Genomic DNA, 250,188 nt, shown 5'->3' on the forward strand with positions numbered 1-250,188 from the left:
ACTCAGTGTCCGGCGCATGCATACACCCCTCCGGTCACCACTCACACAGGGTTAATGCCGGCGGTAACGGACCGCGTTATGCCTCGGGTAACGCACTCCGTTACCGCCGCTAATAACCCTGTGTGACCAAGTTTTTACTATTGACGCAGCGTCAATAGTAAAAACATCTAATGTTAAAAATAATAAAAAAAATAAAAAATCATTAGATACTCACCTTCCGCCGCCGCCTTTCTCGCTCCTCGCGATGCTCCGGCCGGTCCATGCAAGCGGCACGTTCCGTTGGCAAGGATGGTCTGGCAGAAGGACCTGCCATGACGTCGCGGTCATGTGACCGCGACTTCATCACAGATCCTGCGCGAAAAGGACCTGCCATGACGTCACGTGACCGCGACGTCATCACACCCTGAGACCGGAAGCAGCCGCCTGCACCCCATACAGGCGACAGAGCTACAACGCGCCTGCGGAAGGTGAGTATGTGTTTATTTTTTATTTTTTTAACCTGTGACATACGTGACTGCCCAATATACTACGTGGCTAGGCAATATACTACGTGGCTCTGTGCTGTATACTACGTCACTGGGCAATATACTACGTGGCTCTGTGCTGTATACTACGTCGCTGGGCAATATACTACGTGGCTCTGTGCTGTATACTACGTCACTGGGCAATATACTACGTGGTTCTGTGCTGTATACTACGTCACTGGGCAATATACTACGTGGCTCTGTGCTATATACTACATCACTGGGCAATATACTACGTGGCTCTGTGCTGTATATTACGTCACTGGGCAATATACTACGTGGCTGGGCAATATACTACATAACTGGGCAATATACTACGTGGCTGGGCAATATACTACGTAACTGGGCAATATACTACGTGGCTGGGCAATATACTACGTAACTGGGCAATATACTACGTGGCTGGGCAATATACTATGTGGACATGCATATTCTAGAATACCCGATGCGTTAGAATCGGGCCACCATCTAGTTTAAAATAACTACCGTATATTAAAAAAAACAAACAAGGAACAAACACAGAAATCTTGCAACTTTCACACTAGCTGCTAACTTTAGCTACACTGGCAATACACATTAGATAATTCAGCCATCCACTATCTTTTGACTTCCCCATACACAGGAACACTCGGCGTGTTCAGCAGAGTTCTATCTACCTGTATGGGGATTTTTATACTTCATATTCTACAGACCCATTACCAGGGGCGGACACAGACTGCAGAGGGCCCCTGTGCAAGAAATCTTCCGACACCCCCCCCCCCCCCCATACCGCAACAAAGTTATGTAAACATATAGGTTGTAATATTTATTATCAGTTTAGAACACAACTATCAACTCTAAATAATAAATTTTAAGTTCCATATTTAACAACTGACTATAACACAAAGCAGTCATGCAATTGATGTCATGTCTGGCAAATCTGGATGTGCTTATTGTGGCCTATGACTTATCAAGCAGCACAGACTGTTATTACTTTATAAACTGGAGGAAATAATACTGTAGTGAGGAGGATTTGATTTTTTTCAAAACATAAACGGGTTGTCCAGGACTGTTTTATTATTTAACTATGAACCTATGAACTGATAGGCAGGTAGTTGCTAACTACCCACCTTATCCAAACATGCTCGCTCATGACCAGTAATGTAACCACTACTCCCAACATGCTGGTTCATATATAAATTGTTGTTTCTTTATTTTTCAAAACAATACTGTATTGTATGCTTGCAAAATGTCAAGAAGGCAGCAAAGATCCTGTCAGGCTGGTCCACACTCGTCCTCTGCAGCAGCTTCCCGCTCCTAGCTGCGGCTCCAGTGCACAGAAGACACTTGCAGATCATCTCCTGTCAGCCATCTCCTGTCAGCCAATCACAGATATGCTTGTAAGGCAAAGTCTGTGATTGGCTGAGAGGTAACCATGCACAAATGTCACTGTGCACTCCATATTACCTTACACATGTACCAGGGGGCGCTTTGTAGCCAGGGCAGCATCCCTCTATTCCAGGTGGTCCGGCCCTTCCCCTACCTAGACCAGTGATTCATTTCATTCATTCCTCCCCTCACCCCCCCCATATTTTCATGTGTAATGTAAGGACCCAGTCCCGCGGATCACTGAGGCTCTGGGAAGAGTGCGCATGCGCACAGCAAAGCAGTGAGTCCCAAGCAGAGCCTGCGTCAGTGACTCACTGAGAGGCCCTCCCCCTCCCTCACTCCGTCCTCTCTTCCTGTTTCAGCGTCTGCCACCCGTCACCTCACCGCAGACCGCACAAGTGACAGCCGGCCGGCCAGCAGCATAATGAATGCTAACAGGTGAGGAAGGGGGGCCCGTTTGACTGTCATATCACATGCGTGCAGCAGAGCGGGCCCTCCTGCTTCTCCTGTTAGCAGTAATTGCCGCCGGCTGTCATTCACAACAATGCCTTGTATGTTCGTCGGGGGCCCCCTCCCGCTCTGGGCCCCGGAGCGGTTGCACCGGTTGAACCGGCGGTATGTCCGCCCATGCCCATTACCATCACAGTCAAGATTACTATGACTAATAACACTTCTATATACAGTAGATAACACAGGATCCACCATTCACAATAGGTGATGTCACAGCTCACCTCCTCCTCCTGTACAATGACTGATAACAACTCTATATACAGTAGATAACACAGGATCCCCCATTCACAATAGGTGATGTCACAGCTCACCTCCTCCTGTACAATGACTGATAACACTTCTATATACAGTAGATAACACAGGAACCACCATATACAATAGGTGATGTCACAGCTCACCTCCTCCTCCTGTACAATGACTGATAACACCTCTATATATAGCAGATAACACAGGATCCACCATTCACAATAGGTGATGTCACAGCTCACCTCCTCCTCCTGTACAATAATTGATAACACCTCTATATACAGTAGATAACACAGGAACCACCATATACAATAGGTGATGTCACAGCTCACCTCCCCCTCCTGTACAATGACTGATAACACCTCTATATACAGTAGATAACACAGGATCCACCATTCACAATAGATGATGTCACAGATCACCTCCTCTGTCCTCCCTGCACAGTGACATTTGCCCAGATGGAGCTCTCCTACAAAATACTTCTATCCATGTCAATGGGTCAGAGCCAGCCTATTAATCACTATGTCCATGTGGCTGCTGGAAAAAATAGGAAGTATGAGTGTATTATTAGGCCTATGGTTCAGCGTGAAAATTGATGTCTGTTTTTTCTATAAATAGTGATTTGAAAAAAAAAATAATAATGTTTTTAAAAAATAGCAGATGTGTCAACAAGTTTTTGCCACCCCATCTGAGCACAGTATGACATAGGGGCAGAGACCCTGACTCCAGCGATGTATGACTGACTGAGCTGCTTCCTGCAGTTTTGATAAAATCAGTGTTTTCTCTGCTGTAGATCTACCAGTTCTCTGAATGCTGAGCTGTGCATATCCCCGCCCACACCACTTATTGGCTGCTTTCAGTGTTCACCGTGCATAGGCAGAAAACTGCCAATCAGTGTTGGGGGTGTGGTTGGACTACCTGGCAGCAGGATTACTAGTCCTCTAGTGATAAACTCCTGCTGATAAACAGTGATTTTATCAAAACTACAGCAAGCAGCCCAGTCAGTGACACATTGCTGGAATCAGGGCCTCTGTCTCTACATTATGCTGCTCTCAGATTAGGTTGCAAAAAACTGGTGACAGATTCCCTCTAAGAACATAATTTTCTGATGCCACATTAGTTTTAAGTGTATGTCTGCATCCTACGATGGATGCTTATTAATGCACTGCTCAAAAAAAATAAAGGGAACACTTAAACAACAGAATATAACTCCAAGTAAATCAAACTTCTGTGAAATCAAACTGTCCACTTAGGAAGCAACAATGTTTGACAATCAATTTCACATGCTGTTGTGGAAATGGAATAGACAACAGATGGAAATTATTGGCAATTATCAAGACACCCTCAATAAAGGAGTGGTTCTGCAGGTGGGGACCACAGACCACATCTCAGTACCAATGCTTTCTGGCTGATGTTTTGGTCACTTTTGAATGTTGGTTGTGCTTTCACAATCGTGGTAGCATGAGACGGACTCTACAACCCACACAAGTGGCTCAGGTAGTGCAGCTCATCCAGGATGGCACATCAATGCGATCTGTGGCAAGAAGGTTTGCTGTGTCTGTCAGCGTAGTGTCCAGAGGCTGGAGGCACTACCAGGAGACAGGTCAGTACACCAGGAGGCGTGGAGGGGGTCGTAGGAGGGCAACACCCCAGCAGCAGGAACGCTACCTCAGCCTTTATGCAAGGAGGAACAGGAGGAGCACTGCGAGAGCCCTGCAAAATGACCTCCAGCAGGCCACAAATGTGCATGTGTCTGCACAAGCGGTTAGAAACATTAATTAACTATTATTATCAATTATCGCAGGCAGGGTCCTCTCTCCTCTTGTACCATTTAAAGTGTCATAGAGTAAATGGTGCTATAATAATAAATAATAATACTACTAGTAATAATAATTCTAACAATAATAATACAAATGTCTAATAGTTAATAATCATTAAAAAATATATTAAAAAGTACAGAAATGATAAGAATAAAAAAAAAAAATCCAGGGGAACAAATGAATAATATTAAAAAAAAATTCCATACATCACGAGTCACCTCCCCCATGTTACACAGGTGCATCCCCAGGAGTGACCGCCAGGTGTCAGCCCCGCACGCTGAGCTTTGTGCTGCAGAGCCGCACTCCTCCTATTGTCAGCAGGCAATCCTATTCTTCGCCTGCAGATAAGAGCCGCACACAGGGAAGCAGAGCGGAGCCGGAGCTATTGTGGGGGTTGTAGTTTAGTAACTCTTTGTTTGAAAGCAGACAACAGCCGCCCGGAACTACAGCTCCCAGAATCCTGTGCGCGTTATCAGCTGCCCCTGCGCACAGGCACAGAGAGAGTCACAATTGTGTCCTATCACACCGAGGAGGATGATGTCACCTGCGAGCTGCGCTGCCCAGCGGCTGGGAGAGCTACCATAGAGCCCGGAGCCTGCTGCAATGTGAGGCATGGAGCCGTGCAGGTGAGCACAGGGGCTGAGGGGGTCCTGGGGGTCTGCACGGTGTATTGTTCTGGGCGCCAGGCTCTGCTGGGGGAGTGCTCTCACTATACTATAGTGACTATAGGGCTTATATGGCGCTGGTGTGGGCTGTGGCGTTGTACAGAGCAGCACGGTGGCTACCATGGCATAATTCTGCTATAGTAGTGATGGGTTTTACAAGTTCGCTCACTGCCAGAGTCACCTGTGAGTGTGCACTTTCTTACCATAGGAAATGAATATATATGTTCAGAATACTGGGCGCTCGCTCACGTATGCCTGATTTTCTGCATATGTTGCCATGCTGGTACCTGTTATCCATCTGCACGGTTTTCTAGGAAGCCGATCGGAGCGAGATCTAGACATGTCGTCTATATGTTACATCAGCAAAGGTGACAGTCGCCATTGTAGACCGAAATAGCCTGTTGTTACTGTTGTTATTATTATTATGTTTGTTTTCTGATCGTGTAGAGATTCTCTGTGGCCTGCCAAGTGGCCGTGCATCTAAATTCACATGTATGATTAAGCGCACCGTGTGTACACCAATGGCGGTCAGGTATACCGGTCCCCCCCGCCGTCCGCCACGCCTCCGGTGTTGTCACGTAGGCCTCATTCAGACGTCTTTTTATTTCTTTGGCCCAGTTTTCAGCATTATCCTACATCCATTTTTGGTCCATGTGATAAATTTAGTGCAAAATCAAAAGATGCTGTTTTTTTTTTTTTTTTTTTTTCTTTTGCTCCTTTTATAGTGCAAAAGCTTGCATGATCCTTCCAGATGTCACACGTTAGTCTTCGTCTGCTCAAAAATAAAATGAGGTAGATCTTGTAATCCTGTACTAAACGGCAAAATAACATTTCGGTGTATGGAAATCCGCAAGCTGTTTTAGCAGATAATAATCTGTCTCCTTGGAACATATCCCCCCCCCCCGTTCAACGCTGAAAATGCTTTGTATTCACTTTTCCCTTAAATTATAATTATTACTATTATTTTTTCTTTATCATCAAAGACTAAGATCATTTACTTCTGATGCTTTTCTCTATCGTGAAGAAATAGTTAGTTTTCTGGTTAATGGGAATTTTAGGGTTGTTATTTGTTAATGTGTTTATCCAACAAACAATAAGAATTGGTGATACATTTATCATCAGAGGGGTCCAACCACTCCCCAGAGACCCCAGTGATCCCCAGAGACCCTGCTCAGTTTACATCTATGGGACCAATCATGCCCACGTGTACTCACCACTCCCCTACACAATGAATGGCACATAATGCAGATTGTTACTATTTCCAGTGTGTGTTCTCTATGCAGAATGCTGGTATTATCAGTAGATAAGGGCATGGGACCATTTGTGCCGTCTAATCTCAGCAGTATAATTAACAATATTCTACCCCTTGGTATCTTTTGGGATCTTGCCTTTTGCATGCTTTTCACTGGTGTAGACTAGATAATCAGGTTTTCACAGAAGTGATAAACTTCTCTTGTTTAAACCCTTCCCTAACCCCTGGCTATGATCATTATCTGCTTGGAACAACCCTACAGACAGTCTTGGATTTCACTGTATAAAAAAAACAACTCATCAGAGCACAAGCTTTTGCTTCTCTTTAGGTCGATTGCTTCTGATGACTATTACCGTCTGCACTTTTTGTTTGCCCAGTTTTTTATATAGATGCATTTCTAAATCTGTATTACGGCTGCAAATCCCAGGCCCACTGCAGGACCGGTCAATGAAATGAATGACCTATGATTCGGTAGCGCTGCATCCGCACATCCGTGTGATAGGGACCGGCTGCGTCCACACATCCGTGTGATAGGGACCGGCTGCGTCCACACATCCGTGTGATGGGGACCGGCTGCGTCCACACATCCGTGTGATGGGGACCGGCTGCGTCCACACATCCGTGTGATGGGGACCGGCTGCGTCCACACATCCGTGTGATGGGGACCGGCTGCGTCCGCACATCCGTGTGATGGGGACCGGCTGCGTCCGCACATCCGTGTGATGGGGACCGGCTGCGTCCGCACATCCGTGTGATGGGGACCGGCTGCGTCCGCACATCCGTGTGATGGGGACCGGCTGCGTCCGCACATCCGTGTGATGGGGACCGGCTGCGTCCGCACATCCGTGTGATGGGGACCGGCTGCGTCCGCACATCCGTGTGATGGGGACCGGCTGCGTCCGCACATCCGTGTGATGGGGACCGGCTGCGTCCGCACATCCGTGTGATGGGGACCGGCTGCGTCCGCACATCCGTGTGATGGGGACCGGCTGCGTCCGCACATCCGTGTGATGGGGACCGGCTGCGTCCGCACATCCGTGTGATGGGGACCGGCTGCGTCCGCACATCCGTGTGATGGGGACCGGCTGCAGGTCTTCCAACCAGAACTCAACAGCCTTGTAGGTATCTGTGGATGTGATGTTCAGGGCCGGAGTTATAGGCCAGTCTGTGCTTCACAGCTCAAAATCGGATTGTGCCTAAAATGACATACAGGACTCCTGACCTGAACTTGATAGCATCATAGGCACATATGGAGGTTGCTGGGGTCGTGTCGGGAGACCAATGGTCAGTATGTACGTCAGTCTGTGAACAGACCATATTTTATGGGCATCTGAATTCTGTCTCTGTGATTGAACCTACGTCCGATAGGCTTTGTTCACATCACATTTGCCCAGCCGTTCAGTGTCTCCATCAGTGCTTACTTCAGAACCCCCCACAAAAATGGGATTCATGTGTATGTGCTGTTGGCTGTTGCCTATAATGATGCAGACTGGGTCAGTGTGCGCGCTGTTGGACGTCATTTTTGGCTGTACGCATAGTTGAGGTGAGCAGCAAGATGTAGTTGACCAAGTTTTGCTGCCCGCCTCCAATAGGCATATCCGGCCAAACACTATGCCGACAGCGCACGGACTCTCTGCATCATTACAGTCAATAGACCCATCAGTGCATACATCCGAATCTCGTTTTGTTGGGGTTCGGACGTATGTCACAATGAAGCGACTGAATATAGGGGCAAATGTGATGTGATCCCAGCCTAACGGATTTAGGTCCTATCACTCAAAACCAATGGAGTGACTGAACGCATACTAAAACGTGATGTGAACGTAGCCCAGTAGGTGATATTCCGGTAACTAAAAATGCACCCATATTATACTCACTATGATTAAGTACCTGGATCTGCATGTTACAGGGAGATATCTGCTGTAAAGATTAGTGACAGTCTGTTTTCTGGCATCGGTGTCACCTGGCCACCTTTCACTAATCTGGCATTCAGTCCATGTCCGATGGTCTGACCGTCGGGGGGCCAGTTTTCTGACCCAAACTCAATAGCCTCATCTATGCGCATGAGGTCCAGATGTCGTCAATGTCGTATGTGTGAAATCAGTGTCTTGCAGAATTTGGATGCACCAAAATTTCGTCACCAGCAACATCGTGCAATAGGAGTGGGTCTACCGTGTAGGTTGCCGTTTGTGAGCCCCTTTAGAAGGTAGCACTTGTAGTACTACAAATTGTGCCCCTCACCATCATCTACATTTCTCCCATTTCTTTAGGATATGTTCTTATGTTTCGTTTTCACATTGGATGTTGTTGGAGGAAATATTACAACTGTCCCATTCATTTGAAACAACCCCACTCCTATGAATCGAACCGATTTCCATCTCAGATATGTCGGCACCAAAATCTGCATGGTGTGGATTTGACCTTACGGGCTGCAGTGCATTTTGTGTCAGTCGGGGTTGGGCTGCAGAAGTCATTGCCTGCCCTGAAATCAAACTATTTCCAAAAACGGTGAAGATCAGGAACAATTGAGCCGTGCCCTGATTTGTCATTGCTGGCAGAGGTTGCCTTTGCATTCTGACACAGAGGTGGGATTGTTGAAAGGCAGCGATCTGGCTGACTGCCTATCAGTTTAGCAGAGTTTGGAGGGAGGGTGAGGGTCTGCAGTTGCCATAGCGACTCCCCCTGTCATTGGAGCATTCCTATCTGTTTCTATAGAGGTCAGGTGGTCCTAGAGGCAGTTATGTCGGTCTGTCTGGAGTGTAGCATATCGGGGGACAGCAAAAGGATGAAATGAGCCCTATTATTGATCCTACAATGCATTTTCCTATACATTGCTCATTTATCGTATGCATCTATATGTTTTATGGAGAAGAAACTAATGTGTCGTGTAGCAGATCCGCATTTATTATTTGGGAAAACACCCCATCTTTCCTGTTGTCTCATATAATTTTAACCATTTGCTGACTAAATAATTTATCTTATTTTGTAGAGGACAAATTCTGCACATTTGGCCAAATTTATCCGATGAGTATGGGGGTCATCCTGACTCTAACCCCAGTGGCCGATGTTGGGGAAGAGAAGGATCAGGCAGGTGGATTTCACCATGCCCAATCCTTCTGTTTTCATAGGAGATAAATAGTCTTAAAAACAGAGAAGTTAACTGAATGTTTGTATAGCTGAGGCAATCTAAGGTTTATGGCCGCCTTTTGACCTCTTGTACATGGTGGTTTTGTAGCAGGAGAGGTCTCATGCATGGAGTCTGTGTGCTGCTGCGTGGTGATGTCAGACAGGATACAATATATTGGGCTCACCTATAGAGGACCACCACTGAATGTATACCGTCCATTAGAATGTCGTTCCTCAAGATCAAAGATCATGCCCACTGTCCAATGTATGCGCCATTTATTATACATTGCTTATATAGTGCCATTATATTCCGCAGCGCTGAATAGACATCATCATCACCACAATCTGCATTCCCTATCAGTATGTCTTTGGAATGTGGGAGGAAAACAGTGAACCCAGAGGAAACACATGCACACACGGGGAGAACATATAAACACCTTGCAGATGTTGTCCTTGGTGGGATTTGAACCCAGGACTCCAGTGCTGCACTGAGCCACCATACAGTGCTAACCACAGAGCCACCTTGCTGCCCATGATTTTATGTGCCCGATAGAAGGTGCCCTAGTTCATCAAACCATTTCACCAGTTTTTGCATAAAAGTGTTTGAAATGTTGTCAAATTTGTTGCAAAAATATGTATTGACTTTTGCAAATTTTTGCGTCAATCCTGGCACCTTTTTAATAATTGAGCAGAGATGAGACACGAAGGAGAGTGGCTGAATGTGGCCAAGAAACGCATTGTAATTTATGGCAATAAATGTACCCTGGCCCCTGACTAGCATACGTTTCTGGTGGTGCGGCACTGCCCTGAAAGATCTACCAACTTACCGTAATTAATTTATGGATTTGGCACATCTTGCTCCAGTGCAGGAGCCATCAAGATGGGCAGCCAAATAGCCAGTCGTATTGAAACTGACCATATGTGCAACATGTGCGCTTTGCCTAATTCATCTAAAGCCTCATTCAGACATCCAAGTTTGATTTTTGTATTTTTGTATTTGGACACAAATTTTGTTGAAATTTGAGCTGCTCCTGAAACTATAGTGGGTACATGTCATGTGCATGAAAGCCATGGACGGGACACGCAAGTGAAAAACGGACGTCTGAATGAGACCTGATATGTGTGGGCTTGTCCTGACTCTTCTCCCTCCAATGGCCAATAACGGAGGGGGAGAGAACGATTGGGCAGTGGGATTTCAACATGTCCATGTGTTTGTGGGATATAAGCTGGTGCTAAAGAGAGGGTGCGATCAGCTAAATGCTTGGATAGTTTTGGCTTTTCCTCAAATTCAATTTAGGGGTGCGGATCACTTCTGTTCTGTAGGAGACCTACAGTATACCAGGCAAGCAAATACCTTAACACACCACTCAAAGAGAACGAATAAAAAGATAACAATTTTTTATTGAAATACAATTAATACACATATCAAATATATAGAAAATCAATTAAGAGGAAAGGATTTTTACCCACGCAAAGTGCACAAACAGGATGGAGGAAATAGGTATATTCAGGCTCTGGGGTTCCATGTGAGGTGTCAATATATAAACATGCATGAAGTGCCATAGCGAAATTAGCTTTTAAAGTGCATAGTGCAAAAAGTGCATGAAAAGATTAGTCCAAAATTAACACCCAACACACACCCATATTGTCCGCCTGTCCTCACTATCGCTGGAGTCCCGACGTGCGTTTCGCGTATCGCTTTATCAAGGGAACGAGAAATTGTGCCTGTCATGTCTCAAAAGAATCCCGGTTTATATAGCATCCAAAGTAAATCACCCCCCAATGATGCGTCGCACATGGCACCGCCGCCCCCGGTTCCAGACGCATCTGTTTCCGGCACTCTCAATCGACGTGCGGGGAGGAAATCCCCCATGACGTCATATCCGCACTGTCGATAGCATCAGAGGCCTTCCAACAAAATGCCGGATCCTGGGCGCAGTGCGCATGTGTGTCGCCATGTTGTGAGAGCCTTATCCTAATACCAGGCACTGCCACACACGAATGAAGAAATCCACCATAGCAGCATACCACCACATGTCCGAGGCATAGGGGACAGGTGCCCGCATCCAAAAGTTAATAATATCAAAATAATAAAGACAATAAGTCCAGCGATACACCTTGAAGATACATAATTCCAATATGATACGCACAGAACATATCCATATGTGACGTAATCAGTACATACATAAATAAGGACATATATAAAAGATCACAAGATTCAAATAGTATCCCGGTTTGAGATACTATCCTCCTTATTCATCCATATTAATTGACACCGGTAGTTCGTTAACAAGTTATGAAAATCAGTACCGACGGAAGTGTGAAAAAAGCCTAAGCAGAGATCCTTTTTGTCTATACACCTTGTGTACTGTGTTTTTATGCTTTTGCTGTTAGTTCTTTGCGATGCCTGTGTAGATTATTGGGATCACACTGTTCTCAATGCAAGGAAACGGGAAATTGTCTTTGGATTCATGGGCAACAGAAATCTAACACCTGGTCCATTAATGCATTCATGGTATGTTTTTCTAAGGGCGGACATATCATTGGTGTGACCTGTGCAGTTGCAGGGGCCCAAGAGGTAAAGGGGACACTACAACCTCCAAACCTGCAAAGGATCCATATACTGTTCTGGCACAGGGGACCATTACTCTTTGTATCAGCCAGTGTGTTTTTCTCTGAAAGTTTCATAGAAAACACTTCTTAATCCACGGTAGGGATGATGCAACTAGGGTGACTAGTCCAAGACCAGGGTGGCTTCTCCCTGTCCTGCTTCCCTAAATTGACATGACTTTCCCTGTGCTTGTGATCTGGGAGAGATCTGTTAGTCAAGGGAAACTGGGTGGGAAGAAGCCTCCAGAGACCTGCCTTGGACTAGTTGCATAATCAACATTAACAGTTGGCTCATTGGTCATCACTGGGGTCCTGGGTTAAAATCCCAGTAAGGACAACATTTGGAAGGAGTCTGTATGTTCTCCCTGTGTTGGCGTGGGTTTCCTCCCACTTTCCAAAGCCATGCAGATAGGTAATTTGTGTCTGTAAAGTGCTGCGGAATATGATGGTGCAATATAAGCAAGTATAACAAAAGTATGTTATGGGTCATTCCATGGTAACTTACGTTACATTCACAAGCCAAAAACTGGCTACAGACTGTTCTTTGAAGGCAGGCACAAAAAGGAGTCAATGTATATTGTACATTAAACTATTCTCAATAGATTTCAACACAGTTTGATTTTTCAACAATAAAGTGAACTACAAAATACAGTGTTATTACTTGGTAACTTAAAGTACAGACCAAAAGTTTGGACACACCTTCTCACTTACAGATTTTTCTTTATTTTCATGACTATGAAAATTGTACATTCACACTGAAGGCATCAAAACTATGAATTAACACATGTGGAATTATATACTTAACAAAAAAGTGTGAAACAACTGAAAATATGTCTTATATTCTAGGTTCTTCAAAGTAGCCACCTTTTGCTTTGATGACTGCTGTGCACACTCTTGGCATTCTCTTGATGAGCTTCAAAAGGTAGTCACCGGGAATGGTTTTCACTTCACAGGTGTGTCCTGTCAGGTTTAATAAGTGGGATTTCTTGCCTTATAAATGGGGTTGGGACCATCAGTTGTGTTGTGCAGAAGTCTGGTGAATACACAGCTGACAGTCCTACTGAATAGACTGTTAGCTGCTTTTTTATTGCCATAATAAAAATTCTAAGTAAAGAAAAATGAGTGGCCATCATTACTTTAAGAAATGAAGGTCAGTCAGTCCGAAAAATTGGGAAAACTTTGAAAGTGTCCCCAAGTGCAGTTGCAAAAACCATCAAGTGCTACAAAGAAACTGGCTCACATGAGGACCGCCCCAGGAAAGGAAGACCAAGAGTCACCTCTGCTTCTGAGGATAAGTTTATCCGAGTCACCAGCCTCAGAAATCGCAGGTTAACAGCAGCTCAGATTAGAGACCAGGTCAATGCCACACAGAGTTCTAGCAGCAGACACATCTCTACAACAACTGTTAAGAGGAGACTTTGTGCAGCAGGCCTTCATGGTAAAAAAGCTGCTAGGAAACCACTTCTAAGGACAGGCAACAAGCAGAAGAGACTTGTTTGGGCTAAAGAACACAAGGAATTGACATTAGACCAGTGGAAATCTGTGCTTTGGTCTGATGAGTCCAAATTTGAGATCTTTGGTTCCAACCACCGTGTCTTTGTGTGACACAGAAAAGGTGAACGGATGGACTCTACATGCCTGGTTCCCACCGTGAAGCATGGAGGAGGTGGTGTGATGATGTGGGGGTGCTTTGCTGGTGACACTGTTGGGGATTTATTCAAAATTGAAGGCATACTGAACCAGCATGGCTACCACAGCATCTTGCAGCGGCATGCTATTCCATCAGGTTTCCGTTTAGATTTACCATAATTTATTTTTCAATAGGACAATGACCCCAAACACACCTCCAGGCTGTGTAAGGGCTATTTGACCAAGAAGGAGAGTGATGGGGTGCTACGCCAGATGACCTGGCCTCCACAGTCACCAGACCTAAACCCAATCGAGATGGTTTGGGGTGAGCTGGACCGCAGAGTTAAGGCAAAAGGGCCAACAAGTGCTAAGCATCTCTGGGAACTCCTTCAAGATTGTTGGAAGACCATTCCCGGTGACTACCTCTTGAATCTCATCAAGAAAATGCCAAGAGTGTGCAAAGCAGTCATCAAAGCAAAAGGTGGCTACTTTGAAGAACCTAGAATATAAGACATAATTTCAGTTGTTTCACACTTTTTTGTTACGTATATAATTCCACATGTGTTAATTCATAGTTTTGATGCCTTCAGTGTGAATGTACAATTTTCATAGTCATGAAAATACAGAAAAATCTTTAAAGGGAACCTGTTGTGAATTCCGCTCTTGGGCTCCCTCCGGTGGTTGTAAGTGGCACTTTTGTGAGTTCTGCTCTTGGGCTCCCTCCGGTGGTTTTAAGTGGAACGGCTGCTCCTTGGATTTAGCAGTCAGCAGCTGCTTCCACTGATCGTCTATTCTTGCTCGGCTATTTAGGCCTGGCTCTATCCTTCAGCCAGTGCCAGTTGTCAATGGTTCCTGGTTGGATTCACATCTCTGCTTGGATTTCCCTGATGTTCTGACCAGTTCAGCAAAGATAAGTCCTTGCTTTGTTCTTTTGCAGTCCACATTTTGTGGACTTTATCGTTCAGCACTTTCTATGTTTTTTCTAGTCCAGCTTGTCAGTATGGATTTATTCAGTTTAGCTGGAAGCTCTGGGAAGCAGGTGTGGAGATTTTTGTAAACTCTGTGGTGTATTTTTCTAGTTTTTTAATACTGACCGCACAGTATTCTGTCCTATTCTATCTATCTAGCTAGAGTGGCCTCCTTTGCTTCATCCTGGTTTCATTTCTGCGTATGTCATTTCCCTCTCCACTCACAGTCAATATTTGTGGGGGGCTGTCTATCCTTTGGGGATTTTCTCTGAGGCAAGATAGCTTTCCTGTTTCTATCTTTAGGGGTAGTTAGTCCTCCGGCTGTGACGAGGTGTCTAGGGAGTGACAGGAACATCCCATGGCTACTTCTAGTGTTGCGTTAAGCTCAGGAACTGCGGTCAGTACAGGTACCACCTCCTCCAGAGCTCGTCCCATGTTGCTCCTAAACCACCAGTTCATAACAGGAACCTGTCACCCCCAAAATCGACGATGAGCTAAGCCCACCGGCATCAGGGGCTTATCTACAGCATTCTGTAATGCTATAGATAAGCCCCCGATCTAACCTGAAAGATGAGAAAAAGAGGTTAGATTTTACTCACCCAGGGGCGGTCCTGCTGCGGTGGGCATCGCGGTCCGGTCCGGGGCCTCCCATCTCTATAGGATGATGTCCTCTTCTTGTCTTCACGCTGCGGCTCTGACGCAGGCGTACTTTGTCTGCCCTGTTGAGGGCAGAGCAAAGTACTGCAGTGCGCAGGTCCCGGGAAAGGTCAGAGAGGCCCAGCGCATGCGCACTGCAGTACTTTGCTCTGCCCTCTACAGGGCAGACAAAGTACACCTGCGCCAGAGCCGAAGCGTGAAGGTAAGAAGAGGACGTCATCGTAAGAAGATGGGAGGCCCCGGACTGGACCGCGACACCCATTGGACCAGAGCACAGCGGGAACGCCCCTGGGTGAGTATAATCTAACCTCTTTTTCTCATCTTTCAGGATGCATGGGGGGCTTATCTGCAGCATTCCAGAATGCTGTAGATAAGCCCCTGATGCTGGTGGGCTTAGCTCATCCTCGATTTTGGGGGTGACAGGTTCCCTTTAAATGAGAAGGTGTGTCCAAACTTTTGGTATGTACTGTACGTTACAAAAAAAAGAAAAGGCAATTGTCCTTCATGAGTCTGCCAAATTTTCTGTTCTGGTAAACAGGGGAGAAGCACTATATTTATTGTATAAAAACACCATAGTCTCAGCAACTTTAAAAAATGTATTTTAACCTCTCAAGTTAAAAGCAACAGTTTTTATTACAAGAAGAAATATAGATAACTTACCTTACCGCACATATAGTAACTTTCGTTACTAAGCTGATGGTAACTTACATTACAATATGTTACCATCCATTGGATTAACCTAATGTAAGGTAAGTTACCATCATCTTTGTAACGCAAGTTACTATACTGTGCGGTAAGGTAAGTTATCTATATTGTGTTGTAATGTAAGCTAACATGGAATGACCCTTTTGTCTGAAATGCTGCAGTATTTCAGAATAATACATAAACAGCTGCAATAATGCAAGTGGCATCTGATTCCTGCTACCGGTGGTACAGAGAACATGAATAAACTTGGGTAACCCCTTTAAAAAGGAAGTTTTATCTGTGCAGAATATAAAATAGAGAAAAAAGTATAAATTGTCACCTGGCATAGTATTGGCTTTTGCTATGTATCTGTACCAGAACTGAACCAATACTATTACAAGTGATACTTTTTTCCCTTTTTTTTTTTTTTTTTTTTTTTTTTTTACCTTTTGGCCTAAAAATTATGTAAGATATGAAAGGTTTATTGCCTCAATCAAATTCACGCCTGATGTGTCGGCACTGCATGATAGGATTGTCTATAATTAAAAACTGGTTATATTTTGCATTTTTGTGGTGAGTCATTGGTACGTCGGGTTCTGAAATTGTGGTGTTTAACTCCCTATAAATAGCTGCACCACATCTATAATGGAGAGATTCGGTGCTCTCGGGGTGGTTACTTGTCAGAATTTCCATTACAATCTGACCCCTGATCCAGTCATGGTTACATTATCAATTGCATAGAGAAAAAGATTCCTCCACAACACCCCTTCTTAAGGGGACATAGTTCTTGCAGCAGAGTTTGAGACTAAGATAATTGTTTTACTTTCTGATTTTATTTTTTATAAGGTGTATTCCTATGTCACTCAGGTTAGATGTGTCATCCGAGTTCATCATTACTCCCCTCCTCGCGCCTGCCGGTGACATTCCTGTCCAAGGATGAGCTGAGGAATATTCTGTGCATCTGACCGTATCTCAGTGGAAGGAACTTGACAGCGGCACAGTCTCCTTCCCCTTAGGTGTATAAATGTGTGTGTGCACTGCTATCGTGACCGGATTATTAATATCACGTCTTCTCTCCATCTAGTCACCATCCTCTGTATATGTCTCCAATAGAATAGTGTCCGGTGGCATTGCATGTAAGATTTGTGCACAAAATGAGATGTAACTAGTATTGTCATTTTAATATGACGAAGATGATTGGACATTTCACTATTGGTTCAGAATCAATTTTTCTAATCACGCAATTTTCATGGTTTATTTTAGACTCCTACTTTCAGGGAGAGTTTTCTGTAGTTTCCTTATGATCAGAGTCATGACTACAATGACTGGTAACGACGATAGCACATGATCCACCAATCATGAGGCATCACAGCTGACCCTGCTCCCACTCCCTTTACAATGACTTTTGCTCACAGACTTCCATAAAAAGATAGTGTTCGGATCAAACTATTGTGCTTGTGCGTGTATTGTTTCCTGAAACAATCAAAAGTTAGTCTTAAACAAAACAAAAAACAAACAAACTGCTTTTAGATCAGTTCAGTTTCTGAAACAAAATACTCCTCAGGAAAACGATGGCAAAAGCTTCACCTAGGCAATGGCCACATAATTCTAAAACAAGATCGTGCGCCGCAAGTGGCTGAAACTCCTCCCGATGCCAATTCCTGAATAACCTTGTTGCAAAATCTTTCAAGTATTGGCCTGCCAAAGGGTTGGCAAAGCTTCACTAGCGCTGCGACTGTGCCGTTTGCCGTATGATTTACTGTCCATGCATAAAAATATCGTTATATGCAGCACATCGCTTAGTTTTAACGGGTGATGTGCTTCCGAGAACATATTCTGTATAGGGACAGATCCGTCTAAAAAAAATTTCTCTAGTAACCCCCCACGACAGCACACCTGGAGGATGTTACCCCTTTCCTAATAGGGACAGGAAATGACAAGAGGTTAAATAACCCCTCCCTCATCCTCCCCTCAGTGTTCTTTCCTGTCCCTACTAGGGATGAAGAGGTCATCCCAGGTGCACTGTGCCGGCAGCGGTCACCGGGGGGAATACAGAGCTGCTCCCGTCTCCTCCGACTCGGGACTCTTCTCCGCCGCCATTCCGCGCCTGCGGGTAAGGTCTGGGGCGTTCTTCGGCTGGAGGCCTCTCTGAGCTCTCCAGCCCTTCTCCTCCTCCGTACCACGCGCGCGTGTAGGTACTTCCGGTCTGAAGCCGGCGGCCGGATATGACGTCAGACGCCGGCCGGCTTCTCTGAATCAGGAAGTTCCTCGTGCGTTCCAGCCAGGAACGCTAGGCAGATTACATGGAAGACGTCGGCGTTTTCCCCCCACGTACTTCCGGACATCGGAGGAGGAGGTCCTCATGCAGGAGGACAGGTGCTGCGTCCGGTCGCCTATATATTCAGGCCCTGGACAGGAAGACATCGCAGGTAGGACCACTGTGTGGTGAAGACTATGGAAATGTCTGCTTCCTCGCGCTCTGCACCTGCAGAACACAGCACCATCCCGGCCCCAGTGAGTAGTCTGGCCCCGGTTGTCCACTCCCTGATGTGGGTTGTAGTCTTATGATTCCTTCTCCCCTTCCTTTTTAGGGGGACAGGGAATCCACATCAGGAAGTAAAACAAAAGCCCGCAAATGCGCAGTTTGTATGAAGAAGCTATCCTCTTCATACAAGAAATCATTGTGCAAGGAATGCACAGACAAAATTGTCAGCGAGGAACGGCCATCCCTGATAGAGGAGATTAAAACCTTAATCCAGCAGGAGATTAAAACATCTCTGGCCACTTTTTCCCAACCTACACCATCTCCTAGTGCCCCTCCTGAGACTAAGAAAAGAAAACTCAATCCACAGGAGGAAGAGCAGGAGGACTCTCAGGGAGAGACGTCGGACGAACCCCCAGAGGAAGGTGAATTATCCCTGGACTCTGAAACTGTCCAGCAAGAGAGATACTACTTCTCTTCATCTGATATAGAAGAACTCCTTACGGCTGTAAGGAAAACTATGGAGGTTGAGGAAGAAAAGACGGCCCAGTCGGTGCAAGAAGAGATGTTTGGAGGACTTCGTTCTAGGAAGCGTCAGGTATTTCCTATTCACCAAAACATCCGAGATTTAGTTCTGGACGAGTGGGAATCCCCAGAAAAGAAGCTGACTACTCCAGCAGAAATTAAAGACAGATTTCCTGTGGATGCCGAAACAGCGTCATGCTGGTCAGAAATCCCAAAAGTGGACGTCCAGATTGCCAGAGTAGCCAAGAAGACCACGCTACCGTTCGAGGATGCCTCTCAACTAAGAGACCCTCTGGAACGTAAGATGGACGGACTACTAAGGAAGTCGTGGGAAACGTCAGCATCTTTACTGAACATCAATTCAGTATCCACTTGCGTAGCTAGATCTATGCATCGCTGGCTGGGGCAGCTAGAGGAGCACTTATCCTCAGGTACTCCGAGAGAAGATATTCTGGCCTCCTTGCCTATCTTCCAGAAAGCAACAGGCTTTTTAGCAGATGCTTCTGCAGAATCCGTCAGAGTGACGGCGAGATCATCCGCACTGTCAAACTCAGTAAGGCGTGCACTCTGGCTAAGATCATGGTCTGGGGATATGACTTCCAAGATGAGGCTGTGTTCCATTCCATTTAAAGGAAAGTATATGTTTGGACCAGCCTTGGATGATCTTTTGGAGAAAGCTTCAGACAAGAAAAAGACCTTACTGGAACCTAGAAACCCAAGAAAAAAACCCTTCCGCGCTCAGCAGGAGCATACCCCTCAATACAGGGGAAAGGGTAAGACAGGTCGCTGGAGCTATCCGAAAGGAGGGAAGGACAGGAATCTTTTTCTTTCACAACCCCAAAACCAGAGAAAGCAATGACGCCGTCATAGTGGGGGGTCGGATTTCGAACTTCCTCCCAGTCTGGCAAAAGATCGGGGTGGATCAGTGGACCTTAAAATTGGTCAAAGAGGGGATGAAAATAGAGTTTACATCATACCCCCAAAAAAGAATGAAAACTACAACGTTATCAACACCAAAGCTACAGTCCACCCTGATAACTGGGATAGAAGATCTCTTAATCAACAAGGTGATCTCCCCAGTCCCAAAAAACGAAAGAAACAAGGGCCATTATTCCAGCCTATTTCTGATAAGGAAACCAAACGGAACCCATCGGATGATAATCAATCTAAAACCGCTGAATCAATATGTAACCTACAGAAGATTCAGAATGGAGTCCATCAGATCAACAGTACCCTTAATAGGGCAAGACTTCGTCATGGCAACCATCGATTTACAGGACGCATATTACCACGTCCCAGTCCATCCAACCTATCGGAAATTCCTAAGGTTTGCAGTCACCAGGGGAGAAGTTATAGACCACTTCCAGTTCAATGTCCTCCCATTCGGACTATCAGCAGCTCCAAGGATCTTCACAAAGGTCATGTCCGAGGTGATGGCGTACATCAGAAGTCGGCAGATATGCATAATCCCATACCTCGACGACCTCTTGGTAGTGGGCCCCACGGTTCCAATTCTACAGGAACACCTTCAGACAACAGTCCAGATCCTGTCATCCCTGGGTTGGGTGATAAACCCCAAAAATCGGATATGGTTCCGTCCACAACAAAGATCTTTTTAGGGGTCTTATTAGACTCCCAAAGACAAACCTCTTTCTTGCCCGAACAAAAACGATCCCTGCTTACATCAAAGATAAGAACATTACGGGACAAGAAGTGTGTATCTCTAAGATGGGCCATGTCGGTTCTAGGTACCATGACATCTTGCATCCAGATGGTGGCATGGGCTCAAGCCCACACCAGGATACTTCAGACATATATTCTGTCAAGCTGGGACGGATCCCCAGGTTCTCTAGACAAAAAGATCCGGATACCACCGCATGTAAAGTCCTCATTAACATGGTGGCTACAAAAAGAGAACCTAATAAGAGGAGTTCCCTGGTTGCAGGTCCCAGCAGTGACCATAACAGTAGATGCCAGTGGAAAAGGTTGGGGAGCCACGGTAGACCAGCACATATTCCAGGGATCCTGGTCAGCCGAAATAGCACAAAAATCCTCAAATTTCAAAGAGCTAAAGGCAGTGGAAGAAGTCCTCAAAGCAGCGGTAATTCTTGTACAAAATTCCCACATAAAAATATACTCAGACAACATGACAACAGTTGCCCACCTTCGCCACCAGGGAAGTACAAGACATGAAGATCTAAAGACCATATCAGCAAGAATATTTTCGTGGGCCGAAGAACATGTTCTCTCCATATCCGCCCTACACATAAAAGGGGAGATAAACGTACAAGCCGACTTCTTGAGCAGAACAGAGGTCCATCCAGGAGAATGGAGCCTAAACCCAGAAGTCTTTCAGATACTAGTCAAAAGATGGGGTCAGCCAGAAGTGGACTTGTTCGCAAACAGCCAGAACACAAAGGTAGACCAGTTCTTCTCGCTAGATCCGATGAATCCGGGGTTAGCTGTGGACGCATTGGTCCAACCATGGACATTCACGCTAGCATACGCTTTCCCGCCATTGCCAGTCCTACCAAAAGTCCTGCAGAAAATAAGGGCAGAAAAACTCAAGGTGATCCTAGTGGCTCCACTTTGGCCCAAAAGAGGTTGGTTTGGGGCCCTCATCAGTCTGAAGATAGATGGGCCAATAGCACTTCCACCGGTCAAAGACCTTCTCTACCAGGGGCCAGTACTGCATCCAGATCCCGAGAGGCTACACCTAAACGCCTGGCTTCTGAATTCTCAATTTTGAGAACTAGAGGACTATCAAAGAGGGTAATTAAAACATTACAAAAAAGCCGCAAAACGGTTACTAATTCTATTTACCATAAGATCTGGAAGACGTTCATCACATGGTGTGCTCCTGAACAACCTAACCCAGATAAGCCAAACCTAGCCAAGATCCTGGATTTTCTACAAGATGGGCTGGAGAAGGGTCTCAAACCTAGCACCCTCAAGGTACAAGTAGCAGCCTTGAGCTCTTATTTTGACCAGTCTTTAGCTGAACATAGATGGGTAAGAAGATTCATGACGGCGGCATCCCGCATATCTCCAAGACCTATAAATATAGTTCCATCCTGGGACCTGAATATAGTCCTGAAAGGACTTACACTGCCACCGTTTGAACCCTTATCTTCCATAGCCATGGATAAACTCGCTTGGAAAACCACCTTCCTGGTAGCCATAACAACAGCCAGAAGAGTGGGTGAACTACAAGCCCTGTCAATCAATGAGCCCTACATGAAGATTCTTCAGGACAGGCTTATCCTGCGATTAGACCCATCCTTTCTCCCAAAGGTAGTCTCCGATTTCCACAAATCACAGGAGATAATTCTTCCATCATTCTATCAAGAACCAAAGAATGAGGAAGAGGAACATTTCCATACCTTGGATGTTCGAAGAATGGTACTCTATTATCTTCATGCATCAGAGAAGATTAGAAAGGATCAAAATCTGTTTGTTCACCTCCTCGGCCAGAATAAAGGGAAGAAGACTTCCAGATCCACAATTGCAAATTGGATCAAAAGAGCAATCCTGGAGGCTTATCAAATTCAAGGCCTTCCACCACCAAGAAAGCTCACAGCCCATTCTACTAGAGCAACAGCTGTCTCCTGGGCCGAGAAAGCCAGTGCTTCCATCGAGCAAATTTGCAGAGCGGCTACGTGGTCCTCGGTCCACACGTTCTCCAAACATTACAGGCTTGACCTGATGTCAAAAGAAGACTTAGCCTTCGGAGAAAAAGTCCTTAGTGCTGTAGTCCCTCCCTAAAAATTACTCTTGGGTACTGCTCCAGGTGTGCTGTCGTGGGGGGTTACTAGAGAAAATAGAATTATTCTTACCGTTAATTCGGTTTCTAGTAACCCACCACGACAGCAGGAGTAATCCCTCCCTTTGCTTAATATACGTTCTGAAAAGAATAAATATAATTTGAAGCATTCATTCTCCTGTGGTCCTTTATAATAACACTGAGGGGAGGATGAGGGAGGGGTTATTTAACCTCTTGTCATTTCCTGTCCCTATTAGGAAAGGGGTAACATCCTCCAGGTGTGCTGTCGTGGTGGGTTACTAGAAACCGAATTAACGGTAAGAATAATTCTATTTTTTCCCCGCCCTATATCTTGGTCTCTTTACTAAGTGACCACCATAACTATCGTTCAGCCTGGTCACTATGTGGTCAGCCCAGACTCTTTTTATAACCGATGGGGTGAGCGCCATTCCCAGCTCAAGTACTGCCCATTATTTCACATCGCTCACCTTTTGCTCTGAGCGTGCTTTGTCTCCGTCCTAACCTTGACATGTTTTGTTGGTATTTTTGTATCAATGAGTTTTCTAGTTGCAGTGTCTCGTCTTTTTAAGCTTGTGGTGAAAATTAACTTCTTGTGTGTCAGACATTCCTACTACTGTCAAGGGTTGCCGGCACTGACAAGCACCTTGGATTGCTCCTTTATTCAGCTTATCTAGTGCAAGGTGGACAATTACACTAAAACTTCAGGTTTATTTGGATGACTAAGCTTATTGTTCATCCCTCTGGTGTTACTCAACATGTTGCCTTTTCTGTAAGATAATATTTCCTAACAATACAGAGAGGGTCAGTCAAAGTCTCCAATCCGTTCTTCATGATGATTGAGAATTTGTGACGGGCTGCAACTTTTGACTTACGGATATGGGTGTTTATGGGATTTCTGACATGTGCCTAATAGCAGGCAATGTCACTATATAATAAAATAACTGTTTTACGGGCAGTAAAAAAGTAAACAATAAAGATCTGGCTATCCCGGTAAGGAATCCCATCCTCCCCCACTCCTAAACTACAGTTACCTTTTATTTATTTTTAACTCCCCTTTAAGGGAACCTGTCATCATGATTTTGCTTAGTAAACTAAATACATTGTCATGTTGGCATTGTTACACTGATAAAAATGATACCTTGGGGTGAAGAGATCCGTCTTGTGGTTCTTGTGTAATCAGTGCTGGAAGTTTTCAGTTAATGAGATGCTCGTGCTCCTGGGCGGGCCTGTGAGCAGGGCTTTTTTTGGTGCTCAGGCTTCATCGTCCTCTTTCTGGGCTTAAATGATGGGTCACTGAACCTTCAGTGACTTCCTCCTATTTTAAATTCTGCACCTGCGTATTTAATATTCTGGTCTAAAAACAAAACAAAACATTTTGGTTTAACAAATAGCTATGATGCATGCTCAGTATCATCTATCAACAAGCAATGCTTTCAAGTCTGTGCACGCGCCACCTTCTGTGTACCGGGGATCAGTGTGGGAGTGCTCACAAGAAGAAATTGTCAGCACTGAACATACTCCCGCACTGGTCCCCGAAATACAGTGGGCGGCGCATGCGCAGATTGAAAGCATTGCGCATGCGCTGGCACCATTTTGTTGACCCTACTTTTTTTTTTTTTTTTTTAGACGACAAGAATACTAAATGCCCAGGCACAGTATTTAAAATAGGAGGCAAGTAACTGATGGTTCAGTGACCGGTCATTAAAGCCCGGAATGATGATGATGAGACCAGAGCACCAAAAAGAGTATCCCACAGTCCAGCCCCGAAGCACGAGCATCTCATTAACTTAAAACTGCAAGCATAGATTAAACAACCACAAGACGGATTTCTTCAGGTATCATTTCTCTAGTCACCTTCCATGACAGTCACCTTGGAGGATGTCTCCCCGCCCTAATGGGGGACAGGAACACAAAGAGGTTAAATAACCCTCCCCTTCCTGCTAACTCCAGTGTTTTTCCTGTCCCCCAGTGGGGCATGAAGAGGTCCTTCAGGTGCTGTCGTGGCCGGTGAACGGAGCACCTGGATTTGCTTACCACCGGGCAGCCGAGGTCGGGCGGTGATCCTCTCCTCCTCCTCTATGGGCTGTGCTCCATCTTCACCCTTGCGGTGTACTTGGGCCCTCCTTCCCGCCCCTCCCGTGCTCTGTCAGGGGCAAAGCGGGGCGGTGACGTGCTGCCGGGGTCCTCGCTGAGCTCCCCGGCGTCCTCCCTCTCCATTGTCTGTGTGGAGTTCCGGGTTCGCGCGGCCGGATGTGACATCATTGTACTTTCGGTTCGCGGCCTGGGGCTCTGCACTGGAACGCACGCTGGAACGCAAGCTGTGCCTGGCGTTCCACGAGGTCGGTGGCAACCGGGGGGAATCGCCGACCGGATATGGTCGTTCAAGCCTCCCTATGGACCGAAGGGGGAGGAGCACACAATATCGCTGGGAACCTACCTATCTACCTACCTACCTATATATCCTGGTCTGGGCCTCCAGGTAAGCGCTGTACCCGTCTCTCTGTGACTGTATGCAGCTGACCATGGACGGCGACAAACCCTCTGCTTCATCTGCAGATCCCAGCGTTCACCCTCCTGCCGTGAGTAGCTGGGCTGGTCCCTTTACTGTTCTGACATGTTTGAAGGGTTACTTAGTATACCTCTCTCTCTTTTAGGGAGAAAAGGTCTCTGCCCCAAAGAATAAACCTAGCCGCAAGTGTGGTGTTTGTGGCTCCCGGCTACCCTCCGCCTATAAGAAGACCCTATGTCAACCCTGTATCGATGACCTAATACGTGCTGAACAGCCCTCCCTCCTGGACAGCATAAAAAGCCTGATTAAACAGGAGGTACAATCGTCCATGGCGGCCTTCTCCCAACCTCAAGTATCGCATCCTCCCCACCCCCCCAAAAATAGAGGAAGATGGCCCCAGTTAATACTGATACTGATTTGGGTGAGGTCCATTCTTCTGAGTCAGGAGATGATTGGGAGAACGAGGGCTCCACATCCACCCCTAAAGCAGATGGGAAAAAATACTACTTTTCCTCTGAAGATATGGATGAGCTAGTCTCCATAGTAAGGAGCACCATGGGGGTTGAGGAAGTAGAGGAAAAACATTCCGTACAGGTTATCATCCAGTATTGGCCCGAACACATGGTGACCCTGAAAGGGGATGGCACAGAGTTTTGTCTTAGGCTACGTTCACATTTGCGTTGTGCGCCGCAGCGTCGGCGACGCAACGCACAACGCAAACAAAAACGCATGCACAACGCTGCGTTTTATGCCGCATGCGTCCCTTTTTTGACTGATTTTGGACGCAGCAAAAATGCAACTTGCTGCGTCCTCTGCGCCCGGACGCGTGCGCCGCAGTGACGCATGCGGCGCAAAACGCAAGTGCGACGCATGTCCATGCGCCCCCATGTTAAATATAGGGGCGCATGACGCATGCGGCGACGCTGCGGCGCCCGGCGCAGACCGCAAATGTGAACGTAGACTTAGAGGTAATATCGCCTCCCCAAGATTTCAGCCAAAGAGCTCTCCTGGCTGAATTTGAGAGGACTAGGGACCGTGCGGCCACACGAACGGACTCTCCCGAAGCATCTGCTAAGAATCCCGAAGCCTTTTGTAGAAGGGGAAGGGAATCCAGGATTTCCTCACTGGAAGTACCCTGGGAGAGATGATCCTCTAATTTGCGAAGCCAGAGAACCAGGGCTCTGGCGACGCAAGTAGAAGCAATATTTGCCTTAAGAAGATTCGTAGAGGACTCCCAGGATTTCTTTAGGTGACTCTCAATCTTTCGATCCATTGGATCTTTTAATTGAGAAGAGTCCTCAAATGGGAGGGACTTTTTTTGGTGACTTTAGAGACCTGAACGTCCACTTTGGGAACCTCCCAAATAGAATTATCACCCTCCAAGGGAAACCGGTTTTTAAAATCTGAAGGGACACTAAGACCCTTCTCTGGGGAAGCCCACTCTTGGAGAATGAGATTTTGAACATTCTCGTGTATAGGGAACCCTTTTTTATGCTTGGGCCTCAGACCCCCAAACATTACATCCTGGATAAGGCTTCTGATAGGAAGAAATCGCTTCCTGAACAAAACCTTACAAGAAAGCGGTTTTTTCGTTCCCCCCGGGACCAGTCCTCTCAGAAGGATTTTAGGGGAAAAGGAAAAACGGTTCGTTGGAGCTACCCAAAAGGGGGTAGAGGCAAGAACATCCTCGTGCCTCAGGAGAAACAGTGACTCTTCGGTCGGGGGCCGGCTCTCATGGTTTCTCACCCAATGGCGGTCCATATCCACGAACCAGTGGATCCTTCACACGATACAATTCAGACTAAAATTGGAATTTGAGAGCCCCCCCCATTGCCTGAGAATTAACACAGAACAACCCCCAGACCTCCTCAACTCCTTTCTCCTTCAAATCCAGGAACTTCTGCGAGAGAAAGTGATCTCCCATGTACCCCAGCAGGATTTAGGCAGAGGTCATTACTCTCGCCTTTTCCTCATAAGGAAACCCTCCGGGAAATGCAGGCTGATCATAAATCTGAAACCCTTGAACCAGGTCATCAAGTATCGGAGATTCAAGATGGAGTCAGTCAAAACCGCAATCCCGCTAATTGGACAAGACTGGGTGATGGCAACGATAGACCTGAGGAACGCCTATTATCACGTTCCAATCCATCTGGATCACAGGAAGTTCCTCAGGTTCGCAATCTCCCACAACCGCAAGATCTCTCACTACCAATTCAACTTCCTTCCCTTCGGAGTATCCTCGGCCCCGAGAGTATTCTCAAAAATCATGAGAGAAACAGTCATCTTCCTCCATCATCAGGGAATCTGCCTGGTCCCTTACCTAGACGATCTTCTTATTATGGCTCCTTCAACATCTCAGCTGAATCAGGACGTATTAAAAACTCTGGATATTCTCGAGTCCCTGGGCTGGATCCCGAATCTCCTAAAGTCGGACCTACAGCCTTCCACGAGGAAGAAATTCCTGGGGATTCTCCTGGATTCAGAGAAAAGGATGTCCTTCCTTCCCGAAGATCGTCAGCGCGACCTTTGCCAAAGAATCTCAAGATTCAAGCAACAAAGATCCCCAACCCTGAGGAAATCCATGTCTATTCTAGGGTCCTTAACTTCGTGCATTCAAGCAGTATCTTGGGCCCTGGCACACACTCGGACCCTCCAGACTCACGTTCTCCTACATTCTTGGAGGTATCAGAACACCCTGTCCAGGAGAATCCCTCTTCCCGGACATGTGAAATCAGCCCTGTCGTGGTGGCTAAAAGGCCGAAACCTTCGGCGAGGGGTAAGCTGGGATCAGCTCCCTCTGAAAGTGCTCCACACAGATGCCAGCCGAAGAGGTTGGGTTGCCGTGGTGGATCAAACATATTTTCATGGCCTATGGCCCACAGACATAAGTTCCAGATCCTCCAACCTGAGGGAACGAAAGGCAGTAGAGGAAGCGCTGCTAGCTGCCTCACCTCTAGTCCAAGGCCATCATATTCGTGTCTACTCCAACAATGTGACGACTGTGGCTTATCTTCGTCATCAGGGGGGCACAAAGTATACCAGTCTGAAACTAGTGGCAGCTCGGATATTTCTCTGGGTGGAGAAACACCTCCTTTCAATCTCCGCGGTTCATCCGAAGGGTTCAGACAACACCAAAGCGGACTTCCTCAGCAGGAAAGACATACATCCTGGAGAGTGGTGCCTGAATCAGGAGGTTTTCCTATCCTTAACCTCGATATGGGGAATCCCGGAGGTCGACTTGCGAATTCCCAAAACGCAAAGTCAGAAACATATTTCTCCCTCAGCCCCGTGCAGGGTGCTCTGGGAATGGATGCTCTCATTCATCCATAGACCTTCAACTTGGCTTACGCCTTTCCGCCAATTCCGATATTGTCAAAGACACTGCAGAAAATCCGGTCAGACAGAGTCACAATAATCCTGATTGCCCCATTGTGGCCAGGACGGAGCTGGTACAGCACGTTGAGGGGAATGACCAAGGAAGGACCCATTCTTCTTCCTCAAAGATCTGATCTCCTCTTCCAAGGTCCCCTCCTTTATCCAGATCTCAAAAAATTGAATCTAGCTGCCTGGCTACTGAAACCAACATTCTAAAAGCCAGAGGTCTCTCCGATAGGGTTATCCAAACTCTCCAAAAGGAAACCGGTGACTAACACCATCTATAACAAAGTATGGAAGAAATTCTCTTCCTGGTGTCTTCCCAGTGTCCCGGATCCCTTCCACCCCAACATCTCTCAAATCTTAGACTTCCTCCAGAAGGGTTTAGATCTTGGGCTCTCCCCGAGTACTCTGAAAGTTCAGGTATCGTCCCTCAGTTCCTTTTTTTGACCAGGATCTAGCTGGCCACCGCTGGATCAAGCGATTCATAACTTCAGCTAGTAGACTACATCCTAGTCTCCCTAGTCGGATCCTCCTTGGGATCTAAATTTAGTACTCAATAGTTTAACTCAACCACCCTTTGAGCCCTTGGTTTCCCTACCCCTTAAAATCCTAACACTTAAAACGGTGTTCCTAGTCGCTATTACCACAGCTAGGCGCTTAGGAGAATTGCAGGCCTTGTCAATTCAAGAACCCTTTCTATCCATTAATTCTGACAGCATAATCCTACGACTAGACCCTGCCTTTATGCCCCAGGTCGTGTCAGATTTTTATAGGGGTCAGGATGTGGTTTTGCCCTCATTTTGTCCAAACCCTTACAACGAGAAGGAGGAAAACGTCCATACCCTGGATGTCCGCAGGGCAGTTCTCCATTACCTGGAGCAGTCCAAATTTTGGAAGGTCGACCAGAATCTTTTTATCCAATTCTGCTTTACAGTCTCAAGATGGATGAATCCTTGTACAGTTTCTCCCTCCTAACATTCCCACACTTCACCCAGTATGTGCTACCTTGACACTCTCCCTCAGTCATTAATGTTAACATATGCTTACACTGGATTTACATGGGCTCAGTGTACGGTAGGGGGCGCAATGATTTATTTAATCTAATATAATCTAGCACTCTGGAACACTTTCTCTGGCTAATGTCAAAGGTTCTGTATGGAGCCTGGAATGTTTGTGTGCTCTGTTCCCTGTACACCTCCGCAGTCACTGTAAACTTGCTGAAGATCACTTGCTACACCCCTATTCAGAGTACACTGCAGAGCTGCTGGCTGGGCAATACAAAGCACAGATAGCTCATCTTTGTGTTCTCGGCTTTGAACAGAATGCAGCTGGAAGTAAGGAGCTTGTGACCCTTGGGAAAAGAGCAAAATTTTAAGAGCAAATAAATCATTACGTTTCTTAATTTCTGATTTTCTTTGCAATACCTTAATAGCCTGTATGGACAGAAAACCCCTTCAAAGCTCATTTTGCACTGGCTGATATTGGCCCATAACTGATCACCAATCGGCTCTTAATCATCTACGTGGGCTGACAAAATTGGGACCAAATGATTATTACCATGATAATGTCCCAATACACCATGCATGTTGTTTGCTTCTCATCCACTGTTTGCATGGGGCTGTTAAGTTATTTTTACATAGATATAAATGATCTGATTTAGGTGACCGAAAGCATGTTTCTCTATCAGCAGTACATTAAACGGGCTGATGATCAGGAACAAGGGTTCTTGTTATGCTCATTTATTGATCAGATTGTGCAAATGGGCCTTTACCTTTTAATGCCTCTGGTTAAATGGTTCCCATTGTTATTGCTGGAAGTCACAAGCTGTGCAGAGGTCACATGAGCATCATCACTGCAGGATCGGCAGAGGATATGAAAGGTGAGTTATGGGTACTTTAGTATTTTAGCACATTGCCTGCTGTTAGACACATTTTCCAAAATCAATGAGAACCCCTTTAGCGGTATTCTGACATTACCATTTTGCCCTTCAACTTGTGAACAACTTCTGTCTGGTGGTGTCAATCTCTAATGGATAAATATATATATACTTTTTTCTAAACCTAAATATATATACGTTTTTCTAAACCTATCACAACGTATTAAAAATAAAAATTTGAAATCTTCAGTTCTCACACTGGACACTGGGGCTTTTTTAGACTTTTACATCCGATTGTTTCAGGAAATAACACATGCACTTTCATAATAGTCTAATCCCAATCTTATCTTTTTCCATTGAAGTGACTACTGAGTGTGTGTGCAAAGGTTATTGTAAAGGCAGGGGAAGAAGGGTTGCCTGTGACATCCTTTGTGACTGGGGATCCTCTATCATTGTAATGTTACTGTAATCTTGCCTCTGATGATAAATAGTTACTGAAAACTCTTCCTAAAGGGAAGATTGCTTTTTGTTTTTTAATTTTTACATTTTTAAATACTTTTCCAAATAGTTTTTTAAATTGTATTCTAGAGCAGAGTGCAATCTCTTAAGTTTTATTTAGCTTACAAGAACGAGGTTCTTGCATCACTATTCTTCTTTTACCATAAACAGAATAATAATTATAATTTATAGTAATTGTTACAAAAGCAAAAAAAAACCTAACCTGTAATGGTTCCTTTACCCGTCAGCAAAAAATGACTTAATAACCTGGGAGGTGCGCCACTCTGTCCGCTAGTTAATAACATCCACTTTGCACATTCATCTTGGCAAGAGCATGTTGAGAAGGGGATTGGAAATGTGGACAACTTCTTATTTGCACTGTGAGCAGGTGCTGAAGTCTCATTTAGAATAGATAATGAAATTATTACCCTGTCGCTGTAGTTTGGTCATGTCCGCTATGTGCAGCGCTGACAGCAGAGGTCAACTCTTGTTAACACGTGAGCATGAACAGTCTTGTATAATGCAAGCGGCAAAAAAAAAAAAAAGAATCAAGATCCACAATCGCTCAGAAATGCTGTAAGGCTATGTCCACACGTTGTGTTTTTTCTTATGTTTTTTTTTTTTCTTTACCGCAGGCAAAACCTGCTATCTTTGCAGTAAAGAAGCTGCTTACAAAAAGCAGAGTTTGGAAAAAAAAATGCTGCAAAAGAACACATGTACTTTCTGTAGTTTTCCTACGCAGGCCTGTGCTTGGTGGGGGGCCTGTGCTTGGTGGGGCGCCTGTGCTTGGTGTGGGGCCTGCGCTTGGTGTGGGGCCTGCGCTTGGTGTGGGGCCTGCGCTTGGTGTGGGGCCTGCGCTTGGTGTGGGGCCTGCGCTTGGTGCGGGGCCTGCGCTTGGTGCGGGGCCTGCGCTTGGTGCGGGGCCTGCGCTTGGTGCGGGGCCTGCGCTTGGTGCGGGGCCTGCGCTTGGTGCGGGGCCTGCGCTTGGTGCGGGGCCTGCGCTTGGTGCGGGGCCTGCGCTTGGTGCGGGGCCTGCGCTTGGTGTGGGGCCTGCGCTTGGTGTGGGGCCTGCGCTTGGTGGGGGGGCCTGCGCTTGGTGGGGGGCCTGCGCTAGCTGTGGGGCCTGCGCTAGTTGTGGGGCCTGTTCAGATGAGTGTGTGTGTCACGGTCCGTATTTGGACCGCAAACACTGGACGGACCATGGGTCTCCCAACAGCAATATAGAGCCTCATAGACGCGTGAGGCTGTAAATTACAGTCAGGAGTCCCACAGTCTGTCCAGGCTTAGTGGACTATGAAATACACCCTTCTAAACTCAGTCTTATTCAAACTTTCATTTGTTGTTTTTTTTTGGGGGGGGGATGGGTGGGAGATTTTAAAGCTAAAAATGGATCAATTTTTATCAGTGTGCTGGGTCTGATTTTCATCCTTTTTTGGTCCCGCTGTCTGTTTTTGGCATTTTTTCATATCCAAAAAAAGAAAAATACCGTAATAATAATTCTGGTGGTTTCCCAAACTTTTTCCATAGGAACTAAAAATCTGGAATTTGCTTCCGAGATCGATAGTATTGGCAGCTTCTAAGGTGTGAAGTTCTTTTCATTTTTCTCTCCCAGTATGTCAAGGCTGAGTATGTTCTGATAACAGCTGGCCGCGCTTGTGTTGACCCAGCAGAAAGTTAATATTCCAAAGGGCGCATTGCATTCATTTTTAGTCCCTCCTTTTCTCTGTCTTTACGGAGTGACATTGTAATAAAAGTATGTGCAGATTTAGGACTTGTAGCATTGATTTTCTACTGAGGTCTTCATATGAAACTTTTTACTTTTTTAAAGGGGTTCTCCTGGCATGTGGTGTTGGCGATCCATCCTTTAGTATAATTCATCAATATCAGATTGGTTGTGGTCCGACATCCAGTACCCCCACATTTTGGCTGTTATTTGATCTGACTGTGGCAAGATATACTGCAAAAGCATGAGAGCTGATCTGCAGCTCCCTGCAGCAGCTGCTACATACTGAATTGAGCTGGGCAGTGCTAATCAGTGGGTGTGTTGGACCCCCACTGACCTGACCTTGAATATTGATGGTCACCAATGTGATGTTTCCATTAAACCGTTTGTCCACCATCTTTCAACTGCTTCTTAACTTCTAGACTTCACTGACTATGTGATGGATTGTACAATACCTCTGGGCTAAAATGAGATATATTTCAAGGGACAAATCTGTATGTTTGTACTGTCTCCACCCTGCCGCACCCTTTACAGGTTTTCCTGTGGCTAAACAAAGTGCAGAACGTTTTTGTTGGTTTTTCAGACCATTACGTTTGGCGCGACGACACGTAGGTCGCAGTTATTTCAGTGTGATCAGCAAGAGTCGTCTTACTTGTTAAATGCTGTAATGATATTCTCTGACTCGAGAAATATTTTTTATTTTTTTAAGTGATGATGACACTTATACAATGACCTGTTGTTTTAAATAAGGTTTTTATGTTAATTATATTATTTAAAAACACTTTTTTTTTTTTTCAATATGTTAAAAAATATAAATCTTGCATTTTTTTAACACTGGCCCCAAATATTAAACTAAACTCACCCTTCCTGTTTTTGCTGGACGCCACATAGACATGAGCTGCCTTGGGGTACCTGCACAGGATATCTTTTTCAGGAGGACTCTCCCTGGAACCCACCTGAAAAGGTGCTAAAAGAAAAACGCACTTGTCACTTCTTTTAACCACTTCTAAGCCGTGAAGTGACCTGATCATTTTTCTGCTTGAAAGTCGCCACTATGTTATATATGTGTAAAAAAAAAAACAACAGCAACAAAAAAGTAGGCGGCGGAAAGAACGCAAAAGATGTCTGAAGAGACTCTTTGAAAAAACACCGCCGGCATCTTCTGTTGCAAAAGGGATGTGGGTATACCATGAACTCATACCCTTACATTAATTTTGACCCATTGAGTTATTCATGACAGCTTCTCTTGGCATGTTCTGATCTGGGTAATGGGCATTGTGCATGGAGGGGGAGGAATGCACTGTGAGATGACCTATTGTGACTGGTGGATCATGTTATCTACTTTAGATAGGTGTTACATGTCATTGCAATCCTGTCTGTGATGATGAGACTGCTGAAAAGTCATCTGTACAGAACAAGGAGTGTGAGTCTAGTTTTAGGCTTACATGGCTTTGAAATGTACATCTGTTTTATTCCAGAGAAATTAACATCTCTTTTACTTATAAATTAAAAAGCTAAGTACTCTGGGTGTGACAAAGCACTTCCCGAGCCTCTGCCTCCTGAGGTTGGTTCCCTGCCCAGTACATTCCTCTATTACTGTCTTATTTCCTTGTTTGGCACCTATCAATCAAGCTAAAGAGTCTGGTGCTGTTCAGGGAAACAACCTGGGGAGGCAGAGCTTGGGAAGTGGTCTGTCACACCCAGAGCACTTAGCATTTTTATTCATATGTAAATGTGTTTTTAATTTCTTGGTAATATGACAGATACTATCTGTTTTTAAAGATCTGAACCTCTATTACTAGACTCTCCCTTCCTGTTCTGTAGAGAAGTCTTTTCAGCAGTCTTATTATCTTCACTGACATGAGTGCAATGACACGTAACACCTTCATATACAGTAGGTAGCACCAGATCCAACCGTCACAATAACTCATGTCACAGCGAGAGCACTCTTTTGCAAAAGAATTAAAATGTTATTTTCTTGAGAATGCAGTAACAGATAGAAGATTGAAATGTAACCCCAATGACACCTTTATAATACCTGCATGCTTTTATATGAGCAAGAAGGTTGATCTTGTCCACAGATTCCCTTTTAAAAGGAATTGGTTACCAAATTCCTGCTGCCCCAACCATGGCCATCATTTTAGAGGAAACATAGTTTGAAGAACTGTCGGGGAACCATAAGTAGAGACCTGACTAGTCTGTTGCTGCCCCACGATTGACTTCTCCACTCCGGTTGATTGACAGGTATCTCCTTATAATTCAACTAGAGCAGCACTGGGAGATGTCGGCCGGGGTGGAACCAGACTAGTTAGGTTTTTCCCTATAGTTCCCAGCTGGTTCTCTTCTGGCATGTCCTAGCAAGTAGCCAGGCTCTGATTTGTGCTACCCGTAGTTTGGGCAGCATGGATCGAATGTGGAGTTCCTTTTAAAACTCAGCCAATAGGTCTTTTTCTCCCTATACGTTTCCTTCTTAACGTTGAGTCTTCCCCCTGAAGAGGAGATCCAGAAATTGCAGTTATGGATCCAATGGCGCTGTGTATCTGTACTTCTTATTTTCATGCTAATGACAACTCTTAACCCCTTCATGACCTTGGGATTTTCCGTTTTTCCGTGTTCGTTTTTCGCTCCCCTCCTTCCCAGAGCCATAACGTTTTTATTTTTCCCTCAATTTGGCCATGTGAGGGCTCATTTTTTGCGAGACAAGTTGTACTTTTGAACAACATCATTGGTTTTACCATGTCGTGTACTAGAAAACAGGAAAAAAATTCCAAGTGCGGTGAAATTGCAAAAAAAGTGCAATCCCACACTTGTTTTTTGCTTGGCTTTTTTGCTAGGTTCACTAAATGCTAAAACTGACCTGCCATTGTGATTCTTCAGGTCAGTATGAGTTCATAGACACCTAACATGACTAGGTTACTTTTTATCTAAGCGGTGAAAAAAAATTCCAAACTTTGCTAAAAAAATAAATAAAAAAATTGCGCCATTTTCCGACACTCGTAGCGTCTCCATTTTCCATGATCTGGGGTCGGTTGAGGGCTTATATTTTGCGTGCTGAGCTGGCGTTTTTAATGATAGCATTTTGGTGCAGATACGTTCTTTTGATCGCCCGTTATTGCATTTTAATGCAATGTCGCGGCGACCAAAAAAACGTAATTCTGGCGTTTCGAATTTTTTTCCCCGCTGCGTCGTTTAGCGATCAGGTTAATGCTTTTTTTTTACTGATAGATCGGGCGATTCTGAACGCGGCAATACCAAATATGTGTAGGTTTGAAGTTTTTTTTATTGATTTATTTTGATTGGGGCGAAAGGGGGGTGATTTAAACTTTAATATATTTTTTTTTATTTTTTTCACATTTTTTTTACTTTTTTTTTTTTTACTTTTGCCATGCTTCAATAGCCTCCATAGGAGGCTAGAAGCAGGCACCACTCGATCGGCTCTGCTACATAGCAGCGATATGATGTTCGCCGCTATGTAGCAGAATTGCAGGTGTGCTGTGAGCGCCGACCACAGGGTGGCGCTCACAGCTGCCGGGGATCAGTAACCATAGAGGTCTCAAGGACCTCTATGGTTACTATTCTGAAGCATCGCCGACCTCCGATCATGTGACGGGGGTCGGCGATGCGATCATTTCCGGCCGCCCGGCCAGAAGTGGTAGTTAAATGCCGCTGTCTGCGTTTGACAGCGGCATTTAACTAGTTAATAGGAGCGGGCAGATCGTGATTCTGCCCGCGCCTATTACGGGCACATGTCAGCTGTTCAAAACAGCAGACTTGTCCCGGTTGTGATGCGGGCTCACCGCCGGAGCCCGCATCAAAGCGGGGCTTCTGACCTCGGACGTACTATCCCGTCCGAGGTCAGAAAGGGGTTAACATTGTCTGTAACAGAATCCAAGAATGCAAAACAACTCCATGATCGCCGAGCGTCTCTTACAGTCCACTTTTACCCTGACAGCTTAATTATATATTATGATTTTTTTTTCATCACAGAAGAGTCAGAAAGTCTGAATACCTGAGAAGCCATGATTTAATTTTGGTAAGAAAGGGGGGGGGGGGGGTTGTCAGTTCAGATTCCATGACCAAATCCACAATATTCTCTGATATATTCATACTGGATGTGACAGTCACTGGTGAAGTGATAGAGGGGGAGATACATGTTACTGCGCATGATGGCGTCGGTGATGTAAAACCAGAATAGTTTCCTCCAGTACACTCCGTGTTGAGAGGATGAAATGAGAGTTATGTTATGGGCTGGTTTTAGTGGACCTCCATAGAGCGGGGTGGGAGGGGGTCCACCGTATCTCCACATGCAGTGTCCTGACAGGACCTGTGTGATGTCAAGATCATGTGATCAGTCACATGATGGAGGAGTCACAAGGTCTGAGCTTAAATGGCTGAAGGCCAGAGCTTTCAGTGTTCAATGTGGGCCTGGAGAAGGAGCACTCCAGGAAAGTGTTGCTTGGCCTTGTGAAGCTGAACAGTATGTGTTCTGCCAGCCGTGAGTGGGAGGAACCCCGCTTACATAAGGACTGTGTTTGTTCTTCCGCCATTTTGGGTTTGTTTTCCTGTTTTGCCCAGAGGGCTGTATTTTCTTTACCACACCTTGGTTTATGCTGCCTACAATAAACCAAAGGAAGTTCTTAAAGCTGCAGTGTACCTGTGTCTACCTCCGTGTGCAGCCTAGTGAGCAGATTGACTACATGGGGTTTTCTGCTTCATATAAATGACATTTTGAAACCATCATTCACTAACTTTGTATTGTAGTTTGTTTTTTTTATTTGCAAATGTTTGTTGTGGAGTTTGCGGAAAATATTTGCAAAAAAATCCACAATTTGTGAATGTGGTATAAGGCATTTGATAATGGAACTGTGCTTTGAGTTTAGACCGTCATGGATCATCTAATCATTGTAGCATCATTGCCTGGAGACCCAGCTAGACAGCATTTACACTGGCCGGTAGAGGCCACTAAAAGACCACTGATCACCCAACTGGTCAGTATAAAAAAAAAAAAAAAGCTTTAATAGTGGTTTCCAGGACTTTAACATTGATAGCCTATTTTTAAGATAGGTCATAAATGTCTGATTGATAGGGGTGCAACATAGGCACCAACGTCAATTAGGTCCTCCGCCTATATAGGGAGCGGCTGACTGGCTGGGGTCCTGGGTGTCACACCTCTGCCGGTTACACATTGATGGCCTCTCCTAAGGATAGACCATTAATGTTAAACTCCCAGACCACTTCTTTAAGCTTCATAACTAAGCTGGGTTGGATAAGGGACGTATTCCACTTCTACTATTATTAGGGCTTGCTTATGTTTGTTTCCCGCAGCCACAAATCACTACTGATAGGCTATTAAACTACCAACTTCTGTGTAGCCGGTTTAAACTGGGCACCCGCACTTTCCATGCACACAGAACGATCACTGATATGATCATTCTGTGTGCTTTAAATAATTTTCTCTGGCAGCACATCCATTTACATAGTACAGCACATCCATTTACATAGTACTATGTGCTGCCGAGTGACTGTTTTAAAGCTCTCACCTGATGAACAAGCATTTTAGTAGTTTATTAGGTGATTGCACAGGTCTATAATCAGGAAACAAGCATCCCTAGGAATTCTCATTCTCAGTTATTGGCTAGTGTAAATGAGTACTTCGTTTGTAAAAATGTTGAGTGTTCCATAGGAGTACTTGCAGCCATTACGTAAGAAAACATAAGGAATGTTTGGGTCTTAACCTATTCGTTTAAAAGGCTGTCCATGTTTGACAGATGGCAGTTCAACCAATTTACAGAATGAAGCTCCTGTGCCAATCATTGTTAGCACATGCATAACAACTTGTCCTTCTAGGTAATCTGCCGGCAGGTTATTGCTATGTGATCTGAGTGCAGCATGATGTAGGGACAGAGCTCGATTCCAGTGATGTCGCCTACTGGGCTCTTTGCTGTACTTTTCATAATGTCACTCTTTTCAGCAGGAGATTCACTAGAGGACTAGTAAACCTGCAGCCAGGTAGTCCAACCACGCCCCCCCCCCCCCCCCACTGATTGGCAGCTTTCTGCCCATGCACAGTGTACACAGAAGGCTGCCAATTAATGGTGTGGGCAGTATTATGCTGGGCTCAGCATTCACAGAGCTGGTAGATTGGCAGAAGAGAAAAAAGTTTTGGATCAAAACTGTAGCAAGAAGCCTAGTAAGGCTAGCGGATTGCGCTAACGCAATGTCCCAAAAGGGATCACGTTTGGCGATCCCGCTAGCGCAGATGCCCGATCTGCGCTAGCGAGGAACGGACCTCGGACGCTGCAAGCAGCGTTCGAGGTCCGTTCGAAAATAACGGGACATCGCTAGCGCATGCCAAAAATGGCATGCGTCAGCGACCCGTTAGCACATTGCGGTCAATGGGTGCACTAACGGACCCGTTACATAGCGTTAATTGCGACAATTGCGCCATGTAACGGAGTCCGCTAGTGGACACCCATTAACGCAATGTGAACCTAGCCTAAGTCACACATCACTGAAGTCCGGATCTATGCTCCTACATTATGCTGCACTCAGATGGAGACCTGGTGACGGATTCCCTTTTAATCATTAGGCCTGAGAGTCATACACATATTGTTGAACCGGGAATGTTAAAAGAACACTCCAGCAAAATCTGTACAGTGGCTTGTGAAAGTATTCCCCTCCTTGGCATTTTTCATGTCACGGGCAGCACTGTGGCTCAGTGTTTAGCACAGCAGCCTTGCAGCGCTGGAGTCCTGGGTTCAAATCCCACCAAGGACAACATCTGCAAGGAGTCTGTATGTTCTCCCCGTGTTTGCGTGGGTTTCCTCCGAGTTCTCTGGTTTCCTCCCACATTCCAAAGACGTAGTGATAGGGAATTTAGATAGTGAGCCCCAATGGGTTCACCGAAGATAATGTCTGTAAAGCGATGCGGAATATGTTAGCGTTATAGAAAAAAAACAAATATATTATAATTATTATTATTATTATGTTTTGCTACCTCACAACCTGGAATTTCACTTTTTTTTTTTGAGGGTTTGTATCACTTAGCGTACATTTACGCTGATGTCAGACTCTCTCCCTTTGCTGTGGGCTCCGGCGCTGAGCCCACATCATTCCCAGCACATGTCAGCAGTTGTGAACAGCTGACAAGTTCCCGGAACAGCCGGGGATGGAATCACGATCCACCCGTGGCTATTAACTCGTTAAATGCCACTGTCAAACGCTGACATTAAAAAAAAAAAAAAAAAATTTAATGTAGCGTACGTTTGGTAAAAAAATCTTCTCACCTCTGCTGAATGCCGAATTAGGACCGAACGCATGGTCACTAGACTGAAAGTATCAGCGGGGAGGGGGGAACCTAACAAAAGGTGGCTTAATCCCCACAACTTTGCATGGTGGGATGGTTGCATTTCACTGCTCTGGTAAAACGATGCCGTAAGTCAGTCATAGAGGCACAGGATTGTTCCCCGTTCCACGCTGCTGGGTGCTGAATATTAGGCTTTTGATCTAGTAGTCACTACGGAAGGGCTCATTCTTCGGATACTTTACCGATAATTAGATGTTTAGCTTATTGCAGATTACGAATAAGAATGGAGAAAAACTGACATTTCTGAAATAATGGTAAATGCCAGAAAGAAAATAATTTGTATTTATAATCTGGACTTTTGTTGGCTGCTTCCCTGATACAAAGGTTCAGCTAGTTCAGTGAAAAGGGGAAACTATGCCGTTAGTAGAAGGAACACTGGATTTACACGACCTTTTGCTGCCTGGAATACATGGTCTATCACTAGAACTAAGCTACGTCTACCTACTCTGCTGCAGTGTACAGGGCCCAAAGGGGCTTAATGCCATTTTTACACTGGGCAATTTCAAGATAAAACAGTAGTTTTGGAGGTATGTTTGTTGAGTCGGGAGATCTTCCAACATGGTTTAATGGACCTCATATCATTGGGTCCATCGAGCACCATTCTTATTGGTCATGCCGGGGATCCGGCATCTCCATGTTCTGTTTCTACAAAATCAGCAAAAACAGTAGATCAGGGGAAGCCCAACTTCCAAGACCCTCACTGATCACCAAAATAGAGGACTTGTCCATCCCCCCCTTCCAATTTAGATATAGCACCGATCAAGTGTGTATGCACAATGCTTGGCCATCTATGGCATCCCATTAGAGAGAGAATGGAATCGGCAATGACACTCGTTAATGGTATAGGGTTTCAAGCTATTAGGCAGTGTTCACACAGGTAATGTGGTTTAGTCTAAATATGCAGTTTTATTTCTTTTATAAAAGTCCGAGGGATTCAAAACCAAAAACAGCCTCTTTTGGGTGCAAAGGTATCACAGCACATAAACAGTTCATTTAGAAGGCACATACATACAGGTGCTTCTCACGAAATTAGAATATCATCAAAAAGTCAATTTATTTCAGATCTTTAATACAAAAAGTGAAACTCATATATTATATAGACGGCTGTGCTGACTTTGGTCTTGATAAAACACAGTGGACCTACACCAGCAGATGACGTGGCTCCCCAAACCATCACTGATTGTGGAAACTTCACACTAAACCTCAAGCAGCTTGGATTGTGGCCTCTCCACTCTTCCTCCAGACTCTGGGACCTTGATTTCCAAATGAAATGAAAAATTTACTTTCATCTGAAAACAACACCTTGTACCACCGTCTAGTTCTTTTTCTCCTTGGCCCAGGTAAGACCTTCTGGCATTGTCTATTGGTCATAAGTGGCTTGACACAAGGAATGTGACACTTGTAGCCCATGTCCTGGATACGTCTGTGTGTGGCGGCTCTTGAAGCAATGACTACAGCAGCAGTCCACTCCTTGTGAATCTCCCCCAAATTTTTGAATGGCCTTTTATTAACAATCCTTTCAATGTTGGTTATCCCGGTTGCTTGTGCACCTTTTTCTACCACACTTTTTCCTTCCACTCAACTTTCCATTAATATGCTTGGATACAGCACTCTGTGAACAGCCAGCATCTTTAGCAATGACCTTTTGTGGCTTACCCTCCTTGTGGAGTGTGTCAATGACTGCCTTCTGGACATCTGTCAAGTCAGCAGTCTTCCCCATGATTGTGGACCCTACTGAAACAGACTAAGGGACCATTTTAAACGCTTAGGAAGGTGTTTTTTGTTAATTATTCTAATTTACTGAGAGAATGACTTTTGAGTTTAAATTGGCTGTAAGCCATAATCATCAACATTAACAGAAATAAACACTTGAAATAGATCACTCTGTTTGTATTGACTTTATATAATATGAGTTTCTTATTTTGTTTTGAAGAACTGAAATAAATAAACTTTTTTATGATATTCTAATTTAATGAGACACACTTGTATCAGTGCAGGCTGACCCGAACAGATTAGTCCTTTTTTTCTGAGTAAATTTATTCAAATAAGGCCGGCCTCACACTAGCGAGTTTTACGGACGTATGAGCGCATAAACTACATCCGTAAAACTCGCAAAATAAACGGCACAATTATTCTCAATGGGGCTGCTCCTATTAGCCGTATATTACGGTTCAGTATTATACGGCTTTCTACGGCCGTACAAAATCGCAGCATGCTGCGTTTGTCACCGTATTGCGCAAAAAAATCGCCAATGAAAGTCTATGGGGGCGAGAAAAATACGGATTCCACACTGACCAGCAGTGTGACGTGCGAGAAATACGCAGCGGTGTTAGTGAAAAGTCGGTAATTCAATTGCCGGCTTTTCATTTCTCCTGCACAAACCCGACAGGATATGAGACATGGTTTACATACAGTAAACCATCTCATATCCCCTTTTTTTTTGCATATTCCACACTACTAATGTTAGTAGTGTGTATGTGCAAAATTTCTGCGCTGTAGCTGCTGAAATAAAGGGTTAAATGGCGGAAAAAATTGGCGTGGGCTCCCGCGCAATTTTCTCCGCCAGAATGGTAAAGCCAGTGACCGAGGGCAGATATTAATAGTCAGGAGAGGGTCCATGGTTATTGGCCCCCCCGTGGCTAAAAACATCTGCCCCCAGCCACCCCAGAAAAGGCACATCTGGAAGATGCGCCTATTCTGGCACTTGGCCACTCTCTTCCCACTCCCTGTAGCGGTGGGATATGGGGTAATGAAGGGTTAATGCCACCTTGCTATTGGAAGGTGACATTAAGCCAGATTAATAATGGAGAGGCGTCAATTATGTCACCTATCCATTATTAATCCAATAGTACGAAAGGGTTAAAAAACACACACACACACATGATTTAAAAGTATTTTAATGAAATAAACACAGCGGTTGTGGTAATAATTTATTGTTCTCTCAATCCATCAGGAACACCCTCGCTTGGAAAAATAATAAACGCACAAGATACATACCCTCTGGTGAACCGTCTCGTCCCACGAAGTAATCCATCTGAAGGGGTTAACTAATATTACAGGCAGGAGCCCTGCTAAATGCAGCTGTGCTCCGTGCTTGTAATTCCCCAGCGAATGAATGAAATGTAGGTCATTGACCTACATTTCCTTCAGTCGCGGTGAGGCGCCCTCTGGTGGATGTTCTCATGAACTGCAGCCTGGGAACTTTTTCCCACACTCCAGGTCATATGAGGACATCCACCAGGGGGCGCATCACCGCGACTGAAGGAAATGTAGGTCAATGACCTACATTTCATTCATTCGCCGGGGATTACAGGCACGGAGCACAGCTGCATTTAGCAGGGCTCCTGCCTGTAATATTAGTTAACCCCTTCAGATGGATTACTTCGTGGGACGAGACGGTTCACCAGAAGGTATGTATCTTGTGCGTTTATTATTTTTCCAAGCGAGGGTGTTCCTGATGGATTGAGAGAACAATAAATTATCACAACAACCGCTGTGTTTATTTCATTAAACTACTTTTAAATCATGTGTGTGTGTGTGTTTTTTAACCCTTTCCAACAATTGGATTAATAATGGATAGGTGTCATAATTGACGCCTCTCCATTATTAATCTGGCTTAATGTCACCTTACAATAGCAAGGTGGCATTAACCCTTCATTACCCCATATCCCACCGCTACAGGGAGTGGGGAAGAGAGTGGCCAAGTGCCAGAATAGGCGCATCTTCCAGATGTGCCTTTTCTGGGGTGGCTGGGGGCAGATGTTTTTAGCCACGGGGGGGCCAATAACCACGGACCCTCTCCTGGCTATTAATATCTGCCCTCGGTCACTGGCTTTACCATTCTGGCGGAGAAAATTGCGCGGGAGCCCACGCCAATTTTTTCCGCCATTTAACCCTTTATTTCAGCAGCTACAGCGCTGAAATTTTGCACATACACACTACTAACATTAGTAGTGTGGAATATGCAAAAAAAAAGGAGATATGAGATGGTTTACTGTATGTAAACCATGTCTCATATCCTGTCGGGTTTGTGCAGGAGAAATGAGAAGCCGGCAATTGAATTACCGGCTTTTCACAGATATCACGCTGTAGTAAATATAAATACAGAATATATATATATGTGTCTCAATGACATATATATATATATATATATATATATATATATATATATATACACTGTATATATGTTTTAATGAACATTTGAGCACATAAATCCATTAGATGTCGGTTTTGCAAGCCTGCGCGAAAATCTCGCAGTACGGATGCCATACGGATTACATACGGAGGATGCCATGCGCAAAATACGCTGACACACCCTGACTACGGATCAATATTTTGGGAACATTTCTCCGTATTACGGCCGTAGTACGGACGTATAATACGTGGCGTATTGTCTTACGCCCAGTGTGAGGCCGGCCTAAGAGGTACGATTCCACCAGTCTTGGTATCCCGTTCAGCCTGAGCTCCAACAGCCTCCAACACCAAACAGAAGTATTCAACTCTGCACAGTTCACACTGAACTGGCTGCAGCTTCCACACAATGACTGCTCAGCTTTCCTATGACAGCTCACATTTTGGCTGGACACTCACCACCTTCACACTTGACTCTGCTTCGTTCAGCAGACTGACACACCTTTAGTTAACACAGGCCCTGGTTATTAGTCAAAGTTAGCTAGCCTAACTGGCTTTGCTACAATGGATACCCCTCTATTCTAATGGGGCTTTTCAGATCAGTGGGGATCTCAGGAATTGGACCCCACCGATACTCACGTTTTCACATATCCTCTGGATAGTTAATAACTTTAAATGTAGGTTATAACTATTTTAAGCTGTATCAAAAATTAGTGGAGGTGGCCAGTGCTCCATTCAGTGGAAGCCTTTTCTGTGGAGTCGAATATTAAAGGAAATGTGTCATGAGTTAATCTAGGCTTTAATTACTTTTTTTCAGGAAATACTTATGTATGTTAGCTGCAATAAACTGACTCTGACCCCATCTTTTTTTATTGCGGCATTTAATGAGCGTGTGCGGACGTTATTGTGAAGGGAGGGAGAGTAGGAGAACGGATATCGATGATTGTGAATGTGGATCCTGAGTTATCAGCTATGTACAAAGGTGTTGTTACTTTTCCTGCGTGTGATGATAATGAGACTTCTGAAAAGTCTTTCTGTAAATAACATAAGAACAAACAAATCAATTTAGGAACAAATCAGGCCAGAAATGTCACTCTATGCAAGGATCTCCAAACTACCACTTGACTACTTTGCAAATTGCCTCTTCAGAGAAAAGGAGAACTTAAACTCTATAGCGCCACCTATTGGAAGTAGCGATCCTACAAGTCACAATCAACCCTTTAACGAGTCGTGCAATATGACTTAGGATAAAAGCCAAATCAGTATCTCAATTCGCAGAGACGGTGTTTCGGGCTGTTGGCTCTCGTCAGTGCGAAGCATGAGAACTGATTTGGCTAGGTGAGAGGCTCTGGACTGGGGTCTAAGGGGTAACGTTTCTCCATATGGAGAGTGACATACCAGCTGGCTTGTCAAGGTAAGGAGGCTTATTTGCCGTGCAATGCTCCTCTGGGAAATGTTATATGCAAATTGCTTCTTCAGAGAAAAAGAGGACTTGAACTCTACTTTGGACACTTCACAAGAAGACAGCCATTACTAGAGAAGGACATTGTGGTCAGATCAATAATAGGAACAAGGCGAGAAGGAAGACCAGAAACTCGATGGCTTGATACTATCAAGATAACGATGGAGAAGACCCTGGTGGACCTATCTAGGCTTGCACAAGATTGATCTTTCCACAAAGCGTTCATCCATCAAGTCGCTATAGTTCGAGATTGAGCCAAAGACCATTTAAAAAAAAAAACCAAAAAAACAGTATGCTTGTAAAATCCCCAGTGGATAGTGAAAAAAATATATAGATTTTTTAAAATATGGCCTTTCTTCTGTTGGCTTCTTGATGCAGCGCGTGAATTTCATCCCTTCCCAACAGTTAAAACATTAAGAAAAAGGATTGCTAAATACCTTCATTTTGTAAATGCTTTCATATGTTCGGACTGTTGATTTATGACGCAGTTATCAGTAATGGGCCCCATATGAGCCAGTTGAAGACAGGAAGAAAATATAGAAACGCTTCTAAGCAAGAGATTTCTTCATTAATAATTTAGAACTTGCTGGTTTCTTAGTTTTCACATTTCGACACTACATAGTTCAGTGAACTGGGGGGGGGATCATAAAAGGGAGACTGTCAACAAAAAATCACTGTTCAAACCAATCATAGGCACTCTGTACACCCTCTGCAAGGCCTAACCTTTCAGTGCACCTTCCCACCTACTTGCTTTTTTTTTTTAAGTTTCTCCTCCTTGATTGATAGCTCGGGCCTTACAGGAGGAAGAAGAGGGCAGACATAGTTGCACCTTCTCATCTACTTGTTCTTCATCTGACTGCTTGGCCAAACAGAGTTTGAATGGTCATTTTGTCCTGAGACTCCTTTTTAAAGGAAATCTGTCATCAGAATTTTGCCACCTAATCTGACAGGATTATTATGTAGGGCCAGGGACCCTGATTCCGGCAATGTTTTACTTACTGGGCTGCTTGTTGCAGTTTACATAAAATCACAGTTTTATTAGCACAAGATTATCACTAGAGGACTAGTAAACCTGCTGCCATGTAGTCCAACCCCGCCTTCACCACTGATTGGCAGCTTTCTGACTATGCAGAGTGTGCACAGAAAGCTGCCAATCAGTTGTGTGGGCAGAGTTATAGAGAGCTCAGCATTTAGAGATCTGTTAGATCTTCACCAGAGAAAAGAATGATTTTCTTAAAAAAAAAAAAAAATACAACACACAGCCCAGTAAGTGATATATCTTTAGAATCAGTGGTTCTGCCCCTACATCATGCTGTTCCCAGATGGGGTACAAATAAACTTAAGTTGAATGTGTCCCCAGGTTAATTCCGAAATATAAAAGGGCATGTGGTAATTAACATCCATGTATTAGAAACGGTTCAGCAAACAAACATCTATTTTGGGCCTTTTCATAATGTTGAAAGTTAAGTCCCATTAAAAAGAATATATCATGAGAAACCAACCTATTTTTTAATCACGTTTTTGTGTTAAATTTATTTTTAATTTCTTTGGCTGTTATAGTTTTTTTTTTTTTTGTATGATCTGCATTAGATAATAAAGTTATATCTTGCTATTTTCTCACTGAGAACTGGGACTTTGTATACTCTTCATTCCTGCTCTTTCAGGAAGATTTTAATGAAATTTGTTCTCATTCCAGGCAGGATTACAATGACCTGTAAGGCTACTTTCACACTAGCGTAGTTTGTAATACGTTGCAATGCGTCGTTTATGAGAAAAAACACATCCTGCAAAGTTGTCTGCAGGACGCGTTTTTTACCCATAGAACTTTCATTAGCGACACATTGCGCGTCGTGTCCGCCATTTTCGAAACTCCGCCCCCTCCTCCCCCGACATCACAATGGGACAGCGGATGCGTCGTAAGACTGCTTCCGCTGCCCACGTCGGGCATTTATTTCACAACGCGCGTCGAGCCGACGCTAGTGTGAAAAAAGCCTAACCTCTCTATACAAACCTTATAACACAGGATCCACCAATTACAATAGACGGCCCAGCTTCTCCTGTTCATATTTCCTTCACAATTACCATTGCACACACTCATTAGATGTTTCAATACAAAAGATAGGGTCGAAGTCAGTTTGTTGCTGCCAATGCGCATGTGAAGCTCATGAAATAGGAGTCTATAGCTCCAGTGACCAGTGTAAAAATTGTGTGACCTCTATTTTTTAATTTTTAATTCAGATGGTTATATTTAAAGGGGGAAAAAATTTAAAAGCCTGATTTAAACAATAGGTAATTTTCAGATGAGTTACCGTATTCCTTTTAAGTCCAAGTTTCTCCTGATCTCTGTCTTCCGCTGATGCTGTGAGATCTCCATTCTTCCTCACTGGGAAGGAGGATGGTCAGATGGCTGAGTCTGCCACAAGGTTTGTCTACTGTGTATTCCTTGGTGTAAGACCTCTTTCACACTTCCGTCTTTCAGCTCCCATCACAATTCATCAATTTTTGAGAATGCAGGATCCTGCATTTTCTCATAGACTTGTATTAGCGATGGATTGTGATGGATGGCCATCCTTTTCATCCGTCGTGCTCTGGATCCTGCGTAAAAAAACGGTCCGTCGGGCAGAGAAAACGTTCAGAGGAACGTTTTTTTCTGCACATCGGAAAATCGGTCAGCGACGCATCCTGCGCTGCCCGTCACTGGTTACAATGGAAGCCTATGGGCGCAGGATGCGTCGCTGCCTGTGAAAAGCAGGAATCCAGCGACGGGTCCCGCCTTTTCAAACTGAGCATGCGTGGAAGAATTTCCCATCAGGGAAATTCTCTCTCGCTTTCTTTCTTTCTCTTTTTACTATTGATGCTGCCTATAATGTTAAAAATAATAATAAAAAAAAAAAATTGCAGTATTCTCACCTACCGACGTCCCGCGCAGCGTCACCGCTGCTCCCGGCAGCCAGCGTTCCTAGTAATACATCGCAACTTCTCGCGAGATTTTGCAATGCATTACTAGGAACGCTAGCTGCCCGGAGCATCGCTGCGCGGGACACCGGTAGGTGAGAATACTGCGATTATTTTTTTTAACCTGCTTTGTGTTGTGTATGCGTTTTCGCAGCGGAAAACCTCTGCGAAGACGCATACACAGCAGGTGCACATAGCCTGGACGGGTCCATCAGAAAGACGGGCCCAGTGCACCCGTTTTTTACAATCTGCACAGGATCCGTCATTTCAACATTTTGCCGGATCCTGTGCAGATTGTAAAAACGGAAGTGTGAAAGAGGCCTATATACCTTGTAGTTTGGATGTTGTAGAGTTTCTTAGATTTACATTGGACGGGTGGTAACTATTAATTCCAAGGGAGGTCTATAATGATTCAAGGCTATATGTTCTCATGACTGTGACCGCCTCAAGACCATGGAAACCAAGAATAGCCAGCTTGTTCAATAGTCTTCTGTGTGCCTAGTAAACGGGTAACAATGTGGATATTTTAGCTCTTTCATCCCATGCTTGATCTCCCTATGTATCCATTTTACTGTGTAATTTGTGTATCTGTTTCTTCTGTTTGTGGAATGTTAATGGATGAGATGTAATGGGCAAGTTCCAGTAACAGTTCCACAAAGTCCTATATTATGGTCGTCTTATTAACAGCCCATATGGATCTTATAGATGTCCTCTGCTTGTGAAACCCATTTGAGGCAGAGCAAAGAGCCGCTAATTATCAGCATCTCCCGCCTTTCCTGATTGTATTACTTTAATTCCCCTGTAGTGGCCTCTGCAAAGTACTGATCACTGGAGATTGCAAATACTAAGGACTCATTCAGATGTCCAAGCACGGACTGACCGGCGGCTCTCCCGACCCGAGCATGACCGCTTCATATATTTCCATTAAGGTGCCGCTGCCAGTCCGTGCATTGCGATCTGACCTCTCACCAATTTGCACAGACGTCTGAATGAGCCTTAAAATCGTACTGGTTCAGTGATAGAAGAATCATGTCCACTTTCACCCAGAACTTTATTTATTTTTTTAAATGTTCGATTGCTTCCTAAATGCAAAGTTAAATATTATATAAAATATAATATAAAATCTAATAATCATATAAAGTCTTCAGTACATCAGATTGCTGCTGCATCACATTTAGAAGTAATTTATGTAGCGGAATCATCTGCAAAAATGTAACAAAACCTTCAGAGCTTCTGCTTTTTCTTCAAGATTATTTGTATATTTAAAAAGAAGAAAAAAATAAAAAATAAAAATAAATATATATATATATATATATATATCAATAGAAATACATATATAAGTAAATATCTTTAATATCTTTAATAATGCATTAATATATTATATAATTATAAAAATATATACATATTTTTATTAATGGGTTTTATTTTTTTTTTTTATTTTTAAGCACTGTGCATGGCTCAAATCCTAAGGCCATGTGCACACGTTCAGTATTTTCGCGTTTTTTCGCTATAAAAACGTGATAAAAACGCGAAAAAACGCTAACATATGCCTCCCATTATTTTCAGTGTATTCCCCATTTTTTGTGCAAATGTTGCATTTTTTTCCGCGAAAAAATCGCATCGCGGAAAAAAAAAGCAACATGTTCATTAAATTAGCGGAATTGTGGGGTTCCGCACACCTAGGAATGCATTGATCTGCTTACTTCCCGCACGGGGCTGTGCACACCATGCGGGAAGTAAGCAGATTATGTGCGGTTGGTACCCAGGGTGGAGGAGAGGAGACCATATATATATGTATATTACCATATAATTGGTAAAAAAAAAAGAATTAATATAAAAAATAGTGATATACTCACCTTCGATGGCCTCCGGAGTCTTCCCGCCTCTCAGGTGCACGCTGCGGCTTCGGTTCCTATAGCTGGTGTGTGATGAAGGACCTGGGATGACGTCGCGGTCTTGTGATCGCTCACGTGACCGCGACGTCATCGAAGGTCCTGCGCACACACCATCTATAGGAACGGACGCCGCTGAGGAGATCGGCTGTCTGCAGGTGAGTATAACCATTTTTTTAAATTTTTTTTATTACTTTTAAACATTCTATCTTTTACTATTGATGCTGCATAGGCAGCATCTATAGTAAAAAGTTGGTCACACTTGTCAAACACTATGTTTGACAAGTGTGACCAACCTGTCAGTCAGTCAAAACTTTAGCATTCTGCAAGCTAATTTCGCTTGCAAAATGCTAAAAAAACCGGGAAAAAAACGCAAAAAAAAAAAAAATGCGGATTTCTTGCAGAAAATTTCCGGTTTTCTTCAGGAAATTTCTGCAAGAAATCCTGATGTGTGCACATGCCCTAAAAGTCTTCAAGTAAAAAATAGAAAACAGAAAACGGATTTGTTGCAAACTGAACAGAAAAAGATGCAAATTGGAAAAGAAAGTCTGCATCCATAGTGTCTTCGTTTGTAACAAACCCATTTTTTAAATTCTGGATCCCTTACAAGTGTGAACAGAGACGTAATAGCAGTTTCTATAGTGTCATTAGTTCCGTGGTTTTACTAGTAAATGTAGAGTTAGCCGCTCTGCTCTTTTCTTGCAGACACTCTCATTACATCGCGTCAGATTAGGGATTGCTAACCAGTTGGCACCCTAGTGATGCGCTTCTGTATCAAATAATTTGTGACAAGCCAGAGGCAATCGCTCTGACCCAGATTTTATCCATGTTACACTGCAAAGTCTGACCTGAATTATTTTATTATTATTTTTCTTTGTACACCCCTACCGCCCCTCCCTTCCCTCCTCAATTGTTTTCACGGACAATAGTTCGTGCCTACGAAGTCATATAGTCCAGAGATGACCAAAGGAGAAGTGGGGCAATGTCTGTGCGAGTGACTATGATCTCCGGTGTCATTAAAGAGGAGCTTCCTTTATAAGAACGGATTTAAAAAAAAAGGAAACTGAAAATGAGCAAAAACATACTCTACTTGGTGAGCAAATCAAGTTGACTTATGTCAAGATTCGTCAGCTCCGTTAATATTCTGCATCCAGTGCATGTGAATGTAATCTTTTTTTTTTTTTTTTTTTTTTACACTGTGGCAGAACTATGCTCATCTGCTATGAACTCCTACCACGGGGCGGTGCTCGTAGCAGATCTGCAGTGACAGCCCCATCGGCGTGCCGCGATCATGTGACAGGAGTGCTGATAGGCGTGGTTAGTGATGCTTTTCTGGCGCGAACATGTTAAATGCCCTTGTTAGAGATTCACAGTGGTATCTATCATGTTAACAGCAGTGGGTGGATCGCGATTAATCCCGCTGCTGTTAGGGGCACTCAGGTGTCCAATCAGGTGTCATGTGTCATAAAAGATGTGGGCTCAACGCCAGAACCAACGTCACAGGGGGATACATGACATGTCATGTACAGTTAGGTCCATATATATTTGGACAGAGACAACATTTTTCTAATTTTGGTTATAGACATTGCCACAATGAATTTTAAACAAAACAATTCAGATGCAGTTGAAGTTCAGACTTTCACCTTTCATTTGAGGTATCCACAATAAAATTGGATGAAGGGTTTAGGAGTTTCAGCTCCTTAACATGTGCGACCCTGTTTTTAAAGGGACCAAAAGTAATTGGACAATTGACTCCAAGGCTATTTCATGAACAGTTGTGGGCAATCCCTTCATTATGTCATTCTGAATTAAGCAGATAAAAGGCCTGGAGTTGATTTGAGGTGTGGTGCTTGCATTTGGAAGGTTTTGCTGTGAAGTAACCATGCGGTCAAAGGAGCTCTCCATGCAAGTGAAACAAGCCATCCTTAAGCTGCGAAAAGAGAAAAAACCCATCCGAGAAATTGCTACAATATTAGGAGTGGCAAAATCTACAGTTTGGTACATCCTGAGAAAGAAAGAAAGCACTGGTGAACTCATCAATGCAAAAAGACCTGGGCGCCCACGGAAGACAACAGTGGTGGATGATCGCAGAATAATCTCCATGGTGAAGAGAAACCCCTTCACAACAGCCAACCAAGTGACCAACACTCTCCAGGAGGTCGGCGTATCAATATCCAAATCTACCATAAAGAGAAGACTGCATGAAAGTAAATACAGAGGGTTCACTGCATGGTGCAAGCCACTCATAAGCATCAGGAATAAAAAGGCCAGACTGGACTTTGCTATAAAACATCTAAAAAAGTCAGCACAGTTCTGGAAGAACATTCTTTGGACAGATGAAACCAAGATCAACCTCTACCAGAATGATGGAAAGAGAAAAGTATGGCGCAGGCGTGGTACAGCTCATGATCCAAAGCATAGCACATCATCTGTAAAACACGGCGGAGGCAGTGTGATGGCTTGGGCATGCATGGCTGCCAGTGGCACTGGGTCACTAGTGTTTATTGATGATGTGACACAGGACAGAAGCAGCCAAATGAATTCTGAGGTATTCAGAGACATACTGTGTGCTCAGATCCAGCCAAATGCAGCCAAACTGATTGGTCGTCGTTTCATCCTACAGATAGACAATGACCCAAAACATGAAGCCAAAGCAACCCAGGAGTCTATTAAAGCAAAGAAGTGGAATATTCTTGAATGGCCAAGTCAGTCACCTGATCTCAACCAAATTGAGCATGCATTTCACTTGTTAAAGACTAAACTTCAGACAGAAAGGCCCACAAACAAACAGCAACTGAAAACCACCGCAGTGAAGGCCTGGCAGAGCATCAAAAAGGAGGAAACACAGCGTCTGGTGATGTCCATGAGTTCAAGACTTCAGGCAGTCATTGCCAGCCAAGGGTTTTCAACCAAGTACTAAAAATGAACATTTTATTTAAAATTATTGAATCTGTCCAATTACTTTTGGTCCTTTTAAAAACAGGGTGGCACATGTTAAGGAGCTGAAACTCTTAAACCCTTCATCCGATTTTAATGTGGATACCCTCAAATGAAAGCTGAAAGTCTGAACTTCAACTGCATCTGAATTGTTTTGTTTAAAATTCATTGTGGTATTGTCTATAACCAAAACTAGAAAAATGTTGTCTCTGTCCAAATATATATGGACCTAACTGTATGTATATGACATATGTCGTGAAGAGTTTAAAGGCGTTTTCCAGGAATTGAAAATGTAAGCTGATGACTGTAAATCATTAAAATAAAAATCCTTACTCAACTAGTTTCTCACCCGCCGGTCTAAGTGACTTGTTTTGCATTGGTGACATCTTACACATGGCACATGTGGCCGCAGGCATTTTATTACCCTAGGACAAATCGGACAGGGACCATTAAGGTGACTAGGGTTTACGTATATTTATTTCTTACATTTCCTCCAATTAGGATTATTTTTTATTCCTCGAAAACCCGTTATTTTATTTTTTTTTTAGCATAGAAGAGCTGTATAATAATCATATCATTTCAATTGTATTCTCGTCAGAAATGTCCCTGTCAACCATTTTGCGGGTATACCGAGGTTTTTGCATGGCGCCATTAAATATCTGTACTGTCTACTGACCTCTACGCCGCCCATATGGCATCTGATGAGCCATGGCACAGAATGTGTGCAACATATGACACACAGAGGGACAGGAAATTACCAGCAAATTGCAACGCCAAAAATTCTGGAACGTATACCAGCATGCATAGAGTAAGCGTCACATTGATCGTGATGCACGGAGCCTTGTATCTAGAGTATCGGTGCACTGTGCAGTGTTAGTGCCGCGTTGTCTTCTCCTTCCGTCAGGCAGGTGGTCTCTATAGGATAAAGATTCTTGTAGGGAAATAAAAATTAATCAGAATAAAGGAACTCCTTATCCTTGTCTGAAAGAACCTTTCATCACTACAATAACTTTCTTTACACCAGTCTACACGAGGTTGAGATGGACTAGATAAAGGCACAGGCTGCACCATTGTCGCCCTCCGCCTCCCCATACAGCCGTCGGAGGGAAACCCATACTCTGCGGATTGTATTGTGACACACAATTAATGAGCGTTGTGTCCGTGCTAGATTCTTGCCAACTATGAAGAACTGGGCGTCGCATGATCTTTGGCTTCATATGTTAAACAAAGGGTAAGTCATTTTTATTACTATTTAGCATTAGTAAATGGGAATTAGGAGGGGGAAACCCTTTAGTTATGGAGAGACTCCATGTCTTGCGCTCTTGTGGCTTTCTTCATTTTTAAGCTTACATGGGTTATAATGGTGAAAAATACATTGACAATTCTCAAGGGCGAAAGCCCTGATCTGTCAGCTTTATGGAAATCTATAAAGCTGTCGTTCGGGATGAAACTTGCACCCATATACAAGTTTATAATGTACCCAAGGGATTATTCAGACAAACGTAACCCACTGAGGTTGGACCCTTGAGGTTCCACTGATTAGCAAAACAAACCTCATCATGGGTGCCAGACATTGATGGCCTACCCTAATGGTACATTTACAGCAGGAAATAATCAGCGTTTTGTAGGCACACTCTTTCCCGATTATCCATCGCCTTACATGCTAGCAATCACCTGCTACAGTTATATGAAAAAGTTTGGGCACCCCTATTAATCGTAAGCTTAATGTTTTATAAAAATTATTTTTTTTTTCAACAGCTATTTCAGTTTCATATATCTAATAACTGTTGGACACAGTAATGTTTCTGCCTTGAAATTAGGTTTATTGTACTAACAGAAAATGTGCAATCTGCATTCAAACAAAATTTGACAGGTGCATAAGTATGGGCACCCTTATCATTTTCTTGTTTTAAATACTCCTACCTACTTTTTACTGACTTACTAAAGCAGTTTGTTTGGTTTTGTAACCTCATTGAGCTTTGAACTTCATAGCCACGTGTATGCAATCATGAGAAAAGCTACTTAAAGTGGCCACTTGCACAGTGACACCATCTGCAGCAAGTTGATGCTGCAGCTCTCTGAAGGTGGTCTGAGGATTGTCCTTGACTGATCTCACCATTCTTCTTCTCTGCCTTTCTGATGTTTTTCTTGGCCTGCCACTTCTGGCCTTAACAAGAACTGTACCTGTGTTCTTCCATTTCCTTACTATGTTCCTCACAGAGGAAATTGACAGGTTAAATCTCTGAGACAGCTTTTTGTATCCTTCCCCTGAACAACTATGTTGAATAATCTTTGTTTTCAGATAATTTGACAGTTGTTTTGAGGAGCCCATGATGCCACTCTTCAGAGGAGATTCAAACAGGAGAACAACTTGCAAGTGGCCACTTTAAGTAGCTTTTCTCATGATTGCATACTCCTGGCTATGAAGTTCAAAGCTCAATGAGGATACAAAACCCAAAAAAGTGCTTTAGTAAGTCAGTAAAAAGTAGGTAGGAGTATTTTAAACAAGAAAATGATAAGGGTGCCCATACTGTCAAATTTTGTTTGAATGCAGATTGCACATTTTCTGTTGGTACAATAAACCTCATTTCAAGGCAGAAACATTACTGTGTCCAACAGTTATTACATATATGAAACTGAAATAGCTGTTGCAAAAAAAACTATTTTTATAAAACATTAAGCTTAAGATTAATAGGGGTGCCCAAACTTTTTCATATAACTGTACAGGGCAAAACTCTACTTCATTAGGTGAGTGAGTGAATTGTTTTTGCTGGGGAAAAAAATTATTGGTAGCACATCGCCCATGTAACCAGGACACATCCTGCCTATACAATATAGTGTTATGTGGGAACAGAATGATCAGTTCGGCGATCGTTCTCTCCCCTCCATTATTCATCGGTCTGTCTGTTGGTCGATCACTGAACGACTTGTGTATAGTCAGTCGGTGCTCATTCATGGCTCTTCACTGGCGGAATTATAAATACACCCAAGGATGAATCTGAAAATCCTGGAAAAATCTTTTTAATTTCCTGTTTTAGCAATTTGTACACATTCCATAAGTTTATGGGGGAATTTATAATTTCCTTTACACCAAAAATAGATATTAAAAGTGCTATCTCATGCAACCTTTTGCCCTGAGCCGCTGCATAACCAAATGGTGTGTTCTGTTGCAACATTGCAAATTTCCTACAATTTACTAAAATGACATATAGTCAGTGCATTGTTGATGAAATTTGCACCAGCCATGAGATTGTGCGCAGGAAAATCCAGACAGCCCAAGAGATGTGCCAAATGTATTACTAATCCTATAGTTGGTACATGTTAAATAAACAGCCAGATTAAAGTCTTTTAATGAAATAAAACACAACACAAACTGACCATTTTATTGTTATTCCTAATCCATGCGACGCCCTCGATCTCCTGTAAAAAAAAAAAAAGTAGAATAATAAACCAACAATATACCATAGCTGTCCATCTTTTTGTCCCATGCCGTAATTCTTATCTGGGGTATATACAGTTTTCAACCAGGACAGTGCCAAGATGCGGCCGCCCCGGCTGAAAACTACTGGTGAATGAGATGCTGGGAGCGGAGCTTCAGTGACTAGCAGTGCCATCACTGAAGCTGCACTCCCTCACAGCTTGACACGTTATTGACACCTCTCCATCACTAAGCCGAGCTTGATGTCACCTTTCAATACAAAGGTGACATCAAGCCATGTCCCGATTCAGGGAAGACAAAAGGATCAGCCATCCGAAATCAGACATGCTGGATTCTTATCTTCCCAGCATCAGTTGTCTAGTGAGAGTTGGGAAGACCCCATACACATTACTGTCGGCCAAACCCATTTATCAGTGCGTTCAGTCGACGTTAGTCTAATGTGTATTAAAGGGCTTAAGGAGGGAACAGTAGATGGCTGCTGACTGTACAATGCTTTGGCCCACATTCAGTTCGACAGCCTCCTCAGCCCACCCTCACACGCAGGAGTGCTTACTAGGCCAAACGCTCTTGTTTTCTCTATGGGAAAGTAGACGACTGACACATTGGTCAGTGGCTTATCTCAGAGAGAGCAATGCCATCGGCAGTCTGAAGGACATGTCCAATTGACATCTCACTGCCCATCAGTCTGTTGGCGCCCAAATACACCACAGACCGTCGGCTGCCAGGGCCATTCAGTCGTCTGGGGTACAACACGTCTCACTTGATAAATCCCCCATTATGTGTTTTACAAATAGCAGCCGTATTATCTGCATTTTGTCACTTCTTCGATCTGTTTTGTTCCTAAGGATGATAATGTGTGCAAAACTGTAAAGCGCTGCGGAATATGTTAGCGCTATATAAAAATAAACATTATTATTAAGGTTATGGTTACCCCATCCAATATGTTGATGCCTGCTGACCAACTATTTATGACTTCTATGTGTTCATGTGCTCCAGGGTGAAATTCCATCTAAAAGTCATACATTGGAATTCATGCAAGTGGTTAGTTATTGCTTGTCAGAAAAAAAAAAAAAAGCCTTGGGGCTCCTGTTTGACAATGGAACGTTGGGTGCAGATCATAGTATGTGCATATGACGCAGACATGTAAACTTCTGTTGAGCCAAACCAATAAATCTGTCATAAATACATGCAAAGATACTTGGAATTTTTACAAAACGTCCAATTTTTGTCATTGGAAAATCTGGGACATGCAAACGTGTACTTTGTCATTATTACTTTTCATCCGATCACATGATGTGGCTATGGATTTCAACATTTGTGACTGTACAGAACACTCTATTGGAAAATGAAACTTGGTGTCTTATGATCGACCATCTTTATATATTTTTCTTTTTGCAACTTCTTGTTGTATGAAGTGACATGGCATAGCCATATCATCTGTACTGACTGTTAATTCTGTCGTTTCTCATGCTGCTACTATTCCTAGGAAAGCCAGGTCTACGACAGTAGGGAAAATAAAAATCCCAGGTTCATACATTCTATATTTCAAGCAGTAATACACAACCTCAAATAATCATATGAGGAAAGGCGGCTTCAAATTGCAAAATTCTGTTTTAAAAATAAATATTTAAATTAAAAATGTAAAAATTCAAACCTTACGTAACAAAAAGGTAGTGCACTGGAAATAAATTTTAAGATGACAGTATCCTTAATGCCCAGTATAAATATGATACATACCAAATCATGAACAAATAGTAAAGTACGTACATTGAAACTTTCAGTGTCCTAATATGTAAGAACTATTTAATGGTCCAAATAAAGTGCAAATGCAAAATGATCAAACATAAGGATTAAAGAAATCACTTAGGGTACTTAGTAAGAGGTATGTAGTATAAATAGTGGCCCAATCTCTCTGTTTATACGTTCTCTGTACCCATAGCAGAGTATCTGCAACAGTGGAACATTGTGTTTAAACAGAGAAAAAAAGATGGTACTTAATTTAATCCCAAAAACTAGTACCGGTATTTACAAGGTGACTGGTGCAAAAGTTCCTAAGTGCCGTACACTCCTACCTCGATGCCGCCGTTTCACTTATGCGCTTCTTCCAAAAGGCCTGTCATTTCCATAGAACTTGCAGCAGATTGTCTGTGCCTGCCTCTCTGGCTGAATCCTTCAGCATTTTTAGTTTCTGCATAAATTTGACTTAAAATTACATCCGATTTCCACACATGTTCTAATAGTAGATAAAGAGCAAAATTAAGTAAATGAGTCAAAACATTTGACTTTGCCATGACACACTTCCACAAACGTGTTAAGATAAAACTTTGGTAGATCCCTGTTCTAAAATAAAAACAAGTCGTTCACTCACACCTGATTGTCATTCTATTGATGGAAAACACCAGGCTCACTTTCAAATTATTTTTCCAATCCTAAGGTTCACATACATTTGACACTTATTTTTAGCATTTTAAAAATAACACAAGTCTGATATTTTGGGCTTCTTTTGGAAAATTTTGAAGGGTTCACAAACGTTCAAGCACCACTGTATGTCAGGACTATCTGTAGGTTTAGGTGACCTTTTCAGAATCAGTTGTTCTGTGTGTGTAAATGAGGAATTGATACTCTTTTTGGTTGTTAGGACTTGTATCCTTCAGTTTTCACCAGATTTCCCCTCTGCAGTCTCTATTTGTCAGTTCTTTCTGGGCTTTCTGGGTGTAAGCTAGCTGCTATGATGTATCCCATACACCACACACAGAAACATGAGGGATTACACTCCCCATAGTCCTCCATGTAGTATAATACACTCCCCATAGCCCTCCATATAGTATAATACACTTCCCATAGACTTCCATGTAGTATAATACACTCCCTATAGTCCTCCATGTAGTATATTATTCTGCATGGAGGGCTATGGGAAGTGTATTATACTATATGGCGGTCTATGGGCTGTGCATTATTCAATATGGAGGACTATGTGGTGCATTATACTATGTGGAGGACTATGGGGTAAATAATACTAAACCAGCAAAATGCTGCCTATTCATTGAGTGATTGGATAGTTTATGCCTGGATAAAAATCATTGTTCTCAGCAGCACATCGCTGGGTGTAAACTGTAGATGGGCTGCTGATGATACTGTGTGTGGACAGATTGAGTTAGGGTACCGTCACACATTGAAATTTCCATCGCTACGACGTTACGATTCGTGACGTTCTAGCGATATCGTTACGATATCGCAGTGTCTGACACGCTACTGCGATCAGACACCCTGCTGAGAATCGTACGTCGTAGCAGATCGTTTGGAACTTTCTTTCGTCGCTTGATCACCCGCTGACATCGCTGGATCGTTGTGTGTGACAGCGATCCAGCGATGTCTTCGCTTGTAACCAGGGTAAACATCGGGTAACTAAGCGCAGGGCCGCGCTTAGTAACCCGATGTTTACCCTGGTTACAAGCGTAAACGTAAAAAAACAAACCGTACATACTCACCCGTCGGTGTCCTTCAGGTCCCTTGCCGTCTGCTTCCTGCTCTGAGTGCCGGCCGGAAAGTGAGAGCAGATCACAGCGGTGCTGCGCTCTGCTCTCACTGTACGGCTGCACTCAGAGCAGGAAGCAGACGGCAAGGGACCTGAAGGACACCGACGGGTGAGTATGTACTGTTTGTTTTTTTACGTTTACGCTGGTAACCAGGGTAAACATCGGGTTACTAAGCGCGGCCCTGCGCTTAGTTACCCGATGTTTACCCTGGTTACCCGGGGACTTCGTCATCGCTCCAGCGCCGTGATTGCAACGTGTGACCGCAGTCTACGACGCTGGAGCGATGATCATACGATCGCTGCGACGTCACGGATCGTGCCGTCGCAGCGATGAAAATTTCAATGTGTGACGGTACCCTTAAGGTACCTTCACACGAAGCGACGCTGCAGCGATAGCGACAACGATGCCGATCGCTGCAGCGTCGCTGTTTGATCGCTGGAGAGCTGTCACACAGACCGCTCTCCAGCGACCAACGATGCCGAGGTCCCCGGGTAACCAGGGTAAACATCGGGTTGCTAAGCGCAGGGCCGCGCTTAGTAACCCGATGTTTACCCTGGTTACCAGCGTAAAAGTAAAAAAAACAAACAGTACATGCTCACCTGCTCGTCCTCCAGCGTCTGCTTCCTGACACTGACTGAGCTCCGGCCCTAACAGCACAGCGGTGACGTCACCGCTGTGCTTTCACTTTCACTTTAGGGCCGGTGCTCCGTAAGTGTCAGGAAGCAGACGCTGGGGGACGCGCAGGTGAGCATGTACTGTTTGTTTTTTTTACTTTTACGCTGGTAACCAGGGTAAACATCGGGTTACTAAGCGCGGACTTGCGCTTGGTAACCCGATGTTTACCCTGGTTACCAGTGTAAAACATCGCTGGTATCGTTGCTTTTGCTTTCAAACACAACGATACACAGCGATCGGACGACCAAATAAAGTTCTGGACTTTATTCAGCGACCAGCGACATCACAGCAGGATCCTGATCGCTGCTGCGTGTCAAACGAAACGATATCGCTAGCGAGGACGCTGCAACGTCACGGATCGCTAGCGATGTCGTTTCGTGTGAAGGTACCTTTACTTTAGTGATTGTTCTGTCCCCATCATTGTTCCTCAGCCGGCGTAAAGAAGAAACAAGCATCAAATGACTTCAGTATTGTTGATCATGTTTGTTTAGTGGCCTGAACTCCGTGCATGTAAATACAACCACAATGTTTCTGTGTGATGGGGCAATATGTGAGCATTTGGAGCTCCACTTTAAGCTTTTTCCCAAGGCCCCAGTTTGTATAAAAGCGGCCCTGTGTAGGAGGCAGCTCTGCAGCTTGTGTGTTTGTGTAGCTTCGGCTTTATTGTGATACCCTAGCGCGCTCGGCATGCCACATACACAGGGCTACCATTGTTTAAAATGGGACATCTGACATCTTTGCGTATCTAATAAACGGTCCCAGCCTAAATTTAGCTCACCCCCTGATAGAAGCAGCAAGAAATCCTGTAATGGGACACATTATTCGCTGACTTCATCTGCACATTGAATGGAATCGATTTTCAGATTTTTCAAAGAAACATTTTATGGGACAAATTTTCTAAACCCTGCAGCCGCAGATACCGGCTCTAGCTAGACGACGGCTCAATGTAATCAGGATAATTAGCTGGATTTTCTTTGAAGGCCGTACAAGTAACAAATATTTGCTCTTTGTAGTTGGTCAATTTATCTCTGGATCTTTTGCAATTCCTCACTTTTATTGCATTGATTTCCTAAGGGTATGTGCACACGTCCGGAATGCTTGCAGAATTTTCCTGACATAAACCTGAGGTTTTCCGCAGGAATTCTGCATGCGTTTTTTGCGCGGATTTGACGCATTTTTTGCGGATTTTATGCAGATTTTTTGCGTTTTTTCCCTGACACTCCAAAACAATGGGAAATCTGCAAAAAATCCACAAAAAGAATGAACATGATGCTTCTTTTCCCGCAATGCGTTTTTTTTGCGGAAAAAAAAAAACGCATCATGTACACAAAAATTGCGGAATGCATTCTAAATGATAGGATGCATATCCAAGCGTTTTTTATGCGTTTTTATAGCGTATTATATCGCGAAAAAACGCGAACATTCCTGATCGTGTGCACATACCCTAAAGGGAAAAATGTTGTCATCAGTAATTTGTAATGGATTGTATTAAAAATGATCAGATGATCAGTCACTTTTTATTTGTTTGTTTCTCCCTGTTGTAGTTGCCATTTTTTTTCCCTGAAACCAGCGTTGTTTTTTTTTTCGCTCCTGCGCCTCTCCGTTCCCAAGATATGGCCGCCTTTTCCCTGTGTAAAAATCTAGCCTTGTAATACAAGCCGTAGTGGTCCAAAACTAATCAGTGGGCGCCTTCTTGAGGACCAGTTGTCTAAAAAAAAAAAAAAAAGAAAAAGAAAGACGATTTACCGTATATACAGAGAAAATGGAGCCATATCTCTGAAATGGAGGAGCGCAGGAGCAAAAGAAAAAAAGCCTCTTCTTTCCGGGAGGATTGTTGAGGTGTACGCCCACTTGGCTGAATAGTCAGGATTTGCATACAGGGTGAGGCGGTCATATTTCCGGAACGGAGAGGCGCAGGAACAAAAGCAAAACTATGCCGGATTCATAAGAACAACAGCGTCATTTTTTGACAAGTGACAAATCATCTATAAGCCAAAATCTAACTGTGCACAGTGCCAAGGTTAGGACACAGTGAATGAGCGATATACATTTCCGTGTCCTTCGCAACTGTGAATTCTGAAGCTCTGACTGTACAGTTTAGCTATACACTGCTTTAAACCATGTATTTAGCTGGACCATGCAAATTATTTGAGTAAGAGGGTGGAGAGCGGCTCCAGATAATCCTAATACTTGATGATCTAGATGCTTAGAGTTATGTAATAGAAAATGGCAATACGTCAAAGTATTGGATCAGCACCAAGAACCCCCCATCGTTGGCCCATAGGCTAGTTTATATAATCCATTTAATGAATATATTGGGATATTTTAGGGAGTCTATAGGGGAATGTTTCTCCTTGTGTAGAGTGTCATGCCGGTGTAAGGAGACTTTTTAGGCCATTATTTGCGCCTCTGGCAATTTAGATATGCAAATAGCCTATTTGGGGAAGAGGAGGATTAGAACTTTAGTGCGACCTATTGGAAGTAACAATCCTGAAAGTCAGCATTGACCCTTTAACTAGCCTTGGCTCATGATTTAGGATAAGAAGCCAAACCAGAACTCCATTTGCACACACATTTTGGGGTGTTTGCTGCTCATCAGCGAAAAGCAAGAAGTTTAATTTGTCTGGGTGTGAGGCCGTTGACAGAATGTAAGGGGAAAGGTTTATTTCTGTGGAGCTTGGCAAGCCGGCGTAAGGAGACTTTTAGGCCATGCAGTGCTATCCTAAGTTATGTGGCAAGGCTTATTATAGGGTCGATATTGAATTTTGGAGTTGCTACCTCCAATAGCTAGAGTTCTAGTCCTCTTCTTCTCTGAAGAAGGTATTTGCATATTGTGCTATTTTATTGCATCTGTTCAATGGATATTAAGGGTATGTGCACACGATGCAGATTTAGTGCAGAATTGGTGCAGAACTGCACTGTGATTTAGTACAATGTAAATCAATGTGAAAAAAAAAAAAGCTGTGCACATGGTGCAGAAAAATCTGCGCAGAAACGCTGCAGATTTCAAAGAAGTGCATGTTGCTTCTTTTGTGCAGTTCTGCAGCCTTTCTACACCCCTCCATGATAAAAATCTGCACGAGTAAAATCTGCACAGAAACTGCACAGAAACTGCATCAAATCTGCACCTGCGTTTTCTGTCAGGAGATGCAGATTTAGTGCAGAAAATTCTGCACCACATTTCCTACGTGTTCATATAGCCACTGCAGACTTAGGCTATGTGCACACTTTGCGGCGTGCTCTGCGGGTTCTCCCGCAGCGGAATTGATAAATCTGCCGAGCAAAACCGCTGCGGTTATCCCTGCAGATTTACCGCGGTTTGTTTTGCAGTTTCCGCTGCGGGATTACTCCTATACTATTGATGCCGCATATGCAGCAATATGCAGCATCAATAGTAATGTTAAAAATAATAAAAATTGGCTATACTCACCCTCTGATGTCCTGATCTCCTCGGCTCTGCACACGGCGGTCCGGTTCCAAAGATGCTGTGCCGAGAAGGACCTTCGTGACGTCACGGTCATGTGACCGCGACGTCACCGCAGGCCCTGCTCGCACAGCAACTGAGACCGGACGGCCGCGTGCAGCGCTGAGAGGTGAGTATAGCATCATTTTTTATTTTAATTCTTTTTTTTTTTACACTATTTATGGTTCCCAGGGCCTGGAGGAGAGTCTCCTCTCCTCCACCCCGGGTACCACCCGCACATTATCCGCTTACTTCCCGCATCGTGGGCACAGCCCCATGCGGGAAGTAAGCGGGTTCAATGCATTTCTATGGGTGCAGAATCGCTGCGATTCTGCACAAAGAAGTGACATGCTGCGGGTTGTAAACCGCTGCGTTTCTGCGCGGTTTTTCCCGCAGCATGTGCACAGCGGTTTGCGGTTTCCATAGGGTTTACATGTTAATGTAAATGCTATGGAAACTGCTGCGGACCCGCAGCATCAAAATCGCCGCGGATCCGCGGTAAAAACCGCAAAGTGTGAACATGGCCTTAGGGATTGTGCACACGCTGCGGATTCTGCTGCGGATTTTTCCGCAGCGGATTTGGAAAATCCGCAGTGCAAAACCACTGCGGTTTTCACTGCGGATTTTCTCGCAGTTTCTTCTGCGGATTACTCTGTGGGTTTTCAACTGCACTTTCCTATTGGTGCTGGTTGAAAACCGCTGCGGAATCCGCACAAAGAATTGACATGCTGCGGAAAATAATCCGCTGCGTTTCCGCGCTGAATTTTCCGCAGCATGTGCACAGCGTTTTTTTTTTCCCATAGGTTTACATGGTGCTGTAAACTTTGGGAAACCTGCTGTGGATCCGCAGCGTGTGCACATACCCTTATAGTGTTATAATGTTGGATGCCACTGTTGGCTGGGTTCACACATCATGTATGTGTTGAAAATTTTGTATAATTGACAAATGCATAGTTTCTGCATATTTGATTATTTTTTTTACATTTTTTTTTCTTTGTTAAATGCACCACAAAGGTTATCTTCCACAACAGAAATGAACATGCTACAGTTAATGCAAAATGTCAACATGTGGATCCGTTTTGTTGATACTATAAAATGCTGCTGATTTTAGGTCTGGAAAAGCTGCACAGTGTGTGAATTTCGCCTTAAAGAGGTTGACCACTCCTTTTTTTTTTTTTGGATGGCCCATCATGTGATTAGTGGGGAGACTCCTCTGCTCACTGCTAGAACAACCCTACTGAAATGAAAGGAGCTGGTTTTCTCAGTTGCCTGCTCTTCTCCGGTCCCAATATTTTCTTGGTCAGCTTGTACAATTTCACCGAAGTCTGTTCTTTTTCCTTTTTCTGTGGAAGCTATCCTAGGCCACCAGGAAATACAGGAGAGCACCCTGCCTCCTAATACTTGCCCTGGGTCTCACTTTCAAAACCTTTTGTCTTGCTTTCCCCTTGTAACTTTAGCACTTTTCCGTTGACTTTTTCAGATACTTCTATAAACACTAAACAATGTGTCTGTTCTCGTTTCAACAGGAAAGACGATCCCGACCTTCACTCCCAAGAGAAAATAACAAATGGCTTTAAACAATAAAATATTGTCATCAGTGCAGAACACATTCTCATATCACGCTACAAATACTCTATTATCTACGTTGCACTGACAACCCAGGAGGATTGAAATGCAAACTGCACTGATGTCAGAGGGACGGCCAGAATCCAGCGCAGTTCTTGTGTCCGCTCTCCTGATGGTTGTCAGTGGGAAGCAAGCAATCAGCTGGGAGGACTGGCGTTTGCCCAAACATTATTGCTCTTTATACCACAAGGAAACCAAATAGAATCTTTAAGTTTCTACTTTTGAAACTTATTGTATCCATTGATTCCAAGGTGTTGTGTGCAGGTTTTACTTGCATTATTTCTTGTGCAGTTTGCACCATTCACACTCAAAGCTGCATTTACAACCCTGTTTGCAGATATAAAGCTGCAGGTTTGTTTGTTTTTACCATCTCCATTATTCATCAGATCGTTGTAGTGTCACTCTGGTCTAAAGGATTTGTCCCTTGCAAAGCTTAAAAAAGAATATACCTTAGTCCCCAACCTGTGGATCTACAACTGTGGTGCAGTGGCCACTCCCTGCATGCCCAGACAGCCCATACATGTCTTGGCATGCTGGGACTTGTAGTTGCGCAACAGCTGTAGAGCCACAAGTCAGATTATTGCTCTGCAGACTCGGGGCCAATAGTGAAGAGTAGTGAGGTGTAAGGCCCCATCTAAGGCCAGTTTAACACGTCAGTGGCTCCGGTACGTGAGGTGACAGTTTCCTCACGTACCGGAGACACTGACACACGTAGACACATTAAAATCAATGCATCTGTGCAGATGTCATTGATTTTTTGCGGACCGTGTCTCCGTGTGCCAAACACGGAGACATGTCAGTGTTTGTGGGAGCGCACGGATTACACGGACCCATTAAAGTCAATGGGTCCGTGTAAAACACGGACCACACACGGACCTTCTCCGTGTGCAGTCCGTGTGGCGTGCAGGAGACAGCGCTACAGTAAGCGCTGTCCCCCCCACTGGTGCTGAATCCGCGATTCATATGTTCCCTGCAGCAGCGTTTGCTGCAGAGAAAATATGAATGATAGTGTTTAAAATAAAGATCTATGTGTCCGCCGCCCCCCCACCCCCTGTGCGCCCCCCCCCCCCCCCCCCCCGCTGTTCTGAAAATACTCACCTGCTTCCCTCGTTGGCTGTAGCTTCTTCCTGGTCTGGCCGCGGCTTCTCTACTGTATGCGGTCACGTGGGGCCGCCGATTACACTCATGAATATGTGGCTCCACCTCCAATAGGGGTGGAGCCGCCTATTCATGACTGTAAATGAGCGGCCCCACGTGACCGCATACACTAGAAGCCGCGGCCAGACCAGGAAGCAGCGAGGGAGGCGGGTGAGTATTTTCTGACCAGCGGGGGGGCGCACAGGGGGTGGGGGGGCGGCGGACAGATAGATCTTTATTTTAAACACTATTATTCATATCTTCTCTGCAGCAAACGCTGCTGCAGGGAACATATGAATCGCAGCTTCAGCACCAGATGCTCCTACGTGTGGTACCCAGCACGGTGCGTGTGGTACCCAGTGGGAACACGGGCGGCACACGTGTGCCGCAAGTGTGACACACTGATGTACACAAGAAACGTAGGGGCACACGGACACGGATAATTCCGGTACCGATTGTTTCCGGTACCGGAATTATCTGGACGTGTGGGACAGCCCTAAAACAGAGGAGATTCTGGTGAGGTGGCCTGCCACCCATCTAACATGTGTTAGGGCCATCCAAATCTCCTTGTTACATTTCATTGTCAGATATTTTTGTTGTACCAGGACGAGCCTCCACCAGAGGGGTCTGACAGAGGCTTATTCCCCTCTCCCCATTAAAAGCCTAAGCGCATGTCTGGTTAGTAAATTGCTGTATTTCTCATACTTATAACTGCATCACCTTTACGTAAAACTGTATAAAGAAAGGTTTGTGCAGATGACTATATTTTTGGTCCGAATGCAATCGGACAAGACATCGGATCACACTCTTACTAGTGTTATTCTGTGGGGTCGTGCAGATGCCCCATTTTTTTTCTCAGACAGAGTCCGTCAGAGGAAAAAAAAATCACAGCATGCATGATTTGCATTAGCTATATGAATCGCACTCGACCATGCAAGTCAGTGAGACCATAGATAACATCGGACTGCACTCAGATGACATTCGAGTGCATTGCGATTTTCCCGGACTGACAGAATGGAGAAGATGGAGGGCTCGGAGTGTGGGACCTCCGGTTGTGTGACCCTCGCCTACACCTGATATTAGTTGGAGGAGGTGGGGGTGGGGTGAGGGGGATCCCTGCTTACTCTGACACTGGCCAATCGGTGCTGACTTTATCAGACTGCAGAGAAGTGGTAACACCCATTTGTCAATCATACATTTCTAGGAGGAATAACAGAGGAACGGAACAATGCAGAGTTCGAACAAAAGATGCTACATATTTGTGATTTTTTTTTTTCTTCTTTTGGGGGTATACACAGATGTCAGGAGAGCGAGCAGGTCTTCTTTAAGGGAAAAGGATAATTGAGCCTAAACAAGGGGCTGAAAATGGGTATTCTGTAATGACCTGATCAGATTTATCGGAGGGTATCGGAGAAATCGTTACCCCTCACGCTGGTGTCTTGGATCACTTTTGTGCCTTTTTGACAGATGAACCTAAAACGTTAGGTTTGTTTTTTTTTGTTTTTTGTTTTCTTCCTGCTTTTCATCAGAGGCAAATTTATCAATGGGTTATGCATAAGGCAAAAGAACAGCCATCTGCTCCAGCTTGTGGCATAGCCATCTGCAGTCCTGTGCAGCCATATATTATGTAATGATCAGATCTATGTCCTAGGTTTAGCTTATAGCAGTGTTTTCCTGTATTAGTCACTGCCCGGCAGATGGAAAACGAATGGATAAGTTTGTGTTTTTAAGCTTCTGACATCCTCAGTCCATTAATGCTCCAGTCCAGCAAATAATAGATGTATAAAAAATGAGAGATCTAAACAAGCATTACATACAGTGTGTTTTGTATTGGATTTAAAGGGAATGTCCACTATCAGGACAACCATTAAATGCATCAGGGCCCCACGTAAAATCTAAACATGCATATATCATACTCCTCTCTTGGGCTGGCGGTGTACTATCGATGTCAACACGGTGTCTGAATTATGTCATGTGAGCGCTGCACCCAATCAAAGAAATCAAGAAATGTACTGACATCCTGTAGGTAATGGAGTGTGTTGCAGTCCTCTCCAAGAATATGTTGTGTATGTAGCAAGGATATTAAAATATATAACTTTTAATGGATATTGAGATTAAAAAAAAAAAGATCTTTCAGGCCTACCAGGGTGGGACCGCAAATATGTGATTTGTATACGTACAGTCACATCCAGACTAGACTGTATTCGGACACATCTAGTCGTAATGTGGCCGCAAGGATGCGATTTCCATACTTCCGCTCACATGACCGCTTGCTGCCTACATTCACAGGTGTAGTCACATAGAGTGACTGTAGACTTGTAGTTTTAGATCCCTTTAAAATAGATCAGAGGGACCATGGTCATTAGGACCCCAACATGCTGAGTTCTGCACTGCCTGGAAAAACATTTTTCTTTTTTTGGAGCTTCTCATCTTTAAAAAAAAAAAAAATGTATGAAATTTAAATCAAACACTGATGACTTTCAGTTTGCAAATGTATGATTTATTTTCACAACTTAAATGAAAAAAATAAATAAAACAAAACTACACAAGTTTGATCATGCTGACCTGAAGAATCCTATTGCAAAGTAATTTGTACCTCACAATGAATGTCCTAAAAAACAAACAAAAAAAAAACTGTGGCATTGCGGGTTGTTTTCTTTTCACCTATTTTGGATTTTTTTTAAACATTTTTTTCCCTGTTTTCAATTAAGGTATATTAGATAGTAAAATGAATGGTGTCATTCAATAATAAAACTCCTCCCGCAAAAAAAAAAAAAAAATACATATCCCTGTTAATGGCTGTCAGTGGAAAATTAAAATTAAAAAAAAAAAAAAAAAAAGGTTATGGCTCATGAAAGAAGGGTGAAGGCACTAAAAAAAAAAAACTCGCCCATCACAAAGCGGGTTAATTGGAGCCAGGTAATATAGGTTCATTGGCCTGTATGATAGTTTTCACTCTCATATGTCTTTTTCGGACATATCGGCCCCGACGTGTACTTGGCTTTAGATTTCTGTCTTGTATAACTCCCATCATAGTCCATTGGATGTCGTCGAATTCTCTACAGCCCAAACATGTTCCTTCCAAATAGGAAACAACTAACAGAACTGAATAAACACTGGGACCTGAATGTATCCTGTACACCTGGGTCCAAGAGGAAATGTCTGGCCAAGCAGTCTATAAACCCTGTCTCCTGAGGATATAAACTTGAAAGTAAATCTCTGCTGTAACTCTGCTGCTTCTTTGGTGTCCATCATGTACTGTACATATTCATATTTGGATGCCGATTGTTTATTGCGGAGACCTAATTTATTGAGGGATCTGCTGCTGTGGACGCGGCTTGGCACAGGCCGCCGGTCATAAACCGGAGGATCATAAAGGTGCTTTAATCTTGTTGGGAAGTAAATACATATCTGTTATTGTGGAAATCTAGGTCAGGTGGCCAGTGAAGAAATCATTTGACAATTCCAGCGTTATCACATCACCAGCTGATGATCACATGGACGTTTTGCAATCTATTCCCCCCCCCCCTTTTTATCTTTACATGATGTATCTCATGATGTAGTCTGTATTGTGCCACTAGTGTAGGTAGCCGGCCATATTTTGTGTTATGGGCAGCAGGTAATGATTGGATTCTTAATGAAATCGACATTAAGATCAGAATGGCTCCCATCATACCGATTCTTGGTGGCAAATCAGTGGCCCCATCAAGAAGTAAAGCATTTGTCAGGTGGGATAATTTTTATGCACACATAAAAATTATCATTATCAGCAGCACGTGATTGAATATACACAGAAAAAGTGCTGCTGATAATGTGTTGCATATAGGGGCAGAATGATCATATTCACTATTGTTTTGTCTCCATCCTTCTGTAGACAGGACAGTAGCTGATGAGAAATTACTATCGGCTATCAACAAGTTGCTAAGCAGCTTGAACCGTCCCGTCCACATGGTCCATCTGAGGTGCCTTTAGATATTCAAGAATAGATGAACGAGCAATCCTACGAACGGCTCTTATAAATATGCTGGCGATGATGTGACAAAGTAGCAAAATCCTCATTCATTGAGTGATCAGAATGTTTACGCCAACATTCGGGAATTTGCTGCCGACAATACGATGCTTCTGTCCGCATACAACTACATGTTACCTATCATTCTGCCAACCGTGTAAACAGGCCAGCAAACAAGCACCAATTTAGTTTGTATGTAGCCGATTCGTGCTCATTAAAGGACTGAGATCTGCCTATCTAAATGGCGCTAAAGTGTTTGGGCTAGTGGAAAGTTTGTCATGCCAACCAGTTTGGTTTAGGAAAAAAAAAATCGAGGCTTGTGCTCCACCAATTAATCATAATGGGGTCTGCTGGGTTTTTGTGATAGTCTACCACTTTCCTGGAGTAAATTATTTTTATCAGTTTTTTTTGGTGGCCATTGCGACGGCTTCAACTAGAGCTACCAGTGTAGATGTGAACATAGCCTATGGGTTTTGCCCATTCTTTAGTTAACAGTTGGCCAACATCTATCCTTCCTCACACCCCTTAACACGTGTATGCTCACCTTGACCGGGTGTTTGTGTTTTCTTTGGGAAGAGCTTATCTGACTATAGAGCAAATGAATTGTACGATCTTGAACCAAATTGCCGTGTCCTCATCTCCATTGGGGAGGCCCCAATGCACATTAGATAGATCGCAGATCATAGCTGAAATCCGTTTGTACTGCCAACTTGTATATAGGAGAAGATATGGTGCAATTGGTCTGATTTCGACCATAACAGATAGTTTTAATCTACTATTTCTGTGAACTGAATAGTCATTATAGTAATAAACCATCGGTTGGATATGTTGGATTTTTCTTTTTTTGGTCAACGATCAGCATTGGCTGCATCATCAGCTTTTTTTTTGTCCAATGTAGTCTCCTCTGTATTATGGGTCATTGAGAAACATTTGTTCGTACGACCGATAAATTCTTATTAATGAGTCCGTATTTATCTAATGTACATGGGGGCCTTTATAGAATCCGCTGCCCTGGTGGACCAAGCCCATTTGTGTACTGCATGGTTGGCTTTTGTTTCAATTACTGAATCTTTTCAATTAATGGCCAAAGTAAACTTCCCTCTTTAACACCGAAGTGGTGATCCCTTTTATTTATTTTCGGCACTGGATGTGTCCAAAATAGATGATATTAACTCGTGTCTGTATCTGTGAGCACGCGTCTGTTAGGCTGTGTGCACACGTTGCGGATTGGTGTGCGGAATTTTCCGCTCTGTTTTTGCAAAATCCGCAGGTAAACTGCACTGCAGATTTTCCACGGATTTACCGCGGATTTTGTGCGGATTCCACGTGCAGTTTTACACCTGCAGATTCCTATTGAGGAGCAGGTGCAAACCGCTGCGGAATCCGCACAAAGAATTGACATGCTGCGGAAAATACACCGCTGCGTTTCCGCACTTTTTTTTTCCGCAGCATGTGCACTGCGGATTTTGTTTCCCATAGGTTTACATGGTACTGTGCGACGCATGGAAAACTGCTGCAAATCCGCAGCGTCAAATCCGCTGCGAATCCGCAATGTGTGCATATAGCCTAAGAAATCCCAAGCTCTGCTGCAAGGCCGTGTCTTGACTTGGGCTTTGGACCTTACCCATGTATTTATAGTGTAAACTTCCTCGTCTCACCTTGTTGTTACTGTATTCATGGTTCTAATATGTCTTCATATTTGGTAAACTTTGTGCCAGTAACAATCAGTGACGATATGACTGAAATGAAGGATTAGATCTGAGAACTCGTACTTCATATTTTTCTATTTTGACAACGTTTGTATTATGTTTCTGTTCCAAAGTTGTTCATACTGCAAGTTACTTTTTGACCATTGACTACTCACTTCTCAAGTTTACTCTTCGCATTCGAAAGCTTCACTGATACTGCACATAGAGCCAGGACAGGAGGTGTGTTGTATGGAATTATCAGTAATTGAAGTGTTAAAAATGCATTCAGCAACCTGCAGTGGAAGTAGCACTTGGGATGGTCACGCAAGACGTCCACAGACACAGGTTACTACAGGCAAAGTGCAGTTACAATCTCTTCCGTGCGCCTGATTAAATAACAGGTTGGTTGATTTCATACCTGTCAGCGGGTAATCGCTGATTGTAAGAGCGAGACATGACATCAGTGGTGCTGCCAGACTTCTCTCCATTAATGGTGAGGTTAGTGCCGGGTTCACCCGAAGTAAAGTTACATCTAGTATAGACGATGCCGTCAGTGTGAACAATCCAAAAATAGATGGGGGCAGTGAGAAAATTAACAGTTATCCTCAGTTACCCAGTTTCCCGTCAACTTACAGATGTGAACATGTATCCCTCAAATTTTGGGAACGATAATTAATTGGAGCCATGTTTACAAGCGTCAAGTTATGTTAAATTTATTATTTTTCTTATCATTATAATATTTGAATTGCCAATTAGATCTTATAATAGACTGATACTTTCTGTTCTGCGCAGATGACTTTTCCACAGTCTCATTATCATCACAGACAGGATTACTATGACAGATTTAAGCTCTCTGCACACAATCCACCACTCATAATAGATGATATCACAGCTCACCTCCTCCTGTACAATGACTGATAACACCTCTATATACAGTAGATAACACAGGATCCACCATTCACAATACGTGATGTCACAGCTCTCCTCCTCCTCCTGTACAATGACTGATAACACCTCTATATACAGTAGATAACACAGGATCCACCATTCACAATAGGTGATGTCACAGCTCACCTCCTCCTCCTGTACATTGACTAATAGCACCTCTGTATACAGTAAATAACACAGTATCCACCATTCACAATAGGTGACATCACAGCTCACCTCCTCCTCCTGTACAATGACTGATAACACCTCTATATACAGTAGATAACACAGGATCCACCATTCACAATAGGTGATGTCACAGCTCACCTCCTCCTCCTGTACAATGACTGATAACACCTCTATATACAGTAGATAACACAGGATCCACCATTCACAATAGGTGATGTCACAGCTCACCTCCTCCTCCTCCTCCTGTACATTGACTAATAGCACCTCTGTATACAGTAAATAACACAGTATCCACCATTCACAATAGGTGACATCACAGCTCACCTCCTCCTCCTGTACAATGACTGATAACACCTCTATATACAGTAGATAACACAGGATCCACCATTCACAATAGGTGATGTCACAGCTCACCTCCTCCTGCACAATGACTGATAACACCTCTATATACAGTAGATAACACAGGATCCACCATTCACAATAGGTGATGTCACAGCTCACCTCCTCCTCCTGTACAATGACTGATAACACCTCTATATACAGTAGATAACACAGGATCCACCATTCACAATAGGTGATGTCACAGCTCACCTCCTCCTCCTCCTCCTGTACATTGACTAATAGCACCTCTGTATACAGTAAATAACACAGTATCCACCATTCACAATAGGTGACATCACAGCTCACCTCCTCCTCCTGTACAATGACTGATAACATCTCTATATACAGTAGATAACACAGGAACCACCATATACAACAGGTGATGTCACAGCTCACCTCCTCCTCCTGTACAATGACTGATAACACCTCTATATACAGTAGATAACACAGGATCTACCATTCGCAATAGATGATGTCACAGCTCGCCTCCTTCATCTTCCTTCACAATTTCTTATGCCCGGAATAGTCATTACTTCCTGTATTGAAATCCCGTTTTCTATGAAATGGAAGAGTACTTTTTTAAGATTAGTTAGCTATATGTTAAATTTCTAGGTATATTCTCTAAAGTTGTGCTTAATCAGATCACTAAACTTTACAACAGTGAAGGTTGTTAAATTTGTATCTTTTTTTTTTTAAATAGTTTTTTTTAGAAGCTTTGCGGATCAAGATTCATCCGGTGAATTGATTGTCTGGAACAGTAAAGGATTGTGTTATGTCAGCAGTGTCTAATAAATGAAGGCCTGAGGCTTTCACTAGAAGCCATCTTGTGCCCAGTGGTTAGTCTGTTGACTCGTGTACTTTTTTTAAATGATATTTATAGGATGTATATCTGCCACTAATCCATGCACGAGACATTTGCTGTTTAATTTTCAGTTGCTGTATACAGGTTTGACGGCTGGTAACTTGAGACTTGTAGTCCGTGACCTTTCTGAGGTGTTTGCAGATAACACTGTGAGTCGACTGTCAGAACATTTTCTCGTCAGAGAATCCTTGTGGTGTCTGGCAGACAAGACGGAACTAGTAAAATCCGTGCGGGTCTCAAATCTCTCTGCTTTTCAATCAAAGCATTCAGGGCCTTCATTCCTGCTATGTCTGCTCTCAATTCTCTGTTTTAACACCTTTTTAGTTTGCTCTATTTCTTAATACCCACAGCGCTGTACAGAGATTGGCCCTGTGTAATGGCGCTCACAATCCCGATCAGAAACGCAGGACATTATAATAGGAAGCTAATGACCCTATCTGGGATGCGTATGCTCATGCCAAAAGGCAGGTTTACACAGGTAGATCTCTGCCCATAATGAGCCCCGATCAACTTGATTGGCTCTTGTTTAAGGCTCCTTGACCATACCCTTGCTAAAATTGCTTGTAAAAACACTTTGCAATAATTTACGTCTTATTAAAAATCCTCTATGTTCTCCAAAATGGAGGGAATTTAAAATTTATAGTTTACTCCTTATTTTCTGGAATACCAGCCACCTCTGCAGTCTGTTAGCAGTGGCCTGTTTCCTCGGCAAGGAGCGTGCACTTACAAGCTATTTGCTAAAGAGCCTGTAAGTGCTGTTTTGAAACTTACCGGATCCAGACAACCTCAGTGCCCCTCTAGCGTAGAGGTAATGTTATCTCTGCTCACAGCTTGGGAAAGTGCACTGTTCATGCCAGCAGCTCATGGCAGAGTGCACTGTTCATGCCAGCGGCTCATGGCAGAGCGCACTGTTAATGCCAGAGGCTCATGGCAGAGCGCACTGTTAATGCCAGAGGCTTATGGCAGAGCGCACTGTTCATGCCAGAGGCTTATGGCAGACCGCACTGTTCATGCCAGAGGCTTATGGCAGAGCGCACTGTTCATGCCAGAGGTTCATGCCAGAGGCTTATGGCAGAACGTACTGTTCATGCCAGTGGCTCATAGCAGAGCCCACTGTTCATGCCAGCGGCTCATGGCAGAGCCCACTGTTCATGCCAGCTGCTCATGGCAGAGCGCAATGTTCACGCCAGTGCTCATAGGAGAGCGCACTGTTCATTTGAGCCGCACAGCCATGCCTCTGATCCAAACTGTGAATCATCAGGAGTGCCACCACCTACACCCGAAAACCCTGGCAATCTGGAAGATTGGAGAGGGTGCGCTTCTGAAGGTAGAAAAATGCAACCACCTTTTTAGTCAAATTGATCAGGCCCCCCAAACATTTTACATGTCTTCAGCAAATCCACTCTCTACACAATGGGGTGTGCTGCCACAATGATTATTTTTTAGGATGTGTTCAGACCATCGTGCTTTTAAAACGGATGGCACGGGGATCCATGTTAGTGAATGGGCTACATCAGATGTGCATTTTTCTACACAGTCCATGTGTCGGTGTGAATAACGGTAGCGTTCTTTAGTCTTTTCCATTTATCAGATGGAACTTGCCCAAAGAACTTATTGATTCGCAAAAAGAAAAAAACGGATACTACCTGTACAGCATACATCTTTAGTGATTGTAAAAAGTGGATAGTATATTGATGTCAAAAATGGTCTTACGGAATGACAAGGACTTATGGATGACCTACAGAAATAGCATAAAGGGAAATTCCTAACACCATAACACAATTTCTCATACAGTTACCTATACATGGCTTTAGGCTGCATAAAAGAAGCGCTCATTTGTTGGCTTATGACTGCCATGGGCAGCCTAATAATGGCCCGTGTTACTGAACATAAAGTCCTTAAAGATGGTCTTGGTCAGATTTAGAGGGATTGTCCACTATTTTTTATATTAGGGATAAGTCTTTACTATTAGATCATTGAGGGTCCGACACCCGAATCCCCCCACCAATCCACTGTTACCGTTTCCGGCAGCAGCCATATGTAGATAGCGACCACAGCTTGGGCACTGCTTAGTGGCCACTCGTGTGTACTGCAGCTCAGCTCCCGTTCATTTGTATGAGGGGTGATCTGCACTTACCGCTATTAAAATAGTTACATCCATTCTCTGCCAGTGCTGCTAACAGCTGATTGGTTGGAGTGTCGCACCCCCACCGACCTTACATCGATGACTTGTCCTAAGGGTTGGTCGAGAGTATCCGTGTAGTGGAAAACCCATTTACATCCAGGACCCCGATACTGACCATTAAAGCAGTGAGCTGCCCATTTTTGAGCATTCACTTCTGAGCATGAAATAAGTTTACCTCCCTTGAATTTTACAAAAATTGGAACTTTCCACTGCTTTATCCACCCAGAGTAGGGTGACGTCTGCAACGAGGACCGTGTGTGCTGAAACAATGTGAGCCATGCCGAATGTCAATTTTGCACATTACAAATATGTGTCATCTATGCAGGAGAACTGGTCATTCTTGTCTACTAGACTCTACCAAATAGATTAGTCACATTTGGTATAAAGGGATATTATGGGGGTCAGTTGTATGTTATTTTTCTTTTCTTTTTTTTTTTTCTGTTTTTGGGTAAATGAGCTTCTGTGCTGGTTGATGCTGACTCTATAGTGCTATATGTTGGTTTTCTGGTTTATTTCAAAGTCCAATTTATCCCTTTTGTGCTAGAAAAGAGAACTTGTTGAATGTGGTTGTTCTGCCGGCAATGTAAAGGGAAGTTTAGTATTGGGAGCCGGTCAGTCCGTACACAATGTGTCACCTGATTTACATAAATTATGTATTACCGTATATACGTAGAAGCTAGGTGGAAAATGCTGTACTAGAGCCCAATTATTTGGGTTAGTTTTGAAAGATATATAAAATATGTTCTTTAAAAAAAAATTAGAAACATTTAGACTTCAACTCAAACCAGATCCGAATTGCAAATAAGGTTGGGTATACACAATGTTTTTTTTTTTTTGTTCTTTTTCTATAATTTTCTGAAATTTTGTTAAAAAATTTTTGCCTCAATTTTCAGACCTTGCTAACCACACAGTTTCACAAATTGGGCAGATTTCTTCATGTATTTCTATCAGTTTTCTGGTGTTAAATGAATATTGCCATCTAGTAAGTGAGGAAGCCAGAGGGCAGTGGCTCTAAGACAGGGGTTAAATTATCCCACTTCACTGATATGGCAAATTAAACCGAAAAGAAGAAAATTCAGAATGCAAAAAAATCACAGTAAAATATAAATTTTTATTGAATCGCATTTAAAAATATATATAGATAAAAAAAAATCCAAAAATACACAGACATGGGAAACAAGAAATTGGGTAAGCCAAAAAGGTGTATATACAGGTATATTGCACATATGTAGAGAGGATGACAATGTAACACTGCGGAATCAGATACAAAATACATGTGCAGAAAAGATAGTGTTAAACTGATATTATAAACCAGGGAGGAAAAGTAAGAGTCCCTGTGGACAAAATCAATAATGCCCTGATAGTAAAGGATTCCACACTATGCCCAGAAGGGCAGCAAAAGAGTGCACAGGCTCATCCACTGTCCACCCGACGCGCGTTTCGCAACAGCTTAGTCTGGGGCCATTTTAGTAAGTGATGGCATGCCTTAACAAATATGCTATCATTTAACAATCATTAGGGGGAGTTCTCATATGCCCACTGCTTTTAAATAAAAAGATCGCAGTGCTGTTACAGGGCTTCATCTCATTCATTTTTTTTGTGAGGAAAACTGTAGCCAGCTCGTTCATTTGGATGGAGCGGTTCTGGATCACGTGGCTGGGAACACTCCAGTGCAGATTAAACACTGATAAAAGGACTTGGTGCTAAAGTATTGCTGCAACTTCTTCTTTCTCAGGGGAATCCAGAGATCAGGCTACACTATCACTGTGTGTTGACTTATCCTGTTAACTTATCATCACTTACTCAGATGGGAATACCCTTTTAATATAGTGGGGACGAAAAAGCATCATCAACATATTAATAACGCCCCTTCTCTTCTGCGAGATGGGAAAAACTTCAGATTTGCATCAAGTCCAAGTCTAAATATTGTTGACTGTGGCAGATTTATCTAAAAGTAGTGCCCTAATATTTGTCACCCCAAAAGTTCTCAGGGGTGCACAATTTTTTTTATCTGTACCTAAATCCAGCCAAATAACACTTTTGTTTCCTGTCTTTAGCTGCAACATTCTAGCCTAAACTGATGATGCGGTTACAAATTGTAATTGCGTTGGCTTAGAGATTGTGAAAATGTGGAGGCACAAAGCATATTCGGACTGTTCAGAACTTTTCGCTATACGATTCTGGACAACCCTTTTAAGATTTATTGAACAATATATATTCTGTTCTTGTTAAAAGCGTCACTTGCCATGAATACCTAAAATTATTACCTGATGTAAATGCCCCTTTTCTCCTGAATCTGGCATTTTCCTTTTGTTCCCAAGCCACTCTTTTTGGCTTTTTGAAGACAACTGGGTGTGGTCATCAAAGACGACTCCCATTGACCAGTTGTGGACCTCACCCAGTTGGCGACAAGACTAGATTTATATACAGGGAAGAGAGAGCCATATCTCAGGAGCAGAGAGGCGCAGGAACATAAGTGAAACCATGTTAGATTCGGGAGAACAGTGGCATTTACACCAGATAAAAATACAATTTTATATCTTAAATGCATCTCAGTTACTATGGGGCCAATGTAAATACTGTATTTCTTTCCTTTCAGACACCCGCGTGAACCTTGTCACTAAACTGTGAAAAGTAGGAAGACTTGGTGAGTAAGTGAACAACCCCGAGTTGTCTACTAACACTTTCCTGGTCCTTTCATCCAGAATGTCATGGCTGGGAGCAGACGCTATTGTAGCTGTGTATTATGCACTTCATCCCCTTAGCTTATTATTATGGCAGCTAATGAGATTTACCATCGAAGAAATGTGCTAAACCTTAGACAAAGCTCGCTTACATAGAGCCGGGATATGAAAATTCCCATGTATTGGCACAGTCTAAAACTCCCTAACAATAGTTACACAGTGCAAGGAAAGCTATTGTTCAGAGTAGTCTTGGTGTGAAAAGGTGACTGCAAAGTCTTTAATTGTCATTTTTAGCGGAGAAGTGAAAATCGCTCATACTGTAGATTATGGATCAGTAGGGTGAGAGGTTCCTGAATAATGGTCAAAGGTGTCAGGAGCCTCTACAGTAAGTAGTCTTCTACTGCCTGAAAGTTCAGTACTAGAATTGCCCCTCACTTCTAAAACATGAGATTCCTGTACTTAAACAGGGTCACAAAGTATCGGAGGCTGCCGATGAGATGACAGCCCGAGCACACACGAACACTGCAGGAGCCCAGCGAGTGCGAGCACACAGTGTCAGAGCGCGCTCTCATCTCTTTCCTGTCAACATCAGCTGCCCGCTGTGTAATCCTGAGTGCAGAAAGTGGCCGCAGCAGACAGGAGAGGGGATATAGGAGCCCACCTGCACACAGACACTGTCTGAGCTCTTGCCTGCTGCAGTGTCAGTGGGCTCAGGGCCAAGGATTTAATTCAGCCAACGCTCAAAAGTGATCGCTGTCAACATAAACAGAGATGTAAAGGATGAGAGGGGGCAGAACTGTGCATTGTATGTAAAATGGAATTAAAGAAATCTGTTATTACTGGTATCATTTTTATAGGGGCTAAGTCCCCTCTATGAATGTATAAGTGGTTTGATTTGAGTTTAGGGGGTGGCGGACTTACTTTTAAGGAGTAGCTGTCATTTCTCCTGACGTTTCTGCGTTTGCAGATACATATATTCTCCATAAAATAACAAATCACCTGCTTTTTCCTCTGCAATTGGAAAGAAGATGAAGATATTGACAACTGTGTGTTACAATTCCCATTGCTGAAGGGTTACATCCCTACACAGTCCAATCTTGTACCTTTGTTTTTTGTTATTAATCAGCCTTCTGCTCAAGCGGCTTGATGGATGAACGTTCTCTAGTGATAAGCAGAAGTGCTCGTTACTCAAATTTGCATCGGGTGCTCGGGTATTCTCCAAGTATTGCGGGTGCTCAAGTGACATGTTTGGCCACAGTTTTTGGCATCTGTTAGATAGCCAGAAAACATGTGGAGATTGCCTAGCAAATATTGGCAATCCCCTCATGTATTGTGGCCGTCAGCTGCGAAACATGCACGAGGACTAGAACATGTCACTCGAGCACCCGCAATACTCAGTGAATACCCGAGAACCCTAAGCAAACTCAAGTAATGGGCACTTGCGCTCATTACTAACGCTCTGTAGGAAGGTAGACCTTGTGCAAACCTAGATAAGGTCCACCAGGGTCTTCTCCACCGTTATCTTAATAGTATCAAGTCATCGGGTTGCCGGTCTTCCTCTTCACCTTGTTCCATCCATTCTTCCGACCATGATGTCCTTCTTCAGTGATTGCGCTCTTCGTATGATGTGTAAGCAAGTCGTAGCTTGGTGATCCTTGCTTCGAGTGAAGACAGACTATAGGAACACCGGGAATGCCACATCTAATTGGCAATTTTTCTTACATTTCCAGGTGATATAAGAGAGGAATAGTGCAATTTGGGAGACCTAAGCAAATGTTATTTTGTAGAGGGATGCAAGTGTTTCTTACGACAGTCGAGCTGTTGGAAAAGATTAATTGTTTTCATTAGTAGATTAATCCGTGTTGATACCTGGACTCTCTGAAGTTTGATTCTCCACAAGGGTTAAACGTCGGGGGTATTTCTCAGCTCTCTGGTGGTTGCTTGATGAATCTTTTCCTGTGCTAATGCAGACCAATGCTGGGACCCCCCCTATGTTGCTGTGGATCGCTGATGAAATGTCGTGTCTGGTTAGCATTTCAGGTTTGCTTGTTAAAGTCTCGTTCCCCTTTTGAAGTTTCCGTTGACCCAGGCATGCTTTTCATTGTATCCACTGTAACATTCACCCTGTTTGAAGAGCTCCTGTTGTAAAAATAAATGACTCCTTCTCACACAACATGTTTTTCCATAGGGAACCTCAAAAAAAAAAATGAATTAGCTTAGGCACCGATCCTCCCTCTCCCTCCGAGTCCTCTGCTCTCTTATGATTATGGGTAATGGAGCTATTACACAAGGTTTCATTTTCTTTTACTATTTTCTCCAGTAGTTTCCTTGGGGCTGAGTTCACACTTAGATTTTTTACATTCTGCTTGTCTTTTCCTGTTTTTAGGAAAAGACCAAAACTGATCTGAATTTATAACTAATGCAAACAGTAGCAGCGAGATCTCATTGATTGGTAATGGGTCTGTCTGGCTTCCGATCTGTGTCCATTTTTATTTTTTCCTACAAATCGCAGAGCTGACACAGAGATCCAGTAATAAAGGGACGCCTCTGCTTCTGTTTGTGTCCATTAAAATACGAATCCATTTTCCCCATTATTCCATTTATCTGTTCCCCAAAATGGAACGGAAGTGTGACCGCGATTGCCACGATTAAGTATGCTTGTTTGAATCTGGATCTACCGTAGTTAGTTTTTTTTTTTTTTCTATTTTTTCATTTACATTTTAAAGTTTTATTGATATCAGTAACAAGCATTATTTTAACCCTTTGGCTGTGTGCACACATTGCGGATTTTTCACCTTTTTTCGCTATAAAAACGCATAAAAACACATACATTATGTATCCCATCATTTAGAATGCATTCTGCAATTTTTGTGCACGTGATGCGTTTTTTCCGCGAAAAAACCCATCGCGGTAAAAAACGCAGCATGTTCATTAATTTTGCGGATTTATCGTTTTTTCCCCGCTATTTAATGCATTGGGAAGCTCCGGGAAATAAAAACCGCGAAAAAAATGAACGAAATACGCACAAAAAAGTGAGAAAAACGCGAAAAAAACCCGCATGCGGATTTCTTGCAGAAAATGTCTGGTTTTGCTCAGGAAATTTCTGCAAGAAATCCTGAACGTGTGCACATGGGGCTGGAACAATCTTTATGGATTAACAAGTGTGAATACAGCCTTATGTATATCAAGTTTGAAACCCTACGCTAAAATGTTCAGACACAATCAAAGATTCTGTAATTTGTCCAGAAAAAAAATTGTTGCGGATTTTGCAGTAAATTCCGGGGCAATCTCTGCAAAATGTAAAATTTGTGTGGGTCCATCCTGCATGTTAAAGGAAATCTGAATCACAGGCTTCATGAATCTCATAGACCATCTGCAACATTGCATCCGTGTACATTTTACGCTGATACGTTGCGGCGTTTAGGACAAATCATAGTTTATAAAGCCAACCAAAGACTATGCCACTAGACCAAAGTATTCTTCTGGCCACATTCTCACTAAACGTGTCCGACCTCGCTCAATTCACTTGTATTGAGTGAGTCCGCACATGTCTAGTTGGCACTTGACTGCATATATGCAAATTGCATACATGCTCCCGACGCTGTAGAATCCTGACTGCCTGCTGTGCGCATTCACAGGTCTGCAGTCACATTGTGCCTGCAGACTTGTCCCCTACACCCAGGCAACCCCATTAATTTATTTGTGTAATACCCTACAGATTTTCTATCTACAGATCTGAAGGGAAAATTATCTGAGTGTCTTGTGCATATAAGCAAAAAAAAACTTTTCTACCTAGATATGCCACTAGAGGGCGCTGCAGAATTTGAATACTACACACAATTTAAAGTATGTTCCTAAGCTCCCCCTAGTGGTTGCGACAGAAAGTAGAAAAATTAAAAACAGGCTATAGATAAGTTATAAGGATTCAGCACAGATTGTTGGACCTAAAAGTAATAAAGTGTGAAAAAGTGGATGCTCAATTCAAAACTTTTTATACATGTTTCCATTAAGGACCATCCTGCGGAATAGGGGAAACCTTATGTGCTGCTGCTTTGATACATGCATCAGATGGACATCCTGTCTGTGAATTCTGTGCTCCTGTTTTTTTTTTTTTTTTTTTTTTTTCATTCGATAAGTGGACATTACTGCAGACTTTCTAGGAATTCAGATTATAGATGCATCAGGATTAGGCGGATTACTGAGACTAGACATACATAGCAGTTTTTATAGCACTTGGCACTTAAAAAGCAGCAATGATTGGCAATTATATGCTGCGTAAAGCCGGTGTCACTTGGGCGTTGCGCTTTCTTTATATCAGCAGGGTTGCAGTACACCTTTTCTTTGTATCATTTATTCTATTCTGCTTGTATTCTAAAAATGTAGCTGTTCTAGCACATGGGGGTTACTGGGATGGAGAGATATAATATAGGTAGGTTACTATGGTAACCAGCACCACCGCTCGCTTTCTACCTTTGCGACCTTTTTAATTCCTCACCATAAAGAGAACCTGTCACCGGGTGAAATGTGACCAGTCTTTGTTCCTACTTTATGAATCTTATATTTATATAGTGTTAACATATTCCGCAGCACTTTACTCTCTCTCTATATAGATGGATTATATATAGATGTATTACATACATACATACGTACGTACATACATACATACATACATACAGGGTGGGCCATTTATATGGATACACCTGAATAAAGTGGGAATGGTTGGTGATACCAACTTCCTGTTTGTGGCACATTAGTATATGCGAGGGGGAAAACTTTTCAAGATGGGTGGTGACCATGGCGGCCATTTTGAAGTCGGCCATTTTGGATCCAAGGGTGATGTTGCACTTCAAACTTGTTGAGAATTTCACAACAAAAACAGTGGTGTGCTTGGTATTAATGTAACTTTATTCTTTTATGAGTTAGTTACATATTTATGGCCACTTATAAAATGTGTTCAAAGTGCTGCCCATTGTGTTGGATTGTCAGTGCAACCCTCTTCTCCCACTCTTGACACATTGATAGCAACACCGCAGAAGAAATGCTAGCACAGGCTTCCAGTATCCGATGTTTCAGATGCTGGGGTCACCTGAAGGCAATTGTCTATGCTGTGAAGATACGAGATGTGCAGCATCTGAAACTTTTCTAGTTAGTGCTAATATTTACCCAAGGTAACAGTGGAAATAAGAGCGAAACTGTTCACTTTTTACCCGGTGACAGGTTGTCTTTAATCCAGATTTTGTATATGATATACTGTATATAGCTGCACCACTGGGGTATTTCCATGAGCCTCGAAGACCAACAACCCAATGGCTTGATGCTATCAAAATAACGGCGGAGAAGACCTTGGTGGACCTTTCTAGGCTTGCACAAGATCCGTCTTCCTACAGATAGTTCATCCATCAAGACAAAGACTGTTAATAGAGTTAAACGGATCCTTTCTTGCCTCTGGTTCTCTGTATGTATTTCTGTAAAAATCTTCAGGTTGCTATTTTGTTTTACTTAATTTTTTTTTTTTAGTTGTTTTTTTTTTTTTTTTTAATTTCCGCTTTCACTTAAGGTTTACATTTATTTCAATGTAGAATGTGATTGCTGTTCATATAGGAAAGCAATAGAGGGAAGGAATTAGTTATGTTTCACCTTTCTAAAGGGAGCCTGTCAACACAAAATGATCATTCAAACTAAACCCCGGCTCTCTGTGAACCCTTGGCATGGTCGAGCAGTTTAGCATATTTTCCCACCTACTTACTTTCCATCTATCTCTGCACTCCGACATTTATGGTCAAAGAAAAAAGCCATACGGCTGATTTTTTTGTGTGTGTGATTGTACTGTAAAACACAAAAAAAAGAATAAAATTTTCATTAGCGACTTCTAATGAATTTTACCAGCCGTGTATTAAATTTCGCATTTTTTTATTTTATTTTTATAACCAGCTTATTTATGTGTCCTTAGGGTTGTTGTTTGGGATGTTTTTTTGCTGCAGAAAAACTGTCTAATCCTGAATGTATGGAGGATTTGTTAGTTTAGAGGGTGAGCTGTGAATACCTGGGGTCTGGTATGTGAACGCAGAGGCTGAAGGGATTTTATATAGTGGTGACAGAATGTACCTCGGCTATACAGAGAAGAATGTAAACATTCCCATGTGGACTTAAAACTGAAAAAAACACCCCATGTCCTTCTAAGAGCATAGCCTGCTCCCTGTAACCACCAGTGTAAGCGCCATGTCCATATTTAGAGGTAACGTCAGGTTAGTATGGATTTTGTGATGTACGAGCCCCTGAAAGATGAATTGTTTTGAGTTGGGCTTAACTTGAGTTTTGCTCAGACAAATAGTCAGGAAATCCCTGCAGAATGACTTGATGTTACTCCTCGTGTTATCCGAGAGAGGACCTCCTCGTGAAGTCAGAGGCCTATGGAGGTAGAGGAACTAGGTGGCGATTTAATTCAGACACACCTGTATGGGGTACTCTTGGTATACCTATAGTTGTGCATTCTCCGATTCTATGAAGCTGTGATATTTTGTACATCTGTGTGCTGCGGTTTTTGTATAGCATTTGGGTGTCATTGTACCTGGTTATTCTTTCATGCTTTTAGAGGAGAATATCTCCATAATGCGGTGCCATATGGAGGCACCGTACAGCAGCAAGTGCCTGGGTCTTTACTGCTGAGGTCTTTTTTTGACTCTGTTCAGTCTAAGGCCATGTGCACACGTTGCGGTTTTTACTGCGGATCCTCAGCGTTTTTGACACTGCGGATCCGCAGCAGTTTTCCATGCTTTGTACAGTACCATGTTAACCTATGGAAAATAAAAACCGCTGTTCACATGCTGTGGAAAAAAACGCACGGAAACGCAGCGGTTTACATTCCGCAGCATGTCAATTCTTTGTGCGGAATCCGCAGCGGTTTGACACCTGCTCCATAATAGAAAAGCGCAGGTGTAAAACCGCAGTAGAATCCGCACAAAAACCACGGTAAACCACAGGAACCACGGTAAATCCGCAGGAAAAACAGTGTTTTTGCCCTGCGGATTTATCAAAATCAGTGCGGAAAAATCCGCACACCAGTCCGCGGCATGTGCACATAGTCTTACTTTTTGTCATTAAAAGGGAATCTGTCAGCGTGGGATGACTGTTCAAACCAAGCTCAGCTCTTTGGTGCACCTTTGGTGTGGCCAAACATTTACGTGCACCGCCCCACCTACCGTACTTGTTTTTCCTCTATCTCCACCCCACCTCTTCTTTGATTGAGAGCCAGAGAATGGTGGCAGAGATAGATGGAAAATAAGTAGATGGGAAGGTGAACTTAAATGTTATGTTTGGCCACACCTAGGGTGCACCGCGTGTCTCTGCTTGATTTGGGCAGTCATTCAATGCTGACAGACTGCCCTTAAGTGATCTGTGGTAACCACCCATGGCCATGTCTAAAAGGATTATGTCATTTCTCATGTGCTCGCTCTGATATCAGAATATGTTCTTTGGTTTGTGGTATAAGAAGATCTGTCAGATGATATTCTAAGAAGAACACTATACAAATAGAAGAACAAAAAATGACTTTATTTTACTAAGGGATCAGCATATATATCGTTTCTGATACTAGGAAAACCTTGGAGGGGGGGGGGGGGGCTAAAACCATGCATGATGCACCATCAGTCGTGTAACTTGAAGCTTGTTGGCCCCAATTATTGCAGGCCTTCACAAGTACTGGTCTTCATGTATGGCCTAAAGGAAACTTTTGAGCCTCTCTTAGGCTGCATCCCCTGCACACACTGTAGTTACACCCCCGTGGAATCAGGTATGCAACCTGGACATACTATGGAGAAAAATATAAGTTTGTTTTTTCTCACAACCTATTTGTGAATCCACAAGAAAAAAATGCATACTGAATTATGCAGGTATTCTCAGCTAAAAGCATTGCTTCTTGGGGAAGTAGAACACATCGGCAAGTCCCCATACACACGGAACCTGTGGGCCTGTAATATGATTCCGTAGGGACGCGGTGTGCTGCTGGACCAGTTCATTGCTCTGCACGTTAACATGTAAAATATTGTTTATATTGTATATTCTAGAACCCTACATAGATGGGGCTTCCTGGTACATTCAGCATGTTGTGATTGGGTAGATATTGCCATGTTATCCACTTTAAGAACTTTTTTTTTTTTTTTTTACTTAAACTTAAATGTAAGTATTTGGAGCTAACTTTTTTTTTTTCCATTGTTTCATTAATAATTTTGCTCTGTTTTTCCTCTGTGGCATCTGTATTGCAATGTCTAGTCCTGACTGCAGAATTAGTTTAATAGGTTGTCCAGGCTTGGAGTTCAATACAGCTGTCACTCTGTGACTGCAGATTTATGAGTCCTCACAGCACATATTGTCCGAAATTGCCAGTAGTGGGCGATCATATAACCACAAGTATGCAATTTGCATACGTCCGGCCACATTCCAACTAGACGTGTCTGACCTCAGTCAATTCACTTGTATTGAGTGAGGCCGTGCACAACTAGTTGGCATGTGACCACAAATTGCATACTTGTGGCGAAATGACACTGGCACAGGAGAATCCAGACAGTTCACGCGTTGTGAGGATTCACAAGTCTGTGGTCACATAGTGACTGCAAACATGAACCCTAAGCCAGGCCAACCCCTTTAAAGGGAACCTGTCACCCCATTTTTTTCAAGATGAGCTAAAAATAGCGTTAAAGCGAACCTGTCACCCCCAAAATTGATGGTGAGGTATGCTCACCGGCATCAGGGGCTTATCTACAGCATTCTGTAATGCTGTAGATAAGCCGCCGATGTTACCTGAAAGAGGAGAAAAAGACGTTAGATTATACTCACCCAGGGGCGGTCCCGCTCCGATGGGCGTCTCAGGTCTGCTCCGGCGCCTCCTATCTTCATTCCATGACGTCCTCTTCTGGTCTTCGCGCCGCTGCTTCGGCGCAGGCGTACTTTGTCTGCCCTGTTGAGGGCAGAGCAAAGTACTGCAGTGCGCAGGCGCCGGTAAGGTCAGAGAGGCCCGGCGCCTGCGCACTGCAGTACTTTGCTCTGCCCTCACCAGGGCAGACAAAGTACGCCTGCGCCGAAGCCGCGGCGCGGAGACCAGAAGAGGACGTCATGGAATGAAGATGGGAGGCACCGGAGCGGACCTGAGACGCCCATTTGACCACGGACCACAGCGGGACCGCCCAGGTGAGTATATTATAACCTCTTTTTCTCCTCTTTCAGGTAACATCAGGGGCTTATCTACAGCATTACGGAATGCTGTAGATAAGCCCCTGATGACGGTGAGCTTACCTTACCATCGATTTTGGGGGGTGACAGGTTCCCTTTAAATAGGGGCAGAGCTGTGCTTTACATTAGTGTATTTTGTGTGCCTTTATTCCCCACCTATGCTGCCGAAATACCTTTGTAAAGTCGCCGTTTTGGGCTGTCACTCACGCTGGTCTGGTCATATGGGCGTGGTGACATCTCTGATTCTCCCCCAGATCCTGCTCATCTTTCCGTTGGTGGCGTAGTGGTGTGCGCATGCCCAACAGGCGAATCCACTGCGCAGCTGAAGGAAAAGAGCGCGATCTGCGCTATTCAGCGGTTTATCGGTGGGCGCGGCCATCTTCCTGAGGCCGCGTGTGCGCAGATGGTAGTGCTCGGCTTCCCGGGGCTTCAGGAAAATGGCCGCGGGATGCCGCGCGCAGATGGAGATCGCGGCGGCCATTTTCCTGAAGCCGAGATGCGAACTCGGCTTCAGGAAAATGGCCGCTGCGATCTCCGTCTGCGCACGCGCGGCCTCAGGAAGATGGCCGCGCCCACCGATAAACCGCTGAATAGCGCAGATCGCGCTCTTTTCCTTCAGCTGCGCAGTGGATTCGCCTGTTGGGCATGCGCACACCACTACGCCACCAACGGAAAGATGAGCAGGATCTGGGGGAGAAACAGCGATGTCACCACGCCCATATGACCAGACCAGCGTGAGTGACAGCCCAAAACGGCGACTTTACAAAGGTATTTTGGCAGCATAGGTGGGGAATAAAGGCACAAAAAATACACTAATGTAAAGCACAGCTCTGCCCCTATTTAACGCTATTTTTATCTCATCTTGAAAAACGGGGTGACAGGTTCCCTTTAACTGTGAATCAGTCAGTGAGCTTAGTGTTAACTGGGAGAGTTTGTAACTCTTATCTGTCTTGCTCTGAGCTCCTCTTAGCAGATTAATGACCACGGACATCAGACCACATCAGAGTTGAACTAAGAGCTTGTAAAAGCCAAACTGCGCCAAATTTTTAATGTAACATAATTGCAAAATTGATTTTTAGCCCCGAAAGCGTGTATTTAAATAAAATAAAAATAAAAAAAAACCTTAAGGTGGAAAACGGCTTTTTTTCCTAGTATAAGAAGGTGTTTACCCTGACTAGAAGATTGTATGCAAATACCCTATGTGTTCTAATTCTGGCACTGATCTGAAGCATGGAAACCAGTGCAGACGGCTGTTGTTGGGATTGGGAGAAAACTGCCTTGTCATATGTTTGCATTTCTCCATCCACCTCCAGTGTCCCAGCTCTATCTGCATAGCTACATCATGCAGGCTCCCTAGCCCCGCAGGCTTTCCTTCCATGGGCTGGTTAGCTGAGGCCATCCAATGACGACTGCGCTATTCAGATAGGGAGGAGGGATTCCCTATTGCTTCAATGAGCAGCCACAGCTGTGTCACTTCGTGTGTCGCTGCAAGACGAAAAGACTGGGGTGGCAAAACCTTACCCTGATTTTATTTTTTTTTTATTATTATATTTATTTTTTGGACTTAAAACGAGATGACGTTTAAAATGGGAAATGGCTGAATAATTCCTGCAGGTGATTTTATTGGTATTTTCCTTTTTTTTTGGATTGGCAATTTACGTACGGGCGATATGGAAATGTAACCCGGTGTGGTAGGCTGGTGTCCCCCGAACAGGTAAGGAGGAAGGGAGGTGTAATTATTCCATGCTGCAGATGTTAACTGCTTAGTATACCGTGCTGGGAGAGGCGAAGGCGGAGGTTATTCTCCACCTTGTCCAGGTGTATATGTAGATATTTAGATGCAACATTAAGATATAGAGTATATGCTGAACATATAGCTGCAGAGAATATAATGTGAGTGTATATGTATATATGTGTGTGTATGTATAATATATATACATATATATATCCATTTATGTATTGGTATATATGAGTGCACATATGTATATATAGATGTGTTTGAGTATATATGTATGTATGTGTGTATGTATGTATGTGTGCATATATATATATATATATATATATATATATATATATATATGTACCGCACATGCACATTCTATGTATTCTATTTGTGTGCGTGTGTGTGTATATATGTGTGTATATATATATATATATATATATATATATATATATATATATATATATATATATATATATATATATATATATAATCTCTATCAAAGTGTATATTTTGTAAATGAAAACTATAAAATAACATTTTCTTTCCGTTTATTTAGCACACAAACAAATTGAAACTATCAAAATTCTTTAGAATAAAAGATACAGAAAAATGTGATTTTAAAAAAATTGCGAACTTGTTTTTTTATTTTTGACTAATGTACAAGCAGACCTATTAGGTAATGGCATTTTACCCTTTTTAAATCTAAATGATTTAGAAGCGAGTTTATTATAATATTTATTTATTTTTTTCCTCTTTTTATTTTAGGGACTGTAGTATTATATACACACGTATGTGCCCCGTTCTTGGGTTAGATGAGAGACCTGCAGATGTTTGTGCTCCTTTTGACGTTCCGTTCATGTTTTCATTGTAATTGTGCTTTTTAATCATTTCTATATTTTTATAGCCGCCGTTTTCCTTCTCGCACGTTTCCGACCATCCTGTGGCATTCATGCTTAGATGAGGAGCTGTGCCTATAATTTGTGGGCCGGGCTCGGAGCAGGAAGTCTGTTACCATGGAGATTATAGTAGATCTGTCTTGTAACTCCGCATGGATGGAGTAACTGTGTTTTTGGTGCTGTAAGAAGATTTCAACGAGTCCCCGCACCAAATTAATTAGAGTCCTAACTGAGGGGAAACTCATTACTCACACTAGCCTGTAGCAATTGCGCAGATTGTCTCAAGGGATTAACAATAAACCAGTAAGGAGCGAGTGGGAAACCTAGCAACCAATACCTCTCCTTCAATAAATCATGATTAAAGCGTAAAAAAAAAAAAGACTGTTTTATTCTCAGCCATTCCAATAATACAATCCTTGTACTAGAGCTCAATCCGAAGAATGGGGCAAATTTGGCAATAATCTCCTGCCGTCGTTTCATGGTAATATAAAGTGACAAACGGTGCTTTATGCCAGAAACCGGCGCCATTCTTTTCTGTCTAAAATTGCAATTTAGCCACATTTACCGATATGGTTTAGTTTTTGTATTAAAAAAAAAGTAATGTTTTTCGCAATCGCATATAATCCCTTATATTTGCGATGCTTTTTTTTTTTTTTTTTTAAAGTTGGACTCTGTCCTAGTTTGCATAAATGTTAGGTCTTCTAGAGTAATTCCCAAAATTGTAGGAATTCCAGATTCCAAGAGTTACTGTTTAAAAGAAATATGTAGATGAGGGTGGGTTCATCGTATAAAAAAAAAAATTCTGTTTGTAGGCTCCTTTAGATGACAAATAGGTGCAGGGTCTGACCGCAAAGCATGGACTGGTCGCAGCTCCATGAACGGGAGCATGACTGACTCCTAGAAATACACCAAGCTGCCAGTCTCTGGTTGGGAGAGCGGCGGCCAGTCCGTGCATTGTGATCCGTGTTTGGACCAGTTTGCACAGACGTCCATATGAGCCCCATCACTGGTGGTTCTTCTCGCCCACGGAAAGCAGCTGGGTTGTTGGCTTTGGGCAGTGCCTTTTTCTTTTTTTTTTTTTTTTTTTTAAGAAGGGTTCCCCAATGATTAGCTAATGAATGGGTGTTTTGCTGCTTGGGCTTCCAGTGATCCACTACAATACTTGGTGGAACCCATAAGCAAGTGTTTCCTTCCCTGTAGCATCACAAAAAGGTGAATTGGAGCATTAGGACATGTTCCCATGCAGGATATTTTCTGTCCAGAGACAGGTGTGTTACACAATTACCAGTATAGTGCATGAGATTTTTGGAAAATCTTCACGCGCTTGGGAATACCTGCAGCGTAAATTGATATTCGGAGTATTTCACTGGCAAACGCAGGCAGAAACGGGTCCCTGAGCAAGAACACTATATAGGCCCTTTGTAGTCCAATAGCTCCCCAATGCAGAATTTTACCTGTTTTGGAGGAGTGGATGTGTAAATGGTATTGCCTCCCTTTTAGTATTTCTAATACATAGCGTTGGTTTGTTTGTTACCCCACAATAATGAAATACGCGGTGTAATAACACCGTATTCACAGTGATTTTGACTTTGCTCACTGGGGACATAACCTTTCACGGTTTCCATCTAAATCAATAGGCTGTATGTGTAATGCACAGATTTGCTGAGATTTTGATCTTTTGTTGCCTCCCAGGTTCCTTTATTTTTTCACTTTTTTTTCTTTAAATGACGGCTGTCCAATTGAAACCCAAATTCGATTACGGTATGTTATAGCTTTTCTGTGCAGTGGTGCAACAAAACGGAACACCAAATACTAGTATGAACTTCACATTAGCTCTTGTGCAGCAGGATTGCTGTGGAGTGCGGTCTATGCAATTTTATTTTTAATATATTTTGGGAACATTAAGTATAATTCTGTTATGATGACAACTGGGGATTAAGGGATCTCGCAGTACTGCACCTTCCAGCAATGTATCTGGGGGCTGCCAGATGTATATCAGATCAGGTACATCCCTAGGCAATGGAGCACTCATGCAGACTTTTCACACTTTCCATTAAAACATTAGTAATGGGGGGAAATATTTGAAATCCTATAAATATAATATTGTCATATATTATTGTCATTTGAAAAAGATGGCCACTGAAGCATCCACGGGATGGATTAACATTGAACCTAAGTTATAGTGAACTTCATTAATCGATAATGAATATGATGTACAGAATTATTTTGGCCACGTTGATACAATCTTCATGTTGTTCCTTTTGCACACATCCATTGTCGGAGTTGCCTGTGAATTGTTGAATGCTGTAAATCCGGCTGTATAGTTTGAGAATAAACATGGGAAAAAGCTTTGCTGACAATGTACTGTAACATGTGCGCTGGGGAATCCTGAGTCTTAATGGGATTGGTTTCCATGGTAGACAACACAAAACAATGTCTAGAGACTCGGGGTGGAGTGAATATCATTCTTTTCCTGTAATCCCCAGGTGAGGAAACTGTCAAAGAAAAAGGGAGCGGGTGAATTCTCTTGAAGTATTGCAGATTGTCTTGTAACGAGTCACACTGCTAACGTTTGGTAGTACGTCCAATCTGTACCAATGTTAGACAGTTTGGTCGTTGAGGTAGGACTGTCCTCTTTCTCGAAAATCTGACAGATCACCGATGTTCAGGTGCATATGGACCATTGGTAACTGTAGCATCTGTCCTTCCTTGGACATTCAATATTTTTTGGATATTTTTTAAAATTGGGAATTATGATCCTCAACCACAAATGTTTCAAAATGCCAGATTTTGTAGGCCATTGGGGTCTATCAAAGTTGGGCTAATGATTTTGTAAATGGATCTCCAAGGTGCCCTGATTAGAGGTTCATTGCAGATTTGATGACTCGCACAGTTGCTGTCCATTTTAATATTTTTAGGGGTTAATAAACCAATTCTGCATATCTGATTCAAGCTCACTGGGAACATAACAGAGGTTTTGCCAAATGTCTGCTAATACAGTATGGGGACAGGTCAAGGAACTTTCTTATGCATTGCACACTTAGGTAAAATATCCAGTGGAATTCCAAGCCTAGAAACTATGCTGAAATTTCTGCAATTTCCTGGTTTGATCATATGAGCAGTCACATGGCTACGATACCGGCCCGGAAGAAAGGAGTCTTTGTGTTACATTGGTGTTCAGCAGACCTCAAATAGCCATGTAAAATTCACGCAAACAAGTCCTTGCCCTGTTCTGCTGCAACAGGATGGGCGCGTCCAGAGGAAGTGTTACCGCTCATTTAGGAGACTGAAAGTAATGTTTAGCTGTGAGATTCCAGCTAATGACACATTTTGAATCATGAGCTTCGTATGATGGCATTAGGAGAAGAGACTATAAAGAGGCTTTCATTCATAAGACATTAGCAGTAGTAAGCCGGAAAATGATGTCACGAGACTTATGCATGTGACCCCTAGGTGATCCTTAGGGAACAAAAATTGCAGACAAACCTTATCTGAAATCCAACTTTTGCACCAGTCGATGGTTAGCTGGAGGACAAAAGTTGCCAAAATCCTATTCTAGCTTGACATTGCTAATTCCGGTGACATGACAGTGATCACGTCTTCTCCCTCATCTGCTGTTTTTGTAAACTGCTCATCGGAGTCCGATGGCTATTTTGTATAGAAATGGGGTAGTTTCACCCACTGTGATTGTCCTCCGATGCTTGTTGATACTTTTCTGTAACGTAGTTGCTTTTGCTCCTGAGTGCCAGTCTATCCTACAAAGCCATTTTTTTAATTAGTTACAGTGACCTCTCCATTGATCCATCCTATTCGGAAATGGACTTCAATACTCTGTTCTGGTAATGAGTTTATAGAGCTATGAGTTTTAGGGCCATTAGAAAACCTTTTAATGCAAACCAAGCGATTTCTTCTTTTTTTTTTCTAAATGAAGAACTATAGCCTTTGCTTTGTGTCCTGTAGCCTTACACTATTACTACTCTGTTTAATACTCCTCCTTCCTTGAAAAGTATAGCCTTTTTGGAATCACACGTATGGTTTTTGAGCCACAGATCAGAGTACCATAGATGCTTTTCATCCTGTATGGATCCACTCTTGGCTTTCGCTAAAAAAAAATTGTAAACCCTTGAGGGGTCTAATTGTTGAGGCCTCCACCATGAGACCAAAATTGGTGATTTGTGTGTCTGTGTTCTGGCTATTGATGGAAGTCTCAGTAGTCTACTATCCTTCACTTAGAACAGAGCATCAGTTCACCCGATATCTAAATAGCCTGGCCAATGCAGTGTGACTTCTTGGTACCAGCACTGCCATTCACAGCACTGAAGGCACATGGATGCCTCTGCCATTCTCAACTATGACCCTACAGGATACCTCCTCTGTATTTTATACATCTCTGCTTTTATATGGCAGCATAGAAAGTTTTATATGGAATATCTCAATATTGCCATACAGTGACAACCGGGACTCTGTGCCACCATATAGGCTTTATCCGCTGGATCAAAATTTTGTGTATTTTTTTTTTTGTAGCATTTACAGTTTTTCAATTGAAAGTAATCCTGTAATTTTGGAAATCGTGACATGTTAGATAACAATTGAAAAAATACATGTTTGGAGAAGGTTAGGATAGAGTAAAGGTACCTTCACACTAAACAACTTTCCAACGAGAACGACAACGATCCGTGACGTTGCAGCGTTCTGGATAGCGATCTCGTTGTGTTTGACACGCAGCAGCGATCTGGATCCCGCTGTGATATCGCTGGTCGGAGCTAGAAGTCCAGAACTTTATTTGGTCGTCAGATTGGCGTGTATCGTCGTGTTTGACAGCAAAAGCAACGATGCCAGCAATGTTTCTTCATGGAGCGAACAACCAGCGAGAACGATAAGTACGTCACTGGATCGCTCCTGCATCGTTCTGCTGTTGCCGGTGTCTGACGTCTCCTAGCGACCTAAACAGCGACGCTGCAGCGATCGGCTCGTTGTCTATATCGCTGCAGCTTCGCTTAATGTGATGGTATCTTAAAGTCTCTACAAGATGGCACAAGATGGTCATTTCCATCCTTTTGTCGGCAGTGTTTGACAAAGTCATACTAAAGATGGCAGTCGGGCAGCTCTACTATTCATTAAGGTCACTTATGTAGATTCTTCTGATGACGCCTATAAGCAGGAGGAGGATTCCATGGTTCTGAATTTGTTAGCTACTCATAAATACATGAAGGAATCGTGCCATTACACATTCTGTGGCTACAGCATTAATGCTTGAAAATCACTTATTATTAATTGATCAGTGCCTGTAACTTCTAGATGAACCCAGTACCAGGTCTATTGTCTCCTGGCGCCATCATTAATCAGTATTGACCTGGATGGACATAAACATTTACTGAGCTTTTTTTTTCCTCTCCAGGCGTATTAATTTCCAATAGCTTGTTCTAGGGAATTAGCTTTTTTTTTTCATGTTGCATGTAATGGACTTTGGCCTCAGCTGTTGGCAGCCAGATGTCCATTTGTAATGAATGATCTGGGGATATCTCTCTTTGTTCCTCTTTGAACACATATATTTTTTCCCACTTTCAGAGATGTTCAGATCCTCATTCGGTGAAGTGGCGACATCTGACTCCTGGATCCAAGATGTAATGACCTGACAATTTGGTCACCAGGGATTACCATTCTATACTATATATAGGAGCTGTTTACCCTCAGAAAACGCAGACTATGGAAGCTCACATATGGGTTATTTATCCACTATATGCTCATAAAATATATAGTTTGTGATCAGGGGCAAATGGACATATTGCATAGGGGCTTGTATTGACAAACTTTTATTCTAGAGTGTTGGTAGCCTTGTCATTATCTTACTAGTAGAGCTAGGCAACAAACTAGGAAGCTGAAAGTTGATCAATAATTGCTTTTAAAGGGGCTCTGCACATTTCAGAAAATGGTGATGTATTGCTAAGAGATGCTATCACTTTCTGACTGATGGGAGTCTGACTGCCACAATCTCCACCAGTCCCTGAAATGTAGAGACTACAGTACTCGATTTACATGTGTGGCTTTTTTACAGAGCATCACTCCCCACCATCAGTCAGGTGAGCCCTACAAATCGCAAAGTGATTGTATGTTGTAACTACATCTTCCAAAATTCATTTTGGCCTAGGTTTCTTTGCATCGTACGACAAATGTGATTCGGTCCAAATAATTGTGGTTCACATACAATTGCCATAATTTATGCTCGGAAGTCTCTTCAGGCCTTAAAGCATAAAAAATGGAGCAAAGGTAGAGGGGTTAAAAAAAATAAATAAAATTCATTCTACTCACCTGTCGTGCACCTCCACAGCTCCTTAGTCCTTCTCGCCGATCTTCAGTTCTCAGTCATGTGCATCACCTTCCCCACATGGTTTTGTGTGGCCTCGAAGTCAAAGAGGAAGAACCGAAGATCAGGGAGACGGGATTGCGTAAGAGCCTAGGCCAAGTGAATACAATTTATTTTATTACAGTATCTTAACTCTGTCCCAGCCTTAAAAATAATCTGGCAAAAAGGTTGGCTGCCCCTTTTACTAGATTCCTGCAAAACGAATCACAAAATAAATGGATTCACCAGAATTATAAATTTTGGTGAAATTAATTTGTTTCATTATGGATTTCTTCTCGAATCATAACCAAAAGATAGAACAATTTTTCTTAAAATAATTGACATATATCTGAATATCAGGTCATATTTCAGTTTTGAATGAAAATGTTGACTACTCTTCACAACTATATCAATAGTTCCAATGAAATGTCCGGAATTGGTTCTTCACAGAAATGATGATTATGTTCAGAAGCCTGATTTCACTTTTTCGTTGTCTTTCTTATGCATAAAGTATCACAGAAAGTTCTTGGGAAGGGGTTCTTGTAATTTTTGGTTAACTGTTAGCTCCCACTGAACTGAATGTGTAGAGATCGGAGTGACCTATGTGGAATCTTAACGATTAAGAGAACAACACATCGGTAGCCATATGAAACAAACGAAGCATTGATGTAATATTATTGTAAAAAAGTTTGTTTAGGATTTTTCCTGTTATATAGTTATAGGTGGAGATTTTAGTGAATTGGAGGGAAGGGTGACTTTTGCCCGGCTACGAACAGCACTGCAAAGTTTTGTGTTTATGCAAAAGTTTTCTTGGCTCTTGTTTGCTAGCGTCACCATACTTTGTAACTTTTCCTTTATAATTAATAGGTGGATGAAATGCCATTTATTGTCTACCGTTGCAATGTTGGCCAACTTCCTCTCTTACATTGATGGAAATTGTTGATGTATAATGCATGGGCATTAATCCATTATTTAAGCAGCACTCTTCACATAGGCACAGGCAGCTTATAGTGCTAAACACTGAGCATTTAAGTGAAGTTGTAGAGTAAGCACTTAACAGTATAGAGAATAATAGATGAGAGGATGCTGTTCGAAACAATACTGCAAAAGTGTAGGTTTTCTGCAGTTTAACTGGACTTCTGTGGGATATTTGGGTTTTCCTAATGTATCACTTTCAGGTCTTTCCTCAAGTGGGTATAATAGGAGGCAGTGATGTTACTGTTAAATAATATATGGCCGTTCATGTATTCTTAATGTTATGTTCCGTTCGGTTTGGGGTAAACTGCCAGTCTGCATTTGTTTTAGATTATTTGTACACAACACTTTTTTGTTTGCTAGCTTTAGATCAGGGATGTCAAACTCAAACACAGCAGAGGGTCAAAATTAAAAACTTGGACAAAGTTGCAGGCCAACCAGTATACAGTATAATGGGCTGCACATAGTACTCCATACAATATTATGGGCCCTACATAGCCTTCCTTACAGAATAATAGCCCCACATAGGGATGGTGGTTCTGCTGTCACGAGCCAAATAAAACCACCTTGCGGGCTAGTTTTGTTCCTCGGGCCAGAGTTTGACATGTATGCTGTAGATGCATTATAAGGGATCCTTATAAGCAAGTTTCACATAACCGTATTTTAGGATCCATAATAGGTCCACAAACCCCAAAACTACTGAGCTATTCACTATTCGTCAGTTCAGGGTCCTATGTTTGCTCCAAATGCTAAAATGCCTTCAACTGGATTCATAAAAGGTGCTAAGGTCAAGATAATTTGTGGTGTTTTTTTTTTCTGGAAGCCAACTAGAGTCCATAGAGAGATGTCCTCTAAACAATTGAGGATGGTTTTGGTCTCAGTGATGTCTATGGTCCATATTTGGCATTTTTAGAATATTTTTCTACCTGTACGCCTCAATATTGGGTTGGACTAATCTGGATTAGTTTTTTCATGTTGTGTTTTTTTAATCTGTTTACATACTGAATGCAGACTAAAAAGGGAATGTTTTATCAGAAAATAACTTGCTATTTATATTGGGGTTTTTTTTAATTAAAAGGGTTTGAACAGCCCATCATTAATGGGCCTAGGGAGATTAAGAAATGATACTCTCTTCTCTGGACTGACACTACTCCTCCTTACTCGGTGCTGTGTTCCTTGGTATTAATATCCAGCTGCCGATAGGCTTCAGGGTTCACATTTCATCCAATCAGAGGCTGTCTTGAACGCTGCAGCCGATTACCTGTCTCTGATTGGCTGCAGTGCTCTTGTGATGTTCACAAGTCTGATGTTGATTCCAGAGAATTGGTGGAGGAGTGGCGCCAGTCCAGTATATGGGTGTTGTGCTTTGTTTTTTTTTTTAATTCCTAGCCCTATATTAAGTGCATGGCCACTATTGGACAAACCCTTTAAAATATTTTTTAAAAAACTTTGAATTTTTTTTTCTAATTTATCATGTTACTATATGTATTTGAAAAAGTCAAATGTTTTCCCTCTGGACACTGAGCCTAATATTAGGTTGATGTGACTTGAAGAGATCACGTCTCATTAGTCATCTCGTTAACCTCACAGGCAGGATTACAATGACATAGTACACCAATATATTGATAAGACATAATCCATCATTCACAAAAGGTCATGGTCACAGCTCACCTCCTCCACCAACCTGCTCAGTGATATTTGCACAGATCTACCCACGACACTTGACCCATAAAAGTCAATGAACGTCTCCTGTCTATTGCTTCCTGTGGTCCATTTGGCTGCTGTAAATCTCAGAATACAATTAACGGCAGCTCAGTCCAGATGGCCGCCCCCATAATCATGTACAGAACATGGAATTAAAAAAAAAATAAAAACTTGAAAAAAAAAGGAATACGGATCACTATTTGGTTTTCATTAGTAACAAAGAATGCATTCCTATTTGCTAAAGACATTTAGAACTTTCTTGGTAGCTAGTTTGGAGTCAACGATCTGCTGAACCTTCATCGGATGGCCGCAGCTGGTCTTCTGAAAGTCACACTTGCAAAGATTTCAGATTTTTCCCATCCTGACATACGAGTAAATTACGTTGTCAGTTCATGTTTCTCGCTTTTGCCTTTTGCATAATTGGGCAGAAAAATTATGTGATGAAACCCATAGATCATAACCTAATTGCACATGTTTGGTGGCTGGTCAAATCAGCCTGTGCCACCACTGATGAGCAAAGTAATTAGTGCCGTGGAGATGACGACAAGGTCATTAATGGCACTGGGGAGAGGATATCGCCTGATGAATATTCTAAGGAGCGTACAGATGGAAATTACAGCCTGACTCGCAGAGATTAGGGTGTTTATAACCAATTCTTGGTGCTCTCTTGTGAAATTAGGCAAATGTCACAGCTCGGTGCTCTGGCCAGTGTAACTTGTAAGATTGTTTGATCTCGGAACGTAATCCTGTATTATATTAAAACCATAACAGATAAGTCTATCTTACATCAGGGTTTCTCCCTCTTCTCCGCTGCTCTCTGATGTTCAGCCAGAAGTGATGTTTGATGTCAGACTAATGCAGCACGTAGATTAGTGGGAGCTTTATTGTGTTGCAGGCACACCAGGGATGGACAGGCTTCGGGTCTCCAGCTGTTGTAAGGCGACTCTGTTCTAAGGGACAGGGTGCCGCGGGAGGTGTGACTTCAGTAACAGTGGATGCGCAAGGTCCCAAATGCTTTAGTTGCACAATTTGACTTGCAAATGCTCTAGGATAATATTGTAGGTGAAAATATGTTTAATTTGATAGGATTTGGCATTCTAAGAGCTATACCAGAAGACTGAAAATAATTATCTCCTCGTTGGAGGTCACATTTCCCTGTGTCCTTTTAGGTTAAAAAAAAAAAGAAAAAAAAAAAGACATGGGGTCAACTTATTAACCTGGCAAAGTTAAGGCTAAGTTAAGACAGTGTGGTTGGATGACCTGGTAACGTGTATGGGTTCCTCTCTGATCTATCGATTACAAATCATGTTGGGTGAGGGAGGACTTACAGACTTTTCTAGGGGTTGTCTAATCTAGTGCAGATTTTTTTCTGTGAGTTCTGCAGCTTGCTGAATTCTGTCATTGCCCGTAATGTGCTGACTAGCCTCTCATCCACTTTTCTCGAGAAAAGCGTCGGAGAAGTTGGGCTGCATGTGACTGCAGGTATGCAAATGGCATACTTGTCATCGCGTGACGACAGCTCAAACTGGTGAAAATATGCACTGGTTTGAATATTTCTTTTAAAATCCCCATGCACTGTAGGCCAAACGTGAGTGATCACCTAATGTATTTTGAGGTCTCCAAACTGTCCATCCCCCAACATACGAGGCCATGGCAGATAGAAATTTGGTCATTGGAATTCAAGTAGCCGATCCATTTGTTCTTCGAGAGATAAGCTGCTGCCAGAGGAGCATGGCAGCGGCTCTCTCGTAGAGGTGTTCAGATCACCCAGCCTTTTTATGGGGCTTCTAGAAGCAATAGCAGTCAGACAAACGATCATTCAGTCTATGGCTCCTCTTTGCTTCTCGCCGCTGCCCCCCGCTTCTTGATTTTACAGAAAAGACCAAGGCTCTGCTGTAAAACGCCACCTCTGCTCTCCACTGCCAATCAAGAAATGGAGGCTGGGAGAAGCGAAACTGCAACTGCTTTGATTTTCCTACCAGTGCACTTGCCAATCTCATTTGCATGTCAATAAAAGCTGAATTTTAGCACCACAGTAGGGGTATATTTTCATACACTGCCCTATCCTGCACTACATCTGCTTGCATAGGGGTAGTGTTGCTGATGGGTTCCCTTTAAAATATTATTACTTATTTTACTTTATTTTTTCCAAGAAAGACACTAAAGCCCATATTGAAATACTTTATCCCATCCCCCTCATCACTGCATAATCTCACTGTAAAAAAATTATTTCTATGATCCTATGATCCTATCCTTGTGGATGCTGCTATTTTTTGTAACAGGATTAGGTATGAAAAGATCATCCTTGTGTTGTGCATTGCTCTATTTTATTTGTCTATTGATACATTAGAGCTGTTCCCTTTACGGATCGATAACAGTGCTCATCCTAATCTTCCTGGTTTACAAATATAATGGCAGAGTGGCTCTGACAATTCCTTAAAGGGGTTGTCCACTAATGGCATTCCTGTCTTTATTATGGTCCAGAGTGATTAATACATTAAAAAATATATCTACACTTTCCTCTATGACCGCTGCTACTACTCCACTCTCAGCCCTTTGTCCCCCACCGGTCTCCTCATGTGACCACACTAGTGGAGCATATCACAGCAGGAAAGACCCCAGCGCAGCAGAATAAGGGCCCCATTTCAGCGTCATACAGATGTAATCCTGCCATTTGCATGAGGCCAAATTTGTCCCTATTGTGCCTGATCTACATCAACTAATTCCATGTATTTTATCTCTCATCACGACTGATTTTTTTCTCATTTTAGTTCAAAGGTTACTCTATATAGAATTGTATCCAATGTGACATTTGGTGATTGCAGAAAGTAACATGTATTGCTTCTGGCTGTTTGTGGTTTGGAGAGAAGGAAGTCCATGTCTCCTAAAATCTGATCACATCAGAGCTTTGTGGAACAGACAAAAAAGCCATATTTCTAAGATTTTCCATCCATGCTTTTGACTTTTACCTGGTTTGTTCATTTATTTTTATTTATTTTTTTCCTGCTGCATTTTATTAATGTGTATTATCTATATCTGGTTATCATCGTAATCGTAAGTGATACCAATATCCATAAAAATCTCTCCAAAGGAAAGAAGAGTATTAAAGGAAGGCATTTTTCACCTTTTCAATCTTATTTTAGCCCATTGGTATCTCTATGGTGAATGATCAGACAAGAAGCTCCCGCAGAGATCTATTAACAGAGCTAGATTGCATGGTGGTTTTAGATCAGTCTCTGGACTCAAAGGTGACTTCCACTATTTCCTCGTATTTCATATTGATTATGGTGTAATATGCACTAAAAGACCATTGCACTATATACTGTACTCTTTAGGGCATTTATCTACATTGTTATCTGTCATTAACTTTTAGATCAGGGGTAAAGATGCTTTTAAATATACTTCGGAATAAAATGTAATATCCATGGCTGCCGTGATGGTAAGTATCACAAGGCTTTTAAAGGAAGTCTATCAGCACTAAAGACTGTCCAAACAGAGCACAAACACTTGGTGCACCCTTGGTGTGGCCAAACAGTTCAGCGCACCTTCCCGCCTACTTGTTTTGCATCTCTCTGCCCTCCTCTTCATCAATGAAGATGCACCGCTCTGGCTTTACCGGAGAGCAGAGATGGCTGGAAAACGGGTAAGTGGGAAGGTGCACTGAACTATTTGGTCGCTCCAAGGGTGCACCGAGCGCCTGTGATTGGTGCAACACTTGAAATGGACTGCCGGCACAAAATAACTGTTCAAACCAAATAGGATTGGCTCTTAATTTTATTTTTTTCATAGGTAGTTGTAGGATACCTGTGTATTCCACCCTTTGCTTGACAAGTGTAGCACAAGATCAGTAGGCATTGCCATCTGCCTATTGCTGCTTGACACTGACACCACCCCGTCTTAGGTCAACAACAGTATAGATCCATTTGATAGCGGTTAATTTGAATAAGACCGCCCACTGGACTCTTAAACCTAGAAAGAGCAGTGATTTTAATTCATAAAGTACAGGTTATGCCGAGTAGAGATGAGCAAATAGATTCACTGGACCCTTATCAAGTGGCCAAGTCATCCCTGTGAACTCTCTCTTACCTGCTCCGATCTCCGGCACCTAATTCTGATTAGTAGGCTTGGTGCGATGTCCTTGATAAAATGTGAGGCACATTTTATGATGTCATGCTGGGCCCACTAATCCGAAGAGGAACGGGAGGTGCCAGCAGGTAGGTGGTGGTCCGTAGGTCTCCCATCCGGCAGCTACAGATTACTGACGTGGCCTCTGGACCCGCTCCCGTGAATCGATTCATTCATCTGCAGTTCTGAATCTTTTCCTTGTAAACCATATACACATCTTTCTAGAACATGCCACCTCTGGATATGACTCAATGCCACAGGCTTCCTTTAAGTGTGCAGTATGAACTTGTTAAAGGCACAGCCCATCTAAGTAACCATCAGAAGACTTTTGGGAAAACCTTTTTGTGAGCTACAGAGCACTTGGTCCAGCACCTTGCATTATGCCAGTTTGATGATACTGGGAACCTTACTATATCTGCTCAAGCACAAAACATTGAGTTTCACTTCATCTAAGGATGGGTTATCATTAGGCTGGACAACCCCTTCAAGGAAACAAGAGAAGAAAAATAATGTGCTAAAACTGTGTTTTGTCCAACAAAACAGCAGCAATAATTTGTTGGGCTTTTTTTTACATGTTGAGTTTCTTTTTTTAACAGGGCTGTGTTCACATCTGTGTCACAGCCTCCACTGACAGGTTGGTCGGACTTGATGGAAGTATAGCGCTGCAATATTCGTTCCATCAAAATAAGGGAAACCAATGGCTCCCATTCTAATCAGTTGGAATAGTTGGGTACCAGTGATATTTTTTTGTGTGGGAGCCGACCGTTAAGGCTTGTTCACACTGATGCTCGGAATTCCTTTTTTTTTTGTTTAGTTATGAGGAAGCGTAAAAAAGCAACTCAAGTACGGATCCCTATTACTAAAATCATTTTGATGGAACAAAAAAATAGAGCAGCGTGCTGATCTTTAACTTCTGCTGAAAAATGCGACAGACGTCTCAACGGAGGAGCCATCATCTAGTCTTAGTGGTCTTCTAGCAGCACCAGTGACCTAATCTTGCTCTAGACACTTCTCTTAGGTTCCTTCTTTTATATTGTTGAGCCCTGTATGGTATCTCAAATATGGATTCTGCTGCCATCAATATTGCTTGTATGTGGGGGAATCTGCATGGCTTGTCCTCTATACTGGAAAAAAACACACAACGTCCCTTATTAAAGGTGTGTAAGAGTTAAATAAATAGTCTGCTGTGGCCGGGCTATGTTGGGTAGTCATCTCCATTGTCAGCGTTGCCAGTAATTCATGTTAGACACATGCCTTCAAGCCAATGTTCAGCGTAACTAGATAAAGATGTCCCCGTTTCATTAATAATGGACCAAAAAGAAGATGACATCCGGCATCCATTTCTTAATTAGCATCACGTAATGCCGGATGATTAAACAAATGGTAAAAGCTGCAGAATTCACCATGAAAATGTATCTGCATTTGGTAGTAAAGCGTTGTCTGAAGGGGTTCCCATTTATTTGCATTCGGGTACCTACTGACTAATCTACAAATTAGCTTTCCATTTTGTTCGCTATGATCCCCCGGGGAGGATTAGCCGGCTCATGTTTGTCTTTTATGGCTGACATTGAGTGGATGGAAATAATGTAGGAGCCCATTAACTATTCATGTGCTTTGCTTACTTTATCATACATGTACTCATCTGTATCTTGACTCTCCATAGAGGAAAATGTATACCGTATACTGGAGATTACATTTTTGAAAAAAAAAGAAAAACGTTTATGTAAATACGTCTTTATTTCAACGACTTCCTGCATCTGCTTTTTTCCCCTTATCTCTGTATGTAATGCGGCCTTAGCAGACTCTTTGCATACATCTCCTGCCAGTATACAGCCGCCACCTTTACAAGGTCACACCTGCCTGTACACCTGTGCCACATCACACCTTCTCACGTACACCTGGCTCTACGGTTGATCTCCTTATCGCTCATTTGCCAGAGTAAGGGCGCACTTACATAAAACGCTTTTTTTTTTTGGCCATGCGGTTTCTCAGCGACTTGCGGGGATTTTGGGATGCAAGTCTTTTGGCTGCTTGGCTTGTTCAGTGCACTTCATCTGATTGAGTTTTAGGGCTTGTTCACACGCTGCGTTTTTGCCTTGGAAACAAAATGCAGCATTTTACTGTGCCAGTAAAGTGAATTACATCTTGCCGATTTGAATCATCAAAGCAGTTTTATTTTTGAGATCACATTTTTTTTCTGCGTTTTTGCAGTGTTTTTTTCATCTATTCAAATGAATGGGAACAAAAAAAACACACATCCAAAAAGAAAATGTGTATTTTACATAGCTATTTTCCTGCCTGCAGTTTTTTTTTATTTGCTGCAGTAAAACCTGCTGCAAATACTCAACATGTACACACAGCCCTGGACAATTAATATAAATTCTGTCTATCAATACGCAAGGAATTTCATATTTCTGTAATTTTTTTATTGTAGTTGTTAATATTTCATTTCCTGTTACTTATCTGGCAATAACGTAAATATCCCTGAGCACTGTATAGACTTTGTAATCCACCTCTGACCCTGGTAGATCCCATTAGATAATTTCCCTATTTTATAGCCATATGGTATTATGGTTTTTTTTGTTTTTTTTTGTAAGGAAATTAGAGAATCTAAAGAAAAAACAAGGAGCACACAGGAGTGGTGAAGATATTGTGATACCCTAACAAAGCTTCCATTGTGCTCCTCCCAATCGATCCATATTTTTGCGTGATTGTCTTGTTGGCTAAATTGGCTGGGTTTATGCAAATGCACATAAAATTGGGAATTTTGGCAATGTGGTTGCAAATGTTAGGAGAGATGTTTTAGTTTAATTACACCTAATGACAAAATGGAAATATTTTCTTAAATATTTTTCTTTTTTTTTTCTTCTTCCAGGATTTCTTAGGAAGTGTTGAGTCTCCCAGCCATGGCTCCAAGGAAGAGAAGTAACCGTGGAATCTCGTTCATCTTCTGCTGTTTTCGAAGCAATGAACATCCGGAGATCACCTACCGGTTACGAAATGACAGCAATTTTGCGCTGCATTCAATGGAGCCAACGTTGCCCATCCCCGCAGCTGAGGAGCTCGATGTCATGTTTGCAGAATTGGTGGTAAGTGTCACCGTAATAAACTAAAGATAATATGTGCAAAATGATTAGTGAAGGTCTTGATGGAGAAACGTCCTGTATTTGTATCCCAGACAAATTAATGGAATTTATCAGAAACCATTTCATTCATTCTAATTTTTTTATGTAAAGAGGTTTTCAACAAAATACATTTATAATTTATTCACAGTATAGGTGGAAAAAAATGTATGATCGCAGGGACCTCCACGGATCTTAAGGACTAGGGTCTAATGATGAGCGAACATGCTCTGATAAGGTGTTATCTGAGCATGCTCGTGTGCCAACTGAGTGTCTTTGGAGCTCTAAAAAAAATGTTCAGTCCCCGCAGCTGTTCGACAGCCGCAACATACGTAGAGATTATTACCTGTTTGTTAGACGATCCCTGCATGTGTTGCAGCTGTTGAACAGCCACAAGACATGCAGGCATGGGGACTCAAACATATTATACAAGCACGCCGAAGTCACTCGGGTAGTACCTGAGCATGCTCCGATAACACCTTATCCCAGCATGTTCGCTCATCACTACTAAGGGGGTCCCATAGCGCAGTTTTTGTATAGAGCAGTGGAGTGCATGTTTAACCGCTCCATTCACTTCTATAAAGCTGATAGAGCAGCCTTCTCTGTCAACCCCAGAAAAGCAAATGGTGCAGTTGTCATGCATGCTTAAAACTGCTCCCTTCACACAGGGAAATGTCATAAAACCCGTTTTGAGATTGGCGGAGACCCTGAGGGCTGTTTCATTTGTCTGATGTCAGATCGCAATGCACAGGCTGGCCACACATCTGACCCGAGAGTGACAGCTTCATAGAAATAAATGAAGCTATTGCGCTCTGGTCAGAAAATGAGCGACTGGCCAGTGGACTGTGATCGGACGTCGGACCGATTTATCTCAGATATCTGAAACCGCTCTGAGTCAGAATCCCAGTAATCGTACTCTGAAACCTCTTAAAAGGAGCCATTTCCCTGAATATATTGGTTGCATATAGTTTGCCAATGCCTAAACTGCGTGGGTCAATGGCCATCTATGCAGCCTGATTAGGGACACTAGTGATGAGCGAATAGACTCGTTACTTGAGATTTCCCGAGCACGCTCAGGGGTCCTCCGAGTATTTGTCAGTGCTTCGAGATTTAGTTTTCCTCACCTCAGCTGAATGATTTACATCTGTTAGCCAGCTTGATTACATGTGGGGGTTCCCTAGCAACCAGGCAACCCCCACATGTACTTATGCTGGCTAACAGATGTTAAATCATTCAGATGCAGTGATGAAAACTAAATCTCCGAGCACTAAAAAATACTCGGAGGTCACCCGAGCGTGCTCGGGAAATCTCGAGTAATGAGTATATTCGCCCATCACTAAGGGACACCCCTCAAACAGGAAGGTGGCCATTGGTGGAGATCTGTATAGCTCTACATCAGCCATCTCTCCTGATTCTCCATGCGAAGGAAGGTTCTGCAGAGCTCGTGTGCTAACCGAGTGACTTCGGCGTGCTTCATATAATATGTTCGAGTCCCCGCAGCTGCATGTCTCGTGGATGTCCAAGAGCCACGGCACATGCATGGATTGCCCGTTTGATAAGCAATCCCTTCCTGTGTTGCAGCTGAAGTCACCCGGTTAGCACCTGAGCATGGTCTGATAACACCTTATCCGAACACGTTCGATCATCACTAAGCATTACCTGATAAGTATAAGCTTTGCTAATTTTTGGAAGAGGACTTTAGGTCAGATTCACACACATGTGTTTTGCGGTCTGAGTACAGACTTCGATGCACAGAGCAGCCAGGGGGTCTCCGGACCTGAACTCGAAAGCCTTATATATGCCCAAGTGGCTGTTGCGTTTTGAGTCCGAACATTGTTTTAATGGTCTGAGTACAGACTGTAATCAGCTGCTTTATCGTTACACTGCAGTTCAGGCATTTTATCTCGGGACATCGTATTAAGATTCAGAGCTGCGCCTCGCTTCTCATTAAGACGCTGTTGTATTCTGCATCGCGCTCTGATGCACCGAGAAGCCACCGTCAGAACCTTGGCGCAGTGTTATTGATGCTGTCTGTGGTTTGATGCCGGAATATACTGAATAGCTGACTGCATGTTACCCTGTCGTATGTAAATCATTTGGTGCAGGATTTGGGATATGAAGTGACCCCTTGCATGGACTCAGATGCAGATTGTGAGTTGTCTGGGCTCCAGGGTTATATGATGACCACAAAAAAACACCATTGGAGGAAAACCTCCACTAAACTCAAAAAAAAACACCAGAACACAGGCATGCTTACCTGTTCAAGGCCTCCAACAATTGCACTACCCAGGGTGCACCAGGCCCAAGTAAAGATAGCAAACAACACAGGTGCAAATAATACCGATGCAGCCAACCTACAATCAGGAATTGGCTGCTTGGAGCACCCATGCAAAAAAATAGTCTGTATGTGGCATGTTCACACAGGACTGCAAAGTATATGGTGAAAAGCCTATTAACCCCTTTCTGACATCTGACGTACTATCCCGTCGAGGTGGGGTGGGCCCGTATGACCGCCGACGGGATAGTACGTCATCACCGATCAGCGGCGCTCACGGGGGGAGCGCGGCCGATCGCGGCCGGGTGTCAGCTGCATATCGCAGCTGACATCCGGCACTATGTGCCAGGAGCGGTCACGGACCGCCCCCGGCACATTAACCCCCGGCACACCGCGATCAAACATGATCGCAGTGTACCGGCGGTATAGGGAAGCATCGCGCAGGGAGGGGGCTCCCTGCGTGCTTCCCTGAGACCCCCGGAGCAACGCGATGTGATCGCGTTGCTCTGAGGGTCTCCTACCTCCCTCCTCGCCGCAGGTCCCGGATCCAAGATGGCCGCGGCATCCGGGTCCTGCAGGGAGGGAGGTGGCTTACCGAGTTTCTGCTCAGGGCAGACGCTTGGTAAGCCTGCAGCCCTGCACAGCAGATCGTCGATCTGGCAGAGTGCTGTGCACACTGCCAGATCAATGATCTGTGATGTCCCCCCCTGGGACAAAGTAAAAAAGTAAAAAAAAAATTTTTCCACATGTGTAAAAAAAAAAAAAAAAAAAATCCTAAATAAATAATAATAAAAAAATATATATTATTCCCATAAATACATTTCTTTATCTAAATAAAAAAAACAAAACAATAAAAGTACACATATTTAGTATCGCCGCGTCCGTAACGACCCAACCTATAAAACTGCCCCACTAGTTAACCCCTTCAGTAAACACCGTAAGAAAAAAAAAAAAAAAACGAGGCAAAAAACAACGCTTTATTACCATACCGCCGAACAAAAAGTGGAATAACACACGATCAAAAAGACTGATATAAATATCCATGGTACCGCTGAAAACGTCATCTTGTCCCGCAAAAAACAAGCCGCCATACAGCATCATCAGCAAAAAAATAAAAAAGTTATAGTCCTGAGAATAAAGCGATACCAAAATAATTATTTTGTCTATATTTTAGTTTTTATCGTATAAAAGCGCCAAAACATAAAAAAATGATATGAATGAGATATCGCTGTAATCGTACTGACCCGACGAATAAAACTGCTTTATCAATTTTACCAAACGCGGAACGGTATAAACGCCTCTCCCAAAAGAAATTCATGAATAGCAGGTTTTTGGTCATTCTGCCTCACAAAAATCGGAATAAAAATCGATCAAAAACGGTCACGTGTCCGAAAATGTTACCAATAAAAACGTCAACTCGTCCCGCAAAAAACAAGACCTCACATGACTCTGTGGAGCAAAATGTGGAAAAATTATAGGTCTCAAAATGTGGAGACGCAAAAACTTTTTTGCTATAAAAAGCGTCGCTGGTTTCACACTTGCGTTTTTGTCTGCAGCGTTTTTTGCACAAAAAAACGCATGCGTTTTGTCCCTATATTTAACATTGAAAACGCATGCGTTTTTTTTGTACGCGTTTGGTCGCGTTTTCAAACGCATGCGGTTTTTTTCTGCATGCGTTCATTTTCAGAAATACAACCTGCAGTATTTTCTTGCGTTTTTAAGCACATGCGTTTGTTTGCGTTAAAAACGCATGCATTTTTATCGAAAAAAAACAGAAAACACACTGAAAAGCCACCCACCACCATCAAGGTGATAAAGGGATCCAAACCCTAACCCTAACTCTACCCCTAACCTCACCCCTAACCGTTTAATGAATATTTTCTGACAGTCATAGTGCCACGTATTTCAGTGCCACGTATTTCAGTGCCACGTATTTCAGTGCCACGTATTTCAGTGCCACGTATTTCAGTGCCACGTGTTTCAGTGCCACGTGTTTCAGTGCCACGTATTTCAGTGCCACGTATTTCAGTGCCACGTATTTCAGTGCCACGTATTTCAGTGCCACGTATTTCAGTGCCACGTATCACGTATTTCAGTGCCACGTGTTTCAGTGCCACATATTTCAGTGCCACGTATCACGTATTTCAGTGCCACATATTTTAGTACCACGTATTTCAGTGCCACGTATTTCAGTGCCACGTATTTCAGTGCCACGTATTTCAGTGCCACGTATTTAAGTGCCACGTATCACATATTTCAGTGCCACGTATTTCAGTGCCACGTATTTCAGTGCCACGTATTTCAGTGCCACGTATCACATATTTCAGTGCCACGTATTTCAGTGCCACGTATTTCAGTGCCACGTATTTCAGTGCCACGTATTTCAGTGCCACGTATTTCAGTGCCACGTATTTCAGTGCCACGTATTTCAGTGCCACGTATCACGTATTTCAGTGCCACGTGTTTCAGTGCCACGTATTTAAGTGCCACGTATCACGTATTTCAGTGCCACGTATTTCAGTGCCACGTATCACATATTTCAGTGCCACGTGTTTCAGTGCCACGTATTTCAGTGCCACGTATCACGTATTTCAGTGCCACGTGTTTCAGTGCCACGTATTTCAGTGCCACGTATCACGTATTTCAGTGCCACGTATTTCAGTGCCACGTATTTAAGTGCCACGTATTTAAGTGCCACGTATTTCAGTGCCACGTATTTCAGTGCCACGTATTTCAGTGCCACGTATTTCAGTGCCACGTATTTCAGTGCCACGTATTTCAGTCACGTTTAGGGGTAGGGTTAGGGTTAGGGTTAGGGCTAGGGTTGGAGGTAAAGTTAGGGTTAGGGTTTGGATTACATTTACGTTTGGATTAGGGTTGGGATTAGAATTATGGGTGTGTCAGGGCTATGGGTGTGGTTAGGGTTACCGTTGGGATTAGGGTTAGGGGTGTGTTTGGGTTAGGGTTTCAGGTAGAATTGGGGAGTTTCCACTGTCCAGGCACATCAGGGGCTCTCCAAGCGCGACATGGCGTCCAATCTCAATTCCAGCCAATTCTGCGTTGAAAAAGTAAAACAGTGCTCCTTCCCTTCCGAGCTCTCCCGTGCGCCCAAAAAGGGGTTTACCCCAACTTATGTGTTATCAGCGTACTCGGGACAAATTGAACAACAACTTCTGGGGTCCAAGTTCTCTTGTTATCCTTAGGAAAATAAAAATTTGGGGGGCTAAAAATCATTTTTGTGGGAAAAAAAAGATGTTTTATTTTCACGGCTCTGCGTTATAAACTGTAGTGAAACACTTGGGGGTTCAAAGTTCTCACAACACATCTAGATAAGTTCCTTGGGAGGTCTAGTTTCCAATATGGGGTCACTTGTGGGGGGTTTGTACTGTTTGGGTACATCAGGGGCTCTGCAAATGCAACGTGACGCCTGCAGACCAATCCATTTAAGGCTGCATTCCAAATGGCGCTCCTTCCCTTCCGAGCTCTGTCATGCACCCAAACAGTGGTTCCCCCCCACATATGGGGTATCAGCGTACTCAGGACAAATTGGACAACAACTTTTGGGGTCTAATTTATCCTGTTACCCTTGTGAAAATACAAAACTGGGGGCTAAAAAATCATTTTTGTGAAAAAAAAAAAGAATTTTTATTTTCACGGCTTTGCGCTATAAACTTTAGTGAAACACTTGGGGGTTCAAAGTTCTCAAAACACATCTAGATAAGTTCCTTGGGAGGTCTAGTTTCCAATATGGGGTCACTTGTGGGGGGTTTGTACTGTTTGGGTACATCAGGGGCTCTGCAAATGCAACGTGACGGCTGCTGACCAATCCATTTAAGTCTGCATTCCAAATGGCGCTCCTTCCCTTCCGAGCTCTGTCATGCGCCCAAACAGTCGTTCCCCCCCACATATGAGGTATCAGCGTACTCAGGACAAATTGGAAAACAAATTTTGGGGTCCAATTTATTCTGTTACCCTTGTAAAAATACAAAGCTGGGTGCTAAAAAATCATTTTTGAGAAAAAAAATAAAAATTATTTTCACGGCTCTGCGTTATAATCTGTAGTGAAACACTTGGGGGTTCAAAGCTCTCAAAACACATCTAGATAAGATCCTTAGGGGGTCTACTTTCCAAAATGGTGTCACTTGTAGGGAGTTTCAATGTTTAGGCACATCAGGGGCTCTCCAAACGCAACATGGCGTCCCATCTCAATTCCAGTCAATTTTGCATTGAAAAGTCAAATGGCGCTCCTTCCCTTCCAAGCTCTGCCATGCGCCCAAACAATGGTTTACACCCACATATGGGGTATCAGCGTACTCGGGACAAATTGGCCAACATTTTTTGGGGTCCAATTTCTTCTCTTACCCTTGGGAAAATAAAAAATTGGGGGCAAAAATCATTTTTGTGAAAAAATATGATTTTTTATTTTTACGGCTCTGCATTATAAACTTCTGTGAAGCACTTGGTGGGTCAAAGTGCTCACCACACATCTAGATAAGTTCCTTAGGGGGTCTACTTTCCAAAATGGTGTCACTTGTAGGGAGTTTCAATGTTTAGGCACATCAGGGGCTCTCCAAACGCAACATGGCGTCCCATCTCAATTCCAGTCAATTTTGCATTGAAAAGTCAAATGGCGCTCCTTCCCTTCCAAGCTCTGCCATGCGCCCAAACAATGGTTTACACCCACATATGGGGTATCATCGTACTCAGGACAAATTGGCCAACATTTTTTGGGGTCCAATTTCTTCTCTTACCCTTGGGAAAATAAAAAATTGGGGGCGAAAAGATCATTTTTGTGAAAAAATATGATTTTTTATTTTTACGGCTCTGCATTATAAACTTCTGTGAAGCACTTGGTGGGTCAAAGTGCTCACCACACATCTAGATAAGTTCCTTAGGGGGTCTACTTTCCAAAATGGTGTCACTTGTAGGGAGTTTCAATGTTTAGGCACATCAGGGGCTCTCCAAACGCAACATGGCGTCCCATCTCAATTCCAGTCAATTTTGCATTGAAAAGTCAAATGGCGCTCCTTCCCTTCCAAGCTCTGCCATGCGCCCAAACAATGGTTTACACCCACATATGGGGTATCATCGTACTCAGGACAAATTGCACAACATTTTTTGGGGTCCAATTTCTTCTCTTACCCTTGGGAAAATAAAAAATTGGGGGCGAAAAGATCATTTTTGTGAAAAAATATGATTTTTTATTTTTACGGCTCTGCATTATAAACTTCTGTGAAGCACTTGGTGGGTCAAAGTGCTCACCACACATCAAGATAAGTTCCTTAGGGGGTCTACTTTCCAAAATGGTGTCACTTGTAGGGGGTTTCAGTGTTTAGGCACATCAGGGGCTCTCCAAACGCAACATGGCGTCCCATCTCAATTCCAGTCAATTTTGCATTGAAAAGTCAAATGGCGCTCCTTCCCTTCCAAGCTCTGCCATGCGCCCAAACAATGGTTTACACCCACATATGGGGTATCATCGTACTCAGGACAAATTGCACAACATTTTTTGGGGTCCAATTTCTTCTCTTACCCTTGGGAAAATAAAAAATTGGGGGCGAAAAGATCATTTTTGTGAAAAAATATGATTTTTTATTTTTACGGCTCTGCATTATAAACTTCTGTGAAGCACTTGGTGGGTCAAAGTGCTCACCACACATCAAGATAAGTTCCTTAGGGGGTCTACTTTCCAAAATGGTGTCACTTGTAGGGGGTTTCAGTGTTTAGGCACATCAGGGGCTCTCCAAACGCAACATGGCGTCCCATCTCAATTCCAGTCAATTTTGCATTGAAAAGTCAAATGGCGCTCCTTTCCTTCCGAGCTCTGCCATACGCCCAAACAGTGGTTTACCCCCACATATGGGGTATCAGCGTACTCAGGACAAATTGTACAACAACTGTGGGGGTCCATTTTCTCCTGTTACCCTTGGTAAAATAAAACAAATTGGAGCTGAAATAAATTTTGTGTGAAAAAAAGTTAAATGTTCATTTTTATTTAAACATTCCAAAAATTCCTGTGAAACACCTGAAGGGTTAATAAACTTCTTGAATGTGGTTTTGAGCACCTTGAGGGGTGCAGTTTTTAGAATGGTGTCACACTTGAGTATTTTCTATCATATAGACCCCTCAAAATGACTTCAAATGAGATGTGGTCCCTAAAAAAAAATGGTGTTGTAAAAATGAGAAATTGCTGGTCAACTTTTAACCCTTATAACTCCGTCACAAAAAAAAAATTTGGTTCCAAAATTGTACTGATGTAAAGTAGACATGTGGGAAATGTTACTTATTAAGTATTTTGCGTGACATATGTCTGTGATTTAAGGGCATAAAAATTCAAAGTTGGAAAATTGCAAAATTTTCAAAATTTTCGCCAAATTTCCATTTTTTTCACAAATAAACGCAAGTTATATCGAATAAATTTTACCACTAACATGAAGTACAATATGTCACGAGAAAACAATGTCAGAATCGCCAAGATCCGTCAAAGCGTTCCAGAGTTATAGCCTCATAAAGGGACAGTGGTCAGAATTGTAAAAATTGGCCCGGTCATTAACGTGCAAACCACCCTTGGGGGTGAAGGGGTTAATGACGCCATAAATATAGCGGGCTAACCATGATGCATCCTGTGTGAACAGAGGCCACAGTGTACAGAGCCATCTAGGGCCCAGGCGCACCCTGGTGCACCCTGGGTAGTGCAATTGTTGGAGGCCTTGAACAGGTAAGCATGCCTGTGTTCTGGTGTTTTATATGATGACCACAACAGCTCTGACAAGCCCCCATAATTAAAGGGGTTGTCACTTTATCTTTATTTTAACATATGTTTTGGGGTCATAATTTTGAGGCATTTATTAATAAATATTACAGACTCCTTTGTCAGTGCACCTTCCTCTCATTCGCTTCTGATGGAGTTGCATGTAATCAGACCTGCCAATCGGCCTCGTCGATTTGTAAAACAGCTTTCCCATGTGCAATGTTTTTCCATAGCTGGATGCTATTGGACCAGTCTGGCCACATGTTCCTCCATTAGCAGCCATTTTGAGAACAGAAGAGCTGTGCAATCTGGGAGGAAAGCTGCACTAACAAGAGAAAAGAGGAGAATCTGAAATACTTTATTTATTATTCAGTGCCACAAAATCATGTCCCTAGCATTTTTGTTAAAATACAGGTAAAATGGACAACCCCTTTAAGACATCTTAGAAAGCTAGTAGTCTGGTGGGATGGAGGGGGGGGGGGGGTGTCGGAGGAGGGAACTTACCTGTCTATAGATAATATTGCATTCATGGAAATGACACATTAAAAACATAAAGATGTGAGTGCACCCTACGGATTAATTGCACGTTTTAGCATCTGTGTTGTGACTGCATGTCCCAGCCATACTTCCCGTCTGCTGGCCTGAGCTTCTAGTGTCATGGATCACTGTGTGGCCTTAACCCCAGGGGTTAAATGTTCCTGCATTGCAGCAATCTGAGCAAGGCCCAAGAAAATGTTGCTCTAGTTTGTGCATCCTCTAAATGAACTGGAGAGCTCAGGATGAACAGAGCTATAAATCCTGCTGTCTCTGATTCTTGAGTAATATTTGGCAGACTGGCTTTATTGTATCATTTTATTTTATTTTTTTCATCAATTTTTGTAAATCCTTAAACTAACAAAACGGCACGTGCGAATGAGGCCGTATGGTAATTCTGATTTATTGTGTGCTTACATACATGGCCTCATTTATCAAAGCTGCCTAAAAGATAAACTGTCTCCAATCACAGCACAGCTTTCATTTTACAAGAGCGGTGTAAGAAATAAAGCGCCAAGCTCTAGTTGCTATGGATCACAAAGCTAGGCTTTGAGGTCTATGGCAACCAATCAGAGTTCAGCTTTCATTTCTTAAACTGCTTTGGTAAGATGAAAGCTGCGCTGTGATTGGTTGCTATGGGCCACAAAGACTGTTTTGAAAAATGAGGCCTATAATCGATGTCACCCATAACTTTGATAACTAGACTGGTTTTGTCACCTGCCATCTTCTCCATAACATAATGTATATTTAGAGTAGTGGCTAGTGCTCATGTAGTCTGACTTATAATTTTCCAGAATTAGTCAGACAGCGCCTTATGTACTAGACTTGGGTATTGATCGGATAATGTGTCCCGCACGATGTGTTCACTGGATGAGTCTGTTATACAAAGTGTCGGGAATCGATGCAGAGCCTGATCACTTACTGTTTACTCTCCCTGCCCAAGACTAATGAGCCCGGCCGTATCCTAGAATACACCACATGGCCAGGCCTCCCGTATTTACCTGGCACAGAGAAAAGGGTTGTGGGAAATGGCGAGCAAACACCAAGGCCTATTCGCCTTAAGGCTATGTGCACACGCCGCGTTTTTGATTGCAGATTTGTCGACAAACCTGGAGGGTTTCCTAATGCCAGCAAAGTGACTGACAATCCTGAAGTCTCATATACACGTTGCTTATTTCTGACTTGCAGATTTGCTGCAGAAAAATTTCTGTCAGTGGTTTTGCAGCATTTTGTCACTCCAGAATGTTAGAAAAATGCAGGTTAAAAACGCATTTAACGAGAGATGCCGAAATTTCTGCAACCAAATACTGAGCATGTGCACATACCCTTAGGCCATGTTCACACGTTGCGTTTTAGCAGCATTTTTTATGCAAAGTTTCAGCTGTGTTTTACAGTACCAGCAATGTCTGAGAGTTCAGAAATCTCATGTACACGCCTTTCTCTTTTTCCTGACTATTTTGTCAAAGAGCTACGTTTTGGCAAAATGCAGTATGTCACTTCTTTCAGTGTTTTTGCAGTGTTTTTTCCCCATTCAGTAGTGCAAACAAAATTGCAAAAACGCAGGTATCAGGTTTCAAAACCTAATGAAATTTAATTAGATTTTTTTTTTTATGTACTAAACTTTATCAACATATACAAGAGAATTGTACCCTGACAAAAACGCTGTGAAAAAATGCACCAAAAACACCACACAAAAATGTGGCAAACACTCAGCCAAACCTGCTTTTTTGACGTTGCTTTCTTACTGCCAAGAGATCAGGTTTTGCCTGCGGAAAAATGCTGCAAAAACGCAACGTGTGAACGTAGCCTTACAGTTTATTTCCAGTTTGATTTTTTTTTTATGCAAATTCTGCAAATTGGTGACTTATAATAATAATCGTATAATAATAATCGTGGCGTTCACGGCAATGGATGCAAGCCAGTAAATTATATATAAGTAAGAACTTCTGGACCGGTCTAGTCAGCAACTTCAGACACTAAATGAAATCTGCCCGTAGTAAATGCTGAGTGAAGTTATATCATGTGCTTTCTGTTTCATGGGCGGACATGCTTACATGGGCAATGATCGTGAATGAATATTTGTGCCCATGGGATCTTTCCCTGCCGCAATAGAAAAAAAAACGACAGCCACAGAGACCTCTGCAATTTTCCTTACAGAAATATGGTGCTTTTACTGCATATTTCATACTTTGCAGCAGGTGCTTGTGTGAACATACCCTTGTAGTGCAGAGATGTTTTTGAAGACAGATCGTATTCAACAGAAATCCAGTGGGTGTTTTAAAAAGGTTTTTGAAGCATTTTTTTTTGCATCCTTTTGACATGATAATATCAAGTTTCAAATGGATATACCGTACTTTGAGGAGTCTGCATTGAAGATGTGACATTGTGACGTGTTGTTGTTTTTTTTTTTCTCAGTGAGGTTTTCAAAACCTTGTAGAAAAAAAGACTTGCTTTAATGCGGATTTCCTTCAAATTCCACTTCACAACTTAGGCTATGTTCACACGTTTTTGAGGCATTCAAACATTTTTTCGAGGGTAAACTGCACCAGGATACAATTTTCTTTTTGTGAAGTTCGCTCTCCCCCAACCCTCCCCCCCCCCCCCCCCCGTAAAAAAAAAAAGTCAGTGCAGCCCTTTGATCAGACAATGTATAATTTTGCAAAGTTTTCTTCAGGATTTGCTTCACAGAAGTGTCAAATGTTTGGGGCTCTTTTACAGTTAGTTATAAAAACCTCTTAAGGAACAAAGATATAAACAGGGGTTGGACAAAATAATGGAAACACCTGGAAACATCAACAAAAGTTAGTTTAATATGGTGTAGGTCCACCTTTTGGGGCAGTTACAGCCTCAATTCTCCGAGGTATGGATTCATACAAGGTGTGAATTTGTTCCAAAGGAATTTTAGCCCATTCTGCAGTTTAAACACCCTCCAGTTCTTTGAGCGACGATGGTGGCGGAAATCGACATCTAACTTGAATCTCTAAAATCGACCATAAATGCTCAATAATGTTGAGGTCTGGGAATTGTGGGGGCCAGATGGGATGCTCAACTTCATTAGAATGTTGCTCGTGCCATGCTTTAACGATTCTAGCTGTATGACTTGGTGCATTATCATCCTGAAAGATGGTGTTCCCCTCCGGGAACAGTGCTTGAACCATTGGATGCACTTGGTCGCCCAAAATGCCTAAATAATCTCGGCTGTTAATTCTTCCATGAAGGGATATCATTGGCCCGGCGGATCTCCACGAAATAGCACCCCAGATGATCACAGAACCTCCGCCATGTTTTACGGTTGGGAGAAGGCAGTCTGGATGGAATGCTTCTTTCGGCTGTCTCCAAACGTACACTCGGCAAGAGGTTGGAAATAGGGTAAACGATGATTCGTCTGAGAATATCGCATATTTCCAATGCTCGAGGGACCAATTCTGGAGATTTCTACACCACTCTTTAACGCTTGGAAACATTTGTCATTGAGAGCAGCGGTTTTCTAATTGCAGCTCTTTCGTGGAATCCAGATTTGTGCAGCTCCCGACGAACAGTTTTCGTGGAAACTGGGTTCTGTAGATGTTCATTGAGCTCAGCAGTGATTTTCGGAGCCGTGGTCTTGCGATCCTCTCTCACAATTCGCTTTAGAGTCCGACGGTCTCTCTGTCAACTTTGACTTTCGGCCGGACCTGTGCTTTGCTGCGGATGTTTTTCCTTCTCTTTCAGCCGCAGTCATTACTTTGGAGACAGTACCTCTTGACACGCCAAGCATTCGGGCACTTTCTGTTACACTAGCGCCTGCCATACGAGCACCAACAATTTGGCCTCCTTGAAAATCCGAGAGGTCTGCCATTGGTATCAGGTTCTCATCAATGTTCTTACAATTATGCAAAACAAACAGTTAATTTACATACACATATCACATAACACAAATAATCAACTACAAAACATTACCATATGTCACGGTTTGCATGTTTATCACATGTTCGAAGATTGATGCCAAAACGTTAGGTGTTTCCATTATTTTGTCCAACCCCTGTATATACTGTATACACCCAAAAGACTCCCCTTATGAATAATAAAGTGGATTTCCGAGAAAAATTAACAAGAATAGTTTTAAGGCTATATGAACACTGAGTCTTTTCAATGAGTTTTCAGAGCAGAGACTCAAGTTGGTTTTTTTTATTGTTTTTTTTTATAGAAGTTTTGATATTTGGAGGAGGATTTGGAGAGTTCCCGCTCAATTTTTCATTAGTTTCTGCTCCAAAAATTATTCGTAATGCTGTATGTGAACATAGCCTTAGGCCATGTTCAGTATTTGGCGAGTTTTTTTCCTCAGTATTTGTAAGCCAAAACCAGGAGTGGGTGATAAATGCAGAAGTGGTGACGTGTTTCTATTATACTTTTCCTCTAAGGCTGGAGTCACACTTTCCGTATGAAAAAAATCGGTCCGATTTTGATGGCCGAAAATCGCACAAATGTTCCCGAACAGTGATCCGTATGTTATGTGTGCAATGCGAGGTTGTGATTTCCACGCATCTAGTAACAGTGTGACACCCGTATGGCATCTGTATGCAATGCGATTTTAACATGAGCTTTTACATACAGCAGTTCTCTCTGTGTAAAAGCTCATGTTAAAATCGCATTGCATACGGATGCCATACGGATGTCACACTGATGGTCCGTGTGGTGTGCAAGTTTTTCTCGCACCCATAGACTTGCAATGGCGAGTCTCGGGCGAGATACGCTGACAATCGCAGCATGTTGCGATTTCACTCGGATCCTGAATACGGCCGAGAAAACACGGATTATAGGAGCTGCCCCATAGATTAACATTGGTCCTAGTGCTATGCGGTTTTTATCGCATAGCACTCGTCCGTATTACGGTCTAGTGTGACTCCGGCCTAATTGTTCCACTCCTTGTTTTGGCTTAAAAATGCTGAACGAGGATACCCGCAGCATAAATTGATTTATTGTAGAGTTCAAATCCATAGCGTCTGTCGGTTTAGTCTCCAGGTTTACTCCACAGCAGATTTTTCTACATATAACTCAACAGCGGGAAAATCATCTGCTGGTTATTCCACATTCACACATCGTGTATCACGGTCGAAGAGCAAACTGTGATTGTTTGACCAGCCGTCTGTCTAAGAGGCTGTCCGTTTCAGTCAGGAGACTACCTTGAACTACTGTACCCAATTTATTATGTATTTTAGAAGTCTGTCCATTGTATACCAACTCAGACTTCACCAAAATGGACACTGACTCCCACTCCACGACTCCGACTCCACAGCCCTGCTACGAACCGCCTCGGTACCTGACGACATCCCCGTCTCCTCTTTTTGATTAGTTTACCTGATGAGACATTGTGTGTGCATCACACTGCAACAATAACTTTGCACCAGGCCGGCTAATCAAAAGAGGAGACTGGGATGCCGTCGGGTACGGAGGCTTTTCTCAGGGCTCATGTCCAGCGGCCACTGAATACTAAACTGGCCGCTTGACCAGAATCCTGTGAATCGGTTCACTCATCTCTACTTAGTAACCTTGTAATATCCCAAACTGAACACTGGGCCACATTATGTTGACTATGACATGAATTATGTCAAAGTTGCAGTCGTGAGGCACTCCACCATTGTGATGTGACTCCTCAGGGTATTGCTGAAATATAAGCAGTTTAATGGCAAATTTCCAAAGTATTTGTTTGCGATGTCTCCATGTGAAGTAAATGACTGCCCTCTGTTAGGTGTAAACCTTTTATCCTTCATAATAGCGTTAAGCTCGATCACAATTAAAGTTTCCATCATTGCTGTTTGTATGAACTTTTGAGCACGTTGTAATTATGCTTTATGTTATGCTTTGCAACTTTACTTTGTAATATCGAAAGCAAAGAAACCCCCCCCCCCCCCCCCCCGCCCCCTTGGGTGGGTATAATCCCACAGATGTAACCTTCTTATGTTTGCATGAGATCTAGTTTGCAGACCCATATTAGTCGTAACACCCCCAAAGCTCATTGCCCCCAAAATAAAGGTATTAATATACTTCCCTAACTCCGTTCCTACATTAAATCTACAAGAGTGTAGCGCAGGTACAAGACTCTTCCTTTCAGTGTCTTGCGTGTCCTGCTTATGTTGCCTAGTGCACATTGGTACCATGCTGCCTTGACGGACACAGATAGAAAAAGGCCCCTGTGTAAGAGCAGTTGTTCTGTGTATGAGAGAAGCTCCTTGCTAATTTGAGGTCGTAGTAGACCCCCTTACCTCTTTAGGCCCCCACAGCAATGATATGTCCGCACCTGATGTAATTTCATAGCGTTGGCATGTGCCCGGGGTCAAGATAGGTCAAGGATAGTGTTGAGCGAAAGTGCTCTGATAAGGTGTTATCTGACCATGCTCTGGTGCTAACCAAGTGTCTTTGGCGTGCGTGAATCCTATGTTCGAGTCGCCATGGCTTCATGTCTCGCTGCTGTTCTACAGCCACACACATGTAGGGATTACCTGTTTGTTAAACAATCTCTGCATGTGTTGTGGCTGTTGAACAGCAACAAGCGAATCGTTGGGGGAAAAGAAATCTTAGATTACAGCCAGTGCTTAATACCTGCCCCAAGAATTCAACATGCCAATCCGTCTTTTGAGCAATAATTATCATTCATTCGTAGGCATTAGATGCAATTTAACAATCGTGTTTTTTGTTTTCACTAAAACAGCCTACAGTCGTTCATTTTGGTCATAATCATAAATGTTATCTTGTGTATGGAGGCCACTAAAAGCAGGAATTAATGAATTTAAAATCTATCCATTAATGCCCAATTTCATTCATTCATTACTAGGGCCAGATGATGTGGCCAAGGTATGGCAGAAAACCTCTGTGACATCCTGCCGCTACATTATGTTGACTGGCTTTCAAATGGGCCCATGATTTTACAGAACAGTGACTTTTTTTTTGCCCCACGTTACAATAGGTTACCGTATGTGACTTTGCGGTAGAAGCAGCTGTTCTGCAAAACCATGTGCCCTTTTAACAGTTGGCGGCTGTGTTGGTGTTTCTCTGTTTGGCCTTACTCTTAAAGGGTTGTCTGATTGCAGACCACTGTGCAGTTTATAAAAAAAAAAAAAAAACCTTTAGTCACTGTCCCCTGGTCCAGTGCTGAATCAGCGCCACTGCTCCCTGTGTCTGGTATTGATTTTTGACACTGACATCGAACATTGGCAGCATTACAGCCAATCAGTGAGCTTAGCGGCTCGGAGGGGCGATGTTCTGTCTACCCAGGCATAGCAGCTGAGCTCACCAATTTGCTGTCGACATGACTTTGAATATCAGAACACAGAATCAGCGGCTCAGCGCTGGATCAGGGTACGCTGAGTAAACCACAAGAATATTTTTAATAAAAAAAAAAAAATGCTCTCATGCAACAAAATTTTCTGAATGGAGACAACCCCTTTAAGAACAAGAACATAGCATTAATTTCTAAATAAATAGTTTATATGTAGCAAGGAGATCCCATGCTACCCTGTGCCCACTGCCCCACTGTTTTACTTGGGCTAGCCACAAAAATAAGGAATAACCTGTGTGTCCTGTGTTATGTAATTATATATACAGAGATTATGTAAGTTTATTATCTTCCTACATATTGTGCAACCAGCTACTCATCACTGAGGACATAGGGAGGCACCAGAACTATTGTCTGCTATTAGGCCAAAGCATCGCTACACAATTGTTGTGCCCTGATATTACACACTGGCTCTAAGAATGATGGACCCATGTCTTGATTATCCTATTTGTGCCACACCTGCTTAGTTCCTGGTGCCATAAAGGTTGCCCAACTTCCTACATAGACAACATGATTGGCTGAGGTTCAGTTTGCATGGATTTTTTTAATGTGGATTTTCCTGTTACGTTTTGGTTGTAGTTTTTATTTAACGGTTTTTGTGTATAGGGCTTTTTTTTTTCCACTTGATTCAGAAGTAAAATTAGGAGCTGCTTTTTATGCAGAAAGTACGCGAGAATCTGCACATTACTGCTTTTTCCATGTGAAAAAAATCAGCACCATTATTATTTCTCATTGAAATGGCCAGTAATAGATTCAAAGCATTTACTACCGTATTTTTCGGACTATAAGAAGCACCGTAATATAAGACGCACCCCAAATTTGGGGTGAAAATTGCAGAAAAAAAGATTTTTTGTAAGATGGGGGTCCGTCTTATTGTCCGAATTTAAGATCTCTTACCTGAGGGCAGGCAGTGGCAGAGCAGGGTCACAGGAGGCATGGTGGTGGCAGAGGTGAGGTGATGCTGAGGTGGGGTGGGCGGAACGGCGTGCACCTGAGCAGGGTCCCATCCTGCTTAGGTGGGCGACGCCATGGCCTGGTGTCCATGGGGAGGTTGCTGTGGCGGTGGCAGACGTGCGGTCACTTCCTCAGGCGGCGGCGGCCAGGGTCCCTTCCACATTTGAGGTGACGCCACAGCAGTAGTGAAGGAGAGCAGCAGAGCTGGGTGAGTCACGGTTTTCCTGGTGGTGGCGGGCTTACCGGCATTGTGGCGGCGACAGAGGTGCGGGGATGATGTGGCGCGGTGAGCTGTATGGCGTGAGCAGGGTCCCGTCCATATTTGAGGTGAATCCGCGGCCCGGTATTGATGGAGAGCAGCAGAGCTGGGTGAGTTACAAATTTTTCCGGTGGCGGCGGCCATCTTGCTGAGGCCGCGCGTGCGCAGATTCACTACTCTGCGTCCTGGGGCTTCAGGAAAATGGCCGCGGGAGGCCGCGCGTGCGCAGATGGAGATCGCGGCGGCCATTTTCCTGAAGCCGAGATCTCAATCTGCGAACTCGGCTTCAGGCAAGATGGCCGCCGCCACCGGAAAATACCGTAACTCACCCAGCTCTGCTGCTCTCCATCAATACCGGGCCGCGGATTCACTTCAAATATGGACGGGACCCTGCTCACGCCATACAGCTCACCGCGCCACATCATCCCCGCACCTCTGTCGCCGCCACAATGCCGGTAAGTCTGCGTTCCAACTATAAGATGCACCCCCCATTTTCCTCACAATTTTTGGGGTGAAAAAGTGCGTCTTATAGTCGGAAAAATACGGTACTTTATTTTCCATGTGGATTGGAGCAGAATTTGCTTCAAACTTTACTTCCAGAGACACTGTGTAAACATATCCTAACATGATTAGGTACAGTCCTGGTCATGGTTATTGGCACCCATGAAGTTTAAGTACATAATGTGGAATATATCCTGAAAAAAAAGAATCAAGTGAAGCAGTTTTTTGTATAGAGCACTTGCGTTAAATACATAACCGCAAATGATAAACAATTTAAATAAAAACAATGGGAGGGTAAAATAGAAAAACTAAACTAACTATAGCTTTGACACTGGAATTGTCACCCTTTACATTAAGTTAATATGGAAACACATATTGATTCGCCTGTGGTAAATCTCAAATGAGAATCAACTGTGATTAATTGTTGGTGCCATGTGACATAAATTAGCTAATGAATCATGACTTCTTTTTTTTTTTTTTTTTTTTTTTTAATAAGGGACATGGTAGGCCCTGTTCCTTTGTCACAATGGTAAAGACAAAGGAGCTGTCTGATGACATCAAAACTGATATTATTAGCAAACGCAACACTTCCAAAGAGTATAAGGCCATCTGCAATGACCTTGGTATCCCAGTTTCAACAGAGCGCAATGTTATTAAGAAGTTTACCAATCATCGTACTATCAATAACCTCCCTGGACGTGAGGCAAAGGGGAAAATGGACAATAGATGTTTTCGAAGGTTGGTGCGAATGGTGGAAAAAACACCACCTCAAACATACAAAGACCTGATGGCCAACCTGGAACAGTCTAGGGTCATGGTTTCAACATGTACCATACATCGGATACTGAACCAAGCAGAGCTTTATGGGTGAATGCCAAGGAAGAAACCATTCCTAAAGAAAAGACCTAAAAAGGAACAACTGATTCTTTGTCAAAGAGTACCTTGACAAACCACAATCTTATGGGAAATGGGAAAATGTTCTGATTCTTTGCCAAAGAGTACCTTGACAAACCACAATTCTTATGAGAAAATGTTCTGTAGACCGATGAAACAAAAATAGCTTTTTGGCAATCCAAAGCAACAATTTTACAGTCGGCACAATATGAAACTTCTAAGGAAAAGAACACCTTACCAAGAGTTAAGCATGATGGAAGATCCATGATGCTGTGGGGTTAATTTGCTGCGTCTGGTACTGGATGCCTTGACCATATCACAGGAATCATGAAATTATCAAGAGATTTTATAGCAAAATGTCCTACCTAGTGTAAGAAAACTTGGTTCGAGTCGAAGATCATGGGTCCCCCAGCAAGACAATGACCGAAAGCACACATCAAAAAATTCACAGGAATGGTTGAGAAAGCAAAAAAATGACTTTTAAAATGGCAGTCAATAAGTCCTGACATCAATCCCATTGAAAATCTTTGAGGTGAGCTGAAATCTACCATTGGGGAAAAAGAACCCTGCAATTTCAAGAGCTTGAACAAACTGCAAAGGAAGAATGGGAGAAAATACCAGAAGAGAAGTGCAAGAAGCTTATCGATGGCTACAAGAAGCACTGTCATCCATGCTAAAGGGTGTACAACCAAGTGTTAATTAGGGGAGCCTTTATTGCTGCACATGCTGTTTATTCTGTTTCTCCTTTGAAATTGCAACATATAAGTTGAAAAACAATGTTTTATTGTTGTATTACTTTGGACCACTAATTAAAAAATCCTGAGGATATAACTTTGGTACATTTCCATTTATTTCTGAAAATATTGTACAGTCTATGAAAAAAATTAAGGGGTGCCAGTAATGGTGAGCAGCACTGTGTATTACTTTTAGTATTTCTGGTGCCGCTTATCTTTTTATCATCTTGCTTGTCTAATTCTGACATTAGATTACTCATGAACGTGTATGACGAGCTTAGTTGTAACGCCAAGTGACATCTGGTTGACCAAGTTATTATAGTATCTTGTGATCGAAAAAGAAGGTGTCCATGCCTGACCTCTGCTCCATTCGAAGTCCATGGTTCCTGGGATTCAAAGCCCCATTGTTGGGATGACTGGGGGTCCCAGTGATTGGACCGCATCAATCAAAAAATTACTATTTTCGTAGTATCCATAGTATAGGAGATAATGTAGTATTTTGGCAATAATGGCAGCAGGTAGGGGGCTAAAATACAAAATGTGAATACAAGTTTGTGGCCTTTCAGAGAGTTCTTATAGGCGAGAAATCACACTTTTAACCCAATTATTATTTAATTTGCTTCTTATATAGCGCAATCATGTTCCACAGCGCTGTACAGACATCATCATCACTGTCCCTATTGGGGCTCGCAATCGAGATTCCCTACCACTATGTCTTTGGAGTTTGGGAGGAAACCAAAGAACCCGGAGGAAACCCACACAAACACGGGGAGAACATACAAACTCCTTGGAGATGTTGTCCTTGGTGGTATTTGAACCCAGGACCCCAGCACTGCAAAGTGCAAATGAGTTCACAGGTGTCCAATGGGAGGTCTCGATTCCAGGTAGTTCTTAGGCTCTCCTTTGTAAACTCTGTCTCGCCCGCTTCCTTGATTTTAGTTTCTGCATCATTGTTCTTAATGATCTGCTACAGATGGATCTGGATAAGTTGGAAACTTGGGCCGAAAGGTGGCAGATGCGGTTTAACAATGATAAATGTCAGGTTATACACATGGGAAGAAGGAATCAATATCACCATTACACACTGAACGAGAAACCACTGGGTAAATCTGACATGGAGAAGGACTAGGGGAATCCTAGTTAATGATAAACTTACCTGGAGCAGCCAGTGCCAGGCAGCGGCTGCCAAGGCAAACAGGATCATGGGGTGCATTAAAAGAGGTTTGGATACACATGATGAGAGCATTATACTGCCTCTGTACAAATCCATGGTTAGACCGCATATGGAGTACTGTGTACAGTTTTGGGCATCGGTGCTCAGGAAGGATATAATGGAACTAGAGCAAGTGCAAAGGAGGGCAACAAAATTAATAAATGGGATGGGAAAACTACAATACTCAGAGAGATTAGCAAAATTAGGATTATTTAGTCTAGAAAAAAGACGACTGAGGGGCGATCTAATAACCATGTGTAAGTATATAGGGGACGATACAAATATCTCTCCGAGGATCTGTTTATACCAAGGAAGGTGACAGTCACAAGGGGGCATTCCCTGCGTCTGGAGGAGAGAAGGTTTTTCCACCAACATAGAAGAGGACTCTTTACTGTTAGGGCAGTGAGAATCTGGAATTCCTTGCCTGAGGAGGCGGTGATTTATCAAAAAGTGTCCCGAGGCACTTCAAGCAGTTTCATGCTAGTGACCCTTCCTGCCTGAGGGTAAAGGGGATAGATTGTGTCCCCCTAAGTCCACGGGGGGGGGTGTAATGTGAGTAAGGTTCTGGCCCAAAAAGAATCCCTTTGGATTTGGGAATTACGCACCTTGAAACCTGACGGCTTGAATGAAACCTTGAGCTTTGCACCTTTTCTTTAACGTAGTTGTCGTTTTTAATGTGTGGTTCATCTGTTTTTTTTAATTTGTTTTTTAGTTGATTTTTAATATAAAAACTGTTCTTGCTATTTTTTTAGCTTCCGCCATATTCTTTTGACCCTTGTGAGTCTCTGAATACAGTTGGACGAAAATGGAAGAATTTTTTCACAATATGCACTTTATGAACTCTCTGCACTGTTTGTATATATGTATATGCATACTTTCTAATTGTTGTTCACGGTCTTGTATAAACATCTAATATAATTGTTCACTGTAATAATAGTGTATGCACTATCTGCTCTTTATATGTGGTTATTATGTGTTTTCTTCTATATATTTATTTTTTAGATATCAGTATACTGGTATCTTCTATTAGGTTTCTATATTATAGCTTGCAGATTAAACTGTTAGCACCTTATAATGTGATTCTTTGTATGTAATTTATATTATTAGGTATTAATGCACTTGCTTATGCACTTTATTAATATGTATTCATATATTTATAGAGTTTGTAGTACTTCTATCTTGCCCACTGTCTATATATGTGATGTTAGGGTTAAAATTAAAATGAAGGGTTAATACAACCTGCTTTATTATGGTGGCGCTGCTCCGTATGTGATCTGCCTCTGTGCGCGTGCGTGCCCCTCACCATTTGGCCGTGCGTTGTTCACTGGTGTCTGAATCGGGTCTTGCGCTCACGTGATTGCCTGGTTGGGCGGTCGTGTGGGCGTGAGTATCTGATTACGCTGTGGAGGACTCGGGTCTCTTGGTGGCGGTCGGAGCATGCGCCTCAACAAGGTGGCGGCCAGATGACGTGGAGCATTTTAAGAAATTATAATTGGATGGGAGCAGTATTTAAACCGGTCAGTGATCTGATGATGCCACTCCCCCGGAAGAAGGCTGACGCAGCCGAAACGTGCGTAGGGGCTCTGGCACCATCAGACCTGAGGTAATAATAATACGATTGTTTAACCCTATAGTTCATGCCATATGGGAGTGTGTATATTATGGGAATAGTGCTTATATGCCACTGGGCGTAATAGGTTTATATTTCATTGGAGAAACATATATATGGCAGTAGGGATAATAATATAAACATATGCCTCGGGTCTATGGTGCCATTTGTATTGGTACACATCATCAATGTTGTCTTCTGTTATTTTCAGTTCTTAATAAAGTTTGGTATTTTTTTGTAATTTGAGGTCTGATTCGTACATTTTCTCTATAGGTTATATATATATGGAGTACTGTGTACAGTTTTGGGCATCGGTGCTCAGGAAGGATATAATGGAACTAGAGCAAGTACAAAGGAGGGCAACAAAATTAATAAATGGGATGGGAGAACTACAATACTCAGAGAGATTAGCAAAATTAGGATTATTTAGTCTAGAAAAAAAGAGGGGCGATCTAATAACCATGTATAAGTATATAAGGGGACAATACAAATATCTCTCCGAGGATCTGTTTATACCAAGGGAGGTGACTGTCACAAGGGGGCATTCCCTGCGTCTGGAGGAGAGAAGGTTTTTCCACCAAAATAGAAGAGGATTCTTTACTGTTAGGGCAGTGAGGGTATGTTTCCACGTTCAGGAAACGCTGCGTTTTTCAAAAACGCAGTGTCCAGATGTTACAGCATAGTGGAGGGGATTTCATGAAATCCCGACTCCACTATGCGTTAAAAAACGCATGCGTTTTTGCCGCGAAAACGCACATGCGGTGCGTTTTTTCAAAACGCAGCATGTTGCTACAATGAGCAAAACACGCAGGCACACCGCAGGTGACCTGCCAGTGACCTCAGGTGCATTTTTGGTCAGGATTTTACCTGCATAAAATCCTGACCAAAGTCTGAAGCAAAACTGAACGTGGACACATACCCTGAGAATCTGGAATTCCTTGCCTGAGGAGGCGGTGATGGCGAACTCAGTCGAGGGGTTCAAGAGAGGCCTGAATGTCTTCCTGGAGTGTAACAATATTGTATCTTACAGTGATTAGGTTCTTTAGAAGGACGTAGATCTGGGGATTTATTCTGACGGAATATAGGCTGAACTGGGTGGACAAATGTTTTTTTTTTTCGGCCTTCTAACTCTGTGTGCTTATCTGCCGCTCTTAATTGGCCTAGGTGTAAGATTTCAGCTCTGAAAAGATTGGCATGGAAAAACGCTGGAACAGTCAATCGTGACCAAGGGGGCTGGGCAGCTGAGGCCAGTGATTGGCTGCAGCCATCACTTGTGATAGATGGCATGTCATTGATGCAGCCAAGTAAACAGAGATTGTCGGAGAGGAATGAGGAAAGCAAAACCAAACACACTAAGGGTATGTTTCCACGGTCAGGAAACACTGATTTTTTGACGCTGCGCAGAGCTGCAGCGTCAAAAAAGCAGCGTCCAGATGTTCCAGCATAGTGGAGGGGATTTGATGAAATCCCGTCTCCACTATGCGTGGAAACCCGCACGCGGCGGCCCTGCGACTCCGGACATGCTGCGCGTCTTTTCAGATCGCAGCATGTCCGTACACCTTGCGGGGATGCAGCGTCCCCGCAAGGCATATCACAGGGCCCTATGGGAGCGAGCGATCATCCCGGATGTGAAGAGTTAACACATCCAGCATGATCGCGTCCCAGAAAGGGGGCGGGGCTTAGCGCCGAGCGGCTTCGCTGCTGCGGCGATCCTGCCGGCCATCCTGAACGTGGAGACATAGCCTAATGGTTATAGACTCCGTTTTGTCATAACCAGATGATGCTATAAAACAATAAAATGTGTAGATTTCTATACTTCAGTTTTGGTGTGATCTCCCCCAATGACTTGGTGTACTCACTGATGGCAATGACTTAATGCACAGAATAGGAGATGACTTGTTAATTGGTGCTTCCTGTGACCCGGGAGGCCTGACTGTATGACCACAACACAGAACGAGCAGGGGTAGGAAATAAAGAGCTGTGTTGGAGGAAGGAGACGTGAACTCGCACATCCTCTTCTGTATAAACCGACGTTCCTTGTCACAGGGGAAAGCAAACAACTCACAGGGGAGAGCAAAATGCAACTCTGCAAATACGTGTGCCCTGATGTCATCTGCTGGGATTGCTCGCTTGTTTCCAATATCGCTTGTCTCATTTTAAAAGCAAACTTCAAAAATGATCAAACCGTTGAGCCCACTTGTAAGTAGCTAGCAATGCAGCTGACATAGCGGTCATCTAGACTGTTCATCCAGCAGACTATCTCTCTCAACTCTCCCATATACATGAGGGCTCAACTCAGCTGAGCGTTCAGGAGAAAGTCGCTTTCTGACCCCTCTGGCATCTGCCTTACTCCGGTGAAAACTGAAAGATCCTTCTCCATCATCAGATGGTCAGTCCATCCCACTGAAACCGGTGTTTTGGTTTTTTTTTGCAACTTTCATCAATTTGCGTAGGGGCCTTAAATTCAGGACCAGGCACATGCTCCCATATGGACCAGGACTAGTGATGAGCGAACGTGCTGGGATAAGGTGTTATCTGACCATGATCAGGTGCTAACAGTGTGTCTTCGGCGTGCTCGAATAATATGTTCGAGTCCCCGTGGCTGCATGTCTCGCGGCTGTTTGCTAGCCGTAACACATGAAGGGATTGCCTAACAAACAGACGTGTTGTGGCTGTCAATCAGCGGCAATACATGCAGCCACGGGGACTCCAACATATTTTTCAAGCGCGCCGAAGACACTGTTAGCCCACAAGCGTGCTCACATAGCGCCTTATCCGAGCACGTTTGCTCATCACTAATAAGGACCTGTTTCGACAGTTTGAGGGTCCCTTTTTACCCAAAGGGTATGGCAAAACAAAATTGTTAAGTTATTCATGCAATTCCATGAGGAATAACAAGGAAACGCCACAATGCAGAATTCTAAAAAATAAAATAAAATAAATAAATATGCATTTAACACCAAATATCTTGGAGCAAGTATATACTAAAATGGAGATGTCAGGAGAGCTGACCCAGTCATCTGAAATAGTCCTGGAGAAAGCCCTAGGTGCTTTGATTGCTATTTTTTTTCCTAATTCTTCCTAATTACAGGGTCTGAGAATATAAAGTGACGCTGCAGACAATAAGAAGAGGGACAAGTTTAATATGGGCTATTGAGGTCTGGTGTTGTATGGAGCTGTTTGAAGTAAGAATAATGCCATCAGCAGCAAAAGGGGGTAGATATAAATTATCATCAAAGGGGCAGCGCTGCGCCCGAGCATCTGCTGCTCATTTACGTGGCAATGAAAGCCAAGCGGCTTCAGAAGTTTGTGCAGGTAATGAAATATTAAGAGCAGTCTGTTTCATGTTTACCTGCCATGTGCACGGGGAGCGTGCAGCCGGGAAATTAGAGGCTTTAGAAGGGGCGCAGGTGTTGAAGTCTTCCTCGGCTTCGGCTCCTTTCCGGAGTCTGCGTTCACCATTCTCCTGTATAGTTATGGTCCAAAGTTTTGAGACTGATGCAAGTTTGGAATTTCACAAAGTTTGCTGCTTTAGAGTTTTTAGATTTTTTTTTAATTCAGATGTTTCAATGGTTACTGATGTACAATTATAAGTATTTCATAAGTTGTTTAAGAACAGCCGTTGTTGGAGTTGATGGTGCTTTTATGGAGAGGGGAGGCGCTAGAGGCCTACGCAAACATTCTGCTTCAAGTTCCGTAGAACTTTATGAGCACCAACTGTCCTCTATCTCCGTAATGGGAAAGTCTGTATCCTCTGAAGACAGCTTTTACCTGTGAATTGAGAACTTTGAAAATGATCGATCAGACCAGGATGAGCAAAAAAGCAGGTTTCTCTAATAAGATATATTTATATATATATATATATATATATATATATATATATATATATATATATATATATATATATATATATCTTATGTTAATGTATAAATATATGAGGGGACAGTACAAAGACCTTTCTGATGATCTTTTTAATCATAGACCGGTGACAGGGACAAGGGGGCATCCTCTACGTCTGGAGGAAAGAAGGTTTAAGCATAATAACAGACGCGGATTCTTTACTGTAAGAGCAGTGAGACTATGGAACTCTCTGCCGTATGATGTTGTAATGAGTGATTCATTACTTAAATTTAAGAGGGGACTGGATACCTTTCTGGAAAAGTATAATGTTACAGGGTATATACACTAGATTCCTTGATAAGGCGTTGATCCAGGGAACTAGTCTGATTGCCGTATGTGGAGTCGGGAAGGAATTTTTTTCCCCATGGTGGAGTTACTCTTTGCCACATGGGGTTTTTTTGCCTTCCCCTGGATCAACATGTTAGGGCATGTTAGGTTAGGCTATGGGTTGAACTAGATGGACTTACAGTCTTCCTTCAACCTTAATAACTATGTAATATTACAAAGTTGTTGTTTGTTTTTATTTTCACTTGTACTATTGACTTCTCTAAACAAAAATTTAAAACAGTTGTTACTATTTACATTTTTATTGACAAATGCATGCAAGTTTATGCAAAGACTCCTTATTTACAATGTTGACCCTTATGTTGTAAGACTTCTGCTCTTCCTCAAGTTCTCTATGGAATTGAAATTTGGGGAGCTTCTTTGCTTTCCTGCCCAAACATATTGGGAATTTGGTGCACGTTGGAGCTGATTTTTAATAAAGTTTCACACAATTGGGAAATGGATTTAACAATTACCCTGGCAAATTCTGCATTATTCTGCTAATCACTGATAGTCAAGCCAATGGGCTACGTGTTCTTGATAGTGAGAGGGGCAAACCCATCCAAAATTATCCCTGTAAGCATGTAAATCACTCTGTTCATACATTTTACTTGGGTATGTCAGTTTTTTTTGAAAAGTTTGAAAGGCTTTAACAGTTTTGTTGCCCACTTTTTTATTTTTTGAAGCCATTACAGCTCTATTTACCAATGTTTCCTTGTGCTGAGACATAATCTAATATTGGCACAAGACTAACAGATGTATTTTGTTTTTCCAGGATGAATTGGACCTCACGGACAAGCACAGAGAAGCCATGTTTGCCCTCCCAGACGAGAAGAAATGGCAAATTTATTGCAGCAAGAAGAAGGTAAGCGCAGTGTCAACACAATGTTTTCCAACTTGCGATCTCAAAAATATCACGTTAGCAACCCGGAAAATCCACACCAGTTCCCTTCGGCTGCAGTGTTTTCACATAATGTTGTGTCTGGTGAAGAAAAACAACTGATCTGGAGAATAGAAATAATCTAAACCAATTTATTTGCTGGATGCACTCCAGGTCACAAACAATGATCTGCTGTTTGGCGCTGTGGTTTTTGATGAGGGAAGGTGGCCCAGACGAGAAGGTTTGCATGTTCCGTAACAATCATTGAGAAATTGATTTTTCACACTCTCGACAGACCTGTGTACATTACGGATTATGTGCTGTGTTAAGAACGTCTGCTGTGCTCCTACAACAAATGACATCAGTTTGAAGAAATCTGTCTCTGTGCCCAATTTTCTTTGTCTCTGCTTGTGAGCTGTTCCCATTGCTTAAAGGGAACCTGTCACCTTGCGCAGGCGTGTACTCCGGAGGACAGAGAATGAACTTCAATCCAATATTGCGGCCAGGATGCAGCCAGCGGGTAAGGAAAGGGTGAATCAAACACCTGAAAACCCCACCCATATGACCCAAAACCGGTCCCGCCAAATTCAGGTGACAGGTTCCCTTTAAGGTTATTTGTTTTCAATTGTCACTACAAAGCAAATTTAAAAAATGCCCTGCGTAGATCTTAAAATTCTGTCTTCCTGCAGCCACCACTAGGGGGAGCTTAGGCGCTCACTGCATGCTGTCTATTGAAAACAATAGCAAAACCGTGACATCATATGACCGTTCTTTGTCTGCTGGGTACAACAGAGCTACCTGGTCTTAGGAGGCCCGGATCAGCTCTGCCAATGACTTGTGCCATGGGGGAGGGCTGTTTTCCGAGTAATTGGAATTCCTCTAAATTGCACTGAAAAACTGGAAAATAAAAAAAATGTAATGTCCCTCAGCGATCTTCTATAATTGATAGATAGATAGATATGAGATGGATGATAGATAGATAGATAGATAGATAGCTAGATAGATATGGGATAAATAGATAGATAATAGATATATATATATAATAGATAGATAGATAATATATAGATAGGTAATAGATAGATATGGGATAAATAGATAGATAATAAATATATAATAGATAGATATATAGATAGATGTATAATAGATAGATATATGATCGATAGATAGATAATGTATGATAGATAGACAGACAGATAGATAGATGTATAATATATAGATGATAGATAGATATAGCTATAGATAGATAAAAGCAGAGCTCTGATCTGACCGCGTTTAAACTACTTCCAACAAGTGACTCGATCCAGAAAAATGGACCTAAAACTTAGTGTTATAAAGCGACCATTAAATCTGGTTGCACAATAAGATGCATTAAAATAAATGGACGAGTGTAAATAGGGGCTTAATAAAAAGCAAGAGAGTATTACTGATGAACTTATGGCCTGGATATCAGTTAAGGCATCAGACTGGTTATTTTCATTATGTGGGAGATGGGCATACATCCAGATGTGAAGGTCAAGGTCGCCACGTTTGTGCATAGCGCTGTGTAAGCAATGCCACTTAACGGCACGGAACAGACGCGCTGGAGCAGTTTAATAAGCTTGTAAAGAGCATCTCCCGTAATGATGAGCTGAAAAGTTTACTGTCCCCTCCTCATGATACAGACTGCTGGGAATTTATGGAGTTATCATGACTTACTAAATTGAGTTGCACAGACCATTTATTGCAAGTAATTTAACCCAGACAATTCTGACTTACACTTCAGGACTAAATTGGGTTGAATAAAAGAGATGTATTCTCCTTGGTGTAATTGATACTGATGAGCCTCAGTACAAAATCTCCAAATGGGCACCCAGCAATTGCAGGTCTTAGTAGTATCGGTCTTCTCATAAGGAGTATGGAGTCAAGAAAAAGCATAGGTTCCGCAGTTTATGCTCCATTGAATCTGTACTTTGCTCTGTACGCGCTCCTGTCTGCCGGGCTGCCCTCCTGTCTGCCGGGCTGCCCTCCTGTTTGCCGGGCTGCCCTCCTGTCTGCCGGGCTGCCCTCCTGTCTGCCGGGCTGCCCTCCTGTCTGCCGGGCTGCCCTCCTGTCTGCCGGGCTGCCCTCCTGTCTGCCGGGCTGCCCTCCTGTCTGCCGGGCTGCGCTCCTGCCTGCCGGGCTGCGCTCCTGCCTGCCGGGCTGCGCTCCTGCCTGCCGGGCTGCGCTCCTGCCTGCCGGGCTGCGCTCCTGCCTGCCGGGCTGCGCTCCTGCCTGCCGGGCTGCGCTCCTGCCTGCCGGGCTGGAGTCTTATCTAAGATCTATTGCATGATTGTTGTGGGTCTCAGGACCTGTACCCCACTAGTCAGCGGGCAATTCAAGTGCCTGCTAATTCTGAAACATCAAGAAGAAGGTTTAGTTACTCACTGAAGGGTTTAGAGATGTGGATTTTGTTCTTAGCATTTTTGCTCTTCCTGATCTTCGGAACGCACGCTGTTCAATTAACTGATCCTCAGGTCTGTGGATGTAGCAAAGCTCCTGCACTTAGCCCTGAACTACATTTTCCATACTGCCACACTTATACAAGTGCCTTTACCACACTTTACCAAAAAATTATTTGACAAAAGAATGGTATGGGGAATTTTTTGGGACCCTTTCAAAGTGAATTAGTTTGTCAGACTAAAATAACCAAGGCTTTCTTTATTTCATGCAGAGAAACAAAAATGGGTTCACAAAGTGGTTCCTCACTGGTAATAATCAACACCAGGCACCTTCCCTTTCCATGTTAAAGGGAATCCATCAGCACAAAGTGACTGTTCATATCAAGCACAGGCAGACAGTGCACCCTTGGTGTGGCCGAACACTTCAATGCACCTTCCCACCTACTTGTTTACCCATCTATCTCTGCCCTATTCCTTGGTTGATAGCTCTGTCCTTACTGGAGTCAGTGGAGGACAGAGATAGATGGAAAACAAGTAATTGGGAAGATGCCCTGAACTGCTCCTGTGCGCCAAGGGTGCCTCGAGCGCTTGTGCTTGGTTTGAACAGACATTTTGTGCTGATGAATTCCCTTTAACATGGAAAGGGAAGATGGTGTTGACTGAGGAACCACATTTTCTTCTCTGCATGAAAGAAGCAAAGTCTTGCAGGACGCATATAGAAAAGAAGGGTGTTTTATTGTCTTTGATCAAACCCAAAGAACGTTGGATGGCGCTTTTGGCTCCTCTGGCATGTGGGCTGCATTTTCAGTAACGTTCCTGGAGCTACAGTGATGTAAGGGTTAAGGTACTGTCCATGCCACAAGCTCTATTGATCCCATATATCTAATATAGGTGAGGGTAGGACACGCCCCATATACAGAGCTGTGTATCTGAAAATGGGCACATTTGTGATATACCCTAATTCTGCTCCAAAGCCAAAATCTTACATTAGACTAATTTCCTTTATTTATATGCGAGTGTCCTTTCCCGACAGCATCTTTTGTGTTTCCAGCAGACCATCACTCCAGTACAATGTGTCGGCCATATTTCCTTTTTTCTAATAAATCCCACTTCTTAGATGTTCTCTTGAAGACTGTAACGCAATTATTCCTGCTCTTCCGCTAAATGTAAACCAGTTGTGACAACTCATTAGAAGAATACGCTTTGTCTTTCTTCTACAGGTCTTCTAAGGGCGTCTTTTCATCTTCAAGACTTTCTTCCCTTTAGTTTATATATAGAAATCACAACTCTGCTTTAATTCTGGTCTAGTTTTTCCACATTTGGTCTCGGTGGGTCCTGGGTGGGAAGGGGTAGCATTGATGATGGTGGTCATGGGATGTCCTGATTTCATGTATCTTCTCATCTCTACGGCAGCTGATGTTGTGTATTGTATTGTGTGGCTGTCCTTGTTTCTTCCATTTTCCTTGTTAACGACATATATATTAAAACTAAATATATATATATCATGTTAAAACTATATAAAAAATATAATATATTTTATATAATATATTTTTAATGTGTGTGTGTGTGTATGTATATGTATATATATATATATATATATATATATATATATATATATATATATATATATATATATATATATATTAAAACTAATTAAAACTGGGCAGCACGGTGGGTCAGTGGTTAGCACTGCAGCCTTGCAGCGCTGGAGTCCTGGGTTCTAATCCCACCTTGGACAACATCTGCAAAGAGTTTGTATGTTCTCTCCGTGTTTGCGTGGGTTTCCTCCGGGTTCTCCGGTTTCCTCCCACATTCCAAAGACATACTGATAGGGAATTTAGATTGTGAGCCCCATCGGGGACAGGGATGATAATGTGAGCAAAACTGTAAAGCGCTGCGGAATATGTTAGCGCTATATAAAAATAAAGATTTTTTTTTTTTTAAACTAATGTTTGCTTTTCACTTCTCACAGGACCAAGAAGAAGACAAAAGTGCGACAAGTTGGCCGGAGTTCTACATCGATGAACTTAATTCTATGGCTGCTGTAAGTGTCCCCCTGTCTTTCTTTGCATCTGCGATTAGTTTTGTATCTACATTTCCTACTATTTTTAGTTGATCGCGGTTTGTAGTAAATGGAGGGAGCAAATATCACTTAAAAATAAAATAAAACACAGACCAAAGTAAAAGCATGGTCTTGATACCTTTATCCTCCAAAATGCTTTTAGTGAAAATACCAGTTTATTATATATAGGAACTGTCCAAATTATTAGGTTTTGTAGCTTGCCATTTACTCTTATCTCTTATCTGGCTAGTTTGTCTTCATTAGCTCTCTGCTAGCACTGTAGGTGCTGGAACTTACTTTCCCTCATTTTACAGCATTTATGGTGCCTGCAATAATTCAATTTCTTGCATGTTTGACAATCTTGACAGACAGGAGCAGAAATATGAGTACCTTCCCCCACTTCTTACTCTAAGCCTACTTTCACACTAGCTTTTTTTGCAATCCGTCGCAATGCGTCGTTTTGCCGAAAAAACGCATCCTGCAAAAGTGCTTGCAGGATGCGTTTTTTCCCCATAGACTAACATTAAGCGACGCATTGCGATGGATAGACACATGTCGCAACCGTCGTGCGACGGTTGCGCCGTGTTGTGGCGGACCGTCGGCAGCAAAAAACGTTACATGTAACGTTTTTTGCTGCCGACGGACCGCCATTTCCGACCGCGCATGCGCGGCCGGAACTCCGCCCCCACCTTCCCGCACCTCACAATGGGGCGGCGGATGCGCTGGAAAAATGCATCCGCTGCCCCCGTTGTGCGGCGTATACAACGCTAGCGTCGGTAACTTCGGCACAACGCACTGCGACGGGCCGAGCCCGACGCTAGTGTGAAAGAAGCCTTATTCTCTTAGGAGCTGTAAGAGGTCTGTGCAATTAGATACGATGTGTTAACACTAGCATTGTGGTTTTGCAGTATTTTTGAGGCAAGAATACCATTGCAAACTGCATTATTCTTCTGTAAAAATGCAAGTGGAAAAAGCTTTCTATTCTCAAGCAATTTGTTCTGCCCTGAAAGGTTTCGCTGTTTTGTGTCTGTTAGGCTGGAAGGGTGAAAGACCTTTGACAGAGGTCTAGGAGTTAAAGGCTCTTTTGCCTGGCCTACAAGTCTACTTTTGCAAGCTTGGCAGTTTTCTCAAGGAGAAACTTTGCCACTTAGACCTCCATCAAAGTCCTTTTACTCAACCAACCAGTCTTGGTACCCAGACCTGATGAGTTAGATCACAGTAGTAACCGGTAATGTGATAAGTGCTGCAATAAAATGACTGCTCCACTCAGATCACAGTAATCATCATTGAGGACTCTTTGGGTACGGGCACCAGCGCTGCAGCTGCGATTACATCCAGTGGCGTGTACTCACCGCTAAGTGAAGTCACAGCCAAAGCACTGCTGTCCGTTCACCGGTAATTACTGTAACCTGAGCACTGCAGCCCCAATGATGACTGCTCTGCTTAGGTGCAGTAAGTGTGCACACATTCGTTCCGGGAATCAAGACTTCAGTGGCGAGTTCATCCAGTCGTGAGTACGCGTCACTGGATCGAATCACAGATGCAGCATTGGAGTCCGATCCTGGTGAGTGTTCACAGATAATTGTTGTGATCTGGGCGCTGCGTTGATATGATGGCTCTGCTCAGATCACAGTCATTACAGGTGACAAAGAGAAAGTTTAACATAAAATCAAAACCTAAAAAAAAAAAAAATTGACACATTTTCTTTAGCGTTAATATTGAGTTTTAGGATTGTAACACTCAATAGATGGCACTGCAGACCCTACTCTCTTCCTCTTTTTCTTTTCATGTAAACAATCTCTTTAATGAACACTCTTGAGAAAATTCTGGCCACTTCAGGGTATCCGTTTTGCAGGGCGTGCACCTTTAAGCTATGTTCATATGTCCAGTAATGATCCGTTAGCAGGGATCCAGCAGAAATCTTTTAGCAAAAAAGCTATGCAGCCTTAACTGTTTAGTCCTTTTTTTCAAAAACTGATCTCTGCTGGATCTATTTTTAACATTGAAGTCTATTGACAACGGATCCGTTTATTAGCCATTGATTGTTCTCCAATTTCTAACGGATCCGTTTTTTTCTTGCTGTATCCGTTAGAAATGGAAGACTATTTAACCAATCAGTTGTCCATAGACTGCAATTTTAGAAAAACGGATCCAGCAGAGATCAGTTTTTGAAAACTGAAATAAAAAGTCTGCACAACTGATTTCTGCTGGATCCATTCTAATGGGTCATTACTGTACATGTGAACATTAGCCTTAATTGACCATTAGTCTATGCAGATGCTTTAGGAAATTCTCAAGTCCATGTCTGCCAAGCTCATTTCTTTTCACTTATTTTGGAAAACTTGTCGCTCTTTATCAATCACATACTACGGCCTTGTCTATTCACTCGGGCCGTTGAATGGGTGTCAGTGATAACATTTTATTTGAAGGGTGTGATGTCCATGCGAACGAAAGTCGATGGTGGCACGGCACAGCTGTTGAGCAACTGCAGTGTGGAAATCTGCCAGGTGCATACTCCAGATAGGATAAATGCCCCCTCACATCTCTGCAGATAAACATAACTAATAGAGGGGCTTATGAAAAGAGCAGTTGTTTTATCCAGTCATGGCTAAGAGTCCTTTGTGGCGTTTGGCACGGACAGCTGAGATTCTCTTTTTGCAAAGTCATTGGGGACGTTGGCCTGAGCTGAGTAGATAGAATAATGTTGGAAGGAGATTCCTCAATCATTCTTTACATTTTGTCTATCAGGAATGGCTACTCCATTGGATATGGTCATCAGATATTGCAATAAAAAAAATTTCTCTGTCTGACAAAACATTCCAATCTATATCACTAGCCAGTCTTGCTGTCTCTTCTAGTAATTGTGCTCATTTAAATGTGTCCTCAGTGGATTCGCTGTTTGTTAATTGTGTGTTGTATGTTTTTAGGAAGACATGACTGCTTTCATCCAAAGCGGCACCACTGTAGTCCACAGGTTGTCTATGGTTTTGCTGCTTCATCACATTTACTTTAATTAATTAAGCTGAGCTTTAAAATAAAGCACATGTTCTGGACGGGCATAGGGCTTTTACTGGGAGAGGCACCAATGTTTCTCTAATTTCTAAACCATTTAAAAGGGTCATCCTGAATGAGAGAAAGTTCTGAAGAGAAGATCCTTCCTCAATCACAACCTTATTTGCTAATTGGACACATGGAAAGGGATAGTTTTTAGGCAACCAACACTTTAATGAGTATATGTTGCTTTAGTTGGATGTCTAAGGTGCACAGGAGTCTCGGCTCCGCTGTAGATTACCAGCTACATATAGGGTTCCTGTCTCGCCCATTAGATCTCTTGAATGACATGCACAATCCTTTTCTCCCACAACATTGGACATCAGAGGAGAATCTGGTCACCCCATGCACATGAGCTGGTTGGAAGCTCCCACCAAAATCATTGGGTTAGGCCAACATTCTTCACATGTACGGCAACCTATATGTTCCCAAACTATTTGATCCAATTGAAATGCTGATACCTCATGCTCGTATGCATATATTTTAATATGTGACTTACCAACTGATATCATGCCTGTGACTGTAGTTGGGTCATGAGCGGGTAAGACTTAAGACGTATTGAAAATGGTAACTTGCCCGCTACACGAAAGTCTAAATAGTATAATTACTAGATTGGACACCAAATTGTGTAACGGTATGTTGCTGACTTCATTACGTTTTCTAGGTCACTAAAACACTGAAGGGCAGAGAAGAGAATGTCTCCACATTTTCACGAGATACTTAACTTTTTATAAAGCGAAGACTGTTTATACAAGTTCGACATGTCGTGTCTTTTAATGGAAATTTGATATGATTTTACTGGAGAAACATTCTAGCAGGTGTCACGCATCATTTGTGATAACTGCAAGTTGAGAAAAGATAAAAAGATCAGCAATACCTCGGAATATACTGTAAATGTGGCAGCACCCAGTAATATTGAATAATAATACATAATATTTACTAATCCTTAGTAAATCTGATACTCTAGATATAATTGATTAAAATAACACTCTATCGAAGTGGGTTTTTTCTTCATGTGCACTTGACTACTAGTCCACTGAATGCTCTCCTGTATAGACAGCACGGCCTCTGACCTCCCGTGAACTTCAGTGTGGACTTCTAACAGTTCTCAGTCCTTCTCACATGGCTCCTCTTTTTCCTGCACTACCCCCACCATTAAAGCTGAAGATATCCTTTCATACACATATAAGATAGCAATAATATAGTATAAAACTCCACTAACTCATGCTGCCTTCTCTGCTTTCTGTGAATAATGTATGCAGAATCTCCTGTGTTTTTGGATGCAGTTTGTTGCCCCTGCATCCTGCTTGTGAGAAGTTCCTACCTGTCAATTACGTTGTGCAGGATAGTTTGTGGATTAAGTCCGCGCTGCCACAATAATACAGATTTGAATGTAATGAAAAACTCTGGTTGGTGGTTTATTCAATAATAAATAAACCACCAGAGTTTTTCATTACATTTGAATCTGTGTTTTTGTGGCAGCGTGGACTTAATCTACAAACTATCCTGTACAACATCTCTGAGAAGGTCGCGTGGACAGCCCGTGGATCTGCAGCAGCTGATACGCACATGCATCAGATGAGCAGCTCCCTGTTAATAAAACGCACTTAATCTAAGGATAAGACCCTATATGCACATTTTGTCTCCCTAATTTACTAGTACCTGTCAATTAGAAAGGGTGGGAAGCCTCTTAGAAACAGCAGTTAGAACCTAGAGACATGCTGGGCTGGGTTTGAGTTTGCTAGAATACACAGGAGTGACTGCTCCCTTATTCTTCTGCCTGGAAGCAACTTCTCACAAGCAGGAGGCGGGGGAGACTGACCAAACTGCATCATAATGAATACACAAAGGTTCTACAGTAAGGGCACAACAATGATATGTTACTTATCACCACTGACATTAGATATGATTTAAAGCAATTGTAATGTGATGAGACTCTGCCTCTACTGTGAAGACAGGGGCTTGTGGAGGAGAAGGAACCAAGATGGCAGACAAGCCATCGAGTAACTCATATACACAGAGCATGCACTAAAACATCTGCATTATTCTTTTATAAATAACAAAAAATTGTTGTCGCTCTGCTTTAAACCTTTCTGCTATAACAAGGTGTATTCATTCAGACGAGTCTGTTCTCCTTGTGCAACAGATGGCTTCACCTATTTTGGGCCTGCAAATTGCACATAATTTAAGTCTTGGTATCATAGTACTGCACTGAGCGGTATTATGCATCCATTTGATCCGATGCCTAAGGGCTCTTTTCACCTAGTTTATTTTGGCATTATTTTAATTATTTTGGCTTGTGGGACGCTATGCTGGCACATGATGGTTACGTTAGAATATGTAAGTTTTGAGGTGCAGCGGTCGAACCCTTAGCAATCATTACGTTATCACCTATAGTATAGGTAGAGAATAAATATAAATCGTGCGAAAACCCTATTAAAGAGGACACCTATATAGCCGAAGTAGGACAGTATGAAATGCGAGCACAATTTGTTTAATGGTTACACTCACTAATTTTTTACAGGAACACAATGCAAGAATTGCCACCGTATGTGCAATGAAGATTTTCCATTACTAACAATGCAGCGCCGGGGGCTTGGAATATATTGACGACTCCACGGTTAATGGATGAGCAGCTACTGGGTCATCTATACATTTCCCATGTAGCAGCTGCATATTGGAGAGATTAGGCCTCCCTCCTCTGTGCTGTCTTTGTTGAATTTTGCAAAGGAGTGATGGAATAAATGACATCACTAGTCGGGAAGCCCCGCAGGGCACAGGATTGCTTTGTACCATTGCTGACAGCTGTCCACACGTATTACCAAGGGGCAAGTCACACAATACAATAGCAATAACACAACCGTTGTCTTTCCTCCCTCTCCTCTCCCTTTCCTTTTTTTTTTTCTTATCCTGCTCAGCTGTTGAAGGCGAGATGTTTGCAATCATTTTCGCAGACTCCATTGACCTGTCGCTCTGTTTGTCTTTTCCTTTATAAACACAATTGCAAACATGGAGAATTTCAGCACTTTCTTGTATCGGAGGATTAGATGCCTGTAAATTGCAGGATGATGAAAGGGGTTTCCTAAGCCTTAACTTTCAAGGAACTTGGCCTTGCTTTTATTACTGGTCTCGTATTTATTTCCTTTTCGTTATATTTGTTTAATAATGGTCTTATATTGGTGTAAACAGAAAAATATAAGAAATAGCCTATCATGTGTAGCCTAGACTGCTCCGAAGATGACACCAGTGTGGGCCCTGGAGTTGCTGTGATGGAACAGGTCTTGTCATTATCTCGACAGACAACCCCCCTTTGGCCCTGATCTGCTTAGACTTGTAGAGACAACTCATTACGGCTGACTATGAATTCCTACTAAATCTGTTATACAGGATTTATACAATGAAGATTTCCAAAGCAGCAGGAGCCATATATACAACTTTACATAAAATAATCCAATCTATCCTGGGATTGCTACAATAAACTAGGGATCCTCAAATTATACAACAATGGAGACAAATTCCAAATACACGGTATTATAAAAATAGAGGTGCACTGCCAACACTTTAGTCAACAGCAGCTTCGTAATGAGGTTTAAATTAATCTCATGTAGGCAAAATGTGTGGCGGAGCATCTATAACACCTTTTCCTTTAATTTTGAATTATCGTCATAATACTGTACTGGCCAATGCTCCTGAAAAAGGGGAGACCTAACTAACTCTGGTGGGCCGCAACACTCATACATGGTGTGAAATGTCTGTGTGCTACACAATTTTGTTTCTTGTTTTTATCCAAGGGTACATGAACCAGTAAAGTTTGACGGATCTATTCACACATCTGTGAAAATCATAGAACCAAGTGTTTGATTCGGAATAGGTCCTATTCTGGTCAGATTTTGAGGATCGGAATTGGACATGCTCAATAGGTCTGTGTGTAGACAGATAAAAAAATCAGATGAAGAAAGGCTAAAAAGGGCAGAAAACAAGGGCGTTATCCAGATAGGGTGATTATGTGGTGCGGTAACTGCAGGGCCGGCTCCAGGTTTTTGAGGTCCCCGGGCGAAAGAGTCTCAGTGGGCCCCCCCTTTAACACATACCACGATTCATGATCGCATATAACACAGCAATGTAGTATATAACACAGCCAACGTAGTATATAGCACAGCCACGTAGCATATAACACAGCCATGTAGTATATAACAGCCCACGTAGCATATAACACAGCCACGTAGTATATAGCACAGCCCACGTAGCATATAGAACAGCCATGTAGTATATAGCACACCCCACATAGCATATAACAGCCAATATAGTATATAGCACAGCAACATATTATATAACACAGCCCATGTAGTATATAGAAAAGCCATGTAGTATATAGCACAGCCCACGTAGCATATAACAGCCCACCACGTAGTATATAGCACAGCCCACATAGTATATAGCACAGCCCACGTAGCATATAGAACAGCCATGTAATATATAGCACAGCCCACGTAGCATATAACAGCCCATATAGTATATAGCACAGCCACAAATTATATAACACAGCCCACGTAGTATATAGAACAGCCAGGTAGTATATAGCACAACCCACGTAGCATATAATAGCCCACCACATAGTATATAGCACAGCCCACGTAGCATATAACACCGCCATGTAGTATATAGCACAGCCCACGTAGTATATAGAACAGCCATGTAGTATATAGCACAGCCCACATAGCATATAACAGCCCATATAGTATATAGCACAGCCACATATTATATAACACAGCCCACTTAGTATATAGCACAGCCCACGTAGCATATAACAGCCCACCACATAGTATATAACACAGCCCACGTAGCATATAACAGCCCACGTAGTATATAACACGGCCCACGCAGTATATAGCACAGCCCACGTAGCATATAACAGCCCACATAGTATATAACATGGCCCACGTAGTATATAGCACAGCCATGTAGTATATAGCACAGCCATGTAGTATACAGCACAGCCATGTAGTATACAGCACAGCCCCCCTCCCCCCAAAAATGGCCCCATAGTCTAGTACTCATTGTTATAGTTACAAAAAAAAAAAAACACTCCTCACCTCTCAACGTTCCCGCGCCGTGCTGCTCCCTCCCTGCTCCGTTCTCGACAGCTGCCGCTGCACGGCCTGACACACAGCGAATGCACAATGACGTCATCGCGCACCCTCAGCGGCAGTGTCAGAGGCAGAGTGGGGAATGATGGGAGAGGGAGCATCAGTGACGCTCTCTCCTCCATCATTTGCTTTGAACTTTACCGGCAGACGCCGGTAAAGTTCAAAGCGGCGGCGGGGGAGTTGGCGCTTGCGACAGGCGGGCCTCCCTGCCTCACAGGGGCCCCATCGCAGCTGGGTGATGAGCTGCTAGCTGAGGGCCCCTGGGGGAGCGGGGGCTTTAGGCACTGGCAGCTGCCTGCCCCTAACGCCGGCCCTGAATGGGCCCCCCTGTCTCGCCAGGGCCCGGGTACGCCGGGTGCTGGGTAACTGCTCACCTGGTTGAGATGTTAGAAAGCATAGCTCTTACAGAAGCTCAATGATGGGTCCAGCTGCTGCCGATCTGCTGGTTGGAATCTCCAAAATAGATGTCAGGATATGCAGTGGATGAGTGGGTAATGCTGTGTTGCTAGTAAGAAAGGAGTTTTGAAGTCCTCAAAGTTTGAAGAACGTGTAGTTTATTCTCGATGCATTTCGAAATCTGACGTCTTCCTCAGGAGAATTACATAAGAGTTGTATTTTATGTGGTTCGCCTGAAGAAGCCAGATTTCGAAAAGCATTTCAACCAATTGAGTAAACTACATGTTCTTCAAACTTCGAGGACTTCAGAACTCCTTTCTTACCAGAAATGCGGCATTACCCGTTCTTCCACTGTATGTCCTGAAGAAAGACACATGTCACACAGACACTGCACACGGATGTGTGTATGTAGCATCAACCACATGCCTGCTTCCAAAATCCAGCAAATATCTAGTACATTTTGAGTTGCACAGCCATCACTTATTGTGATTATTATTACTATAACCGTCAAGAGGATTTTCTTAGATGTGATAATGCCCCCTCAGTTCATGATTTTGTAATGTATCTTTTTTATCCTTGCTGTTGTATTTAATGCGGCCTAAGGGGTGACGTTTCTCCCTGTGGAGAGTGACAATCCAAATCTGGCATGTCAGAGTGAGGAGACTTATAAGCCATGCATGCGCCTCTGGGAAATGAGGCAATTTGCATGCTGTTAGAAACAAAGCCAAGAACAGTGGTAATGTCACATCTTTTTATGACATTGTTATTGCTTTTTATGTGAGAACTAGTTTTTAATATTTTTTTCCGAAAAGAAATGTTGTATTTTTTAATCACTAATGACATAATGCGTTTAAACCCACGTCTGTGGTGTGTGCTGTGGCACCTCCATTGTGCTAATCCTCAGCAGGTGCGGAGGTCAATCTTACATTGCTGACCCATCCCATACACTGGAACGGCTGCCAGTGTCATTTCCTTGGAGAACCCCTTTAAGTTCAGTAGTGTGGTATCAAACCTTAGTTTTCTCTCTGTGAATAAACATTCATGGTAATCCGGATGATCTTAGCCATTGTCTGCTATCCTGTTTACAGCAGATGGTTAAAATGGGCACAGAGTGCCATCCTTCTGTCCTAAAATCAGCCCCCATTAACCTGTTTTGGGGTTTTCACTACTGATCATTATTATTAAATCCTATAAATTTAGTTTAGAAAGGAAGGACGGATTATGTGCTATTCTCTGCACTCCCGTGGTGCAATAAATGGTTAATGATCCTATTAAACTCTTAATGAACGAGCAATTAACTTTCCCATTTCCCATGTCGCAGAGGAGAACATTATTGGCAATGGAGAAGGAAGATGAAGACGAAAGGAACAAAACTGTAGAGAGCTTGAAGACTGCGCTAAGGACAAAACCTATGAGGTCCGTAGAATCCTATATAAATGTTTTTTTCTTACAGTCACTTATGACTGAATGCTTTATAGATGCAAGTAATGAATTCAGCTTGGGGTGAAGTCAGACAGTGTGGCGAAACACTTGTGGTCATCGACCAGACTATGTTGCTTAAAGGGAACCTGTCAGCAGGATTGTGCACAGTAACCTACAGTGTCAGGTCGGCGGTGTTATGCTGATTACAATGATACCTGTGATGAAATCCGTCTTGTGGTTGTTGTTTAATCTTTATTTGTAGTTTTGAGTAAATGTTATGCTGGTGCTCAATCCTGCTGATAGGTTCCCTTTAATGGTGTTTTTTATTACTGACCTGATTTTAGAGTGGAGTGCCAAAGATTGCTGATCTCTTGGATAGATGATAAAAACTGAATAAACTTTGCAATTTACATGTGGTTAGAAGAAAATAAAAAATCAAGTAAAGAAGGAAGACATTTACTTATGTAGTCTAGTGACACCTAGTGTTAAAAATATATAGCAGTGTGCATGTCCACCAAATGATCTGAGTACTGGTGGACACGCATGCTCAGTCACTTTCCTCACAGCCAGATCTCTGCATAATGATCCATGATCCTCTGTTCAGTGCAGGGCAGTCAAAAGAAATAGCTTTCTGTCCTGCTTGTCAGGGAGAAAGCGCTGAGCCACCACAGTACCATAGCAGCAGATCTGAGCAGACTGCTTCTGCAGAGTAAGTGAAAAGGATTCTTGTCAGCTGCCAGAAAGGGAAGGAGACTAATTCTGTCTCGTGCAAGCCTGCAGCAGCTCAGATTAGGAGCAATACACATGGAAGCAAAAGATTATGAAAAGGGTAGCTTTCTATCCTGCTTGTCAGGGAAGGAGCTAAGCCTCCACAGTATCATAGCAGCTGATCTAGGTAGACTGCTTATGCAGAGTAAGTGAAAAAGGATTGCTGCCAGAAGGGGAAGGGGACTAATTCTGTCTAGAGCCATCCTCCAGCATCTCAGATTAGGAGCAATGAAAGAAAAAGATGATGAAAAGGGTTTTGTATGTTAACCTGCCTTCTATTATTTTAACTGATGATTAAAGTCGTTGGTGGTGGTTTCGCCCTGAAAATAATTTACAGGAGAATCCCTTTAGAACCATACATCTTCCATGTTGGGCTACATTCATAGTGTAAAAGTGGTTTCAGGTCTTGTGGGTGAATGGAATGACATAGTAGAGGATCCCTGTGTCATGCACCCACCCCCGTCAGGTCTTGCATTTGGCATGGCACTGTGCTTGAGTTTTTCTGAAGGTGTTATCAATTATATTTTACAGTTAGCACACATTGAGAATAATTAGAATTGTATTATTTTTTTTTTATAGGTTTGTGACCAGATTCATAGAGATGGACGGTTTAACGTGTATATTGAACTTCCTCAAAAGTATGGACTATGAAATAGCAGAGTCTCAAATACATACCTCTCTCATTGGCTGCATCAAAGCGCTAATGAACAACTCTCAGGGGCGGGCTCACGTCTTGGCCCATTCGGAGAGCATTAATGTGATCGCTCAGAGTCTGGCCACAGAGAACATCAAGACTAAAGTAGCTGTGCTGGAAATAATGGGTGCCGTCTGCTTGGTCCCTGGAGGACACAAGAAAGTGCTGGAAGCAATGCTGCACTACCAGAGATACGCCAGCGAGAGAACGCGCTTCCAGGTAACCCAACTGTTACAATAACGCCGACCCACAGGATAGAAAGTAACTTGCTGACCACCGACCCCAATGGTTGGACCCCCAGCAATCAGCAACCTACCAACTATTCTGGGGAGCAGTGTTAACTTGCATACATTAGGATCAGTGTTAACTTGCCCAGTTGGAATAGTCGACCCCAATACACATTAGGTATCCATGGTTGCAACCACTCGTATAGTGACAGCTAGCTGTTAGTGGTCGTAACCATGAATACCTAAGCTACTGCAATGCCCTGCACATGTGGTAAGTAACGTAGCTAATCAGAAGAACTGTACAATATTTCTAATTGGAGGTATTTGCTTACATTATTATTATTGTAACATCTACTACATATTGGGAAAATCCCCCTTAAAATTAGCGTTCATTCCAGAGAACCTCCAGGCCCTCGTCTACCTGCTTGTCCTTTCCAGCATCCTTAGGGAACATTACAATTATTTCAGTCTATACTTGCTTTGTGAGCTTGTAGCCAGCATTTTTGGATCAGTCATTATTTAAGAAAATCTGATACTTCTCCTAAGTTACATGGGTTGTTCTACAGGCATTAATGGGGACCTGTGAGAAACTGTGTGTACAAGGGGAGGAAAAATTGTCTTTCATAGGGTAAATGTTTATTATTTTGATAACTATTACACATGGTTGGCATTAAAGGGTGTTTGAACCTTTGATCCAAAGCATTTAAAGACAAAAAAAAGTGAACAAAACAAAAACGGCTCCGTCTACACTTTAGCGGCTGCAGCTGGGTATTGCAGATCTGCTCCTATTCACTTCACAGTCAGATCCCCAGTGATCAGCAATCTACCGCCCCTATCCCGTCGATCAGTGATACCTTGCCTAGTTGTATTCCACAGTGGACGGAGCTGTGCGATGGGTTATATCTGACCACCGCTGGAGCTGAGAACAGCTAATGGGGGTGCCAGATGTAAGACCCCCACAGATCTGATATCCATGATGGGCCATCAATATAGTTGCAGTGGAACAACCCTTTAACACAGAGGACATATTTTCATATTTATTGTCTTGTTACAAACAGCCAGTGGGATTGCCACATGTTCTGCTACATGTGATCTGACCACTTATCATTTTGTTGTGGTGTTTCTTAGACTTTAATTAATGACCTCGATCGGAGTACAGGCCGGTATCGGGATGAAGTCAGCCTGAAGACAGCAATCATGTCTTTCATTAATGCTGTTCTTAGTCAAGGAGCTGGCGTGGTAAGATATATATATATATACTTTTTTTTTTTTGCTGCTACCTCCTGCTGTAAATATTAATCATAAGGAAAATATGTTCTGTTTCATCAAAGCAGCTAACATTTGATATATTTATTTCTGCATATTGAAGGAAAGTTTAGATTTCCGACTTCATCTCCGATTCGAATTTCTAATGTTGGGAATTCAGCCAGTAATTGATAAACTCCGGGAACATGACAACTCTACACTCGATAGGTAAGTCATGCAGATGACTCCCAAGACTGCAATTGTAGGAGAACACCATGTAAATATATACGTTTGGTTAACATAAAGTGACAATTTCTTTGCTGGGAGCCATTTGTAAGTTCTTTGGTGTATGGTCTAGCGATGGGTCATGCAAAGCATATTGTGACCGCCACCAAAATTGGCAACTGACATAATAAAAGGTCATAAATGTCAATAAAACTTGTGCACATCCTCTACTGTCACACAGCTGGAGCCTATGGACTCTTTTTCAGGCAATTTGTTTTTTACTGTTATATGCACGTATTTGACTAAAAATACATTTTGCTGTTGGATGACATTAAAGATTTTGCACAGTTTGCCGTCTACAGTCTTTGCCTATTGATGGCTGCAGAATTAGTTAACTGTGAATCCATTTGTGATCTCCTGATGGGAGAGTTTAATTGTTATCTTCTTCCTTCTGAGCTTCTCTCAGCTGATCTATTCCTTAAAAGGACCTCACAAAAAGGAATACGAGTTATGAACGGTCATATCAGGACTAGATCACTGCTGGATTCTCAGTTAACTCCTTCTGCAACTAGCAGTAGACAGTCAAATACATAGGCTAACCAAGCAGAGTACAGTATTTTTAATGACGCTCAATTGCAGAATGTAGTTTTAGCCAAAAAGAGAACTTGTCATCAGGTTTCTCATTAAATGGACGCCAGCACATTTTCTCCTTCCTAATTAGGATCCTAATGATTACCTCCATGTGCCCTGCATCCTGGAATACCTCTAAAAATGATATTTATTAACTGCCTGCTTCTTTATTACTCTGCCCCATATTGTCTGATGGGCATTAATGGGCCGACATCTGTTATTGGTCTTGTATTTTATCCCACTTCTAGTACATAGTAGAACTTTACGGAACAAGAAAAGTACTCTGAAGTCACATCTAATCCTTCCATATTTGCAGGCATTTAGATTTTTTTGAGATGTTGAGAAATGAAGATGAACTTGAATTTGCCAAAAGATTTGACCTGGTAAGTGTCCCGATCTTCGCCATTTAACAGAGGGGGACGCATTATGTTCTCTGATTGATATTCTGCATGTTTCTTACTTGCTCAGGTTCACATAGACACTAAAAGCGCAACTCAGATGTTTGAGCTGGTAAGGAAGAAGTTAACGCACTCAGAGTCCTATCCGCACTTTATATCTGTACTTCATCATTGCCTCCAAATGCCTTGTAAGTATGCGAGCTATGAATGTATGGTGTCGGCTATGGATAAGTCATATTGATTAATGTTATAATATTTAGATAAGTTGTGCTATTATCTCTGCTATTGTTATACTGATTTACTCCTGCGGTGCCACTATGTGATAAGTCAACAGCCGAAAAATATCCATTGCACCTACTGGGAGGGAGGGATAGGGTAGATCGGGTATAGGTTTAGTGTTGCAATACAATGTTATTAGGATGCTGGAAGGGGGTGTCCATACAGGACCAGCAAAATCTGCAGCGGCAAGATGTGCAGATCTGACTGTAGAGATGCTGTCAACTTGCCCCATATCTCACCCTTTGTATTGCCACGGGTGAAATTCACTCTGGAAATCTGCAGCATTAATTAATATGCAGATCAGCAGCGTGGGTTTAATTTCCACCACATGTTTTTGGAAAATCCCATACACAATGATAGCATTGTAAGTTTAATGCCTGGAAACCTGTGCAGTTTGTCAACCATATGGACATATCCTTATACAATGTGAATAAGAAGGTTAACAATCATTTTAATAAACAGGAGTATGTGCATAACTTAAAGGGAATCTGTCAGTAGGATCAGCCCTCCTAACTTGTCTATATGGGCATACAGGTCATAGGAAGCTCAGTAAAATGATACCTTGATACCTGCGATCCGTTGTTTTATTCCAGAGAAATAAAAATTTTTCTTAAATGAGCTGTTAAGATTAGTGATAAGCGAATATACTCGTTACTCGAGATTTCTCGAGCACGCTCGGTGTCCTCCGAGTATTTTTTAGTGCTTGGATATTTAGTTTTCTTCACCGCAGCTGAATGATTTACAGCTATTAGCCAGATGGATTACATGTGGGGATTCCCTAGCAACCAGGCAACCCCCACATGTACTTATTCTCGCTAACAGATGTAAATCATTCAGCTGAGGCGATGAAAACTAAATCTCCGAGCACTAAAAAAATACTCGGTGGACACTCGAGCGTGCTCGGGAAATCTCGGGTAACAAGTATATTCGCTCATCACTAGTTAAGATCTATGGGTCGGACATAGATCTCCCAGAGAATAGGCCCCCAGAGCTTATGTAATATGAAAGGAGGCATAACCAGTGTGATATGTAATGGCCGCTCTCTGCTCTCCTCATCTCATTGAAGAGCTGTCTTCACAACACATCTGCACTTGTCCTCTCAGTGCTTCGGCTTCAATTTCACAGACAGTAGTGTTGCAGTACAGCAGAGCTGTAGCAAATGTGTTTGTTATGAGACAAAGTTCAGCTCTACTGTTCTTTGTTAGTTACATGTCTCACACTTCTAATAATGCCCCTTTTATTAAAAATAAGCACTGGAGGCAGATTCTTGGGGAGATCTATGTCCGGCCCATAGTCCCGAACAGCTCATTTACATATAAGAAAAGCATGGATATTTCTGAAGTAAGACATCGGATTACAGATATCAAGATATCATTTTATTCAGCTTCCTATGGCCTGCATGCCCATTTAGAAGGGTTGACCCTAGTGACAGATTCCCTTTAATAACCATTTCCTCTTGAAATATATGGAGCAGTGCCAAAGGAGTAATCGGGAAGATGCATATTTCTTCAAATCAGATCATACAGTACAGTCTAGAGAAACTTCTACACATATCAACAAATTGTAACCCAACTGTTACCCAAGATGCTCCCCAGCATAAGTCTACAGCTAGCCTGCCTTATAATCCTCCAGCTGTACATTAAAGGGGTTTTCTGACTTGTTTAATAATCTGACAGCAGCAAGCCATGGGGATAAAAGAAGAACTACTTTCCCTGTGTCACTGCCACAAATGATGACAGACTGACCTCTAGTCTTCTGATCCTGCAGCCCAATCATTGGCTGCAGCGGCCAGGTTTCTGGTTGTTTTAAAGGGAACCTGTCACCTGAATTTGGCGGGACCGGTTTTGGGTCATATGGTTGGGGTTTTCGGGTGTTTGATTCACCCTTTCCTTACCCACTGGCTGCATGCTGGCCGCAATATTGGATTGAAGTTCATTCTCTGTCCTCCGGAGTACACGCCTGCGCAAGGCAATATTGCCAGCATGCAGCCAGCGGGTAAGGAAAGGGTGAATCAAACACCCGAAAACCCCGCCCATATGACCCAAAACCGGTCCCGCCAAATTCAGGTGTCAGGTTCCCTTTAAATCATCACTAACAGTATGAAGGTAGATTTTCTTTAAACCTTGTGGGTTGCTGCTGTCCGTTTTTGAAAAGAGTCGGATACACCCCCTTAATTTTTTACCCTACTAGGATTAAGTAATCTAGTAATATTAGGATGATTCTGCAGACTCTGTCCCAGTCTACACAGCAAAGCAGAGCTAAAGAATTTAATCTATTTTTGAGCACTAGTATTAGAACGCTTTAAAACATTTTTTTTATGGATAATCGTCACATAAAGAACAAGATGATGCCCAAATTATTTAGAAAAATCAGATGTAAAAATTATTTTATGATACATTTCCTTTTAAACACCGTCCAATAAAATGTCAACGAGACTTTGAAATCACAAGTTTAATAAAAAACACAACCTGGCACCAGACCTCCGATAAATCTGTCTTCTTGGCCCGGCTCTGTTGTTCTCTCTTTTACATATTTGCTACGTGGTGATTATTTATAGAGTGCTTCTGGTGACACTTGGTTGCAATTGTTTCCTTTTTTTCTTCTGAGAACACGATACATTTTCTGTGGATACTTTGCTTGTTGAAGGCTATGCCCCTGTCCTCGGAGAATATAACATTTATGGGCAGCACGGTGGCTCAGTGGTTAGCACTGCAGCGCTGGAGTCCTGGGTTCTAATCCCAACTTGGACAACATCTGCAAGGAGTTTGTATGTTCTCCCCGTGTTTGTGTGGGGGTTTCCTCCCACATTCCAAAGACATACTGTACTGATAGGGAATGTAGGTTGTGATCCCCATCAGGGACAGCGATGACAATGTGTGCAAACTGTAAAGCACTGTGGAATATGTTAGCGCTGTATAAAAATAAAGATTATTATTCAACGTCCTTGTCCCTTTATTCTCTTGGAAACAGATAAACGAAGTGGCAATACTGTACATTACTGGCTCCTCCTGGATCGGATTGTTCAACAAATTGTGATCCAGAATGACAAAGGCCAAGATCCCGACATCTCTCCTCTGGAAAATTTCAACGTCAAAAATGTTGTTAGAATGTAAGCGATGATCATTAGAATATGAAATATTTTGTCATTTCATTTGATTTAAAAACAAAAAATGCTTCTTATGGAAGGAAAATTAATATCTACTGTGTAGACAAGACAGAACCTATTGGTAGCACAATTGGGTCAATACTATCATTTTACAGCTGGGTTCAAGACAGAATTAGGGTATGTTTCCACGTTCAGCGTCAAACACGCAGTGTCCAGATGTTACAGCATAGTGGAGGGGGTTTCATGAAATCCCGTCTCCACTATGCATTAAAAGATGCATGCGGCACACCCGCGAAAACGCACATGCAGCGCGTCTTTTAAGAACGCAGCATGTCCTTGCATTGCTGAAACAACGCAAGGACAACGCATGAGACCTGCCAGTGACCTCAGGTGCAGATTTGGTCAGGATTTTACCTGCATGCAATCCTGAACGTGGACACATACCCTTAGGGTATGTTTCCACGGTACGTAAACGCTGCTTGTTTGACGCTGCAGCGTCAAACAAGCAGCGTCCAGATGTTCCAGCATAGTGGAGGGGATTTTATGAAATCCCGTCTCCACTATGCGTGGAAACCCGCACGCGGCGGCCCTGCGACTCCGGACATGCTGCGCGTCTTTTCAGAACGCAGCATGTCCGTACACCTTGCGGGGACGCAGCGTCCCCGCAAGGCATATCACAGGGCCCTATGGCGAGGGGTGCGATGATCCCGGATGTGTACTGTACACATCCGGCACCATCGCGTCCCAGGAAGGGGGCGGGGCTTAGCGCCGAGCGGCTTCGCCGCTGCGGCGATACCGCCGCCCCTCCGGACCGTGGAGCCATACCCTTAGGATTAGTGTTCAGCGTTTAGACCAGGGCATTCTCCAAATGTATATGTCCAATGCAAGAGATAAAGGGGCCACTACCTTTTCCAAAGTAGGTGAATTTTGTGTTACGATTAACCATTAGACTACATAGGGTTCACATATTGTTCTTACACGAGGGATGCTTCTGTCTATGTTCCTTTTTGGTCGAAGGTGTCAATTATTAGATGTGTAGAATACGTCTATACAGTTACATACTTTTGGTGGACCAATTGTATTCCATCTCCCGAAATGTAATACTCAACAGTGGTGTAAATCTATCCCTGCTTTGTGGTTGAAGGGAACATTAACTTTTTTTTTCTTTTCTTTTGGTCCCTAAACCTCCACCAGTGCTTGTAACATAAAGGGAATCTGTCACCTCATTTTTCAGATATAAGCTGCGGCCACCACTATTAGGGGCTTATCTACAGCATTCTGTAATGCTGTAGATAAGCCCCCCATGTATCCTGAAAGATAAGAAAAACTAGTTAGGTTATACTCATCCAGGGGCGGTCCAGGTCCGATGGGCGTCGCGGTCCGGGTCCAGCGCCTCCCATCTTCATACGATGACGTCCCCTTCCTTGCTTCTGTCGCGGCTCATGCGTAGGCATAATTCTCTGCCCTGTTGAGATCGTCGTTTCCCTTCGCCTGCACACTGCAGTACCTTACTCTGCCCTCAACAGGGCAAATCAGTATTCCTGTACAGGGTCCGCAACAGAAGCAAGGAAGAGGACGTCATCGCATGAAGATGGGAGGACCGTGACGCCCATCGGACCCGGACCGCCCCTGGGTGAGTATAATCGAACTAGTTTTTCTTATCTTTCGGGTTACATCAGGGGCTTATCTCCAGCATTACAGAATAAATACAGATACCACTGATGCATATCAGATATCAAACGGGAAACACCCTATATTGGACATATGATATAACAGGGCAACCTCCACTTACATATAAATCCTACAGAGAGAGCTACGGAGTATATACACCCATCAGTTATAAGAGAATAATAAATTTTATTTGAAACATATAAACATCAATAACCACAGATATAAAAACAGACAAGGTACACGTTAAGCACATGTATGGCGGAACAACCACACTGAAAAAGTAGCACCTAGGGTTCAGAGATGACACACGTAGATATCTACTGGGAACATATTGATCACTCAGAAACTGGTAATTATACCTATAAAGTGCATAGTGCTTCGTATGAGTGGCAAATATGCCCAGTAGTAACCTACATCAATTAATCATAAGTCGAATAGCATAGTGCAAATGCCCAGCTAGTTATGCCAGTCTTACCCAAGTATCCTGTGGTGCCAGTGTGTGTCCGATGGCCCCGACGCGCGTTTCGTGTGAGCTTCCTCGGGGGGACATGACATGGCATTACAGAATGCTGTAGGTAAGCCCCTAATGGTGCTGGCTGCAGCTTATATGCGAAAAATGGGGTGACATTCCCTTTAAATGGCTTGTACCAAGATTTGAAGTCCTTCCCTATTCATAGGAGAGGATATAATTTCCTGACCGATGGGACCCTCTGTGATGCCTAGAATGTGGCTCTGAAGAGGTCCACTCCATTCATTGCCAAGAGGAACACTGAGCGCTTTACTTCACAATCTCTGGCGGTACCATGAAGTATGAAATGTGTAGAGGCTCGTGTATTCTCTACCTCCATTCAAGTGTGGGCTCTACAGAGCCCGATTCTTGTGATCTATGACCCCCAGTGATCAGGCAGTTATGGGATAGGGGGATAACTTCACATCTGGTAAAAATCCTCTCACCCTTTTACTTTATAAAGGAGTCCTCATATGTAACAGTAGGAGCAGAATTGGTTTAAAAAATCCTTTCAATCCCCACACATGCTAAATCTAAATAACCTTTCTGGAGTCAAGGGGGTGGAGCTTCTCCGGAAAAGTCAAGGATAGCCATGACCTAAACCTGAGTGCATTTGGGTTCATTGATGTCTTCTCAAACCCGTCCAAAATCCTACAAGAGCAGGCTGTAGATCACCACAGTGAGGGGACAGGTGCAGTGCAAGGAGTCCGCTGTATTAGTTTAATGCTCCCCTTATCCAAACGGCACAACATTATTGCACCATTGGGATGACTAGGAGAGCAGACTTATAGCGTAGCACTGGATGTGCAGGTGTCTGACCTGTTACACATACATCAGCCCTTGTTCCCACATTTACAAGGCCCTTATGGTTACTTTGATGGTTTCATTTCCTCACAGGCTGGTTAATGAGAATGAAGTGAAGCAGTGGAAGGAGCAGGCTGAGAAGATGAGAAAAGGTAAATGTACGATGCTCTGCTATGTCCGTCAGTCCCATAGATAATCAATATAGCTGTAATGCCCACGTGTGACCACAACAGGTGAAACAAGGACCCAAGTTCTCGTAATTGGTAGGGGTCCCAGCAATGAAACCCCCGGCTATCATACATTAGTCACTTATTCTGAAAATAAGACTCTTCTTCTTAGTTGTACTAATTTTTATAGTCTCCATTTGATAATCCGTAATGCCGCAGCGCTATCCGGACCACTCCCAGTTCTATTTTATAATTAAAGAAGTTTCCCATGAACAAAGTTGATATTAATCAATAGATCTTTGAATAATAATAACTTCCACAATTGGATGTGTTTAAAAAAGTTCCTGTGCTGAGATAATCTTATAGATGTGTCCCATGTACTGTGTAATGTCTGTGTCTGATTGTACAGGGACATGGTCTGATCATACCACAGCTCCTGGGCAAGGGAGGAAGCAAAAGAGAGTATACACAGACATTACATCACGGGATTGCAAATTATTCTTTCTTAGAGGTAAAACATTGCTTAGAAACACGCAATGAAATGTTTTGCCTTACAAAAACAATCAGCTATAATCCCCTGATGTAATGTCTGTATATTCTCTTGAGCTTCCTCCCCTGCCCGGGAGATGTGGTATGATTTTTTTTTTTTTTTAGATACATCCAATTGTGGAACTTATAATTATTCCAAGATCTATTATATTAAAATGTACTTTGTTCATGGGAAAATCCCTTTAAAGGTGTTGTCAGGTCAAAACCGATAAGTCTGCAGTGACTGCAGACTTGTCGGTTTTGACCCAAAAACCCCTTTAGTTCATTGTAAAGCAGGACTGACGTATTTGTGCATGCAAAAAAAAACACGATCCCATGACTTACATCCCTGTATCCCATTCCAGAGCATCATGAGCTGCAGCAGAAACTGGAGAAGAAGGAGCGAGAGTGCGACGCAAAAACTCAGGAGAAAGAGGAGATGATGGAGACCCTGAACAAGATGAAGGAGAAGCTAGAAAAGGAATCTACGGAGTGCAAGCAAGTGAAGCAGCAGGTGGTGGAGCTCACAGCACAAGTCCAGGAGCTGAATAATGTAAGCAATCCCAGCCATTGTCAGTAGCAACTATTACATTTGTAGAACTTGTGAAACTTAAAGGGGTTGCCTCATGACAAAAATTAGTAGATGTCATGAGACAGCCACTTTAAGGTGAGTATAACATAAAAAACTATTGTTTAAATCAGATTGTAAATTTATTTAGATAAATGTGCTGAATAACTAATGTGAATTGCAAAAAAGTCATTATCTTGCAATTTCCACACTGTCTACTAGGTGTTATATAAAACATATACTTTCTGTCCTTTGCAGAAGAGTTTGCAGCAGTCTCATAATTATAACAGACAGGATTACAATGTCCGATAACACATCTACAGTGCATAATTCAGGTTTGTTGTGGTCACAGCTCACCTCATCCCCGTCCTTGCACAATGATCTTTGCCCAGATCAGAGCATGCTTAGAAAGCTCTCCTATAGAATGAGTCAGTCAATTTACTTCCTCTTCTGTTCATCAGCCGCTTGGACATAAGCTGCAATACATTGACTCTGGCTCATTCTACATCAGAACTTTCTAAGCACTCTCTGATCTAGACAAACCTCATTGTGCAGGGAGGTGGATGAGGTGAGCTGTGACCATAACGAACCTGAGTTACGGGAGTAGAACTATCTTACTGTTTACATATATTATAGCTGCTTTTCTCAGAAATTGAAATTATTTCCATTTTAAAGTTGAAGTATCTCTCTTGTTAAGTTTAAGATTTCTCGCCTTTCTCAGTGAATTCATTCTCTTTTGCAGAGAGCAATCTGTGCTCCCATTCCGGGAGGGCCTCCTCCTCCACCAGGAGCCCCAGGTGGTCCGGTACCTCTGCCTCCTGGAAATATGATGCCACCTCCTCCACCTCCACCGCCACCTCTACTTGGAGGAATGGCTCCTCCACCCCCGCCACCTCCACCACCAGGAGCTCCCCCTGCACCACCAGGACCTCCTCGTTTAGGATTTATGTCTGCAGCTCCTGGACCTCTATGTTCATCACTGAAAAAGAAAAATATTCCTCAGCCCACCAACCCACTTAAATCCTTTAACTGGAATAAACTTTCAGAAGTGCGTATAAGGAGATTGTAAATATCCTCATGTAGGAACATATCTTCACTAAATATTTCCTCATATAATCACCTGCAAACATTACTGTCAGGAAACCCGTTCTTACCATACATGGGTGGTGGTCACACCACTTATAAGAGAGATTTTTCATTTATATGAATGGAGGAACCTCTTAACACATTGGTTTTGAGACCAAAAGCTCTTAATATATTAAGGCTATTTCTTTTTTTTCTTTCTTTTATAGAACAAACTGGAAGGAACTCTCTGGACTGATATTGATGATACCAAGGTGTTCAAAATATTAGATCTAGAAGATATTGAAAGGACCTTCTCCGCGTACCAAAGACCACAGGTAGACTCGCTGCACAAGTTCACTGCCATTACACAGTACTCATCTCAGTTTTGTAGTAAAGTGAGAAAAGTAACTTTCTAAGTTAATGGAGCTGTCCAACAAGATAATGTTTCACTGTATGTGGTCTATGTCAAGTTTCCCATTTTTGGTGCCCCTCTTGCCGACCCGGCAGATCCATCTCAATGTTGGCCTTGATACAGCAGAGAGCTCCCTTCATCTACTTGCTGACTCCCAATGGGGACGGGAGCTGGTTGAGACAACCCCCTTACCTGTCACTGCCAATTTAAAGACCGGAATGTCCCTTATCACCCAGCCGTCTTTAATATGTGCTAAAACAGAAGGGAAGAAAGCTCCTTGATGTGTGAAGACCAACATGGAAGTAATGATACAGGAACAGCAGGGGAGGCGCCGAAGCCGGGAAATCTGCGCTCAATTGAAGGAGTTTATTAGCAAGTACAATTAAATCCCATTTCATGTACAACGAACAGAAATTTTGATGTTGGACAAGGATGTGAGAATTCAGAATTTTATATCCTGTAGAAAAGAACGAACTTGGTTGTGTATAGTATCCCATTATAGAGAGAACACTAGTACTATTTGAGGTTAAAGAGAATATGTCATCAAAAAATGGCCAACATTTTGCATTTATATATTTTTTTCAACTGTTTGGTACTGGTTTTCTTTCTTCCCATATCATTTTCTGTATTAAAAATATCACACTGGCCACTGGAGCTAATTTGACTCTTACATCCTGTTCTTTAAGAAGGACTATTCCGCAGGCTCTTTCTTATCCTACACAGGCAGGATTACAATGACAGGTCACACCTCTATACACAGCTAATAACACAGGATCCACCAATCATAATAATGTCACAGTTCTCCTGCTTCCCCTTCCCGTCACAATGATATTTTCACACGCTCATGATATGCTTCAGTACAAAAGATGGGGTCTGCGGCTAATGTACGTGTGCATTTCCTGAAAAAGGAAGGAGAAGTTTCAGTGGTCAGAGTGAGAATTGCAAGATTTCTGAATTAAATACAGATTGTGATATGGAAATGTAAAAAAAAAATACATTTGATGCAAATAAAAAATTATTTAAAGGGGTTGTCCGGTCAAAACCAATAAGTCTGGAGTCACATTAATTGACTGCAGACTTATGAATCCCCCCAGCACATGCATTGTGGGCTGCGGAGATTCACCTGTTGCAGATGCGGGAACAGAGGGTATGTATGAGTTATAAATACTCCCGGCCAGAGGGCACAGCCTCACTCTCCATACACTTGTATGGAGCAAGGCCGCTCCCTCTAGTCGGACATGCGCACTGGCGGTCCGCGTCACTGGCAAGTGTATGGAGCGAAGCTGCACCCACTGGCCGGCAGTATGTATAACTCATACATACACCCCATGCCCGGTCTGAAACTGGCGAATCCGCACAGTGCAAGCAATGGGGGATTCCTAAGTCTACAGTCACACAGAGTGACTGCAGACTTATCGGTTTTGACCGGACAACCCCTTTTAAACAATAGGTAAATTTCCTCATGGCACATTCCCTGTAAATCTACTACAAAATCTAGTAGTCCTTCTACCTGTGTTTCTCTTTATGGAGGATATCCTATGATCATTTACTGTATTCATAGTAGGTTACCTATTTACTAGGGATAAATTTACAAGACCCCAGTCCAGTGGCCACAGACAGGAACCTCAGGGGCGGAGATATCATTGGTGCAACCGCACAGGGGCCCAAAATATAAAGGGGCCCATCCATTTCCATGTCTAAAACAGGAGGAATTGTGCATTATGATGAGCTGTTTGACAGCAAAGGGTCCGTATACTGTTCGATCACATTGGCCCTCTTCTGTCTGTCTCCGCCAGTGAGGAGCCTTGTGTACCTCCTCCTATGCCTTCATCGCTGGCGCCTCTTCTGCTTAGTAGACCTGATGTGACAATGATGGTATTGCTCTGGGCCTCCACATCAGAAAAGGCCCCACAGATTCCAGCAAGTGGGAGGTGGGACGTCCATCTGGAATATTGACGTGGCCGCCTGATCCAGGGTCCTGTGAATATATTCTTTAATCTGTGTGTAACTAGTTTTATATATAGATTTAGGGATTTAGGGCTCATGCATACTCCCATATTACTGCTGTCTACAAGCACAGATTTGCTCTGTGCCATTACATGGCACCCATACTGTGCTTCTGTATGCCACTCTATATTGAGGATTTCCTTTGTGGACATTAAAGGGGTTTTTCAGGATTGTAATATTGATGACCTACCCACACCTGAGACCTTCACCAATCTGCTCAACAGCACAGCGCTGTACACTCCGTAGTGGTTGTACTCGGTACTGCAGCTCTGATCACATTCACTTCAATAGGAGCCGAACGCGATACCAGAGGACGACCACTACACAGCGTTCGGTGTTGTGCTGCTTTGGTTCTGTACACTGTGTGTCCAGCTTCTGTAGGAGTTGCAAACTGCTGATCAGTGATGGTGCCTAAAATATCTGATATTGGTGACCTAAATCCTGAAAAAGACCTTTAATATGGAAAATCCAGCATGCTCTTTCAGTAGCTGTATTATGGAGTATACATTGTGTTTGGAGGCACCATCTAGCAATGCTTGTAGTTCCTACCCCCATAGTAAGGAGCTTTGCCTTTTGCATGAGGTCTTAGGTTTAGACAATTGCAATATTGCACCAATTAATCAGCACGGCTTAGTTTACCGATGCAGCAGATTTAGGACCACCGCCCATCTACCCGTGCATGATGTGTATAGAATTAATCGAATGTCTATGAAGCTTGTAGACCATCTCTTCGCTTTCACAATATATTGACGTCACCGAGTCTGTATTTTTACCCGACGGCTCTTAGCTGCAAGCGTTTTCCTAAAACTTAGTACATGTTGCTGATCTGCTTTGGCCACTTTCTATCTCCTATCTCTCTCTAATTTGCTGCCACCGCTGAATTGCACGCAATGATTGCCTTTCTTCCCAATGCTTGGCTGCTGATTTGGCTACAGGATTTCTCCATGAACAACGGCATCAAGCAGGTGAGTCCGCTGCTGCGACCGCGTCTGGCACATTGTGCCGCTGACGGCAATGGCTGTACGTCTGAATTGTCCACGCTGCTCATTGACAGATGTGATCCAATCCGGTCTGGTAATTGCCAATGGTGTGTCATACCGGCCGTCTGGTGTCCACCAATTTATGGCCATATTGGTTTTTATTAACCATATCTTTTTTGTTAGCTGGTATATGTTTTTAGATTAGATATTCCACAGTCTTTATCGGACATGGATTCCATTCAAAGCCTACCGGGAACGTCTTATCTTACATGTGCCCCTAGACGTGACCGAAATAAGCAGCAGACCTCTTCCTTTCATGTTCTTTCTGCACAATCCAACATAAATATTGCAGAGTAGAAGCAATACGCAATGATCATGTGTTAAGAGGTTTATTTTGCACACACAGGCAGTCTGCAGAAGAGAGACATTTAGGGCTCTGGTACCGTACTCTCGCATTTTATCATTTAAGCCTTTTCATTTATAACACGTCTAATATTTTAATCTTGTAGATTCTTTTTCTTTTCTTGGTGTGACTCGTGATCGGGCATGGCTTCATTGGTGCCTGTGATTTATTTCATGCATAATAAACAAAGTAATTTCAACTTATTCAGCAGCAACAGAGCTAAAAACCTGATTATATAGGTCACCAGTATATATACACACACAAAGATATAAAAAAATACAGACTCAAAAAGATCAATTGAATATGAGGAGGACTTGTCATAATGTATCTCAAAATATAAATATTTTATTAAGGGTAGAAATTTACCACAGACTAAATACAATTACATATAATAGAATATGATAAAATACTGTGAACCCAAAAAAGAGTAGTAACGGTCACAGGGTGGATCAGGACAACATATCATGCTAAATAATTACATATGCATGTAAAAAGCAATGCACATAAGCAATGTAACTTAAACAGGTAGGACAATCAGTTAGTCACTTGTTTGTACCAAGACTAATCAGTTCCACCTATATCTATCACCATGTTTAGTGCTAGCATGCATTGCTAAAAACAATTACAATGTGTCAGACATAAGTAGCATAAGGGGGCTTCCTTGAGGAAGCGAGTCTTTGTACTCGTGAAACGTACGTTGGGTTTGCGGTCACATCGAGGGCAAAAGGAGACACAATATGGGTAATTAACCCTTGACTTATTGATGCATATCTTATGCTACTTATGTCTGATACATTGTAATTGTTTTTAGCAATGCATGCTAGCACTAAACATGGTGATAGATATAGGTGGAACTGATTAGTCTTGGTACAAACAAGTGACTAACTAATTGTCCTACCTGTTTAAGTTACTTTGCTTATGTGCATTGCTTTTTACATGTATATGTAATTATTTAGCATTTAGCACCCTGTGACTGTTACTACTCTTTTTTCGGATCACACTATTGTATCATACTCTATTAGAACTAAAAACCTTTAGGGACCCGTTACAAAGTCAAGGCTTTGCATCTACTACATTGACTCAACTGGAACTTGTCAGGATCTTTAGGGTCTCCAAGCGAATTACTTTCCTGCTAGGGCTAATAAAAGACAAATTTAACAGTCTCATCCTGGCTGCAAATGGATGTTTCATCTCTGAGCAAACTGTTTACAAATGCCCGATTCTCGGCCGGTGCACCGTCGATCCTCTGCATTTTTTCATGCCGAATCTCATGGGCTTGACACCTGCTTATAAATAGACATGAATCTGCCCATCCTTTAATGTACTTGTTGCATTATTTACTTAGAGTGAAAGTTAATTTTCTTATTCATAAAAAAGACATTTGTGGTCAAGAATGTAGGGACGAACTCAGCTTTTACTACCCCATGTAATTAGTTTGGTGACTCTAAGGGTGCTTTCACATTGCATCTAGAGTCATGTTCGCTGGTCCTGTTGGGACATACGTCCAAGGCGGACAATCTGACATAGTAGATTGTGTCTGAGTATCCGTCTACTTTACAATCCCAAGAATGATGCATGTCGGAGCGCATGTTTGATTTCCGGCACCATTACAGTCTATGGCCCCCATCAGCGCATATGTACGGATCTCGTTTTGCTGGGTGTTCGGATGTATGCCCCGACAGGACCAGCAAATGTGACCCTAGACGCAGTGTGAAAGCACTCTTGGGGTTCATTCACACTGCATTTTTTTCATTTGGGCAAACAGAGAGGTTTTCAACGGGAAACACTTGTAGGAAACATGAGCACTTTTTTTTCTTGAAGCGTATTTTTGTGCATTTTTCCGGTAGTTCCTGAAGCGGTTTGGAAGACGACTTATAGCGTCTTTTGGGCCAATTTGCATGCAAAGTCTTTTAAGTCTTTAAGGTATTTTTATCTTTATACAAAATGCTCCAAAAGACATCCATGTGGCTTCCGGATTTCTTTTTTTTATCCTTTCCATTGACTTGTCTTTGTAAGTATGGAGCTTCTTCTAATCAGAAAAGGCAGGAAGCGTAGTCAGATCATGTTTACTTCACTGCTTGGTGTTTTTGGAAAGTTGAAACAGTCTAAAGATCTTTAAAAGCCCAAACATGTGAACAACAAGTCTTTTTTTTTACATAGAAATTATATTTTCATTCTTCGGCCACCTTTTCCAGGTGTATTACGGAAGGGACCCACTCCAAATCTGCCTATTAGAACAAGGTTTTGAAATTATGGACTTTGCAGATATTTTAGCAAACATTTATTTTGCTGCTTATTTTTCATTTAATAGCCATATCCGCTGCTATAAGGCAGTACGGCTGCAAACGATGAAACCAAAGTGGTGGAAGCAGGAAAGAGTCTGCTGTATCCACAGCTCCATATTTACTATTATAAAGACGCATAAACCCCCATCTCTCAAAAACTGGGAACCCCAGCATTAACCATTTATATCATACAAGTAATTGTTAACCCATATGTCTTCGTGAGAAGACCAATCAGCTACTTAGACACTACTGAAGTCCTACCTGAACCCAGCTCAGAAGTCTGAAAATTTAAAGAAAAAGCAAAAACAAAACAAAACCCATAAATCCCTAAACACTTACTATACAATTCACTTTTTTTGTGTGGAGTGAAAATAACAGACCTTTCTAACATTGATATTATCCGGAAGTAATTAACAATCTTTTTATTTATTTATTAAGTGACCACTAAATCCAAAAATATAAAGTTCCAAAAATGTGCCAAGTGTCGTTTTTCATTTTCTTACATTTTGTTTTGAAGGACATTCTTCCAAAAGGTGTTATAATTTAGGGGATATAATGCTAGGCTATGCCATCAATGTCCCAGTTAGTAGACATCCAGTTGCTTTGACCCCCATTTTTTATGCTAGGCCATAGTGCCAAGAAAGCCATTTTTTTCTAGGCAAGTTCAGCTACTGACCATAATTGGGCAGTGTAGCCTCTAAAGAGAGGCAACAAGGAGCACTTGCCATTGCTTCTATTTCATTTTAGTGATTGGTCGATCCCCTACTGACCAGATCTTGGTGGCATATGTTAAGCGATAGGTTAGTCTTATTATAATTCTCCATTTTCCTTGATTTCTTACCATTGATATCTACAGCACTGCCTGAATCGGACAAAATCCAACACATTTGTCTTTATGTACATGTAGTCAAATTAAACCTTCCTAATAACAAAATGACCAATTCTTTTGAACTTAAGGTACCGTCACACTAAGCAACGTCGCCAGCGATCTGTGACGTTGCAGCGTCCTAGGGAGCGATATCGCTGTATTTGACACGCAGCAGCGATCAGAATCCCGCTGTGAAATTGCTGGTCGCTGCTAGAAGGTCTGCACATTATTTGGTCGCTAGGTCGCCGTGTATCGCCGTGTTTGACAGCAAAAGCGACGATACCAGCGATATTTTACACTGGTAACCAGGGTAAACATCGGGTTACTAAGCGCAGGGCCGCGCTTAGTAACCCGATGTTTACCCTGGTTACCAGCGTAAAATATAAAAAAAACAAACACTACATACTCACATGCTTCCCCCGGCGTCCGCTTCCCACACTGACTGAGCGCCGCAAATTGAAAGTGAAAGCACAGCACAGCGGTGACGTCACCGCTGTGCCCTGCTACTGCCGGCGCTCAGTCATTACAGGAAGCGGACGCCGGGGGACGCATGTAAGTATGTACTTACATTTTACGCTGGTAACCAGGGTAAACATCGGGTTACTAAGCGCGGCCCTGCGCTTAGCAACCCGATGTTTACCCTGGTTACCCGGGTACCTCGGCATCGTTGGTCGCTGGAGAGCGGTCTGTGTGACAGCTCTCCAGCGACCACACAGCGACGCTGCAGCGATCGGCATCGCTGTCGCTATCGCTGCAGCGTCGCTTAGTGTGACGGTACCTTTACCATTAGCTTTCAATCTTCCTGTTGTAGTATAAGCATTGTGCACAGTCCTTCTACCATATCATCGGAGTATTTTTCGATTAGTGGTCTTTTTTTTGCATTATGTAGCACGTACCAGTCAATTAGATTTCAATTTAACTCTTTCGCTTTATTTGTGGATTTTTTTTAGAAAGAGCCCGATTCCAATGAGGGTACGCTGGGCTCGAAGAAAGTGAAGGAACTTTCTGTGATAGATGGAAGGCGAGCGCAGAACTGTAATATTCTTCTCTCCAGGTATGTGTCTATAAAACAGAAAGGTTTACAGGGAATGAGGGAGGCTTTGTACCTGTATTCGATCTAATATTCAGAATACGATATTATTTCCCGATTTAGCCAAGCAACTGTAGAATAATTGATCGGCCCCGTGTATGCAGATGGTAATCATAGCCTATCAAGTTTCATGTAATTATTATTTTTAGAACATGACAGTCAGTAATGACCAATTATAATCATTACCCAGATTAATTGTTTTTAAATATTTAACATTTTAACACTTTTTATATTAGATTGTGACTGGCACCTATAGATACTTTTATTTGACCATTTGTAGAAGGGGGTCTCCATTGCTTGGAGTCTGGTCAGTCTTCAGACATTACCCTATGACATGGCAGAAAGAGGGATGTCCCTCGGGATGTGGACTACGTTATCGAGTAGTGAAATTTAAGAGATAAGAGAAAGTTGGCGTAGAAAGAAATGAGGCGAGCCAGCTGCTACATCTATTCCACAGTGTTGGGTTGTCAGATGCAAACTCTCTGCAGAAAATAAAGTTCATACCCCGACTTCTTATCTCGAGCAGATTACCATGAACCGGGAGACATTCTTCTTCTGCTATGTATGCTATTTTATGTGCAATGAGAAAAATATTTCTGTGATAACATATTGAAATCAGACGCCGCGCTTCACAGGAGACATACGTATGGTCACTGGCATGTAATTGTGTTTGCCTAGCTGAACAATACTAATTATACAGCTGAATACTGGCGTGTTCTTGTGAAATAAATACACGGGAAGGTGATTTTATTTTATTTTTTTGCCAATAATAATCTATTATTTCAAACATGCTCTTAAGGATTTTCAGAACGTTGTGTCTGGACCCATTGGTTTATAATTGAGCTCATACACTGCTCTGGGCACATAGCTCATGCAGGTCTGATCAGTGGGGGTCTCAGGGCCCCTTACTCTTGCTGTTTGACAGCACTATACAGCCCCTGCGGCTGCGGAGACTCCGATGTCAGGAACACATAAGAATGCAGTGCAACCATACATTAAGATGACACTTTTTATAGTTAGCAGTATCAGCTTAAAAAACTATCCCTTATCTAAAGGATAGACGATAACTCACGGGGTCTGACCGCTGTGGTGGCCCGGAACTTGTCAAACATTGCCAAATACAATACTTAGCTTCTTCCAACATCCCTGAACATGAATTCAGTGGTGAGACACAAACCATTATCTGCTGTTTTTCCTTGGGATTGTGGGGGGTGGGGTTCCAGCAGTTGGACCACCACTGATCTACACGTTATCACCTATTGTTTGGAAAATTAATAAAGTGTTATTCCCAACAATAAGAGTTACGTTTTGAAGCCATGATGTTTTTTTTCTACATTGGTAACCAGTTTTCTGTTATCATAACTGAAATGGTAGATCTATGTTTCCCAATGTAAAGATCAAAAATTCAGGAGAATATGAAAAGTTTGACAGACCCCATCCCGACAAAAGCCATAAGGACACTCTTTTAGTCTCCATTGAGTATATAGAGCCTATGAATTAGTTTGACTTCTGCACAAGAAGTTTTCCAAAAAGTGTTCACAGACTTTTAAGCCTCCCAAACAGTTTGGGGTGCTTTCACATTGTGTTCCGGAACCGGTTCGGTGGCCATGCTGGGGCTTGTGTCCGAATTTCCCACAAAATGGGATTTTGACCTATGCACCTACAAAGCCATATACTGTAATGGTGCTGACAGAGTAAACATTTTCTTGGTCGTGCATAATTTACGGGCTTATACACCTACTGGAAGTGGACACTCAGACACTGTCTTACTATATCTGGGTGACCCTCTCCTGTAGGCGTACACGCTCGAAAATGATGCATGACAGAGCGCACATTTGCTCTGCCGGCACCATTATAGTCTATGGCCACGTCCGTATCCTGTTTTTCAGGGGGATTCAGACATAAGCCTGAACGCAATGTGAAAGCACCCTTAGATGGCTGTCATCCGAATGATGGTTTGGCCAATTGTTCGGCCAGCATCTATCTCACCTGACTGTTCCATGCACAGTAGTGCTCGCTTTGCCTCTGGTGGCAGCTTATCACAGGGAGAACAAAAGGATGTCAAATCCTTATCTCCCTTATCATCTGTCCCCCAAAAACTTTAGACTGCTGGCCAAACCCGTCCATATCGTCGGGTTCAACTAATGTTAGTCTAATGTGTATGGGGGTTTTACAGTATAATGCCTCCTGAAAACCAAGAACGATCTCCTTTCATGTCCTGTTAAACCCGTTAAAATAGAAGAAAACAACTCTATATTTGTAAATCTGAACTGTGGTTGTGTTCGTAGGTCAAGTAGTCTCTCTGTGCCGTTAACACGAACTCTGGGAACCCAATGTACTGGCAACAGCGCTGAACAGTACAATTTGTCCTCCCATCCAGAGATACAGAGTAGATGAAAGAACTTTTCATTCCCGGTCCCTGTGCTCCTCATGTTATTGAAAAACTTCCAAACCTCCCACTTTGCTGGAAAGAGAAAATCCATCCTATTTTAGATGTTCTGCAGAACCCGGGCTAAAAATAATCTTGGCTTTCTTCAGTTCAGATCTCCGTTTCCAGCTACTTTGTTTATTAAGGAAATCATCAATAACTTTCTTCCTGGTCACTACATGTACCATGAACACAGACTCTGACGCTGTACGGTGAACGTGGGAATTGGGCTTTCTTTTTTCTTCCCATTTCTACACCACACCTATGAAAATCAAAGTCGGCACAGTGGAGCAGATCTATGGTTATGAAAGGTTTATTGCTTCCTACACTTCTTGGTTCTGCTTGACGGACATCATCCTGATGGCTGAACGTCAGCAATAGCTGGAATGTAGATCTAATCATGGACACTGGGTACATTCATTCTTCATGTTCTCATTTCCCAAGCTCCTTAAAATGTAGGATCACCTTATGTGAACCTGTGGCATTATATTCGGAATTGCTTAATTAACAATTCACTGATTTGTCATTTCTATTGTCTTTGTTTCTTCTATATTGGGGCACTGACACGTCACTACTAGATTTCTCCCCATTGCGAGTGATGATTGACTATGCAACAAGTCCATACAGGGACGTTTTAGGCCCTATATGTCAGGCCAATGCAAACTTTATTCTCATCATTCTGTCCCCATATCATTTGCAAATTGTTGGCAGCACACACATCCCGTTTCCAAAGACAGATTTACTGCCAACGACGATATTGTATGGTGTAAATGTCATCAGAAAGACTTCTATACAGAGATTGAGACGGCAAAGAATGCTTGGAGATTTCAGCTCTGAAGTTTTTTTTGTTAAGGCAGTTCTGGACTATAATTCAGGCTGAACTTGTATCTGTAAAATAGCAATGCTTTTAGTCACCAGTTTACATAGAATAATTTTGTATTTGTACTGTTATGCTGTCACACTTTCATGTTTCATAGTCTCAATATGGACCGGCCACCGGTCTCCAGACCCCAACTGGACATTCATGTATGCTTATAAGGCTAGGAAAACAGACATTTATCACTTATCCCAGATAATTGGTCCAATTATGCTGATCATACTCTGATCTAGGTGCAACCCAATAATCGGATGCAATTTTTTTTGGACATTAAAAATTGGACATGTGCCCCATAGAATAACATGGGGACCAGTGCTGTCCATCAAAGCGACAGATAGCACTTGTCCAATTGTTATGGTTGTGTGCACAAGCCCTTAGGCTCTTGAGTTCAGAGCAAGAGACCGGTGGCCAGTCCATACTCAGAAGGTGAAGATGGGTGTGTGAACTGGCCTTAGGGCTTGTTCACGCTCTGCGTTTTACAGTTCCAGTAAAGTGGATGCGATTTCTGAACTCTCATGTACACTCTGCTTTTTATTCTCGAAGATTTGAACTATCAGAGTGTTTTTTTCATGTTTGCGGCACTTCCATTTTTTCAGCATTTTTCACCCATTCGAGTTACTGGGGAAAAAAAATGTATTAAAAAACCGCAGCAGTTTTCCTGTTGACACTCTTGGTGTACCTTTAAAGAGGTTTTCCCATTATAGACATTAATGAATGTAGCTCAGCTGCAAAATGGGGACCGACTGTCACCCTGATATGTCCCAAAGACAGAGCCATGCCATCCAACCCCCTTGTATTTCCTGATCTCCAAGGTAGGAAAATCCCCTTTAACTATATAACTCCTCATTAAATCAGGGACACGGAGAGATCTGATCGCTGTGGCCCCTGCCCATGTAGTGGATACAGATGTACCATTTGGTCACCCAGTTTGCAATAAAAGTGGCTCATTTTTTACTGCTATACCACGATCATGGCAGGTATAATGGGGAATGCAGATAAAGCGGGGTGTCTGTACATTGCGATGGAGATGACTTGTAAACCAGTTTGTAACAGGCTGAATTAATCCGTCCCTTGCCCTGATTTCTGAGACTTCTTGGAATGATGTCACGGCTGTAGGAACCAGATATCAAGTGGCCTCTTATCCTTGGGTTTAGCGGAGCCAAATGTCAGAATACTAAATGCAAGATGGCGACACACTTATGAATATATATTTTTTTATATTCCTAATCTAATGAAATGTGTTTTTACTTAATTAATTACAAGTTATTTTTAAAATTGCAAGTGTATGGATCAGGATTCCAATGACTTAAACGCTCTGCACTGCAGGCTTTAGTAAATAAATCCTCCTGATAAATCCACATGAACTTGTCTGCAGCAGCCTTATAAAATGTGCAGCTCACATCTGCGATGCTGTGAATGTTTCTGCCCTCGGATACAGAGCCATTTCATGTTGGTGACCATAGAGGTAGTTGCAAAATTTCAAAAGAAAAAAATACAATTGCCAGTGGCGTCTCAAGTGCCAATGAAGTAGTGCACATGACCCGCACTTCTTGCCCGATGCCCCAGATTTCCAGAAAAAACTCTTTGACCCGCCAATCTCCACTGTGTAAGCCTACAAGAAGACACTGTCCTTGTAGCACAATGGCATCATTGTATTGCAGTGCCTGTGTCAGCTCTCTGTGTGTGTGCAGAGGGAAGAGGACTCTGTCATTTGGATTAGGTGAGTATAAACTTTTTGTGGAGGTTGGCACAAAAATGGTAATACTTTTGGATGGGACACTCACTCAAAGGGCATTGATTCTTTCAAAAGGGGTTTGTATTGCTAGATTAGGGATGCAGTTTTTGCCTGGCCTCAGGTGCTGGCAAGCCATGCTATGCCACTGCTCAAATAGGCCAGCACTGAAGCCATCGTCAGCACTAATGTATCCCAAGGCAGTAGCGGTATATCGCCGACATTAACAGTATAGGTATGATTATTATACAAGTGCCACTTTTAGGGTTAAACCCTTACATATAACAGGAAGACACATACAGCTTCTAACATCTGTTGATCGATCATCTGTTCTCACCGGGGAAATCTATGACCAACCAAACATGTCTACAGTAGAATACAGCACGTGGTCATCCATTTTTTTCAACATGGTTGGTCCAGACTCTCCACTTATATGTGTGCGCCAGGATGGGGATGATGTCCACATACCCTTCTAGTGCATATAGAAAGGTTTTGTCTTTACTGGATTTATAGGGAGTCTTGGCACAAAACGAATGTTCAAAGCCGAGTACAGGCACTCTGTGTCCCTTGGCGCAGCAGAGCAGCTCTGTGCACCTTCCCACCTACTTGTTTTAAATCCTTCTCCATTCTTCTATGCTTCTTGTAAAGCCAGAGTGGTCAGTGAAGAAAGAGCAGGTAAAGATAGATGGAAAACAAGTAGGTCTGGCAGTGTACTGAACTGCTGTGCCACTCCAAGAGTGCATTGACCGCCTGTTCTTTGTTGGAAGGTCATTTTGTGCCGACAATTCTCCCTTTAAATTAAAAAAAAATGGATGAACTGACTTAACAATCAGAAGCTGAGAGCTCAAGGATTTGGAGTCCTTTTCTTATTTTCCTTTTTAATGAACACAATGGAGAGTCCACCACAATGTAAGTACGGAGCTTTCAGCACCCCCTCCTAAGTAAACAGATCTTGACGTAGTGAACCTTGAGCTAGAGCTAGTGGCGGAAATTAAACACCTAAGGGATTATTTAATAAGCCGCAATTGTTTTTAGTGATTAGGTGATGACCTCTTTGATCTGATGTCTTCCACTACCCTCTCTTAATTCCACAAACATCCCTAAGCTATTAGCATTTGCCAAGAATAAAGCATTTCTCCATATCACGTGTCGGCTCATAAACAAGCCTCCTTGTTCTGTTAAACATACTTTGTATGTATTGATCCATAGATGTTTGCAAAATGGGAGTTAAACTGAATGTAGTTATGCACCATTACTATTAACTCTCTTCTGTGATTTCAATTTATTTCTTTATTTTTGGATGGTGGGTTGGATGGTTTCTTCTATAGAAGTTCATGTAGTGAGAGATATTCATAGACGTGTTGGAATGTAAATATCATATAGCAGTTTAATACCACAGTGTCAGCTGTCTGGTTTGGTGACCTTTTGGTGGGTGATGTCACATATATAATGGTGTGTATACAACTCCACAGGGAGTTGTAGACACAATCTAGCAGGATACTTTTAAATGAAGGCTGTTACCATGGTTACAGACTACAAACAAATCCAATGTAGTCAGAACCAGCAGTCATTCTCCCTGTTTGTCGGCTGCCTCTAGCTCTCCCTCTAAATGTTGGGGAACAATGCTGACTGGATAATGGGAGAGTGTTAACACCATATTGCGGTTGTATATTCTCTCTCATATTCCAGCAGCCCAAACCAGAAGGTCATTCTCATAGCCCTAACTTGCAGATATGATGCATCCAGTTTGGGTCTTGAGACCCACAATTTGGTCTGGAATTGTGGATATAATACAGACTTAAAAATACAGTCACCATACAGTTTTAGGAATTAGGTTAAAGGAAATAAGGGCCGCCATGTACATTAGACTAAAGTTGGCGAAACTCCAGACAAGTTTGGCCGAAAGTCTCATTTGAATGGGGGCCCCGACTCACCATGTGTTGGGGAAGATAAGGATTCGACATGTCTGATTTTGGACTGCCGGTCCTTTTTGTTCTGTAGTGATAAGCCGCCAACAGAGGAGTCACATGGAGATTACAAGAGCACTCGTGTGTGAATAGGCAAAACAGCCAAGGTAGCTGCTGGACGAATAATCGGCTGTAAAGTGTATGGCGAGACTTACGGTTTCTTTTAGTGTGACTTCATGCCTGACCAGCTTTTTTAAGATAAGGTGTAACATTCTTTTAATGGTGGTTCTGAGATCAATTGGATTTAATTTGAGGGAAAAGTGCACGTTTCTGTCACATTCAGCACTCTCGCAGTCAGGAAATTTCCGCTCTAATCTATAAGATTAGCAGTAAAGCATATTTGGAACATGTGCTAGCCCGCTCCACAACATGCTGGAAATTCCTCTTGTGACAATGTTGTTACTATGTCGAGGCTCAGTATGGACTTGCACAAATTCAGTGTTGTCTCTAGTCTTTGATGATGAGCAGTGTGATACGTAGTACCCAGGTACCACAAAGTGCATGATGGGGAGGTGTTTGTGTTGCTAGAATTCTGCATATTTTCATCCAATACGATAGCATTATCCAAAATTATAGAACTTTCTGCCTCCTGGGAACACGGATCTCATTTAGCAAAACCTGAATAATTAGAATTAATATTTTTTCTTTCATTGCTGAAAAACCGGTCACTAAAATGTCTCTCCAGCTACTACAAAACTACAATTCCCAGCATGCCTTGAGTTGCAGCGCTTCATATGTAATGTCATGTTTACTTTCTTGTAGGTTAAAGTTGTCGAATGAAGAAATCAAACGTGCAATTTTGACAATGGACGAGCAGGAGGATCTACCGAAAGACATGCTGGAGCAGGTGAGGGCGCTTATCTGACACGTCACCGTTGACCTTGTTTCTTTCAGCAGAAATGAAGGAAACCTCCACCCACGTCACCCATTAACTAACTAAATTGCCTTTTGGAAATTGAATAGTGACAGATGAGGCATAGATAATTGTGCAATGTAAGGAATTTGGCACTGTTTAGATCTCAACAACGTAAGAAAAAAAAACCCTAAATATCCGATATTGTCATGTATACATGATATATGGCAGGTCGCAAGCAAGGATTATACTTCATATATATATATGCTGAGGGCAAAAATGTGCTATTTTATACCCACAAAGAAAAAAAATAGCAGCAGTGACATCTACAGGGTAATGCATGCTATTACAAGCTGGGAAAAGTACCGAAATACTAAGACAAGATAGGGCCCTGTAGTGTGGAGCTATACTGTGGTCACCATCGAGTACTTTTTTTTCCCTCGGTGCTTGTAGGGGAGAATGGCACCTAATAAGGCATACTTGGTGGAGTACATAGCCATGTAGGACTGTGCGTGCCACAGTCCTCCACCCCCGGAACGCCATAATCCCAAATAACAGCACTAAGGCGTGAATGTTATCACAGCGCAGACGCTTGAAGACTGTTGTTTGAGCATTTGTTACGGTATGTCAACCTGTAGATTCCCTTTAACTTCAGTGACCTTTTCTTAAATCTAAGAAAATACCGTAATTGAAAAATCTACAAATACAAGAGTAAAACACTACAAAACAAACACAACATGATCCAGCTCATACACTTGCAGGTAATACAATCCAGATTAAAAAGGAAGGAGCCTGGGAAAATTTCCAGGGAAGGACAATTCAAGAAGCAATTGGTCTCCAAAGTCTACGGTGAAAGTATTCTCACCCTTTCCATTTGTATGAGTGGTTATTAGTTTAATTTATACGTAGTCCTATAATAAATATTCTATGTACGCGCCCCCAAGGTGTAGTAAATCTTAGGTGATTAATGAAAAGTGTCAGTCTTGATGTATGAACTAAAAGAACTGTGTTTTCACAAACTAATGCCAGTTTCACATGTCTGACATTGACGGTCTTAGGTTTGTGAGCCATCAGAGAATTGATACTCTCAACCATAGTAATTACCAGTTGTCATTGGATGCCTACATTTCCATGAGGAATTACAGGTGGAACAACACAGAGATGTTGGGCAGTATGGTGGCTCAGTGGTTAGCACGGTCGCTTTGCAGTGCTGGGGTCCTGGGTTCATATCTCATCAAGAACAACATCTGCATGGAGTTTGTATGTTCTCCTCATGTTTAAGTGGGTTTCTTCCAAGTTCTCAGGTTAACTCCCACACACCAAAGTCATACTGATAAGGAATCTAGATTGTGAGCCCTGATGGAGACAGGGATGATGATTATACAGCGCTGTGGAATATACCACAATATAAACAATGCATAATTGCAAGTGAGATAAAAGAAAAGACGCTCCAGATTAGTCACTTTAGGCCATGTGCACACGTTAAGTATTTTTCGCGTTTTTTTCGCGTTTTTTCACTATAAAAACGTGATAAAAACGCAAAAAAAACGCTTACATATGCCTCCTATTATTTACAGTGTATTCCGCATTTTTTGTGCAAATGTAGCCTTTTTTTCCGCGAAAAAATCGCATCGCGGAAAAAAAAGCAACATGTTCATTAAAATGCGGAATTGCAGGGGATTCCGCACACCTAGGGGTCCATTGATCTGCTTACTTCCCGCACGGGGCTGTGCACACCATGAGGGAAGTAAGCAGATTATGTGCGGTTGGTACCCAGGGTGGAGGAGAGGAGACTCTCCTCCACGGACTGGGCACCATATAAGTGGTAAAAAAATAAGAATTAAAATAAAAAATAGTCCTATACTCACCTTCGATGTCTTCCCGCCTCCACTGCACGCTGTCGCTTCGGTTCCTGTAGCTGGTGTGCGGTGAAGGACCTTGCCGATGACGTCACTGTCCTGTGATTGGTCGTGAGCGGTCATGTGACCGCTCACGTGACCGTGACGTCACGGAAGGTCCTGTGCGCACAGACCAGCTATAGGAAGAGGAACGGACGCCGCTGAGGAGATGTCTGGGTGAGTATAAGCATTTTTTTATTTTTTTTATTATTTTTAAACATTCTATCTTTTACTATAGATGCTGCATAGGCTGCATCTATAGTAAAAAGTTGGTCACACTTGTCAAACGCTATGTTTGACAAGTGTGACCAACCTGTCAGTCAGTTTTCCAAGCGATGCTACAGATCGCTTGGAAAACTTTAGCATTCTGCAAGCTAATTACGCTTGCAGAATGCTAAAAAAAACGCGAAAAAAACGGAAAAAAAACGCAAAAAAAAAAATGCGGATTTCTTGCAGAAAATTTCCGGTTTTCTTCAGGAAATTTCTGCAAGAAATCCGCAACATGTGCACATACCCTCAAAGAGGATGTCTTTTAGTAAAAACTTCCCTATAAAGTATGTGTTCAGGCTTCTAACACAGATTGTCTTCTCCAGCTCCTGAAATTTGTTCCTGAGAAGAGTGACATTGACTTGCTGGAGGAGCACAAACATGAGCTGGACCGTATGGCCAAACCGGACAGGTTCCTCTTTGAGATGAGCAGGTACGTTTTTTTTTAATCATTTGATAAGCAACATGCCAACTTAACCACTGAAAAGTTTTTTTTTCTAAAACCCACTCTACTCACCCATCCCAAATCCTACCCAGAATTTGAAAGATTTTTTTTGAGTGCTAATAATTCCATACTTATGGACCACGATCTTCACATCAATTCTCCAAGCAGGCACGTTATTTTCTTTATCTTCGGTTTTGACAAGTGATCTGGCATATGTGGGTTTGCTGAACTGATGGCAGGTGACCCCACTCAAGCCTTCTCAATACAGTGCTAAAGATTTACTGATACTTTTTCATTTTTAGACAGCGCAGACTCAAATCTGGCGCATCTTCAGACGGTCTAGTCTATAACAGGGGCTCTTGTTGGATGACCATTTTGTCTCCTGTGCAGTCAAACAGAATAAGGGATCCGTTGTATCAGTTATGCTAACGGAAGAAGAGGGGCTTTATTGATTATTATGGGGTTTGTTTATTTTTTTTTAGAATGGAAAGAAAAGTCCTGGATGCAGAACTTTTTCGTCCTGTCGGAAAACTAGAATCCAGACTTACTCCATAACAATCAGTAGAGCTCCTCTGCTTCTATTTGCAAAACTGATACATCAGATTCCTTATTCCTTTTGAACATTCTGTTTTGTTTTAAGAACAGACAAATTTAAATGTGAACAGAGCCTTACTAAACTGTTTTTATTCCAATATTTGGCTCAATTTGTTGTTTAAGGGATTATTTCCAAAAAAGAAGTTATTCCCTACCCATAGGGTATAACATAACTTGGTGATGACCGAGGTTGGAAATAGAATAGAGGAGCACATGCTTGACTTCTGCTCCATTGATTATCATTGGGACAACTGCCTGAGGAAGCAGATTACAGTCATCTGCTATTACCATTCGAAGAGTTTGATCATGCTTACCTGTGCTCTATTCATGAACGGCTCTGGTGGTCCCAGCATTCATACCCTCAGTGGTCAGCAGGTTATCCAATATGCTTGGGAAAGAAGATAACTTGTTTTTTTGGGGCACTAACCTTTGTTGCTCATAATTTTCTTGTTGGGTTTTAAGCCTTTCTGCAACACTTTACTGAAGCACCACTCCAGCGGGTTTTTTTTGTTTTTTATTGTACCGCTGTAGTAGTGTTTTAAATGTAATTTCCCTGTCTCATACTCACTTGCCGTCACCTTCATCGTTTTCCAGTATCGTTTCTGGCAAAAAGTGACCTGCCGCTTGCTCCAGTGTTTCATGGAGCCACGCGAAGGTCAATCTTCAATGTAAGTGTGTGGGAGTCTCATTCTGGCTCTCCTCAACTTCCATTGAGACTTTCTTCCAGTCAGAAGTTGTGGTCACAACATGGCGCCACGGAACCAGAGCAGTGCCGAAAAACGGTGAAGATGCTGGAGGGTGGGTATATAACCATGGCCATGGGCAGGGGACATATACTTAGACTGCCACTCCAGCATTGAAAATAAAAAAAAAAGTGACTAAAAACGCAAAATAAATGTGGTGCAAGGTGAGTGACCTAGTTTTCTTGGTGCAAATTGAGCCACAATTTATACTCTAGTATAAGCCGACCTGATTATAAGCCGAGTCACGTAATTTTGCCATGAAAAACTGGGAAAACTTATTGACTCAAGTATAAGCCTGGTATGCATGGCCCCCTCATCCCCATCCTGGTATGCATGGGCCCCCTCATCCCCATCCTGGTATTCATGGTCCCCTCATCCCTATCCTTGTATGCATGGTCCCCTCATCCCTATCCTTGTATGCATGGTCTCCTCATCCCCATCCTGGTATGCACGGCCTTCTCATCCCCATCCTGGTATGCAAGGCCTTCTCATCCCCATCCTGGTGTGCACGGCCTCCTCATCCCCATCCTGGTATGCACGGCCTCCTCATCTCTATCCTGGTATTCATGGTTCCTCATCCCTAAACTGGTCTGCATGGCTCCTCATCCCTATCCTTATATGCTTGGCACCCTCATTCCTATCCTTGCATGCATGGCACCCTCATCCCCATTCTGGTATGCATGGTTCCTCATCCCTCTCCTGGTGTGCATGGTTCCTCATCCCTATCCTTGCATGTATGGCTCCCATCATCCCCATCCTGGTATGCATGGTCCCCTCGTCCCTGTCCTAGTATTCATGGTCCCCTCGTCCCTATCCTGGTATTCATGGTCCCCTCGTCCCTATCCTTGTATGCATGGTCCCATCATCCCTATCCTTGTATGCATGGCACCCTCATCCCTATTCTGGTATGCACGGCCTCCTCATCTCTATCCTGGTATGCATGGTTCCTCATCCCTATACTGGTCTGAATGGCTCCTCATCCCCATCCTGGTATGCATGGCTCCTCATTCCTATCCTTGTAAGCATGGCAACCTCATCATTATCCTGGTATGCATGGCTCCCATCAAAAAAGCATATACAAAAAAATCCTACTTACCCTTCCTGTGCTCTCTCGCAGTGACTGCATCTTGTTCCGGTGCCAGCAGCTGCTTTATGCTTGTAAACAGCGCATTGCAGGGACGTCATGCGCTGCTTACAAGCACAGCATAGCTGCTGGAATACTTTCTGCTCTCCACGCCAGGACTATGTGCGTGGAGGGCAGTGAGTATCCATTGCTGTTAAGTAGCTCGAACAGTGTCAGACACATCCGCCGTGCAGTAACGTGTCCCCTCTACTTAAGGGAATGAATATTCATTGCACTCCACGCCTATGGGAGTGGAGAGAGGTGAATATTCATTCCTCTTAATTTGTGGGCACACGTGACATCTTGGTTGCTGCTGGAAGTCAATGGCTGCGGCTGACACTGTTCGCCTATTACAGAGAAATTAATATTCACTGCCAGAGCAGTGAATATTCATTTCTCTTTTGCAGCGGACACAGGAGTTAGCCGCTGCCACCGACTCCTACCTCCTGTGACCCGCTGCTTTGCCGCTGCTGCCCCCCTCTTATCTTCTGGGACAATGTCTCGAGTATAAGCCGAGGGGGGTCTTTTCAGCAAAAAAAATGTGCTGAAAAACTCGGCTTATACTCGAGTATATATAGTATTTAGCATATAGAAAAAAAAGAACTTGTTCTTTTTATTTCACGAAAATGTGGCCTGAAAAGTCCTTTTAAATGAGATTTCTAGGATGAAATGACATCATTGATTAACTGAGCAGTCAGTGATGTCACTCATTGCTACAGAGCTGATAGGCTGCATTATCACGAATTGTGGCCCTGCGGAGCATCATAGCTACCATACGTTGTGATGTATAGCGGAAAGCACATACAAGTCTAAGGAGAAATCTGAAGTAATAAAACTCTATGCCAGATGAAATTAAGCCAAAACTCCATATTTTCCGAACTCCCAGGTGAATTGTACAGAGGAGATACATTTATTCTTTTGCTTTTCTCAGAACACTGTTGGGAAAGTGTAAACCTCGTCTTTTCACAGCTGTAAAACATTTTCTTTTCATAGAATATCACATTTTGGAAGCCGCTCGTATTTATTTTATCGGGTCTCGTCACTGGAGAATATTGAATTTTCACGTTACTTTTTTTTTCACATTTCTCAACTCCCCGGTTTACAAGTAGGAGGCTGTAACTAGCTGAAGAAAGCAAAATGTCAGCGCTATGTGGCATCACCCACATGTCCTTGATTTTATATTGGATAGTAATGTTTATTAGGGTTATTAATCAAAGAAACATATAAAGATTTAGCAGCGATTTTATAGTCTTAATAGAAAAAAAAAACAGACCGCTTAAGACCAGCTGCCGTATTCCACTGGGAAACATTGAGTTTCGAAGTGTGACCTTTAAAGGGTTATTTCCCTCTTCATAGATGGGTATTGTTGGGTAGGTCTTGTAAAAACAAACATTTTTGCAATTTATTGCTCATTAAAAATAACGGTCGTTTTTTTTAGGTATTAGTACTTTTCTTTTGTTTACAGCTCGTTGCCTAGGAGACCGACCACTTCTGCTGTGTAGCTTGTAAGCACTATGTTGAAGCTGGCTAGGATTAAGAGGCAACAGCTACCCTGGTCAGCTTCAAAATAGTTCTTACAAGTCCAATATAAAATTGCTTTTAAGTGTATGTTTCGCTGTCTAGCAGCAATGGTCGGTCTCCAAGGCAACAAGCTAAAAAGAGAAGTGGTTAGGATCTCAAGAACGGCTGGAAATTTTAACCCCTTCAAGTCGCGGCCCTTTTTCGTTTTTGCGTTTTCGTTTTTCACTTCCCTCCTTCCCAGAGCCATAACTTTTTTTATTTTTCCGTCAATATGGTCATGTGAAAGCTTATTTTTTGCGGGACGAGTTGTACTTTTGAACGACACCATTGGTTTTACCATGTCTTTTACTAGAAAACGGGAAAAAAATTTCAAGTGCGGTGAAATTGCAAAAAAAGTGCAATCCCACACTTGTTTTTTGTTTGGCTTTTTTGCTAGGTTCACTAAATGCTAAAACTGACCTGCCATTGTGATTCTCTAGGTCATTACGACTTCATAGACACCTAACATGTCTAGGTTACTTTTTATCCAAGTGGTGAAAAAAAATTCAAAACTTTGCTTAATAAAAAAAATAAAGTGCCATTTTCCGATACCCGAAGCGTCTCCATTTTTCGTGATCTGGGGTCGGGTGAGGGCTTATGTTTTGCGTGCCGAGCTGACGTTTTTAATAATATCACTTTTGTGCAGATATATTCTTTTGATCGCCCATTATTGTATTTTAATGCAATGTCGCAGCGACCAAAAAAACGTAATTCTGGCGTTTTGATTTTTTTTTCGCTACGCTGTTTAACGATCAGGTTAATGCTTTTTTTTATTGATAGATCGGGCGATTCCGAATGCGGCGATACCAAATACGTGTAGGTTTGATTTTTTTTTTATTGTTTTATTTAGGATGGGGCGTTTTAAACTTTTATATTTTTTATATTTTTTTCATATTTTCAAAAACATTTTTTTTTTACTTGTGCCATGCTTCAATAGCCTCCATGGGAGGCTAGAAGCTGGCACAACTCGATTGGCTCAGCTACATAGCAGCGATCATCAGATCGCTGCTATGTAGCTGAATTGCAGGTGTGCTGTGAGCGCCGACCACAGGGGGGCGCTCACAGCAGGCCTGCATCAGTAACCATAGAGGTCTCAAGGACCTCTATGGTTACTGTCCTGACACATCACCGACCCCCGATCATGTGACAGGGGTCGGCGATGCGCTCATTTCCGGCCGCATGGCCGGAAGTGGTAGTTAAATGCCGCTGTCAGCGTTTGACAGCGGCATTTAGCAGGTTAATAGCGGCGGGTGAATAGCGATTTCACCCGCCGCTATTGCGCGCACATGTCAGCTGTACAAAACAGCTGACATGTCGCGACTTTGATGTGGGCTTAGCGCCGGAGCCCACATCAAAGGGGGAGACACGACATGCGCAGTACATGTACGGCGCATGTCGTGAAAGGGTTAATAAGCAGTAAATTGCAAAAATGCTTGTTTTTACAAGAGCTATCCAACAATACCCATTTTATGAAGACTGGAATAACCCTCTAATCAAATATTGCACATAAAATTTTGTGTTGTGAAGGAACTGTAATAATTGATTACAACTGGAATCAAAATTTGCCACTGCACCATTATTGATACAGAGTCCAGCATTTATTTTTTTTTTACAGGCTCTAGGTGGTTAACAAGGCTATTTGTTTTTGTTTCGTTTTTTTAATGAGGATTTTGGAGCAGATTTTGCTCCAAAATTCACATCAAAAAACTTGGAATACACTTTCTCTTAGAAAATATATTATTTATTAAATCTCAAATGGTATGCGATTTGATTGTTTTTTATAATGGACGAGAAAATAACATTCTAATAATTTGATTAATTCTTCTAGGATCAACCATTATCAGCAGCGGCTGCAGTCTCTGTACTTCAAAAAGAAATTTGCAGAGAGGGTTGCTGAAGTCAAACCAAAGGTGGAAGGTAAGTTGTAGTTAAAGTGTCCCTAACATTTGGGGGTCTTAATTAGTGATGAGCGAACATGCTGGGATAAGGTGTTTTCTGAGCATGCTCGGGTGTTGAGTGTCTTCCCCGTGCTCGAATAATATGATCGAGACCCTGCGGCTGCATATCTCACAGCTGTTTGACAGCCACAACACATGCAGAGATGGTCTGTTAGGCAATCCCTTTATGTGTTGCGGCTGTCAAACAGCTGTGAGATATGCAGCCGCAGGGTCTCGATTGTATTTTTTGAGCACACCGAAGACACGTTCACTCACCACTAGTCTTAATATATCATGCACCCTTACACATGCTGCTGACTAGTGAGGGATTCGGGTACAGATGGGTCATAGCTCTGCTCAATGTCCCAAAATGGACAGAGCTGCAGGCACCCACATGTACGGCACTGTGTATAAACAGTCAAGGCTTCTTCGTTCTGCTAATTCTTGGAGGTCCCAAATGTTGGACACCATTGATTATGCATTGCAGACCTGGAAGAACAGGCCATTAATTGAAAATCCTGGGAAACACTATGGGTCTGTTCACACGGGACACATTTATTGGTAATTTATTTATTGTATTTTTTTTTTTTAGTACCAATGTAATTGATTTTATGAAATCTCTTCCGCCCTTTCTTTTAATTTTGCATCATAAATTGCCCAATGCTTCAGATTTGGCATTCACACTGTCAATTAATGCAATGCAAAGGGTGAATTCACAGCAGAAACCACCACTATAGTGGCACAATGGGCAGTACAGTGGCTCAGTGGTTAGCACTATATGGTGGCTCAGTGGTTAGCACTGCAGCTTTGCAGCACTGGCTTCCTGAGTTTAAATCCCACCAAAGACAACATCTGCAAGGAGTTTGTATGTTCTCCCCGTGTTTGCGTGGGTTTCCTCCGGGTTCTCCGGTTTCCTGCCACACTCCAAAGACGTAGTGATAGGGGCTCACAATCTAGAATCCCTATGGGGACAGTGATGATGTCTGTAAAGCGCTGTGGAATTAATGCACTATATAAGTTAGTAAAATAAAATAAAATGTGAATTTGCTGTAACTTTTGGACACACTTGCAATTTTCAGTAACGCCAAAGATGTATGACCTACGCCTCTATGTTCTGCATGTTAGAATAAATGCCCTCCTCACTAGATTTCTCATTCTGCCCCTTGTACCCAGCCATCCGCTCAGCCTCCAAGCAGGTTTTGCAGAGTAAAAGCTTAAAACAACTCTTGGAAGTGGTCCTGGCTTTCGGAAACTACATGAACAAAGGACAGAGGGGAAACGCTTACGGGTTTAAGATCTCCAGTTTAAATAAGATCGCCGATACCAAATCCAGCATTGACAAGTAAGTGACATCTAAGGACAGGTGCCGAGCTGCCTTTACATTGCTTGCGAAATTTATGTCCGTAATATGGAGCATAAAGGTACATGTTGCAATTTTTTTAATCATGGCAGACTATTGGTAAGTATGAAAACTCATCAGTGAGCACTGGCATTATGGCTATAATGGGTCTGTGTACCGTCCTTAACGCACTCTGACAACTCAACCATTTTATGCTTGTCTTAATTATTCCTAAAGCTGCTCCTTTGTATTCACTACAGTTTTTATATCTCTGTGTCATGAGTTTTGCATCCATTTTTTTTTTCTCGTCCCTTTTTAAAAACTGTAAACTGATATAATTCAAAGGTAAAGAAGGTAAATGGATCGTTTAGAAAATGGACGTAAAACTGATGCTTTCTGTTTTTTTCTGCATCCCTGTACATTTAAATGGCCCAGTTGGATCTGCAAAAACGGATGAGAATAGGACATATTCGGAGTTTGTCAGAACACACAGGACACAGATCCATAAAAATAATTAAAAAAAAATAATGGCGCGAGTGGTTCCAATAAGCGGAGTCTGTGTGCTGTCTTGTCTTAAAAATGGGGTTGTATGTGGATGAGCGAAACGGATGTGTGTATGTAGCCTAATGCTAGGAAAATTTTGGGAAACAAGAGAAATGAGCAATATGCTGAGGGTAGAGATGGACATACTGACCAAAAGCCGAAGAATCGGAACCTGCACAGTTTTATTAGAAAAACAAAACGTTTTGAGTTAATAATGAGAAAAAAATGTCTCATTGAAGTAGATCTCTTCTGGAGCAGGGTCGGCTCTGTGTACCCAACTGCGTAAATGAAATTTGGCTTCCATCTTGGAGTAGTTAGCTACTTACTTTGACCTACACTACTGCCTACACGGGTTATCGCTTCCACAGCGGAAGGTATCTCATCAGCAGAGATATTCTAGAGAAGATCTTTATTGGGTTCCTCCCGGAGGTTTCTGCATTTTCCTGTAGCTGACCTCTCACAGGGGGTGTTGTATATACAATCCAGCGTGAGACTTCCACTAATTTCCCTCAAGAGCTGCGGTTTGTTTTATGCTTGCAAAAAAGGATCCACGGGGAACGGTGTGATGTAATGTTAGGAAGAGGGATGGTTCTGATGACATTCAGCTGTTCAGATCCTGTAGTGAATATCATGCACTTATATTGGATTCATTCCCATACCGCTCCGTGAATGGTGTGTGATGTACAGTAGATGAACACTGATACAGTCCAGATCTGCAACATTTGGGCTGAATATGAAGTTGCCGATATCAGTTTCTGTGCGTCGGGTTGTCCGGCATGTACTGACAAGCGTCAGCCATTCTAGACTTGGCTCTGGAGTATAGGAAAAGTCCTACTTCTCTGCCTGTACAGAAAGTGATTGATGGCTTTGCCTATGTCAAGATCTGTCGTTCATATTGTTACTGTACAGTAATAAGATATATTGTGTCATTACAGGAATATCACCCTTTTGCACTATCTAATAACAGTGGTAGAAAAGAAATATCCTAAGATTATAAGTCTACACGAGGAGCTGCAGAGTATCCCCGAGGCTGCAAAAGTAAAGTAAGTGGCGAGCTGAATGTATCGAGAGCAAACAGCTACACATATGTTCTGCAGATTGGGAGGAATGGATCTATCACGCTTCAAACATGAGAAAGCTGAAGTGTTAGGAGAAACTACAATGTGGCCGCTGACGTAACCAAGCTGTTTATTTACTGATAATTAGCAAATTGCTAATCCACCCACCGAAAAAGCTTTTGATGTCAATTACAATTCCAGTATACTAGTACTCTTGGAAATGACGCCTTTGAAATGTGGTGCTGGAGAAGAATGTTATCGGTACCATGGATGGCAAGAAGAACAAACAAATAAAGCCAGACATGTCACTCAAAGCAAGGATCACCAAACTATGACTTGCCGATGTTGTGCACATCAAACACTGGAGAAGGACATCATGGTGTGAAGAAGACCAACAACCCATGGCTTGATACTATCAAGATAACAGAGAAGATCCTGGTGGACCTATCTAGGCTTGCACAAGATCCGCCTTCCTACAGATGGTTCATCCATAAAGTCAGCATGGGTCAAGATCGAGCCGACGGCCGCAAAATAACAAATTAAAGAGGCACTATAGTTGAAACAAGTTATCCACCATCAAAAGGATAGTTGGTAACTTGTTTATCATGGGGGTCCAACTGCTGGGACCCACGCTAATCGGTAGAACAGGGCATTTTGTCCCCTTCAGAATGGTGTGGCAGTGCACATGTGCAGCCTGCTCTATTCATGTACTGTGACCACAAGTATGCTATTTGCATACATGCAGCCTCATGCAGACTAGACGTATGCGGCTTGCTCAATAAAAGTGAATTGAGCGAGGCTGGACACATCTAGCTGGATTGTGGACGAAAGTATGCAAATCGCATGCTTGCAGTTACATGACCGCCCGCTCACGGCATCGGAGAATGACATTGCGCAGTGAGGATTCACAAGTCTGCAGGCATATAGTGACTGCAGGCTTGTACCCCAAGCCTGGACTACCCCTTTAATGATAATATTTAAGCTGCCTGCAGCCACTAATATGGAGCGCTAGCTGAAGACTGACTCATAAAAGGGTCCAAAACTAATAAAACCAGATTAAACACCGCAGGAAATAAGATCCCTAGAAATCAGATACATAGCATCTACCTGATCCCAGGGCCTGACTTCGATGTACCATCACTTTATAATGGATCGATAAAATGGCTTTATCTTATGTGTCATATGTATATATTTTATATAATATATATATTTTATTTATATACATATATATATATTTTTTTTTAAGTATGACTGAACTGGACAAAGAAATAGTCACCTTAAGGAACGGCCTGAAAGCTGTGGAAAGTGTAAGTAGCTCTATTACTCTATTCTGCGCTTTTTGCAGTTTTTGAAAAGTTTTCTTAGAACTGTGAATGGGAAGGTTGCTTTGAAGAGGTTTTTATTTCTTTTTAGAGTAGGCTATGGCTTAAGGGGTAAGGGGAGGATTGTTGGGCAATAGTGATTGTTTGCAAATGCTTAGCATTTTAGAACAGTCGCCTGACCTTGTATTATATGGATACATCCAGGTGTACAAAATTATCCTCGGAAATGCATATCATTTTTTTTCATGTATTGAAATTGGCAAAAAGGTGCACATCAAGCACACATTATTGGAATACACACGGGATGTACAGCATTTCTACAGGTGTAGGGAGATTTTTGCCACGAGTCTGCTACTGGATGTAGACCTTCCCTATCCATTTCCTACAGCTGACCCTACAGTCAGTGTGGGGGTGGGGGGGCTCTTAAGAGCAGCCCTGACCCGTCCTTTACCCTTTGGTGACTTTTAGCTTTAGTTATACCTAAATCTTAGAGGACACGGGAAAGACTTTGGTAATGTCTACCCTTATTTCTTCCTAAGAGTAAAGTATGGTTCAGGGATGCTCTTTGGGGGCGCTAACAGGGGCGTAACTACCGCGGTCGCAGCGGTCGCCATTGCGACCGGGCCCCGCAGGTCAGGGGCCCCGGGCCGGCAGGTCTGAGCAGGGCCAGGCTGGCCATCGGGCACTTCTGGCAAATGCCAGAAGAGCCGATGCCAGTAGTGGGCCGCTGCACTGTTCCTCCCCCGGAACCCCCCCAGTGCCGCCGCCGCCGCCGCATTTAACTATACCGGCGTCTATGACACCGGTATAGTTCAATGCAATGATGGGAGGAGAGAGCGTCACCTGACGCTTCCTCTCCCATCATTCCCCGCTCTGCCTCTGACAGTACACTGCGGGTGCGCGATGACGTCATATCATCGCGCACCTGCAGTGTCCTGGGCAGACTGCAGCCGCCAGGAGCAGCGCGGGCAAAAGGAAAGGTGAGGAGAGTTTTTTTTTTTTTTTCTTTTTAACCGGACTGTGGGGCCATTATCGGGGGGGGGGGATGAGATGAGATGTGGGCTGTGCTCTATATACCCCTGTGCGGGCTGTGCTGTATATACCCCTGTGGGGGCTGTGCTGTATATATCCCTGTGCGGGCTCTGCTGTATATACCCCTGTGGGGGCTGTGCTGTATATATCCCTGTGCGGGCTCTGCTGTATATATCCCTGTGCGGGCTCTGCTGTATATACCACTGTGCGGGCTCTGCTGTATATACCACTGTGCGGGCTCTGCTGTATATACCACTGTGCGGGCTGTGCTGTATATAACACTGTGCGGGCTGTGCTGTATATACCCCTGTGCGGGCTGTGCTGTATATACCCCTGTGCGGGCTGTGCTGTATATACCCCTGTGCGGGCTGTGCTGTATATACCACTGTGCGGGCTGTGCTGTATATAACACTGTGCGGGCTGTGCTCTATATACCACTGTGCGGGCTCTGCTGTATATACCACTCTGCAGGCTGTGCTGTATGTACCACTGTGCGGTCTGTGCTGGATATACCACTGTGCGGTCTGTGCTCGATATACCACTGTGAGGGCTGTGCTGGATATACCACTGTGCGGTCTGTGCTGGATATACCACTGTGCGGTCTGTGCTGGATATACCACTGTGCGGTCTGTGCTGTATATACCACTGTGCGGGCTCTGCTGTATATAACACTGTGCGGGCTGTGCTGTATATACCACTGTGCGGTCTCTGCTGGATATACCACTGTGCGGTCTGTGCTGGATATACCACTGTGCGGTCTGTGCTGGATATACCACTGTGCGGTCTGTGCTGGATATACCACTGTGCGGTCTGTGCTGGATATACCACTGTGCGGGCTGTGCTGGATATACCACTGTGCGGGCTGTGCTGGATATACCACTGTGCGGGCTGTGCTGGCACCCAACACCATGTTGCAGTGCAGGAGATTCCTGCAACAGTCCGAGGCATATCTAGGGGAAGCGGGGCGGGGGAAGGTGGGGGGGTTGCGGGGGCGGGGGAAGGTGGGGGGGTAGGGGGGGGGCCCCATTTGGAAGTTCGCACCGGGGCCCATAACTTTGTAGTTACGCCACTGGGCGCTAAATACCCCTCACACCTGTGAATACTGTTTTTGGTGAAGTTTACAATTTATGCATTGTGCACAATATTATGTATATTCATAGCAGGAAACAATCTTGTATATTTGGGCTGAGATTTACCTTAACTTTCTCAGTTCTAGTATATTTAGATGTAGCGGAAATCTTTCTATTTTTTAGATTTGCTACTAAATCCACAACTGTGAGTTTTAACATTTAAGGGAAACCTGTCCCTTGATTCATGCTGCCCAAACCAATCACGAATCAAAGCCTGGCTGCACGAAGGCGCCGGCACGTTTCAGAGAAAACCTAGTCTAAAGAGTCGTACGGAAACCATATGGAGAGACTAAATTAGTGCAATACGATTCCTCAAATTTTTCCCTCGCCTTGCTCCTGGTGATTGACAAGTCTCTCCCAATGTACGCACATTGGAGAGGCCTATCAGATTGCTGGAGCCTCAGTTGATCACGAGAACAGAGGTCTGGGAATTCTGCTCCATCCATTATCTGCAAGAACGACGGAGACGGCGCTCTGCTATCTTTGTCACACCTATAGATCATGAATACAGCAGTACAGAGGACCCTTGTTTTTGAGATCTTTGGAAGTCCAAGCGATCAAAAAACAAAATCTACAAACTAGTTAAAATGCTGTAATTGTTGGATAAGGCCTTTAGGTAATTCTACATCATCCGTATCTCAGAGACAGCATATTGCAATCATTTCTTCAGTTCATAGCATAAAACGCCACGGAATATGGTGGAAAACGGAATATGAAGGCGCTGTATAAGTAATGTATAATTAATAAATAGTAAATAAAATTATTTATTTTTCCCCCCATTTAGGAACTGGAGTATCAAAAGTCTCAGCCCTCTGTGGCTGGAGATAAGTTTGTGTCAGTGGTCAGTCAGTTCATTACTGTGGCGGGCTTCAGCTTCTCGGATGTAGAAGACCTTCTTGCTGAATCCAAGGAGTTGGTGAGTGCAAGGCTATAAATCCAGACTGCTGGCGACCTCTCGTATCACTTGCGCTCCGGGAGATTTCACTTGTTCTTAATTGAAACAAATCTCAACCCGGCCTCCGAGATTTAGGAAAACACTGGGCGAGTGCCAGACGTCAGATTCCTGCTCTTACGTAGTTTTGGAAAATGAAAGCTGCACTGACTCCACATTTTTCTTCAATCATTTTATCTAACCTTCATCGCCTCTACAGCTCCTACAGATTTTCACACTAGTCCACTTTGGACAAACAATTTTTTTGTTTTCATAAATGAACTGATCCAGGAGTTTCTTGCTGCCGATTCCCCCAAGCAACTAGTTGTAATCTGTCAACGATCCAGTTACCCCACAGTATCACCACAGAATAAAGGGATCTGGACACCTTTTGGGGGAATTTCCTATACTCAATTGCATGAATCTTTGGGCTAAAAATATATATTTTTTCATTTCTGATTCATTAAAATTTTATACTGTTGTGACTTTTTTTTTCATCAAGCGGTTTTCCATTGGAAATGTCTCAATTTTTTTTTTTTTATGCATCTGTTGCAATTTTTACAACTGTCCTAATAAGCTCAACCAACTCTTTAGAAAGTGATCAGGATGGTGCAGGTGCCCAATAAACGCATCATACTTTATATTACATAAGAGGCGTACATTAAGACTGAAATGCACCCTTCATCAAGTCTGGAGTACGAGTGACCTTGTTCGGACGGGGAGTTTGTAACTGTTATTTGTTTTTCTAAGCCCCTCTTAGTAGATAGATTACCATTTTTGATGTGATCTTTACTCATAAATTAGCGGAGAGGAGCCCCGAAAAGGACACATAAGAGTTAAAGCACAACTCCAATGTTTATTATTTCATTGGTATCACTAATGTATGTTCCGTACCTGTAGTAAAAATACTTGTCAATCGCAGTCTTCTGGTGTTCTCAGCTCCGCTCCTCTTCCGCTGTTTGCGGCTCTGCCCTGTTCCTCTTCCGCTGGTTGCGGCTCTGCCCTGCTCCTCTTCTGCTAGTCGCCGCTCCGCCCTGCTCCTCTTCCGCTGGTCTCGGCTCGGCTCTGCTCCTCTTCCGCTGGTCTCGGCTCTGCTCTGCTCTGCTCCTCTTCCACTGGTCTGGGCTCGGCTCTGCTCCTCTTCTGCTGGTCTGAGCTCCACTGTGCTCCTCTTCCGCTGGTCTGGGCTCCGCTCTGCTCCTCTTCTGCTGGTCTGGGCTCCGCTCTGCTCCTCTTCTGCTGGTCTGGGCTCCGCTCTGCTCCTCTTCTGCTGGTCTGGGCTCCGCTCTGCTCCTCTTCCGCTGGTCTGGGCTCCGCTCTGCTCCTCTTCCGCTAGTCTCTGCTCCTCTTCTGCTGGTCTGGGCTCCCACTCTGCTCCTCTTCCGCTGGTCTCGGCTCTCGCTCTGCTCCTCTTCCGCTGGTCTCGGCTCTCGCTCTGCTCCTCTTCCGCTGGTCTCGGCTCGGCTCTGCTCCTCTTCCACTGGTCTGGGCTCCACTGTGCTCTTCTTCCGCTGGTCTCGGCTGCCGCTCTGCTCCTCTTCCGCTGGTCTGGGCTCCCACTCTGCTCCTCTTCCGCTGGTCTGGGCTCCCACTCTGCTCCTCTTCCGCTGGTCTGGGCTCTCGCTCTGCTCCTCTTCCGCTGGTCTCGGCTCACTCTCTGCTCCTCTTCTGTTGTTCCCGGTTCCCTCTCTGCTCCTCTTCCATTGATCCTGGCTCCAGCTCTGCTCCTCTTCCATTGTTCTCAATGACGCTCTTCATCTGGTAGTTGTGATCTGCAGGATTACTCCAGTGTTTGCCGGGCAGACTGGAAGTGACTTTCGAATGTAAGCCTGTGAGAGCTACTGTAGTGACCGTTAATCAGTCAGGAGCTGTGGTTACAACATGGCGGAGCAGGACCAGAGTCACGCTGGGGAGAACATTGCAGCTGGCAAGTATTTTACTACAGACAATGAACAAACATTAGTGATACCACTCCGGAGGTGACATAGAAAGAAAGACTGGCGTGGTGCTTTAAACTCTCCCCTCCAAACCTGCTCACTGTTGGATGCTCAGTTCACTTATTCTGCAGCCTGCAGTACACCGTGTAGTAAACAGTACACAGTGTTTAATGAAACCCACTAGCAAACGTGAGCTTAGGCCCAAAGTAAACATATTCAAGTAAAAAAAATGCCCCTTAAGTGTCCATATTTTTAAAGTTCAGTAACCTGTGTTGCATGGACAGCCCCTCTTGTCAGTAGAGAGGTGCTGGCTGTAGCTGCTGTACATTTGTTCTAATTGATGGCAAATCTAAATTGAGGAATTTCCATTATTAACGAAGGTGCCATAACTTGTATAGAAGATACATTTTCATGTCCCCCAATAACAGACACTTGATAAAATGATCCTGTTATATACACATTATATACAGATAATTGTCACCGCATATGAGATTCGCACATTTTGTGCTTCCCATTTACTAACATGTAATTAACAGATTTAATTACAGGGGGGAAAGAATAAATCTTTTGCCGTTTTTTCTTTGTGCAGCCGTTTAAGGAATCATTTGCCTCTTCTAAATGATATGTTATTTTTTGGGGGAAAGTAAGAAAAACACAAATATGGCCCCCAGACACACATTTGGTTCTAATAAAAGGCCATGTGGCCATAAAAGGATCACAACCACTTCAAAGCACAGAGGGCGAGCTCCCTGACTCCTGCGGTGCGGCCCTTGTGTCATGTAGGAGACGCATGCCTCCTGCCTTCAGTGACGCTGCTTAGATAAAAGACTGCTTCACATGGATGTGCCAAATGTGCTGCTTGTACGAACGTGTACGGCCCGTGGCGGTGACACCGATACGCCTGCTGCCTGCCAGAGCTCTGCCATCTTTACTCTGAGATTTCATATTACCCTTTCCTGTCTCAATATCCTTCTAGTATGTGAAATCAGCCAAACATTTTGGGGAGGAGAACAACAAGATCCAACCGGATGAGTTCTTTGGGATGTTCGATCAGTTCCTCCAGGCTTTTTCAGAAGCCAAACAGGAAAACGAGAACATGAGGAAGAGAAAGGAGGAGGAAGAACGCCGAGCACGTATAGAGGCACAGGTGAGAAAATACTCCATGGCCACAAAAAAATAAATACGTTACCTTACATCATATGGCAGGTAACGCTGCATAGAATTGCAGACACTTATCAAGCAGTTTTTAGCATAACCGGTGCCCCGAAAGTCGCACATTGCACAGAATTTTTAGTTTTTGCACCATAAACCTAAAACATTAAGAGTCAGTACGGGCAACAACCTTTTAGATTTATAGAGCTTTACATCAGATAATGTTGCAAATTTTGACACAAATCTGCTTCTTCCTACAGGAGGCGTAGACTGTATTTTTTTCATATTAAAGTGGACAGCCCCTTCTCAATCAGTATGCCCCCCGCCTCTAACCAAGTAAAATAATAACACCTATACACACCTCTGGTGCCGGCGTCGTTCCAGCGGTGTCACCACTGGCTCCCCTGACATTATTGTCACGCGATCCCTGTGGCCAATCATACTCTCCTCCTTCAGACAAATCAGACTTCTGGAAGAAGTGAGAGAAGCGGCTGCCTCCAGATGTCAATTACCTCCGTAGGCAAGGAAAGTGAAGCCAGCACTTTAAGGCAGTCTAAAACTGCATCAAATTTATATATAAAAAAAAAAAACACACACCTTTGAATGAATTTGGCACAATTTTACTGTGTTTTTTTTTTTTTTTTTAAATTGGCGTGAAAAAAGCTCCACTTTTGAGGCATCTGTCCAATTCTAATAGAAAATGATTTTATTTACAATTTTTGGATATTTTTACACTATAGATGATCTGATCCAAGTCCTAGCATCCTAGTAGTCTTATAATCACCAGTCCTAATACAGGAAACTGGCGCTGCCTCGATCATACAGACTGCCTCTGCATTCTCTATTGTGTGAAAGTCGCGGTCAGACCAACACATCGGCCATGGCTCCTTGGTTGTACAGACCGGTTTCTTGCATGATGGCAGAAGATCTTTAACCAAAGTGATAACTCGATTGCCTGATATCATCGGTGGTCTTATAGGGGTTACATTGATCAGAGGTTGCCAGGAAAGTCCTTTTGGTACTGGTTAAGGTGCAGCAGATAATTTTCCTGCAGCAAAATCTACATGAGTTTGCAAATTTTGCCAATTGATTAATGTTATAATTTGCAAAGCATAGCGTTAAACAAATCTGCTGCTTTTGAGCAAATATCTATAAGGCTACATGAACAGCGGCGCACATTTCCACCAGTTCTCGGTGTAAACAGCCTAAAAATGTCATTGATTTTGCAAAGCAAAAAATAGAAAGTCTGAAAATTGCAATTTGACTTACTGGTGGCGCTTTAGAGTTCAAGTCCTCTTTCTTTATCGCCTCTCATTGGGGGACACAGGAACCATGGGTGTATGCTGCTGCCACTAGGAGGCTGACACTATGCAAATAAAAAAGTTAGCTCCTCCTCTGCAGTGTACACCCCACCGACTGGCATTATACTCTTCAGTTTAGCTTAGTGTCAGTAGGAGGTGGACACGGGTCTTTCATTAGACCCGATCTACCTCGATGTGCGTCATTTCTTTTCAGGTTTTTCGGAAGGGATACAGGGTGAACAGTCACACCTGTAGTCCCACAAAGCGGACTATGAGTACGGCGTGTACTGCCACCCCGTATCCTCATAGATCCCTCTCCAGGACCAAGAACCTAGCACACAAGCGTGCTCAGAAGTCCGGTCCTGGCTCCGTCCCCCACCCACTCGCCTACCAGAGCCTGTCGGTCGGAGGAGATGAGGACGTCCGTCACCAGCTCCACGGACATCTAATATCTTCCATGTCTTTAAGGTTAGTACGACGGCGTGGGATGTTAGGTGAGTATTTTTTTGCTACCTATCAGTTCTTAGGGGGCCTCTGTGGATTCCCTACCTTTCCTGCGACTCTGTGCGGCGCCTTACAGACAGCCGCACTGCTATTTCTGCGGCTGCACCTTTTCTGCAACTGGGCGACAATTAGGGACAAAAACCGGGCCCATCTTTTGCGCGGTGTCCCTGATGACCGGCCGCGCTGCTTCCCCACGGCGGCAATTGCACTGCCTTGTCTGCGGCCGCATCCTCTTCTCTCTGATTTTTTTCCCCGGCGGCCGTATCCTTTTAGGTGACTCGTCTCCTGCGGCCGCCAGCTTCTAATATAGGTCCCGGCTCTTCCCGGAGCCTACTTCTGGCACCGGCGCTCCTCTTCACGTGCGGCGGCTGCCGCGCCTGTCAGCCGGGGCACCCGCACCTTTTCCTTTTGCGCCCGCACACATTTCGGCATCTGGCTTCTAATTTAGGCCCCGGCTTTTCCCGGGGCCTACTTCCGGTGCCGCACTCCGCCCACTTCCTGTTTCATCGGGCGGGCTTTTCTCCCGCCCAACATTCTGTGCACTGCCCACCGGCGCCTCTGTGTCTGGCTCCGCCCCCTTCCTCCAGGGACAACGTCTGTGTGTGCTCACCGCTTCTCAGCAGCAGGAGCTCACGCATCGTGCCCCGCACCATCGCCACCGCATCTCTTCTGCACAGCACGTTCTGCGCAGAATACAGCACCTCAGGGCAGGAGTTCTCCACCGACAAGCGGGACATGTTCCAGGACCGGGTCCGTCAGTAGCTGCACTGCAGACTGACACCCCCCTCTGCCCCACTGTCCCCTAACCCGCTGGCATTTCTTCAGGGACCTCTCAAAATGTCTAACTCTAAAGGGGGCCGCTCTCGTCCCCCTACTTCTTCATCTTCTGTCTTAGTCAAGTACTTTGCATGTTCATCCTGTAGCAGCAAACTTCCCTCAGGTCAGTCCTCTCCGCTATGTCAGTCCTGCAGCAACCCGATTGTTCCCACCGCCCAGGATCCCCTGGGTCAATCCGCCGGAGAGTGATACCCCCATCCCAGGCTGGGCCTCCTCTCTGTCTCAATCGGTGGCCGATTTAACACGGGTGTCTCAAACCCTGGTGTCCGTGCTGGATCGGTTACCCCTGCAGACCCCTGCAGTTGCCAGCGGGTCGCAGGAACCGCCGCCCGAGCCCTCCTTGATAAGCCACAAAAGGTCCAGACAGGAACGTCGGTCTGAGTCCTCTTCTCGCTCTAAGTCCTCTTCTCGCTCCACCTCGCCACACGGCCCTCCCCTGCGGTCGGTGTCCCCCCGATCCTCCTACCTGAGTCAGGCGAGGCAGTCTCTGATGCGCCCTCGGAGGATATTTCGGAGCTGGATTCTAACCAAATCGCCACCATGAGGGATATGGTCCAGAATCTCATTGGGGCAATAAACCAAACCTGTGGCATCAAGGATCCCTCTACGGAACCCGCAGATCAGGCGGTTTCGTTTAGACGGGCCAAACCACCTTCCAAGTTTTTTGCTCCTCATCCTGAATTCGAGGAAATCTTGTCCAGAGAGAGAGAGAACCCGACCAGACGTTTTCAGAGGGGAAAACGCCCGGGTGTGTTATATCCTTTTTCTCCAGAACTTACCGCCAATTGGACGGTCTCTTTCTCGTTGGATCCCCCTGTTTCCAGGCTGTCCACCAACACGGTGCTTCCACTGTCCGGCGGAGCATCTCTGTAGGATCCTAACGATAGAGTTGTAGAATCCTTTGCGAAATCAGCCTTTGAAGCAGCGGCTCTATGCCCAGCTTTTGCTTCTACTTGGGTTTCTAAATAATTTCCAAATGGGCCAAAGATCTCCGTCGAGGTATCCTGGACGGGGCGCCTCCCGTGCAACTAGCGGAGCTTGCCAACCAGATTTCCCACGCTGGTGAATACCTGGTCTCTGCCTCCCTGGATTCCGTGTCTTGTGCGGCTCAGGCTTCCAGCAATGCTGTTGCCATCCGCGGGACCGTTTGGCTCAAGGCCTGGCAGGCGGACTTATGTTCCAAAAAGTCCCTTACCAGTCTGCCCTTCCAGGGCTCTCGTCTATTTGGTTCCCAGCTGGACCAAATCATTAAGGACGCCACCGGGGGTACAAGTTCTCTTCTCCCCCAGGCTAAGCCTCGTCGCCCTCCTAGACGGCAGTTTCGATCCTTTCGGCCTTTTCACCGCTTCGCTGCGTCAAGCTCCTTTTCCCAGAAGCAACAGAGGCCACAGGCACGTCAAGAGAAGAAGGTGGTGTCCTTTAGGCCCACTCCGTCCTGGCGTCCTCGCTACTCCCAGGGTAGATCCTCCAGGCCGAGGACTGGAAGATCCACCTCTGCATGACTCTCGGCAAGACTCCAGCCCAACTCCCAGGTTGGGCGGCCGTCTTCTTTTTTTCAGGGACGTCTGGATTTCCGCAGTAGAGGACGCATGGGTCAGGGAAGTTGTATCCTCGGGATACAAGATAGAGTTCGTTTCACGACCCCGGGATCGTTTCTTCGAATCCTGTCCTCCAAGAGATCCCGCTCTAGTTCCGGGTTTCTTCGCAGCCATCGCTTCTCTCCTCAAAGCCGGGGTAATCGTTCCCGTCCCAGAAAAAGAACGGTTCACGGGTTTCTACTCGAACCTTTTTGTGGTACCGAAAAAAGACGGCAAGGTTCGCCCCATTCTGGACCTCAAATTCCTGAACAGGAGAGTTCGTCTGAGACACTTCAGGATGGAATCCCTTCGTTCAGTAATTGCTTCCATGGAGGCCCAGGAATTTCTGTGCTCAATAGACATCCAGGACGCCTACCTCCATGTCCCGATATTTCCCGGACATCACCGTTTCCTGCGCTTTGCAGTGCTCCGGGAACATTTTCAGTTCGTCGCCCTGCCGTTCGGCCTCGCAACTGCTCCAAGGGTGTTCACGAAGATCATGGCGGCACTGATGGCCATCTTGAGAGTCAGAGGCCTGGTCCTATTTCCATACCTCGATGACATCCTCATCAAGGCTCCGTCCTTTTCTCAGGCTCACGAAAGCCTGTCCATTGTTCTCGACACCTTAGTCCGTTTCGGGTGGCTGGTCAACCGGAAGAATTCCTGCCTTATTCCTTCTCAGCGCATCATCTTTCTGGACATGCTCTTCGACACTCGTCAGACCACAGTCTTCCTTCCCAAAGACAAGAGATCCACTCTTTGTCGGGGCATACGATTGCTCCAGGGTCCTCGGCCTCCCTCCCTCCGATCGGCCATGAGGGTTCTGGGGAGGATGGTAGCAACATTGGAAGCGATTCCCTTCGCCCAATTTCATTCGCGACCCCTTCAGCAAGCCATTCTGTCTCAATGGGACAGGTCTGTCTTCTCCCTGGATCGGCCGATCCGACTCTCTTCTCGGGTCAAACGGTCTCTCAACTGGTGGCTGACGTCACCTCTCGTCTCCCAGGGCAGGTCCTTCCTTCCAGTTCACTGGCAAGTGGTGACGACGGACGCCAGCCTGCTCGGCTGGGGTGCGGTTTTTTCGCCACCTGACGGTCCAGGGCCGTTGGTCGTCGCAGGAGTCATCTCTGCCAATCAATGTCCTCGAAATTCGGGCCATCTTTCTGTCCCTCCGCCACTGGGAAAGGATTCTCAGGGGCCTGCCAGTCCGGATCCAGACGGACAACGCCACGGCTGTGGCATATGTCAACCATCAGGGGGGGACCCGGAGCTCCTTGGCCCTTGCCGAGGTATCCAAGATCCTCCTTTGGGCAGAGGCAACAGTTCCGGTGATATCCACGGTGCATATCCCCGGAGTGGACAACTGGGCCGCCGACTTCCTCAGCCACGAGGGCCTCGCGGCAGGGAAATGGTCCTTGCATCCGGAGGTCTTCCATCAGATTTGTCTTCGATGGGGGACTCCGGACGTGGATCTCACGGCATCTCGAATCAACAGGAAGGTTACGCAGTTCATCTCCAGGTCTCGCGATCTTCTCGCAGTGGGCGTCGACGCTCTGGCCATCCCTTGGTCACAGTTCGTGCTGCCCTACCTGTTCCCACCCCTTCCATTACTTCCCAAACTGTTGAAGATCAAAGCGGAAGGGGTGCCGGTCATCCTGATCGCCCCGGATTGGCCCAGGAGAGCTTGGTTCGCAGAGCTCATCAACCTTCTCGCGGACGCTCCCTGGCGCCTTCCAGACAGGCCCGATCTGCTGTCTCAGGGTCCGATCTGCCACCCGAATTCTCGGTCGTTCAGTTTAACGGCGTGGCTGTTGAGACCGCGGTTCTAAGAGCGTCCGGCCTTTCGGACTGGGTGATTCACACCATGATTCAGGCTCTGAAGCCTTCGTCTTCCAGGATCTACTACCGTACCTGGAAGGCTTACTTCCGTTGGTGCGAGTCCAACCGCGTTCCATCTAAGACCTTTTCCCTGCCTTCTCTTTTGGCCTTCCTTCAGGCAGGACTGGATTCAGGCCTGGCTCTTAGCTCCCTGAAGGGCCAGGTTTCTGCGCTTTCCATCCTCTTTCAGAAGACTTTAGCTTCTCGGCCACAGGTTAAGACCTTCCTTCAAGGAGTAGCCCACGCTGTCCCGCCGTACAGGGCCCCTGTGGATGCATGGGATTTAAACCTGGTACTGGACGTTCTGAGGGTTTCTCCCTTTGAGCCCCTTAGGGAGATTCCTCTATCAGTTCTATCTTGGAAGGTGACTTTTCTTGTGGCCATCACGTCTATTCGCCGCGTTTCCGAGTTGGCGGCTCTGTCTTGCCGACCTCCATTTTTGGTCATTCACCAGGACAAGGTGGTCTTCCGATCTCCACCTTCTTTTCTTCCTAAGGTGGTTTCCACCTTCCACCTCAACGAGGACTTCATTCTACCTTCCTTTTGTCCAGCTCCGACTCATTCTCTGGAGCGATCGTTGAACAAGCTGGACCTCGTCAGGGCAGTGAGGATCTACCTGGATAGAACCTCCACTTTCCGGAAGACGGATTCCTTTTTCGTCATTCCTGATGGCACGCGCAGAGGCCAACCGGCTTCTAAGGCGACTATTGCTCGTTGGATCAGAATGGCAATTTTGGAGGCTTACCGGGTCAAGAACAGAGTGCCCCCTCCTGGGATTAAGGCTCACGCTACCCGGGCAGTCGGCGCCTCCTGGGCGGTGCGCCACAGGGCTTCCGCCCTACAGCTTTGCAAAGCGGCAACTTGGTCTTCCATCCACACGTTCGCCAAATTTTACAAGGTCCATACCTACGCTTTGGCGGACACCAGCCTAGGCAGAAGGATCTTGCAGGCGGCAGTGGTGAGTCCTCTGACCTGATAGAAGTCTGTTTTCCCGCCCTAGGGACTGCTTTGGGACGTCCCATGGTTCCTGTGTCCCCCAATGAGAGGCGATAAAGAAAACAGGATTTTTGGTTGCTTACTGTAAAATCTGTTTCTTGGAGCCTCCATTGGGGGACACAGCTCCCTCCCAATGTTTCTGTTGTTATATGACTGTTCTCACGTTTACAGTTCTCAAGTTTGTGGTTATGGTTTTTCAACCTTGTTCATTATCTCCTACTGCTTTCTCACTAACTGAAGAGTATAATGCCAGTCGGTGGGGTGTACACTGCAGAGGAGGAGCTAACTTTTTTATTTGCATAGTGTCAGCCTCCTAGAGGCAGCAGCATACACCCATGGTTCCTGTGTCCCCCAATGAAGGCTCCAAGAAACAGATTTTACGGTAAGCAACCAAAAATCCTGTTTTTTCTCTGAAGAGGCAATTTGCATATGAAAATTGCACAGATTTTTGTTGCATATCTACGTTAATGTTTTGCACACCCGCCTTGGTAGTAGTGGGGCCACTGGATCTGGCCAGCTTCAGTGCCCCTGAGCTCCTAGATGGAGCAGAGGCAAAGCTGTCTATTCTTGCAGCATTGCAGAGCGCACCGTTCAGGCCAGCAGAGCAACTGCGCCATTTGTCTCAATGATCGGGAACACAGTGTCCCCCCACCTGACTAGAAGGAAGCGGTGCATTCGTAAAGATGAGAATACCCCTGTAGATATTGGAATTGTGACTGTCACATGATGGGGCACACTCCATGTTTAGTCTCCCTTCTGACATAAATGGCCTAAGATAACAGGGCGACAATTAGGAGATGAGTCTACGACTGCAGCAGTGAAATAATAGACCTGATATGAATCCAATTTTTAGGTCGTCCTGCTCGATATTGGTTTATGATCGAGTGCTCTGGAGACCAACATCAGATGTACAAGACCTCTCTCCACGTCTTCAGTCCTTGCCTGAGTCTCCTCATTCATTGCAGCCAGCGTCAGGAAATGATTTAGCTTTGCCGAGATCCGTACACAGCACTCGGCCATGATAACAAATCAGCCTTTACATCCAGCAGTAAATTCTTTCATCTCTGGCTTGTAACTAGCTGAGCTATTGCTCAACAGTGAACAGGAATCTGGTAATAGTAATTTACACTGAGGATGAAGGAGGTCTGCATAAAGTAGAACCCTCCCTTGCCCTCAAAGGAGCTTCATCTGAAAATTTTAAAGGGATATGTCAGCAGGTTTTTGCTAAATAATCTGAGAGTAGCATAATTTTAGGGCAAGAAAGCCTGATTGTGTACGATGTGTCACTTACTGGACTGCTTGGTGCAGTTTTGATAGATTCCCTGTTTTGTCTGATGTAGATGTAGCAGTGCTCAGAATGCTGAGCTGTATATAACTCAATCCACATCACTGATTGGAAGCTTTCTGACAATGTACACAGAAAGCTGCCAATTAGTGTTATGGGCGTGGTTACACAGAAAAGCTGGACTGCTGTGCACATAACACCTAGTCCTGCAGTGATAATCTGCTGATAAAACACTGATTGTATTGAAACTATAATGCACAGCTTAATAATGTGACACATCCCTGGAATCAGGCTCTCTAGCCCTACATTATGCTGCTGTCAGATTAAATAGCAAAAATTTGGTGACATATTTCAGTTAAGAATATTGTGCAGTATATCCACTACATACATTGGCGTAAGAGAGGGTGAAAAGAATTACCATGAGTTGCCTCAAAAACTAATTGGCAGCACAATTCAGAAGTGATAATATCCGTCATATATGCAGTGGCCTAACCCTTGTGGATGGTTGTATTTCCAAAGGTTCACTTTAAAAGAATGTTTGTGGGGGTTGAATTTTTTATTATATATAAATGCATGTATTTTGGGGTAAGCAATTGGGTTTCATTAAAAATGTTGCACCATTTTCCATCTATATCTTTTGTGTTGCTCATTGCGGACTGCAGAATGACCTAACTGAGAATCTGTCGGTGAGTTCGTTCTGACGGGGATTTTTACTGAACTTGTCTCTTCTGATTTATGATCACATGGAAAGTACAATTCCCCTTTGCTTTGGTTTGTGATAGAAATAAAGCTTATAGCAGAAAGAGCTTATTGACAGGTTCATTTTTTTCCTTCTCATTATTTGCTGCAGGATGAGATTAATTTTGCACCATTTGGTTTTTAAAGCATTTAATGAAACTGCATTGCAAAAAAATTTTTCCCAAATACATGCATTTAATTTTAAATAAAAAAAAAAAAACACCTTGTTCCCAAAGGTTTGCATATCCTCTCAGGCAGGTGCAACAGTATCGACCCTTTAACGAGCCTTGCAATATGACTTGGGAAAAGCCAAACCAGAATCTCAATTTGCAGACACGTGACATTGGGGTGCAAAGCAGGAGATCTGATATGGCTGTATGGATACGTCAGTAGTCCCTGGCCACTGCACCCGAGTCCTGTGCATATTATTCTTCTTCATGCCTGCGATCTGTGCTGTGGAATCGCAATGATGCGAATATTCCCTATGTGGACTTGTCTGTCTTACTTACAGATTTTATTAAGCTGATTATGTAGCGATATTTACAGTGGAAAGACAGCCTGTTCAGAGGTCCTGAATAAGAGACCTTGGAAAAATAACCCTCTTCTCTGGGGTCCTGAGTAGAGACCCTCCTTCAAAAACACCCGTATGGGGACAGATCTGGCATTAGTATGATCAAAGTCTGATGTCTAACCTAAGTCTCTTCTTCTTTTAGCTGAAGGAACAGAGAGAACGGGAGCGCAAAGCCAAAAAAGCCAAGGAAAATGAAGAGGAAGAGGGAGAGTTCGATGACCTGGTCTCTGCTCTGAGATCAGGTGAAGTTTTCGATAAAGACATTTCCAAACTGAAGAGGAACCGTAAGCGCATTACCAGCCAGACGACAGACAGCAGCCGGGAGAGACCCGTGACCAAGCTCAATTACTAGTTCTCTTCCATGACCCCTAGAGACCGTTATCGGGGTCCGTCTGCACTGTCAGTGACACTGCCTTGACATTGGAGGGAGAGTGGGGTTTGTACATATGTACGTAATGTAAAGTTGCGTGCGTGCGCGTGTATCAGTGGCTTACAGCACCTTGAACACATGCGCGCACACTTGTATATACTTTGTAGTTCCCATGCACATGTTGAATGTGATTTATTGCAGTATTATGTATATCTGTGTGCAGAGCACATGTATACATACCCACTGTGTATAAATGATCCATTTTAGGTTTTTTATTAATCAAACTTTTTTTCTTAAAGTGCAAAAGCACAATCCACATTCTGCCTGATTATGCATTCCTAAAACCTGGGATCATATTTAAAGAGGACCTGTCTGCACTCCTGACATGTTTTAATGATGAAGAATAGTTATTTTTTGTTATACATTGCTCTGTCGTTCCTCCTGGAAACGTATGAACAAAATGATAATGGCGTTTTACCATACAAAGGAAATATATGGCACTCTGCCCTTTGCTTTAAAGGGTGCACAGGTAGGATACCAATGCTTAATTCAAAATATGAAGAATAAAAACCCTCAGAAGTGACGGGACTTGCGTTTCCAACCAGTGCTAATGCTTTTGATCCTTTCACTTCTCTAAGAGTCAGATGGCCGTATTACTCGGACGAGAATCGCAACGCAGTGCTCTGACCCGAGCAGGACAACATGGATGTTTATGCAGCTGTCATACTAAAGTCGGGACAGCCGCCGGACAGTCCGAGCATTGCATTGCGATCCCCGTCCGGGTTATACGGCAGTCTGACTCGTCCCTAACAATATAGTCAGTTTGTCTGATTGACCGAAACGTCATGCGTTTTGGATTAGACCAGCAATAAAACATCCATTCTTATTTGTCGTGTTAGTTTGGAGCGCCATACGTAGTGACGTGTCCGCAAACTGTCCAATTTGCGCTGACTATGTAGGAGTACGGTAACACAGAGTTGTCCGTTTATTCATGCATTTCCAGGAGGATCAGAATAAAAGTTTAAGAAAAAATATTCCAGAATTATTTTGCATGGAGAACTAGCACGTCACGAGAATTGAGCAAAAAGATTTTCTGGATTCTGGTCACCGGATCCTTGCACTTCAAACCTCTCACTTCTTGTGACATACCTGGCACCTTTCCTGATTAGTGTGTCCTTACATCACGGCACATGCTTGACGTCATGGCGCCTTCTAATCAGAAGAGGGTCTGTAGGTACCAAAGATAGGAGGAGGTTTGCAGGACTCTGGTCTGGTGGCGACTGACTACCGAAGGGGCGGCTGGACCCCACGGTCTTTTCGAATCTTTTTGTTCACCTCTGGTATGTACTATGACAAAACATGTCAGGGGTATCAATGGGTCTTCTCTATTGTAGTTGCACAGGGAGCCTGTATACAGTGGGGACAGCCATTATGGGAATGTGATCTATACAAATGATGGCACTTTGGGCTAGGACTCGTGCAGATGACCGTACATTTTATCATTCAAGAGAAATCACACTCTGATCAGAGTGTGCTCAGATTTTCTCAGATGAGGAGAAGATGGAGAACAAAATTTCTCCATTGCATCTGTGTGCAGAAATCAGACTGCACTCGGATATCATCAGAGTGCAGTCCAATCATTTCCATGCAGTCACCGACTTGCGTGGCCGAGTCTGTTCCAAATTTTAGATCAAACTTGAATATGCAATGATTGGACATGTGCACGGCTCCATACATTACTATCAGTCCGAATGCAATGTTTTGTCGCATTGCACTCAGGGCAAAAATACTCTAGTCTGCACGAGCCCTTAGTCTCATCATGGCAGATCCTCCTCTGCGTGTGGGCAATACATGAAATAATAAATATACTAGTAATGATTAAAAAAATATATATATGAATAACTGCAAATGCAATGTATTTATTGTACAGTGCGCATACGCGACAACTCACAGGGTTCAGATTTCAAAGCACAGCAAAGTTCTGTAGAAGTTGTCAGATGCCCGATTATTTTACCCGGGAACTTTGCTGCTCGGTGGCAAAAATGTGCAATTAATTATTTACACTATACATCCCTTTTGGAAATCCAGCAGGGGGCACTGTAAGACACAATCACTTGATAACGATGTTCAGATACAAGTACATATGTAAAATGTTCTCTAATAATGGACCAAGATACAGATTATAGGACCCGAGCGCTGACACAGAGCTCATCTCTTTGCATAATGCACAGTCCTGTGGGAGTCTTGTTAGTTTCTGTCAAAGAAAAAAAAAATATGGAGCACCCCTTTAAATATCCTCTTGCACCACACAGCTATACCTAATGTGGGGCCACGCACCGTTCACACGCAGGATCGGCAGCGCTCATCTTTGCTCCAATACCCCAGATATAGGTCATCTGCCTGCCACAATCTAACTAGATCCGTTATACACGATGACAGATCTGACCATACGGCACACTCCGCGCTCAGGAACTACTAACCCCATCGTGCAGTGCGCAGCTGCACAAATACAATCCCTTTGCAATATCTTCAAACTATTTTATTTATTTTTGCTTATGCTGTATTACAATATTTTACATTAAATATAGTCCTAATTAAAATGGAAATTTACTCCTAAGCCGGGTGACATTCTTCAACTTTTTTTTATCTAAATAGGTCAAATTTTGTGTTAAGTTGTGTTGCGGTTCCCTGCAATTGCCACTGGAGGGCGCTTACTACACAGTTACTCATGCAGTTGGCGCCCTCCAGTGGCAGTTGCAGGACTTTATCATGTTCTCTTACTCTATGCAGAGAATATAGAACTTTGTATTGGGGGGAAGGGGAAGTGCTTCTACCACTAAAAGGATAGATTTAGAAATTAGTCTGAAAAGAATTTTGAACCGAAAAAAGAAAATGAGGGGAAGATTTAAATGCTCACCAGCAATATATACATTTATCCATATAAACTATTGAACTGATTTATTAAAGGGTTACTGATGAAAGATCAGTCCCCATCAATGGGCTGGTAAGTCAGAAGGTGATGAGATCAGTGTAGCAAAAATATGGGACTTAAAAGGGGGCTCTGCAGTTGTTGCCTACAGGTTTGGAAGCAGACCACCATAGTTGGCTTTATGGGGTAATTTAGAGGACAATTCTACATGGCCATAGTCTCTATGCGGGCGTAGAGGGATGTTTGCACAATAGGGGTATGCGATTTGGAGGCACCAAAAAAATGGGAAATCCCTTAAAATAGCAGGTAGTATAATTAACACTATGCTTTCCTCGTTGGACCAGTGACAGATGTTCCTTTCCTAAGCACATGTATATTTTTGTTAGATCTGTCTTTTCAGGTTCTTTCAGACAGCTGGGATTGTTGGTCCGATCTTGGATCACAATGCACGGACTGACCGCACATCTCCTGAGCCAAGCTGGGACAGCCTTATAGAAATATGACGCCGACCCGCTCGGCCAGTCCGCGCGTTGTGATCCAAGATCACGGCCATCTGAAAGAGCCTTAGACTGAACATGCTGCACATCATTAAATGGAAGGACCCGTCCGCCCCAAACTTTCTGCCTCCTAGAGATATGACCATGCAAAACCACCAAAAAACAAAATGAGCGCGAAAACCAAACCTACGACGTACGATCCCTTTGCGGCGGTAGAATAATTTTTTTTACAAGGCTGGTAAAAGATTTACGGTAATTTGTATTTTTTCGTTTTTATCCACTTGGTGTGAAGTGCTGTAAATAAATGGTTAATGTTACTTTCTAGGACTGGATATATGGAGAGTTGTAGTTCCGGGGCACAATTACTTCATTTCTTTTCCCAAAAGCAGCTTCTGTTTCTCTGGATTTTAGTTCCGTATTTTATTACTTTTTTTTTACGTTTGTTATTCTTCACTTTTCTCCCTGACTCTAGGGCGCACACATGTCTCCTGCTTTGGAGAAGCTGTGACATTAAAATCTCCAGAAGGGTTAAGTTGACCTGTCGCCTGCACCAGTGGAGGGAGCCGGCATGAGCTCTTAAAGGGCCAAGATTTTAACAAAAGGTGTCTTTTTCCAAAAACAGTGCCACTGTTTTCTATTGGTGGTTTTTGGTACTGCAGCTCAGACTATTCACTTGACATGTAGTACCAGACACAGACTTGGTTGCATTGTTTCTGGAGGCAAAAAAAAAAAAATACTTTTTTTTTAAAGTTTTGGACAACTCCTTTAAAGGCTCATCTGAATCCCATAAATATAACAGTAGATAAAATGAAGCTTTACCTACTGGAAATACTTTAAAGTTGGCCTGTCACAAAAGATCACCCCACCCCCACCCTAGAAAAAAACTGCATACAGTATTAAATAGCTATCTTGCACCTGATTAGGCTGGTGTACTCACTTTGAAAATCCATATAGGAATGTTTTTATAGTCCTGTTTGAAAATTTTCCTTCTGATATTAAAATGAACATTTTTAGCAGCTCCATCTCTACCTAGACTACATTAAAAAAAAGAAAAAAAAGCTCACTTTAATATCGGGAGTATACGGCTATTGCTACAAGGATTGTCAAAGTAAATACATCTGTCTCATCAGGTGTAAGAGCTGTTTTTTGAATTTGTACAGTTTGTTGTGAATTTTGGTGACAGTTCTTCTTTAATAAAAGAAGTAGTTTATGTAAGTACATGTGGGGGTTGCCCGGTTGCTAGGGAATCCCCACATGTACTTATGCTGGCTAACAGATGTAAATCATTCAGCTGCGGCGAAGAAAAACTAAATCTCCGAGCACTAAAAAATACTCGGAGGACACCCGAGCGTGCTCGCGAAATCTCGAGTAACGACTATATTCGCTCATCACTAGTAAATACCAATTTCCCAAATATGTAATTAAAAAAAGTTATAAAAGGGAAAGGTTCACATTATATTAGATAATTGCTATTTATGCAACTCAACAAAATTAACTGACGTTCATAGTTTGTTTGTTTTTTGTTTTTTTAACTGCGGTAAAATCCACAGGATGAGAAGAAGAGAATGCCTTATAGTTACAAATCAGGAGTGAATAAGAGCTGCAGTGTGAACACGGCCCTGAAGTGGCGCCATTGTACGAGGCGTGAGTGATTGTACCTACATAGCCTCTAATATTACACCCTCCCACAAATTGGCTACCGTCGAGGTGCAGGCGGCAGATACACTTGTATTTGCTGGGCACCTTAGTCACCGGTAACTACTTCCACTGTGCTGCGCCATTTCCATGGTCAGGGTTGTGAACTATGCAGTCAGGAACTCAACTGGTGCTTACATCCTCTCTGGGCATTATGGGCATGGCCTTAGAATGCCACCTGGGCATCTGCCTTCTGCACTGTGTGGGATTTGAGACTTAATTTTTTTTTAATTTTCAAATTTCTGTTATAGAAATTTGGCGCAAGTCGCGTGGAGACTTGAATATACCAAAACCTAAAAGTAATAGGTCACCCCCCAAACATTCCCATCATCCTGTTCTTTTCTTAAGTGCCTGTTTGTTTTTCTACAATTATTTTATTTTTTTTATTTTACTATTTATACGCTGCCAAATAATATTTTATTCCCCCTCCCCCCACTTGGTGCCATTGGAGTTTGCCATCTGCATTCAGATCTGTGTCACCCGAGTCTGTTTTCATGGTGCCAATGACCGGTGCTGATGTCATGAGAGGTGGCTTTCTGTATGGAGTGCATTTTTCTTTTTTTAATGATTTTTTTTTTTTTTTTTTTTTTTTTAAATCTGTCTCCAGAAAGACCTGAACATTTGTAAATGTGTCCATCTGTTAAAAAATGAAAGATGAAAAAATACAAAAAACTTTTGAAATAGTGAACTATAGTTAGTAGGAATGAGAATGTTTAGTCGTAGAACAGAGAGGAGAAATAAACTGTTTTTATGATGTACATTTAACTATGGAAATATGCAATAAAAAAAAAACAGTACTAGATCTTATCTGTGTGGATTTTTACATCGGTTATGGGGGAATAATTCTGGTCTTGGGACTGGTCTATGTACAAAGATGTATCAGACGGCTTCCTTCTGGAAAATAAAACATTGCTGAACCTAAACATCCACTATATGATACTGTGCCTACTACCCACCCCCTAAAAGATACACCCAATGCTAATCGGTTTATACTACGTGCCATAAATATATATTTGTCCTGGTGTAAATGCGGCTGTTCTCCCGAATCCGCCATAGTTTTTTGTTTGTTCCTGCGCCTCGCCGTTCAAGAGATATGGCCTCCTATTGCCCATATGTAAATCTAGTCTTTTAGGCAAGTGGGTGTATTCCTCACTCTTCTTCATGGGAGTCATCATGAGGACCATGCCCACTTGGCTGTGGATTTACATACAGGGAACAGAAGGCCATATATCAGGAAAGGAGATAAAGACAATGCCAGATTTAGGAGAACTGCGCATTTATGGCAGACCCTCCACAGAGATGCCACTTGTATTGGGGTGTTACTACTCTAACAGGATTCTATTATAGCAATGGTGCTATTTTCTACAATGCTTCTACTAAAACCGGACGACCCACTCATTAAAATGTTGGGGTGACCAAGTCTCCTACAGTCTTCCAGTACAGCTGAAGGCTAACTCTACCTACAGCTGAAGGCTAACTCTACCGATCCCCATACACTATTGAGTGAGCATGCACATGTTTTCAATGGAGAGATGGTATCAACACTTTGACTTCGCTCCACCTAGTCCTGCCAGAACTTGTTAGATCAGACTGCATTCGCATATCCGTGTTCAGATTGTGATTTATTGCTCGTCTGTGGGTCTCAAGGCTCAAACCCATGAACTTCATATATGCCTAAGAGACGGTCAAGATTAAAACAAAGATTGACCTTGGATGTCACAGTCCATAACGGGACAACTGGATGTTCAACACTTGAAACTGGGGTTTAAACTGTGACGGTAGGGTGTTAGATGTAAAACAAGGAACCACTGGACTATGCTGGATAAGATGACGGCTCATAGGTAAAAGTTCCGTCACTTTTTTGAGGCAATGATACACATTTAAGCTTTCATCAGTCCATATATGATATGGCCTGACGAAGGCACCTAGTCGTTGCTGAAATGTGTAGCCTCTATAAAGTACCTTTATCTAAGACCTGTCATCTTTTCCAGCAACACCCAGTGGTTCCTTATTTTTTCTTCTATACCTTACAGCACTTATTGCAGTTGCCGTGATTCACAACCAAGGAGGAGCAGCGGCTGGTCCACTCTTCACAAGTTTTCAGACAGGGTTGTGCCTGTTATAAGCTCCTCTCGCCAAGGTGAGCAGTTCTGCTTACTCTGAAATGGCCCCCATACACATTAGATGAATGTCGGCTGAACCCACTAATATTGATAAGTTTGGACAACGATCTAATGTGAATGGGGCGCTGGTTGACTGATGGTTGGGGAAGATATTGATCGCACTTGTCTAATAACGGACTGCAGATCGCATTGTTCTCCCGACAAACATGTCAGCCGGCAGCTTTCTCATAGACCCAGGAGTGCTTGATCGAACAAGTGATCCAGTGTACGGGAGAGTCGGACGAACGCTCACTGACCGCCAGCCATGTAATGTGTATGGCCAACATTACTTATACTGTACACTGTGGAACACTAGTTTTTTAATTTAGATTTAATCTCTGTGTGAATAAGTATTCTCATCTCAGTAAGTGATATCTTATGGCTGGAATATAATGGTTGCTTGGAGTCTTAGCATGAAGGAACTACACTACTGCTGGAGCTGCAGAACTGAAGCAGTTATTTTTTTCTTATTGTGGAGATGCGATGTGGCGCAAGTAATTTGCATATTTGTGATCACGAGATCGCCCGCTCAGGTTCTTCCAGTGTTGGTGCCAAACAGCATGCACTGCACATGCCGTAAGGACTCAGAAGTCTGCAGTCACATAGAGAGCCTGCAGACTTGTCAGAAGACCGGGAAATCCCTTTACCTTGTCAGACAGCACACTAATGCACCACTATTAATGTCATCTGATGATTATTGGATTGCTACATCAGTACATGACCAAAACCAATAGCAGTACAGGAATACAGCACCAGAACCATTAAGCGTAGTACATCGATGAAGTACAATATCCAAGCAGGAACCAGCATAAACATTTGTACTATGAACCTGCAACTGCCTTGTTGTTACTAGCCATGATCAGACTGTGGACCATGCAGGGACCACAGAACTGATGACACAAATCAACCTTTAAATCCAGGTACCTGCCAGGTTACATCTTTGAATGAAATCCTGTTCTTTTCTTCTCCATTTAGTTCAGACGCCTTGATGATGACCTTTCACATCCACCACTCATCACTGCAGACTTCTTCTAGAGCAAATTGCCCATAAAAAAGTGTTATATTGACCCCTAAATAGTTCTGCCATTTAATGACTGTACTTCCTGAACGGAATACTATTATGCCACACTGTACCCCTTGTGCATCAGGCGAAACTGTACCGCCTTCTGTACCATCATGTCATTCTGTAACTCCTTACGTACCATCATACCACACTGTACGCCCTACGTACCATTATACCACCCTATACCCACTTATATACCGTCGTACCGCACTGTACCTCTCACATACCGTCATACCATACTGTACCCCCTTATGTACCATCATGCCATACTATACCCCTTTACGTACCATCATGCTATTCTGTACCCTCTACGTGACGTCATACCACCCTATACCCCCTTATGTACCATCATAACACACTGTGCTCCCTTGCGTATCTGGAGCGCCCGCCAGGGCTGTGGGGATGCTCAGTACTGGGTCGGTTCTTAGAGGGATGTGGTCACGGCAGCAGTGACCCAGTCCGTAGCCCTGGATGTCCAATAAAAGTGATGATTAAAGAGAATAAAGTTTATGGGGAGATTGTTCGTGACACCACCCATGGTGTTCTGCAATGAGTGGCCGACACTGCTTAAGGGGACCGCTGGGGCTGATGGTGATGCAGCAGAGTTGTTACGGCTCTCTACGGGTAGAGCTGGGCCCCAGGGCTATTATGGTGTTAAAGTCAATGATGGTGAATGTTGTGATGCAGGGCAGGTGACACAGTAATAATTCAGAGGACACAGAACGGTGCAGTTTCCAGTTTACTAACAGTTCTTATATGCAGACCCCAGCCGAATGCTGTGTCCTCCGGGTCTGTGGTCCAGCTAGCTCTCAGGTAATTCAGGGTACACTTTGGCCGAAGCCCCTTCTTATGTTCCTTTCCTGGCTGTCTCGCTGCGCTGGCTCTCTCCTCTCCTGCCCTGTGCCTTCAAACACGGTGTCCCAAGCCAGCAGCCTTAGATCTTGTCAGGCAACGTGCTCTAAGTCCCCTTGACCCTATCCGGCTGCCTTTTCAGCGAATGTGTTGGATGTGGCTGCAGCACATGCAGATACTGCAACCTCCGGTTAGCTAGCTGAGTCATGTAGTTCTTCACTAGTCTTGGGGGCCGGTTCCCCATTGTGACCTGATCCCTCCACCTGGTGGTCAGCGTGGATGCGGGCCCCATGGGTGGATTCCTCACTACCCGTGCCCCTAGGACCCCTTCTTTCTCTTGAGGTCTCTTTCTTCCTTTCTGTAGCTTCACCTTTCTCTAGCTCTCTCTCCCTGGGAGCTCTTTTCTGCACATCTCACTCCATCTACTTCCTCTCACCAACTCTCTAACTCACTACTCTTCTTACCTGAATGAGATTCTGCCCCTTTCTCTAGGGTCTGCCCATCTTTCCAGGCTAAAGTGGTATGATGTTGGATGCAAGTGTGTGGGTCCTGGGTAGTGCCCCCTCCTTACCTGAGAGCGGGGTCCCATACCTCTGGATGAGGTGCAGTGCCTCTGTGGCGACTGGACCCTCAGGGGCGCCACATGTCATCATGCCATACTGTACCCCCTTATGTACCGTCATACTACCCAATACTCCCTTATGTACTGTCAAGCCATATTGTACCCCCTTATATACCATTATACCATACTGTAACTCCTTATGTACCAACATGCCATTCTGTACCCCCTTACGTAACATCATACCACCCTATAACCCTTTATTTGCCAACATACCACACTGTAAGGCCTACATACCATACTGTACCCCCTTACATGCCGTCATACCACCCTATACCCCTTATGTAACATGATGCCATTCTGTAACCCCTACGTACCATCATATCACCCAATACCCCCTTATGTACCATCATGCCAAACTGTACCCCCGTATGTACAGGGACTAAGGCTATCTGCACACGTTCAGGAATTGCAGCAGAAAATTGTGCTACAAATTCTGATGTTGGCAGAAAAAACGCTGAATAATATACGTGTTTTTGCCTTGCCGTTTTCAGGAGTTTCTGTTGCACTGCAAAAACACACATATTTTCTGCAACAAATCCAGGAGGAAATAAATGCAACAAAAACACAATGTGTGCACATAGCTGTGCAATAAATTGGGGGGAAAGAGTCACAGAGACTTTAATTTATTGGATGGCAAAAATTATAGTATTGTACCATCATGCCACACTGTATCCCCTTATGTACCTTCATACAACACTGTACCCCCTTACTGACATACCACCTTATACCTCCATACCTACCACACTGTACCCCCCTAAATGCTATCATTCCACCCAATACTCCTTTTGTACCATTATGCCATACTGTACCCCCTTATCTTTTATTATGCCATACTATACCCCCTTATGTACCATCATGCCACACTGTACCCCCTTATGTACCATCATGCCACACTGTACCCCCTTATGTACCATCATGCCGTACTGTACCATCATACAAACCATTATACCACCATATACCCCCTAATGTACCATCAGGCAACACTGTACCCACTTACGTACCGTCATACCACACTGAGGCCCCCTTATGTACCATCATCCCGTACGGTACCCCCATATGTACCATCATGCCACACTAAACCCTTTTATGTATCATCACGCCATACTGTACCCCCTTACATACCATCATGCCACACTGAACCCCTATTGTCATAACACACCTTGCCCCTTATGTTGGCTCATGGCTTACTGTACCCTCTTATGTACCATCATGCTATTCTGTACCCTCTACATGCCATCATACCACCCTATACCCCCTTATGTATCATCATGCCACACTGTACCCCTTACGTACCGGCTTACCACCCTATACCCCCTTATGTAGCATCATGCCATACTGTACCCCCTTACGTACTGTCATACTACCCAATACTCCTTATTGTACCGTCAAGCCATATTGTACTCCCTTACGTTAACCTCTTACGTACAGTCATACCATACTGTAACTCCTTACGTACCAACATGCCATTCTGTACCCCCTTACGTAACATCATATTACCCTATAACCCCTTATATACCAACATACCACACTGTAAGGCCTACATACCATAGTGTACTCCCTTATATACCGTCGTACCACACTATACCCCCTTATGTAACATGATGCCATTCTGTATCCCCTACGTACCGTCACATCACCCAGTACCCCCTTATGTACCATCATGCCAAACTGTACCCCTATATGTATAGGAACTATAAGGCTATCTGCACACGTTCAGGAATTGCAGCAGAAAATTGTGCTACAAATTCTGATGTTGGCAGAAAAAACGCTGAATAATATACGTGTTTTTGCCTTGCCGTTTTCAGGTGTTACTGTTGTGCTGCAAAAAACACTACATATTTTCCGCAACAAATCCAGGAGCGAAAAAAGCAACAAAAACACAACGTGTGCACATAGCTGTGCAATAAAATTGGGGGGAAAGAGTCACAGAGACTTCATTAATTTATATTTATTGGATGGCAAAAATTATGGTTCAGGTAGGGCGCAGCGCTGCTTATCACTTTACATTTTGAACGGTGTGTGGCTAATATATTTTAATGATGTGATACATATTTGTATTCAGGGACGCAATGTGGGGGGACTTTTTTTATTCAGGAGGCAAATGTATATGTACAGTACAAGTGACATTATTTTCAGGGCTGCGGAGATCGCTGCAGCAAGATAAGTCATGGCCGGAAGTGGTCGGCGTGAAGGTCTAACCGGATGGAGAAGAAACAGAAAACAATTCTAATCAGATGATAGGTCAGCGGTCACTGGATGTAAATTTCTTTATCTCTAATGTATGATTTTCAGTAATACTGTTATTTTATAACTCAACTTCCCCTAGGCCACATTCTCAAATTTGTGTGAAATATCCGTGTGCTGCCAGATTTTTTTTTTACTCGGATGGCACATGGTTTTATAGATCCATTCACATATCCGTGAAAATCACGGATCGAAAAATGAGATCTGCGAGACTCAGAGCATGTCTATTTCTGATCCAATTTTGAGGACATGAATAGTATGAGTCTGTGTGCTGTCCGAGAAAAAAAAAAGTCACACCAATACAGAAATGTAGACTTATTATGTATAGCGCAGTCCTTTAGTATATAGTGTACTCGCTTATTACGTATAGCAGTCCCTAAGGGTATGTGTCCACGTTCAGTTTTGCTTCAGGCTTTGGTCAGGATTTTATGCAGGTAAAATCCTGACCAAAACTGCACCTGAGGTCACTGGCAGGTCACCTGCGGTGTGCCTGCGTGTTTTGCTCATTGTAGCAACATGCTGCGTTCTTAAAAAACGCACCGCATGTGCGTTTTCGCGGGAAAAACGCATGCGTTTTTTCCTGCACAGTGGAGACGGGATTTCATTAAATCCCCTCCACTATGCTGTAACATCTGGACGCTGCGTTTTTGACGCTGCGGCTCAGCGCTGCATCAAAAACGCGTTTCCTGAACATGGACACATACCCTTAGTCTATAGTGTACTCACTTATGTATAGCACAGTTCCTTAGTATATAGTGTACTCACTTATGTATAGCGCAGTCCCTTAGCATATAGTGTAACATCTTGTTATGTATATCACCGCCCCTTATTAAATAATGAACATTCTTGCTTTATGTAGCCCAATCCTTAATTACATAGTTTCCTCTTTTATTATACACTGCTCAAAAAAATAAAGGGAACACTAAAATCCCACATCCTAGATATCACTGAATGAAATATTCCAGTTGTAAATCTTTATTCATTACATAGTGGAATGTGTTGAGAACAATAAAACCTAAAAATTATCAACGTAAATCACAACTAATATCCCACAGAGGTCTGAAGTTGGAATGATGCTCAAAATCAAAATGGAAAATGAAGTTACAGGCTGATCCAACTTCAGTGGAAATGCCTCAAGACAAGGAAATGATGCTCAGTAGTGTGTGTGGCCTTCTCGTGCCTGTATGACCTCCCTACAATTCCTAGGCATGCTCCTGATGAGGCGGCAGATGGTCTCCTGAGGGTTCTCCGAGACCTGGCCTACTCTTGGACAGTCTGTGGTGCAACGTGACGGTGGATGGTGCGAGACATGATGTCCCAGATGTGTTCAATCGGATTCAGGTCTGGGGAACGGGCGGGCCAGTCCATAGCTTCAATGCCTTTATCTTGCAGGAACTGCTGACACTCCAGCCATATGAGGTCTGGTATTGTCCTGCATTAGGAGGAACCCAGGGCCACCCACACCAGCATATGGTCTCACAAGGGGTCTGAGGATCTCATCTCGGTACCTAATGGCAGTCAGGCTACCTCTGGCGAGCACATGGAGGGCTGTGCAGCCCTCCAAAGAAATTCCACTCCACACCATTACCGACACACTGCCAAACCGGTCATGCTGAAGGATGTTGCAGGCACCAGATCGCTCTCCACGACGTCTCCAGACTCTGTCACATGTGCTCAGTGTGAACCTGCTTTCATCTGTGAAGAGCACAGGGCGCCCGTGGCTAATTTGCCAATCCTATTCTGTGGCAAATGCCAAGCATCCTGCACAGTGTTGGGCTGTGAGCACAACCCCCATCTGTGTATGTCGGGCACTCAGACCATCCTCATGAAGTCAGTTTCTAACAGTTTGTGCAGACACATGCACATTTGTGACCTGCTCGAGGTCCTTGCACAAAGGCTGAGGTAGAGGTCCTGCTACTGGGTTGTTGCCCTCCTACGGCCCCCTCCACGTCTCCTGGTAGCGCCTACAGCCTCTGGACACTACGCTGACAGCACACCACCTTGCCACAGCTCGCATTGATGTGCCATCCTGGATGAGCTGCACTACCTGAGCCACTTGTGTGGGTTGTAGAGTCCGTCTCATGCTACCACGAGTGTGAAAGCACAACCAACATTCAAAAGTGACCAAAACATCAGCCAGAAAGCATTGGTACTGAGATATGGTCTGTTGTCCCCACCTGCAGAATCACTCCCTTATTGAGTGTGTCTTGATAATTGCCAATAATTTCAATCTGTTGTCTATTCCATTTGCACAACAGCATGTGAAATTGATTGTCAAACAGTGTTGCTTCCTAAGTGGACAGTTTGATTTCACAGAAGTTTGATTTACTTGGAGTTATATTCTGTTGTTTAAGTGTTCCCTTATTACATAGCATCGTCTCTAGCTACGTATGGCATAATCCCTTGTTATACAGCATCCTTTGAGGTTACATTCAGCACCATCCCATTATTACATAGTATCATCTCTTGTCATGCACAGCACCGTCCCTTGCATATTCTCGTTATTTTTCCAATGACAATTGACTGAAGAAAGGAAACTAGCAACCTGCGTTCCAATCGTTCGACGAGATGGCTGTCATTTTAATTACTGGTTCCGATGAATCACTGAGAACTATCCAAGTTCCCCTCTGCTTATAATGCCTTGGCTAGAAATATAAAATCCACTGAGTGCATAATTAATTTACAGATTAGGCTGTTTCAACCTGAAAACAGCATTTTCACTGTTTATGGTAGTAATCATCAGAAGATCACAATAATTTTATACAAAGAAGCAAAAAAAAGGAGTTTTTCTTACTTAATAAAATTTATTTTATAGCTATTACATGTATAATAGATAACTAGGAGGCCAAAAAATTTGAAAGATTACAAAAAGCAACATTGGTAACAATAAAACGCAAATATCATTGTAAGATAGGTAGAATTAATTTCAATTATTTAGAGTTTAGTTGTGACCTCCAATACATAAATACAAAAATAGTACATGTATATGTATGTATATATGCACTATTGTCACACTGGGTGAGGGAGAAGCTAGGTGCACAACAACGGGAATAGGGTGGGGGAGCCCAAACACTAGGAAAGGGGGGAATGAAGACCCCTAAGCAGATCTGACAACACCCTGTCTACCCTAATGTCCCTAAATAGGTTCCGCAAATATCGCCGAGCAGCAAGCTAATCCCTGACTGCCCCTAGCGATAGGCCCTGTATAGTAAGAGGACGGGATGTGCTCTAGTCAGCCCCCACTACAACTAAAGAAAAAGGAGGAACACAAATGAGGGAATACACTTAGCTTGAGATGACATAAGAGAGCTCAAGCCAACAACAATCCTCCAAGAGGATACAAGAAGAAACTAGTCGACTTCTAGTACTTCCAACAGAGGTACATAGAGCTGACACCAACACCTTGCTGAAGGGACTTGGGGTATTTAAACATCCAGCAAGGGTGTGTCATTAAGCAGTAGAAGGTGAAGGTCGCTGCTAGGTCCTAAAAGGAGAAGGATATCACTCCATAACAGTGATGAAAATAAAGACGGTGCTTGCAAAGCCAAGTACAAAGATCTACAACCGGATCCAAAATGACTGTCATACCTGTGACAACTATGCAGCGTTATCACACAATATGCTCTTCAACGAACGTTTCACATGTTTGATCTCACTTCCTCAGGAGGAGCAGTCAATGTTAATTTTACCTAGTTTACAATGATATATGCACTGCAGTATTACCAATGTTCAGTTTTTTATCATTTTTCACATTTTTTGGCCTACTACCTATTATACATGTAATAATTAATCACAAATTTTTTATAACAAAGAAAAGCTCTTTTTGCTTCTCATAAAGCCTTGTGCAGGGATAAACAAGCAGGATTGGTGGGGTCCCAAAAATTACCCCCTTTAATCATTAGGTGATGGAATATCCTAGTAATCTGCCTACTTACTAAAATAACATCTTTGATGTAAAGGAATTGTAGGAGATTTTTTTTTTCAGCTTTTTTTCCCCCTGTAGGCGCAATAGCATTTCATGTCCAAAGGCTGCATCTACCATTATGGTATTGGCCAAGGCAGTCAAAAGACAAAAATGGCGCAAATTTCTAGTAGTTAAAAAAAAAAAAAAAAAAAAATAGAATCTTAGAACATGATTGCTAGACATGATGCGGCATAAGACTTTTATTAGCTCTGCTTACAAAATAATATACATCCACTTCTCACAAACAGTTAAAAAGTTCAATAAAAGTTTTTCCTTCTTAAATACTGTACAAAAAAAATAAATACCAGCATCTTATCATAGGAACGTAAAATCTCTTCCCCAATGCAAAAATGAAGCCCGATCATGAATTTTAAGGCATTTCAGATCCTCATCAGTGGTGATTTTCTAAGATATGAATATAAACACGTCATTTGTGCTTTATAATTGCCCCTAATGCTTGTAGGACTATAAACATAAATGGTCACAACAACGAAGAAACACATGAAATAAAATGAATTTCCGGAAACAATTTTTTTCCTTTTCTTTTATAGACCTTCAAACTTCACCGTAAAGCGACCCTGCACCCGGGCACTGAAAACTCTATCCAGTTCTCATGTATAGTCACCCTAGCTGGTGCATCATTTACCCGTCACTGCCCCCTCCACTGAGATCAATGTTCTGGTCCCCCTACATAAAAGATGGCCAAGACTAAACCACACAGCCAAAGGCTCGGTGCTGGTGCAGTGGAGGAGGCAGCGGTGGGCAAACACCGAAAATGATGATACCAAAAAACTATATAGATACTTTTCCGAGCCATTTAGAGGGTCACTTTAAGCATCAACCATCAGAAAGAGCTTCCTGGTTTCTATGTAAATTGCAGGAAACACAACAGATTGGCATTATAGGAGATGGATGCATCTTAAAAACCAAAAATGTTTTATTCCAAAATTATAAGTTATCCCTCAAGATTTTAAAGCAGGGCACATGTGCGACTAGCCACTATGATCAACTTTTCCGGCCTTGCACCCATGGATGAATGTAGACAAGTCTGGCGACCGGTGGTGTGACAATTTCTATCAATCAAGTGACAACTTCTGTAGATCGGAATACCCCTTTAATACTGGCTGCATACTGCACACATTGAGATTATGGGAACAGCACAGCGAAATAGATCTACAGTTTCACCAGTGAGTCGCAGAACTTTAAGGCCATGTTTACACTTTGCGGTTTTTACCGCGGATCCGCGGCGATTTTGATGCTGCGGGTCCGCAGCAGTTTCCATAGCGTTTCCATTAACATGTAAACCCTATGGAAACCGCAAACCGCAGTGCACATGCTGCGGGAAAAACCGCGCAGAAACGCAGCGGTTTACAACCTGCAGCATGTCACTTCTTTGTGCAGAATCGCTGCGATTCTGCACACATAGGAATGCATTGATCCGCTTACTTCCCGCATGGGGCTGTGCCCACGGTGCGGGAAGTAAGCGGATAATGTGCGGTTGCTACCCGGGGTGGAGGAGAGGAGACTCTCCTCCAGGCCCTGGGAACCATAAATAGTGTAAAAAAAAAAGAATTAAAATAAAAAATGATGCTATACTCACCTCTCAGCGCTGCCCGCGGCCGTCCGGTCTTCGGTTTGCTGTGCGAGCAGGACCTGCGGTGACGTCACGAAGGTCCTTCTCGGCACAGCATCTTTGGAACCGGACCGCCGGGTGCAGCGCCGAGGAGATCGGGACATCAGAGGGTGAGTATAACCAATTTTTATTATTTTTATCATTACTATTGATGCTGCATATTGCTGCATATGCAGCATCAATAGTATAGGAGTAATCCCGCAGCGGAAACCGCGGAACAAACCGCGATAAATCTGCAGGGATAACCGCAGCGGTTTTGCCCTGCAGATTTATCAATTCCGCTGCGGGATAAACCTGCAGAGCATGCCGCAAAGTGTGAACATGGCCTTAAGTTTTCCAGTTGTTTGAAAAACTTAAAATCAGCAATAAATGAAACATTCTACAAGTTTCCAAAATATTGTGTTTGCGATCATCAATTAAGGACACTGATTACATACAGGGACTGACATACTGTCCACACCCCAAATATATCTAGAAAATCTCTCTTCTGGTCGTTTGTAACACTGTAAATTTAGATTGGGTACAACTGTATCTCAGCTGAGAGCAGGATCGGGGGGGGGGGGGGGTGCAGATTCCAAGCTCAACGTATAATCGGTCTCATTCTATGACAGCAAATTAATATCTTGAAAATAGTGCGGAATGGTAAACCCAATGGAGGAGATTTTCTAAGGCGGAAACTTCAGAGAAATCCTAAACTCATTAGTACTAAATTTATTAGGCGCATGTCTAATAAATCTGGTACAACTGAAAGGGAATCTGTTAGTAGGAAAAGCTGCAAATGAGAATGTAGGCCATAAAAAGTTGAATAAAATGATGCCTTAATGTCTGCGATCTGAGATCTAATGCCAGAGAAATTCACACTTTTCGTAATATGTAAATGAGCTGTTAAGATCTAGGGGCGGGACATAGATCTCCAGGAGAATCTGCCTCCAGAGATTATTGTAAATGAATGGAGACATTACCAGTGTGAGACATGTAGATCAGGAGAGCAGACTGTCAGTTATTACGTGTCTCACAATGGCCCATTTTTATTTACAATAAGCTCTGGAGGCAGATTCTCAAGGAGATCTATGTCCGGCCCATAGATCTTAACAGCTCATTTACATATTAAGAAAAACATAGATTTCTACTGTAACAAAACATCAGATTACAGAGATAAAGGTATCAATTTATTCAGCTATCTATGGCCTGTGTGCCCATAGGAGGGTTAGCCCTACTGACAGATTTCCTTTTAGCAATACAATAAATGTGCTGACGCCGACGCTCAACTAACCCCCTTACTCACTATTTTGAGAACGTATCGAGAACTGAAAAGTCATACATTTTTGTGCAACCTTTTTATGGCAGATAACTGGCGTAACACAACACTAAGGCTATGTGTACACGTAAGAAAAGAGGTGCAGAATTTTCTGCACTAAATCTGCATCTCCTGGCAGAATCCGCAGCTGCGTTTTTTATGCAGATTTTTTTTCTATAATGGAGTGGAGCAGAAACGCTGCAGGACTGCACAAAAGAAGTGACATGCACTTCTTTGAAATCTGCAGCGTTTCTGCGCAGATTTTTCTGCACCATGTGCACAGCTTTTTTTTTTCTCACATTGATTTACATTGTACTAAATCACAGTGCAGTTCTGCAGCGTTTCTGCAGCAGAAAAATCTGCTGCAGATCTGCACTAAATCTGCATCGTGTGCACATACCCTTAATCAGAAAGATGTAACAATATTTATTACACAGACAACCTCTTTACAAAACAATCTTGTCTTTAGCACAAAACAAAAGAAGTGCATTGAAAATAATCTCAGAAGAGATATGGATTTAAAGAGGGTTTATGGCTGATCAGTATAAGTCTGACCCCCCAAGATACCCCCATGATTGGCTAAAGCAAGGTGCTGGGGAACCTTATGGATGACAATGGCCTGGTGCCTCCTCCTAATGATGGCCGTGCTCAGTTCTCTTCAGTAAATGGCACAGTCACCTGTAAGGAGGAGGCGCAATAAGGAGCTCCCTAAGATGGACCCTAAACAATGGATACAATCAATGTACTGAAAATCTTGGGTTTGGTTCCTCCTTAAACAGCACAAATCCTTTAACTCATGATCAATGGAGGAAATCACAAGTACATGAAAAAGACAAGAAAGAAACGTCATCTACCGTCATCAGATCAGTTACACAACCTCCATCCAGTCATCATGAAGCATAACCCAAGGGGGAGCCATACTCTCGCTAATCATCGCGTCACAGTGTTAATAATATGGCTAATATGAGGGGCTGTATGTTCCCATAGCTGGCCATAGACATTAGAGTATACAACCTGTTCAGTTCATCATTTAAGATCACTGCTTGCTGTCAGTATATGGAAACATTCCTTACATCTGGAAATGGAGACTCTAGATCATGTAAAGCAGACACACTGTAGGGCTGTTACAAGATACAAAGTATTAAGCCTTTGTGCCAGACCTAGGCTATAATGTTTCCATTCAATAACACAAAGCAGAGATCTTATGAAAAAAATGAAGCAATATTTTTTACTTTTTTTTTGCAATGCATGCAGTGAAATCAGCAGCAATACCCAGAGGTCACATGGAAATGACAGCACATGGCCGCAGCCTTGCACAGTGCGCTCACATTCCAGCCAGACACATGGATGAAAAGGTTTCTATTCACTGACAGCAAGCAAAACATTCCAATGGTGAATTGAAACACAAAGTATATTCTGATGCTTGTTTTTTATCCAGAGCACAATTCTAACCTAAAGTTTTCCAAATAAATGGCCAATTGTGCTTCTGTTGCTGAGGGGGTCTTGTCAGGATGGGCAGGGGAAGCAGGACAGTCACACATCTGATCTAATGTCTATGGCCAGCTTCAGAGCAGGGAAGGACTTTTACATCTCCCTTTGGCACTTGATGGAAGCGATAAGACCGATGACCAAGAATACAAGAGCCAGGACCCAAATGTGGTCTTCTAATTGCATACAATGAAGATCATTTCTGAGAGCCTAGTCACAGGAACACTCCCAAAAAACTCACCCATTGTAATAGACCATCCAGGATAGCCCCCTTTATGTATATTTTAGATGGACTCAGTGAACAGGAGTAGCCTGGAAGTTACTACAGAGGCATCTACATTTGGGGAAAGTCCTACATTTGACCCCAAGTGGCCCAGCAGGTCACTTACTTAACATATAGGAGTGGCTTGTAAGTGCAACAATTTGGCAAAAACTAGAAAGCCATTGGTCACTATGGAGAACGACACCAGTGCACCAGGTTGTGTCTGTGTCAGAGAAACCACCAAAGCAAGAGGGTGAAGGCTAAACTTCTCCAAGGTCCTCCTCCCTTGCTTGCTAAAGTGATCTAAAATAACTAAAATATTACTTTATGGCCTCCTATACGAGATGACATTACAGATTTTGGGATGGGTGAAGGCACGAGAGCAGATCCCATTACCTTACCTTCCAAACATTACAATGGGGTATGGCCTTGTATGCACTGCCCCTCTTTCCAAGGAATGGGCTAACACTTTGTTATTGGGACCTCATAATGAGACATCCATGACACATCCCTTTAAGTAATACAAGTTAGCCATAGTTGGGATCATAGTTCGGTACATTGGTCCTGCGGACTATCAGCTTCCCGGTCACCAATTTTCAACTGGGTCACAAAGAGAACTCAGTATAAAATAAATAAACCCCCCCAGTCTCACACCGGCCAGTATCACCGGATCTGGCAAGTGACCTTTTGGCAATTCAGGTTCTAGAATTTGTTCCAATACTGGTTCATATCACAGCCTGTAAATAGAGTTCATTGCCCAGCTTGTAGGCAACCCCAGCCGGACCATCATAGGCTGGTATCGGCAGTCTCGGTTTTTACACAGGCTGGTTCAGACATGGTATCTGGTTGTCCATCTCGACAGAACAGCACGGTTGGGTTCTTACAGGCCCACATAGCCACATCCCCACCATTAGCGGGGCTGGAGGAAGAGACCCTACTGCCCTGCCCATGCCGGTTGCCGTATCGATCCCGGATAGGGTCAGCCCGTCCTCTGACCTCTCTGTTCTGACCCTGCGTACACAGATAGGCCGCAATGTTCCTAGTCCTGTAACCCTCTTCCCGATTCCGACCAAGCAGAATGGATATATTGGGGTTGCGGATGGCATAAATCAGCGGGTTGATGGCCCCATTGGCCCATGCCATCCATATGGCCACAGTGTCCATAATCGGTGTGAAAGGGTAGTCCCCTGCGGCTGCCACCAGGCCCATAACACAATAGGGTCCCCAGCAGCAGATGATGAAGACTATCATGATTAGCACAGTGGTGGCCGTTCTCATTTCGCTGTAGAAGCGCAGCAGGTGGGCGTAGGTGGTCACCGGGCGGACCCGGATCTCCGACAACCTCACGGCTTTACAGATGTTATAGTGGCAGAAGCACATGAGGCCGAAGGGCAGGAGGTAGCAGAGGACAATCAGGGAGATGCTGTAGGCCGCCCCCAAGCGGGAGCCTGCGGAGTGGAACACGTACATGCAGTGGTAGTAGCCCTTCTTATGGACCACCCACTGCTCCTTGGCCAACAGGTACCACGGGAAGGAGAAGCCCAAGGCCGTGAGCCAGGCGGCCACCAGCAGCTGCACGGCCCGGGCCCGCCCGATCTTCTCCTGCGGCTGCCGCACGATGGCGTAGTAGCGGTCCAGGGAGATGAGGGTCATGGTCAGGGTGGACACGATCCCGAAGCAGGAGTTAAAGAAGCCGTTGGCAAAGCAGAAGCGATCCCCGAAAAGCCAGGCGCCCCCGCGGGAGAAGAGCAGCACGAAGGAGAAGGGCAGGCAGAGCAGCGCCGTCAGGAAGTCGGACAGCGACAGGGACAGGATGAAGGCGTTCGTCACCGTGCGGAGCTGCCGGTGCTTGCTGATCACCAGGATCACGGCGCAGTTCCCCAGGCAGGAGAGCAGGAAGATGGCGAGCAGCAGCAGAGCCTGGCAAGCCACGGCCGCCCCGTGCAGCAGCGGCCTCCCCCCGGCCTCCTCGGCGGCGGCGCTGCGATTAGTGCCGGGAGCAGCCGTCCCGACTGCGGCAGCCGTCCCGACTGCGCCGTCTCTCCCTCCGGCCCCCGGGCCGCCCGCAGCGCTCAGGTTGCTCAGCAGAGCCAGGGGGAGCTCCATGGGGCGCTGCTCGGCCGGGCGGAGGCATCCCTCAAGCTCCGGGGCTGAGGCCGCTGCTCCCGGGGATGCGATCACCGGAGCTCTCGCCCGGGTCCAGCTTCTATAGCGCTGGTGACGTCACAAACGTTACCAAGGAAACAGAATCTCTGCTTTGGTTCTTTTACGCACAGAGAATGGATGGAGGGGCGTTAACCCTGCAGCTGCCGGCGGGCAAGAAGAACACGTGCTGCTGTGCTCAGCTGGGAACGGGTCAGTAGAGGCAAAAGGGTGCGTGGTCCTCCAGTGGGCACTACCCTGACAAAGGTCAAGCAGCAGAAGACCCCATTGGAAACAATTACCTCCTGCAAGGGATCACTGCCTTCACTATACATGAGTTACTATTTTTGCGTTTTCCTTTTTTCCTCCATAACTTTTTTTCCAAGTTTTCAGTCAACACTCCTCTATAACGAGTTGGAGTTGTGACTGTGCTTTACCATATAATGTACTAGCAAAATGCAGGAAAATGGCGATAAAAAAGCGATTCCACCATTGTTTTGGGGCTTTTATTTTTACGGCAACCATTGCCCAGTAACAACGTACAATTACGGCAATACCAAACTTGTATTTCTGTACTTGGAAGTCCACAAGAATAGAAATCAGCTGCAGCGCTCGCCCCAGAACTGTTAGGAAGGTCTTTTCTTCATACGATGGACGGATGATAACTTCAGTTGGGAAACATTTTTTTTTTTAATTTGTAAAAAAAAAAAAAAAAAAAAAGGTTTGTCACTATTTTCTGAGACCTGTAACTTTAAAAAAAAATTCTGCTTATTTGTTTTTGTTTCTGTTGCTCAGCTGAATTTTCTTTGTACCATTTTGGGTTACATACAGTGTTTTGATTGTTTTTTTTTGGGGGGGGGGGGTGGAGACGACAACCAAAAATATGTCAATTGTGGTGTTTGTACTTTATTTGCTTTATGGCGGGGCTGGGGACCCTCGGGCCCACGGGCCATTTACAGCCCTCGGTTACCTTTCCTCAAGCCCCCGGGCTGCTTCTCAGGACCGCAGTGCTTGGGCCGGCCGCTGACACTTTAATGTCTTCTTGCTCTGTGAGCTCGTACTGACAGTATTCATTTCTAAATGCTGAAATATGTGTAATGAAAGATTACGTCCTGATGCTAGTGTTCTTTGTGGCCGGAGTTAGCCCCCAATTTGTACGACCACCGAAGGATGGTATAATTATCCAAATGGCCCTTGGCCGAAAAAAGGTTCCCCTCCCCTGCTTTATGGCAAGTTAAATTATTTTATATTTTGATAAATTGGACTTTTTTGGACACGGCCATAATGTTGACATCACAGGGGAGCAGAGACCGATGGATGCCCAAGAATGATTGCGTAACTTCAATGCCAATATCGGAGATTGACAGATGTACTTAAGGGGTTAAACAGCAGTGATCGGAGATAGCTGTGGTTGCTTCTGTCAGAGCCAGGTGCTGACTGTGGAACACAGCCAGCTCCTGCTTGTGCTATCATTATGTCTTCTTCAGGAATGGGTTTATTTTAATAATGGCGTCCATCACCTATAGGCCAACAGTGGTGTAACTAGAGCGAGCTGGGCCGCAAGACTCAATTTTGAATTAGGCGCTTCTACATCTGTCAGAGGCCACAGGCTAAAAAGGCTACCTCCGACAGACCTGGCCCAAGCCACTCCATCAGGCAGATTTCAGAGGAACCCGACCCCCTCTAACCCCTGAACAGTGATCTGGACTTCCATCGTGGAGGGGGGGCGGACAGTGGATTACTGCCACAGAAGGGCTGCCATCAGCAAACCAGAGGCATCCTTGTGTTGTCTGGTGCTGCCCATCGGGAGGTGAGTGGCGCTGATTACGTTACGCCACCACATACTTGCCGAAACATCTGAATGATTGGCAGTTATCATGTGATTGTCTTATTCATCACTTATACCTGCTAATGAAGTACATGTCCCAGCAAGTAAGTTGAGACGTGACGTTATCGGCGCCGCTCACATGTGAATAGTGCTAGACAACAGTTTTCAGCGCCAGCAGATTAGTGTATGGACTTTATATATCATTTTTAAGGATCAGTAGAAAACTCTTCTTTCCCACTGGTTTCAGCAATTGGAGGGGTCTCTGGATCCCGACCTCCACAAATCAGCAATGGTGAATAGAGGCTACAATATGTAAAAATAAACATTAAGCCAGAAGAATATCAGCGTTATCATTAGCTTCAGAAGTAGTCACATGTTCCCTGAGCTCAGAAAAATGTCCTTAGTGGAACAGTTCAGTTTCCAATCTACAGATTTGCCTTCACTGGGTAACAAAACCGCATCCACTATCTACTGATCCAATGTCCAGAACAATTGCAGCAAAGTAGAAGAAATTGTCTGCAGCAAACAGAGTTGAAGGCCTCATTCAGACGTCCGTGTCGCCCATCCATGTTCTCTCCGGATTTACCACAGATACAATATGTACACTACAGTCTATGGGGAGTTCACAAGTCTATATTTTTTCATAGACTGTCTGTTTTTTTCCGGTATCACAGATGAAAAGTGACAATACAAGTCTATGGGCTTATGAAAAACACGTACAGAACACTGATAACATCCGTGTGCCATCCATATCTAACATTGCAAAGGATAGGAGAAGCCTGGTAATTCATCCATAAATGAAAACCGTGGATGTTAAAAATGGATGATACACAAAACACACACTGATCCAGAACACGACACCGGTACAGTTTCATTTTTGATACACGAAAAACAGTGACGTGTGAAAGGCTCCAGTCCATAAAGTCACATGATTGCTCACTATGTGCATCTCTTCCGCCTAGTGTTTCAAATAGCATTAATATTTAAAGGGGCTCTCTGTGGGGGTCTGACTGCTGGGACTTGCACTGATCGACAGAACAAGAAACTTTTAGAATGGCGCTGCAGTGCACGCGCTCCGCCGCCGCTCCATTCACTCACTGCAGTTTTTTTCTGGCAGCCCCATATAGAAGGAATGGCGTGGCAAATGAACATTGGCGCTGCCACTACATTCTAATAGGTTCCCCATTCTGCTACTGACCCCAGCAGTCGGACCCCCAGTGATCTAGATGTCATCACTGTCGATTGGTGAAAACAAAATATCATCTCACAACCTCTTTAAGGCTGTGTGAATTATTGCATTACACCCTAAAGGATGATGAAAAGACTTATCTCAGGATTACCATAAATTATAAGTTTAGAGGAAGGAGCATCATACTGGGGATCAATGACAGCAGAACGCTTAGCACCCGCCATCTTTGGCAACGACAAACCAAGTATAACAGTACAAGTGTCAGCACTTACCTAAAATCCAAGCGTTGCTTGGGATAACGTCACCCATTTCTTGGGCAACTGGAGACGTTGGGTTCTTACACTGCGGATCACTGCTGAAATAATCGTTTTTGAAGTTTGTCCCTCATACCTTGAAATCGTCCCGGGTGCAGGTCTTTCCCCCCTAACACAGACGCACCACAGCCGTCACTCAGGGCCTCTGCGCGCCGGGCGCCGCTTCTTCCTTCATTAGCGTCCCCCGCGCCTGCACTGTAAGTTCGAAGGGCAGCACAACTGCGCATGCCCGAAAAGAAAACTTACAGCGCAGGCGCCGGGGACGCTAATGAGGGAAGAGGAGGCGCCAAAGTATGGTGTTGGTGCAGCACATATAGGGCTCAGTTCACACCAGTGTCTGGTGGTAATCTACATGTCCCTTTTTTTTAGTCACAATTCAGCCCAGTTCAGTTTCTTATGTAATCTCTGCAATGGAGCCACTAAAAAATGATGCTAAGCAGAAAATGTCTGCAGGTCTCATCCAATAAACAGAAGTTAGCATAATTACTAATTGTCCCGAAGCCCTTGGACTCCTGGTGTAAAGTGGGTATTCAGAGGCGGACCAGGGGGCATTCCTGGGATGGGCCACATTGGGCCAGGGCTTAACTATCTCCCAAATGTTGGCAACTGTGCAGCACTGCACTTTGCCAGTGTAGAAAACATTAACTTACCGAATGTGAGATATGGGAAAATGATATCTAATTGATATCATTTTTATATTTGATGGAATTCCCTATCAGATACAGCTTGGCCCAAAAAATACTTGCTCCAAACTCAGCCCCCACTTTTGGCATTCCCCCCAGGCCAAAAGGGAAGTCAAATACACCTCAAACAATGGGACCTCATTATCCAGCAAAGGCACTTAATTGGGCAAACCAATGGATTTTTTTAATTAGCTTAAGCAAATAAGCCTTTGAAATTCTCTCCAGTGGGAGGCGAAAAGGCATAGACCCTGTGCCCCCCAGCACCAAGTCCAGCAATTATCACAGGGGTGTGAACTCTTGTGCAGTTACCAGCCAACTGGCTTCCTTTGTTGGACTGAGGCTGACATGGAGACATATTGGCACCGCAGATCCCACCCAGCACAAGACTCTGAGATGTTGAATCTAGAAAATGACCTATAATAAAAGAATGCAATATCTCTGAACTTAGCCGAGCACATAATCAGAATCTGTATTCCTTTCCCCACAAGCCCATACCGTGCAGCCACCTCTAGAACTCTGCATTATTGCATTATTGCTACCAGGAATTAAATATCATAGCCGTATTTGGCCTTCCTGCACAGATAAAATCCAGCAGAACCCAGTGGCTCCGACGCGTCCCATTTAGAGCTTTGGGTGGAAAGTTATGTGCATTCACGGTTCTGGCCGGAAAACCGTGCTCTCAGATATGGGAGGAGAGAGGCTGCATGCCCAAGGGTTGGCGCAGCTTGTGAGAGGGAGCAGCTTAGGGGACGATAGGCAGCTCCTCATTATGGACTTAAGTTTCTTATACTGGCAGGAGGCCTGTTAGCTGATGTGGCCAGAGAATCACGTAACAAAGATTTGGACCTGTGATCCATCAACGCCTCCCTGTGGTCACATGCTACATAACAAAGAAATTGTAATGTATACAGTAATTGTAATGTATCTGTACCCTACCCTTGTACTACAATCCTGACTGTATACTTGTATATTTTTCTTATATATAAATACCTGTATCTTTCTAGTGCGCCTTTCAGCGATTACATACAAAATTAATCTTGGGCTGCTCTTGTATCTCGATTCACGAATCCCCACATCCGCACGCTGAGTTGGTTAGTATATGCTACCCAGGGTTGGTTTCTGACATAAGCCTGTTGTCGGACGGGGCTTATATCTAATGAGGAACTGGTGGCCGAACACCGTATTATGTTAGTGAGGAACTCCGACAGTGATGTCCGGGAGGTTTATTTATATATATCCTCAGCCTGGACTGGTGATATATATTCCCCCTAACTGGGAGCGCCTCAATAACTCATACCTATAAGGGAAGCCTTTCCGGCGACTATTTACCCTCGGTGCAGTTCCCTGACTGACCTGGGGTAAGTGGTGGCGCCAGAGAGCCAATCCCTGCTGCATCATTCTCTCCTCTCCCCAGAGGTGAATGAAGTCGACACACCACTTCCCCTGTATGATCTGTCACAACGAGGTCTGTGTCCTATCGGTTTTGTACATGGACTGAAAACACAGCTAAGGCAACATTCTCTTTTGGAGTTAATCTACTCCCAAAAACCCTTCCTATGAATTTCTGAGAAATCCATGTTGTCATAAACATGAGGGATTTGTTATACCTTATTTTTTCACTGAAGAGGTTTTGAAAACGCCTGTTGTATTCAAAATAAAAGTGAATGTCACTTCTTTGAATCAAATCCTGAATGAAATCTCTTCAAGCCAGGCATTTTTCAATCAAAAGGCTGCAAAAAAACTTCAGGAAAAAAAAAGAGATTTTTGTGTACTCAGCATAAATTTTTTTTTTCCCCGAGCCACTCATTGGGGGACACAGGACCACGGCTAGTTCTTGCTTGGTGTCCCTAGGAGGGACGGGTCTGGTGTTCAGACCAAAAATCCCTTTTAGTATTCTCGGGGGCCATCTTTCTGCCCAAATCTTGTGGCCTAGGTTCTATGTCCCCTGTTGATTAGCGCTGTCCTCAGCACTCAATTTTTGAATCCTTGCAGGGAAAAAGCCGCTCCCAGATGTCCAGCTCGTGTCCGGAAAGCGGCATGAAGGGACAGAAAGATGGCCCCAGAGAATACACCTACGGACACTAAGCAAGAACTAGCCATGGTCCTGTGTCCCTCAATGAGGCGAAGGAGAAAACAACTTTTCCAAAATTCTTCAAAAAACAAAACTCCATAAAGTCATTGGATTTGTCCACCTCAAGAAACCTCTATGTGAACATAGGCTAATGCAAGAATTGCGCCATGTTTTGCCAGAATGTTATAGCAAGGATGACCCAGCTTAGTGGTCGTGACGTTCAAGTTGCCCTATTGGCCACTGTTTATCCCTGGAGATCTAGAGTGACATATTGCACGTGGCAGACATTGATCACACACGCGCATTCACACCAGAACACAGTGGTGCCATCACATGAATCGGACACACTTCTAATATGGGTAGGGTGTTCACAGTCCTGGACTCACTGTGCATATGGAGAACATGTCTCCTGGTTATAAAGGCCAATAATTGCTTACAGAGGTAACATCACAGCCATGACGTGGTATGGGACTTCCATTCCAGGTAAGGCATATTCACATGCAGCAGTTTTTTTCACAAATTTCTGCAATATAAAGGCGATGTACACAGAATTTCTTCTGTTGCTCATTTGCTATCTAAAGGCAAAGTGACCGTTAGAAATTATCTACCATTTTGATGCTGCAGAGTCTGTAACATCAGTATCTAGCCAATTGCTCTGCAAAAATGTTACAAATACCGGTTATGATGTCTCTTTGTTTGCTCTCCCCCTCGCTTCTCTCAGTGATAAGAGATAGCAGCAGAGAAATGGTTTTACACAGATATTTACAATGTGGACAGAGGAGAAAGCTGCTACAGTCTCAAGGAGGGAAGAGAAAACAGGCTACAGAAAAGGAGGAAACTACTGAGCAAACGTGCTCGGATAACGTGTTATCAGAGTATCTCAAGCGTGCTCGAATAATATGCTGGGAGTCCATGTGGCTGCATGTCTCGCAGCTGTAAGTCGCAACATATGCGTGCGGGGATTGCCTAACAAACAGGCAATCCCCACATGTGATGTCTAACAGCCATGAATCATGCACCCTGGAGGACTTAAACATATTATTTGAGCATGGCCAAGATACTCAGATAACACCCGAGCATGCTCAGATAACATGTTATCAGAGCACTTTCATAACTAGAGGAAAGAACACAAAGAGGAAATAAGTGCAGGATAGAAGCTGTGCTGATACATGAGATGAACACAGCAGTACCCTAGATACACACAGACCTGACATCCAGCATGTATTACAGTGAGGAACAGTCCTACAAGAGAAAAATCTGAAACTAGGGCTGTAAACTATATATCAGGGGAGCTGAATATTGAAACTGTTGTTTTATTAACTAAAAGTAACAACTCACAAGTAAAACAATCTTTTAATTCGTCATGTCATAGGTGTCTGTTAATTTTTCTGCAGCATAGCCATGGATTTCTGGAAGCCTCATTCAGATGACCGGAACAGTAACAGAAATGTCAGCAATAAATCAGTTGTGAGAATATTCCCTTAGGATTCCTTGGAGGGGCAATGACAGAATAGGGTTCCCTGGCCTAAAACAAATGTTGAGAACCACCAATGTAGGTGAAACAGGAATGTCAGATAACACACATAAGTAGTACATTTTATTACATAAATGGAAAAAAGAAGTCAGTCTTAGGCCGGCGTCACACTCGGCGTAAGACAATACGGTCCGTATTTTACGGCCATAATATGGCCGTAATACGGAGAAATGTTCCCAAAATAGTGATCCGTAGTCAGGGTGTGTCAGCGTATTTTGCGCATGGCATCCTCCGTATGTAATCCGTATGGCATCCGTACTGCGATATTTTCTCGCAGGCTTGCAAAACCGACATCTAATGGATTTATGTGCTCAATTGTTCGGGAAAACATATATACAGTATATATATATATATGTCATTGAGACACATATATATATATTCTGTATTTAGATTTCATTCAGCACGATATCTGTGAACAGCCGGTAATTCAACTGCCGGCTTTTCATTTCTCCTTCCCAAACCCGACAGGATACGAGACATGGTTTACATACAGTAAACCATCTCATATCCCCATTTTTTTTGCATATTCCACACTACTAATGTTAGTAGTGTGTGTATGCAAAATTTGGGCGCTGTAGCTGCTAAAATAAAGGGTTAAATGGCGGAAAAAATTGGCGTGGGCTCCCGCGCAATTTTCTCCGCCAGAGTGGTAAAGCCAGTGACTGACGGCAGATATTAATAGCCAGGAGAAGGTCCATGGTTATTGGCCCCCCCTGGCTACAAACATCTGCCCCCAGCCACCCCAGAAAAGGCACATCTGGAAGATGCGCCTATTCTGGCACTTGGCCACTCTCTTCCCACTCCCTGTAGCAGTGGGATATGGGGTAATGAAGGGTTAATGCCACCTTGCTATTGTAAGGTGACATTAAGCCAGATTAATAATGGAGAGGCGTCAATTATGACACCTATCCATTATTAATCCAATTGTTTGAAAGGGTTAAAAAACACACACACACACACACACACACACACACACACACACACACACACACGATTTAAAAGTATTTTAATGAAATAAACACAGCGGTTGTTTTAATATTTTATTGCTCTCTCAATCCATTTCCAGGCCCTCGCTTGGCAAAACAATAAACCCACAATATACATACCTTCTGCTGACCCGTCACGTCCCACGAGGTAATCCATCTGAAGGGGTTAAAATAATTTACAAGCAGGAGCCCTGCAAATGCAGCTGTGTGCTCGTGCTTGTAATTCCCCGGCGAAGGAAGGAAATGTAGGTCATTGACCTACATTTCCTTCAGTCGCGGTGATGCGCCCCCTGGTAATTTCGCAATTTTCCAACTTTGAATATTTATGCAATTAAATCACAGAGATATGTCACACAAAATACTTAATAAGTAACATTTACCACATGTCTACCTTACATCAGCACAGTTTTGGAACCAAAATTTTTCTTGTTAGGGAGTTATAAGGGTTAAAAGTTGACCAGCCATTTCTCATTTTTACAACACCATTTTGTTTTTAGGGACCACATCTCATTTGAAGTCATTTTGAGGGGGTCTATATGATAGAAAATAACCAAGTGTGACACCATTCTAAAAACTGCACCCCTCAAGGTGCTCAAAACCACATTCAAGAAGTTTATTAACCCTTCAGGTGTTTCACAGGAATTTTTGGAATGTTTAAATAAAAATGAACATTTAACTTTTTTTCACAAAAAATTTACTTCAGCTCCAATTTGTTTTATTTTACCAATGGTAACAGGAGAAAATGGACCCCAAAAGTTGTTGTACAATTTGTCCTGAGTACGCCGATACCCCATATGTGGGGTTAAACCACTGTTTTGGTGCATGGGAGAGCTCGGAAGGGAAGGAGCACCGTTTGACTTTTCAATGCAAAATTGACAGGAATTGAGATGGGACGCCATGTTGTGTTTGGAGAACCACTGATGTGCCTAAACATTGAAACCCCCCACAAGTGACACCATTTTGGAAAGTAGACCCCCTAAGGAACTTATCTAGATGTGTGGTGAGTACTTTGACCCATTAAGTGATTCACAGAAGTTTATAATGCAGAGCCGTAAAAATAAAAAATCATATTTTTTCACAAAAATGATCTTTTCGCCCCTAATTTTTTATTTTCCCAAGGGTAAGAGAAAAAATTGGACCCCAAAAGTTGTTGTAGAATTTGTCCTGAGTACGCCGATACCACATATGTGGGGATAAACCACTGTTTGGGCGCATGGGAGAGCTCGGAAGGGAAGGAGCGTCGTTTGACTTTTCAAAGCAAAATTGACAGGAATTGAGATGGGACGCCATGTTGCGTTTGGAGAGCCACTGATGTGCCTAAACATTGAAACCCCCAACAAGTGACAGCATTTTGGAAAGTAGACCCCCTAAGGAACTCATCTAGATGTGTTGTGAGAGCTTTGAACCCCCAAGTGTTTCACTACAGTTTATAACGCAGAGCCGTGAAAATAAAAATTTATTTTTTTTCCACAAAAATTATTTTTTAGCCCCCAGTTTTGTATTTTCCAAGGGTAACAGTTGAAATTGGACCCCAAAAGTTGTCCAATTTGTCCTGAGTACGCTGATACCCCATATGTGGGGGGGGGGAACCACCGTTTGAGCGCATGGCAGAGCTCGGAAGGGAAGGAGTGTCATTTGGAATGCAGACTTAGATGGATTGGTCTGCAGGCGTCACATTGCGTTTGCAGAGCCCCTAATGTACCTAAACAGTAGAAACCCCCCACAAATGACCTCATATTGGAAACTAGACCCCACAAGGAACTTATCTAGATGTGTTATGAGAACTTTGAACCCCCAAGTGTTTCACTACAGTTTACAACACAGATCCATGAAAATAAAAAATCTTTTTTTTCCACAAAAATTATTTTTTAGCCCCCAGTTTTGTATTTTTCCAAGAGTAACAGTTGAAATTAGACCCCAAAAGTTGTTGTCCAATTTGACCTGAGTACGCTGATACCCCAAATGTGGGAGGGAACCACCGTTTGAGCGCATGGCAGAGCTCGGAAGGGAAGGAGCGTTATTTGGAATGCAGACTTAGATGGATTGGTCTGCAGGCGTCACATTGCATTTGCAGAGCCCCTAATGTACCTAAACAGTAGAAACCCCCCACAAGTGACCCTATATTGGAAACTAGACCCCCCAAGGAACTTATATAGATGTGTTGAGAACTTTGAACCCCCAAGTGTTTCACTACAGTTTATAACGCAGAGCCGTGAAAATAAAAAATCCTTTTTTTTTTCCACAAAAATTATTTTTTAGCCCCCAGTTTTGTATTTTCCCAAGGGTAACAGGAGAAATTGGACCCCAAAAGTTGTTGTCCAATGTATCCTGAGTATGCTGATACCCCATATGTTGGGGTAAACCCCTGTTTGGGCGCACGGGAGAGCTTGGAAGGGAAGGAGCACTGTTTTACTTTTTCAACGCGGAATTGGCTGGAATTGACATCGGACGCCATGTCGTGTTTGGAGAGCCCCTGATGTGCCTAAACAGTGGAAATCCCCCAATTATAACTGAAACCCTAATCCAAACACATCCCTAACCCTAATCCCAATGGTAACCCTAACCACACCCCTAACCCTGACACACCCCTAACCCTAATCCCAACCCTATTCCTAACCGTAAATGTAATCCAAACCCTAACCCTAACTTTAGCCCCAACCCTAACTGTAGCCTTAACCCTAGCCCCAACCCTAACCCTAGCCCTAACCCTAGCTCTAACCCTAACCCTAGCCCTAACTGTAACCCTAATGGTAAAATGGAAATAAATACATTTTTTAAATTTTTAAATTTTTTGCTAACTAAGGGGATGATGAAGGGGGTTTGATTTACTTTTATAGCGGGTTTTTTAGCGGATTTTTATGATTGGCAGCCGTCACACACTGAAAGACGCTTTTTTTTTGTGTTACCACATTTTGAGAGCTATAATTTTTCCATATTTTGGTCCACAGAGTCATGTGAGGTCTTGTTTTTGTGGGACGAGTTGACGTTTTTATTGGTGACATTTTCAGGCACGTCACATTTTTTGATCGCTTTTTATTCTGATTTTTGTGAGGCAGAATGACCAAAAACCAGCTATTCATGAATTTCTTTTGGGGGAGGAGTTTATACCGTTCCGCGTTTGGTAAAATGGATAAAGCTGTTTTATTTTTCGGGTCAGTACGATTACAGCGATACCTCATTTATATCATTTTTTTATGTTTTGCCGCTTTTATACGATAAAAATATTTTATAGAAAATATAATTATTTTTGCATCGCTTTATTCTGAGGACTATAACTTTTTTATTTTTTCTTTGATGACGCTGTATGGCGGCTCGTTTTTTGTAGGACAAGATGACGTGTTCAGCGGTACCATGGTTATTTATATCCGTATTTTTGATCGCGTGTTATTCCACTTTTTGTTTGGCGGTATGATAATAAAGCGTTGTTTTTTTGCCTCTTTTTTTTTTTTTTTATGGTGTTTACTGAAGGGGTTAACTAGTGGGACAGTTTTATAGGACGGGTCGTTACGGACGCGGCGATACTAAATATGTGTACTTTTATTGTTTTTTTTATTTAGATAAAGAAATGTATTTATAGGAACAATATATATTTTTTTTTTTTACACATGTGAATATTTTTTTTTTTTACACTATAACATTGCCCCGGGGGGGGGGGCATCATGTTATAGTGTAAGATCGCCGATCTGACACTTTGCTGTGCACTGTGTCAGATCGGCGATCTGACATGCACAGCTCCTCGAGGCTTCCCGGCGCCTGCTCTGAGCTGCAGGGAGGAGGTAAGAGACCCTCGGAGCAATGCGATCACATCGCGTTGCTCCGGGGGGTCTCAGGGAAGCACGCAGGGAGCCCCCTCCCTGCGCGATGCTTCCCTATACTGCCGGAACACTGCGATCATGTTTGATCGCAGTGTGCCGGGGGTTAATGTGCCAGAGGCGGTCCGTGACCGCTCCTGGCACATAGTGCCGGATGTCAGCTGTGATAATCACAGCGATCGCATATGACATACTATCCCGTCGGTGGTCATACGGGCCCACCCCACCTCGACGTGATAGTACGTCTAATGTCAGAAAGGGGTTAACAAAAAAGTGTGAAACAACTGAAATTATGTCTTATATTCTAGGTTCTTCAAAGTAGCCACCTTTTGCTTTGATGACTGCTTTGCACACTCTTGGCATTCTCTTGATGAGCTTCAAGAGGTAGTCACAGGGAATGGTTTTCACTTCACAGGTGTGCCCTGTCAGGTTCAATAAGTGGGATTTCTTGCCTTATAAATGGGGTTGGGACTATCAGTTGTGTTGTGTATTTTCAGTTTCACACTTTTTTGTTAAGTATATAATTCCACATGTGTTAATTCATAGTTTTGATGCCTTCAGTGTGAATGTACAATTTTCATAGTCATGAAAATACAGAAAAATCTTTAAATGAGAAGGTGTGTCCAAACTTTTGGTCTGTACTGTATATACACTATGTTCCTAATTATTATGCAAATTACATTTTTATCGGATTTTCCTAAATGGTTGGTGCAAATGACAGTCAGTCTAATAAAAGTCATCACCCGTTAGATTATACATCGAATTTTATTGAAGAAACCTCCCAATGATAACAGTATAATCTCCAAAATGAATAAAAACTCACAATGCACTGTTCCAAATTATTAGGCACAGTAGAATTTCTAAACATTTGATATGTTTTAAAGAACTGAAAATGCTCATTTGTTGAATTTGCAGCATTAGGAGGTCACATTCACTGAACAAAAAAGCTATTTAACGCCAAAACATCCCAACAGGCCAAGTTACATGTTAACATAGGACCCCTTCTTTGATGTCACCTTCACAATTCTTGCATCCATTGAACTTGTGAGTTTCTGGAGAGTTTCTGCTTGTATTTCTTTGTCTCCCAGAGCTGCTGTTTTGATGTGAACTGCCTCCCGCCCTCATAGATCTTTTGCTTGATGATCCTCTAAAGGTTCTCTATAGGGTTGAGGTCAGGGGAAGATGGCGGCCATACCATGAGTTTATCTCCTTTTATGCCCATAGCAGCCAATGACTCAGAGGTATTCTTTGCAGCATGAGATGGGGCATTGTCAGCATGAAGATGATTTTGCTCCTGAAGGCCCGTTTCTGCTTTTTAGACCATAGAAGAAAGTTGTCAGTCAGAAACTCTATATACTTTGCAGAGGTCATTTTCACACCTTCAGGAACCTTAAAGGGCCTTACCAGCTGTTTCCCATGATTCTGACCCAAAACATGACTCCTCCACCTCCTCGCTGACGTTGCAGCCTTGTTGGGACATGGTGGCCATCCGCCAACCATCCACTACTCCATCCATCTGGACCATCCAGGGTTACTCAACACTCATCAGTAAACAAGACTGTTTGGAAATTAGTCTTCATGTATGTGTGGGCCCAATACAATAATTTCTGCTTGTGAACACTGTTTAAGGGTGGCCGAATAGTAGGTTTATGCACCACAGCAAGCCTTTGAAGGAGCCTACACCTGGAGGTTCGAGGGACTCCAGAGGCACCAGCAGCTTCAAATATCTGTTTGCTGCTTTGTAATGGCTTTTTAGCAGCTGCTCTCTTAATCCGATGAACTTGCCTGGCACAAATCTTCCTCATTCTGCCTTTATCAGCACAAACACATTTGTGCTCAGATACAGCCACAAATCTCTTAACAGTACGATGATCACGCTTATGTTTTTGGAAAATTTCTAATGTTTTCATCCCTTCACCAAGGCATTGCACTATTTGATGCTTTTCAGCAGCAGAGAGATCCTTTTTCTTTCCCATGTTACTTGAAAACTGTGACCTGCTTAATAATGTGGAACATCATTTTTAAGTAGTTTTCCTTTAATTAGAATCACCTGGAAAACCAATTATCACATGTGTTTAAGATTGATTTCAGTGATCCATTGAGCCCTGAGACACAATACCATCCACGAGTTTATTTGAAAAACAAAACAATTAAATCTTTATGACACTTAAATCCAATATGCATAATAATTTGGAACACAGTGTATATATATATTATATATATATATACAGTGGGGCAAAAAAGTATTTAGTCAGTCAGCAATAGTGCAAGTTCCACCACTTAAAAAGATGAGAGGCATCTGTAATTTACATCATAGGTAGACCTCAACTATGGGAGACAAACTGAGAAAAAAAAATCCAGAAAATCACATTGTCAGTTTTTTTATCATTTTATTTGCATATTATGGTAGAAAATAAGTATTTGGTCAGAAACAAACAATCAAGATTTCTGGCTCTCACAGACCTGTAACTTCTTCTTTAAGAGTCTCCTCTTTCCTCCACTCATTACCTGTAGTAATGACACCTGTTTAAACTTGTTATCAGTATAAAAAGACACCTGTGCACACCCTCAAACAGTCTGACTCCAAACTCCACTATGGTGAAGACCAAAGAGCTGTCAAAGGACACCAGAAACAAAATTGTAGCCCTGCACCAGGCTGGGAAGACTGAATCTGCAATAGCCAACCAGCTTGGAGTGAAGAAATCAACAGTGGGAGCAATAATTAGAAAATGGAAGACATTCAAGACCACTGATAATCTCCCTCGATCTGGGGCTCCACGCAAAATCCCACCCCGTGGGGTCAGAATGATCACAAGAACGGTGAGCAAAAATCCCAGAACCACGCGGGGGGACCTAGTGAATGAACTGCAGAGAGCTGGGACCAATGTAACAAGGCCTACCATAAGTAACACACTACGCCACCATGGACTCAGATCCTGCAGTGCCAGACGTGTCCCACTGCTTAAGCCAGTACATGTCTGGGCCCGTCTGAAGTTTGCTAGAGAGCATTTGGATGATCCAGAGGAGTTTTGGGAGAATGTCCTATGGTCTGATGAAACCAAACTGGAACTGTTTGGTAGAAACACAACTTGTCGTGTTTGGAGGAAAAAGAATACTGAGTTGCATCCATCAAACACCATACCTACTGTAAAGCATGGTGGTGGAAACATCATGCTTTGGGGCTGTTTCTCTGCAAAGGGGCCAGGACGACTGATCCGGGTACATGAAAGAATGAATGGGGCATTGTATCGTGAGATTTTGAGTGCAAACCTCCTTCCATCAGCAAGGGCATTGAAGATGAAACGTGGCTGGGTCTTTCAGCATGACAATGATCCAAAGCACACCGCCAGGGCAACGAAGGAGTGGCTTCGTAAGAAGCATTTCAAGGTCCTGGAGTGGCCTAGCCAGTCTCCAGATCTCAACCCTATAGAAAACCTTTGGAGGGAGTTGAAAGTCCGTGTTGCCAAGCGAAAAGCCAAAAACATCACTGCTCTAGAGGAGATCTGCATGGAGGAATGGGCCAACATACCAACAACAGTGTGTGGCAACCTTGTGAAGACTTACAGAAAACGTTTGACCTCTGTCATTGCCAACAAAGGATATATTACAAAGTATTGAGATGAAATTTTGTTTCTGACCAAATACTTATTTTCCACCATAATATGCAAATAAAATGATAAAAAAACAGACAATGTGATTTTCTGGATTTTTTTTTCTCAGTTTGTCTCCCATAGTTGAAGTCTACCTATGATGTAAATTACAGACGCCTCTCATCTTTTTAAGTGGTGGAACTTGCACTATTGCTGACTGACTAAATACTTTTTTGCCCCACTGTATATATATGTATATATATATATATATATATATATATATAATCCAGAAAAATGAAGGCAGCACTCCAATAGAAAAAATAAAGGTGGTTTATTGGCCCATGTGCGGCGTTTCAGTCCAGGATGCGGACCTTTCTCATGCTTGAGAAAGGTCTACATCTTGGACTGAAACGTCGCACATGGGCCAATAAACCACCTTTATTTTTTCTATTGGAGTGCTGCCTTCATTTTTCTGGATTATAGCATGAGGTTTGGTATATACCTGGAAGGATTTTTTGCACCCTTTGTTTTCTTTTCGTGCTGCTTTTTGTTTTGTTTATGTATATATATATATATATATATATATTACACTGGTCAACAGCATTTTTGGTGCCAAAGATATTTCATCGAATTTAGGGTATTTTTGGGGTGCTGATTCTGAATATGTCATCAGTTTTGCCAGATTGGCTCAAGTTTTTGAGATTTTTGGTATCTTATTTATAGCACTTGTTGGTAAATGCGACGCATCATCTCATTAATTTCTTTGGATTAGTACTTGAACTGAGCAGTTCTCAATATAGTTTTGTGTTAATTAGTGTTCTAAAAGTTTGTTCATAGCTTGATTTTTGCACTAACTTTATGTTGTTGTCTGTTTTCCAGTGAAAAGCATGAACTCATCAAGAAGAAGTTGTCTTAACGATCCAGACTCATTCTGTTACATTTGTGGTGAATACACACTGCAAAAACATAGAAGAAACATAACAGACTTCGTAAAAAAAGTGTATTTTGCCTATTTTGGGGTTATGCTTGGGGACCAAGACAAGTTTTGGGCACCACACATAGTGTGCAAAGCATGTATCGAATTATTACGAAAATGGAGCAAAGGACAAAGAAAAAGCTTCAAATTTGGTGTTCCAATGGTGTGGAGAGAGCCAAAAAATCATCATGATGACTGTTATTTATGGTAAACACAGGTACAGGCACATCTTCACAATGAGGGACAGGCCTTCTTGCAGATTCCATGTTACTCCCATTTTCGTTTCTTATGCTTATTGAATCCTTGCACTTGCACTGCACAGAAATAACAGTCATCATGATGATTTTTTGGCTCTCTCCATATATATATACACCGTATTTTCCGGCGTATAAGACGACTGGGCGTATAAGACGACCCCCCAACTTTACCAGTTAAAAAATAAAATCTTCTTAAAAGTCGGGGGTCTTCTTATACACCGTATGTCGTCTTATAGGGCCGGTGAATATGTGCCTTTTGGGGGGGGGGGGGGGGAGTGATCCTGATGACGACGAGGGGGCGTCTCACAGGAAAGTGAGTATCCCCCATTACCTTATCATAGCGCTGCAGCGTGGGGTCTCTGTGCTGGGAGCGGCGGCTGCTGTGCTGTGGTGCGGCGGCTCCTCTTCTGCAGTGTGGGGCCTCTGTGCTGTGGGGTGGCGGCGGCGGCGTATCTTTATGCAGTCGGGGCTCCTCCGGCATCTCATTAAAGCCTGGAGGCCCCGCCTGCAACTCCATCGGTACAATGCGGTGGCCTCCGGGAAAATGGCCGCTGCTCAGATTCAGATCTCGTCCCGAGATCTCGGGAGACGAGATCTCAATCTGAGCAGCGGCCATTTTCCCGGAGGCAGCTCAATAGGTGCGATGCGGTGGCCTCCGGGAAAATGGCCGCTGGGGGCTGCGCATGCTCAGATTCAGATCTCGTCCCGAAATCTCGGGACACGAGATCTGAATCTAAGCAGCGGCCATTTTCCCGGAGGCCACCGCATTACACCGATGGAGTTGCCGGCGGGGCTTCCAGGCTTTGAGATGCCGGAGGAGCCCCGACTGCATGAAGATACGCCGCCGCCACCGCCCCACAGCACCAGAGGCCCCACACTGCAGAAGAGGAGCCACCGCACCACAGCACAGCAGCCGCCGCTCCCAGCACAGAGACCCCACGCTGCAGCGCTACGATAAGGTAATGGGGGATACTCACTTTCCTGTGAGACGCCCCCTCGTCGTCATCAGGACCACTCCCCCCCCCACCCACCATATACACCCGGCATACAAGGCGATTCCCGGCGTACAAGACGACCCCCGACTTTTAAGAAGATTTTCAGGGGTTAAAAAGTCGTCTT

The 250,188-nt window shown here is 43.3% G+C and overlaps 2 protein-coding genes and 1 long non-coding RNA gene across 11 annotated transcripts; 1 reads left to right on the plus strand and 2 right to left on the minus strand.

Annotated features, from left to right (window-relative positions):
- Window positions 1–4,843: 4,843 nt before the first annotated feature.
- DAAM1 (dishevelled associated activator of morphogenesis 1) lies at window positions 4,844–213,446 on the plus strand. 6 transcript variants are annotated; one of them, XM_077265188.1, is made up of 27 exons: window positions 4,844–5,094; window positions 80,294–80,341; window positions 108,245–108,458; window positions 136,527–136,616; window positions 141,021–141,092; window positions 151,026–151,120; window positions 152,474–152,807; window positions 153,944–154,054; window positions 154,185–154,288; window positions 155,232–155,298; window positions 155,384–155,501; window positions 158,563–158,701; window positions 161,775–161,833; window positions 162,742–162,929; window positions 163,687–163,992; window positions 164,237–164,344; window positions 167,364–167,393; window positions 171,915–172,018; window positions 179,821–179,905; window positions 182,403–182,509; window positions 188,370–188,458; window positions 189,652–189,820; window positions 191,296–191,403; window positions 192,665–192,725; window positions 195,687–195,818; window positions 198,747–198,917; window positions 208,752–213,446. In XM_077265188.1, the coding sequence occupies exons 3-27, from the start codon at window positions 108,276–108,278 to the stop codon at window positions 208,959–208,961; spliced, it is 3,240 nt and encodes a 1,079-aa protein (XP_077121303.1). In that variant the 5' UTR covers window positions 4,844–5,094; window positions 80,294–80,341; window positions 108,245–108,275; the 3' UTR covers window positions 208,962–213,446. The 6 variants fall into 6 exon arrangements, with proteins under 6 accessions (XP_077121303.1, XP_077121320.1, XP_077121294.1 ...); XM_077265179.1 differs by having other exon boundaries at window positions 4,963–5,094; window positions 80,294–80,345; XM_077265205.1 differs by lacking the exon at window positions 80,294–80,341 and having other exon boundaries at window positions 4,916–5,094.
- On the minus strand, window positions 164,343–235,334 carry LOC143776160 (uncharacterized). Its single transcript, XR_013215779.1, has 3 exons — window positions 235,119–235,334; window positions 171,749–172,026; window positions 164,343–165,320 (listed from the first exon to the last, which is right to left on the minus strand). It is a non-coding gene; the product is annotated as an uncharacterized LOC143776160 (long non-coding RNA).
- Window positions 220,534–232,480, minus strand: GPR135 (G protein-coupled receptor 135). Of its 4 annotated transcripts, XR_013215773.1 has the most exons (3): window positions 231,156–232,476; window positions 225,313–225,412; window positions 220,534–220,993 (listed from the first exon to the last, which is right to left on the minus strand). XR_013215773.1 is itself a non-coding variant. In XM_077265155.1 (2 exons), exons 1-2 carry the CDS (start codon window positions 231,791–231,793, stop codon window positions 220,858–220,860), a joined length of 774 nt encoding a protein of 257 aa, XP_077121270.1. In that variant the 5' UTR covers window positions 231,794–232,480; the 3' UTR covers window positions 220,534–220,857. The 4 variants fall into 4 exon arrangements, 3 of the variants coding, with proteins under 3 accessions (XP_077121270.1, XP_077121279.1, XP_077121261.1); XM_077265155.1 differs by lacking the exon at window positions 225,313–225,412 and having other exon boundaries at window positions 231,156–232,480; XM_077265164.1 differs by lacking the exon at window positions 220,534–220,993 and having other exon boundaries at window positions 225,193–225,412.
- Window positions 235,335–250,188: the final 14,854 nt, after the last annotated feature.

Source organism: Ranitomeya variabilis, chromosome 1 (assembly GCF_051348905.1).
Source record: "Ranitomeya variabilis isolate aRanVar5 chromosome 1, aRanVar5.hap1, whole genome shotgun sequence".
NCBI lineage: Eukaryota > Metazoa > Chordata > Amphibia > Anura > Dendrobatidae > Ranitomeya > Ranitomeya variabilis.

Excerpts from the sequence above, each read along its gene's own strand:
- GPR135 (XM_077265146.1), bottom strand. The coding sequence starts at position 231,793 with ATGGAGCTCCCCCTGGCTCTGCTGAGCAACCTGAGCGCTGCGGGCGGC.
- DAAM1 (XM_077265188.1), top strand. The coding sequence starts at position 108,276 with ATGGCTCCAAGGAAGAGAAGTAACCGTGGAATCTCGTTCATCTTCTGC. Across the intron at positions 154,289-155,231 it reads GACAACTCTACACTCGATAG|GCATTTAGATTTTTTTGAGA; the intron begins GTAAGTCATGCA and ends CCATATTTGCAG. Across the intron at positions 195,819-198,746 it reads TTGCTGAATCCAAGGAGTTG|TATGTGAAATCAGCCAAACA; the intron begins GTGAGTGCAAGG and ends ATATCCTTCTAG.